Here is a 202272-nt window from a genome sequence, read left to right as displayed (position 1 = left end):
TTAGGTTTATTATGAATAGTAAAGTTTGTTTAAAAAACTTATCTGATACCAAAATTATATACTTTCATTTCATTCTTGATATTATCCACTTGCATCTAGGTTTTATATTAATAGCGGCATCATTATAAACATTTAAACAAACCAGCTAACAATTTTAAATATCATGCCGAGATACTTACGCCAAATGCAATTATTTTTATAATAAAAGTAATAAAGGTACAAAAACATATTAACGTCGTCGGATTCATCTGGACTTCTCAGTACTTAGTGTGCTATTACAGTACATTTTAAATACGACTACAAAATTACAGGTAAGCAATCAGGGTCTAAAGTGATAAAAACAGTCGTTGCGGGGCAGTAAAGGATTTCAAATATGCATTCCAGACGGGGCTGCGGCGAGCGCAGTTCACAGATATGAATAGCCCAGGACTGCATAATGCATAAGTCGCAGGGCAACGGCCGGTGCAATCTGCCGCTCGTAATTAGTCTGCTACAAGAACTTGCTAACGAATGGAGGTTTCTTCGAGACATTAAAATTAACCATTAAAAAGATGAGTACACTGGCTCTGGGGATAGAGTTATCCGCGTCAATACAATTTACTATTTATTCTAGATTGTGCCACACAGCACCATGATAAACGAACTCTACTAAATGAGCAATAATAATAAATTCAACTAACTACAATTTAGATAAAAATGGGTATGTAATAAGAATATGTAATAAGATTATATTAAAATTACAATTAATATACATAGTAATAATATATTATTTGCAATTCAAGCAGGCTGCAATTCATACCTCAATTATTATATCCAAAGTTCTGGGGAATAACGTTTATATAGAAAGGATCCCTGATAATTCCCTCTCCTTGAGGGCCTCAAGGCGGGTTATCAGGCAAATAAAACCGACTTTAATTTGAGACTTATATTATAATAATAAATTATATTAAAGACCATAAAATTTTTTAATTTTTTTGTGAAAAATCGGACATACACACATTGAAACAATAACCTCGAAAATTTACTAAATGTTTCCGCTACAAAGTACACACTATATGTATCACACTAGCACCTCTCTGTAGTGGAGGTTTCTCTCTATAGAGAAGTGCTAGTGTGATTTATATTACTTATAATATATATCACACTAGCACCTCTCCGTTAACACCATGATTATGAGCTCCTCGGTGCAGTGACTCCGGCGCAGCGAGTCGCAGCGTGACGGTGGCGGTCGCCCGAGCTTGTAGGGTGAGAATCTTACGAGATTTCCTATAACATTGCTTCGTGACATTGACATTTCTGCGTTGGCGCATTCAAGATACACTAATCCTAGTAATATTATAAATGCGAAAGTTTGTGAGGATGTATGCATGTTTGTTACTCTTACACGCAAAATCTACTTGACGGATTGTTATGAAATTTGGTACACGGGTAGAACATAACCGGGAATAACAAAGGGTATTTTATACAGAATTTCCCACTGGAGCGAAGCCCCGGGGCACAGCTAGTATTATAAATGCGAATGTTTGTGAAGATGTATCTATGTATATTTATTATTCTTTCACTTAAAATGTACTGGACAAATTATTATGAAATTTGATACATGGCTAGAATATAACCAGGAATAACACATATGGTATATACTTTTTAACCCGAAATTCCCACGGGAGCGAAGCCCCGCAGCTAATATTACTATAAGAGAGATAAAATCGGTGAGATAATAATAATAATGTGATAAAGCAACGATAAAAGCAATACGTTATAATATTTTCTATCATAGATTTTATTTTATTTTATTTTTCAGTTATACTTATAATTTATAGATCCGTAGCCGTAGCCCACGAGCGATTATCGTCTTATAAAACAGGATATAGGTAATAGTTTCCACGATGCAGATAGATATGAGCATACGAGTAGGCAGCTATTGCTGCAAGACATCAGTAACTGTTGCGAAGCGATGATATCATACATACATCACATACTTATAGAGATACTAGTTTGAGAGGAATCCTTATATGGAACGCTGGGAAATTGCACGAGGAAAAAAATTTATCGCTACGACCACAAATTAGATATTCTATTATTCATAATTATTATTTGAAGATACTCGCATGTTATTTATTAAAATATTATAATTGAATTTCATTTTTATTAAATTATTAATATGTAACTCAAAATACAAAAAGTATTCTAAAATAATATTCAAAAATAATATTTCCTCGTAACTTTCTAAATCGCTCAGAAAAAATAAAGGCGTCAGTCTTTTAAAGCTCTTTGACATCGGAAAATAAAAATTCGACACGCGATTACAGAGTCGACATCCTTGACATTATTCTATGAATTTATTAATGTAGTGACACGTAAAAGTAACAAGTGTTACGCGTCTCTATGAATATTAAATATGTAGTTTAGAAAATAAACATTATGAGTATATGTGTCATTGATGGATGGACATTTACTTCGGTACTCAATATTCTCCTATTGGAGTAATTATCTATCTATAAGTTAGTATAGTCACATTGATTCTAAAAACTTACGCTTCTCACTCATTGCTAGAAACGTTAGTGATCCGTATTGGTACTTGCCATCACAGGCATGCCGTCATTTGTATATCCATATCCTTACATATTATAAAACAAGCGGTCTCTGCAGCGTCGTCTGTTTGCGTTCAACTCTGCGCCGATTTTCATGATTCACTAATAGATAGTGTGATTCCTAAGGCAGGTTTAGGTGTATAATTAATTGTCTTCCCGACCGAAGCCGATATAGTATTAACAAGACTGAAATAGATTAGAAATAGGAAAAGTACAAGTAAATACAGTACTTTATTACAAATTAAATTTCATCATAATACTGAAAAAGCAGATTCGTCATAATACTGAATCCATCCACCCATGAGAGGAGAGTTAACAGTTTTATGATTTCAGTTGAATCATGATGATAGGGCACAAGCATTGATGCCGTGAATAATGCTATTAAGAAAGAAACAACTCATCAATTTAAAAGTGTTGGCTTTTCAATCAACAGTTTTTTAATAAACTTCTATAGATCCTTTCTGTATTGAATGTATAGTGGAATGAATTCCAAATAAAGAAGCGATTCTTCTGGCTGAAGCTAATATAAAGCTGAATATAAAGCTGAAGAAAATCACACTTAATTTCAAATAATTCCGACAGATTGTAAAAGGTAATTGTGCTGTTTAAAATTGTGATTCTTCTTTTAAAATATATCGCGCGACCATTAGATGAAACGACCCAGCGAAGTTTCCCATCAGAGATAAATGATTTATGCCCGGGCAAAACCGTTTATTCCCAAATGGTTTTCAAGGAGAATACAAGTTTTATTTTGTTACCTGTCACAATATAACATTTGTAATTTATTGAAATTTTAGTTTTTATATCACAACAGTATTTATGACTTATTTATTTAAAATTAGGTCTGTTAAGATATAAAATAATTAGGCCTTAAGTTTTTAATATGTTATTGGCTTATATTTATAGAGTTATAATAGGATTAATTAACAATAAATTATTTTTATTGAGTCTAATGAATGCTACATGAAGAATAAATAATATAATCCTCCTCTCTACTCTGCGAAACTAGAGTGCCATTAATAAACGGACAAATGCAAATATCATTTTGTAAATATTTGCATAATTATTCCACGTTTACCTAATATATTACGATATCTATACATTAAACTACATCTAATTTTTTTAAAATAAACAAATTAAAAATAACAAACTACATAAAAATAAAGGGGTAAGAATTATATACTTATATTTACAAAAATGTCAGTACCTGCCGTTCGTTGCCACAAGGTAGTGTGCCCAGAAGGCGGACAGCGTTGCCACGTTAAATGGCAATGCTTATATTTTATCAATTAATTTGACCACATTAATTACAATAAGTGAATCATTAAGCGCAGTCATTTCCATTTAAATGTTCACACCGGATATAAAATATAACTATTTAAGATACAACCTGACTAACTCTTGCTAGACAATTAAATAATAATATTTCCTTCATTTATACGCTAAATTCATAGTTTCTAAAATCATCACATGACATAATGTAGTTACGATCAAATATATTCATATAGGCAAGGTAGAATTTATTTTTTTATCTTATACAAAGAGATAGGTACCATAAATTTATTATAAGTTAATTTATATAAGATAGGATTCGTAGTAAAATTGATATGACAAAGTTCATTACCTTTCTACGATGGGTGAGCGTGAGCAGGCTGACTGGTTGGTTATAAGTATGACATCAGCTAGGACGATGGCATCACGGCTGCCGGCGACACCTCATCTTGCTGTCACGAACTCGCCCATAAATAAACACAATAAATACTTATAAGCAAGGATATTTCATTAAATCCGCCACAAAGTTACACAATTTCATTCCTAGTTTATGACTTTAATTACTTACCAACAGCTTCCTAAAGAAACAAATACTTACAAAAAAAATGTTTTAATTGCATATTTACTATAAGTATTTATTATTTAGGGAAATCGTTCCAGTAAAAGTTTATTCTTAGAGTTTGTTATTAAAATTCTTCACTAAAAATATACAAATGCTAAAAACAACAATTCATCCATTTTTTTATTTCACCTATGTTTTAATATCGAACAATATTTTGAATGAAATAATGATTTCAATAACTACAATTACTAATCTAAAAAACAACATCTCAAACTAGGTACCTACTTAGAAATGCAATAGAACAATGTAAACTCATATAGAAGAATATGGTTATTACAATCCTGAGCCCTGATAACTACGGCAAAGGCACAACAAATCTGCATTCTAATAGTCAAACGATTAGAATTCCTAAAACAACTAAGTAATATACGTGAATCGCTTCTAGTGGCAGTCCCATCAAGTAGTCTATATTATCTTCTAGTTTCTAGTTTCCGCGGGATGTTGGTGCATCTACTTAGACTTAAATTTATAGTTATGCTTATGACTACATCATATTGCATAATCGTGCACAGTATGAACAAATGACAGAAGTGCATCGCATTTCTAAACTCTTGTTTCTTAATCATCTAACTAACGAATTTACTTAGCATCCAGAAAAAATACAGATTTTGAATATATATCCTACATTCTATTCTTCTAATATTATTAATGCGAAAGTTTGTGAGTATGTTTGTATGTTTGTTTCAGGCAAAATCTACTGGACGGATTGTTATAAAATTTGGTACCAGGTAGAATATAATCTGAAATAAAACATTGGGTACTTTTTATTCCGAAATTTCCACGGGAGCAAAGCTCCGGGGCGCATAGTACTAGTATAACTATAGTTTTCAGTTTATTAAAAAATCGTTATGGTTTACGACTTTTTTATTTTTTTATTCTGGTCCGGTTACATACATTCACGATCAATTTTGTATTTTTAAAGACACAGACATAGCTTTCGTCAGCACGACAAATTTAAGTTTCTGATGATGTCAGATGCCTGTGATGACGGAAGCGTACAAAGCACAAGGTGAAGCAGAAAAATAATCGAGATATGATTGGAACCAACATACGGTTGCAATATGTTCAGTTAGAGGTGGGCGGAGGACCTCGACCGCTATTTAGTGGCCTGTCGCTTGTTCGATATGAGAAGTAGGACAGCATTTGTTTGCCACAATGTTCAGCCACTCATTCGCTCGCCAATAACACGTGATGCAAATTTCTAGCATATAAACGTGTACCTAACTTAGTAGGTATATATGTAGGTTATTACGTTATCAAGCTTCTTTGATAAAAAAATATATTCTAATTGACGCTAATATTATGTTTGTAAGTTTCTGTGCAGGTAATCTTCGGAATCACTCTACCGATTTACAAATTTCATTACATTTCATATTTTAAAAGGTATGATATTCCTGAGTGACATAGAATAGGTATTTTTATTGCGATATGCTGCTGAGTAATCCACCTGATAGTCTGTCGAATTTCCAGAAGCTACAAAAACCTTTTATTTTATTTGTGTACACGGCATATTCTAGTTGCGGTTTTCCTTTCCTCGAATTGATCACAAACATGAACAAGATATATAGAATTTACACTCAAGTGTTTTCTTTTCCGAATGGATTGAGATTCCTACATTAAAAGGTTTATTTTATTTGTTTATCAATAATTATATTCTTTTTCGGTGTATTATTGAATCGTTATTATTGATTGTGTAAAAATATAAACCTCAAAAAATAAATATTATCTACTTAGGTACTACTTTTTTTAGGTAAAAAAATGTCATGAATCTTAAAATTTATTACGTGTGCTATAATAAGTTATATTTGTGTGTGTAATGTTCAAGAATAAAAACAAGTTTAGTTTGCGTCTATAAGAAAATATGTTGCATGAACATGTAGATAATTGTAAAATGTGTTAAAAGCTAGTCTCTATGAGGGACCAGTTGCCGTCAAACATGAATTTTATGGGAGTTCAACGCTCGGCAGTTTAAACTGACATTACTTGTAAGGTAATTGTCACTATGCTATCCAGTCTTGTTTTTACCCATAGTCAAGTACTTCAGTGACAGCTTGGTTTCAAAATAAATACTTAGCGGGTTCTTTAAGAAACATTAAACCTTCGCTCTTTCGTTAACATATGAAACAAAAAATAAAACACTTTCAAAGGGTTTTTAAATAATACAAAAAACATAATTTAACTCATGAACATTTACAAACAAATTAATGTACGTATAAAAATACCCATATTTCATTAATTGTAATAAAATTCTGAGACGCAAACCCGCCGGCCACTTATCGTCGTAAAAATAGATTTGAATTAAAGGTGGATGCTTACTCGGGGCATTGAAATAAAATCACTGGTAGCGGAGATGCGAGGATTATAGTTATAGCTCCGATGGTGCTTGATTGTTCCCGTGAACTCTCTATGATGCGGACACTCTCCCAGCGTTAAAGCCGCTCCCGCTTACTACAAAATAATAAGTAAAATACCAAATCCGTCACACAACAATGAAGTATTATTAGGAAACCGGTACAATGATTTCATCAGAGATATCTCCGAAGCAGATACTTTAATCAACAGTAACTTTATCTAGCTAAGATTACGCCGTGGAGCATAGAAAGCTCAGATACTATCTTTCCCGTCATTAGATGCTGTTTTGTTCTCTATTTCATTTTGGAATCACGAACCCGAGACTTTGTTGTAAATTAAATCACGGATAGATACTTATGTCTCTTCGTTTATACATTTTGCAGTGCATGAAAAACGTTGGCAATGAACTTTGCACTCCTCTATGATATGAACAAAAATTTATCGGAAAAAATGAGCATGTATGAGGTACTTAATTAGTAGTTATCCTCATTCAAATAACTTCGTCCAACTTCGTTCGTACTTCGTACATTTCTATGTACTATTTAAAAATGATGCTTTATAATATTTTTAGATTTTGTTGTTGTTTTTAGTTTTATTTTTGTTTAATTTAATTTTTTATATAGATAGATAAGTAATTGTGAATATACCATAAAAATATTTCGATCGTTTCTGATCCCCAGGGATGATTCCCAGGGATTTTTTGTGGTAATGCCATTTTGTTTGAGATCACCGAAAGTCAGTGACATGGCTCCTCGTCATGGCATAAGCTGAGTGGTGCCCTTTTGTAGCATACTTAATGTGCCTCTGTAAAATTATATTTTTGTTCATTTTCAGTAATGTACCGATCTTTTCAAGCTATGAGTAATTTATTTTTATTTCTAAATGCGATTGAAAAAACTACCAATGTTTTTCGTATGATTTTACCCAATTAATTCATTTATATCGAGTTATTGCGCTGGTGTCAGATATTCATGTCACCTAAAGGCACCTGTCATAACTTTTACGACTACCTAACGCTATGTAGTGGCAAGAAGTCGCATAAAAACTAATTAACCCCCAATTGGCTGAAGTGATCATGTCATGACCAAGAGTTTGTATAGGTAAGGCTAAACATCAGAGGAACAATTTGCAAATAAGTTTGGTACAATAGAGGTTAATTGCACATTATTGTTTGCAGCTTGTAGATGATGCTAGTGTGTATTACGTAATGTTAGCTGGATATTCAGCGAAAGGTCACAGTGTTCGCTGACCGTAGCGCGCAGAGTGCCATGCCGGGCAGAGGAGCGGGGAGAGACCCACTTAGATAAAACCTATCTAGGAGTAAAAGAGAAAGATGATCCTGGGTTCGTATATGTAAATTAAAGGGTCTATTTAAAATTCCTTTATGTCTAAAAAGAGGATGTGTCAATAAAGATTTCGCTCTATAATAACAACATCCGTCTTGGACATATTTATTTTAGCATGAAGCACACAAACACATTATTGTAGGGAATTCTTATGATAATTATTGAACCTGCCTTCATAGGATCAATTGAACCTATCACTTATTGAAGCTGTTTGGTTGTTAGACTATCTCGAACGTTTTCAGCTTTTTAAGTGATATGCTTAAATTTTGCATCATATTCTCAAGGATGCTTAACATTGATTTAATTTTAACTAACGAACTAGTATATAGTGCGTTTATTTTAAACCAAAAAGATATCGTTCCCGAGAGATATTTTAAAGTGATTACGTATATACCTACGGCTATATTATAAATACTTAGTAATGAATTCACCAAACCAAATTACAAAAAAATTCATAATATCATTTGCTAGATACAAGTTGGTAATGTACTGAGGCGCAATATTTAAAATGTCATCAGAGTCATTCGCAAATAATACATATTACTTAAATTACAGTTTAGAGAGATAAGTACTTATGTGGCGAACTGGGGACCAAATCATCTTTTATAATAATAATTTGTGTTGCCGAGCGTGCAGTCATTAGCAGTGGGTAGACGAATTCGCCACGAATATGCCGCAATTCCACAAGGGACCTATTACGGCATTGATTATATGCAAACTGCCACGTTCAAGGTATGGCCAGGATATGGCTGCTTCCGGCCTTCCAGCACGCCGCCGGCCGCTAGCCGGCTCGGGTTAACGGTCCTCTTGGCAATTTTCTTCGGGAAGAATAAATCTAAGAGTGACGAGAGCAGAACGTTCTCATTCATTTTATTGCACTTACCATTCGTTATGGCTAGCTGCCGGCTAGATAACGTCCGTCAACCCTCATTCATACAGATACTGTCTTGCTGCATACCGTGCTGATTCTAGATATTTAATATACTTTGTTAATCTTAGTTTTCTGATTGTTTGAGAACAGGAAACCTACAGGAAGATTAGATTTAAACGGTATACCTACGTACTTATTTGAAGAAGCCTCCAGTCTTGATTGACGTGTAGATGGACAAAAGCTCTAAAAACTTTACGTCATCAGTAATAAGACCAAAGAATCGGATTCATCCTTGAGTGAAATTACAGGTGCAAGTGCGGCATGACGTGACATGCCAAATATTTATGTGATGATACTTACGGGCGGGGTCCAGGTCATGATTTTGCTACGTGCTATATTCTAACGCTATCGAACTGTAATGTCTAAAAGAAATTTCATAAAATATAGAGAAAGCCCATCAAACACTATGGTAAGTCGTTAAACTCGTAGCATTTGTGTAAAGTGAGCAGTAATTAATAGAATGCACTTGTGATTTAAAATAAATAAAAAAACAATACGGGTTCCTTTTTTATTCAGCTATACCCGTACTTACTTTTACGGAGTATATAACTGAGTTGGAACCTTCATAACTTCGGAATGACAGCGCGCCATCCATCGTTCGACACCGGTAATTTGCAAGTCCAATAGTACGAGTGTAGAATAAAAAATAAATTATTATTCTGGAGGGCTCTAACCTGTACCACGTTGCGTGTGTAGGTGGTTTCCGTACCGACACAAGTGCAGTGGATGCAGTCTGCACGCACACACCGCCTGAGAATGCGCCTGCGCACAACCAAGATTCCTCATTCTCGTCGTTCATTATAAGTTTAACATGATCATAATTTATCCATGTGCTATGTTTAATTATTCTCGACATCCAAAGTACCTAGGATGACACCTTGCATTGGCAACGTTTCAAAATATTCAAGTTATTGGTATATACCTAGTAACTATCACGGAGTATATTTAGTGTCAAAAAGTAATAAAATACGAGTACCTAAGTATGATAAGTATAGTTAGGTATATGTAGGTATCTTGTACCTAGGCTATCCAAGTAAGTACTACGTAGATATAGTATTACATATACCTAGGTAAGTGCCACCTATCGTACCACATCAGGTCTCCCTGAAAATCAGCGTCATGGCCTTGAATCATGACACAGGAGGAGGAGGAGGCCTTTTTGGTTAAATATGTTGTAATACAATGAATTAACAATATACTATACATAGGTACCTATGTTTTACTATGTATTGTGCTCCAAATAAAATATTTATATTCTATACTTATTCATAATATAGATATACTATACTTATTCATAATGCGTGATGCTAGGTAGCTGTAGTTTAGTTTACTTTGTACTTATGAAGCCCGAAGGAATCGGTCGTGAGCTTGAAGCTTTGTGAAGGAGGGCGCAGGCACGGTAGAGCGGACGAGACACGGTCGTGGTCGTGAGTCCCGCGGACGCTCGGCTCTCGGGTTCATTACCCGCGCCCGTCCCATCGAACACCGCCGCCGCTGCCGTCGTCTACAATGGGCGCCACGCCATACCGTACTCAAACTAAACTACGGTCAAATCGGTAAATCACCATTTCTTATGGAATGCCTGCTGAACCCGATGTTTTTATTCACATTTTAATATAGAAATAGAAGAACATCTTCGGCTTCACAAAGATGCAAAGATGAGAGAGAGATTACCTTGGTGATTACTGTGGGCTGGTAACAGTATAGCGTTCTATGTATATGCTTCTAGAGAGGATCGTTTGTCAAGATTATTTTTCTCAGAATACAATATTTGCAAGGCTGTAAACTGACCTATATGGATGACCCATTATTTATGACAAAATCATTATAGAAAATATCGACGAGTATCGAGCGGTCGTTAACTTTAAAAAATAAACATTTAATGGACAAAAAGAAGACGGAAAATTGGTCCCATTAAAACATCTGTCTATACGGTCTATACACATTGTCTGAATGAATACTGATAAGACAATGGTATATTAGTCAAACAGAAATCGTCCTAAATAAGTTCTAACTTCATTATATAGAGCGCGTAGGTACTAAGCAAGATTCGGCGTCGAAAAAGACAGGACGGAAACCACTTTTATACGCCATAAAGGGTTTAGTTGGAGTTTTTTATTAAATGGTTTTCGCTTATCAAACGATCTAATGCGAGCCTGCCTTTGTCTAATGAGACATTTTTATATCATAACCCTGTTCATAAGAAATTAAAATATTATAGTTAGGCTTTTTTATGGTGAAAGTAAATGGTGAAATTATGGTGAAATGTCCGCTTGATATCGTCATACCTACTCGCTGATTATAATTAAGGAGGCTGGCGGGAGACCAATATAAGAACCTGACTAAAGAAGAAATATTAGGACCCTGGGTTCCGATGCTCAGACTGACTAACGACTCGATCTAGTTCTGTAAGGAAATTGCCGAGGGGCGAGTAGCGAAAGACTTCTTTAAAATTCTTTATTTGTCACTTATTCATCTTTTATGGAGATAATAGCATCTTAACGTGGGATGTCGGGAAATTATACTAATGTTTAACAAAACCTGTGGGTAGCGACTATAAGGTCAGCCTTGCACCCACACGCGCCTTTTAAGTTTAGCTTAGCACCAAACAGGGCTTAGTGTTAATAAATGAATGGATTATAAGTGCCGTAATCGTATTACTTGAAATTACACACTATCGTCTTGTATTAGAATCGATTTTAATTAAACAGTCTTGACAGGATTTTAGTTATCTCTTCGTTTGAAACTCTGTTTGCAACATTCACCTTTACCATAACGGGCAAGCGGATTTGGAGTGGTAGCAGTGGGCGACAGTCCAATGAATTTATGTATTTGTTTAAAAATCATCCTTGTTTCTCCACCATTATACTTTTTTCTAATTTAGAATACGTAGCATTCGTTTTCTGTAGGTAGGTACTTAGCTAAAGAGTATAATCATTTTCTATTGGACACAGTTAAAATAAAACCCGTGGCGATCAAAATCCTTATTATAAATTGTTACTATATTTTGTGAAAAGGAAAAATGTTCCAATAAATCCTTTATCTAGTGTTTCGTATCATCTTCTGGGACATTTTTAGTTTTCGCTATTGATCATAAGAAGTCACAATTTTTTAAATAATACTGTTTATGTTCAAACGACGTATGTATGCGACTGCCACTAGATGTCGGTATGTAGCTAGTCGTAAAAGTCATGTCTGATGCTTTAGGCGCCTCCTCACTGCCTCAGTTTGAACAAAGGATCAAATTGAGGCGAATCCCGCGCGCACGCTAATCAGCGGGATTAACCTCCCAAATCGAGGCGAATCCCGCGCGTCGTATATTTGATTTCTCAATAGGAAACACGAAACACGTCTTTTAACATCGAAGCTGAGGTTTTGTTGTTATTAACATTAACTGAAGAAGAATCTCAAGATGTAAGGAAGAAAAGAAGAAAATGGGTCTATGAACAGAGTCCTCAACGCTTAACATTTAGAGATTTCACACTTTAATACCCACATTTCGCAAAGATACTTATTTAATTACTTTCTAACATTTTGTAAAAATAATTCAAGGTTCAAGTTCAACGGCATTTTGAAAAATCTGTCGCTTGCTATCCCACGTACCTAGGTATATTTCGCTGCAGCTCTTGCGACCATTCGCGTCAATTTGAGCAAATCGCGTCCCGCGTCCATCGCGGGATTTGCCTCAGTTTGAACGAAGCTTTAGTGTTTGCCATGTCGATAGTGTGTAGCTGGCATGATAAAGAGTACTGCCAATTTGCATACTAGCACCACCATTGCATTCTTATGAATTTCCTTAACAAATATCTTTTAATCTTTCTCATCGAGTAAGTACCTATGTTATTTATTGCTAACACTAGTAAATTTTATTCAAGTCGCCTAAAAGCATCAGATATGACTTTTACGACTAGCTACATACCGACATCTAGTGGCAGTCGCATACATACGTCGTTTGAACATAAACAGTATTCTTTTAAAAATTGTGATTTCTTATGGTCAATAGCGAAAACTAAAAATGTCCTTCATTAATATTTATTAATAGGGAATACTACTGCACATTTATCCCGCCAGAGTACAACACTGTATGTTAGGTACACAAAAGCTTTGCCGCCTTTTGCTCTTTTGCTATGTCTATTTTAGAGTACTTTATTAATCCTTTCATTATGTAAGCATTTGTTTGTGAAAATATACAAAAATATTGGGAAAAATCGTTTTCCATAAGATAAAAAACTTCGAAAACTGGGAAAATTTTCGAGCCAGTTAACGGTTGAAAAGAAGCTTGGAACACTTCATACGTGAAGACTTATGGACTTCATACAGGTAAGATCTTCAGTCAAAATCAAGTTTATATCAGTTTATGACCACAGTTAACCAAATGATGCAAAACATAACCTAAAATAGTGTTATTATTTTCGGGATAATCCACTAAATCCTTCCTTTTTCCTTTAAACTCTCATCAGGATTGCGTAGAAGGTATTATTGGTCGTAAATCTGCAACAATATTGAAAATTGGCGCTTTTTGCCTCCATTGGCAATGTTTGTGTACCTTAGTTATACCAGTAGCGCCATCTGCACTGAGCTTTGCATAATATGCCCTATTCCATGGGGGCACCTTTCTAAATCTATGTTTTTTTAAATATTCAACTTTGATACCTATGTAATGTTTTTATATCAGTGACCTTGATTTACTAGTAGGTACATTATATGCCGTAAAAAGGAATTGATCAAATATTATTTATATTTTACATTTCTTTTTGTTGATCTATGGGCTTGTGGCTCCACTCACAGATACAAGAACATTGTTCTTACAGTGCACATCTAAAGTAGTTCTTCACGCGCTTCTTTCGTTCATGTCGCTTCTATTTTACAAAACAGCCAGCATTTTTCTCCTATTTGCTATGTAGATTTTAATAACGATATTGTAGCAACGTTACTTCATTATGCTATTTTGTTGTCTATGGACTCGCGAAGTCGCTCATCACTTTTTCATCTATATTTTGTCTATAGCTAAAATGGCAGGTGATGAAAGTGACAGGTTTGTAAATAATAGTAGATCCTAAATTTATTTTTTCCAGATTTTTTGGAATAACTATTATCATCTTTCCTTAGTTTTCAAACGAGGTTCCACTAAATGTTTAATAAACTCTGAATATTTGCAACTTTGGAAATTGTTTTGTTTTGCAGTGAACTCAAGCCATCAAGTGTCGCAATCATCAGAGAAGTTTATGACAGTGAAAATGCTCACATCAAATTTGAAATGGAATTGGAAAGAGCACTGGAGGCTGGCGTTAGTGTTATCGTAATTGAACCAGAGCCCCTTGGTGAAGAAACAGCTCGTTGGATTTATGTTGGAAACCTCTTACATAAAGTCTCTGTTTACAGTGGACTCTGCAGCATTGCTTCTGGTTGGTTTTTCAATTAACACTTTAGAATTTTTTATGACTGCAAAATAAATCATTTTTACACTAAATAGGTATGCAGAGTTTCACCTTGAATTACCACAACCTACTGATTCTAAAATACTACTTTGATGTGCTAGTATTTATCTAGTAGGACACTTAGTAATCATGCTTGAAAATTATAACTTTATACATAGAAAGTTGCATTTTTGATTAATTTTTAAAATGGGATGTATATTACCCATCACCTTTTGAACAGTTGCCGGCTACTGGATAACAATTCAATACTGATTTATTGCAATTGACAAATTAATTTAACAAAATAAGGTTAAAATACAAAAGATTCTTCACTAGAAATATTAAATTAACAACTTTTAAATCATAGTTAAATTTTTTAACCTAAAATAATAATTTTATGTATGCAAGGTATTCTTGCATACATAAAATTTTCTTGCATACACAATTGTCTCACACACTAAATACTACATGAACATTATTTTTACAGAAGCTTTAAATTTGTTTTACAGGTCTTGCATGGAGTTCTTTAGCATGTGCTCCATTTGGAGTAGTGTCAGTCCTGTGCGCTGGTTGTTACACATTATCATGGCAATGGGACCCATGTTGTAAATATCAAGAAGAAAAGAACCGTCGTCACCTTGCAAGGCTCCCATTGTTGAGCGATCTCACATCTGCATCACCTGTTGTACTTGTTCACACAGATAACAAAAGAAAAATCATTTTACATAATACAGTTTCTGTAGCTGCTGCTGCCATTTGTCTATGGAGACTATATAATATATTTAAATAGGATTCTTCACATAGCTTATAAAATTAGCATTGTGCCTGACATGCTGATAGTAAAAATTCAGATTAAGTTTGTAGCCGATTGTGTTGTTTCTGTAAGTAACCAAACTGCTGTAATTAAGTTGTAGGAAGCTGTATATGTGAAAATATTATTAACTATATAGAATTAGATGAACAAGCCTGTACAAAGAATGTTTCTTTATAATATAATATTTTTTTAGTTATGGACTAAAGTAGGTTGTTAGAAGTTATGTTGAAAATAAATTATACTAACAGTGATACAACATGACCACTGTTAATGTGCAATAAAGTATTTTAAACTACATTATTTTCTTTAATTTGATAATGTGGATTCCATGTTAATATTTTATATTCTAATGAATTATATATTGGAATTTAGAACCAGGGCCACATTCTCAGGACTTAACAGATATATATAATATAATTATACTTGACTTATAGTTTTCGTTTCATCTAAAAATTATAATATGTAATGTTTTTATTCTATTATAATTTAACCATCGAAATTGCAACTTAGTTGCACTTGGTTGGAGTGAAAATTATAGCTTGTGAAAAATTTTGCATATGCGAAGGCAATAAATAGTAGGTGTAAGTGTTGAATAACAAAAGCTTTGTGTCATGTCATGTTTAAAATACATAACAAACATGAAAGTTAACAAATTTATTTCAATAATATTGAAATACTAGACACTTCCTGTCTTATTCACAATGCCCAGAAACCTTAACCAAATATAGTTCATAATAAGAATAAAAAGTAACAATATAAATACATTATCTGATAAATCAGTAAGTATAAACCTACATTCTACCTACAAGTTTCAGGTTGCAGTCTAAAAATACTAGGACCTTCCATACAAAGGACTACATAACTGTGACAGAACCAAATGTGGACTGGCATCAAGCAAGTTGGCTGTTCAAAATTGATACCTAGTATCATTATTTATTTTAGTTACTAGTCTAGGTCCTAAGCTATAAATAAAAATTATAAAATAATGAGTTACTAGGTTTTTATTTTAATCAGCCAAAGTATAAATTAAATGATAACATAAATGTACTACAATTGTAATTACAAGTTGGACTTCATTTTAAAAGAGCATTTTGACATTGATATTCTTAAATTAGAAATAGATATTTACCTTAATCTTAAGTAATGAAATAACAAATAAACTCTGTTCACTTCATAAAACTTTGTGAACCACATAATAAACAATATCATAAATTCAATTTGCACGCTTGGACATAATATAAAAATATAACGATGGTACTGCCTGTCTGATGAATATTGCAAACCTTGGGAGCAGTTGACTGAGAATAAATTCCTTCTTTTTATTTGTAATGGCATTCAAAAACTGATCTGCAGCATAATCTGCACTGAAACCGGCTGCAGTACCTGTATCCATTACTGAAAAATATAAAATTGAGCATTATTAAAAAATGTGATTTCACTTACGTATAGGTTTTATAGGGACATACTATACATAGAGTTTGGATGTGAGTGACGAAACAAGATGAAAAAAATTTGATACATGTGTGAAATAAAAACTATACCATATCCAGAAATTCCTATAGGAGTGAAAACCCGGGGCACAGCTAGCAATTTTTTATGTTTGGAAATAATAATATAATATAGGAATAATACAAAGGAAATCAATAAACAATAGAAAACCAATTCATATAAAGTAACAAAATATTTACCTCCATGAGTGGTTCCAGAACCTGTCAAAGCATTCAATGAGATGGCTGTTTTTACATAGCCTGGGCTTATAACACATACTTCAATGTTATGTTGATGCATTTCTGCACGAAGGGAATCGCCAAATGCTTGCAAAGCATGTTTAGATGCAGCATATGCTGCACGATCTGGGATTGCTATTAATCCTTGTACTGAACTAATAAATGCAATTTGGCCACCCTTCCTTTCAATCATGTTCGGTAGAGCAGCTGAAAAATAAAGATTCCATGAATACATAGTAACTTTTTTTAAACCTTTAACAATCTATTTGTTTTTGTAACATATTCACTATGACAGTCAGTTACTGTTAAACAATACCTATAAAGTTACATTGTTATTTTTTATAAATTACAAAGACAATTTGACAGTGAAATATCTATTTATAACCTCAGGGAAAAAAAAAGATATGAGTAACAATGGTCTACAAAATTAAATACCAATTGATAAGCAAATCTTTATCACCTGATGCAATTTAGCTAAAAAATACATCATAGTTATTGCTCGTGCAGATGGGGCTAAGTGTAATACCTGGCAAGTATCATGGTCATCATGATGAATTAAGCTTTTGTACTTAATAACAAATGAAATTGTTGTCTCCGTTCAGACACTACATAACTAGTTAGGTACCTGGTATAAAGATATATTTATAAAACTAACATTTTATGTGGAAGCTTCTGGATGCTGATTATAATCATCACAAGAAAATTAAAGAAAATAATACCTTTAGTCAATGCAACTGTTCCAAAGTAATTTATTTCCATAATCTGTCTAAATACTTTCATATCTGTATTAAGTATAGATGCACGATGAGATATTCCACCATTATTAATCAAAATATCAATATGACCACATACAGTGTATACTTTCTTAACAAATGCTGTCATCTGATCTACATTTGCAAGATCTAATTCTAACACCAAAGGTTCTGGGCTGGGAATCACCTGAAAATTAAATTTAACATTTATCTGGGGGCTTGGCAGTGCCACCGCAAGTTGAGCAAAAAAAAGGCACGGCCGTACCATCCTTTTCTCGAAGCAATTCAAGCCAATTTTGAACCCCAATAACTTCATTGCGGATAAAACAGGAAGCCTGCATTTTCAATAATTAAGCAGGTATTGTATAAACACTGTAAATTTCAAATTTCATTCAATTTGAACCAGTAGTAACAGAATTTTAACTTGTTATAAAGTTTCTTGATTATGTCACTCACTGACTGATCATCAAAAGTCTCTTCTAGCAGACATAGAAGCTTCAAATTTAGAATACAATTAGTGTTTAGTATCTATATCAAGGGAAAACCTAAAATTTTGGAATTTCGGTCCAGTTTTCTAAATACACCAACTTTGTAATCCCATATAAATATAGGAAATTATAAAGTTACATTTGCAGTTATAATGGAAAGGGTGTGTTTAGTCTATGAAATTGAACAACATTCCAATAGGAAACTATGTTGAAAAACTACTTTCCATACAAATTCGACTTATGACTACAAAACAAAGTGAGATGCCATCAAAAACATGCTGTAAAAACCAAGTCTCGCAGCTCGCGGCATGGCCAAGTCGATCTATTTATTTAAAACTTAAAATATTTTTAATATTAATTTAAAGATTTTTAATAATAACTTGCATAATAATTTAAGACAGAAGGTCCCTTACGTAGGGACTAAATAAATTAATCAACTTGGTAACATGGATCTCACAACTTTTTACAGTAGAAAAACTGCCCTGCAAGCCTTAGGTTTTTTACAGCATGTTTTTGATGGCATAGGGCATTTCCAGTACACTGACTTAAAGAAATAAATACAAAACAGCTAATGCACACAGAATCCACAACAGATTTGTTTAAAATATCTTACCAATTTCTTAGATATCAAGTCATCCTTAACACGGCTCAGTTCTTTAAGACGCCTTGCTACAAGAACTACTTTGCTTCCCTGATCATAAAAGGCATGTGCCAAAGATTCCCCAATGCCAGAACTGGCTCCAGTTATAACAACAACCTGAGAAAACCACAATAATATATATTTTACAGCATCAAAGTTAAATTGAAAGTAAAGAATAAATGTAATGAGAAGTAAAGAAATTATACTTATAGGAAGATTAAAACAAAACAAAAATTACCTTATTTCTCAAAGCCGCTCTACGTCTCCGCCGAGTTATATGCATAATTAAACCGTAAATAGAGATACTTAACGTTATTGGCAAACCCACATATTTGATATACCATGACATGGAGTTCATACATTGATTGTATGAATTCATTTTCAATACAGTTGAGTACAACGAGACGATATATCTCTGTGCTTTACAATGAGTAAATGAATTTCTAATCACCGCACCGGTGATGCAGGCGTCAAACACAAAGTCACGCAAAGTCAAAGAACGGTTGATGAGATTACATACATTCACATTTACCAATCAAAACCACTCTTTGGTCCAAAGTACAGTAAAACTCACAGGTAAAACTATTATTTAGAGTAAAGGTTAAAGTTCACAATATTATTTTAAAAACCATAAAATTTAGGCAGGCATTGATTGATTGAATTGACATTGACAATAAATAAATAGGTACCTACAGCTACCTACCTCATAGCGTAGATTGACTTTGACAGTTAACAATATCCAAATTACCATAGACTTTTTTTTGGTTTCGTTTATCCATGTGGAAAGGCAAAGTGATCTAAGTCCATACAACCATCATCTGTACGTAATAATGTTGTACCAATGTTGTACCTATAATCAAGCGGCGCAAGCCAAGTCTTTTATAAACCATAGACATTAAATCAAGGACCAAAATGTCAAGGGCAAAGAAAGTTTTATCTGTCTACTGAAGTTATAGCCGCAGAGTCACACTGTGCCTTCCTATTTCTACTGCTTATTTCATGAAACTAGCCTGCACTGAACTGAACTTTGTAATCCAATGTACTTAAATTTTCCAAATAAAATTTTGCGCTTCAAGGATTTTGGTGGACATAGTTCTTTTTATTAAATTTTTGCAAGTAGAAAAAACTACAATACTTTTCAATAAAATTGATTAGATGGTAACTTCAATTCATTAGGAGAAATCGATAAAAGCGTGTGGGTTGGATCAGTACTTGATAGGTACAATACAAATAGGATCGAATGAGCTTGTGCTCAATAGCTCAACGCTCAACTACCTACATTTAATTTTATCTACTACATTCTACTACATATTCCGTTATATTATTGTAGGTTATATAATGGCAACACTTGATTAATATTACTTGATCTAAATGTTGGAAATATGTTTGATTTGTCCTGGTTATATAAAATTTAATAGATTTAACAATGTTTCAGTGAGTATTTTTCGATAAAATTACCCGAAATACAGTTTTCGTTCGCGCAAACAAATTTTCTCTTTAGAATCTTGGGAGTGTCGCTAGATGCGCTGACCTTCGCTTTGATGCACAACGCACAACAAAGCATCAAATTGACGGCTGCCCCATTTTCACAACAATCTATAGAGATAAAAAGTTATTTAATAACGTTTACCACGAAATAACGATAAATCAACAAGAAATGTAATTCAGTTATCATTCTGTCAAGTGTAATACATGGGGAAAGTTACATGAAAATGGAATCTGGCGCTACGCAAACAACTTCAAACTGTGTGTGTTTCAGTACAACAGCAAACACTTTCTTTTCTTTTAGGCGAGTGATATTGGACGTGGAAAAATAAAATACTATAAATAAGTGCATCTAAAACACCAAAATGAATGAGAGGGATATTCCAAGTGTCCCTGTTACTACATTAGCAGGTGTCGCCAGTTTGACAGACCGTAAGTATAATGTTTTAATTTCTTGATTTTAATTTTCTAATTGCTTTTACGGTTATATTTTAATATGAAAATCAATAAAGTTTATTATTACATAATTATTACAATATTGTATTATTCATTTTAAAATGCAAAACATTTAAATGAGATGGTTTTGTTTACATGTTAACAGTATCTTGTCTCAGACAATATTTTTTTTATTATTTAGAATGTCTGTATCTGACTGATGATGATATGATGAAATTCACAAACTAGCCACCTTGTTGTCCATTTCTTATTTAAAATCACACTAAAAATAATAATAGTTGAAACTACCAATCAATAACATAGCATAGCACATCAGATAGTAAACCTTTCTTATCAATCCTAAAACTAGTGAAAGTTTCAAAGTTTTGACTGAGTTCTTTCATCTATTTGAAACAGCCTCAACTTTTCATAAGCAGTGTATACAGTAATCACTTAATTTTTGTTTACCTATTAATATCTAATTTTGATCTAACCTAATTTTTAATGACAATGAAGATCTTTTTAATGTGTGTAATAAAAATATAATTTGCAGAATAAAATTATTACTTTATTTAAAAATGTTTACTTGATTTATTAGCTGTTGAATCCCTTGCATGCAGGATCACCAGACAACAATAGATAAACAATACATTCATGCACAGATACAAACTTGACAAATTTTTTGATAAAAAGCACCATATCATCATTGTTATATCACCATATAAGTAAATTTTAGTAATTTTTCAGGAGAGACAGAAAACGAATTATTAATTTTACATGGACAATTAAATGGCGTCAAAACTGCCTAAAATTACTTACAAAAATTATTAAAATCATCCCAGTACCAAAAGAGTGGTTGAATCAACTTTCATATTTACATTATTAGTATTAACATAAATAAAAACAAAATTTACTGTTGTAAAACTATATTACTTAATTATCGGTATGAGATGGTGGTCAGATGACGACGTCCCTTGCGGGACGCATACACACAAGCTAACATTAGGAAGACATTATAATATGTTATTCCTGGTTTATATTATAATTTATTTATATATATAACAACATAATCACATATGCACCTTGTCAAGTGTGTCTTGTCAAGTGTTGCAATGTGTGAGAGTGTGGTAGATAAACATTAATGTGAGTTATTCTGCAATGGTATTACTAAAAATATATTTTTTTATTTCAGTATTACCAGTGTTACCACTCCCTACGCCATTGCCATCAACATTAAACAACAAGTCTCAGCTATTCCATCCTAGGGTAGCAGAAGAAGCTGCTATACTACTAGCAACACAGGATGAAAACTTAGTTTCCTTACTATTACAATCTCTTATGCAAACATCAGTACAGCACATGTAAGAAAAAATTTTTTATTTAGTAAAAAACTTAATTTCCACTTAAGATTTTATAAAAATTTAGAAATCAATTCACGAAGTATAATTATTATAATTCTATTTTATTTTCAGAGACCTCAAAGATGAAAGCATACCAAATGCAATTAGTCCTGGCCCTCAACAAGCTACTCCAGAATTATTAAAAGCAATATTGAATGTGAATCCAAGTGTGTTTGATCAACAACAAAGAAACCATTGGGGCAATAATCATTTGCACTCTTCAAAATTTAATGGACTATCACCCTCTGGATCATATAATTACTCCCCTCATAACACATCTGTTCACTCCAGTCCATCTTCACATGGACCTGCAATACACTCTGCAACCATTCCAAATCAGCAGTTATTGGCCCCTCCATGTCAATCTTCTCCTAATGTTAATATTGGATCTCCACCCTCACAGTCTAGACCAGGCATGCAAGTTAATATTACTGCCCAGAATAATGTATCTCCATTGTGGAATAATGCAAATTCTTCCAATGTCTACAGTAGCCCATTATCAAACACCTCTGGATCAAATTCTCAAAATGGTGTCTTTTTTAATAGTCTGGGACAAGATAACAGAAGTTTTGGCACTAACATAGGTGAAGAAAAAGATCCCCTATCTATGTCACCACGAAACCAAACTGATCAGCAAAGACTTTTAATGAAATCTCAAGATAAAGCTTTTGAACAAGGTATGTACATATTTTTTTTAATTTTATGTTCTTTGTATTATAAATTATTTTTGTTTATCTGCACCATTATGGGTACATCAGGTGTTCCAGACCTTCGATTTTTATATCTCAACACAAAATGCTCATCAGGCTGAAAAACCTTTGTTAAGGCGTCATTTTTATATTTCCTATAGTTTAGCTGTACCATCATTGTTCTCCATCAAGTTCCAGTTTTCAAAATAATTTATACCCTATATATAACAAAAAAAAGATTTATTCAAATCCGTCCAGTAGTTCCGAAGATTAGCATGTACAAACAGACAGATACTTTTTTCAAATTCTTACTCTGTTACTATGACTATGGCCTAATTTAGTTTTTATGTAAATTTATTCAATGTACAGAATTTTGTCTACTGTTTTATTATATGTATATTGATTTTGTGCCTTAGGCCAGTCGCCCGCGCAAGCGAGTGTGGCGCCGTCGCCGCTACGGCTGGAGCCCCACGTGCCTCAGCCGTCGATGGGCGCACCCTACGCAACGCCGGCCGCGCTCGCCGACAAGCAGGAGCCCAACAAGAGTACCAGTGTCAACAATAGATACCCCGTCGTTAAAATTGGTCGCTTATCTGTAAGTAAACTTTTCGTTCGTCTTTTTTATATTTTTTTTATTTTTGTTTGTCGATCAACTATTATTATGCGCTCGCGGTCGCTCTATTTTCCCGTTCTTTAACTTATACTTGTTTTAACTTATTCTTAATTTTTCGCAATTTAGGAGGGAGTATTAAAGAAACACGAATCGACAAGTGAAGAAAGATCCAGAAAAAACAGCACAGTTGAATCAGATTCTGATGATAATATACCGTTAAAAGCAAAAAATAATAACACTACACCAAGTGTAGATAAAGAGAGGGAGGCGATTGACATAGCTAGAGAGAAAAACTGGGAGGCAGTGAAGCGGAAACATGAGGAAGCTAGTAAAAAGGAGGAAGCTGAAGCTGCTATTGGTAGGTGTTAAAAAACTAAAAGTTGTCAATTTTATTTATATAGAAAATCCCTTAACTAGGGCATTTTTAGGCATTATAAATAGTATGTAGACATTTTTCTTGTATCATTTAAATACGAATATCATGAGGAGGATGGGTGGTCATATTTCAATTAAGTTTTTAATTTTAAAATAAAACTTTACTTTCAGTTCGACCCAAATTACGGAAAATTGAAAGAAGATTGGTACCTGTAATTGAAATGTTATCAATAGACGAACTGATGGAGTCAAACACCTATCAAAGATTCAATAAATTAATTGAAACAGTATTTGAAACAATTGATGACGATATTTTAATAACTGATGAAATGGGCAAGTATTTGTTAGCTTAATGGTATTAAATATTATGGAAATTATTTCAAACTAATAAATTATGCTATATTTTTACAGAAGGCACAGATATTCCTGAGGAACTATTATTACCACGTTATCAGTTGCAAGAGTTATGTTCTGAAGCAGCTAAATTAAAGAATCTTAGCGCTATGGAAGCAATCCCTTCAGATAGATTAGTTCGATTATTAAGTATTTTGGAGAAAAATATTAGAGCTGCTGAAAAAATGTCCCTTGTTGGAGACCCTGTATGTATTATTTTTATTAATTGATATGTTTAATATATTTTAAACTAGAAAAAAGCAGTGCTCCATATTTGATGTGAATAAAGGATAAACCAACTCACTTTCCCAATTACGATATTAGCACAGATATGAATAGTTGAATAATTAAGATTGACATTCGTTTGGCTTGCAACTTCGTTAGAAATTTCATTCAAATTGTTTCTATGGTTTCAACGTTATCTCTTTTTTTCTATGTTTATTAAACTTTATTTTAAAATTTTAGGAGGACAGTGAAGAAATGCGACAGATTTGGATGGAGTCCGCGTTAGAGAGAGTGATGTGTGCGTCGGACGCGTGTCTCACCGCCTTGTATATAATGACCTCTGCTAACATGCCTAAGCGCGTCTTTCTAGAGGATGTTATAGATAGAATCATTATGTTCATAAAATTTCAGCTAAACAACACAATTTACTGTGTATATGACCCTGTATATAGTATACAAACTACATCTAAAAAGAAAGGTATGTTTTATTATTTGATAAATAATTTCACTTTTTTTTTGTTACTTTAAGTATTTATTAGAATTATAACTTCAGGACTAGTTTGCATAGACTGATATGAATCCATTTCTGGCATAAGTCTACTATTGAATGTTTGTTTCTTATATGCAATTCTGAATTTATTTTTTATGTGCAATAAATAAGAAGTAAAAGAACGAGAGAATATTGTAAGTATTATACAAGTAGCCTAGTTCAATAGCTACAGTCTCCAAACATTAGGGGCGTGCCTGGGACGTGATAGGACCGTAAAAAAATATCGGTGCATACATTGTATATGATTCGATAAAATGCCAGTGTCCGTGCAGAAGCTTTTTTGTTGTGTGGGGACAGACCTTTAAATTGCTCGTGATCTTGCTGTTGTGCGAGCAGTGGACGGGCGCAAGCGGCGGGGCGGCGGTGCGGGCGGCGTGTCGCGGCGCGGGGCGGGCGGGGGCGGGGGCGGGGGCGCGGCGGGCGCGGGCGCGGGCGGGCGCGGCGTGCGCGAGCTGTACTCGCACGCGCACGAGAGCGTGACGCTGCTGGCCGAGCTGCTGCACCAGCACCAGCTCACCGACACCACAGTGCTGCACGCCTCCACCGTCGGCGTCTCGCCTTTCTTCGTAGAGAACGTCAGCGAACTGCAGCTCGCCGCGCTCAAGCTCGTCACCACGGTCAGTACTATCCAAACACTCATTAATCCATGAGTGTACTTATTTATTGGTGAAATATAGGTAACCACGGCAATATTCGGAATTTTAAAGGTTATTTTTTACGTTCACCCCGGGCTCGGGGCGTCACAGCACAGGCCCGAACGCAACCGGCAATATGAGAGAGAATATAGTTGTTATAAAATAATAATAAATACCGCTGTCTTCATAATTCATGCAAGATTCTACAGAGAAAATATGCATGAAGAATTTTTGAATCTCCAAATATGATGAATTTATATTTTATATAAATTCATCATAGTTTATATTATGTTTGCTATGTTTATATCACATTGCCACATCTAACGTAACGATTTTATATTTCAGATATTCACAAAATACGAACAGCACCGGCGGCTGCTATTAGAGGACATTCTGGCTTCCATTGCACGTATCCCAAGTTCGAAACATAACTTGAGATCCTTCCAATTGAACTCAGACCAACACATCCAAATGTTAACGGCGCTTGTACTTCAACTGGTTCAGTGTGTGGTCACATTGCCAGAAACTATGTGCAAGACACAGGATAAAGACAAGGATAAAGAGCATTCAGAGTCGGACAGCAAAAAAGTGAGTGTTCACTTATAGATTTGTTTATTATTTCTATACTGTTTCGAACATACGAAACAGATATCTTCAAGCTTCTATTCCAAGGCAACTATCCCGGTCAGCTCTATAATATTACATGTCCCATATTTTGAGATCTCACATACAAACATTCGATTGATTCTGATTATCTATACAAGCTTTTATTGGTCTGAGTATATGTGTGAATGTCACTATGTTTGTTGGGTGGATATCTTAACCAATTGAGCTGAAATTTTGCATACATGTTTGGTTTGGATGACATTACATTATTATGTGCACTCATATTGTGCACCTAATGTCTCCCGACGAGATAACTGCTCAACAACTTACATGATTTTTTGACTTGTGATGACTGCAATAAAATTTCTGTAACGACCATAAAAACTTGTATCTAAATATCATTTTTGCAAAAATCTTATTCTTTTTCAGCACATAGACAAAGATCTATTGATAATATCGAAGTACGAAGCAGCAATAAACGTGGGTGGCACGTTCCTGACGTCATTCCTGAACAAGTGCCGGAGTCGCTCGGAGGAGGTAGACTTCAGGCCCCTGTTCGAGAACTTCGTGCACGACTTGCTCACCACCGTCAACAAGCCCGAGTGGCCCGCCACTGAGCTGTTGCTCAGTCTGCTTGGTACAATGCTGGTGAGTCATTTTTTTAAATTCATGATTTTATATATTACTTATTTTATTTATTCATAATTCGGATTCAGTTTCGGTTAAAAAGATCTCCAAATGAATAATCATTATTTTTATTGGGCAAGGTCTTACCTTTCCTTTAGTAAGGTTATTTATGTTGTAATTTTACAGTCTGATGATTTTTGACACTGGCCAACACTGTTCATTATCTTTCTATTTAGAATTCAACTCTCTCATCTAAGCACTTTCCCGGTTCCTTTCTCAGCCGCAAAAGTCTGAGTTTTTGAATAAAGTAACTGACATAACATTATATTTTAGGTGAAATATATGTCAGATAAGACAATGGAAATGCCAGTTCGGGTGGCGTCGCTGGAGTACCTGGGGCTGGTGGCGGCTCGGCTGAGGCGCGACAGCGTGCACTCACGCGCCAAACTCTCCACCATGGACGCTGTGGTCAGGGACATTCGCGCTGAGGAGGAGAAGGACGGCAACCAGACCCTGGTATAGACTTTTATTTATGTTGAGATCAAAATGTGTACTTTTCTTTTATCAATAAAGCTTTTTTCTTATTGTGTGTGTGATGTCAACGGTGATATTTATTGTCTGTTATTTGCTAACACTGGTGTAAGATTTAAATGTTAGATGAATAAAAATTCATTACATGGTTTTAGCAAAATATAACATCTGGCCTCGATGAGGATGAAGAAAGAACTGAATTTCTTCAGCGAGTACTACTCGATTATCTGGCGATCAATGGGCAGAAAGACCAGGCTTGGAACTGCGCGCGGCATTTCTATATCACACAGTGGTATAGAGATATGGTTGTTCAACCGAAAGCTTCTCCCACGAAAAGTAAAAGCAAACACAAGTCCAAAAAAAAGTACAGTAAAGATGACACCAGTGACGAAGAATCCGAAGCGGACGAGGACAGCGACGGCGGCGTCAAAAGTTCTAAAGATAAGAAACTGCAACTAACGAGCTCAATAATGTCGGCAGAAAAGTACAAAACTGTGGAGAGGCGAAAGAACTTCTTCCTAGATAAAATTCGGCCGTTCAGGTATCAGGGCGGTTCGCAGGTCCAAGTGATGCAGTCGTACATCGACTACAGCGGCGCGGAGTTGATCTCCCAGTACTTGGCGTCGAAGCGGTCGTTCTCGCAGAGTTTTGACCGGTACCTGCGTAAGATATTGGTCATATTGTGCGAGAACACGATAGCCATCAGGACGAAAGCCATGAAGTGCCTAGCGATGATCGTGGAGGCGGACCCGGCGGTGCTGGCGAGGCAGGACATGCAGATCGGCGTCAACCGCAGCTTCCTGGACCAGTCCACGGCCGTGCGCGAGGCCGCCGTCGACCTGGTGGGCAAGTTCGTGCTCAGCCGCCCCGACCTCATCGACAAGTATTACGGCATGCTCTCCAGTAGGATTCTGGTAATATATTCGCATTTTTTGTTATTGTTCAAGTTAAGCCTTTAATTTAAAAAAATCAAAACTGTTGGTAAATTTACAACTATTTTTCTCTTTTCAGGATACTGGTGTGTCAGTGCGAAAACGTGTGATAAAAATTCTAAAGGATATTTGTATAGAGTGTCCAGAGTTTCCGAAGATACCTGAGATCTGTGTTAAAATGATTAGGAGAGTGAATGATGAAGAGGGTATCCGGAAGTTGGTGATGGAAGTGTTTCAGAACATGTGGTTCAGCCCCTGTGCCAACTCGTCGCGGCCCGGCACGCTGGACATGACCGCCGCCACCGCCGACCCCCTCACTAGGAAGGTCCTCAATATTACTGATGTCGTCATATCTTCCAGAGATATGGGCTTAGAGTGGTTTCAACAGTTGTTGATGAGTGTAAGTACAAACATTTATTTCTTTTTAAAGATAAACCAATGCAATAGATACGCAATACAATGAAATTGTAAAGTATAAAAATACATGTTTCTCCCTCGTGTCCCAAACTTATTTTGTAATTAAAACTTTAACAAAACAATTTCATTTCAGTTATTTAAGCCTAAGGAGGACAAGGAGGATTCCACGAAAATAATTTATCAACCGCCTAAATCTTTATTAGTAGCTTGTCAACAAATTGTTGACTGTCTCATTGAAAATTTGCTTCAGTTAGAAGAATCTACTTCGGAAGGTAAAATCCAAAGATATATCTATAACTTTGTGATATTTTATGTCATAATTATATAATTTAATGTTTCTAATACTTTTTTTTGTTTTTCTAGGTTCTGCCTCATCACAGCGCATTCTGGCGTGCCTTTCTACATTGCATTTATTTGCTAAAATTAGGCCTCAATTACTAGTTAACCATGCCTTAACGTTACAACCATACTTGAGTTTAAAATGCCAGGTAAGGGTTAAAATGTCGTTTTTTTATATTTCACAATAAAATAGTTGTTTCATTATGTTGAAACATCACTCTTCCTTTAATATAGAAATTGTTTTACTACCCGTAACGTATCATAAAACATTTATTTTCAGAACCAACATGAACAACAGATAATGTCAACGGTAGCGTCAACATTAGAACTCGTAGTGCCTTTGATGGAACACCCGAGCGAAGTGTTCCTCGCGCAGCTGGAAGAAGACGCCGTGAAGCTGATTCTGCAGCGCGGGCAGCTTGTCATCGCCTCGTGTATAGCGTTATTGGCGGCGATTGTCAACAACCTCACGCGCAACTATAAGCTTATTAGGGACGTGTTCAATAAATATCACGGTGAGTACATTTAATAATTATTTTATTGTCATTACATTAATAATTATTTTATTGTCAAGACCTAGCTGAAACCGCGCTGTCTAAATGGAATATATGGAGTAAATAGTCCCATACAAGCACATGCACTACAATTTTTAGCCAAGTGTCACACACACTAGTATCTTCATCTTTGGTGGTCAAAATGTGACATCCAATCCAAAATGCGACTCGTCGGCACAGTGTTTTCCATTGTTATTACATTTATAATGTTTGTCTTTTAGGTGTGCTTCTTCAGTGGAAACAAAGCTGGCAGCGGAATCCAGATTTAACGCGATCGTTACCACGGCCACATTTTAGGCGGGCGCTGTTCATAGTGGGGTTGCTACTGCGGTACTTTGACTTCACGGAGGCTAAAGTAATCGAAGGGTTGCCGGTAAGACTAATATTGCTATTTTAAACTATTAATACTATTTTAAACAACTTTTAATGATCATTACGTTCCCCTATAGCACATTTAGCATGACGGTTGTTATCAGCTTTTCTTTTTATAACGTTTTCATTTACAAACAAAATAATAACTTGTTTTAAATTATTTTTGCAGAGTGATATCAAAGAGCAAGTATATTCTAATTTAATGTATTTCGTGGGTTTGGAAGACGAGGACTTTGTTACGCACACGCTAAAAGCGCTTGGTTCCGTTTGCGTTCGGCATTACGAGTTCATGTTACAACCGGAGTTGAAGGAGTTCTACCATCAACTGCTCACCTCTGACCTAGCACCAATAGAAATGAAAGCGGATGTACTCAGGAACATCGAGATGTACTTACAAGAAGAGGAACAAAGGATGATTAGGCAGGATAAGGAGTGTAAGTTTTTCATCTATTACATACTATGACGACATTAGGCCATGCTTTGTCATGCTGACAACAATCTCTTCTAAGTCTAATAAAGACTTCTAAAATATAAATTTTGTATTTCAGGGTCCAAGCGATCAAAACTAGAAAACCTCAAAGAAATGGGTGATGTATCCTCCGGTATGGCATCTACAGTGATTCAATTATATTTAAAACAGATCCTAGGTTCGTTCCTGCATCCGAGCACAGTTGTGAGGTCTAGTGCTATGAAGGTTGTGCAGCTGGTTTTGGCCCAAGGCTTAGTGCATCCTGTACAGGTATGTTTGATATTCATTTATTATCTATTATTCAGAATACAGATGAAGGCTCTCGCTTTATGAATATTAACATTTTCCATTTGTTACAGATTGTACCTTACTTAATATGTATGAGTACAGATACCGAAGTGACGGTATCGCATACCGCCGACAAAAATCTGCAAGATATTGATAAGAAGTATCCCGGTTTCATTCACATGAAAGCACAATTAGGAATAAAGCTCTCATATCAGTTACAAAAAATTCTACAATCAAATTCGAATGATTGCGTCATAAGAGGGTTTAGGTAAGAAAAATTAACCATAATAGTTCAATTCAACTAAATTTTTAGATTGCTCAACATTCAGTTTTTTCACATATTTTTATTGATTTTCTGCATTCTATGTTGTACAAGATCTAAGTCGGATTTAATTATTTGATTTAATAATTTATAACATTGTTTTTCAGGAAAAAAGATCAAGACGATCTACCGACCTCTCTCAACGGCTTCTTGTATTCTTTGTTACGAAACACGCGGCCGCAGAGGAGAGCGTTGGTATTGTCTTTACTCAAACAGTTTGACGATGTTTCCGTAAGTTTTTATCACAACTTGATCTTATTATTTAAAAAAATTAAATAGTGTTGTTTTAATTATATAGTCTGTTATTTTATTTTTCTTATTTTCAGACTGCTCCCTTGGATCAAATGTTGTACCTGGCAGATAATTTAAGTTACTTCCCATATCAAGTTCAAGATGAACCACTTTTTATTATACACCACATTGATATTATAATATCCACATCTGGATCAAATTTATTGCAGCTTTTTCGTGAGGTTAGTTTATTCGTTGTTTTAGTAAAGTTAATGTTGTTGATATGTGGCGATAAAGAACTAAGATTTACTGAAGAACTGAAAGGATTTCCACTAACAAACTCGTCTTAGTCACGACGCGATCAATTTAAAAATTCTGTACCGAGTCGAATAGTCATCATACTACGGCTTTACACCTGCAAATAATAAAATACGTTACAGGGTTTAGTTAAAACCAGCACGGAGGAGAAAGAGCCATTGGACGAGGAAGAAGACGAAGAAGAAGCCGAAGCCCTACTGGCGCGGTTACCGGTGTCCACGCGGCCGCTGCGGGACGCCATGCGGCAGGCGCGCGGCTGTCTGCTGCTGCTGGTGCTCAAGCAGCATCTGAAGCAGCTGTACGGGTTCACTGACGCGTGAGTATTGTTTATTTATTTATTCAAATTTTCATTACCAAGATGGTACAAATGTATTAAATGTGTTGTATTACCTGTCTAAGTATATTTTAGTTTGTCCTGTATTGTACTAGAAGACACTCTGTTTATCAACTGTTATCTTTTATTGCATTGGTAGAAATAAAGGTTTTTTTAGCTGTTGCCTATGTTTGACCTATATCCATACAAAATTTCATCAAAATCGCTCTAGCGATTTAGCCGTAATAGGGTGACAGACAGGTTTTCGCATTCATAATAGTAGTACGGATGGAGTTTAACCTCAAAATGTTTTAATCTATCGCAATAATAATGTAAATTGCACAGTAAAATCAACCAATACTCGCCGTCGGAGAACGTGAAGGTGTACGAGAAGGCGGTGTCGCGGCGTCACGCGCCCGTGTTCAGCCCCAAGGCCACCATCGCGCAGCTGGCCGAGCCCGAGCACGAGCACGAGCTCGACGACCGCGGCTGTCGGCGGCTCGTCGACGACTATCTAGAGGTAACTATGTTCTTCCGAATGACGGTAGCACTGCTCTAAAATCTGATTTTTAATTGCATTTTGAAAGGTATCGTTTTTCGACACGTCAGAAAAGATGAATAATATTTCTTTTTTAATATATTTAAAATCAAATTGCAAAGCCATTAGTATTTAAACAACGTGAATAGAGATATTGATGTGCTTTTGGCGAAAGCCTTGACAGTTGATAGGCAACAACAGCATTTTAAATAAAGTTGACATCAGGCAGGCGGCTGTTGTAAAATCACAGCCGAATTTCCAAAACTTTAAAGGTTAATTTTTTATAAATCGTTGCCATGAATGCAAACGGAAACTCGCTCAATTTAGAGATGGTAGATACATAGATGTAAGATACTAGGTTATTATTTTTTTTCAAACAAACCAATAATGTACATAAATCGATGTTGTCTCCAGTTTAAGCAACTCATGCTTAAATTCGACCCCGAAGAGGAGGAAGACGAGGAGGCGGGCGGGGCGACGGGCGGGGCGGCGCCGGGCGCGACGGAGAGCGCAGCGCCGCCCGCGCCCTCCGCGCCGCCGCCCGCCACCTAGCGCCGCGCGCGCTGAGCTCCCGAGCCCCACACGGATGCTCCACTTTGTTTTATATTAAAGTCTTGTGTGTAGATAATTTTTATGAGGAATATAAACTATATGTACCTACTATGACTTGAATTTTTCGCTCGCGAGCGCGGTGCGCGGGCGGAGCGACTCGCTCCACTTTTGTACATTCGAACTTAAATAATATGTGTAATAATAATATTGAATAAATGATTTATGTTAATATTCGAGGGTACTGCAATAAACTGCATTTCTTATGATAAGGAAACATTAAAGTTAAAAGGCTAGATTTTTACAAAATTATTTTTTTGTATTTATCACCCCGACGTTAACTTTCCGCTAGGAATATTTCAGTACATACATATATGTGATGCTTTTGTTAATTATATACATGTGTATTTTATTTTCACAAATTAAATAATTTGAAATATTTACAAGTCTCAAACGGAAATTTTGTTTTGTCGTTCGTCGGAGACGGCGAATTTATTGCAAAGAAAAAAGATGAGAGTTTCTGATGTGGGCTTGATCTTCCCGTCGGCGATGAGTCTGCGGAGGTTGCGGATGCGTTGCTTATGCGGGTACTCGTGCGACACTGGCGCCTGCTCCTGCAACGGTTTATAGATAATACACATCGTAAATGCCAGGGAAAATTGTAAACATAGTCCAAAAATTTTAATGGATTTGCGTAAAGATAGATGTAGTATATTAGAAGCGAATACTAGAACTGGTTCATCAGTTCTAATATTCGATTCTAATATACTACATGACAGTAACTGCATATTATACTCGTGTATCTGACATGACTTGATAAATACACCGACACCAGTGTGTAGTGTTTGCAAGAACACTCAAGACATATTAAGTATCTGTATAATTCTCTTCCGCAGACTCGTCTCACCTACCCAACCATTTTAATTACATTTTGTGAATTTTTCGTATCCTACTTTGAAAGATGTTAGCAAATTGAACCATGTCATTTTACTTTTATTTTTGTTATAAACTGATCACGTTTTCAACTGTAATTTTGCACTGTTATGCCAACTTCCTAGCAACAAAAAAACAGCTGGTTTATTTTGGTTTGATTGGTTATGTATGCAAGTAAAGCTCAAGGTGAATACGACCTTTGGGCATGCTCTTTAATAATCTGAATACATCAAACCAACGAAGCACATAGAAAATGCGGTATTTCCGATCCAATAAATGAGTTTACGACTTCTGGAAAGGCTGGCAACAGATGTGATGCGTTTGGGCAGCGATTATCACTTTCCATCTGGGAATGCCCTCGCGCTATTCCATAGAAAAATGTTATTGATACCATTTTTAGGGTTCCGTACCTCAAAAGGTAAAAACGAAACCCTTATAGGATCACCTCGTTGTCCGTCTGTCAAGGCCTTTTTCTCAGGAACGTGATCAAAACCTAGGGTACTTCCCATAGACCAAGAATCATGAAATTAGGCAAAAAGTTGGGGCATACCGTACTGATAGAGAAAAAAATTGGTAATTTATAGTAAAATCACAAACAAGTTATATTTGTAATTTATTCCATACAAAATGAGTGCATTTTGCGATTTCACAAAGGAATCAAAACCTACAGGGTACTTCCCAATGACCTAGAATCATGAAATTTGGGATAAAGTAATATAATATTATGCTGATATAGGAAAAGTTAATTAGGTAATTAGTTTCGTACAAAATGAGTGCATACGCCCGTATGCACTCATTTTGCAAATCTTTAAAATTTTGTACGGAACTAAATATACTTGTTTCATTCCGTTTTCAAACTATACTAAAAAGAGATGGAAACTCATTAGTTTGTTCGGTGTATATATAATTACATTACATACTTGTGCGGTTAGCGTTTGGTCCGGAGCTAGGCCTCCCGTGATGGAGTCGTCCCACATGACAGGGTGCCATGGACGGCGGTGCGTGCGTTCCGGCGTCGGCGCCGGCTGCGGAGGCTTCAACGGCAACTTGTTCACGTCTACGAAATGCTCGTCTTCATATTCTATCTCCTTGTTCATGTTGCGAGGCGAAACGATCTGTGACATTTTTTGGCAATATAACTAGGTGGACGCGGTCGCTGAACTGCAATATAGCAGATCTAGTTTTTCGGATGGATGTTCTGTTTGTGTTTAAAAAGACGCTTCCGGCTGACAGGCACCGCCACAATCACATATTTGTCGTATACTTTTAATTTTTATGTAATTGTATCTTTTAATGTACTTATAACATTGCTTTAGTATCATTACTGTTATGATGTTATAAAATTTTAATAAATAAATAAATAAATTTATAGCGAAAAATATAAAAAATCTTTCGTTTTCGTAAATAAATAAAATAAATTGATAAAAATGTGATAATTGCGCCAGTGAGCGCGGGTTGGTCTAGAATACTCGTGGGTTGTAGGTTGTAGAACAGTTTGTAGAGAGGCCCTTAGTTTTGTGTAAAAGTTACGGAACATATATTCGTGAAGTTAGAAAAATTTAGTCAAATGGCTAGGAACTTTAACTTTCTTTTGGTAGGTATCATTATAGTCTTATGGGGTATTCTATCGCAATTTATTTAAAATCAATAACTTCACCTCGCTAAATATGAAAGCAAATAAAAAGTCTTGGTAATTTAGTTCGTAGATTTTTGGGACCAAAATAAAGTCGGTATTTGATGTTGTGGCCAAGCTAAGAGTTGAATAGATCACTGCGTAATAAATGTATTTTTTATTCCGTTGGCTACTTGGCACACCGACAAGAAATCTATGTTGTCTGTAAAATCAATCTGTTTTGCAAAATAATCGACATTTTGCATAATCATAAATGGTAACCAAAACTAATTTGTAGATAATTACGAACCAAATGCTACGTAGAGTTTATGAGATGATAATTCCTTATTTCGAATTGATATTGTATTTATGTCTGATTATATTTATTATCCTAGTGACGATAGTGATAACATATATTCTAAGTGATGTATAATTTTAATTTACCTGATTCTCAAGATCAATATTTTGATTAGTCTTCACAATTCACAAACTTATTTCAACGCACGCGGAACAAAACACAACGCCCGTCTGATATCTGTTAGCTATTTATTATTGGCAACTTTCATACAGTTTTATTTATAATCGCTGTACAGAGCAGACTGTTTCATGGGCCGTTTGCGACTGAAATTAATTACTTTCTTTGTAAATCTGGAAGCCTGTTTTTCGTGACGCGACTGTTCCTTGTGACGCATGTGTCTTGGACAATTACCAGCAAAAATAGGTGCATTAAAACAGTATTGACATGTAGGACACTGACCGTGTTCTTGTATTGTATGCCAACTGTCGAGAGTTGCGCTATTAGTAAATCAGTCGGTCATATATCAATTGTAGATCTTTTCAGGTGCCCTAACATGATGGCAAAAAGTAATTTAATAATAGGTACCTACCTACCTACTTCCCTGGAGAAATTTCTTGAACATGTTTATTCGCGTGTTAGTTTATTTCATGCTACTACTGTAAAAAACAACTTTATATACAACTTACTTTAACTTATATATTTAACTTTATATATTATACCGTAGACACTATGGTCACCGGAAGGATAAAAATAATACACGGAAAAAACAAAATAAGTACATACTTTAATATTCAATTTATCTAAAACTAGTTAACAACAAACAACGATAGTCCTTAGTTCAACATGTTAATATCACATCGCATATAATTAAAATATTCTAAAAGTTTTTCACCATGCGTTTGAAAACTTTCAACTTTTTTTACGTTCCAGTTATATTGACTATTTTGAAACATTTTATGCTACTTAGCGGCACGTCTGTCTGTGAAATCTTTTTAGTTACGCAACAATATCTATAGGTACCTGTTACCTTCTGTTCAGGCTTCGGTCCAAAGCGTTTTTCAATCGACACGCTCTACTAATAATGCGATTGTATTGACAAAGCACATCATTTAGAACTTACGCACCGGCAACAGTTTCATCGAATGAAGCTTCGTGTTCTGATCGAGATAACATAAATTGAGGGAGAGTTACACCTAAAGCGGCGCTGTAACGGGGCATGGTTTCCGCCCAGAATGCACCATGAGAATTGTCTCCAGCGAACTCTTCGGGCGGCGCGATGTTAGTTTCGTCAACGATTTCAGCTTTTGCTTCCGCGTCGTCTTCAACACTCCTCTTGCTTCGTTGGACTTTCTCTTGTTGTGTAGAAGTCAGGGAAGCTGACACACTGGCTACTTGACTGGTAGCAGCAGTCGCTAGAGCCTGTGGAGCCTTCTTTCGTTTAAGTTTTTTACCATAACCTGGATTAGCGATTACGTAAGCGGCTGATTTTGCAGGAGGCGCGCTAGTGGAAACTGTTTGGCTTTCGGCACCTTCGTTTGACGCATCTAGGGCTGGCGGCTTAGAAGTAAATTCTTTAAGCTCTTGATAAGCAAGATGACTACTCTTGGGCGCTGACTCTGAAACAAACATGCATTCCTCATGTTTCAAGCCCGACTTGTCTATACATTGGAAACATGTCATTCCATTCTTTTGCACTTTTTTGCATGATGATCTATCTTTTTTCTTAAATTCTGCTAATACGTGTTCAACATCCTTCTTAGGTTCGTTATCTGTATAGAATCCGGGAATAGCCTTTTTATAATTGTAAGGTTTTACTAATGATTCCACATTTTCGTCTGATTTGTCATTTTCAGCAGCTCTTAAGGCTTCGCTTGGTTTTGGTTTTGTGGTGTGCACATAGTAGGACTTATAATTCTCCCCGGAGCTACCTTCATCCTTGGGCTCCTGTTTATAGCTTGCATATGGTTTCGACTCTGATTGGTGATCATTATGTTTGTGGGGACTGTCATTTGATTCCTCGTATTTTGCAAGTTTCGTTGGTTCTTCTTTTTGATTGGACTCGGGTTCATCAGGTTCGTCATTGCTGTCATATTTCTTTTCTTTGGAATAAGCGTATTTGTTGTTTTTAGGTTCAGTCACATACGAACAAGATTCATAATTTCCGCCCGTTTTGGCGTCTTTGCATACCATGCAAGTCATATCGTCCCTTTTCACCTCTTTACAATTTTCGGGATTCTTCTTGATTTCTGCCGCTTGTGCCTCTGATAAAGATTTTATTCTTTCATATTCTTTATGATCGTATCCTGAGTCGTATCCATATGGATATTCGTAATCCTTGTTAGGATCTTTTGCTTCCTTGTATGCACTGCTGTAGATGTCGCTATCGAAGGCCTTAGGCCTGGAGATGTAATCAGATTTATACCCATAAGGATCATCGTCGTCATCGTCGCGCTTTTTTAGGTTTTCTCTTTGTCTTCCTCTGGTGTATCTTCGAAGACGTGGAGGTCCTGGAATATAAGCATTTTGCTTGTAGTTTTGTTCTACTTCGGGATTTTCAACCAGTTCTTCTTTGCGATAATTCAAAGGGTGAGCTACTTCAACGTTAGTAACAGCGGGTTTAAAATAGGCCGCAACTGAAGGGTTCTTTTTCAACGCCGACAAAATCTCCTCGCCTTGTTCATTTTCTTCAGGTTTATATACTTTATAGTCGGCATCGTGAACAGTTCTAATGTCATATCGCAAAGGGCTGAGTTGCTGCCCTATAGGAACTAAATGCGGTTGTGGACGTTGCTGTTTTGGTTGAGCAACTAGTCTGGCCGACTTCTGTGGCGAGTGAAAGCTTTTACTAGCGATTGGATTAAAACCAAAACTTTCAGCGGAAAACACACTTTCCACAGGAGCCACTCGAGTTTGTAAGGAATCAATTGAACTACTAACAACGGTATCGAATAGTTGGGGATATTGACTCTTATCTATTTTGAGCATCGCTGCAGCAATAGGTTGGGAAGCAAGAGGTGTAACGCCTGAAAAATATATAAAGCAAATAATATAATTATATAAAATAAAATGGAAAATAAATATATAAATAAGAGACAAAATTATGTGCGTAAAAAAGTGTCAAAATACCTATATTGGTCAAGGTGCATAGTAAAATAAAAGACTACAGACCGGAATCTCCAAACAGAGGCGCGAAATCCAGAGAGTCGACGAATCCCTTGTCGCTCTCTTGGCTGCCGGCTTCACATATCGCCCACACTAATAACTGCAACAGTTAGAACAAATGTATTTAGGTTCTACACTCTAATTATATTTACTTAATTGAAATTAAAACAACACTATTTCCTACCAAACATATGAATCTGGACATTTTTAAAGTGGGTATGAACCCAAATAAATTCCTTTTGAGGGCGCAACTATTCAGCGTATCTGGTTGTCTTCGCGTTTGTGTTGGGATGAAAGTAACGTCACAAAATTGCAATGACAAGGTTTTATAGGCGCCTATATTGCGAAGGTGAAAGATCGGTGCAACAGAGCGCGCGCGCCACTCAAGCGTGGCGGAGTCTGCGGACAATGTCCGCTTGCCCCATCTGGCCGCGGCGGTCGCTCACTGCGTCGCCTGACCCACAACCCACAAGCCAGCTGTTTTCAAAGGCTTAACACGCTCTGCCAGGTATTAGACAGTTCCAACTTTTATAAGCAGTGCCTAGAGTAGTCATCTGAAAAATTATATAAAAGACTACTATAACAGACTTACACACCTAATGCAGCCTAGGTAGAAAAGTGCAACTGTCGACTCTAAATCAGTTAGTGTATGAATACAAGGCTATGTCACATACAAGATCAGAGAGCGAAGTACCAGTTTGCATTTCACTTCTCACTATGAAATCGATTCAAAGTGTTAATTCACATAGGGGTGTTGTTGTCGTTGCGTCACAATGGTGCACTGTGATTGGTTAGCTTAGTCTCACTTCGAATCGATTCGATGGTGAGAAGTGAAATGTAAACCCGCACTAAGCCCTCAGCAAAGTCGCACTTCGCACACAAATGGCGGCCCTGTTAAATAGTCACTGGTTTGTCTCCATTTAGTTCCATATCAAGATTCTGTCTAGTTACGTCAACCTATGAATAACCGTGAAATAGGGGTCAGCACGTTTTTAACGTCGCGGACATAGGTATCATATCTAATGATTTTCTATTGCATTCTGTTTTATGATCCCAATTCAGGCTAGGCGAGTCAGAAGTCAAGACAGAGAAAATGTTGCTAGGTAATTCGTATCTACAGTTCTAAAAACTTGTTTTTATGTGAAATAGTTTATTGCAATTATATACAAAAATAATAAATTATAGTACTGCTACTTAAATATGTGATAAATGCATTACATAATTTTTACACTATAAACAATTAAATACTACTATGGCGACGTATAACTTAAGTTGCTATATTATCAATTTGAGCTTCTAGTTTCTGCATTAATGGTTTCATCGAAGGATCCTTTTCTAACGTCGATAGAATTGATTTCTGGAACGAAACAAAAACCAATTATAAATCTTCAGATATCTAAACAGTTAATAAAAGTCGGGGAAATTAAGATGAAAATCGGGGATTTTGTAAGGATATTCTATGAGAACTACGGTCACATAAAATTGTGAATAATACAAAAACAAATAAAGCTTAAAAGTTTCTAATAGTTTAACTATAAACTTACCGCTAGCCTATTATTAGAGTCTTGTAACTTTTGCGAGAGCATCCACAAATTGTTGGCGAGACTCAACATGGGCGCTCGGGTCAGGTCCCCCCTCCTCACCACTCGCCAGAACAGTTCCAGAGCCAAGTGGTATTGCTTCTTCGTTTCCTTCGCGTCACCCAACATTTTCAGTACAACTAGTAACTCCTGACATATGTTTGTGGCGTATTTGTCGATAGCTTCTAGGAATTCCGCATCAGATCCGTATAGCATATCATTTGAGATCACTAAAATTACAATAAACATTTAGTGTCAAAATTATAGTAAATTAAATATCTCATCTCTATATACCGTCCAAAGATATAATGAAAAACATATTTCTTAATTAATTCTGGGTATACAAAATAATGCTTACCTGAATCAATATGGTGAACATAATTTTCTCTAGTCATTTCACATAGTAAATCGAGAATACGAAGTAGTGTTGTATAGTAGAGCGGCTCAGTTTTCTTCCAATGTATCTTTTCAATAGTTTTTATAAATCCACATAGTATATATGCTTTGCAGTTGCTGTCCAAATTATCCTAAAACAGTAATTATCACATAGATTGGGTATTGTAATGGAGAAACCGAAACTAAAGATATTGTCACAATGTTTAGTAGTCTAATTGAGTATTAGTTCTGGTTTATCGTAATATGCGTAATAGCTGAGTAGAATGGCGTTAAATTTTCATTCGACTCGGGGCTCGAGCGTTAAAGGCATGCTGAAATTGTAGTTATAAATAAACAAATTTTCGGCAGCTCTTGTACTATCTTGTATTACGAGTCATAGACTAGTACTATAGGAATGTATAGGTTGTCATTTTGTTATACCATGACATGCAAATACTAGTATTTGTACATACACAATCATCAAAAAACCCGTAGATCTGTTGCTATTTTCGTATAAAGTTTTATAAAAAAAACTATGAACTTAATAGTCAAATTGAATAGTTACTCGTTCAGCTTAAAGAGTAAACTCTAATAACAAAAATGTTACAGTGCTGTTAAATATGCTAAAAAATAGCAGATTAATTCTTGTATTATAAAAATTTTGAAATAATACTTACCGGTAACAGTAATAATGTTGACAAGAAGTCACTCAGGATTCCCGCAACTCGAATGTTCGTGGGCTTTTTCTGTCCATCTTCTAAAATGTATTCGGGAATATCAGGTATTAACCCAATAAGAGCTTTGAAATTAGCTTCCGCTGGAATGAAAGAATGCAAGGTGACTGAAACTTTCAAATTTTGATCAAGAATTCATATTGTGCAATATAATTGACCATTTATAGGCCGCATAAAAAATGTAGCACTAGATTTTCTAGGCTCTATCTCACCCTGTACCACGCAGTTGTTGAGCAGCGCGACCTGTCCGGCGACCAGAGACAAGTGCGCCTTAGTGAGGGCGCAGCGCAGCGACGGCACCGTCACGGAGCTGTACGCGGCGCATGCGCGGTGCAGCCAGCGCCCGCCGCCCGCCGCCGTGCCCAGCTTGTTCACACACTAACAGAATGTTACTCTAAACTTTATAGCCCTCATAATAGTGAAAAAGTTAAAAGTATGTCTTGTCATTGTCATGTCAACATTAACAGAACGAGACAAAACATATTTATGCATTGATTTCAAGAGGAAAATTTTACGTTTGTAACGCATGTAATTTTCGACGAAATTAAGTAGAATGTGCAGCACTCCACACGGAAGCTGAGCTGCTTCTCGCATTAAAGTAGCAAGCGGCAACAGTACATGCATGCAATACATACAGCTATAGAATGGACAGCGTACTGCAACTTACATGAACCAGCGTGACGAGCACGGCATCCAGCTTGATGAAGGCGGCGCGGCACTCAACATAGAAGCTGAGCTGCTGCTCCAAGTCCTCGTGGAAGTGCACCGCGCGCACCAGCTGGTTGATCAGCTCCGCGTTCACCTTCAACTCGTCTTCAACAGTCACCGCGCTGCACAGATACGAGTAATTTATATACATCCTCAAAACAAGGCGCCCGAGCCATAGAGCCTAGCTAAATTCTTACCACGTCAGAATCATTTTGTCACACAAAACCTGTTGAACTGACTTGTTTGTAAAGTCAATCAACTTGTACTTCGTTTTCAGACATTACATGGAGTCGGCCCTCCAAATTTATGAAAAAAATGTATTAATGTAATGCAATGTATTAAGGACATTCAATTTTGACTCACAATAAATAATAGAAAATCATGCATCTAAAATTTTTTGCCGTCCTGACATTTATATGGGAACAATTGGAATTGGAAAACAAAATACTAACTTGATCGAATCGTGCAATATACAGCAAAGCCTCATCAAACTGGAGATGACGATGTGGTCCTCAATATGATCAGAGTTGTATCTAGAGAAGAAATTTGACAGCACGGTCCTGGCCATCAGAGTGCGGGCGTTAGACGTCTGCACCAACTCCACTAGCGGCATAAAAGCATCCTGAGAGATAACAATTTAATATTATAAGCTGCATTAAATTTAGCGTGCGTGCGGACTAATTTACACATAAAATAATAAATATCAATCTTCTGGTGAATGGTAAAAGAATAAATATCCGAGATAAAGGAATCCTAAATTATTGAATAGCGTGAAATAGAACTTTAATTATAATAGGTCTAAAGAACTTAGTAATATATAGGTCACTAATCCCTCGCTGTTGTATAATTTATGAAGAAATAGTAGTTGATCACAGAAATTATGCACTTTACACAACACAGCCAAAATAGTGCTTCACGAAACATCAGATGGCATTTTATGGAACTTCATAGTTTTTGTTCCTCGGGATTTTAAGGAATTGGAAAAGAAACGGTTTGGCTTTACATACCATTAAAAATAGCTCTTCGACATCAGGAATAGATTTCAGCATTCTTTTGATAACGAACTGGAAATGTCCAGAGAAGTCGTCAGCCGGTCTGCCGCACTTGATCATGTATCGGATTGTCCCTCGCAGAATTATATTCACATGTTGAGTCTGTGTAAACAATGATCCATTTTTTCAAAGGAAAAAAAACAATTTACTTTACAAAATTATTTTTTAGTTTGAAGGTTTTAGATGAGAGTAAGGTGCACAATACGTTTGACACCATTATTACATTGATCATCTGTACTTTACAAATATTTTAAAGTACAAAATAATTATGATTAAAATAAATCAATTGAAAATTTCTGCTACAAATGCGCCTAGTAGTACTATTTACGAGAAATTACGCCAAAAACACCATTCTTGCACTACGAAATAATATTTCTAATCCTGTTATTATTTGTTTTTATATAAAAAAATTACGTACAGATAAATGCGAGCACGCAAACTGGAGCCACGGTTCAAGAACTTGAAGGAAGTGTAGCGGAGACGTGAGGGTGCTGGCCACCTTCCACCAGGTCTGCGTCAGCACCTCGGGCGACAGCTGCCGCGCGCTCTCTCCCGCGCACAGGTGCTCCCCGAGGGACGTTAGCGTTTCATTTATTAGCACTACAATTTAAATATATGAGAGTAAACGCATGAGCAAGAGCGACTAATATCACAGTGTTACAGCTGAGAATGACACCAGGAATACGCCCAGATGAGAGCGTGAGATGTGAGACGTAGGGAAAATATTTATCACTACATAGTATAAAACAAAATCGTTTCCTGCTGTGTGTCCCTATGTATTGAAACTACGCAACAGATTTTCATGCTGTTTTTTTAATAGTGTAATTCCTGAGGATAGTTTAGGTATATACATTATTATGGTTTTATCACGGTTTCATCCAGCCGGGGCCGCTATTAAAAACTAAAATGTGCAAATGCTTTAAGGGATGTGGGTTTACCTTTTCCTTGATTTATTACACCATAGTGTCAAAGAAACAACAGACTGACCTAATGCTACAACTTACCCATTTTATCAGAAGACTTTTGAATCATTTCCAATATTTTGGATGCTTTCTTATTAATACTTTCAGAATCAAAAGCTGACACCAAACAGCTTAATAGCAATTCACTGGAAATAATAAGAATTATTTATAAAAATATGTTTAATACTTGGATTGAAGCAATCAAATGAAGATTCTTAGGGAAAAGATCAAAAGTCTTATCTCGTGTTACTAAGACAATATAATCTATGACGTCCATGAGTAACATGGACAACAATTTTACTACAAGTAGTAATACCGTTAATTTGTATTCATAATTTGATTTGAATGATATAAAAAAATTAATTAATAAAAATGTAGAATGATATGATATAACAAAATATTTAAACTAAGTCTGCCGCCGACTTCTAAAGCGCAGGTGAAGAAGCAAACAATATCATTCTTTAAAAATGTTGCAGTCGACAGATTATTTCCTTACCTATTCTCGATTTGTTCGCACTGCTGAAGTAGTTGTTCCAAAAGCGTCAGCTTACATTTATTGGAATTGAGCGTGCCAAATAAAAGCCAGTCTATGGCAGGAACATACAGACTTAGATATTTTTCAGGCGTCAATAGCTGTGTCTCATATTTTTTCTTCATCATAGGATGGAAAATCTGAAAAATAATAAACAGCTGTAGTTCATTTAGATATAAGTATGTTATCTTAACTAATATCATATATGCGAAAGTAAGTTTGTTACCTGAGTAATGCTAGTGATTTAATAATAGCTTACAATTAAAAAAACAATATAATGTAGTATTGTAGTGCCGACCGCTTCCTCGTAGGGAGTTATTTCGCGAAAAATCCTATGATACTCCAAAAGATCTAGTTTAATTTACCTGTTGGTATTCTTCAAGAAACTCTTTGAAATTACTGTAAAAGAATTCCTCGCTATCTTGGCTCAATAATCTAGATGCTACACGACACAAGTATAGCCGTAAGTACGTGGCAACGAGCGGGTTGCCTATCCCGCGGATCATGGCGGTGAGTCTCGCCACTGCAGGTTTTATTTCATCTTTAGACAAGAAAAGGTAGCATTTTAAAAGTGACATTTCCATGTAGAGCCTTGGCAGTAGTTCTCTTATAGAAGCCATTTTGTATAACCAATTTTGACAAGTCTCTTTAGCTGACTCTGGAACCTGGGTGGGATCTATGTCTTCAACTCTTCCTCCATTGGGCCTGAAAATAATTGTTAATATTTATACAACTTTTATTCAAATAGTATTCTCTCTCTTCTATTGGCTGTTGCACAAAATTTTGCTAATACCATTGTTTGAAAAGAGAAGTTAACTGCAAATTATCATAATAATATGAATAATAAAACATATCTTACCCAAAGCTTTTTGCCTTCAATCTGTCAAAAACTAAATTACCAAATGTGTCCAATATGTCAGTAATTAGTACAAATTTGCTTGGGTAGAATGGCATTACACTCACATCAGAGAGCAACTTTGAACATTGTATACCAATTTTAAAAGCTTTTACTCTTTGCTCTGTCTCCCAAGCCTGTAATTATAATTTCACTTATTTAGAGTAGAATTAAATTAAAACATAAAATATATATTTTTATGTGAAATACATATACATCATTAAAATATATATCTCTGAAGATCAGTTACACGCTATTACCTTCTTTATCTCGTCATTAAGCATGTTTATCTTACACACATACTCCTGTTGAGTCAAGCCCATAGTCTTCCTCACTGAGCTTTCATCAAAGTCATCTAGCTGCTCTAGTCTGTGTTTAACTTTCTCATTGAGATTAGATACCTGTCTAATTAGAGCTGAAAAAGAACTAACTTAAAAAAATAATAATAAAAAAAAAAAGAATGTTAGTGCCATGTAATGTCAAATTTAATTTATATTTAATGATCTATCAATACATATGGAATACTAGTGACATACTTTTTTCTCCCCCTGGTAGAAAACTGCTGACAATGCTAAGTTTTTCTCCAGTTGTATATTTGTTCAGTATTCCTGATCTCCTAGTATTCCAAGAGTTTGTGTAGTTCACAACTTTATCTAATTTTTCATCTAGATTCATTTCCTGTAAGAGTAGAAGACAAACAATTAACAAGCAGTTCCATGTTGAGTTAGACTTGTTGGTATTTATAAAAATTTAATATTTTTTTGACTATCCACATAACATTTGATAAAAGTCAAGTTTGTCTCATAAAAACTTGTGCTAACACTACTGGAGTTTAATAAAATTTTACAATTTTACACATATGGCTAGCGTGTTTGTATTGTTTCACAATTAGGTACTTTGAAGTGAAAACAAGTTGCACAGTAATATTGCATGAGTCATAAAAAAGTTGCTATCTTCATTAGTTAAACCTTAATCTTAAATTCAACTTACATTTTCAAGATTCATTTGTTCAAACCTCAACAGAGGATCTATTTCTTCAAATGCTGAACTCCATTTACTAAGGCTCTCTATCAAAGTTTTGTTAGTGCTTCCACTGTTTTTCTAAAATTAAATACAAGAAATCAATTATAATCATGTATTTCAATTTCTATTCACATATAACAGAAACATAATATGTAAGTAAATGCTGACATAAGCATTTGCTTTTATCAGCTTTTCTTACATGAAAAGTGCTTGTGTTTTAAATATTCTTATACAACAAAACTTACCATAAAAACAATATTGGTTTTTAAAGGATGATTAGAGACCTCAAAGCTGGGGTAAACTGGATTAACATTTTTTTGTGTTTTCAATGAAGTCCTGTAATTGTAATAACCATTAGGAAATATTGTATTACATTAATAATCAAATATAATAGCAAACCCACACAAAAATAATATTGAGATGACTTCTCTTTTTTTGAACATGGGAAGTATTGAAATAATTGGGTTTAAAAATTATTATTTGCATGTATTTATGCTAGCATAATATAAATGATAACCTTATCCTATCATGCTGCATCTAACTATCATTCATTATAATTGTTTCATATATAGGTATAATATTTGCGTTTACTGCATGATTTTGAAAGCTGTGTGCCCGATGGCTGGTTCACTGAAGCCGTTGGCTCAAGCCTTCAGGTTGCCGATGTTCCATGTCATCGATGTATCACAGTTTCGACTGGCCATTGGTTTGAGCGTCCTCTTGACCGAAGGGCCATTGGGGCAATGGTCTTGTGGTCTTGTCCATCGAGTGTCTATTGGCTCGACATGCCAGCAAGTCAAGAGATATTTCACAAGGGGGCAGATTAAGATAATGCAATTGCAATGTGTATGGGTGGGCGGGATACTAATTTCATATAATTATGATTGAACTTCACATCAAGCGGACACTCAAACCAATGGCCAGTCGAAACTGTGATACATCGGCAACCTGGAGGCTCGAGCCAACGGTTTTGGTGAACCAGCCATCGGGCACACAGCTTTCGAAATCATGCAGTAAACCCATAATATTTATAGATTGAACATTACTGTGTGGTAAAGGGATATTTTATGTTGAAAAAACATAGCTTTTTTTCAATTAGAAAGACACTTGGGCAAAGGCAATTGGGAAAAATATTTACAAATAAAATAAGCATTATATTGTCATGTCAGTAGTGGTCACTGCGGGAACAGCAGACAACAATAGTTAATCAGTTTCAAATCTATTATGACGAACAAAACATAGGCACTCACCACTCGTAATAAACAGGCATTGCTAGTGCTGATATATTATCAAATACGCTAAATACTATTCTTTATTTACGCACAAAAACGTGAACCCTTGTTCAAAATCCTTTTTACATAAACTGCATTATCGAAAAGGTAATAAACGTTGTAATGCTTTGAACGCACATTAAAAAAACAATAACAATGTCTTCTGGAACATAAATAAACTCTTGTTTTACTGAAATACGTAATATAGGTAAAATAATTTATGTTTGTAATAAAATAATAAACAGATTAACAGACAGTAGGTATTTTAGTTAGGTAGGTACATCTATGCGCATCTAGGTATTTAATTTTGTTTTGAAAAAATTGGAAAAATCCGAAATTCACGTCAGACTTTTTGTCATAATGACTTTCAATGTCAACATATTATTTTTTTAATTACATTTATGCATGCATGGATGTTTGTTCCTTGTCTAGGTACACGCGGCCCGCCACTGGGTTGCGGGCGGGCTGGGCGGCGCGTAGCGTGTCTAGCACGGTCTAGGCCACAGATATGTTCTTATATGTGTGATCTGGGGCTCACCCTAAGAATTAGTAGGTACTCCGTAGTACTTACTAAATCCATGGGCTCACCATAACAGATTACAAAGTGTGAGACGTTGCTTGAGCTGCGTGCTGAGCGTAGAGATGTATTTTTCTCAAATAATATTTTCTCGGAATCGTCCTCGTCCATCCGGTATCCCAGTATACTTTTGCGGCGTGGCACATCGCTAAACTGCTAGCTCAATGCTTGCAATAAGGCAATACTAATTTGATACATGTCACGTTTGACTTTTGAGTTTGACTATTTTGACATTCCTGAACAGACTGCACTGCATTTTTCATTCAATGTTGCAATTGTTGTACTTTTCGCTGATCAGTACAAAAATTGGAACTTTATCAAGAATATAATATTACGATCTATAAAAAATACAATAAATATAAATTGCAATGATGTCAACCAGTGTTAGCCAGTTTCGTTTATAAGCAAATAGTGTAAACGTGATGAAATGTTAGAAGGAATGGTTAGCAACTACAACCAATGAATCAGTTATCCTATCCAGTTAGAATCACAATATAATGCAAGATAAATAAATTTAAAAGTAAATTGTCCCAAAATGTCAGTTAGTAGCTCATTGTTGTTTTCCATTAACAATGAAGGTAAAGTCTATGCACTATCGACCAGTGGATCATGTTGGAGAGAGTTTATGTATCTTGGTTTGGAGTTCAAAACATTATCTGCTGTACCACATCATTTATGGGCTGTAGGTGGTGATAGACAGATATATCTGCATGTACATGGATTAGAGATTCCAATTCGTGTGAAAGAAGAATCTTATGAAAATGAAAGGTGGTTACCATTGGAAGGATTCAGTGGTAGATTGCTTCCAACAGATAGGTATCATTTTTCTTCTCAAGATGGCACCAAAGATAGATCAATTGATCATATTAGACTTCCATCTATGGCTTGGCAATGGGAAGGAGATTGGCAGCTGGAACTTACATTAGATGGGCAGCCATTAGATCATGATGGATGGAGCTATGCAGTTGATTTTCCTGCTCAGTTTGGCCCAGTTAAACAATGGAAGTCATGCGTCAGAAGAAGGAAGTGGATTCGTTATAGAAAATTCAGTGCTATGAACTCATGGTGTGCTATAGCTCCTTTGCACAAAGATCCTACACAAGAACCTTTCATAGATGTTAGTATTGGAGGCAATCAAATCCCTTATGCAGCTCCTGGCACTCTAGCAGTATGGTCAATCACAGCACATGGAAGAGTAATGTTCAGGTCAGGTGTCAGCACAACTTCGCCGGAAGGATTAAAATGGATTAACATAAGCATTCCACCCAACTGTGATATCAAACAAATTTCGGTAAGCCCTACAGGGCTTGTTTGGGCTTTGCTGTGGACTGGTAGAGCTATTGTTAGAAAAGGAGTTACTAAGGATTGCCTGACTGGAGAAGCTTGGCTAGAAGTAAAATCACCTACTGAAACAAAATTGTCAGTTATATCTGTTGGTTATAATGCTGTCTGGGCCACTAGTTCAGATGCAAGAGTATGGTTCAGAAAAGGTATAGACGGCAATACTGCTGGAAATTCTGAAACTGCTGCAATGGGTACTGGTTGGTTGGAAATTACAGGGAATATGATACATTTGTCAGTTGGAATAAATGACCAAGTATTTGCAATTGGCGAAACTGACAAGTGCATATATTGGAGAAGTGGTATTACTCCAGCAGAACTGACTGGAAAACGTTGGAGAATGGTTCAAGCCAATATGCAACTGAGCCGTACATCTAGTTCAGCTAGTGTTGTTTCATCAGCTTCAAATGCCAAACATCATAGCCTCAATATGTTAAATGAAACAATTCCAGAACTTAAGACTAATATTCACCTGCATAATTCTTGGGAAGAGTCTCATTCAGCACCTATAGAACATACTTTGCCAATTAAGCCTCCCAAGGAGGTACGCCCCAAGGGAAATACAAATGTTGAAAACATCGATTTAACAGGAAAGAGTTATGAGACAACTTTGAAAAATCCTCGTGCTTGGAGTCCAGTACGAAGTGTAGGATCAGTTGTTGGCATGGAGGCTCAACCAGACAGTGATAGCAGTGTGTTTGATGTTGATTCTGGCATGTATTTTGATGAGGAAGTTAGTCAAACTGCATGGGGTACATGTGACACCACCTGGGCTTTTGTTGATGCTGGAGCATGTTCTGTAGATACTATGCAGCCACCCCACTGGTTTGCAGATTCTCATAATGCCCACAATTCTGATTTAAGTGCTAAATGGCGACTTCAAATACTCAATTCATTGAAAAGTAGAAATAATGACCAAGACATAGATCTTTCGAACTATGGAATTGCTATTGAAGAAAAAGGCTGGACACGAAGTTGTGAAGCAAGACTTGTTAGTATAAATAATACTACAGAAGACTGTATACTATCTCTTTATTGGCATGCTTTAGAAAATACAGGAACACTGTCTGTTTTCCAGCCTGATGGTACTATTCAATTTATACTTAATTTGGGAGAAGTCAACTCCATATTTACTTCCTCAGAACCTGGATGCCCCAGAATTGTTTTAACTGTCCCAAGGCACAATAAAAATACCATTAAAATTCAGTTTATATCAGAAATGGAACAAGAAGAGTGGCTGAGTGTTTTAGTAGGAATAGTATCAGAAATTAATGGATTGTCTGGAAAACCATCTGCAAGTTCTGTTTGGGCTGTCACAAGTTCTGGAGATGTTCTAAATTGGGATCCTTTGCCAACCAAAATTAATAGTGAAAAAAATGGTATTTACACCAAAGAATTTCAAGTTTTTGGCAAAAACATTTTATCTGGTTATACCACAAACTTAAACAACAACTTTTCTCCAGGAAGTACTCTAAAATTGTCGGGTTGCATAAATGACGAAATAAAAAGATTTCACATTAATCTTCAAGGCCCAGAAATAAAAAAACAGAGACATAAAATTGAAACTGAAATTACTGAAATTCCACTCCATTTTGATCTAAGATTTGATGAAAGTACAGTAGTCTGTAATACTAAAATATCAGGGAATTGGGGAGTGGAAGAGCGACATCCATTAACATTGACACGTGGACAAGAATTTTCTATTATGATTAAGTGTAACTCGCATAATTTTAAAATTAATATTAATGATAAAACATTTTGCTCTTACGAGCATAGATTTAGTCCAGAAAGTATTACTGCAGTAAAAGTGCAAGGTTCTGTGAAACTTTACAACATGGAATACTCTACAACAAGTGTAATTATAGGACCAGAAGAAATGGTTTGGCGTATGATAGGGGGTTACCTTCGTCGAGTAGAGACTTGCCAGAATGGAATAGTTTGGGGCATATCTCATGACCATCGCGTTTGGATATATACAGGAGGTTGGGGTGGAGGCATGCTTAAAGGTATCAAAAGAAAATTTTCATTAAAATCAACTTTCTATATATTGTTGCTTACTATTCATAATATTATTTTTTGTTACAGGATTAAATGGCAATGAAGGCATAAACTCCATGACAGACACCCAAACTTATTGCGTGTATGAAAACCAAAGGTGGAATCCGATTTCTGGTTACACATGCACCGGTCTCCCTACTGATAGGTATATGTGGAGTGATATCACTGGCAAGCAAAAAAGGACCCGTGAACATACGAAACTCATAAACCGTCATTGGCACTGGGTAAATCCACATACATTATTAATTTAACTGCTATTTTCAAAATAACTGCCATTTCAATAATGTAGTAATTTACATCATGTTTCATTTAGGTATCTGAATGGATGATTGACTACAACACGCCTGGAGGAGTTGATAATGATGGATGGCAATATGCTACGGACTTTCCAGCGCCTTACCATGGGAAAAAGGTTTTTACCGACTGCGTTCGTCGGCGTAGATGGTACAGAAAGGCACAAATAATCACAGAGGGGCCTTGGCTGCGAGCAGGGAGCACAGCACTGCTAGATATATCTGTATGGGTATGTAATTCTAGAATTTTAGAGTACTATGTAGTAGACTACAATGAGCAGTGGTATAATTTTCTAAAGATACTGATATAGATGGTATATTTATAAAGTTATAAATTTCCAGAGCGATGACGAGTATGTAGTGGTGTGGGGCGTCACTTTGGGTGGCGATGCAATTTATCGTACAGGGGTGACTGCTACAACTCCAGCGGTAAATACTATGTGTTTATTAGCTTACAACAAATAATTTCTTTTGTAAAACTATTATATATTTTTTTATTTTAGGGACTTCACTGGGAAAATATAAAAAATCCTCAGATGCTGATAGCAATAAGTACATTTAATTTTATTGTTTGGGCTGTGGGAAGAAAAGGAGAACTCTACTATAGAGATGGTATTACTAAAGAAACGCCAGGCGGATCAAATTGGAAGCTGATCGAGTCTCCAAAAAGTACCTATCCTCTGAGTCACAAATCGTCTGTAGGAGCTAAAGCTGTATCACTAAATAAGAGTGCAGCCTGGGTGCTCCTATCAAACGGTTCTATAGCAATAAGAACTAAAGTTTCAAATGAAAATCAGGATGGCAAGAACTGGAAATATTTGTCAGGTAATTTTCTTATCCCTTATTTGTAATTCTCGTACTGACATATTATAATATAAGTCCTCTGCCGCTTCCGTCTGTCTGTTCGCGACAAACTCAAAAACTGCTGCACGGATTTTCATGTGATTTTAATCAATAGATATTAGACAGACACTAAACCTTCGACAGGAATCATAATTCCTGTCGAAGGATTAGTTGTATTATTTATTGTTACCGAGAAATAGACGCAGCAAAAGATATTATAGTAAATGTTCAAATTTGACTTTCAGATTGTGATCTATTTTTCAAGACTGTGTCTACTATGAATAATGAGGTTTGGGCCGTGAGCGTGGAAGGAACGCTTTACCGGAGGCTGGGCGTGACGGCAAACAACGCTAGTGGCTCCACCTGGCAGCGCGTGCACCCGGGTCCTCTCCTGCACGTGTCCGCTAGAGGAAGCCCCCCCTAATTCTAGTTATAAGCGATGTCTATTAATGATCTCCTAGTTAAATTTTATCAGCTTAAAACATCCGTGATATTTTATCTTCCAATTTTTTATTTTTATAATTGTTTACTTTTTATTACTCTTATTTAGAATTGTCTATTTAATTATAAGCCTTAATCCATAAATAGCAAGACCTAATTCTTTTAACGGGACAATATTGACCAAAAATTCTTTCTGCAAAGAAATGTTTTAAGTAAATTTTGATATAATTTTTATAAGTGTTTATTTCTTATAGAACCCGTACTCGTACCAAAAAGACATTATTTTGTAAAATTATTTATAAATCGGTATTTATTGATAATTTTAAGATTGGCAACAAAAACCATTTGTATAATTCTAGTCAACTGATGGAAAAATCAAGTGTAACGACCGCTTTTGCTTGTAAAGTAAATAAAACAAAGTATTACTGAATTTTCATCTTCCTTTATTTAAAAACTCCCGAAAATGTTTACATTTTTGTGTTGTGATCAGTAGTTTTCCATGTATTGAAAAAACTTTAACTTTTATAATTTTAATCTACACGACTTCTTACGCCCGGTTGTTTTTGTTTCGCTTTTATAACAAATTCAAATATTTTCTTTCAAAGTCTATGTTTAACTTGCTTGTATATGTCAAGTCTTGTCTCACAAAAAAGCGGAAATGAATTACCGCGGCACGAAAAAGTTCTGGAGACGCAGTCGCTATTGATAGTTCTCCATTTACCCGCGTGACTGATTTCGTGGCGAGGACTCTAGTAACAATGTAATGGCAAGGCTTTGATCTTAATGCTTTGATCTCTAGAAGATTACTGTGTGTTAAAAATACCTACATGACCCGGCAATCATTTACTTTACAAACTTATTCAACAGCAGCGATGCTTTCATCAGGCCATATCATTCAATGCCAAAAATGAGTTGTTGTAATCGCGACAAGTTAAATCTACGATTATGACTTTATGACATAAATCAAACAATATCTAACTTAAGCTTAACAAATTATATAATTATTACAATATGTAGTCCAACTCATATCGTGCGAAGTGATTGTTGGGATCGTTTTGTATTCTTGGATATCCGGCGACCAGAGCGTCTTGTCCACCGATGTAAAGCGTGTTGTAGATTTTCCAATAAACGTCACGAACTTTTCTCGCCGGGTGAAAGAGACCCTAAAACAAAAAAACATTAGTTTAAAAGTAATTTTACAGATCCAAATTGATTTTTTAGGACTTTTTGATTTATTATAGAATTAGGACCAACGGTTCAATACGCTTTCAAAAAAATGTCGAAGTACAGAGGACCTCGAGTAACATTTTTGGTAAGTAATCCCATGACCGAATTTTTAACGTGAGGACTAGCTTTTGCTCTTTTTCTTTCGCTCCCCAAAAAACTCCAACGCGCAAGTCACGCTAAGTCGGCACAGCAGAGTATACCTGCAGGGCGTACTGAAGGATCTTGACGGGCCCGAGCGCCACGCGCATGCCCTCGACGGCGTCCATGAAGGCCTGCACGAGATGCGGCGAGGTCTCGAAGATGTTGGGCCACACGTGGTTGAGGAGGTGCACGAGCGCGTCCTCGCATCCGAACCCGAACACGCCCAGCGCCATGTGCTTGATGGCCGCGCACGCCGTCTGCCGGTGCACCAGGTCCCTGTTGTGTCAAGCATTTACTTTATCAATAAGACCTCCTTCAAATTCGGTGTATGCTAACTAATATTAAAAATGTGAAAATAAGTTTATTTGTTTGTTACTTTTTTCAGCTTACATGTAATTTGAATTACGGAGGACATCCTTGATCACAGAAAAATAAATGTTACCCTGGGAAATTGATGCGAACATGTTCAATATGTCCATGCAACTTCCCGGCCCATCTTTTACAAAGCAGCAGATGAACAAAAGCAGGATATATTAGCACTCTTCTGTGCCGTTTCTTCACGTATATTCTCTTTTGATACATATTTCTTTCTTATACGAAACGAAAGATATGACGAAATCTATAGTTTTATCTGTCTACAATTCAGATATATTTACTACCAATAAGTACAGTTCAACATAAAAAAGGACAAATTTACAAGGGTACAAAAAAAATAACTTCCGAACTAAAGGACTGCATTTTTCACTACTACAATAAATTACATTATTTGACAATCAACTTGATAAACAACAACAAATATTACGAAATTTTTACCTGTCCATGAGTGCATCTTCTAATAGCGGACAAACAGCATAAATATAATCCTTGCCCATCTCTCCAATATATTCAAACAAGAAGGACAAGGACTTTAGGACTCCGTTTTGCACATTCAACTCCGGGACTCTGTATTCGTTCATCAAAGCGGGCAACACTGTGAACGGAGAACAAGTCTCCGCGACGATGGCGATGGCTACCGTAGTACATACTCTGTAAAATAAAATGGGATAAACCCGCTGTTGTACATGTACCATTATTGTATAAATTTTATCTGTGTACAAATTTTTCGTACAATAAAGTTATAACATTAGTCAAATATAAAACCCATTATAAATAGAATATAGATAATAGAATAGAGTTTAGGAACCAGAACCTGCTCTTCCGTGTTAATTATAAGAATAAGTTCTTTATTCTTCTTTGAAACTATTTTTGAAGGGATTTAAATGAAATGAAATATTTGGGACTCTCGTTGGAAACTTTTACAAATATTTATAAATAACTGAAATTATTACAAATAATTGAGAGCAGTTCTAATGAAGTTCCTTTGACAGAAAGATCTAAATTATTTAGCCCCTTTGGCTAGTTAGATTATTATATCACATAATACCTGTTCTGTCGTTCCTGTACTTTCAAGTTGTTGAGCAGCGTGGCCAGCACGTCGTGGGGTCCAATAGCCTTGGCGATGTAACCGAATGTGTTGACGGTCGCTCGCCGGATGGCTTTCTTGTGCGCCTTCAGCAGCTCCAGCAACTCGAAGCAGATCCGCATCCACTCCCGCGCAGACACGAACTCGGGGCCGCGATCCGCGATACGACCGACCAAATCTATACAGTTTTCTTGCACTTTTTCGTGTCTGTAATAGAAATAAGTCATGTAGATTATGACCTTTTCAGCTCAGTCGCTACGGTAAATCAAGTTTTAATAAATATCCCAAAAAGATAAAATAAACAAAAAATCAAGTCAAAAATAATGGTAAGAATAAATAAATAGTATTCGTTATTCTCATCTTTATTTAAATTATTTTTTTGTTATTAAAATATGTGCTATGCAAATAAGATAGTTATTATGTTTTCTCTTTAAAATTCTTGCTTGGTACTTCAATTCAACCAAGAATTCACCTTTGTATGCGTCTCTTTTTCTATTTTTTTCTATGTTTTTTTCGTGCAATAAAGTTTACAAAAAAATCCAATAAATGGTAATTCTAGGTGGATCAATATGTTATAAAATAAATTAATTAAACTTGCTTAATTTCGAAAAAAAAATGGAATGCGTTTCTGATCAACTTAGTAAAACATATTTCGTTTAACCTACCTGTTCTTCAAGATTGGTGTGAGCCTCGGGAGGAGATCTTTGATCGGCGGTGTCATCTTGGTCATGCCGATGACGTTGACGATGGCCTTCAGAGCGCCCAAGATGGAACCCAACACCTCCGGGTACTCCTCGCCCAAATATTCGTAAAGAACTACACCAAGATGGCCCATCAATTTTTCCTGTAATATTTTGAAATATTGGAGTAGTTAGAATAGTTGGAGTAAGAGGTAACATAATTAAATATATTGCATAATATTTAATTTAATGATATACAATGATGATTTATATAAAAATAGCATTATATAGCTTTGTTGAAACTATTACTTCTACTCGTTAGCTTGTGATATATAAATGTCTATCCATAAATTACATCATGCATAAATGCATAAATATTTTATTAAATATTTCCTCAGTGCAGATAAATAAATAAATTTACACATCTCACAGATGTATTAGGGCTTCTCACCTCTTGGCAGGTTTTCATGACGACAGCAATCCTGGAGATGAGGTCTGCGGCCTGCTGGCGCACTTTGGCAGACTTGTTGTTCATGCGCCACAGGATGATACCGCAGATCTGCGGCAGGTACGGCTTCACGCGCTTGCCCAGCTGGTTCACTATCGTGCCGAAACCGTTCAGCATCACCACGTCCTGAAACATTCAAAAATGTAATACTTGTTGTACTTGTCTGTGTATTTAATAAAATGTAAAAATGCATGCACATAATGAAACTCGACAACATTTATAGTAAAATTTGGTAAATAACTATCAATACACCAAAAACAACCTCAAATACCTCAATCTAATAGTATGTTTTCACGTGAAAGGAAGACAAACAAGAATCAATCATAAAGTACACTTACTTCTGTGGTCTGTTCCTGGAACGCGTATAGAATACCGTCGATCAAGGCTTCCTCCAGTTTGGAATCTATGTCGGCCGCACCCAAGTTAGCCAGGATTTTCTCTATAGACTCCATCACCATCTTTCTGTACTGTTCATTGTCGTCTTTCAGATCATCTACGATTCTGTTTATTATTTCAGAGGCACCGACCTAAAAAACAATCATTATTATAGAAAAAAAACATCTCAAATACATATTAAAAATATCACACAACACACATCTAAATACAGAATTAATGAACATGAGAGAGAAAAAGATTAGTATCTCTTATTCTTATTATTTCATTTTCTTTTATTCCTCGTTACATTTGGGGCAGTGTGTTGACAGCCAGCCGCTTGCCTGACATAAACACTGTTTGGGAATGCTATTGTTGCTTGTTTATGTGTCCCTTAATCGCCTCTTATCACATCCACGGGAGGATATGAAGTGTTCCCATTATAAGGTGGAACTACAAAAGGTCAGATATTATAAAAGTATGGATTATATTTTATACCTACTTTGTTAGCAATTTCAACAGTGGTGTCTACGAGTTGTCGGTAGTTACGTCTGTCCAAGGCCATGCGATGGTTCCAGAAATGTTTGAAGAAGTGCGGCAAGATCTCGTCCATGATGTATTGTGGCTCCACACCGTCCGTTCCACAACACTGTTTCACTACCTACAACGATACAGATACACAGATTTAGTTAGAAAACTTCAGGAATAAGACTCTTATTCCTGAAGTTTTCTACTACTACAACAAAGAAAAATAGTCGTTATGAACTTATTTTTTGTGAAAATTTGCTTACGAAAACTTGGCAAACACATTGAAAACATTACAGTTATTACCATGTATGTATAATACGTATACTTGTAATAGTCATAATGACTGTAATGTACAAAAAGAAAAGAAAATGGTTACCTTTAACACAATCTTTTTCATTTCCTCATCAGGTGACTGAAACTCACGAATAAGGATAAGCATCACTTCACGAGTATAATAGTTTGCATATTCAGCGTCCATGAGAGGGATGAGGTAACCGATAGCCTTAAGGAAAGCAGCGAGACCCTTTCCTCTATGGGTCCTGATACCCTTCCATAAAGGCTTGAGTACGGAATCGAATGATTCGATGCCGTATGGTGTGGCGGCCTCGGCCAGCGCGGCGCTCGCCAGCGCAGTGATTGTACGAACTTTTTGCTGTTCGTCGACCAATCCTGTAATAAATTGATCAACTTGTATGTATTCATTACAGTAAACGCCTGCTTGGAGATTCTGGGTTCGATACCCTGTTTTCACTTGCTTTTTTATCCCTCAGTGATTGAGTCCATCAGACCTGTGTGTCTGTAGTTAAGTACAGCCCATAAAGTACTAAGCTAGTGTCGTGATACTAGATTAGTATGGCGTAAAGTGAAATACATTTATTATTATTTTGTAAAATGACAATTATAATCACTCCACAAATACTGAAATGATTTTGTGTTTATATTTCCAATGTTTATATTTGACGACCTCGGTGGCGCAGTGTAAAGTGCTTGCCTCTGAACCGAGAGGCCCCTGGTTCGACCCCGGTCGGATCATGATGGAAAATGATATTTTTCTAATTGGCCCTGGTCTTGGATGTTTATCTATATATGTAAATGTTATAAAATATAGTATCGTTGAATTAGTGTCCCATAACACAAGTCTAGAACTTACTTTGGGGCTAGCTCAATCTGTGTAATTTGTCCTAATATATTTATTTATTCCTAAAAATGCGTAATTTCCATTATAATAACTCTGTTGTATAGAACTTACCATGCTCAATAATTTCCACAAGCGACTTGAGATGGGGCAGTATGGCACAGCCCATCAGAATAGCGATCTGTTGCACGATCTTGATACCAGTGTGTCGCGCTTGCCACGACTTCTTGGAGCGACACACGGCCTTCAAGAACGGTAGCAGGGATGGAATACCTGAGAAATTCAGAGATTTATATTAACAAAAATATAAAAATCATGTTACACTAGATAATTGATTTTATTCTACCACACGTTGACTGCGGCCCTCCTAAGCAACGACGAAATGCCAGATCGGTTTTAAATTTTGCATTAAATTTTGGTTTTGTATTAGATGTTGTTTGAGCTCTGTCACTGGGGAAGCTTTGTAAAACCCGACCAACTCGTGATTTTTGGGTCACTGAGCCCGGATAGTGGAATAGTAATTAACGTTTATGTTAAATGTTTCGAATTGGAACTCACCGAGAGCGGAGGCGACGACGGCGAAGGCCCTGGCCGTGGTGTTCCGCACGTACTCGTCGATGTTGTCGATGTCGGGCCGCATGGTGGAGATCATGGTGGCCAGCCCGGCCGCCTTCGCCAGGTTCGAGATGATCTCCCTGCCTTCCACGCGCGCGTAGTAGTCCTCGTCGATCAGGAGCGGTTCAATCACTACTAGAATCTGGATAATACAAATATTCATGTGTGCTGATAATAATCTATCCATGCTCATTTAATCTCATCCTTGTGTTCCAAGATTCAATTCGATATTTAAATGAGTTGGTCGATCATGACTTATTTTCGCTAATTTGTCATTTTCGTTAATTCACCAGTTTCTCTTATTCGTAAATTTCATGAAAATCTAACTCCTTGTCAAACATGAGTATACATTTTTGGCATACCTATGTCTGACAATAATATTATAAATTATGAATTCTAAGATTAGATTCGAATTCATTTTGGATTTGTGTTGTAAACATTATACTAACCTTGTGTACATAAGGGCGGACCAAGTCGTCCAGCTTGTAGAGGATCCTGTCGATGACCTTGACCAGCAGATGTCGCTCCTGATCCTCCAGCGTGGGGCTCATGAGCAGCGGCAGTATCTGGTTGAACAGCGGGCCCGCGCCGAACTCCCGCGCCTTGTCCGTGATCTGGCGTAGCGCGGCTTTGCACATCGGAGGCGTTCCGTTCTATAAATAAAACATTGTTTTGTTTGTGTAGGTGTAAAATAAAATTTAGACTACACTAAAATGATTCAACCCATTATAAAAAATTGTAATTGATAAATCAATAAATGGAGATACATAAATATTTAACATTTCAACCAACAAGTATGCGAGCTTCTTCATCTAATTAGAGTTTCGCCTCAGTTCCGCATATCACCAGAGGTGTCATACGCACGTTGTCTACTTTATGGCTTGAGGTGTTTTGCCGTACCGTGTAATTACACTCTCTCCTGTTTGTCAAGTGAGCCCACCTTAATCTTAAGCAGCAGCTTCATGATCTTGCGTTCCTTGAGCTCGTCAGGCGAGAGCGCGTCCTCGTCGACGTCGAGCAGCAGCTTGTCGAAGTACTGCGCGTCCTCCGGCTTCATGAAGGGCAGCTGCTGGCCGCCCTTGGGCTGCGGGTCCAGCAGGCGCGCCGCCGCCGCCGCCGCCCCGCCGCCCTCCTCCGTCTGCATGAAAAAGCCGATTGGGGTACCGCCCAGAGGCGTCGGCGTTGCGGTCAGCTTACGAGCCGGCGTGCGAATCGGAACATAACCTGGGCAAATATATGTGGAGTTACTATATTGTCTATTGAAATTGAGGGTCGCATGCAAACTTAGCACTGGGACACCGTGGCGGCGCCGTGGCGGTCGAACGAATTGGACATAGCAGAGACTTTGAGAGAAAATTAGGGCAGAAATTTAAAAACCGCTTTCGCATTACAGCTGCTTAATAGTATGCCATTGATGTGTGGTGCGCTTGATAGCTTTAAACACTGATCAACCCACAATTACCTCACATAAAGGAGTAACTAATATGTATACCGACTAGTTGCGCCACCACTGGTGTCCTAATGAAATATGTCTCTAACTTAAAAAAAAACTCTGCGACTGATTTAAGCTATCTGAAGACTATCCAGGTATGACACCGTAAAGCCTTATTGTCATCATTCATCTGAAAGAAAAAGTGAGTAATTTAATATGTATTCATTCTGTTTGAAATTTAAAAACACATGTATGCGAAACTCCACTGCGATGTTACATATCCTTACGGTGTTGTCTTTGTTTTATACATGTGTCCTGAAACTAAAGCGTTAATTAATGACTATGGTGTTCATCCTCAGATTTCTAATGTCAATTTTGTAAAATGTAGGATGTGGTTACTCAACATAGGAATATCAATTAAAATAATCCCAAATTTTACAAAGTATAGTAAGGAAATAAAAGTATAAACATATAAATACGCATAGAAAGACATACCGGCCGGAGGGGGTAAAACCTTGTACCCAGCAGGGAACATGGCATCCAGTTCTTCGTCAGTGTAGGGTCGGTTCCGTTCGTCTATCTCTTTCTCCCAGCGGTAGGCTTGCAGTTGTTCGGGCGTCATGGCGGCCACGTGGCCCGGCGTCGGCGTCGCCATGGCCATAGCCTTCACTCCTACCGGAGTTGACTGGAAAAGTTATAAAGCATTAATAATATGTTGACTGGAAATCGTAATAAAAATACATATTCAGAAGTCATACTCACTCCTCCCGGCGTAAATACCGGCGTATGCGGCGTGGGCGTGGCATGTGAGGGCGTGGCGTGCGATGGCGTGGCATGCGAGGGCGTGGCGTGGGAAGGCGTGGGCGTGGCGGCGGCGGGCGTGGCGCCGGGCGTTTCGTCCCAACGCGATCGTCGTTTAGTGCCAGGCGTCGGTGTCTCTTGTATTGTGTCTACGCCGCTACCGCGATCCGTGCGCGGAGTTTCTGCCCAACCGCTGTTATGTCCCGGAGTTTCTGTTAAATTTTTATTAAGGTATAAATGTATGTAAGGTAAGGTATAAATGTGTTGTAATAAAAAATAACTAGGTGCTGCCCGAGACTCTGTTCGGGACAATAAATAACCTATATTACTCTTCAGTTCTTCTATCATCTTCACACCAAAAATCACCTCAATTCAACTTTGCGTTTTGAAATGAAAGAAGAACTAACAAACAATACTGTCACATTTATAAGTAAAGATATTGATGGATTTATCAACCAACAAATATTTACACAAGCTGCAATCGAATAGTATGGCCATTAATTATTGTCTTCTAATATCTTTATTTAGGTAAGGACTGTTTCTTAGCCTAAGTGTAACATATTAAACAGATACCATTAAAAATTCTGTTTCACAAGACACCCGTAGTGTCTGGCAAATCGCTTCAGGCATTATCTACGAGTTAGCTTATCTGTTAGATTGCAATATGATATTTTAACCGAAAGTGCTAAAATAGGCCCTAAAAAGCTTTTTACAACATAGTGGGACTACTTAAAAAAAAAGTCCGGGTTGCTAAATAAAGAGTTGTTTCAGAGCTTTTTTTTTGTTATTAGACAATTTATTCAAGGTATGTATAAGATAAACCTTCTGTAAAGATCTCGTGCGAAACCGAGCCGTGCTAGTGGTGATATAAATAATACCTCTGTCAGTTTTGGGAGTTTCGTCCCAGCGGTTGCGTCGCGAGGCGTGTTGCGCGGGCGTGTCGCGGCCGGGGGTGGCGTGTCCGGGCGTGGCGTGTCCCGGCGTGGCGTCCCACACGCGCGCCGACGGCGTCGCGCCCGGCGTCTCCCCGCCGCGCCCGCCCGCCCCCGGCGTCTCTTCCCATGCACCTCTCTAAATATATACATATTTACACAATGCTGGCTATATACTACTAGTTTGTAGCTTTGGTAAATATTACTAAATTTAGACGTGAAAAACGTGACGTGAAATGTGCCTGTGAAGGTCTAATTTCTAAATAACTGAATCTAGTTTATATCAGTCTGAGTTTCATTGCATAGTTTGTATAAGAACTTTATTTACCGCAAGGAAAACCAGCAATGTATGATATCCATTCATATGATCATGGATATTGGACCTTAAAAATTACCTGTGTTGCAGTAATTAGTGCATAATTTTAACTTTTAATTCAGTCTGATATAGCCACAGCTGCAGAAGCTGTGTATCTATTATTCAATAAACATAACCAACAATATTATCCTCTCATTAATAAGTGTTAGTAACTTTTGCTTGGTAATTGTAATGTGATAAATGTCCATACTTCATTATCCCAGGATGGAGTAGCTTGAGAACTTGGAGTAGCTGAGGCTGGTTTCTTGGCAGATGGTGTGTCATCAGAACTCTGGTCCCATCGACCTTTACGTTTTGCTGGAGCTGATTTGGCAGATTCCCCATTTGGTTGAGCCACTGGCTTCAATGTCCCTTCTCGGGCACGTTCTAAAAGCTTTTTTCTGAGCTAAAAATATAAGACAGATACAATAAATATTGATACTTTACAATAAGCTATATTAAAAAATATATATTTCTAAGAAAATCTGCTCAAAAATAAAATGAGTGTAGTAAGTAAAATCAAGTATTTTAAAAAATTACTTACTTCAGTTTCCTCAGCTCGCAGATACTGTTCTTTCATAATCTCTGTGTAGGTTCTTGATCCAACATCTGGTGTTTTGCCACCTGCAAAAATTAATATTTTTATATGCTAATTCATATATGTGTACATATTTATATGGCACCTTATCAAATGTAAGTGTTTAGTTCAGGTCTAGTAAATCTAGCATTATTGAGTAACAACTATCTAGACACAATATAAACTTGTACAAATACATTTAAAATGATAATATCTTACCTTCAGCAAATGGGTCCATTCTTTCAGGTGATATTATCATCCGACGCCGTTTCTGACGATATTCATCTTCTCTGTCCGCAATGGTTGGCCTTCTTTTGTCAGCAAATGGATCATAATCTTTATCACTCTAAAAACAGTAGCAATTTTTAAAATACAAGTATCAATAAAACAAATTCCATGTTATTTCTTGCTGAATAATCTACAATTTAGTTTGTGGGGCCATTTCTTCTGCTTATACATTGAAGGTAAAAGGATAACATTTCTTACTTGCCTCATTAAAATCGGTATGTGTGTGTTTCTTGAAAATATCATATTATTTTTGTTTTTTATTTTTATTTAAATTGTACTTTATAAAATAAATGATGAATGAATGATAAATAAATGATTGTATGTATTTATTTGTTATTCAAAGGTCTATTAACCACACAATACAAAAATATATTGGTATTTCATTTAGTGGCAAGTACATTTCCGCTCCTGTTTCTACATATTTTAAATTACTGTTTTATAACAATACAATGATGTGATATGTATGTACATGACAGAATAATTTACCTGGGCTATGTCATTCAGCAGAGAAGCTGGGGCAGTATAACCTGCCCTTTTTTGTGATATAGGTACATTTTCCACATCTTCATCTTCAACTTCATCATTTGCAGCAATTGAGGTCACGTAGCCATCGTACCTTGATTTACCACCTTGTCCAGCATTATCATAAATATCACTATCATAATAGGTCTCCCCAAGAGACACACCCTTGTTGGATCCATTTTCTGGTAACTCATTTTTTTTAGATTGTATTTCTCTAATCTGAGCTTCGATAGCTAAAAATAAAGAAATGAATATATGAGGCTGTTGATTTAGTTCAATTCATTTGATCTGAACACAGGATATGAGATTATCAACCTGAGAGAGTGAAATGGACAGCAACCATTTGATTTTAAGTAAGTATCGTATCTAGCTTACCTTCATGTGTTCTAGGTATTTTATCCATTATAATGATGTCATGGACTCCACAATAATATGTTGAGAAACCTTATTTCGCTAATATTCTATATAATAAACTCGCCCCAGAATTAGCAGACGCGTCCGTCCATATTGTTTTATTGACGTTTATTGTCAAAAATGACATTATTTTTTGTTTGCCTCTTGAGCAAAGCATACCTCATTCTACAGCCAGAATAAAATAATAACATTCGTAGAATAGTGAACTTCGATTTTGTTTGTCTCTTTTTCTTAGATAGAATATAGATTTAGAAGGGCGCGTTAGAAAGTTTTGTTGACACCCTCGAAAAACCAGCCAAAGTGCTTAGTGCCAGTTACACAAAACATAACATAGTAAATCAAAACGTTTTCTCATTCGATCGATTTATATGGCACTGAAACAGCGCCGCCTGGTGATAATGTAATTAACTGAGTCGTCTGGTCTCACCCCGATATTCAACCATAGATGCCCCGTCTCACCCCACCCCACATTGAGGAGCATTTTCTGTTTTGTCATTTTGACGTTGTTTGTTTTTTATCTATGGCACCATTAAATTTTTTTTCATCTTTCTCCTCGCGGCCGCTCGGTATGTGTGTGTTTCTTAAAAATATCATATTATTTTTGTTTTCTTTAGGTTTAATGATTAATTTATCATAAATTTATGTGCAGGAGAAAGAATATCTGAATCTGGCGTCGAAGGATTAAGCTTTCAGGTTGATTAGCTACAGTACGTACGGTAAGTGTTGTATTTTAATAAAACGAGTTCCACGTCAAATGTGTTGGAGGTGACACGTATTATCACAATTTGGGATGCCGATAGGTATATTTACGATCATCTATAATCATGGTTAAAAGTCAGATTGTTAAATCAAAATTCTTGATTTCGATCTAAATATTCTACTACAATATTGCTGGTTAGAAAGTTGCAATCAGACATTTCGGCTGGTAAGCTGCATAAGTGTTTCGAAGTTTGGTTAATCCACGGGGTCTACATACATCTTCTAGTCTGCAGATGATAATTATTTGACTTGGGTTTGCTTTAGAATACACATTTTTTAAGTTATATTTATACCTATCCTGTTAACATTCTTTTGTACTTAGTCTTTTTAGCTAGCACAATGCTATGAGTCTGCTTAAATTCGTTGGGTCGAATAAATAGCTCATTATAGATATTGTTGACTTAGTCATTATCATATCTTAAGTAATTACATATTAATAAATAAAAAGCATATCATGTGTTCTTATGTGAAATGCTTCTATTAAAAGTTGCTGAATGTGTAAATTCCAATTACACATGTTGCTTTCAGTAAATAAATAAGTACAGGTATGGATAAGAATATAATAAATTATTGTGTGAAATTTAGAACCTTCTATTTTTAAAGGTGGTTAATAAATCACACCTATATTAGCTCTAAAGGAAATCTGTGTTAAGGGGCACTAACTCAACAACTACTACTAACAGTTATACTATATTTTTACTTGAAATTTGAATATAAAACCTAGCCTCAGAATGAAATGTTCATCTAAAGAAATTAGTAGTAATATTCATATATCTCATGTTTGCTGTTAGAAGGTAATAGATTACCAAATTTTTAATCTACATACCTAAATATAATAACAAGTAACAGTATGATATCATAATTTTATGCCCAGGCTATTAAATTGACATTAACTTTACATTGTCACTATACATATTTAACAAAAGTAATTTCCTCTGTGTTTAGTTTTCTATGTTATTAATTTAATGACATATACATTTTTTTCTAGCAATTTACATCACACTTCTGGGCAAAACCCTCCCCAAATTATCCCATGCATTCCATATATTATAAATAACTAATTTATACACCGAAACCTTCCTCTTGAATCACTCTATCTATTAAAAAAACTTCATCAAAATCCATAGCATAGTTTTAAAGTTCGTTTAAAAGACAGTGGGAAGCATGTTTTATACTATGTATATAGTGATTATAATAATATGGAACACAATATTTTTCTGTTCCTAAAGCTGATATCCATTTATTTTGTATATTAGCATACTGTGAAGTGATTCCCATGAGTATAAAAAGTTACTTTTCGCAAGCAATCAACTTATGTTTTAAAACATAAATTATGGAAGACCTGTGTCCATCAATGGGGACATTGATTGATGTTATACTCAATTATTGATTAATAAATACAGTACGAGACATGACTGGCAACACTCAAAACTCTTTCTTTTTTCCTTACTTACTTAAAAAAAAACAATTTTTCTACTTGTTCAACATAGTTTATATATTATGTACAACTCTTAAATCTACATAATGTGTCCTTCATTACACACATAAAGAAATGGACATGTGTTCAAATATGTGATGCAAATACAAATGTTATAATAAAATGATCATTTATTTATAATATGGCGTCATTGTGTTCATACGTTCATTTTGTAATTATTTAGTACTGTAACGACTTGGCGCGGACAAGGACTGCTGGAGGAGACGAAAAATGATGCATCAGCAATCCATGATGGTTGGAGATATGCTTCCCGTTCATTCTGAAATGCCTGTGCATGGAGAGGAAATGAACAACGTGGGTTACGAGAACAGCGGGCCGGGATACGCTTACGACGATCTCTTCCCGGCCTTGCCGCACTCGCAGCCGCCTGTTCAGCGCAGCATTCAGCAGGTCACCAATAAACTTCGTGTTGGATCCTCCCTGCACACGCAGGTATGTCTTACTTATCATAATTACATGCGTCACTGACCCAAACATGTGGTATGAAATTATGTAAGATCTTAATGAATTGATAATACATTTAAATTGTACATATTTTTTGTATTCATTTTTTGTGTTTAGTTTACCTTTTCTCTTATCAAAATCAGTGTTATTCTTTAGTTATTATCTATACTAAGCTTTTTCTTATGGCTTTAAATTCTCGTAGCTATTAACAAGATTGTATATTATAATAGGCTATTAATTTTGAACCAATTTAAAAAGCAGGTACAAATATATGTATATGAAATAGAAAACTGTGAAATAAATAAAAAATAACGATCGGTTTAGGTTTTCCATGTGCCATATGAAGAAAGAAAATTGGACAATGCTAACACTTTTGGAGAAGGTGAATCATTGAGAACCTGCCAAGCCATCACCAAGGACACCGGGGCGCATATTGAAATATCAACAAGTAAGGATGGCAGTCTGACTTTCCTAATTACTGGAAAGCACAGTGCCGTACTTGAAGCAAGGCGTCAAATTTTAACTCACTTCCAGCAACAGGTACCTACCTACTACTTGTGAGTTGTTTATTATATTTTAATTATTCATTTACATTTGAAATAACAAATTATTATGTTCTATATTTTAGGCAAGCAAGCAAATTTCGATTCCAAAGGAACATCACCGTTGGATTTTGGGTAAGCAGGGGCAAAAACTGAAGGAGCTTGAGAAAGTGACTGCTACTAAAATCAGCGTTCCTGGTATTGCGGATAATAACGAAACGATCACTATTACTGGTACTAAGGAGGGCATTGAAAAAGCTGAGCATGAGATCAGAGTTTGCTCTGAGGAACAGGTAAATAGAAATATTCTCGATAATTAAATTATGTATAAATAAAAATAAGACAATTGCTTCATTCTCTTTAATTTACTATTTTAGTCGCGCAAAGCCCTGGAGCGCATCACTGTGCCGAAAATCTACCACCCGTTCATCCAAGGACCTTACGGCGAACGAGCCAGCGCCCTCAGCGCTGAGACCGGAGCGCGTATTCACATCCCCCCGGCGTCTACACAGAGCGACGAAATCGTCATTGCTGGGGAAAAGAATGGCGTGCTCGCCGCCAAGGCGCAAATCGAACAAATCTATGAAGATATGGTATACCTAAATACATTTTTACAAAGATTTATGATACTGCGCCTAGACCTATGTATTGTCATGAAGTTGCTATCTTTAATGCTATCTATTTCATTTGTTATGAAAACGCGAAGAATATTGTGACAGGCTTGATAATAAGTGTGGATGCAGGAGAATTATTATTGACTACCATCTGTTAGTTCTGAGTTATTAACATTGAAAAGATTTCCTGACTAAATAATGTAGTGCTACGTTTTGTTCCAAAAGGCCAAGAAGTGCTCCACGGTGAGAGTTGAGGTGCCCAAGTCTCAACACAAGTATGTGATTGGTGCTCGTGGTACCACTATTCAAGAGATTCTAAAGGAAACTGGTGTATCAGTTGAAATGCCCCCACCCGATTCCCCAACTGGTACCATCACTCTTCATGGACCCCACAATAAAATTGGCTTGGGTGAGTATAATTTTGGAACTGAACATTTTTTGTTTGTATTTTAACATATTAGCTAACTTCCAGTCCAGTACATAAAAAGTTGTATACCAAATTATCAAAATTCAAGTGTACTTATGTTTTGATTATTTTTACTTACAGCTCTATCTAAGGTATGCGAGAAAGCAAACTCTGTGAAAACTGCTACTGTGGATGCTCCAACTTGGATTCATAAATATATTATTGGAAAGAATGGCTCTAACATTAAGAAAATCACCCAAGATTTTTCTAAGGTAACATACATATTTTTCTGTATTAATCACTAGCCTTTTGAGTTTGCACACTATACAGTTAGGCTTTTTTGCACAGGCAAGAAACAGGGATGTTTATATATTGTGTTTACAAAATAGCGAAATGATTTATCTCATTACATTTTTAGGTCCATGTGGATATAACACATTCTGAGGATAAAGTGAAGATTGACGGCCCACCAGAAGAAGTGGAAAGAGCCCAGGTGGAATTGAGTGACTTTGTCAAGAATTTGCTGGACACTCTGACTTATGTTGAACTTTCTGTTGACCCTAAATTCTTCAAGCACATTATAGGAAAGAGTGGAGCTAACAGTAAGTTAAATATCAAATGTCTATTTTTTGGTTCCTGATTTATTTATAATTAAATATTAACAACAATATTTTATTGCAGTTAACAGACTGAAGGATGAGACTGGTGTAGTTATAAATATAATTGAAAATGAAGGCACTCATGTGATTCGTATTGAGGGCAGCCATCAAGGTGTAGCTGATGCTGAGAGGGAGCTTCGGGAGATGGTAATGAAATTGGAAAATGAAAGGACAAAGGAAGTTTATGTTGATCATAGATATATTAAGTCGCTCATTGGCGTAAGAGGAGAAAAAATTAAGGAAGTCCGTGAGAAGTTTGATCGTGTCCTTATTTCTCTTCCCGATCAAGGACAGAAGAGAAGTCCTATCAAGTTGAGAGGGCCGCAGGATGATATTGAAAAATGTGAAAAGTTCCTGCACAAACTCCTCAAGGAGATTGCTGAATCGTCTTATGTTCAAGAAGTGCCGATTTTCAAACAATTCCATAAATTCATTATTGGCAAGGGAGGATTAAATCTTAGAAAGATCAGAGATGAGACTCAAACTCAAATCGATCTTCCAGCGGAAGGCGATGACAGTGACGTGATTACAGTTCGCGGCAAGCGCGAGAATGTAGAGGAGGCGGTGAAGAGAATACAACAAATACACAACGAGAAAGCAAACATAGTGACTGAGGAAGTGACAATACCGCCAAAATATTACAACTCGCTGATTGGAGCTGGCGGTAAACTCATTCATTCCATCATGGAGGAGTGTGGCGGAGTACTTATCAAGTTTCCTGCCGCCGACAGCGAGAGCGATAAGGTCGTTATCAAGGGCCCAGTGGAAGACGTAGAGAAAGCCAAACAACAGCTGCTGGCTCACGCGTCCGAGCGAGAGCTCACTTCCCACACTGCCCATGTCCGTGCCAAACCTGAACACCACAAGTTCCTTATCGGAAAGAATGGTGCTAATATTAAAAAGATTCGTGAGCAGACTGGTGCCCGTATCATATTCCCGACGGAAAAGGATGAAGATAAAGAAGCTATTTTTATCATTGGTAAGCATTTAGATATATTTTTTCTTGTAGATTAGATAAAATATGTTTTAACTTTCGACCTCAATACCTTAACCGTTTTCAAAGGTGAAAAATTTGTATTTTAAAATGACAAAAAATAACTAGTAGGTTTTACACTATTTCTCCTTTCACTGTCTTCCCGGTTTCTTCCCAGTCGTTAAGTGTCGGAGCACAGGGTTCTCTTTCCTACTATTAAGAGTCTTGTAAATAAAACGACGACAAATAAGGAAAAATAATTCCTGAAATAATATGGATAACTGGCACAGCATTTGTATTAGGTTTTTTTATACAGTACTTATAGATGTACTAGTGTAATAAATGCATTATTATTATTAAATAAAATATAATGAAACCAGGTCGCGAGGAGCAAGTGGAGTCAGCGCGCAAGCAGCTGGAGGCGGCCGTGGCGGAGATCAGCAACGTGTCGGAGGGCGAGATGACTGTGGCCGCGAGGCACCACCGGCACTTCGTGGCGCGCCGGGGCGAGGTGTTGCGCAGGTACCTCACCATCTCACATTTGAGATACTTAGTTTTTCGACGGCCTTGCTAAAGGCGAAACGGTCGGCAGTGTTGACCGGAGACAACGCAGACTGTTGTTACAATTTATAAAAAACGTGATACCTTCTTTCTCTCAACGACTATTTTCCGCAGTTAGGCCTCATGTCTAGACTATTTTCCGCAGTTAGGCCTCTTGTCTGCGTGTGGAGTCTGAGCCGCTGATTATTTCAGCCAACCCAGCCCAGCTCCCAACGTGATTGGAACAAAATTAATTAACACAGATAAGGTACTGTTTTAATTAATTTTATGTTCCAAAAGCTGATCTGAAAAATATCGATAGTAAATTGCCAATCAAGGTGTTTTCTGTCATCTGAGCGCAATTCTGGTGTCTTCTGCAGCCATAGAACGCCGGAGCCCAAGGGCCGCTTTTCTACTCAATTTTCATTTCGCAAGCATATAATTCTGGATAACAAGCACTTCTCGGTTGGCCCTATCTGCCATGATCAGCTGGAAGCGGCATAGCATATAATCTGTTTCCTTCATAATTTATAATTTAGCTTCTTAAACGTACAAAGTATTTTTTAACATTTTGAAAATATTTAATGAGTGAAAAATATTTTCAAAATCAGTAAAAAAACATGTGACATTTAACAAAACCCATTTTTTGACATGGCAACTATACGCAGGATCGCCGACGATTGTGGAGGCGTGCAGATCTCATTCCCGCGGCAAGGCGTCAACAGCGACCGCGTCGTGCTCAAAGGACCCAAGGAGTGCATCGAAGCAGCTAAGATTCGCATCAACGAGATCATTGAAGACTTGGAAGCTAAGGTTAAAATGCAAAGTTTATTTTATATCCCTCTTACCAAATGCTCTTACTAAAATTTTGTTTTATAAAACATTCGCCAACTACAAACAATCGTCACTATTCCAAATGTGAATACTAATGTACCATGTTGCCGAATATACTCATTATTATACCATTCATTAGGCATTGTAACCTATGTAAAAGTGAATTAGTAAAATCCATGTCATTTACTTTTTGAAACTTGAGTTCAAGGTTTTTTTAACATACAAAATTTGTTATAAACGCGGCGCTACAAACTGAAGATTTCCTTTCAATATTGTCAATTTACAAAATTTGTGGATAAGCGAATACATTTTCTATTACGATTGTTACAGGTGACGGTAGAATGCGTGATTCCTCAGAGGCACCACCGCACTGTGATGGGCGCCCGCGGTGCAAAGGTGAAGGACATCACTGCAGAGTACGACGTCCAGATCAAATTCCCTGAGCGCGACACGACCGAAGGCGCTGACGTTCCACTGAAGAACAACGAAGATTCTTCGGATCCCGGCCCCAATGATATCATTAAGATTACTGGACGTCCAGAGAACTGTGAGGCCGCTAAGAAAGCCTTATTGGAACAGGTGATATTTTGATAAATATTAATTCACATAGTATCATATGGCATGTCTGACTAATAAGACGATCATATTTGTATTTACTTTAAGCTTATGATAAGCCCATATATATTAACAACAAAGTAATTTTACCTATTAGAGATCATTCAATCATCATCACTCAATCATGCTTCAAATTTTGGCGAAAATATAATTCTTCTTTGCCCATTGTACCAATCCTCATTATTATAATTCGTTTTCTACTAGAAAAATTATGTATATTTTTTGTTAGGCTAACAAAAAATATACATAATTTCTCTACATTATAACATTTTTGTTAAAAGGTGCCTATTACGATTGATGTGGAAGTGCCAAACGAACTACACCGGTTACTCGCCGGACAAAAAAGAAGGGAACTTATGCAGACATACGATGTTCATATACTCCTGCCGCCGAGTGAGGAGACCAGTGACATCGTTAAGGTGATTCATCTTGCTAATTATCACAATAAAAGCATAATTCTAAAGTGTTATATCATTTATATTTAAGTCACTTATCATGTGTTCTATACATAGCTTAGCAAGTAAATAATACATTACATGATTTCTAGGTTACGGGTACTCCTACCAATGTAGAAAAGGCTAAACATGCATTGTCCGACAAAATCGTCGAAATGGAAAAAGAAAAGGAAGATAGGCTTCTCAGGTAACAATTTCTATTTTCAACACATTATATTCATACCTATATTGTATTGTAAATGTTTCTCTTATTTATATTCTTCTAACAAAACTTTTTAACAGGTCGTTTGAATTGAAATTCAAAGTGGATCCTGAATACCACCCACTGGTTATTGGCAAGGGTGGTGCTGTGATAACAAAAATCCGTACTGATTACGGAGTACAAATTAACTTGCCCAAGCGCGGCGAGCCTGACGATGACATCATCACCATTCAGGGCTACGAGGACAAGGCGCATCAGGCAAAGGAAGCCATAATGGCCATAGTACATCAACTGGTGAGTATTAGAAGCTGGTAATTTTATAATAATATTTATGTGCTAAATTGGTTTTCACTGGCAATTTGAATTATTATTCAAGGTGCCAGTTACTAATTTATTTTTAATAATATCAACCTCTTGTTTGCTTGATGTAAGATTTTACAGTTTCTATGTATGCGTTTGGACGTGGAAGTCTTTGGAAGTATTTCTGTCATCCTCTCGTGAGCTAAATTTCTGGAACTACATGTTCAATGGAAAAGAAAGTCATGAAAGAAGAAATGTAAAGTGGGCTGACCTAATAATATTGTATCACAATTCTAGGATAATCAGTTCCGCGATGAAGTGGAAATTGACCCACGAGTCCACCGCAGGCTTATTGGTGTCAAGGGCAAGAACATCAGGCGCATCATGGACGACTTCAAGGTCGACATCCGCTTCCCTAAGAACAGTGAAGACGGGATCGTGGTCATTACCGGTGACGAAGATAATGTTCTTGACGCTAAGGATCATTTACTCAATTTGGCTGAGGAATATGTAAGTATAAATTGTTCATTATGTAATTGGACCATTTAATTGGATATTCATATTCTACTACATATACCATTCATATGGTAATTTATGTAGAGTAAAATAAGAGTAGAGTATAGATGAACATTGACTGATTCGACCGTGTTTCATAATCATTTCTAATAGACAACTCTACCTACGAAACATCTCTCATTTCTAATTTATTTATTTGAAATACTGAAATGTAATATTATTATACTCTAATGCATTTTATTTTGGAACTAGCGGTCCGTCCCGGTTTCGCTCGCGTAGAATCATAATAAATTATACGCCTAAACCTTCTGAATCACTCTATCTATAAAAAAGCTCTCCTCAAAATCAGTTTCGTAGTTTTAAAGAGGGACACAAGACGCAAGCGGCATCGTTTGCTATGTAGCGACGTATAAAATAACAAAGTAATGATATCCCGGGCAGTTGCAAGACGTGGTGGACCGATACCAGCGGCCGGCGGGCGTGTCGCTGGGCGACTTCAGCGAGCTGAGCGGCGAGGCGGGCGAGGCGGGCGGCGCGGCCGGGTTCGTGGTGACGGGCGGCCCGTGGGAGCAGCGCGCGCCCGACACCGCCTCCACACACGAGTTCCCCACCATGCCCGGCAGCGCGCCCGCCCAGCGCCAGCCCGCCGCCTGGGGGCCTCGCCGCTAACCGCACTATACCTACCTATCCTAATACGGTAGTTGCCCGTCTATAAAATTATATGTATACGTGTACATTCACATACGAAACGCGATAATCGAATGTCACTTTAATTGATCAATTTTATTTATAGTATTTTTCACGTTCTCATTATAGGTTAATTATAATGCTTTTTGACTCCATTTGTGACATCACTTGTGTCCACTGCCCCATATATTTTTTGTTTTTTGACACAAGGAAAAAAATATCTGATTTGACTTCATGGCAACTACCCTATCTAGTGCAACCTACATATGCTCTACGTAAACTAAACATGCAGATTGTCGTTTGCATTTGACTATATCGGTACTGATCCGAAACTCGTTTATCTAACTTCTCGCGGTTATGCAACATATATTGCGCTATCGTTATAACTATATATTTTTATCCTACTCGTGAAGATTTAATTTTCTTTAATTTCATCCTTAACTTGAACTTTTTTCTAACCAGTGTTATTTCTTTTTCGGGTCCGTATTAGTATTCGATTATGCCATGCGTTATTTTTATTTTCTAATGTAGAAAATTTATAATGAAATCCATTCAACTAATTTTTTGATTACGTTGAATTATGTAATATTATTTTACTTATTATTTTAATTAAGTGCATCATAATCGAGTGCATAATTATGTTTTGTGTACTTATTGCATAAATTTATAATGAAATTTCTATTTTTTCATAATAATTTGTTTCATGATTATGTTTTACTATACTATGTTTTGTAAGTGTTGCCTATGATAATAAATCAATAAATATTAAGACAAGAATAAATATTTTTACAAAGTAATTTGTACATAGTGAAATGTGTTTGAAATATTAATAAAATCTTTTACATTAATTTCATTAGTTATTATTTTTAAATCTATCATTAATACGTATAATAAAACAGTAGAAAAAATATTTCTAAACATTGAATATATTTACATAAAAACAAAATTAGGCGATAGAATCATAATAACAGAGAAAGAATTTGAAAAAAAAACTCGTCGGGCAACATATAGGGTATAAATGATTTTGAAAACTGGAACACCTGATGGAGAACAATGATGGTACAGCTAAACTATAGGAAATACAGAAATTACGCCGTAATAAAAGTTGTTCAGCCTGATAAGAATTTTCTGTTGAGATATAAAAATCGAAGATCTGAGACACCTGATGTAGATCCATGATGGTACGGTACGGTTAAACTATAGGAAATATAGAAATGACGCCCTAACAAAAGTTGTTCAGCCTGATAAGCATTTTCTGTTGAGGTATAAAAATTGAAATTTTAGAACACCTGATGCAGACCCATGATGGTCGAGCGAAACTATATGATAGGAAATATATGACACCTTAACAAAAGTTGTACAGCCTGATAAGCGTTTCCTGTTGATGTATAAAAATCGAAGATCTGGAACACCTGAAGAAGAGTCATAATGGTCCAGCTAAACTATAGGAAATATATATTTCAGTCGTATGAGCATCTTCTGTATAGGTATCGTTACGCTTTGTTTGTACAGTTAAATTTCTCTAAGTTAATTTAATTTGTAAAGTTAATAATTTTGACTCCTTACCAAAAAATTTCGGCCACGCGAACGATGTCGTGGGCATCAGCTAGTTACGGTAATAGTAGTGACTCAATGGTTTTTCAAACACGCACCTACCTCGCAATACATTAAATAGAAAGGTCCGATCGCAGAGGAAATTAATTTTTTATATAGGTATGTTGCAGTCCTGGAATTAGTAGGTACTCTGTCGCACTTACTTATTAAATCCATGGTTGCAATGTAATGTTTTTACATCTGTGGTATGTTGTACATACCTTGCATCAAAAAGTTTTTGGGAGCTCTTACATACATTGAGTCACAGACCTCGAAGATCATAATATTTTTTCGCGGATAATGTTTTTTTATGTTATGCTCCATCATTCGCCAAAACGATGATTTTGCCAACATCAAGATTGAGAATAGCCATGGATTTAGTAAGAACTTCGTTGTACGGAGTATCTACTAGCTTCAGTCAGGGTATCACTGATGATGGTCACATTCACATCACATCCAAAGAGTATGTAATTGACGTTTTTAAATATATGATCACATCGTAATAGTATAAATGCAAAAGTAAGTTTGTTTGTTACATCTTCACGCTCTATCTACTCAAACTTCTTGAAATTTTGCATAGATTTAGTTTGAAGTACGGAGAAGGACATATGGTACCTTTTATCCCGGAAAAATAACTGCTCCCGTGGGAAATCACGCAGTTGAAGCCGCAGTCAAAAGCTAGTCAATGATATTTAGGAATAAAACATTTTCATTATGGCAACCAACACTACGTAGTGCGGACGAGAATCTGTCATGAATTTAATATGTACTTCGACGGAGTACACCCACTAATTCCATGGAATTTGTTCATTTCATTCATTCTTTCATTGTAGTTTGACTCTAAAATAGGGAAAATAGATTCGTTAACCTATAAAAACTGTAAAAACAAAGTTTCTTTATTTTGGTTATGAAATAATACTAGAAATTGAGGTAGATAAATAAACAATTATGGTAGAAGTAAGTGAAATAATCCTGTAAGTATAACCTAGATTGCTTACGACTAGGTACAATTCTAAAAAAACTACAGTCTCTCTCTTTATCTCTACCAATATAATGTTTTTATCATTGTGTGATTCATGAATTTAAACTATAAGCAATTGTAAATTATATATTTTTTGTTCCAGGTGTTTAAATATACCTTTTTCTTCCGCAGAGCATGTTTTGTTAGCTAGTGAGGTATTAAAAGTAGACAAGGAATTGAAAAGCAGTGGTGTACACAGGGAGATAACAACTAATGGTTTAGAATTGATTGTGTAAGTAACATAATATACTTATCACAGTACCTAGGTACCTAGCTGAACAATTACACATATATACTACACAATAAACCTGAGGGAGTGTACATTTTAATTAAATTGTTCTTATGTAGGTACATAATTTTTTTTTGGTAAAAAATAAAATTACCTCAAACACATAATCTCTGCATGCCAGATGAATTTTTCAGTAGTGCTTATGATTTAATATTTAATGTGTATTGAATAATTTATCTTTGTTTCAGAAATTTTCAAGGTCCAGATTTAAAGAAGCTACGAGTTGCTGTCAATGCGTTCTTGAAGAATGTGTTATTAATATTAAAAACAATAGATTTATTCCCCGCTGAATAGTTTCTAAATTGACAATAATGCCAGAACACACACCTGCACCCACTCCTGCAAGGTCTTTGTATGGTTTTTTCATGTATGTTTTCAGTAAGACTTTAATGGGTATATACTTAATTTGGGCTATTGTACCTGATTGTTATTTGCATTATTTAAGTATTTACTACTATCCTCTTAAATACTGGTCAACTGCAGTTCCTATACAATGTCTAGTAGCATTGACCTTGTTTGCATTTTTAATTTATCCTAGTTTTAATTTAATATTGACAACCAATATAGATAGCATAAATACAATTCAAGATCCTTTTTCACAATATGTTAGTGAAGTTAATACCAATACTGTATATGTTAAAACTATGTGCTGTTGTATTGAGGGAAGTAAATGCAAAAAAAGATGTTTAGTATCACCCAAAGAATTTAAAGATAACACAGTTCCACCACTCCATGACTTAAATATTTCTATGGTATGTAGAAAAATGTATCTAAATAAGCAAACTTTAAAATAAACTGTATATTCACAATTCTTCTATTTTATTTTTAACATTCAGATATTGTCACAACAGCACATCAATCTACCCAAATTCATTGCAAACTCGCCGCTATTACCGCGCAATAGAGGTTTATCAACAGCACATCCAGTTCAAGTCTAATACAGTTACTAGACAATTAAATTGCGCAATCTTATTCTAGTTAATACCTATATATTATTAATTATTAAATTAGTATATTGCAGTTCTCTGACCTTGTGTCTCGAATTATTGAATTTTTATTATTACACAAAAAGTTTTGCTAGTGTAGTTGTTTTATATTACACTAAGTAAGTATATTCAATCTTTTTTTTGTCAATATTACTTTGTGTAATTTGTAATCCTTTCCTTTCCGAAGATTACAAAATGTATTCGCAACTCCAGTCTTACTTTTTGCCCACCTCTGATTAAAATTAAACTCAATAATCACGCAAAAAATAGCAATAAATGTAATGCAACTACCTATATTAATGACTCGTGTATGAGGATGCTTATTTTCAATCTCAACAATAATTTCAATTTCATTCGCTAATCTTATCCCCTTTATGTACGGTCGGTACAGCATGTCGGTTTCCTTCAAATCTCCCTGTGTCATATTAATTAACCGCTCGATTAGAAAATTTCACATTATACTTGGGGCAAAAATACATTTTTTGTATGTATACGTATGTAACGCGATAACTTTCGAACCGTTGTTGGTCCGATTTTCATGAAATTTAAAAGATATGTAGGATCTGCCAATGGGGTTCTTGGGGCAACAAAATCGCTTAAGCCGTTTTTGAAATATTTAATTTTAAAAAAATATTGTGTTCGCGAGGTGAGGTTATATGTTTGAGGCGGGTAATCTACGAAGCTACCAAACTGATTTCAACAATTCTTTCACTATTAGATAGCTACATTATCTGAGATTGCTATAGGCATATATTTGTTTTGAAATAAATTAGTTTTCAGCCATATCAATGAACACTTATAAAGTAATCCGAAAAAAAGCAGTACCGTAAATCTTTACGTGCGTGCGCTGGCCCTACTCTTGATTATACATGCATACCTATAATGTACTAAAAAAATATAGGTTTTTAGTAGATCCATAAAAAGTCCGTGACAATGTTCATCAACGTACATCTTTTATAATTAAGTAACTATAAGACATTTTATATGTAAAAAAAGGTATGTAAATTGAAAGGTGAATTTTGACAATTATTACTACACAAGCATATTAATCCTTATGATTAAAAGTTCATCATCAAGATAATTTCATGAAGATAAATTTTTTCCTTTACAGCACATAAATAGGATGAATAAATTCCGTATTTCGTGGAATTAAAAAATATGCACACCAAATTATTTTATGTAGTACCTACCTATATATTGTTTGAATTAGTTACTCCGAGTACTTACCTACTAATTCCAAATTGGCAAATAAATGAATATGAATGTTCTGAATGAACGACCACAATCAAGTAGGTCGGTCGGATACCTACTTATAAATAAAAATATCTATGGTGTAATCTTACTAGATTTTTATTCATAAAACTAGATAGGAAAATTTGCCTAGCGCGTGATGATAGGTAATATTATTATGAAATTTTTACTTCTTACCCGTCATTTATCTTCGTTCTGGGATGGGGCGACGATTTGGATAAATATCTTATAAAATGGAACAAATGAAAAGAATGGAGGGAGAGGCCTTTGCCCAGCAGTGGGACACTTAAAGGCTCGTAATAAGAATAATTTTTCGCTTATTTACGCACGTCATTTTTTACTTTTCCTGGACTTTGCGTGTCGACGCTCGACGGCATTTGACAACGAGAATAGGTCAATCATTTTTTCCTTATATGAGGCACATTTAAGGCAATCCCAAACTTGGACTTAAATCCCAAAATGATAGTAATTTTGTCTGTTTGGGTTTAAAACCTAGACTTTTGGGTGGGTGTAAACCTAACTGTGTTTGCCATGGGACTTGGATTGCGCCGAAGACGAACAGATGAAGTTCCGCTGCGGCCGCTGACTGGTCTAACTAAATCTGCTATTTTGACTAGACTTGACTGTAGGCCATACAGGCCCACAAAACCAAAAGCGAAAAAATAATTTAAAGGGTAAAACTTATTGAAACCAAACTATATGGAGCTCAATGTTAATATATTTTATAAGGATAAAACAACACTTCCCATGATTAGTACAAAATAAAATTAAATATATTGTTAGTTTTTTACATAGGTAAAATTTATTTAAAAGTACAGAACATATGAAGGACTACACACTGAATTGAGATAAAATACTTAGTACTGACTTTGAAAATGATGTAAGCCACTTTTAGTATTCACAATATGAACTTATTGCATTGAATAATGATTATTTGGCCGACCAAAAGAGATTTTCCAACAGTGCATAGGTCATTAAACCTTATTTTATTAGAGTGAAATTTGGAATAGAAGCTGTAAGAAAATCTGCAATTAGACTAGCCACTACACCTTATATACCGAAACATTATGGCTAAGAAACTTTAATATTATGTGATGTTCCAGCATACAGGTTTAGCTGCATGCAGGCAAACAAGAGCCAGCATACATCCAAATATAAATTAACTTTTAAGTAATAGTTCATAGATAGTAATTTTAATATATTTTGTACAATAAAATACAATTAAGTACAACTTGTAGCAAAGATATTATAAAGAGAGAATCTCAAGTGTTAAAGCTGCAAATACGTGTGTGTACGCACGAGGCATATTTACACAGCACACACGCACGGCAACAATACACATGTGCTGCACACTATAGTACATAATTAATTTTATTACTTAATAGAATATAAAGACACGCCCAAGCCAAGAACCTTCCCTTTTATTTTACATATTTCAATGCATGATTAGCCAATGAACATGCCTGTAATTCACTAGCAGATTGCTATTAAATAATACATTGATCGTCGCTTAATATCACAGCTAATTATGCTTTGAAAATTATAGACATGTCTAATTTTCACTAATGTAGTTAACAATGTAGAGTATAAGTAGACAATCTGAATAAATTTACATTACAATATCATGTCTTTTCATATGAAAAATTTAAAATTACATTACCAAAAATTAAACAGTGCAGCGCATTATAAATAAATGTGCATACCTTAATATTTAATTGACTAAATAAATTTGTTGCCTGCAGATCTGACATATTTTAAATATCGAGAGGTAATATCTTAAGAGAAATTTTAACTTTAACTATTGAAAAAAAGTTAAATCCAAATTTAAAAATATTTTTGTATTGATTACGACAATTCCCTTCAAATCCACCTAGTTATTATGAATGTGAAATATCATTCCAAAAGCTGAGTCTCCTTCACACATATTTCACTACCACTATAATTGTGGACCAAAAAGTAAGGATAGAAGAGAAGAAATAGTTAGCACTTCACGAGTGTGCATTGCTGTTGACATGTGTCTTCTTGTCCTGAGCATCTGGTGTGCGTTGACCATCACGCCTGGGTGGCATACGCTCATTGATTGCATCCAACCCTTTGGCCTCAGCAAATGAAGTGATTTTGTGGTTTGGAGAGAAGCCTTGCAGTGCATTCTTAAGGGAGGTCTTACCACCAGACAGAGCACCCAAAGGCAGGGCACCAGTGGGAGTCAAACCTTTCAGCTGCAAAACAGATTCACTCTCCTCACGAAGCACAGAGAACACATGAGCCATCTTCCCAATAGCACGGATCTTGTTTCGAATGACTTCTTTTCTGAGATTAGCTTCCTCCAATGCATCATCTCCCTCAGTCATCAATTCATCATCAGAACAAATATTAAGCACATTGACAAGCATTTCCGTGACTTTCTCACCAACAAAAGGAAGAGACCAGGTGAAAACATCCATGAAATTTGGCAGCCAGTATGGGTGTGGTGAGCAATTGAACTGCCTGATATTCATGACATTGTTTTCATACTTTAAGACAGCAGCTTTGTTGTTATACACATCCAAGTAGTTAGGTGCTGAGAAAATAGTAATAAGACTGGGAAAGCCAGTTGTTTGGCTTTTACGGTACATCCGGTAACCAGCATCTTGAGCCTCATGGGCTCGTATGATTGACAGTAAATTGTTTCTCTGTAGAAAGTCGCAGCACGCTGCATAGCTATAGAAGTAAGAACAACCTCTGACAGAGTTGTGCGAGAAATGTTCTGCATTTTTCTCATTACCAAAATCCTCAAGTGGGTCAGACCAGAGCAAGTCACACATGGCTCCAAATGCAGGTGGCTCTTTGAATCTATCTAGTTTACGAATATCATCTAAGCTGTTGATTTCAGGAGACAAACCACCATGCACACATAGGAACTGCTGGTTCATAAGAGCAGCAAGAGGTAAGCAGTCGAAAGCATCCATACATGCATCATACACTTTTTCAGAATACTTAATTTTGCATTCTTGTTTGAAGGTGAAGTACTCTGTCAAATGTCGGCATTCATGGTTGCCGCGTAATAGGAATAACGTCTTCGGATAACACAACTTGAGAGCCCAAAGGTAAAGAACACATTCTATACTGAAATAACCTCGATCGACATAATCACCTAAGAATAAATACTTGGTACAAGAGGGTGAGCCTCCCACCTCGAACAATTTCATCAAATCGTAAAATTGGCCATGGACGTCTCCGCACACGGTCACCGGTGAATCAATCTCGATCATCGTTTTTTCTGATCGTAATAGGGTGGCACCATCTTGGATGATTCGTAAAGCAGCATTTTCCTCAATCCGACCTTCTAAGATAAAGTGTTGCTTCAGTACATCTGGAAGAGGCTTTCCACTTTTTTCATCGAATACTTCCGACACAGTGAGCTTATGGCTGGGAGGGAAAGCGACACTTTGGATCATACGCTGCGTAGTCGACACTTTATCATTGCTCCCGGACATATTTGTCACATAAAAAACACTAGGTCTAATCCATACACGCCACTATTTTCAAAATGGCAGAATAGATATAATACTAAAACAGAATCCCGATTTCACGACAGAGAAACTACTGCGCACTGGAAAACAATGCGCAAACATCTGGCGAGTGGTCAATAAAATAAACAGGGATATCGAGCGCGTTTTATTACTTTTGAAAATATCATTATAATAGTAACACTGGCAATATTGGTACCAGTTGCCAGCGCAATCATTAAAATAATAACATAATTAAAACTAACGATACCACGTTAAAACAGATACCTACTTGGACAGAAACATTCACACAATTTACTTTTGCAAAAGATTTATTTGTATATTTATTTATGTACATTTGATCATGTTGACCAGACTGATCAGGTGAAAAAATATGTATACTTTTTTATTTTTCTAGCAAACTGACTTGTCCTTGCTATTATTATTAGTATTACATTTATATTAAAAATAGATCATTATTTGAAAATATAAAACCATTTCATATTCAATATTATACTTCTAATAAGTTTCATAAATGAATCTTTTAATTATCAAGAATTACATAACAGGGCAACACCCGATAAAATTAGTCTTGTCAAAGTATCGATAAACGTTATTATCGATATACCTATACCTCTCTAGCATAAAAACATATCCAGGATTTGGAGAGGCTACACGGTAATCCAATTCTTATCACTACCTATGTCGTGTTTGCATTGCAATCAGTCTTAATAATAATATGGCGTTTGGTTGAATTATAGACCATTGGTAACAACTATGGTTTACGAGACGACCTGCGATGCAAGATTATAATATTTATTTCTATGGGAAATAGAACAGAGTTACTTGCTTGTTCCTCCCTCACTTGATCTCTCTTCGAAATTATGACGTATAAGTGAAGTATGCAGCCGACATTTTCGTATTCGTTAGAGTACTCATCGAAATAGTAAATTCTTACGTAGGGTAAATAATATTTTATGAGACAACGCACCGTTTTGGTGATATTAGCGAAAAACTCAAAATTGAGAACACAAGTCAAACTATATAAAGTTCTGTGACTTTAAACTTAGATACCTATAGGATATCTGACTCATATATGTAGTTGCTTTCATCGACCACCACTTGCTTCCGGTGAAGGAAAACATCGTGAGGAAACCTGCACACTGGTTGCTTATTAATTTGTGTGTGAAATAGAGAAGGCAATAGAAAACCACTCCATTACTAATGCCAAGAAAGTTGTTGTGTGTGTTTAATTCCACGGCCCTCAGCCATGAGGAATACGACTATGAAGAAGAATAGGATAGGTGGGGTTTTGAGTATGTTAATTCCTTAAGTAGCCTGAACACGTTTTTGAAGAAATTTATTTTGGGCGCTCTCGCGTAATAAATTTGTCCGGACTATTGTTCGCAAACCGTCTGTTTCAGTCTGTGGTTTGAATATCACGAAAGACCACGTTTATTTATAATAGATGGGTATATGTACTTTAACAGAAATTGGGGGTGCCCTCCATCGAACCTAAATAACGAACCTACATGAATACCTTCTCCATCAGGTAGAGGCAATATGATTACAATACTTGGCAGGATTGCCTTGATAATCAAATCCTTTTTGAGGGATATAATCAGTGTAAGTAGGTTTACGCCTCAGAGTCTCCTTTTCTTAAAAATAATATCAGTGCTGTGTGGCGTGGCACCTCCGTCCGCAGTCTACGCATCGTGTATACATAACAATACTTACATACGACAAAATAGGTCATTAGGCACGCCGTAAATAGGTCTAGGTCATCACGAGACGACATAACATAAGAGTGATTATCAAATTTCAAATAAATACACTGAGACGAATAGTAAGAAATACGATATTAAGATTTCCTAAAATAGTTACATTTACACAAACAGAATATTATAGTTTACCCCTGAAATACGAAACTAAAAATAGCCGCTGGTGATAAAAATAAAGGTATCATCATATTGTTCCACGCGTTAGCAAAATAATCGACGATGTAGGTATTATCCCGATAACACATACATGCATATATATAGTTATAAGTAGTATTCTATTACGTTTATATTTAAACTGAGTGGAGGATTGAAAAGTCAGCCCACTTTTTAAATTTCTACTGTGAGCAGATTTTTAAATTTCTACTTTTAACAGGTGGTGTTCACATATGTATATAATAATAAATCTGAATTTAACTCATATTTATAGGGTTCCGTACCTCAAAAGATAAAAACGTATCTTTGTCGTCTATCTATGTCCGTCAAACTATAGGTACAACGCGAAGAGTATCAAGTAATCGCACATACCTAATTAGCCACCTATTTATACCTAGCAGTGAAAAACTTGTAAGTTAACGCGACCAAAATATATTAGCATTTATTTCGCATATGTTTTGTGATTTCACAAGGGAATTAAACTCTATACGATACCTACTTCCCATATTGACGAAAAATCATGCATGCTTTGGCAAGGGTTTAGAATAAAACAGTTTTAAAAAATCATAAATATTTTGTATATTTTGTAGACCAAAATATATTAACACTTATTTCGCATTATATTTTGTGATTTCACAAGGGAATCAAACCCTATACGATACCTACTTCATATATTGACGAAAAAATCTTTGATAAGGGTTTACAATAAAACAGATAAAAAAATCATAAGGTTACGCCATAATATCCTGTGATGTCACAATTTTGGAGAGTCAAATAGAATTTCTAATAATACTAATATCAGAACAAAAAAAATGGCAAATCTGGATGAATTTAAGTGACATTTCTTTATCGTGTCTTCATTAATTATTTTTTTTCTCAGTCATGTATCACACCTAGGCTTGTCATCCGTCTCGGATTTTCCGGGACCTCCCGCATCTGGGTTAATTTTGGGGCCGTCCCGCTATGACCCCTTGCGGGACGCCTTTTGTCTCGAAAATCAGTGATCATCGCTTTACACATTTTTAACTATTGATTCCAAATCATTAACATTTATCTCGACAAATTGCGCTGTCTGTAACGTCATTTTGTACTGTAGTGGAAGAATCATCTTGCATTCAATACGTGACAAACAATTATGACCGATCCGTAAACCGGTGAAGAGTTCTCCCATCGGGAGCCGATCCTGGGTGCACCATCAGATCATGCTTATCATAATCATGCATTGACATGGGATAGTACTCGATGTGCGGCTGGCCCTCGCATATTATGCGAAGAACCTGTGAATTAGGAAGATGAGTGAGGTCGCTGCCCATTGTGTGCTAAGTACAGACAGTTCAAATGTGTACGTAAGAAACTTTCGATACGTAAGTCCAAATCGCATTTGACGGTTTATTTAGCACATTGCCCTCTAAAATCGGTCATTAGTCGAGTGGATATTGTTGAGAATATCCAATATATGTATAAATATATATGAATTAATCATCTAGTCTCAAGTATTGAGGTGGAAAAAGTAAGAATAATTTCATTTGAAGAAATGAACATATTAATACATAATATATAATAATAAAATACTATAAAAACTTTAATGCAGATAGCTCATTTATTAATTCATCCAATAAGATTTATTCAATGCTGGCAACATTTGATATATTTTTTTTTACAAATGAATGATATTTCTATTTCAGGAAATAAATGTTGAAAGAAAATACTAAAAATATACCTATAATATACGTATAAATTTTATACGACTAGAAACCAGAAAAAGTTTACTAACAAGTACTTATTAAATTTTTTCACCTAATTATTTAAAACGATAATCTGTCTTATGCTAATCATATAATATTGATAATAATAAATTAAAAATGAAGAAACATTATAATAAAAACTGTATTTCTAAAATCATACAACAGTTTTTAAGTTAAATTAACTATGAACCTCCGGCGCTCCGATGGCATGGGTGTGTATGCCGTCAGTTTATAGTAACTGAAGAGTCGATAGTTTTGTACTTGGGTTTGCTGTGAGTAAACGGTAGATATCGGTATTTGATCATATGCTGAAAAAGAAACATTACGTCATTATTCTAAATATTTACGATTGTTATCTAACAAGAAGAAATATTCGGGACTAGCTGTGCCCTAGTCTCTCAAATATGTGTAGTTATCGTGTTGACATATTAACAGGAAAATACAAGCACATAAAGTTAGATAAGCTTAACATTTTTATTGTCATGTATGAGGCTTCTGTAACACATATTTTGTGATAATTTCAATGCTAGAACGCATGAACTGGATTGATATATTACTACGTATTAGATATATTTCTAATAGTACTATCAAGGTCGGCTCTGGTCCATGTAGTGTCCGCCAGTAATCAATACTCTTGTGTATTAATAATATGATTTTTAATTACTTTAATAAACATGTCATTGCTTAGCACCAGTTTGTAGTATTAAAATATCAGTAAGATGTTTTAAAAATTGAACTTACTTTGATTTGTCTCTTCATTGTAATACAAAATAGAGTTATAAAGTACATAACAAGTATTGGCCAAAACACAGGAATATTAAAAGCATCAATGAAGGTGCAACAAATAGCAACTAGTGTGCTCTTAGTCACAGAAAGCCAGAATTTAAATTCTGGAAGTCTTCTTATGAATGGTCGAAACTCTTCAGTTGATCGAGTTGGCAAGGCCGGTCCATTATCATCATCACCTAGAAATGATTTAAACATTGAATTGAAATTTATTACCCCAAAAATGTCCAAAGTAGCCTCATATTTAAGATGCCATACTATACAAAACATCACTCTGGCATGATAAGTACTAATACTTTTTAATGAGTCACGTTGGAAAATGAACTATGTATGAGTGAAGGTCTAATTTTAGAATAAAATTGAGTTTTGACATCAGTGGAGTTATGTTAGTGACCCATATCAGCTCTACATTGTCCTTTAGCATTCACCATTACCATTACAAATCTAATTACCAGGGTCATAAATATGCCATTATATTAAAAATAGGAATAAAAATATGTAATACTATTGAGAATGTAATTAGTTGTTCGCCAATATTTTTTTTTACAAAATTGTGAATCTTTAAAAAACAACTGAACCTATTTTGATGCCCACAAACTTAAAAATTCTTTTGACAGCATACCTTTTAAATTTAATCAAAATCAGACCAATGGTTTGAAAGTTATCATATTATAAACATATAAAAATGTATTTTTGCCCTAAATTGATTTGTAGACCTCGCTTGCTTGTCTCCCTTGATCAATTCTATTGCTTTTGGTAATTTGGTAAATCAAAATAGATGAAAAAAATACACGACATTGTAAGGTATATTGTAAAAACCATACAGTATTTTCTTCTATTGTTGTCTAGAGTGAAAAATAAAATAAGGCAATTTCTCAATAATATGTTAATTGTATCATAGAAAATCTTATTTTATTTTAGTACTTGATAAATGGAAAATCACTGATAAGTAGGAAACAGCTATGTACACCATAGCTCAAACAGTTTTAGGAAGAATAATATTATAATTACATAAATCATAACCAATTGTTTTTAAGAACTTACCATCAAAATCCATGGCAGGATCAATTTTTGGTGTAAGGAATGCAATGAATAAGTTCAGATGATATATGCCAAGAGCATATGTAACAATATACCAACCCTGAAAAATAAAATAGTGATTGTAAGAACAATATTCTTTTTAACAAATTGAAATGTTTCAATTTACGCTATAAATATTTACATTCATATATTGCAAAATAATATCTATTTAATTTAATATCAATTTGGGTAAAAATCAGTCAACAATAGTAAGTATTTAAAACAACTTATTAGCTATGAAGAAATTTGGAAAAATCTGAAACCTACATACAAAATACAGATATATTTAGTTCAAAGAGTTTTTAATTTGAGAACAAAAAAACCACATGTTCACCATGTGTAGAAAACATGATTATAAACTTACTTGTTTGGTGAATATTCTTAACATAAATAACAGCAGGAGTACAATACTCCCTGCCCATCTAGCTTTAGTATGTGGGGTCCACTTATCCAATGTCCCTTGGTACATCTAATTAAAAAAGAATATTATTGCATTATGTAAATATACACTACTACCTGTGTCCCAGAGCATCGCTCCTGTGGGAATTTCGGGATAAAAGGTACCCTATGTGTCATTCCATGTTTTATTCTATCTGTGTACCAAATTTAATAACAATTGGTCCAGTTGATTTTGTATGAAAGAGTAACAAACATGCTTACACCCTCCGTAACATATCTTCCAATTCTGTCTATTGATTCAGGGCCGAAAACCAAGCATTTGCGTAAGTGGGGTGCTTAACCTGCAAAGAAGCCTAACCGCCTAACCACCTACCACCAAAACATATTTTGATACGGCAAAAGAACTAGTCAGTTGAGTTTCGAAAATTGCTTCCACTAACATTTCCGCACCAGCCTTACAGATTTCTCCTGTTGACATCGTTGGCTACGGTTCCATTTTACACAGTACTAGATAGCATCGGTACAGACGGTAGCAATTATAATGATATAGCGTGAATACCTGTGATATACGTGTCCATGCTTGGGAAAATAAACCTTTCCGTGATGTTTCTGAAGTTAAATCATTGCCATCCATCATATTGCTAATTTTTTGTGGTTCAATTAAATGCACATCACTGACACGACAAAAATCATGAAAGTATAAAGTAATTTGCAGAAATATAATTCTTAAGTTGTTGTTATTTGAAAGTATAATATAAGAAGTTTATGAAAAATATTAGAATGGGGTAATTTTTCAATTAAATAAACTTATTAGTCTTGAAACCCTAATCTCAAATCCACTACAGAAAGTGACACGTTAGACAGCTAGAATTTAGATTTGACATTGTAATGACGTTGTCAAAGATATATGGATAAGTGCGTGTCATGTTGTTTTTTTTAATATCTTTCTTTAAGTTGGTATTTATGTGTAGATAGAATGCGCAGATGGCATTACTGATACAACTAAGGTACACAAACATTGACAATTGAGGCGAAAATGTTAGAGATTTCGTACGCGTAGATAGGTGAACCATATTTAATATATAATAAGAACATTGCCGTAATAAAATAGTTTCTTTATAAAAATACCAATGAGGCTGTGTATGTAAGTAGGTACTAACACTCCTCTTCACAGCCTTGTTGAGGTCTTCAGGAGATCAGAAGACTCCTAAGCTATTCCGCAATCTTAATAACCGCGTACCAGCTAATGCCTTAATCAGTATATCTGCCTCGATGTCTTCAGTTCGCAGATATTTGACCTCTATTACTCCTTCTTGAATATAAAGTGCATTTTTAGGTCAATATGTTTTGACTTTGAAGTAACCATTGCATTTTGGCTTAGTTTGAGGGCAGCTTGATTGTCATTTAATATGACTATGCTGTTGTAACTGGACCCTAGTTCTTTATAAAGATTTTTTAGGTGGATGAATTCTTTTGCAGCTTCGGTCAGCGCGACGTACTCCGCTTCAGCTGTCGACAAGGCAACGCATCTTTGTTTTTTCGACATCCAGCTTATAGCCGTTTCAGCATATTTAAAACAGTAGCCTGAAAAAGACTTTCGATTGAGTTTACATGCGCCCCAATCTGCGTCTGCCATGCCATACAAGTCTTGACCAGTCTTTCTAAAAGTAAGACCGACATTTTTCGTTCCTTTTAGGTAACGTAGTACTCTCTTTGCACATTTGTAGTGCTTTTCTCCGTAACAATCATTAAATTGAGAGAGATAGCTTATAGCAAACATTATGTCAGGGCGAGTCGCTACTGCCAAGTACATAAGTGTACCAATTACATTTTTATATGGAAGATCATCTCCATCATCTCTTTTATCTTTTTCAAGTATGTGACTTGGTTCTATGGGTGTAGTTGTAGGCTTACAATCTTCCATTTTGAATTTTTTAAGAATATCTTCTGTGAATTTTTCTTGATCTAATTTAATTTCACCTTCTTTACAGGTAACATCTATTCCAATAAGTCTTTCTTTCTTTCCTTCTTTCAAAACGACTTTTACGATTTAGTATTTAAAATATCTTTTACTTCTTGCAGCTTTCTTGGACATGAATAGGCAATCAACAAGTCGTCGACATATATTACTATTATGAGTTTAACTCCTCTTTTCTCTAGTAAGAATACACATGGATGTGTAAGTATACACATCCATGTGTATACTTACACATCCATGTGTATACTGATGCTTTAAAACCTATATTTTTCAATTCCATGTCGAGTTTCTTAAACCACTGCCTCCCTGCCTGTTTAAATCCATATAAAGCTTTTATAAGATGACATACTTTATCTTTTAGAATATTTTTTATATCTTTTAACATGTTCGTGTCTTATTGTATAAATAAAGTCAGATCTTCTTGTTTACTTTCTTCGACCATAATTTCTGTTAGGTATTCTTCTAAATAATCAGGGTATTTCATAAGTATTTTTTCTTCTAGTTCACCAATTAGGTACGCTGTTGTTACGTCCATTTGGTTAAATTTTAACCCTTCTTCCACAGCTATCCCAACTGATCGAACTTAGCTTAGCAACGGGTGCGTATGTTTCATTATAATCGACACCTGGTCGCTGGGTGAAGCCCCGTGCTACTAGTCTGGCTTTCTTCGTAATACTATTATCTGGTCCCACTTTGTTTCTCAGAACCATTTTGTCTCGACTTCTTTCATTTCTGTGTTTTTCTTTTCTATCTTCCAGGTAACATTTTTAACATGCGCTTTTATTTCAGCTTTTATCGCATCGTGCCAGTATTCATCAGCTTCATTTTCATTGAACAGGTAAAATATTTCAGAAATTAAGTGACTTTCAATATGAATAAATCTCTCGTCCAATATGAAATCCTTGGTCCACGCCGGTGGATGCCTCTCTCTTTGTGGCCTCACATTTTCAGGTGTTGAAAATTCCATTTCATTTACCGAGGAAACATCTTCGTCTTCTTGTTCATTCTCATTTTGCAGCGTATTTTCATTTTTATTTTCTATTATTTCAATTTCTACTGGTTTTATTATTTTATTTTTGTTATATATTTTTTAATTTTATTTTGACGACACGCTGACGACAAGATGGCAGTTCGTTATAATTACTTTATCTTATATTTTGTAAAACACTTTAGTCTGGTCTAATAAATGTTGAATAATATTCAAGTCTTTTATATTATGGTCACCGACCATTACACCTTTATGTCCCTGCTCGTCACTACGTCGTCCTCTTCAGGTATGTATGTCTGTAAGCTTTTGAAACCAACGAATACCCCATAAATACACCTTCTTTGGCGTTCTGGGATAACTTTCCTCGTTTGTTCTTTTTGAATACAAAAGTCTTCCTTCCATATACATGAAGATGATTTCCACTTGATGTTCGGCCTAACCATTTCTTAAACGGTATGTCGACATTCAGTGCTTTAGAAGGGCTCCGATTTATAAGGTAGTTAGCGGTTGCTACGGCTTCCACCCAGAGCTTTTTGGGAACATTTGACTCGATTAACAGACATCTTGACTTTTCTAACAAGGATCTGTTCTTCCTCTCGCTAATCCCATTTTGTTGTGGGGTATAAACAGTAGTCAACCTTCTTTGGATGCCATGCGATTTGAGAAAGTCGTCGAATTCCTTGTTACGGTATTCTGTACCATTGTCTGTCTGAAGGTATTTTATTGTTTTACTAGCCTTTGCCCGCGGCTTCGCTCGCGTGAATTTGCGCGTTCATAGCAAAATCTCAGTAAATTTTTTATCGCTACTCTTACTCTGTAAGACTGCTAAACAAATATGATTCAAATTCGCATTTTTTCTCATATTTAGTTCAATTTTCTGTTTCTGTTTCTCGTACTGCAAACTTGTCCAATCTCGCTTCCTGCTATGTAATGTAAAGTAGATATCCCGTACTGTTTCCTACATATTGTGCCATCATGTTTTCTGCAATGTGTCCCGTCCTGTTTCCCACTCGTGTCTCCTTCCCATTTACCGCTCCACTCCCGCTTTCTGCAACGCGTGCCGTCCCATTTTCCATGACGTTTTACGTCCCGGTTTTTTATTAACCACAAACTTAAATTAAACATTTTTTGTATTTACTATCACTGTTATTTACCTACCACAAAAAGTAAGTGTGCCAATTTTCAGCTTTTTATCTTGAAAACTGTATTGAGTCCCATACAATCTTTCACCCCCCTTATGAAGGAGTTGAGGGTTAATTTTCAGAAAAATCTGAAACACGTATTCATTACATTGTTGTAAACAACCAAAATCCAAATTTTTAAGTCACTAACTTCAATGGTGTAGAACTTTCATATTTACAGTTTTTCACCCCCTTCGGAATAGAATTTCCAAAAATCCTCTCTTAGTGCTCATCTACATGCCAAATTTCAGCTTCCCGCCCGCCCAGCAGTTTCGGGTGCCTGACAACATGCACCCGAAACTGCTGGGCGGGCTGTCAGTCACTCAGTAACCGAAGAGTTTTATACTGATATATATTGATACATACTACGCCCATTATATCTATATCATATTTTGTTTATATTCTGTTTACACCTTTCTACAAAATTTTAAAGTAAAGCGGCTCCGTGTTTGTTATTTTAATTTTCCTACAGGACCCCCCTCATTTTCCGGGATGAAATGTCTATAACTTTCGTAGATGTTAACCCAGGATTCCGAGGAATTTTTGATTCATAATTAGTTTTTCAATTATCCTACGGGAACCTGACCATTTACCGGGATGAAATGTATTTAATTGTCCAACAGGACCCTCCTCATTTTCCGGGATGAAATGTCTATAATGTGTTAACCCGGTATTTTGAGGCATTTAAGATTCATAATTAGTTTTCAATTATCCTACGGGAACGTGACCATTACCGGTTTGAAATGTCTCTAATTTTCCTACAGGACCCTCCTCATTTTCCGGGATGAAATGTCTATAAGATGTTAAACAGGGTTTCTGATGCATTTTTGATTCTTAATTATTTTTTCAATTATCCCGGAAACCTGACCATTTACCGGGATGAAATGTATCTAAGATGTTAACCTGGTATATATGGTAGGTACCTACATACCAAATTTCAAGCAAATCGGTCCAGTAGATTTCAAGTGATGCGCGTTAAAACAGACAGACAGACAGACAGACAAAAATTTCCAAAACTATATTTTCGTCATCTATATCAGTAACTAAGTATATTCCATGAAGAATTTAAAAAATATATCCAATGTACAAATTTGGCCTTTCTTCAATTTTATTATATGTATTGATGTATTGATTATGGAATATCTCAACTTCATTTTTATATTCTTTAAACATTTTTAATACGTCTTTTTGATAAAATAGACGTGACAGTATCAAGTGAAATCGTCTATAATTGTGACGTAATGTCTTGATCCTGCTCGTGTCTCACACTCAAAAGGTCCTCAAACGTCGCTATGAATTATTTCGTGCCATTCCTTGATATTTCCATTTCCGTCTTTAAATTCAACACAGTATATGTTAAATTGAAGCAGAGTGTAGTGTGGGTGGCGAGAGGCAAACACGGAGTAGTTTGTATAAGCATTTATTTGTTAAAATAAAGCTACACAAATCCGAAGGAATTATAATAAACACTAATTAATATAAAAGGTCGGATAGCACGTCCGGCCATGACAGATTCAAAGGAAGAAGGGAGAATGAACCGGATACGTCAAAATACAAATGTTGTCATACGTTTTAAATGTTTAAGGGATACCATATACTAAATGGGGTTACCATATAAAGCTTAACAGTATAGTCCATCTTTTCTTTCTGCTGTCAGCGCCACCTCTCCGGTTTTCTACTACATAGGCTTTATTTTCTTCAAAAACGACTTTATTTCCTCTTTCTGTTACTTTAGCCACTGACAAAAGGTTTACTGATAAATCAGGGATATATGTCATTAAAATTGTAGTGTTGTAACCTTGTTTTTCTGAACTGACCGTAATAATGCCTTTATCTAGAATTTGACTTGTGTATTTGTTCGATGCCACCTTCAGGCTACCATTTTGTGGGTTCATGGTGGAAAACATTGTTTTATCACAACACATGTGAGATGAACATCCACTATCCAGACAGCAATTATCTTTACGCTTACGATATCCCAATAGTCATGTTTAATCAGGACCGCTTGCGCTTGCAGGCACCAAGTATCATAATTTGACTTGGTCAACGGTTCAATTTTGCGATAACTTATAGTAGATGCAATTTTTTATTTCTTATATCACAACTACGCTCTGCTATCAATTTGTTAGAGATTTCGTACGCGTAGATAGGTCAACCATATTTAATAAATAATAAGAACAATGTATTCGCAGTAATTCGTTTTATTTGAGTGCTAGACGTAATAAAATAGTTTATAAAAATACTAATGAGGCTGTGTATATAAGTAGGTATTAACATAAAAGCGCCAATTTTCAATATTGTTACAGATTTACGACCAAAAATTTTTGAATTTGAATTTTGAATTTGAGCTTTGCGTAATATGCCCTATTAGTAGATACTCCCGAAGTACCTACTTATTAAATCTATGGTAATTTCTATTTCAATACATGTATACGCTTCTTGTATCTCTCTTTCCTGTATGAGCGAAACTAAAGATATGACGAAGTCTATAAATCCCTTGTACAGCTGCTAAGAGTTTACGAAAACCGGTGATTTTTGCAAACCGAACTGTGCTACCTATATAAAAGTTGCACTAGTTCGGGTAACCTACTTACAGAGGGAATCACCTGCGCTTTAATTATTATAAAGACGATATAAAATTAACAATGAAGCACATTGATACTGTTTAAGAAATTTAATGAAATCATTGTTCTAATTATATTTTATACACCGTTAAATGTACATTATAAAGTACTTATTTACGATCATGTAATAATGACCTAAAATACTATAAAATAAATAACATGAAATCAAACTTCAGTTTCACGTATTTTCTTCTACTACTCTACCTAAATCTATTATTGCGTGTATTTATTTACATAGTTAATCAATGAATTTACAATAAAATTATGATTTGTATCTTAAAATAGATTTTATTTCGTTTCAAGTACAAAAAAAATTTTGGTCCAGCTAATATCTAGTCTAAAAAAAACAAGTACCAATTATATTGCTCGATGAGACAGAAAATGTACACGTGTAGTTGACACTAATGTTACTAATATCACTAATATGTTAAGTGTGTAGGATATTAAATAGTCTAAAATATAACTAAATATCTAATCGAATTTTGAATTTTGAAAAGTAAAAGTATGAACATTTATTGCCATACATACAGCCATTATATAAATCAATTAAGAAATCCTAAATATATTTTGTCAAAGCAAATATTTATGAGTTATTGCTATGCCAATCTCTACTACAATCGACTATTGAATGCCAGCTTTTAATAAATTAACTTGCAACTTATTGGTTCAACATTTCAATGATACCCCTAATTTTATTATGAACTAATTAGTTCGTTATACGATTAAAAGTTAATTTATTGCAATATGTAATCTGAAGTGTACATAAGTAATAAGCAACTATTACTAATTAGGAACAAATAATAATTATATACACCCAACTAATATCCAAGTAATTTTAAAAGTTATTTAATGTCAATTGGCATGAAATTAAATGCAACTACAATTCCTTAAGTGTTACTTAAAAATATTATTAATGTTTTTTTGTTATAACAACAAACAACTCCTATGTAAAATATTTTTTTCTAAATTATTTGCCTCCTTTTCATAAAATGGAAGAAATTTGCATAAGAACTATGTATTACAAGGGAGATAAATATATCAAGGATCTACAAGATTATAACAATGAATTCATAAATAACCATAACAGAGTAACGTAACTAATGCACTATATATAATAATAACTATTATCATACAATGCATATTTCATTTTTATTCTTAATCATAAGAAAAATTTTATTATTACATTGATATGTACAAAAAATCTTATTTTACTGCAGAAAAGTTTTGAATCTGGTTGTTACTATTCGAAGCTACCCAGGAACTGAAGACATCTCTGGGGAAAAAAAATGTGTTTAAAAATTTACCAAACAAAAGTGGATACAAATTTACTCTTGCCCAAAAAGGACATAATCGTTGATTTTTTTTATTTTTCAGAACCCAACTATTGTGGAAAATTATAAATGACCATTCCTTAGAACATAGTGGTATATATGTTACCGGCCAAACCCGATTCCAGGATAAACTAGTTTTGCTTACATTTCGCCTATAGTAGAACCGCCTAAATGAGTCCTCGCCCGCGGAGTACAAGGGGCGCGGGGGTACGACGACAAAGGGGACCGAGAGAGGTGCGGGCGGCGGGCGCATTCTTGTAAAAACTCAGTTCGCTCGCTACGCGGTTAGCGATCACACGTGTTGACAGTTGCGGACGCCTTGTGAAAGTTATACATGAGATTACATTCTCAAGATGAGTCGAAATGTTTTCGGACATAGAATTAATAGTCAGGTATTGAAAAGAAACGGACACGAAGTATTGCGTTTGCCTCCATATCACCCAGACCTGAACCCCATTGAGTTGGTCTGGGGTGATATCAAAGGACAATTAGCACAAAAAAGTATCGACTCTAATTTGGACCAGAAAAAAGAAATATTAGAGAGATTATTTGCTGAATATCCCAAAGAGAAATGGGAGAATTGTGTTAAACACGTGATTAAAATCGAAGACGAATATTGCAAACATGATGGAGCACTAGATGAAGTTGTTGATTTTATTATTAATGTGCAAGACGATTCTGATGATTCTGATGATGGCTGTTTCGAAAGTGAAGAATCAAGTTCCAGTGATACTGATATTATGGACATAAGTGATTGATTTATAATTTTGATAAATTTTGCATAAATAAATATTACATACATAACTTTATTACCTTTTTTTTACCTACATATCATACCTATATATCATAAAATCACATTTTTATCGAATTGTTTTGTATGAAAAATAAAAATTTGAAAATAACAATAATCGAAAAATGCTTATGCTATTTAATTCATGTACGTGGTCTCGTTGATACCATGGAGATATGGGATAACAAAAGGAACACGTTGTATAGTTTACAGTTGTTTCATTCAAATTTTGTATAGCCATTATTAATTTTTTAATAAAAATCTTCACCTGTTTGCCGCTAACCACTATGACTTCACATATCTCAAGAAATGTCCAGTAACATTTCGCCTCTTGTATTACACGCTACGCTCGACCGCCGCCCGCACCTCTTTCGTTCCCCTTCGTCGTCGTACCCCCGCGCCCCTTGTACTCCGCGGGCGAGGACTCATTTAGGCGGTTCTACTATACATGCGATAGGATAAACTGGTATAACCTAGGTTAAACCAGTTCATCCTAAGCCCGATAGGATAAACCAGTTTAGCCTGGGCTAAACTAGGCTATCCTCAAAGACAAAATAAATAGGTAAATTTAATAAAATACTATTTATTATTAATTAAGCTTGTTGGACTAGGCTAAATTAATTTACACTAGGTTATTCCTGTTTAAGCTGAGTGTGTTTATTTCTATCAGGAGAAACTAGTTTGGCCTAGGATAAACTCATTTTTCCTACATGCGATAGGATGAACTAGTATAGCCTAGGCTAAACCAGTTTATCCTATCGCAAGTAGGAAGAATTAGTTTGGCCTAGGCAAAACTAGTTTATCCTAAAATCGGATTTAGCCAGTAACATATATAAAGAAAAATTGTACCTATATCTATTCTTTAGAGGTAGCTCGGCACAAAGGTTGTATGTATAGGTACCTCACTCTCATCTATTTCTGCCGCCAGCACCAGTGTGCTTGTATGATTGTGTTCCGGTTTAAAGGTTGAGAGAGGCAGCATAATTACAGGGTACTGTAGCAAAAGAACCTAGACAAAAAATGTATGCAAGCCACATGTGACACTCCCTGGTTTTGGCTGTGGTTACCACTTACTTATATGGACTGCATGTTTGTTTGGTAGTATAACACAATCTAGCATTCCTTATGTGAGCTGGTGGATCAATATTCGAGGTACATTTAAAATTGTTTTACCTGCAGTGGCTAACAACACACTCGTTGGAGCAGTATTCATCTTCCCATTCACTATTAGCTATGGCCGGATTGGTGCATCCCTGACGAATGCATGATGGTGTACTTCGATTTTCATTTTGCTGTAAATAAAAACATTGTTATTTGTTTGAGGCAACAATATTTATGGGAGAGTGGTGTATTAGCAGCAAAGCAAAGGAATTATATATATACTTCGTTCCAGTACTATTGACAGTTGTTAGATTTTATAATCTTGATTATGATGTTTATATATAGAATTATTGCTTACATCTGGTGATTGTTGAGGCATTCCTGTGCCATTGCTATTAGGAGAGTGCTGATCATTTTTTTGAATATGATTTTGAGATTGATGTTGCTGTTGTTGTTGTTGCTGCTGCTGCTGTTGTTGTTGCTGCTGCTGTTGCTGTTGTTGCTGCTGCTGCTGTTGTTGTTGCTGCTGTTGTTGTTGCTGCTGCTGCTGCTGTTGTTGTTGTTGATACTGCTGTACTTGATGAGCTTGCATTTGTTGGTGAGTTTGTTGCATTTGCTGTAATTCATTAGAATTAATTAGCAATAATTATTATATATATTGATTCTAATTAAATTTTAACAACGCAAAAAAAACTGGTTCCATGGTATAGTCACCGCGGTGGGTGTCGTGCTATTGTAACCGCGCTTCCGCGCCAGTTCACTGTGGCTCTTCAAGCGTGCGGTAGTAACGCGAGAAGTGTTAATCGTGCGATAATAATGGGTAATTGTGTCATAAAAAAAGATTTTAATATGCCATCATCTGCGATAAAGTGGTGTAGAAGCCATTCTGACACGAAAAGCACTGGAATTACATTTTAAAAATTGCAGGAAATGGGAATTGAGCTAAAGATGAGAAAAAAATACTGATTTGAACAATAGTCATAAATAAATTGTATCAGAATACGCAATAAAAGAATAACTGAAATTTTACTTTGATTCCTTAGCTGAAATTCACACGGGCGAAAGCTAGTAAGATATATATACCACAAAAGTAACTACCACATACTACTATGAGAAAATGAAATTACCTGCTGAGAATGATGGTACTGCATAGCTGCATGAACAGAACCCATTGGAGGAGATTGTGATTGGACCTGTCTGTACCCAGGCGGAGACATTCCAGAGCTAGCAGTATAGTTTGATGGTGACTGTGCAGGCTGGTAACTTCTTGGGGATTGACCCATGTTGGATTGACAGGCCTGAGGGGAAGCAGCTGGATTCACTTGATAGCCCTGTGGAGACTGACCAGGAACACCCTGTATGGCAAAATCACTTATTAGCTCCTTCATGAGCAATATGATATTTTTTTTTTCTTCTAAATCATTAAAAAACAAAGCCAGCATCCACCAGTTTTTTGGTTTTAAATCCTAAACCACTCAAATGATTTTGTTTGTTTACTGATGCATAAGAAATTTCTTAAAGGCTGGTTGAGTAAAATGATCATAATTTCTCAAAATAAAAGATAAACAAAACAGAAGATAAACAGTCTTAATAGCAGTACCAATCAACATATAACTTCACAACAATATGCTACCAATATTATGAAATAAGTATGATTGTGTGTGTGAAAATGAGATAGTTTGTTGTACTTTTTGTTTATTTTAAAATTAAAGTCCAGGGGCACAGTTAAAAATAGTTACCTGATATGTCTGAGGAGTGTGTGCTATGCTGCCTTGGTAACTTTGTGGAGATTGTTGAGGATTAGGAGGATATGGAGCCGTCGGTCCTTGGTACCCAGGTTGCTGTTGACCGCCATTGTAGTTCTGTGGGGAGTAACCTTGCGGAGCTTGGCTTGGCACATAACCTTGTGGGGAATGACCATTTCCGTATGTCTGGCCTTGGTAATAATTGCCGTAATTGGGGTTGGCACTATTGGTGTGATTGTACATGGTTTGGGGTTCTTGTTCACCTCCCTGAACACACACAACAAAAACAAAACTTAACTCTAGACATATGCCGTAATTACATAAAACACATGATGAACACAATAATATGTAGGTACCTACCTAAAAGGCGGTACTATAGAAGACGCAATAAATTAGATAATCTACTTTCGTTGGCAACGCTTGCGAAATAATATTGTTATAACCAAGTTTTCAAATATGAGCTTTTTGTTTAACATAAGCTTATCCTTAATAAACAGATTCTTTGAATTAATAAAGATATATAATAAGTTTCAAGTGCTATATTTTACGTTAAAGTACGTAAACTATTCTATAAATGATTTAAAAGCTCTCGCAAAAGAAAGCTCGGAGGTAGTAAATAAAGAAACGCCAGTCGCCGTCGCCATACCATTGCAAAATGTCAATGTCAATAAAAATTACAAATTGACGTGTGTTCAGTGTTGCCAGGAGAAAAAAACATTTCAAATCGAACCGAGTCCAATTTTACCTTGTATTTACGAATTATAAAAAGAAATTTTATTTTCGCGTTTATCTGTCTATATTAACGCGATAAACTCGAAAACTACATACCGGCCGGATTTTGAATGATTTTCACCGATAAAAACAAATAGTGTACAAAATACCTGAGGAAGTTATGAGTATATGTATAGTTAATTTACTCTGCGCGAATGTATCCCGCGCTTAAGGTTGTATAGACAAAAGAATTATACAATTCTAGCTGCGCTCCCGTGGGAATTTCGGGATAAAAAGTACCTTAAGTGTTATTCCAGGTTATTTCCTACCCATATACCAAATTTCATAACAATCGGTCCAGTAGATAATACGTGAAAAGGTAACAACAAACTTACTTTTGCATTTATAATATTAGTTGGGATTAGTTAAGACAGGGCCACCACCAGAGTTTACCACATGAGGAAATCTCCATGATAAACTACATTAGATAATTGTTGTAATGTTTTTACAAGAAAATAATATTGTATTCTAATTGACATAGTTGGTTTAGTGGACGCCAAATTTGTGATTACATGTTGTTACAATGGAGAACTATAATACTTTGTAATCAAATCCGTAATAGAGTGTAGCAGAATCTGTTAAAATATTTTTAGGTAATAAATAAGAGATATTTATAGAAATGTGATAGTGGCGCTAGTGTGCAGCCAGGTAAGTTTGAGTTTGAACTAAATCTGAATTTACCTTTGATACTAAGCTGGCTCTGTAGGCTGCTAATGCTTTGAGGTACTCTTTCTTAGCCACTTCAGTTTTTTGTTTATATACCTGTGAATTCAAAAATAATATAAAAGTTGCATTGTGACCAATACATTTTTAATTACTATACGTAAATAAAATAAAAACTCACACTTTTGTGTTCAGAGTCCAGCCCATCCCACATTGAAGCAACAATTTTAGAAACTTCTCCAAAACTTGCATTAGGGTTTTGTCCTTTGATTGCTGCTTGGGTATCTCGGAAGAACAAAGCATATGCAGAAACAGGTCTGTGAATAGAAAGCGAAATACGGAATAATATAGAGCATGAACAAATAGTAATTCAAACATAAACAATAGTATAGTGATTGATTGATTGCAGAATGTTTATTTAATATTTAGCTTTTAAAACATCAGTCTAAATGTTTTATTGTGTATTAAGTAATTTTGTAGATAGTATCAAGTTTTTATCCCACATGGGCTTAGACAGAACCGCGAAACTTGAAGACCTTGTTCAGCTACATAGTGAGTTTATTGGTGGTGGTTATAAAGTATTTTAATTTATAAATAAAAAGAGCATTTTACTTTTGAGGTTCATTAGGATCTCTCTTTTTCTTTTTCTTCTGAACTTTAGGTTTCTTCTGCATCTGACCACGATTAATGCCATTATCCATGGGTTCAGGTGATGACCTCTTAACTCCAATACTGCTCACACCCATCTGTGTGAAATTAATAATATTTGTTACAAAGTAATATTAGGTAGATACCTAAAATATTATTTAAGAAAAGATATGAGAAGTTTTCTTTATGCAACAATAATATAATTTTGACTAAGCCACAGCAAATATAGTTCATTGGCAAATAGAAACATACAGATAAAATTTGCCTATACCTGATGAAGCGTAGTTTGTTGCTGCCGGCTCGCTGAGCAATAATGGATAGGCAGAAGGCTTTCCGCATCACCAGGCAACTACCAACAAACAACCAATTCATTAGATTTTTCATAGTTCTACTGATTTGAGTTATAATTTACTAACAGAATTGAGAAGCCAATGAACTATATTTTAGGTGATTACAAATCGAAGTAGATAGAGAACATTGCCAAAGTAACAAATGACATTATGGCTAAAATTTATGACATATAATTATGCTAAAGTTAAAATTTATGGTTATCTAGCATAATTTGAAAACTAATGTGAATTGCATGCAAGAATATTATACATTAGTCTGATTTGTAACATTTGGAAAATATAAATAAATAATGATAATAAAATAATTTTAGTTGCATTTGTCATTATTATTTCATAAAATTCTGTAAAAATATTTTTTACAGAATCTTATCAAATAAAATATAAATAGTCTATAATAATATAAGCAACATATAAAGCAAGTAGCATTTGCATATTATCAATAAAATAAAACTTTGTTAAGAGGTGTTCAATTATTAGTGTGCCATTAGTGATGAAATTGATTAGTTTCAAATTCCATCTGATTCATAAAAAAGGCAGGTGAAACTACACTACTACTTATGCATAAATATAATAAAAGTAGAATGCAATATTTATGTCACAAATATACAATTACAGTAAAGTTTGATTTGAGTGTATGCCTTACCTGAGAATGATGTGAAGGTACACTATCATCAGAGTCATCACTTGTTGTGCCTGGTGGAGATGCTCTTTGTGGGGAACCATACACAGGTCCCGACAGCTGAGTGGGCGTACTGGGTGTAGGTGGTCCGCTCATAACCTGTGTGGGCTGCATCATCAGTAGTCTCTGCTGACCACCAGGCTGCTGCTGAATTATATAGTTGCCCGCAGGGGCACCCGCTCCACTAGAGGTAAACAATGTTAATTGAAAACACAATGATCTTGTACTATATATAACAAATGTAAAAACTGTAACTTTAATTTTTTTGCCCAATAAAGCATTTTTTTCTTTCTTTAAACTATGTTGAGAAACTGTGGGTTAAACTCCATCAATATCTTTACAAAAATATTTTGGTGGGGTTTCATTAAAAAAATAAATGTGTGGGAAAAATGAATTCACATACCTATGTGTAGTAACAGGTGTATGAGGTTCTTGCAAGTACAGGGGTTGTTGATAAGAAGGGGCACCACCAGGCGGCGCCAGCCCATCTTGAGCTGGATTCATCATTCCAACCTATCAAAATGTAAACAATTATAGTTTTATTATTTCATTGGGGTTATACATATTTATATTATCGAAAAAATGTAAACGTGGGAAGAATATATGTAGGAAATAAATAAATAATGCTATATGAACATCAACTAACCTATTTATTGTCAAGTTTTTATGAACACTATGTATCCATTTTTTTAGGATGCATAATTCATACAAAATCACTACCTACGTAACTTCTTGTTTGTTTAAAGCAGGCATTTCAAGGCATGCATGCAATATAGGGATTCAGCGAGCGAGTGATGACATGCATGATGACAAGAACGGCAACAAAAAGTTTGCAAGTTTCACAATCATGAGAAATTCGTCAAAAATATGTAAAATGGTAAATAAATTATACTCTATCTATTGTTTATTGTATAAGAATAATTTTAATTAATTATGATTGATTAATTAGATAAGTATTGTACAAAAAAGTAAAATTCATCTGCAATAAAAACTAAACAAACAAAACAAAGTTGCAGTTGCAGTGTTGCCATGCCATTGTCAGCCGGCTCCTTCCCTCCCTGTATCTTTTCTTTGCTCTTTCCTATAAAGGGTACCTGTCTACCTAAAAATGGCTAGAAGTAGAATAAAAAGTAACCTTTTTTTGTGGGAATAAGTATGTAATTTATATATAGTTTTTAATAAAATGGAATATATATATAGTTCAATAGATATTGATTATATTTATATAAATTATCTCGCACGCATGATAAATAGTTTTTGATTGAAAATCATAACAATATTTTATTTTTTAAAGTCACCTACAATCCTTACAATCCTATATGTCTGTCAATAAAAGTGAAGAAAACCACATATGCGCGCAGGGCCCTCTAAATATATGAAGAAAATTTGAATTATTTTAAAATTATTTTTGCTATCGCAATACCAAATAGAATGGTCAAGATTGATTGATAAACACCAAGTGTAGCCAGCCCATGGAATAGGGAGTATTACTGCGCATTTATCCCGCTAGAGTGCAGCACTGTATGGTTGGTAAACAAAAGCATTGCCGCCTTGTCCTAAGTTGATGAAAACGTTTATTTTACAGTACTTTATTCATCTTTTCCATATGTGAGCATTAGTTTTTTTCAACAACAGTGTTGTGAGAAAACTGAAGGGCGGTTAACTGGTCCTGAAAATAATAACACAATTTTAGATTATGTTCTGCATTATTTAGTCCACTGTGGTAACTAATAAACTTGATTTTGAATATTTGACTGAAAGCCTTACCTGTATGGTGAGTCCATATTTTCATAAGTCGTCAGGTGTGAAGTGTTCCGAGCATATTTTTGACCATTTACTGGATCGAAAATTTTTCAGCATGTGGCGGTTTCCCATAGTTTTCGAAGTTTTTTATCTTTTGGAAAACGATGTTTCCCAATATTTTTGCACCCGAATATGCAATACTGTTGTATATTTCACAAACGAATGCTTACAGAAGGAAAAGATGAATACAGTATTGTAAAATAAACATTTTCATCAACTTAGAAATGTTGTACATATTAACAGTATTGCAACACAAACAAAAACTGTAGTTCGTTAAAATCCGTGTTTTACTCTTTATAGATAGAAATGTTGTACGTTATATGCCAAAAATGTTATATGCTAAAGTCCAAAGTACTCTGGCTAGCTAGGTGCAGCCGGTCTCAGTTCCTTACACCTATTTGGAGCCGGACTTCGTTGGTAACACCTGGGTGTATCGTGCTATCTTTAACTAGGTTTGTCTTTTCATACCGGATTTAAGATTAAGTTAATTCGTGTGCATCCGTTTAGACCTGACATGATCGCATGAGTGTAGTAGTAGTAAGAGGGAGTCGGGTCTTGGTCCTTCAAGAGAATTTTCTATATTCTGATAAAGGTACAATTTAAGTAGGTACTTAACTAACCTGTGGCGCAGAATGATGCAACTGGGTGTACGGATTGTGACTGTTCTGAACTGGAACTGGAGTCGCATGCTGTCCATGCATCAATGGAATGTCAAATTCTTCGTCGCCAAATGAAGGAGTATGAAATGTCTGAAAGAAAATCAGAGTTGTTGATTTTTTAAATAGAAAGGCCCTCCGATATTCGGCATATAGACATGGAAGAAAAAAAAACGGTCAAGTGGTAGTTTAGCTAGCGCACCGAAGGTTCCGTAAAATTTTCTTTTAACGTTATGTACTCATCGCATTTGCTTTTTTCGGCTTTTTTCCTTTATCTGAATTGTAGGTAAGCCCTTATAGTATAATTTCTTTGAACCGTGTATTTCTGCCCTCTAATGAACCATTACATACCTCCTTTACATTTTTTACTCCATTACATACCTCATCCTTCAGTGGATGTCCTAAGAGGCGATTAAGGGACATATGGCAGCTGATAGGCAATAACAACAATCCCAATGAGGGTTGCAGGCAGGCGGCCAGTTGTAAAACTATATCCAGATATTCAAAGTTCGCAGCGTTGCAGCTCTGAATGCACCTAACACTTGAAGACTAGAGAAACTCGTTGCCAAACTGAAGCAAATTTCATCATGTGTGAATTGTCCTAATATATTTATTTATTTATTTATTCTAGGTCAACGGGAAGTACCTACTCGTACCTTCCCTGTCCTAATATAGGTTCATCATAAATCCGTAAAAAAATAGTTAATCTTTTGATCTTTTTTACAGCTAAAAGAGACTTCATACCTACAAATTTGAACTCTTATAACTCCACGCGTTTTTGAGAAATAGGTTTTACAGATATATAGACGGACAAACGGAAAAACAAATTATTCTTTTTTACCATTAACACGGTTTCCGTTTTCACCTTTTAAGGTACGGAACTCTAAAAATACCTACACTAATTTGGATTTTATTGAGTGTGTTCTTACTCAAAATCTAACAATATCTAATGGAATACTCATTTTGAATAAAATAACTATTTACCTACATAAAAAAATAAAAATGAAATTTTGGTAAGTGTAAATAAATATAAGGTTGAACACATAACTACATAGGGAAAATAAATTATTTAATATTATTTAACTATTAATTTAGGGCTACGGTTACATGCCGTGCCTTTTCACCTTGTATTCACTATGGCCCTCTCTCTGGCCACGATAGGAAGTTATCTCTACCATGGAATGTAGTAGGTACTCCGTCGTACTTACTAATTCCATGTTCTCTACTCAAAAATATTTTTTTAACTGTGCTTTAATTTTTATCAAAACAAATTTATTGAAAATAATGTGAAAATGTAACGTAACGTATAGGTGTGCAACCATAGATCTAAATTATTATGTAAATAATCTAACCAGGTAACTACTTGGTAAATTCCACGAACTAGGTTTTCAGAATTGGTTGAAATCAGTACTTATACATATAAATATATACCTGATCATTCATAGCGTAGATGCTGTGTTTCGTGTCGCGCGGGGCAGACAACGGAGTCTCAATATTTTCCGGTCTCTGAAACAATAAAAAACAATGTATTATAATATGTTATGAAAAATAAGGTTACGAAGAGGGGTGGAGGGACGGCTAAAAACATAAATTGATTTGGTGTCACCAACCAATTTTGCTCAGCTCACAAAAAATAAAATTTTCGTGTACTTAGGTACCTAATATGCCTCAAAACCACAGTAATAAGGGAGGCTTGATGTTGGATTATTCAATCGAACATCTCTGTGGAATAAATTTATTACAAGTAAATAATTAAATACATTACAATGTAGCTTGTAATGTATATATTTATTATATTTTATTTATTCAATCAACATTATTAAAAAAAGTAAAAGCGAATTTTTTTCAAATTCATTGCAGATCATTAGGTAAGTATCCTTTACAGTTATTAAAATATAGTTATATAAATAAATATATGAATATAGTTATATAAAGAAATATAATAATAATTTTATGAAAAATAGTTGCCATTTTTCCCATTGGGTAACATATGCTTCTCAAGGAAAAAAATATGTAAATATCGTGAATATACCGCTCAATCTAAACTCTACCTATGTACCCAAATGTTGGTATCACAATTAGAGTAGGTGCCTAAGTAGAACACTAAACTTTACCTGGTAAAGTCTAGTGTTCTACTTAGGCGTTTACCTACTCAGTGTAAATCTCTCTCTCATTCATGGATTCATTCTTGACTATGACGCACTGAAGCTCAGGGTTCGCGTAAAAGTAGAATTTAAAATTTCGGAATTTTGGCTGTACCTAAGTGGAAATTATTTCTCATGAATCTTACAATATTTTTTTTCTAGTTCCAACAAGAAGTCAAGTTAATTAATGGTATAGATTGTTATGTAGTATTATAATAGAAGGTATATCAAAGAAAACTCCCTACAAGTTATTAAACGAAAATATTGAATGAAATATCACTTTTGAGCGTTTATCTTGATATTTAATTTGTTACAATAGTCTCACGAGGTTTGCAGCGCAGCGCTGCAGCAATGCGCGAATAATTTCAGTGATCGAACCTATAGCTGGCCGCGCAGCCTCGTTAACTTTCCGACATGATAGTTACGATCAATTTTATTACTTTTTACACAATATTAAATTCCCTGCGGTCTTTGAGTAAATTGTTGATTCCATCTTGTTTGGTACAAGTTACAAGTCAATTACTTTTCCTTCAGATTGAAGTGAATCATTATGATCAAGAATTTTAATCTACTGAAATTATGTAATTTTGATGCACCATGTTCAGATAATAAGTTGTTATTATGGCATCAACAATCATCAAATTTGCGTGCTAGCATTATTTTGCCACCTATTAATTCTGCTTATATAAATTTATTATTTAAATAGGTGTTATTTGATAATACCAAAACTTTTGTATTTATTTATTAATACTTACCGTCTTTAGATACACCGATTCGTATAATAAAACTGAAGAAGGTCAAATTAGTACGTGGTATATTTTGAAAATTCTTACTGGAACGGACTTACCTACCTAACGATATAAGTAGATACGAATATGTAATTTTGGATATTTTTATCTGTCTCTGCGCATCACGCGATATCGGCACGATAAATTTACTTGACTTTGGTATAAACGTATCTTATTTTAATATACTAGCTTTTGTCCGCGGCTTTGCATGCGTGAATTTCAGTTCTTAAAAGGAATCGAAGTAAATATCCAGTTATTCTTTTATAGCGTATTCTAAGACTGGTATAATTTATTTATGTCTATGATTCAAATTCGTATTTTTTGTCATCTTTAATTCAATTTCCCGTTACCCGCTACGATTGTATTGTTCCGAAACTGTCTTGTCCCGTTTCCTGCAAATTGTCCCATGTCGTTCCACGCAACGTGCCCAATCCATTTCCCGCTACGTGGGACACTCCTGCTTCTCATAACGCGTGCCGAACATGTCATGGACCCGGATCTCTCTTCAAAAATAGTAATGTTTCGCATAAATTTCCACCCCAACATCATTCCCCTCGAGAAGCAATTTTCAAAATCTAGTTATTGCGTTATTATATTTTACTAACTATATATAGATTTCAATAAAAAATTTCATGTGACTCACTTCAAAAATGACGATTCTTCATACAACCTTGCAACCCTTATTACCCTTCGAGGGTTTGAATTTGAAAATTATATAGATTTTATCTGTGCGAAACCATAGCGCGTTTAAATGTCTTGGTGGCGCCATCTATTATCTTTATATTCAAAACTAAAATATAACAAAATTAAATTAAATTTATATATTATTAGAAAGAAAAGAAAAAAAAAAATTTTTGTAAGAAACAATAATGGTAAGCCGATCTGGCATGATAGGGACCAACACTGTTCAAATGAGTTTCTTTCGGCATTTCTTCTCAGCAGTGGTCGTTCCGAAATGCCAGTAGTTTCTAGCTTGTGAGAAATAACTATAAATTTAAAGATTGACGAGAAAAAGTGCCTGTGAAGGTCTAATTTCTGAATAAATGATTTGAATTTGAATTTGAATTTGAATTTGAATTTGAATAAATTGAAAATTAATACCTTCTAACTACGATGAAATGTCTATAAGATGTTATTTTTTGTGTTATAAAAATGTACTGGTCCTTCTTCAATTTTAATTTACTTTTTTAATTATCCTACGGGAACCTGACTATTTATCGGGATGAAATGTATCTAAGATGTTAGCCCGGTATATAAGGTACCTACATACCAAATTTCAAGCAAATCGGTCCAGTAGATTTCGAGTTATGCGTGTTCAGTTAGACAGACAGATAGACAGACAGACAGACAGACAGACAAAAATTTCCAAAACTATATTTTCGTCATCTATATCAGTAACTAAGTATATTCCATGAAGAATTAAAAAAATAATCCAATGTACAAATTTGGCCTTTCTTCAATTTTATTATATGTATTGATGTATTGATTATGGAATATCTCAACTTCATTTTTATATTATTTAAACATTTTTAATACGTCACTCTTCTTTTTGATAAAATAGACGTGACAGTATCGAGTGAAATCGTCTATAATCGTGACGTAATGTCTTGATCCTGCTCGTGTCTCACACTCAAAAGGTGTATGTATTGATATTGATATTTATAACCGGGTCGTCATCATCTATTGAGTTGTTTTTATCTGAGGGAGAACTGAAATTTAAAGCTCGTCCCTAATACTCACAAGTGATGTGAATTCAAACCAAAATCTTCAGAATTAATATATAACTAAGTACTTAATGTATAAGTAGGGAAGTATAATATATAACTAAGTACTAAATGTATAAGCAGTTTTAGCGTTTGTTTGCAATTTGTACTAAATGAACCAAATTCTATTGCTTATTGCTTTGATTTTATTCGTAATATATTTATTAAGTAAAAAATAAAATAAATTCATATTCATGTTTTTTTTTATTAAAATTAACTAATTAATTAATTAAAAAAGAATTCGCGGGAAAAGTCTCTTGTACCTAAAAATTTTTCTTTTTCATAATTTTAACAGTCTTTACATATACAGACACAGATAATAATTGTAATCGAGTCTATTAATTCACAGGCCTCAATAGGTCAAGTAAACAATATAATAATAATATTTTTAAATTAAATTTAATAGGAATAGGGAGTATTACTGCGCATTTATTCCGCCAGAGTGCAGCACTGTGTGGTTGGTAATCAAAAGCATTCCCGCCTTTTGCTAAGTTGATGAAAATGTTTATTTTTGAGTACTTTATTCATATTTCCCTTATTTAAGCATTCGTTTGTGAAAATATATAACAGTGTTGCATATTCGGGTGTCGAAATAATTGGGAAACATCGTTTTCCAAAAGATAAAAAACTTCGAAAACTATGGGCAATCGCTGCGAAATTTTCGAACAAGCAAATAGTCAAAAATATGCATATTCATACAGGTAAGATCTTCAGTCAAAATCAAGTTTATATCAGTTTATGACCACAGTTGACCAAATAATGCAGAATTTAAAATAGTGTTATTATTTTCAGGATAATCCACTAAATCCTTCCTTTTTTCTTTAAACTCGTACCACGATTGCGTAGAAGATATTTTTGGTCGTAAATCTGCAACAATATTGAAAATTGGCGCTTTTTGCCTCCAATGGCAATCATCGCTTTGCAATATTTGTTAACCCTAATTGCCAGTAGCGCCATCTGTGCTGAGCTTTGCGTAATAGGTCCTATTCGAATAAGGGAAAGTAAAAAAAATAAATTGTAGATTTTCATAAAGTGTCTGTTGATGAAATTGAATGAAATAGAAGTTTTTAAGATTTTAAAATGTGGAACGTAATCCTCAGTGCCTAAACTAATGGTCTGTGGAATATTTTTATTAAATCACACTGGCTGTTTATAAACTTACAAAACTGCAGCATTTTTGCTTTTGCATGTTTTTTTTTTCTGATTTAAAATGGTTCCAAATCTTTATTTTCCTATTAAATGGCAGTTCCAAAATCCGATTGATCAACATTGTAATATTACCTTGAGTCACAAGTTGCTCTCATTCCATTCAGACCGGTTTCCGAAGAACGCCGGCTGTGGTCCCCTGAGCCTTGCTTATAAACTATCAACAAGTAAGTGAAAGGACATGACGATAATTGCTTTCTGTTCTTATATTTTGTAAATAAACTTTAAATATTTTCATCATTTGCCAGCTTATCTAATTTCCAAAATATTTTTTTATTAATACCTACGAATTACAAAATTAATTCACTTCACATTATTTGAAAAGGATTTTTTTGAATAAGTTTTTATTTAGGTTACTTAATTATTCAACAACAAGTAACATTACGATAGCATAATTATACCATGTTTCTAATATGTTTTTAGAGCGTGGAAAGTAGAAAGTTATTAAAAAGTAGGTAACTGGCTGAAAATTCGATTATCATTTACTTTACTAGGTACATTTAAAAATATTTCAAATAATAATGCATTTACTCAAATACAATCCATAAATTTATCATTACAGCCCCAAGAAATCCTTCCCTGACAATCTTTACTATTTTAGCGTCAACCGATAAATTAAAAAATAATAAATTCAGTATTTATTTCAAAATAGCATCTTTACTAGAATAAAATAAAAATTCAAATATAGAACAGTTAAATTAACGTTGCTGCGCAGTATACGTACCAGAGTACGTATCTACGTCAGCTTCTATTAGGACATAATTGTCGGTCGGTGACCTCTTTTTGTTCCGCTCACTAAAATAGCATTAAATCAATTGATGTTATTACAATTGGAAGGCATCTCTGATCGTAACATGCTTACATTTCGTAGGGGAGACACACTTTAGGCAAATAAAATAAGAAAGCAGGTGGATTCTTTTTTTGTTCGTCTTAAAACCGGTACAGGCAGAGCTTTGTTTAAAAAAGTTGTTTCGTATAGTAGTAGTCTTGTGACGGGTATTATGAAGTTTTAAGTAGGTAAGTATTAATAATGTTGAAGCAAAGATTTTTAATGTGATGTGTAGTAGTGTATGATGAATATATTTGAAAGGATGGGTCGGTCTTAGAGATTACTTTGCTATGGAATAAAAGGCTTGTTCTAGATTGATTTTCGTTTTTGACAATCAAAAAGGAGGCATTCTATATTGACATTGACAGCTCTATCGTTAAATAGTATGATATATTTTTTAATGCAATGACAAAACTCGTAATACCTAGGAAGTTTTACAAAAAATCTGGATATATTAAAAATTAATAAGTTGAAAAGTGACATCAATGTTTTTGTTTCTTATGATCTGTGTACGGCGCCAAAAGTACCCAAAATATTGATTCCGCCTTTATCGATGACTATTAAATTTATATTTATAATTACGTAAACATTAATTATTTTCTTTCGTTTTCCAATTTAGCATTACACAAATATATAGGACCAGAGAAAGATGTTTCAAATTTTTATAAATTTTCTCTCTTATGACTATATAGGTTTATATTTTTGTAGAATAGAAGTAGCTTTATTGGATTTAAGTAGTATTCAACCTTAGAATATATAAAGTAAGAACGAAAATTACGTAAATTCTTAGAAAATAATCTTACGTTGTCTTATTTATTTCAATGCAAGATGTATGTGTATTTTACACAATCACGCAATCTACTGCATGAATTTGACGTAATTTAGTACCTGATAGAAAGGTAGTACATAGGTATTTTATATTCCAAAACCCCCACGGGAGTTAGTAGTTTTAAACCAATGCGGATGTATGAATACGTTTGAGACGCTCTATGATAACGTTCCCTCATTGTCTTCGATTGCGCCCAGCGCTGAGCGAAGGGTCAAGGGTTCGGATTCATTGGGAAAAATGTACCTACCAACAATTTGTTTCGTTGAATGTTGCAATAACAGCGCCGCTAGCTGTAACTATATTACATTGAATTGCATTGTGATTTGACTCTACATTTTGCATTTATATTTTTAATATCATACCTGGTATTTTCTTAGGTGTAGTTTGTTTGTACATTCGATAACCAAATTATACCTCTAAAGCTTATTAACATTTAAAAAATAGTATCCTAAATCCCGTCTCGAAAATTATGTGTAGTTACAATATAAATAATTTGCAATTATTTTGTTACGGCAGGGCAGATATTTGAGTGTGTTTTCCAAGCTCATATCTGACAATTTTTATTTTTCAGGCGCTGTCTAGAAATATTTGCAGTTATTTTAATAGTAACATGTAGCTACGTAAAAGTTTGGTTGAATGATAATGGTATTAACTTTAGATCTTGGCAAAAAATGCGGTTAGTGAAAATCTAATCTTTTGGGACTCTTTTGTCTATCTAGCTTGATATACCTGTCTGTCTGAAACAACTAAGGGGTTCTTCAAGAAGAGAGACATCGGGTTAACTGTTCGGGTGGTATTCTATTTATACAATATATTATATTCGTAATAGTAGACTTCTACTGAGTAGTATACTATAACCCTGCCGGGTACAAATAGTGGAATTAGGCTTGCTAAAGAACTTACATCAAATATTTGACCAAAAGTTTGAGTAAAGTTAATTTGACTATACTATTTCCTTATTTGTAGCTAGTTATAAAAAAAAAGTTATCAAAATGGACTAAAGGTCTTTAGGTGGCTAGTGCAGTTACTTGGCCTAAAATCACAGGATCTTGAGATACCACGGAAGTCAGTAATAGCTGATCACACTCTGCCAGCCTCCTGGGCATATTACCTCAAGGTAACGAATTACCGGGACTGCCATTTTTGTAAATATTTAATATGTAAGTTTTTAGTATAAGTTTAATTTAGTTAGTTTTAATTTTATCTATTTTGATTTACCTTTATAGTTAAAATGTAAATTCAAATAAATAATTTTACACGTGTAAAAAAATCACAGGTGGTTAATAAATTTAAAGTAAGTTCAAAATTCCCAAAAAAATAAGAATTAAACCAATATACAGTAACAGTTTATTCAGATGCAATATAAATATGGTACCTACCTGCACACGTAATTAACATTGTCATATCTTATCTTTATATCAATATCTTCGTCCTATTTTCCAGATATCACGATTTTATCATTATTTGTACATACGTTTTTTTACAACATATATTAACTTAAAACTCCACAAGTTCGATGTATACTAGTTTAACAATATTTTAAAATTGTAAAATAGTTACTACAATAATGTAGGTAACATTATTGTAGTAACTATTTAGAAAACGCGACAACCAATGGAGGAGAGACGCCAATAAAAAAGAGAAAAAAGCAGAATTAGTTCTAAGATTTTGTACTTATAGAATCATAACTCATATAAAAAGATTATAGAAAGCCAATTAATAAGTCATAGGTACGACATATCAAATTAAATAGAAAAGCATGAAGCAAAAAAATACAAACATGATGCGTAGACACTATAGCCAATGCGATAAAAAGGTTAAAAAAATCTGCCTTTTTAAGTTTCAAAATAAAAATACAATCTTTAAATTATACATAATTATTAACTATTTGTATTATTTTTCCAACCATGTGTTAGAAAAGTTACATATGTAAAAGTTACAAATAGGTTATTTATAAAGTTAACTATTTTCCCGGTTTGTGTAAATTGTACAAGTAAACAAATTTAAAACTGTCAGTAGAAAGTGTTTTACCTACCATTTAATGTACAGTCTGCAACGTGTACGAGTATTTCATCCAACCATACGAAGCAGTTTAATAAATTCCATTCATTAATTTAATGCTTTCCGGTTCTATGTAAGATCTAATTAATTTGTAGACGAAGAAAAAATACAATAACTTTAATTGACAGTACACTGAAGTCTTCGCACAGTACAATGGCATAACAAGAGTACACGTACGGGGGGCACAGTTAGGCACAAGTATTTCGGTTATTATTTGTCGCACTTGGAGAATTTGTGATTCGTTCGGAAATGTTGAGTTTAGACCGATGTGGCACGCTAGACGCACGTGCGGGTCGCGCGGGAAGACTGCGTGGCGTGGCGCGCGCCGGTGGGGCGCAGCCCCGCGGCAGTTCCGCTGCCCGCCACTCAACGCCGACGGCGCTGCTGTAGCCTCCACTCTTCCTTATACCAGCTGGCCTATAGTATTCTCATATGAGTTGTCTGTCTACCACCTACCACTCGATAGGGGTCTATGTATATTGCACTATGATACCACATCCGTTGTTTGCAGACATGTCTAGTTACTGTGGAGAGCACTTCATTTAATATAATTTTCCAATGGTTTTAGTTGATTTAATTACTTTCGTAAAGTCGACATAGGATTTGTCAAAATTTAAAACTGTAAACATCGCTCATCTTAATTTTCCTGAAAAACATTTAAGTAAAGTCAAACCAAGATTAAATTTTCACCGAGTTAATAATTTTCAACTTGAAATAAATTATTGGTACAAACAACTCGTTCAATAGTTATTTAGATAAAAACGTGAAAATTCATGAAAGTTTCTTATAAACTTCTTTTCTATCGGAAAAGAAGTTTTCTTCCGCCGAGCCTTATATTAGTAAGATTATTATTATAAGTTTGTATCACACTTGTACCTATAAAGAAGCAATCTAGCTAGTTAGACAAAGTTAAATTGTGAGAGATATCATAAGTTTCCTAATAACTTAGTGGGTACAAAAGCTTATATACTTAGAAAATATGCCAGTTGTATGACAGCCATTTCTATAAATGAAAAAGTTTTTAATTAGAAAGCTCGAAGGCTCTATTCCCCCTGCTTTTGATAGCGATCATACTCTGTTATATAAAATTGAACTCTATCTTTGCAGCTTTTGAGTGTATTTTAGTACATGGTGAAACCTTATAAAATCAACCAACTCTCGACCACGGAAATGGATATGGAATGGATTAAATTAGTTGTTAGTATTGTATGACCATACTGACAATATATTTAGATCAATACTTAGGTCGATATACTCATAGAATGCCCCTACAGAATTTATATGAGCCATATATTTGTATGAACAGATAATTTTCTTTTTATATAATTTTTATAGTTTTAGCCTCAAAGTCCTTTCTCTGTTTTCCAAGTGACACAAAATGTATTGAAAGTCATATCGTTTATCTGGGGGCCTATCTACCTTTTCTCGAAACGTTTCGTCGATCTGACCACTTTTTCATAAATTTTGACTAAAGTGTAGCGTTTGTGAAGCAAACTAGACTCGTCCTAGCAAAACTTTTACATGAAAATATTTTTGCTGAGATTGTGTTAATAGCTTAACATAATAAACGAAATTGTTGCACAAGCATTTGTAAATTAATCTATCTATGAGTTTCGTTTCCAAAATAATACCAATTTAGTTACTAAAACCAATTTTTATGAGGCAAAGTAATAAAAAGTTTGCCCCTGGTAGCGTCTAGACAGTCAAGCAGAAGCGCAAGGAAACTTTGTTTTCAATCCAAACGGTGATACGGCCCTTGATTTGAAATGATCTGAAGGATAGTGTAGACTGTGTAAGCATATAGTGTAATGAACGAAGTCAATAAAATAATCTTACATGAACACTCAGTAAACTAAGTAGCCCTCGCCTTACATGACGAAACATTATTTTGGGCTTTATTTGGATGATTAAAGACTAATAAATATTTGAATAAAACAATTCATTAAAATCGATAGAGCCCCTTGGAAGAAAGCAGTTATGAAAAAATATGAATAACAAATATACATAGTGATGACTTAAAGGTATTATTAAATATACATAGTGATGACTAATGATTTAAAGGTATTATTTACAACCAACAAATAATACAATATTTTTTAGTTTATTATTATAAAAGTTGATTTGCATAAGTATCCAAAATAGACAGTAAATAAGTAAAATATAAATTTTCTTACATACGGAGTTCTTACTTACAGTCCTTTGTAACATTTCGAACTTTAGGTTTCCCTTTTTTGAACACCCAGGGTAAGCACATTTGTCGGTAGTTTCAAAATTATTGTATATCTTAAATTTATGCATTTATTAAATATTTCAGAGTTATTGTCTATCTGTTTCTTAGTCTATTTTTGGATTAGGTTAATCATCGAAATGGCTTATTCGATTTTGATGGAATTTTCACTGGGATGTTAAAGATTTACGGAGCACAAAACTTAGGGTAGTTTATATCCTAAAAATCCGCCTCTGGTGAAGTAGGCGTTGTAAGTTTGTAGTGAGACTTATGTGAAATTGTATATTGTTTATGGTTAGGGATACTTGTGATGACACGTCGTGGGAAACAGAACGGGACTCGTTGTGGGAAACGAAGCGGGAAACGGAAAGTGAATAGGAAAGAAAGAGAATCAAAAAACAATACAGTTATAAATCCAATAAATTTTATCAGGATTGAAGAATATGGCAAAAATATGTTGATTCTTTTTTTGGAAGGGTAATTCAGGCGGGCGGAACCGCGTGCAAAAGCTAGTTGTTAATAATATATTCATATTCAATGAATAATAAAATAATTGAATGCTGTTATTACTTATTTTTTATAATTAACAGAATTTAGTGATTTTTGTTCTAGTTCGTAAGCGCTACGATGGTGGTAGCGCTTTCGTAGGCTTCTCGTAGCACATCTATTTAATAAATTAAGATAAAAAGTATCCTATGTGCTCGTAGCAGTTTATAGCTTTGATAAATATTATATAATTTTAAAAAAACTGTCATGAAAAATATCCTGTGGATATTAGCTATATATTCATCATTATTATGGCTTAGGCAAATTCAAACTATATGGAAAGTAGTGGGTAGAGATTGTGAGGTCACGTCACCGTGACAATGTACCGGTATCTCAGACAAAGTAAATGACTATATTCCACTACTAGATTATATCCAATAATAGATATATTTTTTGTTTTCTACTTTGAAATGTACGTATCTGTAAAAATGTATTTTGTAAATAAAAAAATAATATATTAACATGAATATGTGTTACGTGTAAGTATGTGCAAACTTAATATAATAGAATATTTTTTTAAAATAATAATGAAAATAATCTGGAATGTGAAATTTACTTTCATTCTAGTTATTTAGCTTTACGTTCTGCTGATTTTTTGATGAGACTAGCCTTTAAAATACTTTTTTTAAAGCCTATGGTGTCCCACTGTTCGGCAAAGGACTGCCCTCTACTTAATCGTCTATCCTAAAAATGCTTAATAAGAATTAAAAATTAGGTATTCGAAAATATACATAAGTTGAAATAATGTCTAAATACTTACCTTGTACATGTTGTATATTTTGTAAGCTCTTTCCTGTTCATCCGTCGATGTTTGACATGGCTCCATGTCGGAAGACTCAAATACACTGTTTTTAAAGTACGAGTATAAAGGTCCATTTACCAGCTGGAAAATAGCATGAAGAGTTTATGTCGTTAATCGCTATAAAACTTATATTATACCTAAAAGTTGGAAATTAAGTAAGCTAAGTAAGAAATAGTAATCTATTTCGACGTTTATATATTTTCTTGTATGGCGCGAAATTATAAGATTTACTTATTATAATAATCTTTAAAACGTCATTTTTCGATTATCGTATTTCTCAATTATGAAATGAATATCGTCAAAATAGTTGCCGACGGAGTTGCACGAATGAATGTAAATTTGATTACCTAGTTAGGTTCTTTATTTTTCAATATAAGTAGTAGTACATGTACTTATGTACAATTTTGTTACGTTTAAAGTTTCAAACTCACTTTATTAAAAAAATAACTAAGCATTTTTATACCTAACTGTAAGTTTACATTATACGATTATTAAATCGTACCATTGCGAGTGCATTAAATAAGTAAACGTTTACACTTTAACATTACTTCAGAACCAGTTATATAAAACTTTATAGAGTGCGTTAAGTTATTTACTTGAATGGCCGGTCAGTAATTAAAGTTTTATCAATGGAGTGCGTTTAATGCCGGGGTGTCACTGGCAGGTGAGCAGAGGCGATTAGCGGCCACGTGGGCGGCACGCGGCCCGTCTCAGGACAGGGTTCAAGCCGCGAGGGAGCGCCCGCCGGAAACCGAGGTGTACCGGGGCTCCTCGAGTACAGCGAAGTGGCGGCGGCCCGCGGCGCGCTGCCCCTCGCCCCCCGCGCACCCCTCACACCGCCCCGCACATGCACTGACTCCGCAGCCTTCGTCTCCACACCACCCCGCATACTATGTTTGCCTTAATCGCGAATTAAGGTTCCAGTAATGTTTTCTGTTAAGCTCAGAGCTTAATTTGACGTCATTCATTACAGATTCCGTTTCTCAAACGCAGAATTGGGGATTGTTATACGGCAATTAAATGTATTTACCAATTAATTTCAAAGTGCATATAGTATTTCGAATTATGATTTCTATATAATAGTTTTGATCCAATCTTCATCTTCAGTAAAACTATTAAATAGGTATAATGATGCGCTTTTGTTACGTTAGGACTCCATCACCTAGCTTTACTCATCTAGATGTGACCGACATGCTTTCTGATATGGTCCTACCTGCTCACTGCTGGACGCCTCTTTCGGTGGTCTCTTGTTATTCTGGTTCTTTTTACTTTGTCTCTTCTTTCAATGTCATATTCGACAATAAATTATGATAACGAGAATAAATGTTCCAGGCCCAATCGTGTATTTTTTGAATATAAATAAGTTGTACGCGTACGAAGTTTACGTTTAATTGATTTTTCTATTTTTCGTTTTAGATATTTTAATGGTTCTAATAATAGTAATAATAAACGGAAATACAAAAGCAAATATAACACAATTATGAAACGTTAATATGTATTGAAATGTTAAAGCTACGTTAAGACATTGAAGGAAATTAATTTCCCACGGGCGCCGCGTTACAGGTTATTATTAATTTATTGTACGTCTACATATAACAACTTATTACATAGTACTTGCTCATATCCTGTATTATATTTACAATTCAGTTATAACGTTTACTGCATAATTCGGTATTATGAGGTGTAAGTAATCAAATATGTGGTTTTTAACACAAGCTTTTATTGTCGTCAGAGAGATTTTGTATAAGTCAACGCGTGTAGAAAACCATATCCTTGTAACAACTCTTTAAAGAGTACCCTTGTTAGAAGACGATCAGGTCTTGCTTATACACAATATTGCATTGCCATCGAAACTACAGCCACATGTAAAATTTCATGACCGCGCTATTAACCGTTGAGGAATTCACTTGTCGGTAGCCGATTCTGGCTGCACTATCAGTTCAACATATCGTAATAATGCATTGTCAATGTCAGAACAAAAAAGAGTGGTACATTTTAATTCTCTGAATCTCTGCGGTGTATGTAAATGTATAACTAATGATTTGTACCTATTGCCTGTTGTGGACTATTGTGGACTTGAATTATAGTCCAGTTGACAAATTACTGCCAATGGCAACGAGCTCCTGCACAGACTTCTGTTTGAACATTTTTGTTACTCCTCAGGTATCTTTGATTGGTTTCGCTACTCTTAACTCTATATATCCCTACATAGTGACTGGCACTGGAACTAGATGAAAAATTAGAGGACATGAGCCTGAAAGAGTATTTTTCCTCATCAGGAATTTGCCTCATATACAGTGGCATAGTCACGCCACTATATATGAGACTTCTTTATAAGTATTCCAGATGACTTTATATACCTATTCAGTTCAGTTTCAGTTGTGGGCAGAAATGATGAAGTTGATATTTATAGCACATGTATGTATGAAGGCCGTGGTGGCTGATACATGATGTTCATGTTGCAAGAGAGATTTCGTAACAAAGTTTACAAAACCAGTCGAAGTTAAGTAGCTTATAAAAAGTACGATTTACGGCGTCAGTTCCTGACAGTCTAGTGTAATAGAATCCGTACTGAAATAGTACACTGGTCGAAGTTATCTGAGTGCATGTGTCCCACGCTAAAAAAGTTGTTCCGAACGGACGTAGTGTGGTCGTGGGCTCGGGGCGAGTAGTTGCGGTAGATCGCAATGGTTCTGAGTAGGTCGCTCTATTTGTGGTGACAAGGCGTGGGTGCCGCGTGTTCCGAGCTGGAGTGGCAATGACCTTGACACTAAGCGAGTGGCCTTGGATAGCACGTGGCGGCTGACACCCGCTGTCTGTTGTCGGAACGCCGCCGCCGCCTTTCCCAGGGGAGCCTATTGTGGACACGCCCGAACAACAGACATTTTCCTTAGCAACCAACTTTTATTTCTTGAATTTCCTCGAAACTTGAATTTCTTGAAGTTTTGCCGCTCTTAGTGCATGTTATGTTAATAAAGTATAATAGACCTTGAATTTATAACTAAAATTTGAAACCATTAATTTAACAAATAAATTTGATGGAAAGAATAAATATAATAAGTATAATATAATGCACGATTTATTAGTTATTTCCTTGATTTATACATGTAACAACTTTTTAATTTATATAGATGATTATATTATATAGGTAATATAAAACGAATAAAAATATTATACTTCAATCTGCAAATCTTTTTAATTAAAGATAACTTGGAAGAAAATATCATGAAAAATGTATTACAGGTTTAAGTACCAGAAAAAAATAGCTAATCACTCGCAAAATAAACTAAAACATAACCTACTTCCAATGCAAACGAGAGCGAGGCTTTCTAGAAATAAATAAAATTTACAAATTTTAATTAGGAAGGTTTATATAGAAGCGGCTGCAAAAACGTAGTTCTATAACAACCAATTCAAATTGAATAATGAAATGAAAATTTGCAAGGCGTATCCATTAGTTGACAATGTGTGAATGGGTGCGATTCAGAGCGTCGGCGACGTGCGGCAGCGTGTCGAGTGCGGTCGCCGCGGGGCGCTGAGCGGCAGCCCCCGCCCGGCGATACGTTTACGAGCCGACACTAACTTCAAGTGACCCGCACTGCACTCGTGCGCCTCGCTCTTGTTTATATCCCATCCCAATGAAAATAAAAGCGACGTCACTTCCTCCGCTTTTCTCGGAACGGAAACGCCAACAGCTGACTCGTGTTGATGACCGTTCCGCTTGCACGCAAGACGAGATTGTCGCAGCTGATAATGTTTATTAATTGATTCGAGTTGTGAACTGTTTAAAATTACAGGTTACTTATCTGCTACGAGTACGTTAATCTTAGTAAGACAATGTCTTATTTAGATATTCCGTATGAACTTGGTGGGGATGGAAGTGATGACAGTTTTACAATCAAGGTTTTTAACCTCTTGAAACCCAGACCTTTTTTTTCATTGAGAGGTAGGAAAAATATTCTGAATACAAAACATTTTTCAATATTTTCTCAACTGAATTGAACATTGAAATTTTTTTGGAAAATAGAAAACCTTAAAAAATACCTCCTTCTAAAGCGTAAGAAAATCAACTACCAACCTGTTTTTACCCTGTGAGATATGAAAATAATTCGCAACGAAAGCTCATTATCGGTTGAAGTACTTTCTTTCGAGGGCATTAAGTCAGTAGTACGAGTACGAGTGCAAACAAGGTGTGGCTTCCGTCGCGTCGGCCGCCGTGAAGAATGCGTGCGGTGTGGCGACGGGCGATGTACGCCAAACTAACGTTACACCAGATGAGACTGGTGCCTCGTTCATGTTTTTCTCTTGACCTTTTTCTTTTAACTGAACACAGTATGGAATTAGTAGGTACTCCGTACAACGAAGTACTTACTGAATCCATGGACCACAGTCAAAAGAAAAAAGCTACATGAATCTCGTTTTATGAAAGAAAAAGTTTTACATTGATTCTTATGTCAAAAGTTAATGCCAGAAAAATGTAATTAATATCATACTAGTAATTTTCCGAGTAGTAAAGGCTTTTATATGTACTAGCAGCCTGGGTTTCGCTCGGGTAAAACCATAATAAACAAAAGTAGCCTACCTATGTTACTCCAGAAAATTTTGTCTATGTAATAAATTTTATTAAAAGTAGCCCAGTAGCTTTAAAAAAAAAACAAAGAAAGAAAAATACAAATCGTTTCTCTTCACGAATATGGAATGGAATAATAATGGATATGGAAGTATGGATATGTAGTGTATTATTTCCGTGTGAAGTGTAAATGAAGAAATGGGAAGGCAGACCCTGGGCTCGCTTAAAACATCATAAGAAATAATCACATAAGAAAGAAATATTTTATTATCGCTACTAACAAATGGATGATAAGTTAAATGGCCATAAAATAGTTTCTACCAAATAAAAAGCGAAATATTTCACAAAAGATTGGTTTTATTTCTGAGTTCTCGTCATTTTGAGACGGCGACCGGTGGCGAGCGTGGAGTGGCATGAATGGACGTCGCTTTTTATCGGCACTTGTCGAAAAGGACGGTATAGCCACAAACACCTGTAATTTTCTTGTTTGTGATTGTCAATCACGTAAACGGCGCTCATTCAAGCCGGCCTCGCCCCAACAAAAACTCTCATGTTATGTCATAAGCATTGTTTTGTACACAATTGAGTACTTAAGTCTTTATTTAAAGAAGTTCGTTCATAAAAGACATGAACCATAGTTCATGTCTTTTCATCATATGGCATAGCCATATGATTATGATTAAAATTCTTTAAACAATGGTACTTTATGTTAATTTCATGGATTACATTCAGGATCAAAGCGTGAAAATGTAAGAAATTTTGCTGTTTAGTTTAATTTTCAAGAAAAACGTTGTTACAAGACATCATCATGATAATTCATTATTGATTTTGATAGTGGAGTTAATTAACTACATAACACATCGACCATGTACCATCGACATAGTGTTGTAGAGTGTAGTTTAAGTGAGAGGAAATACAAATAAAATTATATTATTATTTAGAAACAAAAATCCGTTGATAAAATTCTACTTTATGAAGAAGTAACTTATTTTTCAACTGTTTGATAAAAATAAAATCATAATAATAATCATTTGCGATAATTGGCATTTAGTTGAAATTAAAATTAAAGCACATATTGCTACGAAGGTCTACGAACTGGCTACGAGAATGCTACGAGAGCGCTGCACAAAAATTAAGTGTATTTTTTTTATTATCTTATTATCTTACGCAAAAAATATTATTTCACGCAAAGATTATTTATTTATTTGCAAAAACATGAGTTTACACTTTTTTTACAATGTGGTGTTAAAAGAAAAACGTAATCCTACATTTTTCAACGTCCACGGGTATGCAAATTTAAATGGAGAGCATGTTGTCATCCCACAAAACAAAATCGAATAAATAAAAATAACTAAATTAACTAAATTTTTATCATTTTTATGTTAATTAGATAAATTATAACATTAATTCATTGGAGAGTAAGTTTAAGATGTAATAATATGCTGTGTAGGTTCAAAATGTTTTATTACAGGTCTTAGAATACTTTGAATGACGGGTTAAATTAAGGAACACAAAGTGGGTTTTGGTTGAGATTTAATAGCCATACCTTGGCATAAATTACATTATGAATTTATTCACTGTCTGAAGCCGCTTTACATTTTGAGTACGAAAGGAAAGATGTAAAAGCCAAATAGTATTTCGTTCAATCTCATGTCACTGAATGACATGACATTGGTAAGTGATTCATGTCTTCATTCGTACGCCTTAAACTTACCTACATACTCATATACTTAGCGTTAATTTAGCATTGATTTCTTCAGCCAAGAGTAAATCACTTGTTAATATATTCCGGCTACGGATAGCAATTTGTTTCAACAAATTGATTCAGTACGAATCATGTACGAAAACTATGAAACTCAGCTGCCACATGGAGCTCCGACTTCAATTACCTATGTTAAAATAGATTACAATGAATCCATACATTACATGTTCTAAGTTATGTTCTGTCGTTATATGTGTTCGGAACGTTACTTTGTCGTCTCAAAGAATACCTAAGCCGGTTTATTTAATCACACATATAGTATTCAATTCAAGCTTTTCTCGAATAGGTACCTTAAAAGACCCTGGCTGAAGCAATGTTATGTTAGACGCGGAGCACTCTAAATGCGATACAGATAATATAATAAAATAAAATTGCGATGCGAATTCGTGAGAAAATTTAAATAAATGACTTTTCTGTTTGCACATAAAAAGAAATATATTGCGGCACAATGAATGTTGGGGGTGGTGTGGGGAGGGGGACAGTCGCGGATGGGTGAGAGGGGGCGCTCGCGGGCCTGGGGGGTGACCCACTTTAACGGGACAAGTAATATTACTTTTTACTTTTAGGTAACTATTTCATGTTTTATCGCGATAATAACATACATATATCTTGTAAACTTTTCCTTTTAACAACTTTAACATGTGAAAAATATACATCGATAAAAATAATACGGGACCTTGTAATAATAATTACTCAGGAATCAGTTGGTTTAAATGAGATAAACTTTTGATTAAATCTCAGATTGTTTTAAGTTCCTATTTATTCTGCTTAATTTGAATTAAGATGAGCTAACTTAAATGACTTTTTAGTAGTACAGTATAGCGTAGAGAGTAAGTATATTTAGAGGGCATACAAGGTTAAACGATATATGTATCTGTTTTTAATTATTAAATTATAACTAAAGTAAGAAAAAGAATAAACCATAGTAGGTTTGATTGACACTTAGCTAGTATTGGGGCACTGTACATTAGTTAAGCTATTGAAGTAGGTAGATTGTTTACTCGAAGGTTTTCATGTACATAAATATGGGTATATTGCCAACCATACTCCCTTGTTTTTGTGAAGCAGGGTGTGTGTGCATTCATTTGAATTAATTATGTTACCCTGCATATTAATTTTAAGACGCATAATTGTTTTAGGCTTGTGTGTTATATTGGGAGTTAGTTAATAATTTTACCTATTGAGGTATATTTGACTAGTTCGCCGAGAATACCTTTTTAGTTAGTGGGTAACTTAACCCACTAACTGAAAAAGTTATTATGTGCAATTAATTATTTTTTAGGCAGGTAAATGGTTAGGTTTTTTTAAATATATTATTGATGAATATTTTGATAAACAAGACGAGATGGTGGACAGGATGGCTCCTAACGAGGGAACTCCTCGAACCCTCTTTACTGCACAAACATGTTTTTTTGTTTAAGCATATTATATTTTTTCCTCCCAAACTCGTGTTTGGGAGAAATAAAAACAAAGTAATAACAGTTCAGAGTAGTTAGCTCAGGCTACACAAACACAAAGTAAAAGTTATTTCATCTTTTTTTATAAGCTTTTATTTAACTTCTATGTTTGGATGGAATCTTGCAACTGAATTTTGCAGCAGCTTCAACCGATTGAGCTGAAATTTGGTATACCTTTGGTTTAACTCGGATGACAATATATTATTGCGTTTATATACATATATAACGACTATGTTTAAGTTTAATAAGGCCATAATTAATAACCATCATATAATTGAAATTAAATTCTAAATATTTTTCTAATTTAAATCGATTTTGTTTATCGTTCTATGAAATGATAAAATTACACGTTGCGTTAATCTGGAGAAAAAAAATTGTTCCCAATTTAAATCTTGGTACCTACTTGTACGTAAAGCATTTTTTTTTTACAAAATTGTACTTTTTTAGCCCCAACAGTTTAGCCCAAAACTAAAAGGGTTTCTTATACTTCGGAACCTTAAAAATATAAAACCTACATTTATACTACTTTTTTATTTATCAAGTAACAACACGCACGACAGATTTGTATACAACTAAGTGAATATAAAAGTAATACTAAAGAATATACAAGAAGGCAGTTTAGATTGAATTGTGGATTCAATTTATGAGGAATACAATAGAACTCTCACAACATTCAGTGGTCTCGGGGCTCGTATGATGTTCCTGCCCGTATGTATATGTATGCTCTTATGTGTCTGGTCGCAAGCGATCAGACATCCACACAACTACAGCTACATACAACTAATCTAGACACGGAACTATCGGTTTGATTGGGTAACTCTAGGTTACCTACCCTGGGGCGGATTTGTTATCCAGAACAACTTCACTCTTTGATAACATTAGCTCTCTCTGTCTCTCTCAATTAATTTTTTTATCATTATACAGAAAGTAGAATTATTGAAAAAGGAAATAAATATACAATGTATAGAGATATATTTATGGAATTCCCACAAGCGCTGTCTAAAAGGTTAGATTAATACTTGTAAATGAAAAAGAAAGGAAAAGAAATAGATGAATTGAATAAATAAATCGATATCTGATTGAGATATTTAGTCATATTAAACCCTCTTTTTTATACCTTTATTCCTCTTATTTCACTTCGGTCGGAATCAGAAGCGATGGTGGTTCAAATTCTACTCGTCCCATATGAGTTTGTATACCAATCTGACTCATGTATAGTAGCAGTTCTCATCGACCACCGCTAGCTTTCGGTGAAGGAAGATATCATAAGGAAACCTGTACAATGGTGGACAGTTTAGTTCACTAGTGTGTAGGCGACTACTTGCCAATAGTTGACAGAAGGTAGTCGTAAATCATGTCAGATGCCTTTGAAGAAGGCGACTTGAATAAAAAATCCGTTACTAGTGTTAGCAATAACACACTCGACATGAATGATGTATATAATATGCCTAATAACGAATGTGCCTTATGACATCTATTCCACATATTTTCAGTATTTAAGTATAAATAATTCAATTCTCGCAATTCTATGAACGGCGGTGGGTGAGGGTTGGAAAGCTATTGTTTCTATAAAGCTGTTGACCTTTTTTAATTAATTCCACCCGCTTCGATTAATGAGATCAAAGGGTTGCTGCTATCTGATAATGGACACCGAAAGTAAAGCAGTTAATGCTATCCAATCGAATATAATACGATTAATTACAATGTTATTTCCGTTCTTTTGCCTCCATTGGTATTAATTTCTAGAAAAAATAGAAAAGGTTTGGGCTATCATTTTGTAACATTACTAGCGTTCCGGACCTCGCTCCCGTGGGAATGTCATTCCGAAATAATGTAACCCCGGATGTTGGAAGTGTTGTGATGTGTTTAGAAGTTTAGTTTATTATCACGTTTATGAAAATTCTAAGATTACAAGAAAGAATAGATAACGGCTTTTTTAACAAAATATTTATCATTAAAGTAATTTACGAAAACCATGTATATGAGTAATTTGAGGAATGAAACGAAGACGAGTGCTCGTTTATAAGCGTGATTTAACAACTCCAGCATATTGATTTTTACGTCGCCGTGGGCCCACCCCCTCCCCGCGGGAAGAGTTGTGCACGGGGGTAATGCTAAAATGCTTGTTCCCCTATTTGAGAGTACATGCTGGAGGGACGTTCAACTGCTTCCACCAGAAAATACTGTTTTTCTTACCTATTTGTAAGCACAAATTTTACTTATCGTGAATAGTTTACGTAAGATTTACGACCGGATGCGTCTTCATTCGAACGTGAATGTGACACACTTTCTATCGTAAATTCTTATCTGTAGTGCATTGTGTTTTAACAACTAGTTCTGTTGATGGTTTTTCATGTTTTATTTTGATAACAGCTATAATTTTCGACTGTAAAACTTATATTCTTTGCATCTTTTTGTAAATACCATTATTTTCTGTTAACATAACTTTTGAAGTTTAATAGTTCGTTTATATCTAAATTCGGATTAAAGTGGAAAAGAGCAATAAATATTTTGGCTTATAAAGAGACAAGGAAGATAGGAAGAAGGAAAATGGTGAAAAGTGTGATGCCGCAGTTGCATGTCCCCGCGAGTTTGTTCAGCCCCACCCGCGCACTTTTCAGTGGGCCGCCCGCGCCGCACCCTTCGCTGCACCCCATGTGTTATTCTCCGCTCCGGCCCGCGTCGGGACGCTCCTTCATTTTACTCCAATTTACAACTGAAAAAATTCAAACAAACATTTCCCAAATTAAATCTAACGTTATATGTTAACTCGGAATTTTTCACTCAAATTTGACGGTGGAATAATCTTCATAACCGGCCTACGCATTTGCGCACAGGCTTTTATTTTTTACCAAATAGCTTTTTGACGAATAACCCATGTTATATATAAACGTAAACACATTTACTCAATTTTACACATTTATTTGAAGTATGCTTGATATAATCATAACATGCAAGTAATTTTTAATATAATTTACAAAATCAATACTTTTGAAGGATAACAGGAAATTACGTATTTGGCAAGTGGGTAGGTGGAAGGCAACATACATCTAGAAGGAAATTTAGTTTGGTAGGTATAATAACAGAGGGGCGCCACCCCACCCCGAGTTTGAAAAGGAAAGCTTTTAAGAGCTTTTTGTTTTGTAATTAATTACGTTTTTATTTACATTCTTTAACAATGTTATGATTTAGTATGGATTTATTTTCTGTCGGGAAATTAATTTTAGAATAAGTTATATATTTATACTTATAGTCCATTCACGCGAGTTTACCGCAAGTGGGGATCCCTAATCTCTGGCTACCTCCATGGGAAATGGGCGTTATAATATGTATGTATGAATAGTATGTCGAATTAAACGAAAGACACTTTTTATAACGAAAAAAATCATGTATGGGTACAGCAATCGTATTATTATGAAAATCTGTGCGATGCCACATTTACTTCAATCTGCGATTGCGAATAGGCATAGGCATCAAATCTATTCAAAAATATTTTTACATTCATACTATGCTACGTGTAATGAAAATATTCTGGCTTTTGAAAGGGATAGCTATTTATTACTCACGATTTCGTTTACATTAATGCATATTTAGTGGTTTTTTGGGTAGATAGATTGTTCTGTCTTTTTCTGATTAAATCATTATGATGGTCCAACGATTAGCCGTGAAACATATGAAACAAAAAAGTCCTTTGGCATTTATAAATAAAATGTGTGTATATATATTTCCTATATCGTCTGTACTAATATGTATTACGATATATGATTGAGATTTTCCTCTACATTTTATATGAGCCTATAAATTCAGGGTTATAAGTTCACGTTAGGGAGCTATATCATATTTATCTTCATAGTCAGTTTTATTCGCTGTTACATTTTATGTTCGTGTTGGCATATAATTATTTGAAAATACATTCTATTTTAAGATATTATGGTCATAAATTCTCATATGATATTATGGTCATAGTATACACTGTGACCTCTAGACTCTGACTAGATATACATCTAGGGCACATGAACATAATGTCTTGTTTGACCTGACTCTATATATAATGATATAATAATCGATAAAGCCAAGGACATTCTATAAAATATGATTATATCGTTATAGCAAATCAATGTAATAAATTCTACAAACTACTAGTGTTTTATCCTCATGGATACTTCTACGCGCCCACGGTTAAAAATATAATAGTCAGCAGTTTTTATTATTTTTATTTTAAGGTATTTTAAGGAATAAGGAATAATAATGTTAAGTACCCATTATAAATAAATAAATATATTACATAATTATAGTACATAATTACAACCATAATTTGTCACGTTAGTATTATTAGACGGATTAAGACAAAAGTCCTAATACATTCAGAGTAATAAGTGCTAAGATAAAAGTTCAGAATCGTCCGAATGCTCAAATTAACATTAAAAATGTGTGATATTTAATTTATGGACTTGGCAAAACATCTAGTCAATAATGAAGTAAGATGCTGTAAACTTTTAGAATCAGCGTCTCTAACGAGGATGTGTGGATGTCCTCAGAATTCTTCTAGAATTAAAGGTTTATTTTTGAAATGAGTTTACATTGAGCTGCATATATTATAATTTCGGGATGCATACATTAGACACTAAAAAGTCACGGCACTTAATGATATTTTTATAGTAAGTAGCTCACAGTATTCTTTATTAAAATCACAATGCTGATAAAACATCAATTTATAAAATGGAAAAAAAATTGTATAACAGTCTAAAGAAAAGGCTTTAAATTGTTTCTCGATGTTAATAAATTTTAAACAGATAAACCTGTACATCTCGGACTCACGGCTTAAAAAACGAGTATCGTGAGTATAGAATCCAGACGAAAAAAGTAGTCGTGCAACATTTCACAAGGCACGTTGGCCCGCTGCACTCGCATTGTGCGCCTCACAATATCACGGGCCACGGGACGGAGCTTGGCACAATAAATACAACATGTCTTCCACGTCATTTCAACAAATCAAATGCCCTGCGCAAACAAACTCAAATCACAAATCGACAATTCCAGCCAATTTAAATTTTACCCAGAACAACATGTACGCTGCAACTGATGTGAATTATTTTATAAACGTTTAGATGGATTGAAATGAAATCTGGGGGCACGGGAGTGTCCCTGCCAAGACGAGCCAAGCGAAGCGCAAGGGCACACCTTTTCTCGAAACGTTTCGTCGTATTTTTGAACCCTCGTAACTTTGGTTTGGATAATGCCAGATAGTTAAAATTTTTTAGATATAATACCATGAGTACATGAATTAAACATACAAAGTTGTTGTATATAGTAGCTAGTATACTTTAGATTTTATAGATATCCAAAAACCCATAATTTCGTCACTGACTCACTGACTGATTCACTGATCATCAAAATTGTGAGGGTACTTCCTGAAGTCTTAGAAAACTGAAATTTGGTATGTAAGCTAATGTTAGTACAGAAACAACAAAAAAATTAAAAAAACAACCTAACCCCCTAATCCCCTTGGTATAGGGGGTGGAAGTTTGTATGAGACTAGCACTATTTCTTGTGCTAGATATCTTAAAATTAGTAATAATACTTCTTGTAACAAATAAAAAAATACGTGTGTGGTAATTTTTCAAAAATCATCCCCTAAATCCTTAAAAAAGGGGGTGAAAGTTTATACGGTAGTAGTGACGACCGCCGTCTCTACAAGGTCAATAAAGAAATAAAAAATAAATTATAATAAAAAAAATATTTAAAAAAAATTAAAGAAAAATGTGGGACTAAAGAAATGAAATAGTAAAACACTTGGTCTCATAGGTTTTACCAACTTACAAAAATAACTGAAATCCACATGTCAAGCCACACGTTTTAACTAGAATGTAGAGTATGTGAAGTTATGTCTGGTAATGTTAGGGCGCATATCAAGTATATTGGCTCTACATGAGATCTGACCACCTTTTCATACATTTAGACTAAAGTGTAGAGTTTGTGAAGCTAACTAGACTCGTCTTGGCAACATTTTTACATGAAAATGTTTTTAATGGGATTACATTTTACAACAGTCGTAAAAAAATAATTACGTTTTGAGAATCTTTGACTTGTCTGAGGGGAGGATTTATTGCGAAATAAATGAAATTAATTTAAAAGAGATTAACATTGATCTCTGGGAAACTCGACTAACATTATAAAAAATAGTGGTATTTTGGTAACAGGAGATTCCCAACACTTAAAAACGTTCTCTTCTTGTCTTCTAACGTCCTTAATTTAAAAGTGGTTCCGTAAATGAAACAAATTTAACTTAAAATATGTTATTATGTCGGAAAATACATTTGATTGTCATCAGTCAGGGTCACTGGAGTACATCGAAAGCTCTGGCGTCCCAAAGGGAGGGGTCGCAAACAGGTTATGACCCCGACAAGTTACTTGCTCGAAGCCTCGACAGCAACCAACTGGGAAGACCCTTGGACACTGGATATTGGACCTTTTGTTTCAGAGACCATGAAGTAAGATTGAGATGTCTTCGTAAAATGGCTACAGTCGGTGACTCGGTCCTTTCTGTCCCGAACTAGGATAAGATAAAAGAATATATCTTGGCGTGATTTTCACTCGCAGCCGCAGGTGAATTTGTGTTGACTATCGAATAAATTAAGCATGAATGTAGAAAATTTTGCATATTTTGATTATTTACGATATGTGTACTACACATGCACAATGTTTACATAAGTTTGAAGCTTCTTAAAGCTGTAAGAGTTTTAGACTTGTCGACTTCAAATGAAAAATACTGCTTTTGGCTGTGGCTTTCCGCCTGGATTTGAAAATTTAAAAATCTTGAATTATCTCGATTTTTTACAATAAGTGATCTTAAAACCAAGGTCTTCTCATCTTAAAACAAAGGTTTCGTTTCAAAAGGCAACAATTAACATAACAAGATGACATTTTGATTAGTAGAAATTGACTATATTAAAACCGTGACAAAGTAATTGATCTGACAACGGTGTTAATAAATTTCACAGCTTCACTTTACAAACGAATAAATAGGTTTGTCCAAAATTTGTGATTATTTAAAACTTGCATCAGAAGAAACAATACAGCGATTTGTTTAGATATTTTTTCCACGCTTAAGCAAACGAATATATTTTCAATATTACCACATAATACTCCATTGTTCTTCAGTCCGTTGATATTTCTCCAACATTTCCAATGCTCGGACGGTATTTAAGTGATACACATACCTAGCGATGCATGAATTCCATAAAAAGAATGTAACAGCTTGCTTTTTTCATCTTTAATTTTTCATTTTGCAATTCAAAGTATGTTAGTAAGAGTATATATATATATATTTATTTATTTTTTATATCTATATCACCTAAATGCAAATGCACGATATCGTTAGGAGTTTCATTCAATTTATTTTTGTTTATTAAAAATTTAAATGCATTTGACCTCAGTCTAACCTAATGGAAAGCAAAGATGAGAACTAAGTAGGTAGTAGTTACACGAAAGTCATTTGACTGATTCTGAAAGAAACAATCAAAATACTTCAAGTTTGTAGTTGACATAAAAATCAGTGTCCTAGTCGGATGTGTAGATGCAATTGGCATGCTGCATGGATGTGGATTGAGGCAGGCAGGACTGTGTACACTGTGTCAAAGAAGTTTGAAAAAAAAAATAACTGAACCGAAAAGGCACAAAAAGATTGAATAGAGCAACCAAATATACCGCTATCTAAATTAGAATGGTCTATTTTCGCAACCGACTTGTCTTTGCGGTCGAGAAGTTGTTCTTATTACTTCTTCTTTTATTTTTTATGATCTCAATAATGATTTCCAGATTGTAAAAAGAGATTTGTCTGTTAACTGGGATTCAATATCATATTCCATATCCCATTCAACTTAAACTCTTTTTAATCTTGCTTTGCCAAATTTCATTTAATCAAAATAAAACTAAATAAGTATTGTAATATTAATAATAACTAAATAGATTTCTGCTATTGCACTCTTTTACGTCAGGATGTAAGAAATGTAGATAGTAAATTAGAATAAGAAGAATTCCAGTGCTACTAACAACTAATTTGCAAAAAAATATAATGTCAAAACTTATTTGATAAAAGCAGTTTAGTGTGATAATATTGACTACTTGAACAGTCTTTATTTTACAGTAAAAATAATTATCACATAGTAGGAAAAAAGGAAAAAACACAAAAGGAGATAATTTGGATCTATAAAGACAACATCCTTTCCAACTTTGTTAACATATGTAAAAATCTGGGAAATCCCTTCAGCAAGATTGCATACAGTTACGAGCTAAATTCTCAAACTTTCTAGATACGTGTAAAAATTATATAGCGGGAGCAATGAGGGTGCCATGTTTATATCTGTTACGAAATGAAACCATACATTACAGCGCGAACACTATAGACACGCCATCTGGTGGCCATCAACGAATCAAGAAAAAATAAACTATCTGGGAACATAAACAAAGCTAGTATCATAAATAGACAGTTTAATATAAACAAAATTTGACATCTTAAAATATTACGTTACTGAGTTTATAAGTCGTTCATTTTTTTGAAATTATATTTACTTTTTGTTGATACCAAAATCTTTTCATAATTACTTATTATTTTATTATGTCTGAAAATAAGGTACTATTAGTTCTGCCTGCGACTCGAAATTCGCAACCAAAACCAAACTATGGAGGTGTCTATTCGTACTCTAGGCACGAGTAAATAGTAAGTTGTCGTTATGTTTCTTTAAAATAATTTCATTTGACTACGCAATAAAAGTTAATCCGTTGCTGACTCGTATAAACATTGTTTAGTCTGAGCGTCGTGTATACAAAAATGAAAATAAAAAGAGACTAAAAATTGTAGAACCGGTCTCCCTGGCATCGTAGCGCGGCGCGTCGGAGGACTGACCTCAGTTGGCCTTGACAGCTGTGCTCACTCCGGCCAGCGTGAGCCTCTTGGCCACTCTCGGCTGATTCAACCACTAACACTGGTAACACTGGCTTAGCGTAGCTTTCTTTCTCTGTTCTAGAGCATGAGCAACGAAACAGTTTATAATGAGCAGTTTGTTGTATCATTTCGTTTAGCTATTTAGTTTAGCCCAATACATGGGGTCGAGTGAATGGAAGAGTAGACGTTAAAGTAGATAGAGATTTAAATAGAGGAGTAGATGGCGTAGTAGACGGCATGATAGACTATATAGTAAACAATAAAGTATTTACTTCTTTACAAATTATTACGAAAGTTATTGCTTATTGTGTAAGTAACGATACGAAAATACCATTATGAACATTCATCATACCAAGCTACCATAATTATCTATTTGGCCCGTGCATTCCAGGATTATTGGTTAGGTGCTTGATTGAACAAAACCTGACTTTTTATTTCAAACAAGTCTAGAAGCTCAATTTTTTAAAATAGAATTGCAAGTTATTTTACTTTTAATATTTTGAGCTAATCGTATTAGAAAAAACATGTTTGTATTGTCTTTGTATAATAATCTATCTAGGTGGGTTGGTTTGTGTATGGTTTGTGTCTATTTCATAGAAATTTATTACTTTTTGAGCTTATGTGTACCACCTGAAATGTCAGTTTTGCTTTCCATACTATAATGACTGAGATTTGATGCCCTGAAATCCCTACATATGAAAGAAAAAGTTGCGTCTGTGCGTATACGCGATAAACTCAAAAAGGTCTGATGTTCGTACACTTTAGCAATATATAGTGTTATAAGGAAAGATTAGGTGTGTGATTCCGGTTTGACATGAGCAAAGCTGGGGCAGGTCTATAATTGACCGAGCGAGCGAAGCGAGCGATGTCTAACATTCTACTTGGGGCAAAAATATATTTTTTGTATGTATGTTTGTTTGTTTGTAACGCGACAACTTTCGAACCGTAGGTCCGATTTTGATGAAATTTAAAAGGTATGTAGGATCTATCAATAGAATTTTCAAGTTCGTGGGGCATCAAAATCGGTTCAGTCGTTTTTGAAATATTCACAATTTTGTAAAAAAAATATTGTGTTCGCGAGGTCTAAATTCGCGGCGAACGACTAGTAATAATAAAATTCAGTTGTTTATCATCATTCAGAAGATATATGTTCATCTTTTTGACCGAGCGAGTGAAGCAAGCGAGGTCTAACTTTCTACTTGGGGAAAATTCATTTTTTGTATGTATATATGTATGTTGGTAACGCGATAACTTTCGAACAATTGGTCCGATTTTGATGAAATTTAAAAGGTATATAGGATATGCCAATAAAATTTTTAAATTCGCGGGGCATTAAAATCTGTTCAGTCGTTTTTAAATTATTGACAATTTTGTAAAAAAATATTGTGTTCGCGAGGTTTATGTTCGCGGCGAACAACTAGTGTATTCCATTTCGAACAAAGTATTTTTTATAAATACTAAAAGTTAAAGCGTAATTTAACCTAAAATATGTTTTGTCACAATCGTACTTTATAAAATTCGATTTTTTTTGTGAATAATAGGGATAGAGCGTTGTGTATACTGTATAGATGTGTTAGTCATTCTACGAGCACTCTTAAATTTACTAGATCATTACAAAGGCCTCTACGTTACATATTACATACACTCTCGCATTATCCCGGCTTGACGTGTCGTCAAAACATGATTTGCTGCCCCTCATTTGTCTCTGAATTAACGTGTTCACTTCAAACATAATATACCTACTCGAGCTTTTATGCTTTATCTACATTATCAAGCGTTCCTTGCAATATATTGTCACTGGTGACAAACTATAAATACATACATTATTATATAATATATAAATACATTCAGTAATAAGCTTTACAGCAATATAGAAGTGAAAATGTATTATTTCTGTAAGATACAATGCAATCAATTACATATTATACTCGTAAAACTGTAAGTGGGCTATGTCTGTGTATAGAATACATTTAAGAGAGAAACAAGTATTAATAACAGCCAAAACAATGTTTTTTACAATGTCTGTCCGTCTGTCCGTCTGTCCGTCTGTCCGTCTGTCCGTCTGTCCGTCTGTCCGTCTGTCCGTCTGTCCGTCTGTCCGTCTGTCCGTCTGTCCGTCTGTCCGTCTGTCCGTCTGTCCGTCTGTCCGTCTGTCCGTCTGTCCGTCTGTCCGTCTGTCCGTCTGTCCGTCTGTCCGTCTGTCCGTCTGTCCGTCTGTCCGTCTGTCCGTCTGTCCGTCTGTCCGTCTGTCCGTCTGTCCGTCTGTCCGTCTGTCCGTCTGTCCGTCTGTCCGTCTGTCCGTCTGTCCGTCTGTCCGTCTGTCCGTCTGTCCGTCTGTCCGTCTGTCCGTCTGTCCGTCTGTCCGTCTGTCCGTCTGTCCGTCTGTCCGTCTGTCCGTCTGTCCGTCTGTCCGTCTGTCCGTCTGTCCGTCTGTCCGTCTGTCCGTCTGTCCGTCTGTCCGTCTGTCCGTCTGTCCGTCTGTCCGTCTGTCCGTCTGTCCGTCTGTCCGTCTGTCCGTCTGTCCGTCTGTCCGTCTGTCCGTCTGTCCGTCTGTCCGTCTGTCCGTCTGTCCGTCTGTCCGTCTGTCCGTCTGTCCGTCTGTCCGTCTGTCCGTCTGTCCGTCTGTCCGTCTGTCCGTCTGTCCGTCTGTCCGTCTGTCCGTCTGTCCGTCTGTCCGTCTGTCCGTCTGTCCGTCTGTCCGTCTGTCCGTCTGTCCGTCTGTCCGTCTGTCCGTCTGTCCGTCTGTCCGTCTGTCCGTCTGTCCGTCTGTCCGTCTGTCCGTCTGTCCGTCTGTCCGTCTGTCCGTCTGTCCGTCTGTCCGTCTGTCCGTCTGTCCGTCTGTCCGTCTGTCCGTCTGTCCGTCTGTCCGTCTGTCCGTCTGTCCGTCTGTCCGTCTGTCCGTCTGTCCGTCTGTCCGTCTGTCCGTCTGTCCGTCTGTCCGTCTGTCCGTCTGTCCGTCTGTCCGTCTGTCCGTCTGTCCGTCTGTCCGTCTGTCCGTCTGTCCGTCTGTCCGTCTGTCCGTCTGTCCGTCTGTCCGTCTGCGGACGTACGAAATAATACGCGGGTGAAGCCGCAGGCAAAAAGCTAATGGTTAATATAAATATATTTTGTCAACTGTTTTGAGACATAATCATGAAATGTTATTGTTTAGTTAGAAATAGTGTAACTAATATAACACTGTAATTAAACATAATTTAGTATCTATGTATGCCGCCGCGCCGGTATAAGGGAAGGAAAGTGGTAGGACAACCTGTCTACTTACAGTGCTAAACATAGTTTATATGAAAATAATAATTAAATGAAATATTCTGGAATCGAACGGGAATTTTATTCCAGAACTTTTTCATCTCATCATTATTTTCAAAATAAGTTAAAAAGCATGTGTGACATGTATAATAAATCCATTTAAATAGTGTATATGGTCATAGTGTAAACTACCTACTTATGTGTATCAAGTCATGTTGAACCTAATTAAAGGATACGGTCCCAATTTCCATCAATTATATGGCATAAACAAAAGCTGTCTCCTGTCTAAACAATTTTCTTTACACCTGTAGATAAAATAAAATAAAAAATAAAATAAAAGAAGATTTATATACATACCGTTTTATAACAGACTGGATAAAGAGTTGGGCTCAATAATTAATGGAATGTTTTATTAGTAAACAAAAAAATAACTTGTAATTAAATTAATTATAATTTTAACTGCTTAACTTATTTTAAAGTCGCATCTACCTTGAACCATATGTTAAAACAATGAACAGAATAAATCGTTATAAATATTTAGAAAACGTTAAAATTTATTTAGGCAGGTGTATCATATTAGATTGAAACATTTGAGCATAGGTACTTATGAGGGTATGAAATCTAAATAACAGCTACAGCAATACAAAGATCGTTGGACAAAATGTAGCTATTGACATAAGTGGCTTGCCATAACATCATATCGGCGGGACAATGGGCATTCCAGTCGAGGGGAGCGGGACAGAGCGGGATCGACGTGTCCCGTCTCAGCCTGGCTATTGTGAGGCCAATATTGGTTAAATGTTTTCAGGGAATTAAAAATTTACTTTTGCAATCTTCTTTTTTGATATACTTACTCTCTCTCCTTGGTGGCATATACTTACTCCTTTTGGGATTATGTTACCTACATACTTTGGATAGGAAAAGGAAATCCCATTACCATTTGAGTAAATATATTTCGATTTGAATAATCATTATCAATTTACTTCCTTCTCTTTGTTTGGAGTTTGGTGTCTCCACTGCTTTACAAAAGTTCTAAATTTAAGTTAACCTATTTAAGTTACACCTAAGAATTGTTAAAACTTGTGGAGTAAAATAAAACATTTTGTATTGTATTTTATTTGTATTCTCATTCCATAGGAATTTCTTTACAAGGTCAATATTGTCTGATGAAGTTCAGGAATGAAAAGCTGGAGTATATTTTATTTTTGTTTTGTTAATCCCTAATTATGAACACAAAAAATAATGAAGTGGGTTAACCGTGAAAAATGTCGGTTTGTTATCATCATTTTGACTGTAAAAGCAATTCTTAAAATAAGACTAATTTTATTGTTATTAATGTGTATAGATATTATGTATCTGTTGTAATTATATATTTATTTCTTATGACATAACCAGTTCCCAGTCTTAAAGCATACTTAAGTAAAGTTTGTTCAAAGTAAAGAACCGGTTCATAAGAGAAATTGTTAACTGTACTTAATGAGTTCGTAACTAAACACAAATATTACAGAACACGGTGTATGGTGCCACATAAAAGTGTTACAATATCTAATTTCGTAATTATAACTACCTAGGTACCAATTATTTTCTAGACAAAGCCAATAACTAAACACTATAGATTTTAATAATACATCATTATCGTAAATAATACAGCTATGGCCACGTGGTCTGAGCAAGCTGTCAATATCGTAATCAAAGGCGCAAAAAAGGGAGGCTTAAACCACCAGTGGGTCGATTTGGTCTGAAAATGGTGATTAAATTATGACGACATTCAAATTTTGATGATAATCTGATGTTTTTCTTCGTTAAATCTTCTGCTCATATAGATTGGAATATAATATTTGTGAACAAATTTGTTATTTTTCTAAATCCACACTATGAAGAGTGATTAAATACGACGAAGAAAAAAGGGGTTGAAGAAATCTAATTATTTATACCTAACTTGATAAATATTTTTTATTTTTATTACGTTTTTATATTTCAAAATATACTCGTATTCACAGCAATCGTACGTATACGGTACGTATAGCAGGGGGCATAGTCACTACATAGCATTTGTAAAACAAAGTCGCTTCCCGCTGTTTGTCGGTCCCAATTTATGCTATCTTTAAAACTATGCAACGGAATTTGATGAGGATTTTAATAGATGGAGTGATTAAAGAGGAAGGTTTAGGTGTATATTTTATTATGGTTTTACCTGAGTGAACCCGGGATGAGCCTCTAGTATGGTATCGTGTTCATCAGGATCGGCCCTCAGACAACAATCAGACCCGACTTTATCATCGAGGAATCGGTTCTAATCTTCCCGTGTGTTTTATTCTCATTAATTAAAGTTTTAGTCCGATAAACAATTTGGTAAAAAATACATATATCTAATATTTTTTTTTTACCCAATACCTTATTCTGAACAAATGCTTATTATGAAACAACTACAGAAAACAATATTATTAATAATTTTTTATATGCCCTTGGGTATGCCCAAGGGCATATATACTTATATAATTAAAACCATAAATATAATATAAATATAATTAAAACCGTATTTATAATCTCATAAAATTTACAATATCAAAACGAACAAAACATTACGCTTGTATCTGTTGATCGTGGAATTATATGTATGTAATAATGCAGACTAGTGATTTAGTACAGGTTTTGCTCGCGAGGATCTATATTTCTTAGTTCGCGAGGAGGGAAGACGTTATGACTGAAACTCGCGTCTTTAGAATCGCTCATGTTTATTTATTAACAATTTAAACATTATGAATTCCAACTGAAACCTAAAGCATATAATATTGCAATATAGCTATTTATGTCCGATTGTTGGGCAATGCCTGCCTGCATTCTTAACTTTCTGCCTGCATTCTAATCTTTTCTCTGAATTCCTTATCAAATGCTTTAAAATAGTGTGATCGTCTTTATACCTACAAGATTTTTCATAATGTTTAATTAAATTCGAACAAAAACTTCTTTACATCTTTTTCGACTTGACATGACGCAAGAAAACCTATGTTAATATAAGTACGTTTTATATCGAAAGGAATTTCATTTTCCTTCAAAAATAATGAAAAACATTACAAGAAATAAGTAAATGCCTTAAAATAAGTTATCAGACGCAATATATTAATATTTCATGAATCTCCGAGGTTTTCCTGTCCTTCCAGCAAAAGTAGGTTTACTCACACTAAAGAAAATCCAATTCGCTGCTACGTCCGCACGCGCGCACACAGCCACGCTTGACTTGAGGGAAAAATAAAATTTCTCGCTAAGTTTATAATGGGAAAACTTTGAGAACCACTTAATTATGTTAATGTTTGAAACAAAATTTTAGAAGAGACGTTTAAACATAGCAATGATTTAATTTAAAATAATGTAATATAGAAATGTTGAATATTCGAGGATTTCCAATTGTTCGATTTGCGGTAGCTATTATTAAAACACGTTTTTCCATATCTTTGTTATTTATTTTGCTTAGCATTTCATTTTTGTAATATGTTTTCCGGAATTACAAAACCTTTACTTTAATACTATATTATCATGAAAAAAAATTACTTATTCAATTGAATAGGGTACATGATAAATTATTATTTTGATGAATATTATTAGAAACACCAGTGAAAAAATACTGTGATAATAACAATACATTAAAAGATACTTTACTTTTGGACTTGTCCAAACGCTCTACACTAAATGATATTCTAACGTGACGTCACGATTGAGTAATCTATCTTAGCGAAAAAAGTTGTTTGTTCGATAGCTTCCTTAAATATTGCATTTATGGTAACGACTTGTTGTCTCAACATTTTAGTTTGTTTCGATGATGGTTGTGTTTATTTTTATAATTTATTATTTTTTTAAATGGATTTTCCAAATTCAAATGTTCGTATTCAGTAGCTTTGTTACAGTCTATGAATCATAACATGGTCTTAAACATATCTATTTTATAAAGAGCAACACATTTTTTTCAATTTTCTGATCTTGTCATCTATTGTCAAATTTATAAAGTTGCTAAGTCAAAAGTAATATTGGCTAAAAAAAGTAAGAAAAAGTTTATTATCTATAAATACATAATCAATTATGTCTATGACGATTTTAGATTTAAAAGGCGTAGTGGTTTCAAACTACAAAAAAGTTTTCAGAAGTTTTAAGAACTAGTCTTGATGAAGCTTTCTTTGCTATTGGTGTTAACTGAGTTTTTTGTGGCCATTTTATGGGAAACGCTTTCCTCTTTTAAGTTTCAGGGATAGCTGTGCGGGATTTTAATAAACTTTGCATACCAATGCAAAGTTTATTAGAATCCCTAAAATAATCAGATGTCATACTAATGACATCTGGCCCATTTCTATTCTGAATATGTATAATTTTATTCATTTCTTAATTCCATAAAATGTAGTAATAACGTAGGCTACGATAACTGGGATCATCAAATATGTTTTACATCTCAATAAAAAGGGCATAAAAGTCAATTCTTATGCGTGTTCGTAGGTAGATGGTATTGTAGATATCTATCCAATATTCGTCTATCGTTTGATACATACGTACATATGTAGGTACGTAAATACTGTTACATTTTGTGAAAATGAATATTAAATTGCAAAAAGAAAATGTAAAACATTACCTCATTTTCATTTTAATGAAAATATCATTTCCTTCCAAGGAGGTATATCCAAACTTTACATCCGTCATTTTGCATGGGCCAACGGTCGAGTGGCGGAGGCAGGGGTGCAAGGGGGTCGCGCGGCGGGTGGAGCGGCGCCACCCCAGGCCCCCCCGACCCCCTCGCGGGATCGATACGTCATTTGAGCTGGTCGCCATGGAGACCGCGAGCCGAGCGGGGCGGCGCCGCGGCTTGATGGTGGGCACGGGACTCCGCGGAACCAAGTCCCGAGCCAAATGAAAAAATAGATACAACCTTATATTTGGGACAAATCCCTCTATAAAAATACGCAAGTTAAGATGAAGTCGAACTCCCTCCAGGGAAATAATTTCGATGAGTAGGAACTTTTTTGTTAGTTTTAATCGCGATTTTTACTTTGTCACAAGTTATTGTAATATAGGAATCTCTTTCGGGCTCGTTTGCAGTCTGAAGGCCTTCATTTTTTTCTACCTCAATTAATAAAAATGGCAAATTTGAATAATTTGTGCAGATTAAAGTTTCTTCCTCTTCTTGAAGTTTGAATAGGGTTTACTAGAGTACACTCGCGGGTAACTTTAATGCCGGCAGCATATCATTACCACAGAACTTAGGTCCGAATAAGAGTTATATATTGAGATGAATAAATAACCTATGTAGCTGTTTCAGTAATACCTGGCAACTTTAATGTTGATTATTTATAAAAAATATTTAATTCGTTTCCTCGTGACCTCCTACACCCAAATAAGATTCGATTCCTGAATTTGACAGAATTAACATTTGCTTTGCTCTTATTTTACGATACCTTTTACTTGATCATGCTGACTTTCAGTTTAAACATCAAAGTTTTAAAATTAACATCATGCGTGTTTCTTCTAAATTTTATTTTGTTGAATTTTATCCATCAGAAATAAGAGCCATTGTCACTTTGCTCAGACGTGCTCCGTTGCTTTGCGACGACGCAGTACGTTATGGCTCCGTTGTGTTTCTTTGCTTTCTATATGTTTTAACACGCTCGCACGTTAGTGCGAGTGTCTTGATGAAGGCCTTATAAATAGAATTTCAGTAGAACTTGGTCTTTAAAGTTGTAATATTTAACAAGAAGTTCGTATTTAGTGCACACAGTATACGTACCAGTTGCAGGTCTCCCTCAGAAGGTAGACTTGTCAGTTCATATTGAAGTGTATAGTTATAGTTAATGAGCAAGTACATTTCAAAATTAACTAAAGTTAAAGTTCATGTATATTTATGGACATAGAATTTGGGCCACTATAATAATTTCTGTGGCGGGATCTTTAGGATATTTCGTAGAAAAAGCCATTTTACCTTTTTAGTGTGTTATAATAAGTCACTACATAGTAAGTCAAACAAAGTAACAAAGTAACAAAGTGGGTTCCCGCTGTTTGTCCGTAAACTACGAATTAACCTATAACGAAATAAACTACGCATCGAATTTTGTTGCGAGTTTTTTAAATAGCTAGAGTGATTATACAATATGTAATATGCATAATATTGCACCCACGCGAAGTCGGGGCGGTTCGCTAATAATAAACAAATACATGTATATAGTATGTAGTAATAGTAATCTAATATAATGTAGAGACAACCAAGTAAATGAAGAAAAGAATAATCTCTCAAAAAAAGAAGTACCGATAGGTGCCTACTTATTATTGTACAATACAATCTACAAATACAAACTTTCAAATACGTGTATTTGCTTATACAAACAAGAAAGTTAGCGAACAATATAAAAGTAATGGGATAGAGTGAAACAGCAGCATTGAGAGCCTACGCGAGAGAGAGACGCAGTTATTCAAATTGAGGGTACATATTTCTACATAGGTAACAAATAGCTTGATGAGAAAAATGTGGACATTCCGTTAGGAGATTTGTTCTTTTTTTACGGTATAATCGGAACATGTGTAGAAAGAATAATACATAGTGTATCTATTTAGATTATAATTACAGATAAACAAGTCAAAGTAAAAGCATTTTCATGTTATCTTAATTTTCTTACTTATTATTAACGATCTTTCATCAGCTCAGGGGTCAAGAGTCAAACGTAAATTAATACATTATGTAGCACAATATGTAGCATTTTATTATATTCAATTACATAAATGACTTAAATTTATACATACCTATACATACATGATTTGCTTTACATTGGTGGAAGAAAGAACTCACGTAAAAGCATAAAATGTTTAACCCAAGTTCCGTGTTGATTTAAAAACATTTTGGGAACATCATACCGAGACTTTGATGCAGCATTTCCATATTATGATTATGGAACAAAAAGTAGAAAAGTTGAAGAGAGTTGCAGGAGCAACTTCAAGAACAGGTATTTACACTGTTTGAAAATGTAGGTTGTATAAGTACTTCGATATTTTATGACTATATAATTATAAAATGTCCCATAATATGTCCTAATACTTCCTACCAATATTGTCTCATATTTTATTTATATATGAGATTTGAGATAATTACTATTAAGTCAATTTAGAATTGCTTTTAAGTTGCAAAGTCCTTTTTAGTTGTATATGCTCATAAGTATTTTATTAAACGTTGTATGAACATGTTAAATATTTTTTCTAATGGTAAAAATTAGTCTACTATTAAAAAAACATTGTATCCACATTGAAACAATTTGGTTACAATTTACTATACAGACGGAAGGAAAAGTTAAAAGTTGAATCACTAAATACAATGCATGAAGTAGACATCTGCCGGTTTCACCCAGAACTAAACCAAACGGGCCAAACTCAATCTGCTGAGAATGTGACCGCATCAAGTTTTATTTGCCCTTATTGAAATAGTTCAGCCAAACGTTGAGGGACGGCGCTGGGCAGGTGGTGTGGTGGAAGAACTTTGATGCCGGCTCCACACTATCGTCTGATTATAATTAGGGTTCAAAGAGAGGAGAAGTAAATACTTTTATGGATTCTTAGTTACGGGCATATTAGAGCCATCTTCCATTGCTCATTAGTACTCAGTTGCGACGACGCAGCACGTTGTAGCTCCGTTGTTTTCCATAGGTTTTTATACTCACGTACGCTGGCCGTGGAACTTCACACAATTTCTACTCTTATACAATACTTCTACGTGAAGTATTGTATAATTTCATATATTATACAACACTTCCAGAAACATGACGAAGGAAGACACAGTGCAACTGAGTAATGGGACATCATATGAGTTTTCAGAGCTTTAAAAACGCACAGCTGGAAGAGAGAGAGTTATATCAAGAAATGAAATAAGTAGTCAATCAAGTGACTAGAAGTACACAAAGCTTTGCGTTCGTTCGAGTCTTATTTACCCATATCTAAAGTAAAATTAATTACTGTACCTTAATACTATTTATGGTAAAAAAAGAATTTGTGTAGAATCGTTCAGTGATCCGTCTATCTGTCAGAAAAGACTAATTTTCTCAGAAAGTAGTGATCAAGTATTTTGTTAGGCTGTACATCAAAATTTTAAAACAACGGAACTGTTAAGGACCACTAAGTAAATTTGATTTCAGTGAGGTCTTTCTGGTTTCATGGCTATTTGTGTTTAAGTTTTCTGCGGCAGAGAAAATGCAACTGAGAATGGCACATATATAAATTCTTCATTTTTGATATGTATAGATAGATTTATTGTCGATCTTTGTTGTACAATAAATATTATTGTACAAAAAATGGTGTTTTCTCTCAGTTGTGCCATTTTTTTCGGTGTTCAAAGTGTCATACGTAAAAGCTGTTTCGAATCCATGGAAATGAAATATTTGTTTAGTCACAAATGCGATAAGAACTCGTAGAAAATAAAATAAGGCATAACCAATATCATTTGAAATATTTTTATTTAAACTCATTTTGCACAGATAGCTTGATGATAGCTACACTCGGTAAAATATAATTAAACAAATATAATTAGATCTGATATATTTCGTAGTGAGACTTTTGTATCAGCTGAAAATGTATCGCTACAATCACGAATAAAAATCAATAATTATATAACTATAGCTACATCTTTAAATAAATAAAAAGAAAATAACTACAACGAGTATAGACAGATGGAGATTGGTACGGATGAATGCGTCCGCCGTGACGTCACGACGGCCGCAACAGCCGCCGACAGCCTCCGTACCCATCTCGCTCTGCTTGCTTCCACTTACGTCTACCAGCACTTTATATCAAAAGTTACAAAAGATCCTACAACATGTTTAATATCGTTTTAAGACATTGTAAACGTCTTTACAAAACGATTAAAAATATTGGCCACTATTACTAATTAAGTGCTAGTAAAATCATGCCTTCTATGAATTAGGGAAAACAAGACGAGCTTCGGGTCGTTTTCCGTAAGACTGGAAGGGAGGAAAAGCGTCGGCCGAGGCTCCCCGTGGGCCGCATCGACCGGCACTTTTCTCGTATCGCAAAGGGCCTTTGTTACTTCTAAAATTATAATAGTCACTGGTCTCAAAACATGGCTTAAGTACTATACACCTAAAATATATAAATTATTACAAATTAAGTAAGGCATTTACAACATCAGGGATCCTTAGGTTACTTTATATTTACACGATACTAGATCGCTTATTGTAACATCGTGTAAAAACAAAGAAATTGACTAAAATTATTAATCGGTAAAATATTAAGTTTACATATAAAATGGTCAAGATTTCGGCGATCCATTGACCTACGAAGCTTGAAGTTTGCGCGAGTGAATATCTAAATTTCGAGTATACAGCTTCGCTTTGGTCAGTACAAAATATTTTAGAAAGACATCCACCACGAATATCTTATCGTAAAGGCATAGTCGTTTACAACTTAGCACTATCGTTTGGCACTGACTTTTGTTAATAAATATAAATAATAATAAATTAGCCTTAATCAAGACTCAAAGTATTGTTTATAATTCAGATTTAGAAAATTATTATTAAAATTTAATATTTTAATCACAGTCATGATTTTCATTATTATTTGAGTTGTGCCACGACACTATGAAAAATAAAATAATATCAATTACTATTTATATGACACGAAATCTTAAACTACTCCGTCGAGTTTTGAGCATTATTATTGTGCATAGAAGAGGAGATGGATGTTATCACACAGGCGCTTCCTTGTGCTGGCTTAATGACGAGAGCTGAGGAGCAGCTGGAAGATTTCACCTTCGCCGCTTGGCGGATACAGCGGCCGCTATCATCTGCCTGAGCATCGGCTCCGGGGTACACGCCTTGGGATCGCATTTCATTTGACCGTCCCCTCCACACCTGCAAGACATTTTTTATGTTATTATAGTTGACAGTAAAACATCAACAAATATACAGCATTTACTACGTAAATAGGTACACAGAAATATTTTGGTTAGTAAAATCTATTATTTTTTATAATTCAATGGATAACCAATGTTTAGTGTAAACGTAAATTATCAGTCCATATCATGCCACAAAACTAAATGTTAAAAATTGCAAATTTTGTAAGTAAAAACATAAATAAAATTTACAAATACTTACGTGCAATGTAAACATGGCCCTGAAGATGCACGCACAACTTCACCTACTTTGTATGTATGGCCCTTTATTTGACAACCTCTTCTTTGCACTGCACCCTGGTAGGCATGAGGGAGGAAATGTGGTGGCAACGTTGTCGTCGTTGTCGTTGTGGTGGTGGTGACATTGAGAGTATTCGCCATAGATACTGGACACTCATATCGGGGACAACAGAAGCCTTGTATAGGCTCTTCATGACAACCATGTATAGGAGGTGGACAGCTTTGTTGCAAACAAATAATATCACTTCTAAAGCAGAAACAGAAGTCGCATGGATCATCTCTGGGTATTTGTTGGGCAGATACGTATACTTTTCCTCCATATCGACAAGTGCCTGGTCCAAATGGTTGATTCTCATCTTCATAGTCAGGTTCTTGACCGTAACCACCCGTAGCACTTGGTGCAAAATGACTCTCATCTTCAGATGCTGGTGCCTCATCAGTCCCATGAACTTCGTTAAACCCAGGTTTGGGAATATCAGCTGTAGCCACAGATGATGTTTCTTCAGGAATTTCATGTGGTTTAGTAATTTTATCAAGATCTTCTGAATGCGTAGACGTTTCAATTTCCACCCTAGACGTTGTAGCCTTTGATGTAACTGTTAGGAATTCCTCCTCAGGTGCAGTCGTATCCTTAGAAATTTCTATTGGTTTTTCTGTCTCAGGTTTAGTTGTTTCTTCTTCTAATATAGATGGTTTTTCTGTTTCAGATAGAGGAACTGTCGTTTCATCCTTTGAAGTATATTCTGGTGTAGTATATTTAGTGATATCTTCGTATTTACTACCGCCCTGAATTTCGGGGGTCGTTTCATCGGGTAGTTTTTCTTTCTCCGTTGATGACGGCGTACTAAAAAGTTCCGAAATAGATGTTAATTTTTCTACTTCATGTTCGGGTGTGATTTTTTCTTTTTCATAAAGTTTTGTGGATTCTTCTAAAACTGGTGAAATAGTTACTCTTTCAGTTGTTTCATACTCATTTACAGCCTGTTTAGTGGTAGATGATACCGTTCCTTCTTCTGGTTTTTCAGTCTCTTTAGTAATTATTTCATGCTTTATTACTATGTCATGTTCAGTAACAGGTGCTTCATTTTCTACGGCTAATGTTTCTGTCGTGGATACATCATAATGAATGCTGGATATTTCCGGTCTATCTGTTGTTTGCGGGCTGTATGTTTCCGTTCTATGTTCGGTTATAGAAACTTCAGATATTTCAGGTTCTTTGGTAATACTTTCTGTTTGATCTTCTGGAATAGCAGTTTTAGTTGTTTCAGAATGTAGGTCCAATAAAATAGTGGTAGTTTCTTGGGCCTTCTCCGTAGATGTTTCTTTTTCAGATTCTTTAAATATTTCTGTGACATAAGGAACATTAGTAGTAGGTTCTTGACTAGTTTCTGATTTTTCAGTTATTTTACTTGGTCCCTCAGTTATGACAACTGGTTCTTCTGAAACCTCAGTATCAGATGACGTTACTGTTTGAATAGTTGTTTCGGTAATAGATTCTTGGTCTATATTTGATATTGGTTGTTCAGTAATTGGTGCCTCAGTTGAGGATCTGTGTTCCTTTTCAGGTAAAACTGTTGTAATTTCTACAGAAACTTCGTTTTCAACGTCTGATGGTTCTGGTTCCTTCACAGAAGTTGCCTTATCGGCATCTGTTTCTGTTATTTCCGTAGTAAAATCTTTCTCTGCGAACTCATCATCTGGTTTTATCTTTTGTATGATTTCTGGAGTTTTTGTTTCTTTTTCAACTTCTGAAATAACTGGGTATTCTGTCGAAGATTTCTCAAGAATGGTGTTCTGTTCTGGTTCGGTAGTTTCAGGTTCTTTAGTAGAAGATTGTGTTTGGACTTCATCTTCAGAAACTGGAAGATCTGATAATTTGGTCGATGATTCTACATTTGGTCCTTCAAATTCTGTCTCTTTTGTAACAAACTCTTGAACATTTATTAACTCGTTTTCTGTTATAGGCGTTATAGTCGTTTTTGTAATAACATCAGGTTCTGGCAATATTTCTTGTTCAGTAGAAGATTCTACCTCAGATTCTTTTATTGTTTCAGAAATTATGGGACTCTCAGTAATCAACTCTTGGTCTGGTTTGATATCTTGTTCTGTTTTCACAATTTCTGGTTCCCCTGTGACCTTTTCTTTTTCTGATGTTACTTCTTGTTGAATTTCTGGAATAACTGTTGGTATTACATTTTCATGAGCAGGTATCACTTCATTTCCAGTAAATGTTGCTTCTGGTTCCTTAGTTTCAATAGTTCTATCAGTATTTGGTATGCCCGAACCGACTGTTGTAGACTCTGGTTCAAATATTGGTTCTTGTTCAATTTCAGGTTTCTCAGTAGTATATTCCTTATCTGGTTTAATTTCGATTTTACTAATATCTGGCTCTTCAGTTGCTGATCCCATATCAAGTTCAATCTTTGATTCTGTAACATCTTCTGCTGGCCCCTCAGTTCTTCGTTGACCATCATCAGAAATTATTATTTCGGGCTTATTTGTTTGAGTAACTTCTATCGGTAAGGTTTGGTGTTCAAAGTCTGGTTCTATTTCCGGCTGTTTCGTTGAAATATCTTTTTCAACTACCTCAGAAGAAGTTTCAGAATGTGTTGTGTCTTCAGGTATATTTTGTTCCATGTCAGGCAAATTCGTGGCAATTTCATCACTTGGTTTCTTTTCTAATGGTTGCTCTGTTATGGTTTCATGATCAGTGCTGACTTCTGGTTGCTTAGGCAATGTTTCATCTTCAGTGTGCTGTGATGGAAGAGGTCTATTCGTTGATATCTCTGTTTCAACTTGTGGTGTAAGAAGTTTTTCCGTTGTCAAATTTTCATCGAACTTCTCAGCTTCAGGACTTAACGTTGTGCCAAGATCACTTATAGATGAGGAAATAGTTGAAACATCCATCATTTCGTGATGTTCAACTAACTCAATCATATCTGGCGTAGTTTCTGAATATTCATACTTAGGTTCTGATGTAGATGCAGGTGCTTCTTTAGTACTGGTTTCTAAATCATGTTCAACGGGTTCTTTCTCTAATTCTACAGATATAGTGGATGGTTGAGACTCTGTTGGGTTTGGTTGTAAAACTGATTGAGGTTCTTCTGTTTGAACAGATTCCAATTTTTCTGTTATTATTTCCGGGATAGCAGTTATTTCTACTCCGCTTTCAGTTTCTTTTACATGTGATTCTGGCACCTCTGTGGGAATGATCTCTTGTTTATCATTGCTAAATGATTCACTGGGTGTTGTCACATCTAGTTCTTCTTCTAATGGCGATTTAGATGTTGATGATTCTGGGGATTCAGTTATTTTTTCTACTTTCGGATAAGTTGTTGTTAGTTCATCTAGCTCAGTCGCATGAGTTGTACCTTGATTGTATTTCCGGGTTTCAGTTGGTGATATTTCCACAGGTGCTTCAGTAGGTTTGTCACCTTCTAGCTCTGGCACTGATGGTTCAGTTGTCTGAGAATGATGCTCTTGTTCTGTAGATACCATCATATCGGAATCACTTTGAGGTGTTGTATTTCTATCAATCAAATCTAATTCTGATTTGTCACCTACTGTTGGATGTACTGGAATGTAATCAGGTGATTCAGGTTCAATAAATACTTGAGGAGTAACTTCATCTTGTTTGGTTCCAAGAGAAGGTTCTTCTGTATCAATTTCAGTTGGTTCTGTAGAAATTTCCTCTGTGGGTATGTCAGGTAATTTTTCTTTATCAATAAGAGGCTTAGTATCCATCTTATCTGAGTCTAATGAAATAATTGGTTCGGTTGTGGCGAGTCCTATATCAGACGAAGCTGTTATCGTAGTATCTCCTTTACTTAGTTTCTCCTTATCGTCATGAGATTGCGGAACTGAGGTTGTTTGTATTGTCGGTTCTTGTGTTTGTAGATCATATAATTGTGTCTTTTTATCTTGAGATTCTGTCATAACATCAACAATTGGTTCTAATGTACTAGATGCTAAAGATGTCGCTTCTGTTTTAATTGATACTGTTGCAGGCGATGAATGTTTATCAAATTCGGGAGTTTCGACTGTAGTTTGTGATGTTTTTTCACCATCTTTTGTAGGAATTTCCGTTGTAGGATTTTTTTCTTCAGATACAGTTTCTTCGGAAGGTAAATTATGTGATTCTGTGGTTTCTTCTCCCTTTCCTAAATCTGGTTCTTTGGTATACTGTTGGTCTTGTGATGTGCTATCAGATTCTGGTGTACCGGGTTGTTCCGTATTGGGTTGAGCAGATGTTTCAAATTCTGCAGCTCCAGTTATTTCAGTTTCAGATTTTGAATTAGATGATAAAGTGGATGTTTCAGTGAAGTCATGATTACCAGACACCTCTTCAGTTGATTTTTCTGTCGTATATGATTCTCCTCGTGTAAATTGTTTCTCTGGTAATGTTGTTTCTTCTGTGAAAGTTTCAGTTTGGGCTATAATTTCTGTTGTTTCAGCAATTTCTGGTAGTTTGGTAACCATATCAGTAAATTTGGTAGTCATTGAAGCTTCTTCACTTTCGTGTCTTCTAGTAGGTGTAGTAATAATTTCATCTTGTTTGCTCTCTGTTTGTGATTCTAAGTCAGATGTGGGAGAAGTCTCTTTAATTTGTACATATGCTGTTGTTTGAATTTCAGGCACATCAGTCGTCGGTTTAATAGTTTTTTCCAAACTTTCCTCGCTATCACTGAGGGGTTTTTCTGAAATGAACTGGGATGTGGTTTGTGTCTCTTCTGGTTTATCTGTGGTTACTTCTTGTATTACGTCTGATGTTTGTGAAACCTCATGTAATGGAATTAAAGTTGGTTCCGTTTGTAACGATTCTGTAATTGTTGAAGAAGGTGTTATTCTTTCTTGTGTAGAACTCTCAGTAGATATTTCAGTCTTATCTGGTTCAGATAGACAATTATCACCACTACATTCCACAGGTAATTTTCCAGTAACATCAGTAATGTTTGTCTTTTTGCATTCTTCACCCAAACATTCCGGCAGTTGATTATCTCTGCTTCCACAATTTTCTCCATGACATACAGGTATAACTGTATCTGGAAGTATTTGACAATCCTTACCATTGCAAACCGGTGGAATATTTTTACATGATTCCCCGATACAAGGGGTTTCAACTTCAGGTATTTTAATTGTGTTACATTCTTCTTCATTTTGACAAGGCTGAACATTTTCAGATGTTTTACAATTATTACCATCACAAGGTTGGATATTATCGTTCCTTTCTGTCTCAAGAATTGGATGTTGTTGGCATTCACTATCAGAACAAGTGTCGGAAGGAACTGGTGGTACTTCATGTGGTTGGACGACTGCACCACAGTCTTGTGAACTACATTCAGGTTGAACATTTTGGATTGGTGTTTGTACAGCACCACAACCTTCTGTTCCACAATTAGTAGATTCGGGAGTGTCACTAGGTTTATTAGTACAATCTCTATTGTTACAACTGTCAGAAGGTGTGGGAGTTTTATCAATCCTATGAATGTCACATTGACCACCTTGACAGTCAACTGCCGGTGTAGGCGTTGAACTAGTTGTTTCTGACATTTGGCTATGGGGTTGAGGAGGTAATGTTTCTTTGGAGCCATCGCATATATATGTTGGGCAACACGCTTCTGACGATTCATATGTGGTTACACAATTACTCATATATTCTGGAGGAGGACTACACATTATTGAATCACATTTGATGATACTGCTGATACATTTGCAATCAGTTAGACAATTATTATTACTGGGTACGATGCTTTCATTTCTGTACGTCACTCCATTTTGCAAGCAATCACCTTCACCGGGTATTCTGCCTGGACCTTGGGTAGTTGTAATATCTTCAATTTCATTTTCTTGTGCATTTAACGTGGTGGTTTCAGTTTCGCTTTGTACAACAGTGCTAAATGTTTCTTTTAATGTGTGATCGAACAAAGTACTAGATTCTTTAACTGATATATCACTTGTTGTACTAGTAGGAATTTCTGTAATAGTCTCGGGTGGTATAGTGGCTTTAGTTTCAGTCATAGTAGTAAATGCTTCTTGTTTTTCTGATATAGTTGTTTTAGTAGGTTCAATTGACGCTGTTGTATATTCTTGAGGTGCCTTTTCTGTAGTAATATCAATAGGTATATGGGACTCTTCTTCTTTCCTAAAGGCCGATTCCGTTGTTTGTAAAGGTATTTCTTCTTTAGAAGATGCGGTAGTGTAATTAATGTCGATATGAGTTTGTTCCGTTTCTTGATTTGTTTCTGTTTGTTCAAAAACTGTTGTCAGTTTTGGCTCTGATATATGTGCAGATTCAGTAACATCACTAGGAACAGTATTTAATGCACTATCGGGTTCTATGGTAGTTTTTTCAATTTCAACTATCGATCTAGAAGTAGTATCTGTATCAACTAAATCTTCAGTGCTTGATAATCTCTCATCAATAAGACTAGGTGTCTGCATTTCTTTGTCTTCAGAAGGTTGCAAAGTAGCAAAATCTTCTCCACTTCCTTCAACTTCCGGCTCAACAGAAGGTAAAATAGTTGCGATAGGCTCTTCTTCTTCTTTCCTGTATCCACTGCCTTCGTCAATCACTCTTCTCGGTGGTACTAAAGTAGTCATTGTTTCTAACGAAGTTTCCGTCGTAAAATCAAGTGACATTTCAGTAGGCACCTCATCACCTTCACAAATATATGTGTCGGGGCAACACTGACCCTCACGAGGAGGTTGAGAAGTACAATTCTTGCCTTCATTTTCCATAGGAGTACCACATTCTTGGACTACACATACGATATCACCTTTCATACAATAACAATGCTCACAAGCTTTTTCAGTCTTTATTGAGGTACCATCGGGGAATATTTGATCATTATGAACGCAATCTTGCGTCATTTGTGTCACTGGTGATAGTGTTGTTGTAGTAGTCAACAGGAATCCAGGTGTAGGCCGAACTGTAGTGGACATGTCATCCAATAGGGGCATTTCGTCTTCAGGGTGATCTGAAAAAATGGAGATATTTACCTTTAGTAGGTGGAAATCGGCAATATCAGATTTCATAATTAAGTATTGCAGTATTTATATCGTCTTTTTCGGAAGGTTTTCAGTGGTATTTCAATATCGACTCATGTGCATAACTTGTTTTCTTCTATATAAATATATACCTATATATATTATGACATTTATATCATCATTTATCATCATCAAAGCTAAAATTTATCAAAAAATACACTAATGAATAAATGGTACTTACCACATGAATATCGCACTGGACAGCAGACATCCTTATGGTAGATAGGGGTACATCCATCTACGTGAAGAGTACACTCTTGCATCACACAAGTCGTCATATTTCGAATGCAGTAACAATGTTCGCACGGTTTGTTTGGAGTCGGCGGCACCTTCGAACCCTCGGGGAAGTATTTGCCGCTGATGCTGCAGCCATACTTGTCCAGCTTGCCGAGACCAGTTGCTCCATATTCAGCTGGCGACGATGTTGACGTTGATGTGAGTAGGTCAACTGGAACTGATTGTTATTACAATTAATATTTGGAATAATATTTAGTAGACACCACAAAATTTAGAGACCTAAATTTTGTAACATCAAATATATTTGATGTTATACTAGTTAATATTGAGTATCGATAGATATTTATTAAGTTAGGTACTTATATCTCGACTCATTTAAAACCTTGAAAGCAGTAAGGTCTATCCAATGTTCTTTCACGACAGTTGTTTTAATTTCGGCTTTAAAATCAACTCATAACGTTTACGACAGGGATGAAAAAGTCCAGAGTAGTGAATTTTGAAAGTATATAGTCTTTCTCATTGAATGTGATAAACTGGTGTCAGATTTTCAATTTTTACAACTATCTACCGCCCTCTAGCAAACTAGCAAACTACATAATGGAAAAAGAATTACCATCGGGACAAGTCACGATGGGACAGCATTGGTCCGCTCGCTTCTCGACGGTGCAGTCCTGGCCGATGGGCTTGGTGAAGGGGCACACGCGCAGGTAGCACATGAGCATCCTATTGTGGCACGTGCAGTTGAGGCACGGCTCGTTGGTCATGATCCGGTCGCCCTCGCCGTAGTGCTGGAAGTTGTAGTAGCAACCCTCCGACACCGCTGGAAGGTTATAGTCGTCAGGTTTAATAAAAAAAATTTGAAATATTAAAAATAATCTTTATAGTTTTCGAAGTTGCGAAGATCATGGCATACGAGCTTGCGGGTTGCCTGATGGTAAGCAAAAAAGTTTAATAAAAATATTCATTTATTTGTTTATATATACAACGATGACTGAAAATTGATTATATTTAAAACAGCAGCTGCCTGAACGATTCTATTATATTTCAATGATCATCTTCATACGTTGTTAAAATAATTATAATCATCTAGCAGAGACAGGCAGAGATGACTCAAAATAAACCCATCACGAGGGCCGATGCGAATGGGTGGGTTTTAACGACAGTAAATTTCGGTGAAACCAATGCCTGACCTGCCCAAACAATTTTGGTCACCCATCCAATGACCGACCACTGACAAAGTTGCTTAACTGCCACTGTCGCATTAGGACAAGTGCACAAACCACTGCGTCACCGAGCTCCTTAAACAACAACTAAGTAACTGTATAATAAAAATATTTACCATCGTATACATCTAATGCCGTCTGATTGTTAGTCGTGGGAGCTGAAATAAGAAAAATCACTTATAAGTAAAATCTATGTAAAAATAAAGTAATATAAAATAGCAAAGATACATTCTTTGTTTTTTCACAAGTATGGTATTTATGAAATCATAGTCGCCTGAATTCGTGAAAACGTGATATTTTACAATTTTCTTATCGGCCTGTGTATAATAAGTTCCGCTTACGTTTGGCCACATGATGTTTCACGCTTCCCTATGTACATTAGTACTTCATTACTTCCGACTGTAATAGAGTAACAAAATACGACACTGTATAAACGAAGTAAGTTTTTATACAAAAATGTAATATTTGACACGTCCTTTTATCGTCCTTAGAGATATCTTGTTGCATTCAATTTGTGACAAAAATCGTGATGTGTGATCATCATGTGCATTGAGGAGTTCCCTTGTTGAAGTCGATCCTGGGTGCACCGGCATGCATCCGGTCATGTCTATAATAATAATAACTCATTTTATGGAAACTAAAACGACGTGGAAAATTAGGTACAACTCTGTAGTACTTAGTAGGTAAAATTTAACTTGCAAGATTACACAGAGAATGACAGACAGATGGGACTTGTGAAACTAAACAAAAACTTGTTAAATGCGTATTAATTTTCATACATACATTTTTTTATCATTTTTCCAAGAAACTTTTAGTAACTTCTAATGTCACGCGCTACTAATAAACACGTCACAGCTGTGCAGGATATTGGCTGCAAATCGTTCGAACCTCCAATCGGTCATAGTCTCAGACGATTTACATTTCCGTTTTACTGCGTACGAGTATAATTACCACAGACGGGCCGGGGCGACAAAACTGTAATTAAAGTAACGGAGAGCGTCGTTAACATCGGACCTGCGGCTTGCACGGCGAAGCTCATTTGAGTAAGAAATGACCACTGAGCTATCACCACTGAATTCTGTGATAGACATAAATGTACCGCAATAAGCAAAGGCCCATTAAAATGAGTTATGTAATCCATTCATATTATACTCGTATTACTGCGTGTGCTCATAAATACACATTAATTCTAAATTTCATTACTTTATAACCGTTTCAGAAGAACAGTGTATCGCTCGCCCACTCCAGCCATCTGACATCTTCGATTTAACGGTCTCTAGGAATGTCGTTTTTGCCAGTCGTGTTTACAATTATTCTGTTTCCGCCTCACGATTGACGACCCATCATAAAATTAAAACGTTATTTAAATATGCATCACATGAGAACTCAGCTTGCATGTATGTATGTATATTACACACAGATTCGATCCATGAATGATAAATGAAGCCAACGCAATCTATCTGAGTAAGATCTAGATGACTGTCTCTCTGACCAAAAGTCACAAAGCATGAGACAGATATAATATGTACCTACATAAAAATTCCTCAATTCTTCGTGACGTTGGTGGCCAGCGTAATTCCCATGAAAACTAATGAATCGCTTTTACGTATAAGTGTGACGTTATAAATGGCTTTGCACGAACAAAAAACCACTTAATGCAAAATCGTGCGCTTAGAAACACGGCCTCAAGCAATCGAAATGAAGAGCCACTTGAATTTAAAATTTGCACTACATTAATATGGATTGTCGTTTCAATGAATGAATGTCGGCGTGGTCGCCATGCGCGATGAAGTTCACACGGTAGACCTAAACATTGTAGGTCGCATTTAAATATACTTCCTACGTATAATATAAATTCTATAGGAATTCTTTGAAATAACCGTGTGGTGGGTACAAAATCTGCAGGAGGACAAAAATAGCGTCATCCAGTGAAATGCATTGCGAGCCGCAGCCACATGGACCTTTACAGTTAGATGTTATTTATTTGCAACAGCTCTTACGAGGAACCGAGCTTTACCGGTTACCTACTGGAAGGTTTACATTAGGGAGATATGTGATTTGATATCAGGTGCCAAGATAAACTTGACCTCATTTTATGTTTAGTTTACTGGCAAGTAAGTTATCGCAAATTTCACGCATAATTTGAATCCTACCTATCAATATATATAAAACTAAATAAATAAATAACTGCTAGACGTAGGAAGCTGAAATTTGGCATGTAAATTCCCTGGGGAGTGTAGGTGAGCACTAAGAGAGGATTTTTGGATTTTTTTCACCCCGAAGTGGGTGAAAGGGGTGAAAAACTTTTATATGAAAGTTCTACACCATTGAAGTTAGTGACTTGAAAATTTGGATTTTAGTTTACAATAAATTAATGAATACGTGTTTTAGATTTTTCTGAAAATTAACCCTCAACCCCTTTGAAAGGGAGTGAAAGATTGTAAGGGACTTAATACAATTTTCAAGATAAAAAGCTGAAAATTGGTAAACATACTCTTTGTAGTAAATAACTTGAAATATTAGGTAAGAGGAAAAAGAAGCAAATATAATAATGAATTATCTATAATTATGCATTATATTTTGAAAATCTCTAGGGGAATGATTTAGGGGTGGAAATTTATATGAAACTTCATTATTTTTGAAGAGAGACCTATAAAATGTTTAATTTAAGTTTGTAGTTAACAAAAAACCAGGTAGTAACACGTCATGGAAAATGGGACGGCACGCGTTACAGAAAGTAGGAGTGGGAGTCGTAGTGGAAAATGGGCGAGGCAAGTAGTGGGAAACGATGCGGGACACATTGCGAAAAACGTAATGGGACAAGTAGCGGCAAACTGGAAATTGAACTAAAGATGAGATAAAATATGAATTTGAATCATATATGTTTACCAGTCTTACAGAATACGCGTTAAATAAATTATTGAGATTTTGCTATGAAATTTATGCAGGCGAAGCCGCGGGCAAAATTTGTTTGTTACCTCTTAACGCTCTATCTTCTCAACCAATGTTCTTGAAATTATCATACATGTAGTTTGAAGTACGGAAAAGGTCATGGGGTACTTTTCATCTCGGAAAATTAAATTTTCCCGTGGGAAAATCACGCAGGCGAAGCAAACGCTATTTATATACAAGTAGCTATAAAATTTTAGGATAAGGATTACGTGGGTATACAAAATTTTCTCGTAGCTCTAGTCTGATAAAAGGTGATGGTATTATGTTTTTTGAATAAGTATTATCGGCCAAACAGATTAAACGGGTCACCAGACGCAACGGTAGATACCTGTTTCTAAAAATTTATATTACAATAAAATAAAAGAATTACCGTGGCATCGACAAAACTACATTAAAATTCAAAACGTTCCGAATGCCGAATACTTGACTAATTTAAAAACGACAATATTATTAGCATTTTATTAGCCAAAAGTCATTGACCACGTCTATTATGATTAAGAACTTCTTGTTATGAATGAAAAAGTTAATTATTAATAGTAGCATTTAGGACAGAACATTTCTCGTGACATTCTTTTTTTTTATTTAATTGATTTATTTTACAAACTGCAAAACCTCCTAAAATATTGGAATTTCTTATAAACACAATTACACATGTAACTCCTATAATTACGCTAACAGTACCGATTTTCTATGTATATTGTCGTGCCGTAAGAAACGATTAACTAACAGTAAGTTACTAAATAGTTTTCCAACTCAACATTAAGATTCAATAATGAGACATAAGAATACTCAAAGCTCAGCGCCAATGGCACTGCACTACAGGTACAACTAAGGTACACAAACATAGCAAATGGAGGCAAAAAGCGCCAATTTTCAATATTGTTGCAGATTTACGACCAAAAGTACCTTCTATGCAATCGTGGTGCGAGTTTAAGGAAAAAGGAATGATTTAGTGTATTATCCTGAAAATAATAACACTATTTTAGGTTATGTTGTGCATTATTTGGTCAACTGTGGTCATAAACTGATATAAACTTGATTTTGACTGAAGATCTTACCTGTATGAAGTCCATATTTTAATAAGTCTTCACGTGTGAAGTGTTCCGAGCTTCTTTTCGACCGTTTACTGACTCGAAAGTTTTACAGCATGAGGCGTATCCCATAGTTTTCAAAGTTTTTTTATCTTATGGAAAACGATATTTTCTAATTTTTCGACACCCGAATATGCTACATTGTTGTATATTTTCACAAACGAATGCTTACATTATGAAAGGATTAATAAAGTACTCTAAAATAACATTTTTATCGACATAGCAAAAGGCGGCAAAACTTTTGTGTACCTAACATACAGTGCTGTATTCTGGCGGGATAAATGTGCAGATTACTGTACATTTATCACTCCCTATTGAAAAACTAGCGTAGCTAAAATCCTCTATTGATTTACAAATAAATTCAATGTTTGATAAATTCAATGTTGAATGCATTCTGGAGATGACTAAACTGCTGATAACAAATGACTCGGATTGAATTTTACGTACACATGTAGCTTAATCGGATAACAAATATGTAAATTTTTATGACAAGTATTGATTTCACACTCAGAACTGGCTCTCAAGAAAATAAATAAAAAAATACCGAAACACATTTTCATTCAGTCAGTTCAATACGTGTTTTATTTTTTAAATTTTAGTTATTTTGAATTGCATTCTATTGGTAATCGAATCAAGCAAATTATATTTGACTAATTTTCCTGTTTGTTTTTCCTGTTAATTGTAAACGTATTTTGTGTGTGTGCGAGAATTAATAATCACCGTTGATGATTTAAAATTATAAATTTTTTGTGTTAATTCACGTAGATTTTACAACCTTTTGTTTGTAAATTCATCTTGCAAGTTAAAGTAGATCTACGATCTTCCGCGTGTCGTAAAATCTCAATAGTGATGATAAAATCTTATGCCCAAATAGGTGGATACATAACATATGTGATGTCAATATAGCACAATGTATTTTAGGATAACTCACACACATCACATGTCAGCTGGGGTTACGCAATGTATTTGAAGATACCTTACAAATCTACACCTGTAGGAGTATACGAATTAAAAGAAACTCATATACATTCTGTCAATTTTTGAGCAGTGAGTGGTGAAAATGGTTACCTGCAGCCGAGCTCGCGATGCACGCGGCCAGCGCCAGCAGCGCGCCCGCCGCGCGCCTGTCCATCTGCCTCCCGTCTGCAAAAAAACAACAAATAAATATAAATAATTGTAATTAATATGTATTCTTATGTATATATGTATTTTGTTCATTTTTTTATATAGTTTTCTATTCACATTGTACGGTATTACTTCTAACTTGCTTGCTATTGTATGCATACAATAAGTCCAGCATTGTACATGTATCTTTCTTGTATTAATTATAATTAACGAACTTATTTTCGGGCAATAAAGTTATTACAAACAAACAAATAAGTAAGGACTAATCACACAGATTAAGTTCGCCACAAAGTAATGTCAAGACTTGTGTTATGAGATAATAACTCAACGACACTATATATGTACTATAGATAAATATCTAAGAGCCAGGTCAACCTATATGATGATCATTAAGATACAGAGCTCGTCCTACAATGACACAATGAATTACTTCACCCTCCCTAACAGCTTCAACACAAACTAAGTAGCCACGATAAAGAAAAAAGTTTCCTTTATTTTACACCCACATGAAGTTACCTACTTGATGACCTAAAGGTTGACGGTTAAATAAATGCGTGTATTTTGAACAATAAAGACTAAAAAATGCTCATCTAAGTGAGCGACTATTTTGCGACGTCGCAAATAATTTTCGCAATGAATTATCAAATAACATACTTCTAATAAAAATACATTAGTAGACGCGATAAATCACAATAATCAAAAAAACGTATAGGTTGAGCAAATAAAACATTCATTAGCCCTTCTTTAACAAACTTATTTTTTATTCTTCTCATTCCCCTAATTTACATAGATTATTCTAAAAGTAAATTACCTACTCGAACCTAATTTCTGCACTTGGGTTGTTTTGGAACTTTGTGTCATTACCATCGCTCTTGACTCTATCTGGCGTTCACAAATATTGTACTCTCCCAATGAATATTCCCCACAAAACAACACACTGCTGCTAAGCCTTTCTTTATCTAATTACCTCTGCAACTCACTTAGCTTTAATTACTGAAAAGTTTGCATATTATCAAATTAGACATGGTATTGCAATTTACTGACGTCTGTAATAAGTTGCCTCAATAATTCCGTGACGGTTCACGAAGTTACATTTTCATTTCAGTCGTAAAATTGTTGGTCAACACATGGTGGTACAGGATTTGTTATGTCATTTCTTGAGTTAAGCCGACATTAAAATATTACTCTAATCAGACTAACAAAAATACTAACAATGAATATGAGCCATTTAGGTTTTACAATTGAGCTGAAAATTTTCACATCGAACTTTGATTCGTCTCGAAACGACGTTTGTATGAAAATGTTATTTTAATTAGTTATGTACTTATTTGATACATTAATAAATACCTATAAAGTAACCCTATTCATGAGCGGAAAGGACGCGTGCCTGAGTGGCGGGACGAGGCAAGTGGCGAGGAAGGGCTCGGCCATGTGTGCACCCTTGTGAAGATGAGACGTTATCCGATGTAGCACACACGCGTCAAATAAATCTAATGTATTCCTGATGTGCTCGTCAAATCGCATTAGCTATATCGCAGATTTTTCTCACAAGATTAGTTTTCTAACTTTATTCAAAGTACGAAATTTATACAAATCTATAATTACTGTTTAGATTCTATTACAATGAATAAGTAGTATAAAAGATTAAAGTCATATATATTCTATCAATTTATTGTAACTTGATATGCAATTACGATATCAAGGAAACACCATAATTCAAGCCATTTTATTCCAGTAAATCATTGTGTACGTTTACCGTATGCCATTCACTACCTTACAGTGTATGCGAAGGAACGCGGAAACGCAAAAATGTGCCTATTTACCTATGAGTGAATAGGGAGTTTAACTGTCCATTCACTGCTGCACGCGGTGACTATTCAAAACAATGTTAGTACTTTTAAAGGATTTTCAGCACAACCACACAGCTACATTCTGGAAACCGCTACAATATAAACTTTTAACAATATTCTTTTTTTCTTTGTTGACGGCAAACCCATATAGTGTTATTTTAATCCAAACTTTTTTCCATCCAAAAATATTTGTGTATAAAGGCCCAAAGGCTGATGGTTGAGCGAAATGTATACTCTTAATTGACTAACATTAATTTCAAAATTATGATAATCGTTAAGCAGTATAAGTAAGAAAACTGTATAAAATTGCAATCTCTATTACTTATTGTTTAAGTCTCACGTCAATAAATTTATTCGCATTGACTCCACTAAGGCGTCACACGTCAATGGTTTACAAGAATTAAATTTTTTGCGTAGTTAATGTTGCAGTAAAGTATTTATAACCGGCACTGAAAGAGTCAATAGCTAGCAAATGGTTGTAACTGCAGGCTGGAGGCTGGCCGTGCGTTACCGTGGGAACGGGGGGCTTGCCTCTCGTGCGCACCACATCGCTACGCTACATATCTACGAGTACCTGCTCATTACGAACCATACACACCTTTCACGTACTTTCAACAACCTCCCCACAGCCACTAGAAGCGGAAGGGGCTCGTATTCTTTCATTGTTTTTCTTTCTTTTGTAATTTTCTTTGAATTGCATAAAATATGTTTTAGCAACATTTTTACACAATCACATACCTACATATTATTTCCGAAGAAATAAAAATTGTCAAAAACAATGACTATTCTCCAAATTGTAATGATTCCACTTATTGAGGTATGAATGTATAGGTTTAGTTGTGTTGGTGTGTATTTTGGCCGCGTCCCTCCGTCTAGACGCTCTCCGCAAGTCACGCCGGGAGGGTGAGGGTGCGGAGAGAACTCACCACTATCTATTTATTTGCTCTACTAAAATACCACGTGTTCGTGACGTTAAGAGCATCTCATTGTCGTTAGTCTAATAGTACAATACATTTTCACCGCATGTTTTTATGGGAAAATGAAAGCCCCTAAGCATGTAGATACTGTACTTTCATCTTTACATATATTTCCACTGATAAAGGTTTCTATAAAATAAAGTTTAAGTATTAGTATTCGGCAAGTCAATCTTTCAAAAATATTTTATGTTCTGCCCACATAAGTGGTAGGGCAAAGCCTTTCTAAGAAATATATATTTTATTTATTAATTAAACAAAACGTGGTTAAATTCAACTAATATAACCGTAGCTATTCTTTTTTTTAAAATATTAATGTTGACGTTGATGTAAACAGATAAAATAGGAAACGGCATATAATGACGCTCTCACTCAAAGTAATACGCTACTTTAAATTGTTATGATTGTCCAATCTCGGGAACATCAATTCTTGCTAACACACAATGGGGCCCAATTCCCAAGATATAATTTGGGGTACCGTTTGCTCCAGCGGTGTGGCGTAAAAAGTAACAGTTAATGCGATTTATATAAAGCTTCATTTGAAAAGCATGTGGCGGAAAACCTCAAAAAATTTGGGTTTAATTGTTCCCTTGTGACTGTGACGAGCGCTGTCAATGATTAGCGTAGAGCGTAGAGATGTAGAGCTACAGCGTTACGAGTGCTACGATACTTAACCGTTGATTTGGTTTGGTACGAGAACGTCAGAAATTAAAAATGCCAGATTTGTAAATCGCCAGGTCTTTGTAATTTGTCACAAATTGCCAGATTATTAAAAAGACAGATAAATCTGTCTTTTTGATAAATCAAAAAGACAGGATTGCAAAATGACAGAGTACTAAAATGACAGATTTCGTTTTAAAGACAGAGTTACTTTCGCATTAACCTTTTTGAGGGTTATCTATATATTTACGACTAAGGGTTTGATGAAAAAAAAATTTTTTTTGTTTCAGTTCTTTGTATGGAGATTACAGACCCTTAAAATAACTTTTTTGTAGCGCCATCTGTTGACACTTGATGTAATCAATTAGTTAATATGCACAAGTGCTCATATTTATACCCAAATTATTAATAATTTTATGTATTATATAATAAATTTATTAAATTATTAATATTATTTCCAATAAATACTACAAAGCGTCCAAAAAATATTATACCCATTGCTAAAACAAAACGCACATGATTGTTACATTAAAAATTAATATCTACCTTCGAATTCATTGGCAGATGTATATATGTTGATTTGGGATCTAACAAAAATGCTACAAATATTTGCCCACTGGTTTATGATTTGTTGCCAAATAAGACTGAAGAGACGTATGGTCGTTTTTTTAAAGTAATGAAAGATTTATTGGGCTTAAGCATGGGCTATTTTAAGTGCGATTATGAAACTGCAATAATTAATGCTGTTAAAAATGTGTTCCCTGGTACAACCATCAATGGTTGTATACTTCCAAAAAGCCGTAAAAAAGGCGAAGGATTTAAAATTACGTGACCATAGTATAGGTTACAATATTTATTTGTAATTTAATATTTATTATTTATTGTTTTTTTATGAAACAATTTGCACCTTTTTATTTGTTCATGCCATTCTTTCTTGCATATTTTTGGCGTAACGTCCATGCTTAAATACGAATTCAAATTAAATAATTTGAATTCGTATTTAATAAGTTCGCATGAATAACTATTTAGATTATTTTTATAATTACTAAAGATAATGAATGATGAAGTAGTAAAAAAGTATTCGAGAATTACCAGAGCTCTAATTAAATTTACCGAGACGCACTCATACTCGTATATTACCCGATCAGTGGCAATATGTGCTGCTATCCTTTATATGGTATGCAACATGTGTCACTACTTAGTATGTCCAAGACAGGCCGCTTCTGCCGTTAATCGACCGCTACACTTCATGACAATTATCGCCTAATAACGATGCAGAGTACTTTGCGGCCGAATCTAATATCGACTCGACGTCGCCTCGTCCACGACTTCTATGCTAATCACTTGTAATTTACGACGGACGATAATCGCGACAATTGTACGTGAGCGCATTGTACGAATGAGCGCACATTGGATGTCTACGCGTACTACAAACATACGCTTAATGTTTTTAAATAGTGTTCTGCCGAAACTATGGAAACCGAACATCTCGGTCCGATTTCAATTTTAAAAAAATCAATGTTACATTTTTCAAATTTAAAAATACTCATTGTAATTTTAGAGTAACCTAATTTATGCAGAAAAACGAGGTTTTGACGAGTTGAAAGGTTCAGTTAAATTGGTTTAAATCAATTGTGGTAAACTAGATTTTTAGGCGAAAGCAAGAATTCGAATCCGGTCATTTGGTTGATCACTAGCTACGTATAAAGATAAGTAGGTAAGTATAAAGACATGCTTCTAATTAGACCACCCAAAACGATGGTTCGTTGAGAATGACAAAAATAGGTCTGTTTCTGTCGTCTGTCGGAGGGAAACCCTGGCATAGACTACCAAATCGATCTAGGCGAGATAGTTAGCATGGCCCGATTGTTATCGGGCTGCGATCAGATTGGGTTAGAAGTGTATAAAAGTTGTTTCGGTACGCGCGCCGCATCGGGGGCAGCCGGTGACTGCGCCCGCGTGACCCGCCGGTCATCGCGGCTCGCATCTACTGCTGTCTCTAAGCCCTGCCTGGCCGACCACTTTTATTATATTTATATTAACTTGAAGTAGGTATATATTACCTACATCAAGTGTCATGAATACTTATTTAACGTTTTATGAATATTTAACACACAACATTTTAATTTGCCGTTAATGCATATTTACTGTGAATATTTCCTACTGAAGAAATATGTGAATAAAATAAATTTACCTAAGCTATCTTATAAAAGACTAGCTGCGCCCCGGAAGCTGCTCCCGTGTACCAAATTTCATAACAATACGTTCAGTACACTTTACGTGAAAGAGTAACAAACATACACAAACACATACATACTTACAAACTTTCGCAGACTTTACATACACCGTATTTCTTGGGTTTGAATTTCTGTTGGCAAATTATGTAATTGCGGAGTGTAAGAATAAGCTATAGCTTTATGGAACGAAATTTATAAAATGCAGAATCGTAACGCGTTCATTGTGTTGTAGAATAACAAAGATAAAGCATAGATATTACAGCTTCCCGATCTCTGATCCGTTGTCCAAGAAATTGGTGTCAATGCTCGCTGCGGTTGCAGTGTTCCGAAATTATGTGTTTCACAACGACATGCCGCGGCCAGCGACCGCGCACCGCGCCGGACACCCAGGTGCGCCCTTCCGAGCTGATCTGATCGAGACTTTGTTTCCAAAGCCGTGCTGGTTCTATGTCGCTGATCTAATAATATCAATTGAATATGGGCAAAAGTTTTGGAGTTTATCGTGAACAGACAGACAGACGCTGCAGAGGACTTCATTTTATAATATGTAAGGAAGCTTTGGCCTGTGGATTCGCACGCGTGAATTTCCCACCTAGTCACCCTATTATTCTCCATAATCTTAACTATATTCAGTTTTGTGATGATTGGATATGTAAATGGGTCGTGAAGAGGTAACAAATAATTAAATCTCAATCATTTCTAATACTGGTTGGGTCTGGAGCTTGGATATAAAATCGTTTGGGAAATCCATGCTCCGCCGCCGCCGCCGGTCCCTCACTAAAACAATAATAATTAAGTATATCTTACTATGCAATTTTTTATATATAATGAATTTCCGTATAACATGCAATTTTTTTATATATAATGAATTTCCGTAGATTTAGGACATTGGTATAATAGGTATAAGCTGAAAAAGCAAGAACAGCATTTTTGACAATTCGCTTTTAAATTATAATATTCTTACTTTTTCTGACCTACTCACGAATTGAATTATATAATAATTTAGTAAGCACAAATGGCTCATTGATAAGGTTATGTTAACACCAGACAATAGCGTGTAATTAAAAATACGTCAAGTACAAACAATTATATTACAAACGAAATCCAATACATGTCAAATAAAGAAATACAAACCATGTTATTTATTTTATATTAATTTATCAGTTATATGTTATGTGTTGTAAATGTCGATATTTGCGAACTTTGACTTCATAGAGAGCTGTTTACCGTAACTAAATATGGCCATAAGAGGTATAAGAAGGCTGTTTCTACAGCAATTTCCAATCGTTTTGAGTAATCCAAATAACCGAGAGCTATTAATTTATTTTAGGTAAATCAAGATGAAAGATAATCAAGAGGTGATAGTCGCGTGGAAGTAAGTCGACGCGACATCCGGCCCTCGCTCCATCCCGAGGGACTCGTACGAAGTTGGCAAATATTAGTTTTCTTCTGGAGGAACTCACAGTTCGTTGACCCGTGCAAATTTTGTGTCGCAATCATAATACAGAAATTCCTACGGGAGAAAATTGATCTAGTAGGAATTTGATTGATAGAGTGACAAATTAATGTCTTTCACTCACATCCAAACTATCGCATTTACTATATAGTTCGAAGGGAATAGTAGGATCATGCTCTGTAGACTACATCATAAAGTAGTTTGTCAAAGATTTTTGCATGTCATCACACGTTTTAAATGATAATCATGCGATAATAAATCATGCGTCAGAAAATGAATATCTTAATGCAGTTGCTTTAATATAAAACTGATCAATTTGTAAGTAATTGAAAAAAAGTAGGCAGCAGTCAATTTGAAGTGGTCACCAGAAACTTTTGAATTTAATCTATAGATTACCATAACTTCAGATAATTATGTAATTTATTCATATTTGTATTTAATATTTCTTTCTATTTGTTATCGATTTTCATTTAAAAGTAATACGACCTATAAGAACTATAACATAGGAAGCATAGGGCAGCTACGAGTTGCAATGCGCCTGCGCCGATGCTACGCTCTCGCAAGCACGCAACGAGCACGTATCGTTAACGTAGTCCGAATAATCACCAGACGAGACACCGTTACACATAACTTTAACATTCTACACAACTAACGAATAATCTTGTTTCCATGCCATTTCGTGTTTTCGATAGGATCGAGAACTTACGCACTTACATGCAAATTCATCTTGAACTAGTCTGGCTTTGATATTTCACGGGCAATTATATCTCACGCAAAATATTAAGGTAAAAGTTTTCGCAATGCTAAAGGATGTCTACGGGATGGAGTTTGTAAATTCTCAGTCATTAGAAGCAATATCACGAAGTCCATCAAAGCTCGTTGCTCGTATGCACCGTGTTGTGTCTGTGTGCACCGGGAGTAGGGACTGGTGTGCGCTGTTGCTAGGCATACGTTGAATTCGCGATTGTTGGTCCGCGGCCGCCTCGCTCACACGATGAGCGTTGCCCCCGCGACAACCTGCATTCACATAAGTATTACGATTCAGCCAGGTAAGCTCCAGTCCGACGTCGCTAACTGACACCTCTCACGATGGTGCAATTAATACGGAAAATAATATCGTGCACCGTAATATGTATTGTCATTAATTAATGATTATGCGCAGTCATTTTCCTTTCGGATGACGTATTACTTGCATCTTCTTAATTGATAAATAAAATTGTTTTATTTTAATCTAGATTCTTTTATTATTGTATCTATATTGATTAAGATTGCAGATGGGATGTTACTCTTAATATGAAGACGTGGCCCAAATTGGGGATTTCATCTATATGCACCCTCCGGCGGGAGCAGCCCTCTTTCACCCAGCCCTCTGGGACTTGACCGCTCTCTGACACTAGCTGTTAGGGCGACCACTGACCTGTGACATTCACAATACTCTCCAGCTGTAACCATTGAATCTTAAATTGCTGACTCTTGAATCCGACACCCCATTTCGAACTTTAATTTGATAAAATATTTGACTGGCGAAATTATAGCAAAAACTTGGAGAATACCGGGAAGTAAGTGGCCTCTCGACGTGATGTCTATTGAGTTGCAGTTGCATGTAGCAAGCTCAAGTCGAGCTCGAGCAGTTTACGAGCGGCGAGCCGATAGCGAGCGCCGGCCGGTCATTACCGGCTATATCTCTGTGTAAGGAATGAATGGCAAGTACTTACAGACGAATGAAACTTCCAACTGAAATTTAAACGAGCGAGCATAGGCACGTAGTAGGGTTAAAGTATTTTCCGTTAACCATTTTACGGCTTACAAGATGATTTTTAAACCGGGCAAGTTTCTCATCTTTGTTACAAATATTTTGAAGAAATTCATTTCATAGCTTTTGATTAACTAAAAATGTTAGCCTAAAAATTTGTCTAATAATATTGCGGACTAGGCTGAGAACTTTTAAACACATATATTTCATGACAAATGAATAAAGTATTGTATGTATATTTATAACGTACGTACGTAGTACATTGTTGGTAACTTTTTGCTAGGAATACAAACGCTTTCAAGAAATTCACATAAGCAATACGGAAAAAATATAATTGAAATTCATCGGTTCTGGTTCAGTCGTCTCGAAGCCTGGGCAATTTATACGATACTGAACATTTTCTCAACATTCAAGGAATCATGAACACCAAGTCCCTTACAAAAATAGCAACAATCGCTACGGGTTCTATATTTCCAGGGGCGCAGGCGCACTACGGACGCGTCGCCGATAACTGGTTCTATTGCAAAAAAGATAAAGAGCGCTAGACATGAAATATTTATACATCACATTATCATATTACACGGGGATCGTGGTCATTGCTCAGGAAATTACACGTTTTCACTCGGAAATCACACGCTAAAAACATCTTAGAAAAACTAGCTAAGAGGGAAGGTTATCCTCACCCGTACTTACGGCAATCAAATAGTATATAATAATTACACTATATACTGGCGATTCGCAATCGAGACGGGCAATTACAAGTGCGATGGTTTAACGACGCATCCTGATGCCATAATAATCTGAGTGGATATCTACCCGTCATAATTATTCAGGATATAAGCACATGCAGTAAACTCGCGTTTAATCAACTGTCTATTATTTTAGATTCATAAAAGTTGGTTGTTATTTATGGAAAACATTTTGTGCGGAGATGATATTACGTTTTAGTAGATAGTAACTAATATTAAGTACGGATTTTACCAACTTTACTGTACCTATATGATAGAGGTTTGTACTACAAAACTGCAATGTAAATATTTATAAAAAAATATATAAAAAACAATTGTTATTGATTGGAACAACCCCAATTTCACTCGATATCAGAATATTTATGATGATGTTCAAATCTCACATCCAGTCGTACTCGTACCTAATTCAATTTCCGAAGTGAGTCACACGATTCAAAGCATCAATATGAATTACTGTGAATGAAAGCTTGCAGTACATTATTTACAGCGGCGACTAACATACGAATACATGCAATTTGATAACAACCATTCAAGTGTCGAGATCGCTCGTCAATTTGAATAAATTGCCCTTCAGAGCAGCACGGGTTGGGTCACCTTGTGCGTGCAGTACCGACCCACATTTGAAGGATTACAAGTAGCTGTGGAGAAAATTTACCGCTAACATTGCCATATAAGCTGTATGAATTTTAGGTCGCTACGAGTATAGCATGCTCTTGTGCCGACATCTGCGCAAATATTGATTTAGTAAGTCGGAGCACAATGGCAAGCTGGCTGCGCGGGCGCACCTAGCGCCTTCTCCCGACTACGAGGCTCGTCGAACGCTGCAACAACCTATGGACTGTCTATATGTCTAAATACATTTTTGAAGTTTTGCTTTACTTTCCAATTTGGTCAGATAAACTCGTACCGTATCTATAAGAAAGCAGACACTACGCCATATGAAATCTTGTTGCAAATTGAAGCCACCTGTTCGATTCATCAAAATCTGTTGCTAAAATTTGGAAGCAATATTGATAAAAGTAATATTTAAGAAAAACAGATATGCTGTGGCAGCGGCAAGAATTCATAATATTATCAGTCTACAAAATACATAAACAAATTTACATATAAAGTTTGCTTGCTTGTCGATACTACTGTGAAAAGTATTTCATCATTGTAGACTTGACCCCAACTTGAAATACTGTACGACGTCATTTATTTATCATGTGTATAGTAGTTAGCGAATAGTGAAAATTGTTTTCATCCGAATATAATAATTTATTGTTATATGTTATACACATACAAAATACAGCAATAACTAATACACTCAAACCCAGGTCTTATAGAGGATATCAATCAGCCAAGGCGCTAAAAAAATGAATGTTAACTTAAGAAGTTACAATATTAATTAATATGCCTATTCTATTGACCGCCATACATAATTACCATTCTCAGTCAGCCAGCTTCACGCGACATTGTGTATGGGTTGGGGGAGTGCTCTGCGTATTTAGTCTGCAATTTCTATATTGTTACCCTAATACATTTTTAATGTGCGTTACTTATGTCAACTTTCATTGTAAACGTTTTCACTTCTACATGACGACCTTTGAACAAAAGGCTGAGAAACAAAGGAATGAGAATATAAAATTGGTACAGTGACCGCGGTCAGACCACTAAGCACCTTGCAGCCGGCGACCGTCCCATCATGTTTGCAAGTTAATTATGAGTTACTGCGCTCTACTGTACATTGTCTACCTTATTTCATAGATGTATTAGCTTAAAGTATAGCAAGAAAACCACTCAGCATGTATCGAAGGATAGGAAACCTGCGTGAAATAAATATTCATGCCCCTTTATTTTAATGAACAGTTTCCACTAGGTATTTCTACGTGTATAAATAATTTTGACATAACGGATTAGAAAAGATTCATTTTCGCGTATTTTTTAGACATATTTTTTTTTATATTATAAGGAAGTGCCTGAAAAAGGTATTTTCTATCATCGCATCTTTTACGGCGTAAGAATGCAATTCTCTTATGTCCGACATGTTTCCTGACCATTTCCCTACAAAATGACAAGGGTCCTGTAATCCTGTCAAGATTTATTGAAAAATATATTTTTCGTTTCGTTTTATACCTAAATATGTACTTCAGTCTATTTTTGTAAATCGTTGAACTCTTCTCACTCCATTAATTTTATGATGAATCGTTATACGATGGTGTGTATTTCACAATTTGGCCAAATACAAAAAGCATTCCTAATCGATAGTAAATATTAAATTTTATTGCTAAAATAACTAAGTACTTACTTTATTTTGCAATTACAATTGATTTATACTTACTTAAGATTAAATTTGTTCACTAACAACAAATTATATTTATGTTACAAGGTCATATTCGTAAATAAACATTACGTCGCAGTTCCATCACCGAAATACTTGCGGCAAAGCTTTTTTCATGTCCAAATGAGAACAACCGAGATTAGCTCTAACATCAAGATATTGAATGAATACTTCAGAAAATTATCTTTATTGGTGTAGCAAAAACAAGACACCAAAAAACTCCTGTGTTCTGCCAAGGTGAAGACGCTGGCGCACGAATGTTTAAAAGTAAATTCAGGGAAGCGTCTCGAATCAGGAAGTATGCCACAGATTAATACTGTTAACCTAATGATCATTATAATGCCAAGCCCAATACACCTTTATTTATTACATTCTTACCAAATGACACGTATAACATATTATTTCAAAAAATATTTAAATGTTCATATATATATCAAAATCTTAGATCATGCAAGGAACGCTCTCCACGGTGCTCTTGATGTGTGAATAATTCATGCGGGCTCAGTTGACATATCATTTCCATCGGGACCCTACTAAGATTAAAGGAATAAAAGAATAACGGATTACTTTTAAATTTTTTTTTTGAAAGCTTATATTGATTCGGAGAAACTCATCTTTCTAAGATTGAGTACAAAACTTCGTTGAAGAATTAATTAATTTGATCTTAATAATCCAACTTAGATTTCTATCTATTTTCAGGTGACTGTGTGCAACAAATTATGTAAAACGACTAAGTGAGAATTAATGTAACTTTATGATGCTAGTTATGTGATTTTGAGATGGATTAATGCTAAGAGCATCATTTATCAGTCATTTTGATACATTTCAATCATTCGTTCTATTTGCTTCTATTTAATCCAAGTATTAAATCACAGTACGAGTTCAGAGCACGAGTATACACTCCAGTGTTAACATTCACTTTCAGGCATAACATGGATAACATAAGTGATTTTGACTTGCAATAACGGTTCAGCTATTTGCTAATATTATCATAAAATTTGCTGCATATAAAGTTGGTACGCAGCTTATAGGTTACCGCTCGAGCGGCTCCGGGCGGCAGCGCCAGCCTTCTCGTAGGACAATGACATTGCACGTTCCGCACGATAAAACAACCTGGACGTTATGAAGTCTTACCAAAGCCTTTTCGTAGCATAAAAAGCGTTAGACACAAGTTATAATTGCGTCATTAACAGTTTCATGCTTGTTTCGCGAACAGTGAACTGCTTTAGAACGTTCACCGAATGTTTGAGCAGGTGAGCGCGGCAAAATATACAAAATATTTTCATGATGTAAGTATATCATTGGAAGCGATCCGCATTGAATAAATGTTCAATAAAACAGCTTTGTTTGTTGATCACGAAAATAGGTAAAGGTTCTCGTTTATTAAGTAGGAGATAGTGATGTGACACGACGATTTGTATTTTGAATGCGAGCGCTTGGCGCGGTCTCACGATTTTCTTTTAATGTTTACTGTCGGTCAATGTCACAGTTGCAAAATGTTCAAAACATTTCAAACCAATGCATTTTATATGTTGGCCAAAACCATCAAAATTTTAATGTCTATATAAAGTTTAAAACGGCTTTTATTTGAGCACAAACAATGAGTTGTTAGTAGTTAACCAGAGAGTCCTTATGCTCTCACGCCTCGCATTCGTCTCGAGGTGTCGGCCGTCACACAAAGTGTGTGGTGAGTTCCACAGACAAAACTTCACGGAGTAAACGTCATATATTGGTTCAAATACTAATTGGTAAAAGACCTATTCAAACATAACATGAGAATTTTTACTCGGTAAATGGTTAAGTGGACATGTATATTTGTCTTGTTATTTAGAGTGTGGGTGCTATGAGCGGAGGCACCGTGCAGCCTCTTTAAAACGCATAGCGAGCTGTCCAGTCAATGCGTGCTGGATTCATTCAAATGTTGAAGAGGGTTCGTTGCTCGTAAATACGATTAACTACAACATATATTAAAAAATAAACAGCTTGTCCCTTATAGCAACAAATAAATGTTTAAATCATGTTTATATCCACTTAAAATATATGAAAGAGTGAGATTTCATTTAGCTTTGTCCTATTCTGACAAATTGCACAAAAGCTAACAGAGCCGAAAGAGCTTAACCTGGAAATCAATACTTTATGCTTCTTATGTTAATGAAATCTTTCGAATGTTAATGATGCATTTGAATTTAAGTATATTGCCATTAGACTTCATATCCGCGTTATATTTCTGAGTATTACTATTTTACATTAATGTATGGATGTCGTAAAAGGTAAATGTGCTGTAGGTATAATTAATAAAACCTGCGTACGAGTGGGCCAAAGTGTGCACGCTAAAGTAAAGCAGGCGACGTTTTTCCCACGTAGGTATATAGCCTCGGTCCAACAGTCGAGGTTAATAATATCAAAGTTAACAAGGAGAATTTAGCACAATGACGTCAGTACTTTCACGCCTTATACGAAACTGATTGACATGAAAGGAGATAACCATTGTAATAAAAAACTTAGACCAGCAAAAAAGTCGGACTAAGTAACATCATAACCTACATTCCATTTGGTGGCTCCAAGCACCTAGCGCTCGCCGTGGTTTTACAATATGAGTTTTAAACAGAGTCCGTGTAGGGTTATTTTCGTGTGTTTCCTCTTTATCGGTCATTGTGACCGGCTCGCAGTGTAGTGGCTGGCTATATTCTGATATTGATATTCAAGCAGCAACCGGTGTCGCGAAGCTCTGACATACGGTCGACTTGTGTTCGTTACCTTTGGGACTAATAAGTATCCCTGCATCTTCGTACGTACTTCCTCATCGTTTCTCAACCATAACTTGGGTTAATACTCCTCTGGGAACATAACTTCCGTGACTATATTTTGTATATAAGATTTTGCTTCCTGCTACATTCATTTCAGTGCATTATATGATTTAGCATTTGGTTTAATGTACGATCAACGCCGTTAATGTTTTGCAGACAGTAGACAGGACTGGATTTTGTGACGACTGTCACGATACTGTCATTTCATTACGTTATCACGAATTGCACGGTTTGATAGTTACATAATTGTAGTGCGCGAAAACTGTCTATTGTTGATAAAACTCTTGAATATACCATGAAATCAAAGTCAAGTCACGAAATTACGATATAGCAAGTGAAACAGAAACGGTTCACGGGTTTTTGCAACATTTTTGTGGTCCGTAAATAACGGTTTTGGCTCGCATAGTGCGGTCCACGTTATCAGATCCCCTGCATTTACGTCGCACTCCGACCATTCCATTTTGATCATTACTCCATGTCGTTTGCCCATGTCTCATTATGTTTGATCATATCAGTTTAAATCGACAAATCTTTTATTAATTATTTTTCATCGTAATAGAAAACGACTCGTATTCCCTGTTATTGTATCGATTCACGCCGCAGGCGTCATAAAAACGATTAGCCTTTTCACCCCATTGTGGCTTTCGATTCTTACGAGTCTATAAACCCATATTGAGTGAAGGTATGTGGGTAAATATTAAATGTGAATGGCAACACATGTGCTTCGAGTGTGGCAGGTTGCACAGGTCAATGGCACCTGCGAGGCCCAGATTCAGTTCCCCATAAGTTGCTATTTTCTCAGGAAGCGATGGCGACGCCGGCCCTCCTCGCTGTCGACAGCGACTACGCCGAGCGCATTCTGTCACGCCAAGACTGCGCGCGCGCATATTGAAACGCGTTTCATTAATGCGAAGTCAGCGGAGAGCTTTCGAACTTTTAGGGATGCTTAATTTTATAGCCAATTACTTATGTGTACCCGATGTGTCGGCATGAATGACACGAATACCCGACCGGTCATTTATCCAGTGACTCAGTCTGACAGTATAACACCAAACGGTCAATCGTAATGAAACGGAAACGAACTTTGCAACTTATTTGCGTTAAAACCCATGAACAGATTCTGTATTGTTGTTTTTGTTAAGTGAATATAAAAAGTGGACATGTAAGTAAATGTCAGGGTCGCTGAGTAAGGCTCCCGGGAAGCCCGTATTCAGCCATTTAGCTCCCGCCAACTAGGCGTGTTTCCGTGCTCCAGTATGAAGAACAGCAAGCAAAAACTTAGGAAATCCAGTGGCCTTGTTATAAATTGTCGTCACTCATGATTATAGCTGCTTTTTACTTTGGCTAAGTTGAAGGATATATCGAATACTGATGTTGACTAAACACTAATTAATAACACAAATTATTATTAACTATACACCAACTATTGTTTGTATATTTTGAAACATAACTGAGTACATTCCTTCAGCGCTAAATATTTATAGTGGCTTTACCATATAATTAACTGTAAAATAAACTGCTGCGAGTTCGTAGCGGTCTATCTATCATTTCGTAGCGGTCTACGAACTTCATTATTAAGTACAATGTCACGCGTATAGGTTATCTAGTTATTGCACTAATTGACATTGGAGATGGTATAGTTGGATGTTTGTATTTTCATTATTAGGATAAATTCATAGTAAAATTATAAAATGCTATAAAAAGAGCAGACATAGTGCAAATTTCATGATCATAAAATTCTTATTTTTTAATAACTTTAAAAGAATAATTTCATGACTTTTAAAATAATTTAATTATGGGATGGGATATTTCTGGGACTAGTCTATTCCCAGAATTTACAGACATCACAAACAATTTTAACCTAAACGTGTGCAAATTCGTTAATAAGACATTCTTATGAAGAGAAAATAAACATATTTTTCCAAGACAGATGTTTGATTATCGTTAATTGATATAAAATTCTGTATTGATAGGAAGCATAATCGTCGATGGCGGATGCAACACACAGCGGGACATAGATGTAGCCTACAATACACACTACTCTATCAAATACCGACACGTCTGCTCGCTTTTACACTTACCACTTACCATCATACTATACATTAGTATGACTAGTTCGTTGATTTTTTTTTCTGACAACTATATTATTTTAAGTTTGGTATGTACATTTGTATTGAGATTTGTAAGTAAAAATATAGCTTAATAAATAAAATATTGTTGATTTTAAAAATAGGTAAATATTTTTCAACAGAGCAATTCGAATCAACAGAAATCGGTAGAGTCAGTCGAGTTTACAGTAATATATCGAATAGACTGAAAAAATATTCAAATACGAAATGTGAATAGCAATACAAAATATGTTTATGCTTTATTGTATAAAAAATATTAATTTGATTCCACTGATCAAGGGGATACGAAAATTAGAATACAAAATGAAATGCAACAAATAAAAAAAAAACAAAGGCCCGTTCTTAATATACTATTAATATTGCTCTAACGCTTCATGACTGAGGAAATGAAATGCGATCAGATAAAGGCGCTCCCGTCCGAAAGTTCAACATTGCCACTTTTAGCCTCGTGTTTTCGCTTACAGTGGTATTAAGTCTGAGCTTTTTGAAACATAGTGGGTATAATTATTAACACGGTGTAAGATTTTAAAAGTATAGCTTTTCCGGTTGTCTTCTTTGGTGGTCATACTTAAAGTTAATTCTCCTGTATTTTCATCATTTTGTAGAAGTAACGCGCCGCGGCGCAAATTCTTCACCCTACACTTGACCGCTCCATTCGTGAACGGTTGGTTGAGTATTGGGACAAAATTACACATTTACTCAATGGTCACCGAAATAATATGTCGAGACTAGCATCTGATGCTAGAGTACTTATAACTTCGAATGCTTATTAATTTAGCAAGCATTATATTCTAGGTGAGCACCTAAAACCTGCACGTTAGAGTGCGACGCTTAGCGTGATTGATTACAACTAAACTATAGGCCCCAAATTGCTATAAGTAAATACATCCGATTGATAATGACGAATCGATCATCGTTGCGCTAACATCCCGCTTTTCTTGCGTACTTAGGACGCCGGGTTCAGGAGAGAATTGCGACGAGACGCGGGAATCGTGCTCCCTACACTTGAACTCCCCCTCGCTGCGAAGACGAGGACTGTGTTGGGCGTATCGGTGATGTAATTACAGATATTGATTACTAAATGGTAATTTACTTACTAGGGGCATAGAGATAAGAGTAGCTTTATGATTTATATAAAATGATTACATACAACAATATATACAACAAATGTGAAAGTAATCATGTTAGGCTTTCACGTAAAAGCCGATAATCATATCGTTATGAATATATAAGTAAATACTTCTTTAAAAATATAAAAAAATAATGTAGTTAAGTTACTTTTTGCAATAAATACGGTCACAAAGCGTGCGCAGCCGCAGGGAAAGACGGTTAAATAATGATTATCATTATAGTTGCGTAATAAAACTGATATAACGCAGTGAGCCGCTCCGCGAAACCTTCACCTTGCACTTGAATTGGCGTTGGTTGAGGCGCTAAAGTTTATTAAATTAGTAAGAAAAGTTCTTCATCTGATCTGTCTAATAATATTTTAACTGTAGTAAATAAGAGAGCATTATGAAAATTTTAGATAGTTATTTATGTTATTAGACTGCTAACGATTTTTGATAATATTATACAAAAGTACTAATATCAATAACTTTTAAATAAAATTCTTCATCAAGATATCATATAATAATATATATATAAAATGATAACATTATAGTAGTAGTATATGTAGGTAGAAAATGTCTTGAAAGTATACCAAAAAATACAATAGACCGTGTTAGAAGCAGCTTACCTAGTTTCCCGCTCGAAGGACTGCATAATAAATAACGGAAGCAAATCCCCAAATGTTATAAAAAATGGATGCGATTATCCGAAACGGCCGGAGGAAATAGTCGGTAGCAGTTTCGCTTGCCCTATATTCGTTTTACTCACAATGCCTATTTTCTCTGTTATACATATATCGAGATAAGGTACTATAAAGAACTATGGAATGAAACTTAGCCCACATTCGATATATATCTGATATAGTTAATTAGATTGTTATCATAATGAATAGTTTGGAAATTCTAGATAGAGTGATGATGGCGTCCACTTACAACGACCAAAGGATGATACAGTTATGGAAAAAATATTAATTATTTTTTCCATAAATGTATTGTTTATTTCATCTTTAAGTAGGCGTCAGTGGGCTGTTTTGATATGGCTTTTAATTGGAAATAATAAACATGCTAAAACATTCTACTGAATATACTTAAAAGGTATATGTATTTTCCAAAAAAGAAATTAGTAATTCCATCGAATAATTTAGGTATATTTTAAACAGCAAAATAAATAAAATTTTATAATAAATAAACATTTTCACCATAATATTTGTCGGTTTTATGGAACCGCGTCATATTTGATTGATTTAAAGATCAATTTAGGTAAAATTTCAATCGACTTTGTTAATACAATCGCGAATGATTAGTGGTGGCGACTGTGAAATATCGAATCGGTTCCGCTCGTTCCCGGCGCGCGGCACGCGGCTACATCCGATCTGCTCACGCAGTTCTATTCTTTATCAAGCCTTCTTCATTTCAATCTAACATTTCTATATAATTCCCGTTTGTCATTTTATTTAAAAAATATATTAGCACCTTTTAATATATTAAAACTACTTTTATAGATAACCAGCTGTATCTCGTAAATTGACTCCTGTGGAAATCTCGATATTGTCGAAAGCCCTTTTCCTAAATGTAGCTATTATATACCTAGATAGAAATATATTTTCATATCAGACCGGTAGGTCCAGCAATTTGTGCTCTCGGTCAAACAAAATAATATTTTCAGCAACAGAATATTGATATATCAGTAGACTTTGTTTTATTTATCATACCTATAAAAGAAAATAATGCTCACATAAAAAAGGAATGTTGGCAATTTTGTTATTGAAATTAATAAAACTATCAATCACTATTATTCATTGAAATTCTTGTGACTATGTGACCTTAACGGTTTAGTCAAGTTCATTGTTCTTTGCATCATCTGTGGGCTACAGTTTATTAGGTTATTTGAAATCATAAAATTTAAAATAGATGTATCGAATGTTGTTCTAAAAATTGCGAAATTCGAATATTGTAAATTATCAAGTGGTGGCTTTACGTTAATTTGTAATATATAGCTTGTATTATACCGTAAAACCAAACATGTATTATACCGTATGTGTTATTTTAGAAAATAAAAAAATTCCTATTTAAAATAATATAATTTTATTGTAGAAAGTTACAAACAGTACTTTTTATTCGCGTAAATGATACAAGTACGCCAAGTTTTCAATTATTCATTGTTGGCTTGTTACGAATGGCTGTATTTCAGTTCTTAGATTAATAAAATCTACATTTGATCTTAACCGCAATTTTTATCAAAGGCACCGGATACTTTTTGTATTTACTTCCGTATTTTATTGTACCTTAATTAATTACAGCATAACCTCAGCTTGTCTTAAATAATATTTGTGTACAAGTATTTGTAGAGCTTGACTTTCCAAAAATTAAAAATGAATATAATTTATAATAATATATTATTTCACTTTTTCAATCTCGAAACTAAGAATATTTGCCATAATTACTAGTAAATCTTTGAAATTCATTAGTAATTTACCAATATGGCGGTCAGTTTTTGCATTCTGTAGTGGTAATGATCTCAAAAATTACTGCTGTAACTGTAGCTGTAAGTAATGATTCACATTTCCTGAATCTCCAATCTTACAACTCTTAAGTTACAATCCCGCGCGAAGCTGCAACTGCAGCGGCGGAAAAGCTCGCCGGCCGGGTCGGCGCTTTTTCAGACGCTTCTTTACTTGACGACAAATTGATGTGATTTTTTTTGCTCACATTATAATACATTATATCTAGTTAACAAATAAAAAAAGAAAATGCATTCAAAATGTTTTAGGAAAATGACTTACCTCACGTTCAAATGAAAATAAGTTGTTCCGGTGGATGGCGGCAGGATACGGTTCAGGCAGGGTATATGTGTGAGTGGTCACTGAGCAGAGAGCAGCAGCGGTCACCGTGGGTGGTGTCGGAGCGTGATGCTAGCGGCGCGGCCGGGCCGGCACTGACGCGAGGCGGGTGCTCGCGCTCCCGCCACTCTCGGAGGCTTCGCGGCGAGCTTTCAGCGACACACGATCCGCACGCACTGCACACTGCACTCGCCCTCTTCAACCCACGCGTTGCGATTCTCTCGATCGTCTAATGTTCCGAGCGCCCGACGTACGTTTGAACTCTTCGCAGTGCCCGCTTTAGCGTATAAATATGAAGCCCAGTGGCGGGGGCTGATGTTTGACCGCGGCGCATTGCGAATCCACATCGACAATATTGAAGATGCAGCCGGTGTCCTTCCACTTGATTTTATTGCACATCCATTTGTCGAGGACAATTAACAAAATCCTCAGCCGCAAACACTGTCACGATCGAACGGCTTCTGTCGAATAATCGAACAAGTTGCGTATAATTATATAGCACAACAGGTTCACAGCCATTATATCGCAAATACATAACGATTATGTGCATTGTATGTGCGCATGCATGAGAATACGTTCACTTACGGTAAAAGTGACATTAGATTGGAAAATTATTTCAGACAATATTCATACAAACTTATGTACAGTGGAAAGAACACAAATTCAATGATTGATAGAATGGCAATAGAAATAAAATACCTTTCGAAAGGTAAAAATACTTTGGTCTTTAAAAAATCAAATTCCAATTATTTTGTACCTATCCATGATTTTCATGCAATTTATAGTTATAAATATCAATTTTACTTACTAGGTATTTATTTAACTACAAATTTACATGATAATCTACTCAAACATTATCTCTACATTTTTTTGTATCTCGCCACGAAAAGCTGTAAAGCTTACTAACCAAAAAATCCAATTGCGATCATATCTATAAAAGAGATATCAAAATCATAACTTAGATCTATTTGAATAGTTACGTCAGCGATGAGATAGCAGAACTTTTTTTATAGCAGCGATTCATGACCTGCTTCGACATTTCAAAGAACGATGACGAATCTCTGGAAAAGTACGTTCAAGTTTATACGGGGTCAATATACAACGATTGATCGGACCTTGCGACGTCGCATCATCGCATCGCCGCGCTGCATCTGATGCTGCGCGACAGCCGTGACGCCGCGCCGCTCGCGAACTGCACGCCTGCGGTGCAACTCTTTCACAGAAACCACTTAATTTCAATGTTTGCTCTGCTTTGGAGGAATTGGTGACACACTTTCAAAAGTATGTATCAGGGGACTGGTGCTTCCTGTGAGAATGGGAGCCGCTCGATTTTCATGTAATGGTATTCACAACTCACATAACAATTTGATCTAAGTACACAAAGTTAAAATAAAGTTTAAATAACATACAACACATAACAGAACTAAATTAAGTTCGATGCTACCAAAATACCGTATATTTGATTAGTGAGAATTAAAGTTTTCCGGAAGGACTCTGTAAATAATGCTCAATTACGAGTAGATACGAATTTCTGAGTAGTCTGCATAAGCAAGATGAATTTACATAACTGGTTCATGGACACAGTTGGTATACTACATTTACGATGTGTAACTGTCAAAAAAAGGCCGATTTGGTTTAGGAACTTGGCAATTAGAAGACGGATTATTCTAATATGCGAAATGGATTTCCGGTGAAGATAAGAAGCTCGTAATTCGTTAATGACATCAGTGAACGAGACCTCACTGTTACGCACCTTAATAAATTATCCAAATAAATAAGTTGTAATTTCTAAATGTGGAGTAATTTTAGATTCCGATTTATTCAGTGAATGCTAAGTAGGTATGTCGTATACGTACTAGGAGTTTCTTATCGCTACCAGTAAATAAATCAATTTCGCATTATTTGAATTGAGAAGAATTGGTATTATAGAGGTGATACAAACCTTTTTATTCCGTGAGTTTTAAATCTAATCTAAAAAAAAAACGAAAAACAAAGTCTTTACTTTTTTATGATTTGAATTTTAATAACGATTGATTACAAAAGACAACCCATATTTTATGATAACATAGATTATAAACTACGCTTTCTCCCAACAACCACATGGTGACCCTCTTTAGAGGTCCGCAGTTAGCCTTAAGGAACAGTGGAAATCTTTCAAACAAAAAATCAGGAGATTACAACATCTTCACGAAAAATCTATAAATTATGAGTTAAGGTGTTGGCCTATAATCATAGACTAACGGAAACAAAGAACTGTTTAATGGTTCCTTATATAAGTAAAGTAACCAAACTTAAATATGTAATCAACGTTTTCAGAAACAGTTTATTTAGATATATTTAGAAATTGTAGCTAAAGGCAAAAAGCAAACAATGTAATACTAACCATAAATCGAAAATTTGCGAAGACGTTTTCCTTCACCAGAAGCAAGTCGTGATCAATTAAAGGTACCATATATAGAGCCGCATTTGTAAATATATAATGTTTTGGAACAATCGCGTTTGTGAAAGTGTGATGTAATGAACTAGCATACAGCGTATGTGGTACGAAAATTAACTAACATTAATATGAATGAATGTCTTTATACAAATTATAATACAAAATAATGCTAAAATAAGTGCAATACTACATCCAATACACTCATCCAATACAATGAACAATTTTCACGCCCCTTGTGTCACAAATAAGTAAAAGCTAGTGACTGACATTGTAAAACGGTGTTAGATGTTGATCTAGACAATATTAAATTCTACTTAAATAACTAGAATACCATTTATAAAAGATTGATCAACCCTCGCTCAATCCACTCAAGATTTTCCCTATATTTCCGTTGCACACTGGATAAATAGGTATATATAGCTGAAATTTAATGTAGGTACATATACAGCACAGAAATTGTTCATTTAATCACGTGATAGTCAGTAATGATAGTTACTGTATGATAACATATAATAGTTTACTTACCTACTAAGTATCTAAGCGTAATAATTTATTAGCATCAGTGTTATAACATTACGAGTACTTAGGATGTACTTTTTTATTTACTTAACTATATTAGTAGGTATATTTTGACCGTTATATCCAGTACAATGAAGGGTTTGTAAACCTGACCCACATCTATAAAATATAGGTCAGGTTTATCACTGCATAAAATCTAGAATTTTACATTTCATATCAGCTAGGATTGAAAAACAAAAACACATAGATTATTCGTAAGAAGGTCAATTTTGACAACAATTTTTCACTTTCACATTCGTGTACTCGTGGTCCGATAACGTTACTTTAATAACTGATGTTTAGAATATACTCGTACAGCATATTTGATTATCAGCGTGATTATACTGTGCGAGAAAGTCGGGTACTAGAATATGTGTGAAAAATAAAGATATTGTAAAATACCTATATTGATTAAGGATTATTCTAACAAACTTTATAAGTTTATGTTCTTATATTTAGATTTCTAAATGATCATAATAATAAGAGATGACGTTTGTACAAAACGTGTGTACATCAGCTGTCATAGTCATAACATTATTCAAAATTTTGCACGTTGATTGAAGGTAAGACCACGTGAAGGCGATTAGTGAGTATTATATTTATATTATTAAAGTATATTATATATACTTGTAAAATCTACCAACGATGATTTCAAAAGTCTTAATGACGAATTTGAATACAGTTGGTCGAACTTGAACTTTTACATTAAAATACTACTTTTATATGTGTTTATTATTGTAGCAAAATACAAGAAACCGAATCCCCGTTAATGGTCATTATTAAGTTTTCATCATCGCGGTTTTAATTAAATATTTTTGATGTGTAGTCGCCTTAGGCCAGTGACACGGGCTGGCGCCGCTTTTTATACTAATTAAGACGGACTCAATCCTATCATAACGGCTTTGAAACATAGCTATGCTAATTTATTATTAGGGTATTTTCTTGGCATCCGCGACACACATTTTTTTGAAGAATTAACTGTAGCAGAAATATGATTGATAGTTGACCGTTTAAGTATGCATCGGTTGGCCTTATCTGCTCCAAACATACTGGTTGCCTCAGTACAGTTGTGATTAGATGCTTAATCATAAATTGTTGATAAATAGAACTCGGGCAACACGAGTCACGTAGGCTCTTGCAAGTCTAAACAGCTCTCACCAAACTTAAACCACTTTGCTCTTGAGTTAATTTATATAGATATGTAAATATAGATAATTACTTTAATATTTTAAAGTAATTATCTATATTTTATTCCCTAGTATATATATTTTTTATTCCCTGCACAATATATTCAGAACATGGAATACAACATCTTCCAAAATAAATAGTGAAATAAGAACGAAAAATATCGAATTTCCAGACTACCACAAAATACCCTGTAATTCTTCCTTGTTTCTATCCAACTTAAAAAAATAGGGAATAAAGTAATATTTATTGAATATCGGCGTCGCGCGAATATACTAAATTTAGCACATTTATACATAAAACATTTATATTTCCACAAAGAAAATGTGTAAATAGTCCTTGATAGATACTCGGCGGAGGAGAGTTCATAAAAATCGTCGCTCGCCCCACAATAATAAAGTTAATGCCAGCCTAGGCGCCACCTGTGCCGAAGATAATTCGGGAGCACGGGAGCCAATATAAGCAGTATAAGGGACGATGTGTGCACATCTTGTGCCTGTAGTGGTAGCTATTCGTAGCGACTATTGATTTTGTCCACCCCAAACCACAGCCGCCGAATGCATCGAGTTCCGCTGAAACTAAACTTATTACCCGTCTATTATTATCAATTTATTGACCGCTCTCGTCAGACCATGCAACTTTTAACATTGGCCTGGATTTTAGTGCATCACTTGAAAGCTTTCTAGCTTTGTCACTTTTATAGATTTCACATGAAACAGTAATGATCAGTCACCATGGCCGAAAATCGGCCAGGGATATATATAGATGTGACACCAAATGTGTTATTGTTTTAATAGTATTCGAAGTAATGAAATACTTAAATAATATAACGTAAGTACTTATGTACTAATTACGTGAAGACAATAATATTATTCACATCAGTGCAATCGTGATTCGAATAAATTCGATTGAATTATATGCATTGATATACTTTTTATATTTTGTATTTATATTAGGTAGGTATACAGTTCCCACAAATATAATAATAAGAACCGTGATATCCGACCATTTGGTTTTCCTCACATCTGCAATGATGTGGCCGAATCGAAAGCACCGCGAACCTTCCACGAATTTCCCGATTATAACCGGTCAAGCCTGGGAATCATTCTCCTGTATATACTTACATATCAATACACAAATCACGTGATTGTGTTTGAATTTTAACTCTGAAAATATTTAAACAGAAAGTCCGAACATTTCCTTTTTTATTTGTATTTTTGATTCTTTATAATATGAAATCACCCAAAAATTAACGTCCCACCCTTGATCTTGAGTTTTTTGAAAGTAATTACTCTGATTTCTCATTTCTACTTTTACTTTATGAAGCGTCTATTTATGTATGTGTCCATGTATTGTTAGTAAATTATAAGATCTCGAAAAATTTAGTAATAAAAGTCAATGAAGCTCTGTTTTATATTTCATTTATTATTCATAGCCGAAATGTAAGCGACACTGACTTATGAGGAACAAATTAACTACTTAGGTAGGTAATATGCGATACCCTGAGAATTTGGATTTTTACGTTTTCATATAAAAGCAAAATCCATTAATGACGGTGCATGAATCACGTTTGATGCAACTTGTGCTATACTATTTAAAAGAGATACGGTCATAAATCTGAATTTTCTATCCATCTAAATGTAGCCTGACTTTCCGGACTCGTGGCTCTGTATACTCCATATTACTACTAAGCCGTGATTTCATTGTAGCCGTTCTAATAAAGTATTATAATATGTAGACGCCTACAAAGAAAAGTTCTTGAGAGACTACGATAACGTCATATAGATAGTGCATCATCCCTTCCGGTGTCATAGCGTGGATGTATGTATAAATCAAATTTAGACCATCTAGTAAACGTCTCGTAACTATTCTGTGAACATTGTTTTTATTGGTATCGATCTTAAATTAAATGTAGAATGTGTATTGCTTACCTTCTTATTTAATTAAATTAATAAACGTTTGGATATGCTCACTTGTCAAGTAGATACGGGTCAATTTTATTTCCATTGCAATAAATATGTCGAAAAAACTGGCAAACTAATTAACTTTTCAATGAAGACAAAGCTTATACATATCTAGTAAGTATATTAAGGTTTAGACTACGGTAGCTGCGAGAATGTCAGGATTAACGGGCGGGCGGCGGCGGCGGCCTCGGCGGGGCTAGGCGCGGCGCCGGCGACGATTCTCGTTTGCGCGATAGCTATCAGAAACGCAATCCCCTATTCCTCGCAATGCTAATCAATGAATAATTACTCTGTTTAAGGGGCACCTCTATAAATAGCCGGCTGGAGCGCTGACCTGGAGCGACGGGTTAGTCCGGCCTGACAGCCGCGGACACTCGCAGCAGCCTCACTCGCCCCCCGCACAACCCCGCACCACCACTCTCGCCCTCTCCTCGCTCCTCGACACGCCTCCGACTCCACATCCTGTCGTTTTTTGCAAAATTATCCACAGTGGAATCTTTGTCAGCATTCAGAACTAAAATAGCTTTTCACATAGGCCGTGTAATTGTAATCGAGAATCAAATACAGTTTTTACACAAATCTGCATCATAAAATACGTAGGTATCTATCTATTTAATGCACATTTCATTATCCCACATCGAGTGCATCAAAACAATGTGTGGCGCTGTGCGTGTGATTCAACAAGTAACGGCAGTTCTAAGCGAAGCTATCGGCGAGGAGTTCGGTGCCAAGGGTTATCAGCAATCAGGACGTCTACAGAATTACAGCCTACTGCCTGTATACAACTATAGCTATTCATCGTCGATCATAAGCTATTTCTAATTTATTATTAGTTATTTATGTTTCCCAAGTTCTGTAAGTGCATTATTAGACCTTTTCAGTAAAAATTAAAACACTTAGAATGAACAAAATAATCCTCAAAATTAGCAATTACTGTTCTCCGTATCAATTTGCGCGAAACAAATAGCAATGGCAATTACTTAGACTTTGGAAACTAATCGCAAGGTTGAGGCGGCACGACCAGCGCGCGATCGGTGACCGAGCCTTCGCGCACAAACTGTAGAGAACACAGAACAATTCATCTAATTACAAAATATACTTAATTTAAAAAATTAGAACTATACCACACCTATTTTCTACGCTTTATTTTTAAGAAATGTGTATGTTTATATAAACGAGAACGTTCAATTACCTATTATTGCAATTTCCATAGTCCATACAAGTTTAGAGACGTTTGTGTAGTGGTTTCTCCATTTGCCTTCCATATCCTTCCGTTCTCCATTTTAGAATCCAACAAAGACCTTTTCGGAATAATTTTCCATGGGCTCTTCGCTCGAATCGCTAATACTAGCGTCTCTACTGCACTATATTAGAAGAAGACCTATTCGATGGCGGTAAATGGAGGCTTTTCCACCGAACGTACGTGTTGATGATATAAACGAGAAAGATAAAAATTAATAAAATACTCGACAATACGGACTAGTGTCCTTATAGTCGAGTATTTTATTAATTACAACAAGAATAAGGACACACACTTCATTCCGATTTCGCTACCATAATAGAAATCATATTGGATGGATATATAAAAACATATAAGGTAACAGTACCTATATTGAATACTAACAGCTGTATTGTTTTACCACGCATTGCAGGAAAATAAAATGATCTTTATATTTCTGCGCGGCCGTACCTGGTGACGATGCTTTCCCTCTCGACATGACAGGCCCTTGACATAGGTCAACACGTTATTTGTGTAGCCATATAAGTGATTGTTCCACTTAATTTTTATTTTACAACGTCTGTTAACTATCTTCAGTAAAAACTAAATACCCTGTGTATTCCATAAATCATACAAGTTCCAGTTGAAATGGCAATATATGATCGATATGTCTAATTAATAATATTAATATTATGTAAAATTTCAAGTAGATTATACCAGTAGAACTTGCTGCCTCCTCCAATAACTAGTTAGAGCTCATTATCTTCAAATAGGCAAGTAGCTTAACATATTTTTTCCTTGATCAAGTCGGTTCTTCGTTATTACGTTCAATATAATATATTTAGGGTTGTAATAGGTTTTGTCTGTAATGTGTTCTTGTACTTAAATAAAAAATAATAATTTCTAATTAATATTTTAATTACATCCTCAGACCACTTAATCATACATTTATTACTTGCCATAAGTTCTAGACTTATGGTAATTAAGGACGGCTAAGTGGCCTTGGATATCCAACACTTGGACCCAGTGAGCCTCGCATAACCAGTAAGTAAAGAAGAAAATGATAAAAATGACTTCACAGCGATTAAACTTGTTATAATGAATTACGGCATTGCAAGGACGCAGTAAAGTTGAATATTGCATCAGAGTGGTTGAGATCGTGGGGAGGCAATGTTCTCGCGGAATGTTGGCCAGTGTGCAGGGTCGACCTGGAACACAAAATGGTAAAAGTACAGGAATGTACAATCTTCTATGCAGAGTAATTTAAAGTTAATTTATAGTAAGAACTCAGGTAAACACATTTTTCAAGTGACCTAAAAATGGTATGGGTATGAGTAGCGCAGTGGCTGGTGCTGAAGCCGTGATACAAGTGAAAATACGGATAGTCTACTTCAGTATTTTCAGTGAAAAAAAGTTGGTAACTGGTCGATAACATAAATCAAATTGTTTTACAGTCGGAACGCCTAGACCGATTGACCACCACCGCGTCGAATGGGTAACTTTACATTTCATATTTACACCATTAGGTCTACTGTTGTTTGGTCTGCCAGCCCCTTGTTGTAGGTTCCGTCAGTTCTTACATATTCGTGTTAGTTCCTTTTGCTATTTTTGTTTCAATTTATTTTACAATGCAATGACTGTTTTGATACTCTAAGATATACAGACTGTAAGATATACAGTTAATAAAAAAAATATATGTTTTCAAGATTTCCTTTTTTTAGCTATAGTATAATATTAACTACCTATTTACTACCAAATCTTTATGAAGTTTCTGATCTATGGCATAGCTAATGTGTAGCTGTCGCCGCGGCCACCGCGGCCGCCGCGTGCGCAGTAGTGCGCACCCGCCGCCGCCCGTGACTCACCGCGCTGTCATCTCGCTGCAGATTGGGGAAGTACGTCCCTAATTGAGCTCCGATCAGCTCTTCCAGTTAGCCATTTACCACGAATTGACGTCATTTTACGTTTTGGTATTACTGACCACAGAGTTTGGTTTCTTTGAAATAACTACAAACCTTTGTCTGTTGTAATGTAATAAAAATTATGTAATTCTATAATGAGAAATCAACACAACAACAGTGGCACTGTAACTTTTAATCCTGGCTGTCTTTTGCCGACTATTCCCGTTATTTTTTGTCTACTACTTATTATATAGGTAGCTAATTAAGAAATATTTGTTTCGGAAATTGCCTAGAATGAAGTACAATTTCTATTATATATACATGGCGCATAGGAACTAAAAGACCTCAGCTACACAAGCACGTGAGCTTCTGAAACTAGATCCATAAGTTAATCAGGAACTTTGCGAAAACCACGTGAGTGGAGGTTAAGTGATCGGAATTATTTAGCACTTCGATCGATGTTACTAAACAGACGACGCTTGCCGAATTTCATTACCTACTGTCGAAAAGAAATTGCTTTCATTCGCAAAAAATACCCTTATTTACGCACTTCCCACACCTTGCCGATTCCTTGTACCTTGTCCGTGCCCTGAATATCGCCCCATTTCATTATAAATGTTTAATGGTCGAATTCTCATAGTGTTTGTTTGTCTGCTTTCTCGTAGTCTCTCGATTCCCCTCGTGATTTAGACACATCAAACAAATCGCTCGATTGTTACGCTGGGGACGATTGCGGAAAACTGTTACAGTAGTGACAGATCGTTTAGGACGTTGTGTTGGTAAAAATATATCTAGTTGTTCTCTTATATATCTATGCATAAAAATTGACAAATTCAAGATAAACTATGTTGATGAAAAATCTCCAATACTTTATTTATTTACATACTTAATGTTGAAATATCTATGTATTCCAGAGACCTAACTTCATAATGATAGTAGTAGTGCTGACCAAAATTATCATATACAAATAGTTTTCTTTGAATAGAGTTAACGATAGACGTACAATTATTGATTCCCTCACACGCATTTCGCAAACATCCTCATAAACGGGCGCTGAGTCAGCAGGGCCGCGCGGCCCGGGCTAGTGTTGGAGTTACAATACATCTTGGAAGACCACACATCGCACTCTATTCCAGTAACATCACACGCTTGCTAAATAATATCGATTTTATGACGGCAGATGGCCGGCTGCGGAGTCCGAGGCCGCCGTCTGCGACCCTCCCGCGCTGCTCGCCGGCCTCACCTCACCCCCGATTGAGATTTATCCTCCCAAAACGTCCCCCACACAAGAATGGATTATTCGATTTATATTAAGTTTCCGCAATTTCCATTTAGAGGGATTCCGAATCGGTAGCTAAGCATTTGGCCACGTATTAGCTCTTCTATTGTGTAAATATTTTAGGGGGCATGTCGCCGAACTAATGTCATTCATTAATAACGACAATGTGTAATATTAGCCGATATTTCGATGGGATCGGAATTTACCATCTGTTGTATTTTGCACATAGTAAATTAACAATACGTATTATATTTTTCGATTTTCAGACTCAATATAATCTGCAACGAAGGCGAACGAGATAAGTATCTGGAAAACAGGTATCTATATATGCTGCAAAATCTGGGAACAAAACATAGAACTTTCATAGTAACAAACGATCCACGGAGGTCGTATTTATATTCTTTGTATGATTAAACTGCAAAGAATGTCCTCACAATAAGACAACGTCGACCATTCCCTGGAAATGGCACGATAAAAATAGAAAGGGAATTATGAAAGCGCGCGAAGCAAATTTGCTATTGGGATAAAAGGATATGAAAAACGAATGAGCTTATATTCCATTTTACATAATCTCCGTCTAGACGGAAGCTTGATACAGAAATGGTCCATTTTCTCTTATTTAGCACAGAGTATTCGCGATGCGAGCTCCCAGCCCCGGATTTGCATCCTACACTTACTTGTTTGAGAACTGGGATGAATTACGAGCGATTTTCACAACTTCATAAGTACTTTCATTCCAGGTGGGCTCGTAAAGTTGCCTCTATGCGAGGAGTTTTTTAATCCTCCCTCGAGCTCGCGAGCGGGGGCGGTGTTACAAAGGCTCTTATATGGCACAGAGGAGTTATCTAAGTACTGTTTATGAGGATCAACATTAGAAGCTGGAGCTAAAAGCACTTTGTAATATAAGAACAAAAAAATAAATGTGACAGTGTATCGTGTTTCTCTGTTTCGCCATGTCAACGAACGCCTTTCCGTCCATTTCTCATTAATTCTAATTACTCCCAAATGTTTAGGGTTTCATTGGGAACACAATAAACCCTTTGAACATGGGGTAACTTTGTTACAATAAATTGCGCACGGCGGGAAATTTGATAACATGCTCGGTTACATCAAAAGAGTTTAGGAAAAAAAAACAATTCTCATTTATTCCAATATACGTTCAGTATTGGAAGTCGTTAAATTAATTATTTAATTAGAATTATTTTAAGTATAATTGACTATTAGATAGGTATTATATGGCCATTGACCAAATATATGTAAAACCGTTATGCATAAGTTATTATTTCTTCGTTTTATAACTACTAAGTACTTAGTTTCTAGGCATTGAATTAGGTATTATTTATTGCGTCGAGGTTAGATTAACTTCCATTTTGTTCCCTACCCAATTATTTTATTTATACAAATTGTAAACGTCAGATCGAGGCGTACAAAACAAAGCAGATTTTCTGAGAAGCGCACGCAGCTCACATTTGGTAATGGTTTGGACTTCCGTCTGTCTGTACGCGCAATTTTTTTATCTAAATGAGAATTAGGTATTCAGCGAATTAGTTTGCTAAGCAAAACTTATAAATATCGATTGTTCATGCAGTGACAGTACATCCAAGATAAAGCCTTCAATATGAATGAAACATTTAATAAAACGTTTGTCTGTACTGTACTATATTTCCAAAAAATATATTTATGGCAATATTGAAATAGTAGTAAATTCATTGTGAATCCCTTGAGGTAATTCTAATTCCAATGGGTATAATACTAACGACTATATTATAGGAACTGTCAAATAAAATAAACATTATCCAGTTGCATGTATAAACTCATTCCCAACGTGTTTGCTAATATTTTTTTACTTCGACGTTATTTTTAGTTCGATTGTTCGTTCAGTTTATCTAAAAATTGTTCAAAAATTAGGTAATTAGAACGAAAACAACTTTTTAACAAAGGACTCCCTGTCCAATATTTATTTACCATATTTTATAAAATAATGATTGTTAGATGTTTTAAAGATTTATTTAGTTTCACTTGTTCCAAACAAAACAAAGTCCTCTGCCGCATCTGTCTGCCTGTTTGTTCGCGTAAACTCAAAGACGACGGCACAGATTTAATAATATAATTATAGTTAATTATAATAATTGTTATTAAATATAATTATATTATTAAATCTGAGCCGTCGTTTTTGAGTTTACGCGAACAAACAGGCAGACATTATTGTTTTTACCCGAGCGAAGCCGGAATGGGCTGCATAATATATAGTTAATAATTAAATAGTTTTTCATGTTATATGGCTCCTGAAACCCAAACAGATACTTTGCGAAGGCCTAAAGCTCCACGAAGCACGAGTTTATTTCGACATCGCTTTAGTTTCCATGGCAATGCAATATTATGATAAGCGCCTGATGGTGTACCCAGGATCGACTCCCAACGAGTGAACTCCACACTCTCCGAACGGTTTGCAGCACGGACATGAATTTTTATTACGTGTTGAATGCAACAAGATCTCTCTGCTATAATAAAAGCATGTGTCAAAAATTACACTTTTGTAAAAAAAAACCTTTTATTTTCATAATTATGTAAACCTTCGCGTACGTACCTCACTCTCGGAGTATTACAAGTTAATCACGTATCCCGAGAGACTGGGAAAAAAATAAATTAACTCGCATTTCGCACGTAATTGAAAAATGGTTTAATAACTTAAGTAGATACCTACTCTATATATAGACTTGAGTTGTTTAAAACAAGTTAAGGCTATATTTAGTTTAAGTGGTCATAGACACTGCAGTAACCAGCCGGGCCTAAGAATAGCTTGTGTGAACACAATTTAACATCATCCAGGATTTTTTAATAATTAAATTCATTTACACAAAGAAACAAAGTAGTTGAATACTAATTATATTACTTTGTGATATAAATTAATATGAGTTAATATATTTTTGTCACAAGAATTAACGGTTTTTGACATCATCAGTTCAATCATCAAGTCCCATATAAATTATTGTTTTTGAAATATCAAGGAATATGTTTTTATATTAATGAATATTTAAGGTTAAAGATGATATCATTCTGAAGTATAGTGCATGACGAGGATTATTGGTGTCATACAAATATTTTTTTTATACTATGGAAATGAACAAGCTCTTGTTGACATAAGAAGCTAGATAGGACGGTTTTTAAACAAATAAAAAATACCTTAGTGTTTCCTTACAGACTTACAGAAAAACATTAGCTGTTTTTTCAGGACTAAATAAGCAATACGTTTCACGAAATTCCAGAGTCAGTGAATATATATCTTCTTTCTCATTTAAAATTAAAATTTAAAATATGATAGATTTTTTTAGTATTTGTATTTCCAAAAAAAATACCGAGTGCCGTCAAGTGCGAGTTGGACTCGCGCACCGAGGGTTCCGTACAAAATTTGTACGAAATTTATTATAAATATAACTTTTTTTCTGTGATGTAAGTATAAATTACCAATTTATGGACTTTTCCTATATCAGCAAATTTCATGATTCTAGGTCAATGGGAAGTACCCTTTGATCCCTTTGTGAAATCGCAAAATGCAATTATTTTGTATGGAATAAATTACAAATATAACTTTTTTTCTGTGATTTAACTATAAATTACCAATTTTCGGTATCAGTAGTTATTTTTTTCTGTATCAGTATCGTATGCCCCAACTTTTTGCCAAATTTCATGATTCTTGGTCTACGGGAAGTTTTAGGTTAGGTTTTGATTCCTTAGTAAAATCGCAAAATATGGCAAAATATGCGATATAAATATATACATAATTAATTATATTTTTGATTTTTTCCCAGTTGGAAGAGACCATAGACCTGATTTTTTGGTATAAATTTCAACTTGATACCTTTACGCGTTCCTGAACGTTTTGACAGTTGGACAGACGGACAGATAGACAGATGGACAACGAAATGATCCTATAAGGGTTCCATTTTTACCTTTTGAAGTACGGAACCCTAAAAAGAAAGGGAAGATCAGATCAGTAGTGATATTGATATCTATTATTTACCTCCTTGGCCAGTATACAAAGCAAATACAAAGGCATGGAATCTAAAATGAACATACTAGCAGATATGGTAGCGATGTTGGTAACATCTCAGCTTAGAATTTGAGGGTATAGAATTGCAATAGGATTTGAGGGTAAATGACAAATAGCCGTAGGTGTATGTAGATTAAGTGGGTCCATGAGATGTTTCTAAACGACGATGAATCACGATCTGACCATGTGTGTGTTCATTGAATATAGAAAGTATACTCGTAGAAGGACCAATAAATATGGAGCAATTTGAAATCAACAAAGTTTTAGTTGTATATGAAAATTCACCACACAACTCTCATCAGTTTCTTGTGAATGTAGTATTATGAAAAGCACGAGGTAAAGGTGCACCCTTGACAGGGTTAAAGGATTTTTAATACACCAAGATTTCAGATGACGACAAAATTGAGCCAAAAATATTTATTGAAAAAAAAAATATTTTGACAGGTACATATGTATGCTTTTCTATAAAACCTAGCTCCCTCTGTCTCTTTCTCTCTCATCCTCGCGTTTTTCCCGGTCACATAAGCCCCCGAGCTTTGAGTCCGTCAGTGTAAAAATTAAACTTAATAACGATTCGGCTGTGATTTTACGACCGTCAAAGCTGTCCATAAAAACAATGAAAAAAATAGGTGCAACATGCACCTCAGTGCATGTTCTATCTCTTCAAGGTAATAAGCTAGTAACTTTATAAGTCGCCACCGCCCAACATTTACTACCTATATATTTTATGTAGGTAAGTACTGTATAGTAGATATACTACTTATCGCTTCAACTACAATGTACAAAGAGCAATGTAGTTAATGAAATAATACAATACCACATCATAATTTATCTGAAAAAAATATTTTCTTATCAAGAAAGAAATAGATAGACTATACAATAAACTATGGGTGATGAGCTACCCAACTGTATCTATTCATGGTTCAATTTTCTGTATGAGATCCAAGACAAAAGCTTTGCTAGTACTTGAGAAAATTCGTGTTTTGAATAAGACATTTTATATAACGTATTTATACCTGTCCGTTGTGAGGAAAAGCGATTAAAATATGTAAGTATCAGACCACCGGCGTGGATAAATTAACAGAGTTATAGACCAGCAAGGCAATATAATGATGAGTACGTTCTTTGAAATAGGTGGGTTGGTTCGCGACGTGACGCGGGGCATGCGCCTGCGCACGCAATTTCGCCGCACTCGACCACTATTCCCATGTATTTACAATACAGGAGGACATTAATAAATCATAACAAAAGAAAAAAATTACATATACAAGTTTTTTTGTACTTTTAATGTAATATATATATACATGACATCTGTGTGCCCGTCCATTTAAAATAAAATTTACTTAGTATGTAATCAGTATCACTACGTATATACGTATTGTATAATGATTAATCCATCTACTGCTGATGGGCCCACGAAGGTGGAACTCTGCCTACACCCCTTTGAAGAAAGATGTGATGATATGTACGAGTATGTAAGCTGCCGTATCACACGCACGCGATAGCGACGTCACCCGAGCGAGCGCGCGCGAGCGGACAATGCAAGTACCGCAAGCTGGCGAGACTGACTTGACCCCGGCCTACACCTACAATAACAATAAATACTTGCACCCTTACCTACTCGAAAACTAGTACCAAGTACTAACCAACAATTTTAAACGACTAGATGAAAATCTCGTCAAATAAAGCAAAAATCCTTAGGATCTCGCTTATCTCGTTCGTGCGTCTACCTCTCCCTCGTTATATTTTTATTGCCGCTAATATTTATTGTAACTGTTTAATGACTTCCCTTTAGTGTTCTCACGCAGTGTGCAATTAACTTTTATACTTTAGTAATAAATAGGAAAGCTGAGAACAATATACAAAGGGCGTCGGGAGAAGCTGGCTGCGTAGAGTTGGTCCTTCGTAATCCGGCCGGTCTTCAGGCCGGTGATTTATCGCTGCGCACGGGCCGGTCCATTACCACGTCACAATCAATAACCGCCATTCCTCGCCATACCGCCGCCAGCCTGATTAATTCTG

General features: G+C 35.2%; 14 protein-coding genes across 27 annotated transcripts; 5 read left to right on the top strand and 9 right to left on the bottom strand.

Annotated features, from left to right (window-relative positions):
* The first annotated feature begins 14077 nt into the window (after nt 1-14077).
* LOC128683637 (transmembrane protein 11 homolog, mitochondrial) lies at nt 14078-15456 on the top strand. The gene is made up of 3 exons (XM_053769466.2): nt 14078-14149; nt 14299-14519; nt 15041-15456. Exons 1-3 carry the CDS (start codon nt 14127-14129, stop codon nt 15319-15321), a joined length of 525 nt encoding a protein of 174 aa, XP_053625441.1. The 5' UTR covers nt 14078-14126; the 3' UTR covers nt 15322-15456.
* A 528-nt stretch (nt 15457-15984) lies between these two features.
* LOC128683636 (uncharacterized protein) lies at nt 15985-19663 on the bottom strand. The gene is made up of 5 exons (XM_053769465.2): nt 19191-19663; nt 18926-19069; nt 17792-18011; nt 17034-17279; nt 15985-16740 (listed from the first exon to the last, which is right to left on the bottom strand). Exons 1-5 carry the CDS (start codon nt 19329-19331, stop codon nt 16559-16561), a joined length of 933 nt encoding a protein of 310 aa, XP_053625440.1. The 5' UTR covers nt 19332-19663; the 3' UTR covers nt 15985-16558.
* Nucleotides 19664-20272: 609 nt separating this feature from the next.
* Nucleotides 20273-33270, top strand: LOC128683461 (nipped-B protein). The gene is made up of 27 exons (XM_053769136.1): nt 20273-20386; nt 20742-20869; nt 22065-22233; nt 22345-22949; nt 23378-23556; nt 23701-23932; nt 24121-24282; nt 24361-24548; nt 24808-25045; nt 25454-25734; nt 26098-26340; nt 26788-27006; nt 27319-27501; nt 27672-28430; nt 28528-28848; nt 28999-29137; nt 29229-29353; nt 29485-29719; nt 29980-30131; nt 30300-30564; nt 30679-30869; nt 30959-31155; nt 31317-31440; nt 31536-31682; nt 31881-32074; nt 32417-32591; nt 33024-33270. The coding sequence occupies exons 2-27, from the start codon at nt 20803-20805 to the stop codon at nt 33159-33161; spliced, it is 5928 nt and encodes a 1975-aa protein (XP_053625111.1). The 5' UTR covers nt 20273-20386; nt 20742-20802; the 3' UTR covers nt 33162-33270.
* A 186-nt stretch (nt 33271-33456) lies between these two features.
* On the bottom strand, nt 33457-36331 carry LOC128683462 (uncharacterized). The gene is made up of 3 exons (XM_053769137.2): nt 36148-36331; nt 35012-35206; nt 33457-33772 (listed from the first exon to the last, which is right to left on the bottom strand). The coding sequence occupies exons 2-3, from the start codon at nt 35186-35188 to the stop codon at nt 33608-33610; spliced, it is 342 nt and encodes a 113-aa protein (XP_053625112.1). The 5' UTR covers nt 35189-35206; nt 36148-36331; the 3' UTR covers nt 33457-33607.
* Nucleotides 36332-36765: 434 nt separating this feature from the next.
* LOC128683937 (uncharacterized protein) lies at nt 36766-39571 on the bottom strand. Its single transcript, XM_053770052.2, has 3 exons — nt 39348-39571; nt 39170-39263; nt 36766-39024 (listed from the first exon to the last, which is right to left on the bottom strand). The coding sequence occupies exons 1-3, from the start codon at nt 39366-39368 to the stop codon at nt 37118-37120; spliced, it is 2022 nt and encodes a 673-aa protein (XP_053626027.1). The 5' UTR covers nt 39369-39571; the 3' UTR covers nt 36766-37117.
* Nucleotides 39572-40299: 728 nt separating this feature from the next.
* LOC128683935 (uncharacterized protein) lies at nt 40300-48654 on the bottom strand. 2 transcript variants are annotated; one of them, XM_053770050.1, is made up of 18 exons: nt 48275-48654; nt 47270-47360; nt 46992-47102; nt 46538-46679; nt 46262-46431; nt 45966-46138; nt 45472-45811; nt 45071-45246; nt 44617-44720; nt 44031-44212; nt 43568-43714; nt 43013-43182; nt 42520-42682; nt 42065-42230; nt 41796-41935; nt 41102-41270; nt 40708-40973; nt 40300-40520 (listed from the first exon to the last, which is right to left on the bottom strand). In XM_053770050.1, the coding sequence occupies exons 1-18, from the start codon at nt 48292-48294 to the stop codon at nt 40431-40433; spliced, it is 2820 nt and encodes a 939-aa protein (XP_053626025.1). In that variant the 5' UTR covers nt 48295-48654; the 3' UTR covers nt 40300-40430. The 2 variants fall into 2 exon arrangements, with proteins under 2 accessions (XP_053626025.1, XP_053626026.1); XM_053770051.1 differs by having other exon boundaries at nt 46262-46416.
* Nucleotides 48655-49109: 455 nt separating this feature from the next.
* On the top strand, nt 49110-54278 carry Pex23 (Peroxin 23). The gene is made up of 6 exons (XM_053770049.2): nt 49110-52219; nt 52299-52495; nt 52585-52794; nt 52907-52993; nt 53068-53389; nt 53653-54278. Exons 1-6 carry the CDS (start codon nt 49408-49410, stop codon nt 53829-53831), a joined length of 3807 nt encoding a protein of 1268 aa, XP_053626024.1. The 5' UTR covers nt 49110-49407; the 3' UTR covers nt 53832-54278.
* Sf3b1 (Splicing factor 3b subunit 1) lies at nt 54271-65960 on the bottom strand. The gene is made up of 21 exons (XM_053770048.2): nt 65799-65960; nt 65388-65656; nt 64833-64959; nt 64581-64660; nt 64248-64442; nt 63628-63820; nt 62711-62961; nt 62444-62633; nt 61457-61740; nt 60966-61169; nt 60460-60658; nt 60016-60174; nt 59143-59435; nt 58741-58899; nt 58205-58393; nt 57810-57992; nt 57344-57522; nt 56640-56885; nt 56030-56242; nt 55276-55492; nt 54271-55011 (listed from the first exon to the last, which is right to left on the bottom strand). The coding sequence occupies exons 1-21, from the start codon at nt 65824-65826 to the stop codon at nt 54853-54855; spliced, it is 4017 nt and encodes a 1338-aa protein (XP_053626023.1). The 5' UTR covers nt 65827-65960; the 3' UTR covers nt 54271-54852.
* A 381-nt stretch (nt 65961-66341) lies between these two features.
* Dp1 (Dodeca-satellite-binding protein 1) lies at nt 66342-76729 on the top strand. 2 transcript variants are annotated; one of them, XM_053770083.1, is made up of 18 exons: nt 66342-66403; nt 66487-66553; nt 68258-68526; nt 68863-69078; nt 69167-69373; nt 69458-69673; nt 69920-70103; nt 70242-70372; nt 70519-70702; nt 70782-71738; nt 72113-72254; nt 72941-73085; nt 73437-73685; nt 74003-74140; nt 74269-74363; nt 74459-74672; nt 74976-75188; nt 75636-76729. In XM_053770083.1, exons 3-18 carry the CDS (start codon nt 68305-68307, stop codon nt 75861-75863), a joined length of 3741 nt encoding a protein of 1246 aa, XP_053626058.1. In that variant the 5' UTR covers nt 66342-66403; nt 66487-66553; nt 68258-68304; the 3' UTR covers nt 75864-76729. The 2 variants fall into 2 exon arrangements, with proteins under 2 accessions (XP_053626058.1, XP_053626059.1); XM_053770084.1 differs by lacking the exons at nt 66342-66403; nt 66487-66553 and adding an exon at nt 66629-66762.
* Nucleotides 76730-78211: 1482 nt separating this feature from the next.
* On the top strand, nt 78212-79593 carry PIG-P (Phosphatidylinositol glycan anchor biosynthesis class P). 4 transcript variants are annotated; one of them, XM_053770090.1, is made up of 3 exons: nt 78212-78431; nt 78628-78727; nt 78973-79593. In XM_053770090.1, the coding sequence occupies exon 3, from the start codon at nt 79096-79098 to the stop codon at nt 79576-79578; it is 483 nt and encodes a 160-aa protein (XP_053626065.1). In that variant the 5' UTR covers nt 78212-78431; nt 78628-78727; nt 78973-79095; the 3' UTR covers nt 79579-79593. The 4 variants fall into 4 exon arrangements, with proteins under 4 accessions (XP_053626065.1, XP_053626063.1, XP_053626064.1 ...); XM_053770088.1 differs by having other exon boundaries at nt 78599-78727; XM_053770089.1 differs by having other exon boundaries at nt 78212-78448.
* Nucleotides 79594-81721: 2128 nt separating this feature from the next.
* LOC128683963 (serine/threonine-protein phosphatase 2B catalytic subunit 3-like) lies at nt 81722-84812 on the bottom strand. The gene has a single exon (XM_053770085.1). The coding sequence runs from the start codon at nt 84495-84497 to the stop codon at nt 83010-83012; it is 1488 nt and encodes a 495-aa protein (XP_053626060.1). The 5' UTR covers nt 84498-84812; the 3' UTR covers nt 81722-83009.
* Nucleotides 84813-86997: 2185 nt separating this feature from the next.
* Nucleotides 86998-91317, bottom strand: LOC128683749 (uncharacterized protein). 2 transcript variants are annotated; one of them, XM_053769666.2, is made up of 6 exons: nt 91013-91317; nt 90419-90523; nt 90019-90115; nt 88930-89153; nt 88379-88496; nt 86998-87720 (listed from the first exon to the last, which is right to left on the bottom strand). In XM_053769666.2, exons 1-5 carry the CDS (start codon nt 91088-91090, stop codon nt 88413-88415), a joined length of 588 nt encoding a protein of 195 aa, XP_053625641.1. In that variant the 5' UTR covers nt 91091-91317; the 3' UTR covers nt 86998-87720; nt 88379-88412. The 2 variants fall into 2 exon arrangements, with proteins under 2 accessions (XP_053625641.1, XP_053625640.1); XM_053769665.2 differs by lacking the exon at nt 86998-87720 and having other exon boundaries at nt 88313-88496; nt 91013-91308.
* A 4687-nt stretch (nt 91318-96004) lies between these two features.
* On the bottom strand, nt 96005-121693 carry LOC128683561 (TOX high mobility group box family member 3-like). 8 transcript variants are annotated; one of them, XM_053769307.1, is made up of 15 exons: nt 121553-121693; nt 120915-121037; nt 109193-109267; nt 107726-107854; nt 105706-105815; nt 105267-105486; nt 104545-104622; nt 104238-104371; nt 103807-103942; nt 103644-103724; nt 102186-102458; nt 101574-101801; nt 100805-101062; nt 100519-100637; nt 96005-98497 (listed from the first exon to the last, which is right to left on the bottom strand). In XM_053769307.1, the coding sequence occupies exons 2-15, from the start codon at nt 120978-120980 to the stop codon at nt 98428-98430; spliced, it is 1977 nt and encodes a 658-aa protein (XP_053625282.1). In that variant the 5' UTR covers nt 120981-121037; nt 121553-121693; the 3' UTR covers nt 96005-98427. The 8 variants fall into 8 exon arrangements, with proteins under 8 accessions (XP_053625282.1, XP_053625284.1, XP_053625283.1 ...); XM_053769309.1 differs by lacking the exon at nt 104545-104622; XM_053769308.2 differs by lacking the exons at nt 120915-121037; nt 121553-121693 and adding an exon at nt 117356-117695.
* A 27693-nt stretch (nt 121694-149386) lies between these two features.
* tnc (tenectin) lies at nt 149387-185920 on the bottom strand. Its single transcript, XM_053767515.2, has 7 exons — nt 185600-185920; nt 164716-164790; nt 159721-159762; nt 158995-159201; nt 158326-158598; nt 151060-158074; nt 149387-150816 (listed from the first exon to the last, which is right to left on the bottom strand). The coding sequence occupies exons 2-7, from the start codon at nt 164777-164779 to the stop codon at nt 150711-150713; spliced, it is 7707 nt and encodes a 2568-aa protein (XP_053623490.1). The 5' UTR covers nt 164780-164790; nt 185600-185920; the 3' UTR covers nt 149387-150710.
* Between the last annotated feature and the right edge of the window lie 16352 nt (nt 185921-202272).

This window comes from Plodia interpunctella, chromosome 3 (genome assembly GCF_027563975.2).
Source record: "Plodia interpunctella isolate USDA-ARS_2022_Savannah chromosome 3, ilPloInte3.2, whole genome shotgun sequence".
NCBI classification, from domain to species: domain Eukaryota; kingdom Metazoa; phylum Arthropoda; class Insecta; order Lepidoptera; family Pyralidae; genus Plodia; species Plodia interpunctella.
Note: the sequence above shows the minus strand (reverse complement) of the source record. Positions and strands in the feature narration are given on the sequence as shown.

What these genes read in the sequence shown, in the direction of transcription:
- LOC128683637 (XM_053769466.2), top strand. Translation starts at nt 14,127, where the DNA reads ATGGCAGGTGATGAAAGTGACAG. An exon ending in GCAGGTGATGAAAGTGACAG is followed by an intron (nt 14,150 to 14,298) that starts GTTTGTAAATAA and finishes TTTGTTTTGCAG; the next exon opens with TGAACTCAAGCCATCAAGTG. An exon ending in ACTCTGCAGCATTGCTTCTG is followed by an intron (nt 14,520 to 15,040) that starts GTTGGTTTTTCA and finishes TTTGTTTTACAG; the next exon opens with GTCTTGCATGGAGTTCTTTA.
- LOC128683636 (XM_053769465.2), bottom strand. Translation starts at nt 19,331, where the DNA reads ATGAATTCATACAATCAATGTATGAACTCCATGTCATGGTATATCAAA. An exon ending in GAGCGGCTTTGAGAAATAAG is followed by an intron (nt 19,070 to 19,190) that starts GTAATTTTTGTT and finishes TGGTTTTCTCAG; the next exon opens with GTTGTTGTTATAACTGGAGC. An exon ending in ACTTGATATCTAAGAAATTG is followed by an intron (nt 18,012 to 18,925) that starts GTAAGATATTTT and finishes TTTAATTTTCAG; the next exon opens with GTGATTCCCAGCCCAGAACC.
- LOC128683461 (XM_053769136.1), top strand. Translation starts at nt 20,803, where the DNA reads ATGAATGAGAGGGATATTCCAAGTGTCCCTGTTACTACATTAGCAGGT. An exon ending in AGATAAAGCTTTTGAACAAG is followed by an intron (nt 22,950 to 23,377) that starts GTATGTACATAT and finishes TTTGTGCCTTAG; the next exon opens with GCCAGTCGCCCGCGCAAGCG. An exon ending in AGGACGGCAACCAGACCCTG is followed by an intron (nt 27,502 to 27,671) that starts GTATAGACTTTT and finishes ACATGGTTTTAG; the next exon opens with CAAAATATAACATCTGGCCT.
- LOC128683462 (XM_053769137.2), bottom strand. Translation starts at nt 35,188, where the DNA reads ATGAACAAGGAGATAGAATATGAAGACGAGCATTTCGTAGACGTGAAC. An exon ending in ACCAAACGCTAACCGCACAA is followed by an intron (nt 33,773 to 35,011) that starts GTATGTAATGTA and finishes AAACCGTTGCAG; the next exon opens with GAGCAGGCGCCAGTGTCGCA.
- LOC128683937 (XM_053770052.2), bottom strand. Translation starts at nt 39,368, where the DNA reads ATGTCCAGATTCATATGTTTG. An exon ending in TGTCCAGATTCATATGTTTG is followed by an intron (nt 39,264 to 39,347) that starts GTAGGAAATAGT and finishes TAACTGTTGCAG; the next exon opens with TTATTAGTGTGGGCGATATG. An exon ending in GCCTCTGTTTGGAGATTCCG is followed by an intron (nt 39,025 to 39,169) that starts GTCTGTAGTCTT and finishes TATATTTTTCAG; the next exon opens with GCGTTACACCTCTTGCTTCC.
- LOC128683935 (XM_053770050.1), bottom strand. Translation starts at nt 48,294, where the DNA reads ATGCCTGTTTATTACGAGTG. An exon ending in TTCTTGAAGAATACCAACAG is followed by an intron (nt 45,247 to 45,471) that starts GTAAATTAAACT and finishes ATTATTTTTCAG; the next exon opens with ATTTTCCATCCTATGATGAA. An exon ending in ACTCTAATAATAGGCTAGCG is followed by an intron (nt 40,521 to 40,707) that starts GTAAGTTTATAG and finishes GTTTCGTTCCAG; the next exon opens with AAATCAATTCTATCGACGTT.
- Pex23 (XM_053770049.2), top strand. Translation starts at nt 49,408, where the DNA reads ATGTCAGTTAGTAGCTCATTGTTGTTTTCCATTAACAATGAAGGTAAA. An exon ending in TAAACCGTCATTGGCACTGG is followed by an intron (nt 52,496 to 52,584) that starts GTAAATCCACAT and finishes TGTTTCATTTAG; the next exon opens with GTATCTGAATGGATGATTGA. An exon ending in TGACTGCTACAACTCCAGCG is followed by an intron (nt 52,994 to 53,067) that starts GTAAATACTATG and finishes TTTTTATTTTAG; the next exon opens with GGACTTCACTGGGAAAATAT.
- Sf3b1 (XM_053770048.2), bottom strand. Translation starts at nt 65,826, where the DNA reads ATGGATAAAATACCTAGAACACATGAAG. An exon ending in CGGTATTTACGCCGGGAGGA is followed by an intron (nt 62,634 to 62,710) that starts GTGAGTATGACT and finishes TAACTTTTCCAG; the next exon opens with TCAACTCCGGTAGGAGTGAA. An exon ending in ACACCAATCTTGAAGAACAG is followed by an intron (nt 56,886 to 57,343) that starts GTAGGTTAAACG and finishes TTTCTATTACAG; the next exon opens with ACACGAAAAAGTGCAAGAAA.
- Dp1 (XM_053770083.1), top strand. Translation starts at nt 68,305, where the DNA reads ATGATGCATCAGCAATCCATGATGGTTGGAGATATGCTTCCCGTTCAT. An exon ending in CCACAATAAAATTGGCTTGG is followed by an intron (nt 70,104 to 70,241) that starts GTGAGTATAATT and finishes TTTTACTTACAG; the next exon opens with CTCTATCTAAGGTATGCGAG. An exon ending in AGAAGCTATTTTTATCATTG is followed by an intron (nt 71,739 to 72,112) that starts GTAAGCATTTAG and finishes TAATGAAACCAG; the next exon opens with GTCGCGAGGAGCAAGTGGAG.
- PIG-P (XM_053770090.1), top strand. Translation starts at nt 79,096, where the DNA reads ATGCCAGAACACACACCTGCACCCACTCCTGCAAGGTCTTTGTATGGT.
- LOC128683963 (XM_053770085.1), bottom strand. Translation starts at nt 84,497, where the DNA reads ATGTCCGGGAGCAATGATAAAGTGTCGACTACGCAGCGTATGATCCAA.
- LOC128683749 (XM_053769666.2), bottom strand. Translation starts at nt 91,090, where the DNA reads ATGATGGATGGCAATGATTTAACTTCAGAAACATCACGGAAAGGTTTA. An exon ending in CATGGACACGTATATCACAG is followed by an intron (nt 90,524 to 91,012) that starts GTATTCACGCTA and finishes TTTTTTAATTAG; the next exon opens with ATGTACCAAGGGACATTGGA. An exon ending in TAAGAATATTCACCAAACAA is followed by an intron (nt 90,116 to 90,418) that starts GTAAGTTTATAA and finishes TTTATTTTTCAG; the next exon opens with GGTTGGTATATTGTTACATA.
- LOC128683561 (XM_053769307.1), bottom strand. Translation starts at nt 120,980, where the DNA reads ATGGAGCCATGTCAAACATCGACGGATGAACAGGAAAGAGCTTACAAA. An exon ending in ACACTCCTCAGACATATCAG is followed by an intron (nt 101,802 to 102,185) that starts GTAACTATTTTT and finishes TTTGCCATACAG; the next exon opens with GGTGTTCCTGGTCAGTCTCC. An exon ending in TGTGTTGTTAGCCACTGCAG is followed by an intron (nt 98,498 to 100,518) that starts GTAAAACAATTT and finishes TTTTTTCCCCAG; the next exon opens with AGATGTCTTCAGTTCCTGGG.
- tnc (XM_053767515.2), bottom strand. Translation starts at nt 164,779, where the DNA reads ATGGACAGGCGCGCGGCGGGCGCGCTGCTGGCGCTGGCCGCGTGCATC. An exon ending in CATCGCGAGCTCGGCTGCAG is followed by an intron (nt 159,763 to 164,715) that starts GTAACCATTTTC and finishes TTCTTATTTCAG; the next exon opens with CTCCCACGACTAACAATCAG. An exon ending in TCCAGTGCGATATTCATGTG is followed by an intron (nt 158,075 to 158,325) that starts GTAAGTACCATT and finishes CCATTTTTTCAG; the next exon opens with ATCACCCTGAAGACGAAATG.